Source organism: Panthera onca, chromosome A1, assembly GCF_046562875.1.
Source record: "Panthera onca isolate mPanOnc1 chromosome A1, mPanOnc1 haplotype 2, whole genome shotgun sequence".
Taxonomy (NCBI): domain Eukaryota; kingdom Metazoa; phylum Chordata; class Mammalia; order Carnivora; family Felidae; genus Panthera; species Panthera onca.
Genome location: NC_138339.1, coordinates 101,566,270 through 101,792,607, shown reverse-complemented (window position 1 = coordinate 101,792,607; position 226,338 = coordinate 101,566,270). Strand labels below are relative to the sequence as shown.

General features: G+C 39.4%; 4 protein-coding genes across 5 annotated transcripts; 3 read left to right on the top strand and 1 right to left on the bottom strand.

Annotated features, from left to right (window-relative positions):
* Nucleotides 1–29,647: 29,647 nt before the first annotated feature.
* FCHO2 (FCH and mu domain containing endocytic adaptor 2) lies at nt 29,648–153,933 on the top strand. Its single transcript, XM_060635563.3, is given in 27 exon segments — nt 29,648–30,300; nt 30,302–30,394; nt 47,898–47,989; nt 65,439–65,513; nt 68,850–68,991; nt 69,083–69,235; nt 79,155–79,259; nt 82,988–83,086; nt 84,137–84,233; nt 97,245–97,289; nt 98,962–99,034; nt 102,366–102,390; nt 113,093–113,153; nt 113,433–113,605; nt 115,109–115,120; nt 115,591–115,615; nt 117,298–117,340; nt 120,464–120,558; nt 125,290–125,393; nt 129,740–129,869; nt 134,018–134,129; nt 137,842–137,997; nt 138,330–138,462; nt 146,252–146,451; nt 147,151–147,215; nt 151,021–151,185; nt 151,507–153,933. Coding segments are annotated over 27 exon segments (2,673 nt in total). The 5' UTR covers nt 29,648–30,123; the 3' UTR covers nt 151,530–153,933.
* On the bottom strand, nt 47,048–47,650 carry LOC132675543 (large ribosomal subunit protein eL21). Its single transcript, XM_060627867.3, has one exon. It carries the CDS (start codon nt 47,587–47,589, stop codon nt 47,107–47,109), a length of 483 nt encoding a protein of 160 aa, XP_060483850.2. The 5' UTR covers nt 47,590–47,650; the 3' UTR covers nt 47,048–47,106.
* Nucleotides 153,934–180,336: 26,403 nt separating the features above from the next.
* On the top strand, nt 180,337–190,124 carry TMEM171 (transmembrane protein 171). 2 transcript variants are annotated; one of them, XM_060635561.3, is made up of 4 exons: nt 180,337–180,514; nt 183,446–184,161; nt 187,965–188,106; nt 189,839–190,124. In XM_060635561.3, the coding sequence occupies exons 2-4, from the start codon at nt 183,519–183,521 to the stop codon at nt 190,032–190,034; spliced, it is 981 nt and encodes a 326-aa protein (XP_060491544.3). In that variant the 5' UTR covers nt 180,337–180,514; nt 183,446–183,518; the 3' UTR covers nt 190,035–190,124. The 2 variants fall into 2 exon arrangements, with proteins under 2 accessions (XP_060491544.3, XP_060491543.3); XM_060635560.3 differs by having other exon boundaries at nt 189,836–190,123.
* A 31,460-nt stretch (nt 190,125–221,584) lies between these two features.
* Nucleotides 221,585–222,606, top strand: TMEM174 (transmembrane protein 174). The gene is made up of 2 exons (XM_060635558.3): nt 221,585–222,310; nt 222,501–222,606. Exons 1-2 carry the CDS (start codon nt 221,676–221,678, stop codon nt 222,604–222,606), a joined length of 741 nt encoding a protein of 246 aa, XP_060491541.3. The 5' UTR covers nt 221,585–221,675.
* Nucleotides 222,607–226,338: the final 3,732 nt, after the last annotated feature.

Below are 226,338 nucleotides of genomic sequence, written 5' to 3'. Positions count from 1 at the left end.
TGAGGATGGATTGCATGAATGTGTATGGATGTGTGTCCTATTAAGGCGAGATTCCAGGGTTTAGGACTTAGATTGTGGGAGAAAATACTCAAAGGCAGCCTAATTATTGGTCATTCAAGATCCTGATTTGCTGCTATAATCTCAAAGAAACTGTGCCTGAAAGTAAAAACTTTTGGGTTTTTTGGTAAGTCTTTTAATATTTTTGTGAAACTAAAATACAAATGTTAGGATGTTTTCACTTGATCCTTCTTTTTTTAACTGATGGGCATTTTTATCTTGTGATTACTTCATAATACATGTTGTTTTAAGTAGGTTACCTATGATTCTTTAGGAGTGATTGGAAAAGAAGCTTTTGAACTAGACAGCTCTTGAGTTTGGACTTGTTCTTTACCATACAGTTGAATCTAGAAACTGAAGCTGTGACTGTCATTTTGTAATCCTTAATCTCAGAGTCATGTTAACTGGATGTAAGACAACCTCTTGAAACATCCACATTGATTTCCAGTTCAACACAATTGCAAATTACAGTTCAGAAATTCAACACCATTTCTAAACCATTGGCAGTAGCGCTCCTGGGGAAATTGGTATACTAAGAACCTTAAGGTTTTTCTGCTAGCCGTTAATGTGATTCATTCTATGCCTCTTATAATGATCTTTCTCTGACACTGTTTTCAGTTCCAAGTATTCTTTTTCAAGCCTTTTGAAGAACTTCATTAAACAATAATTGACCATTTCTGTGCACCTAGGAAGATAGTGAATTGGTGCATTGCTTTTAGTATCCAAATTTACCTGTTAATACACATTGACATGATAGCTACACTCTTTCCATGAACAGTTTTACAACCATCTTACTACTTTTGGACATTCAGAAGTTCTCATTTTTCACTCTTAGAAATAAAGTTGTGGGGCACCTGGGTAGATGGCTGTTGGTTAAAGTGTCTGACTCTTGATCTCAGCTCAGGTCTTGATCTCAGGATGGTGAATTCAAGCCCTGCATTGGGCTCCATGTTGGGTGTGGAGCCTACTTTAAAAAAAAAAAAAAAAAGTTGCGATGAATGTCCCTGTGCTGAAATGTTCGTATGCCTGCAGTGATTTTTTTGTTTTTAGTGGAATTGCCGTATCTAAAGGAGACAACTGCAGCCCAGTTTCCTTTCAGATAAAGTTCTAATTTTCATACCCAGCGGCAATTTCAGTGAATGATGTTGTATGCTGTGAATTACAATTTAATAGCAAGGTTTTCTAACTTTAGGAAATTTTATATACAAAATTCATCTTCATGTTACATATTTAACATTTGTCTAAGTCTTCTGTCACAGGCACATTCCCTGGTTTCATGGAACTTAGATTCTCTTGTAGGAAGGCAAATAAGTGAGTTACATGGTGGCAAGTGCCAGGGAGAAAAAGCAGATGAAAGGTATTGATGGTCGGAATGAGGCTTGCTATTTTTAATGAGATGAGGGGAGATAGAGGAAAGTCTAAAGGGTGTCACTTGAGCAAAAACTTGAAGGAGCCAGCCCATAGATGTCTGGGAATGAGTATTTAAAAGTAAAGGGGGCAAGAAAGACCAATACCTTGAGACAGTAATAGGTTTGGTATGTTTTGCATGCAAATGAGAAGGGTGTAGCTCCAGCACTGGGTGCAAGGGAGAAGAGTAGTTAGATATGATCCAAGAGGTAACTGAAGGCCCAATGGTATAGGTCAGTTTTGCACTTGTGAAGTAAGGAACCATGGTTGGATTACCTGGCTGTATTTTTTTTTTTTTCAACGTTTTTTTTATTTATTTTTGGGACAGAGAGACAGAGCATGAACGGGGGAGGGGCAGAGAGAGAGGGAGACACAGAATCGGAAACAGGCTCCAGGCTCCGAGCCATCAGCCCAGAGCCTGACGCGGGGCTCGAACTCACAGACCGCGAGATCGTGACCTGGCTGAAGTCGGACGCTTAACCGACTGCGCCACCCAGGCGCCCCTACCTGGCTGTATTTTAAAGGAGGAATCCAGATTTGCCAACATGAGGATGGGTTGTGTGAGGGAAGAAATCAAGAGAACTCTTAGGGCTTGGTCTGACTTGGTCTGACTCTTAGGGCTTGATCTAGGGCCAGGTCTGACCTGGCTAATGAATGCAAAAAAACTGAGAGTGTATAAATGGTGCTTCAAACCATGAAACTGAATGAACATCATTAGAGGACTAGGAGAAAAAAAGGAAAGAGACACTCCAACACAAGTCTTAAGAATTGATAAAACTATAGGGGAGCATGGTATTCTGATGAACAGAACAAGAATTTACTTTGCATTTAGCACAACGGAGGTCATTTTGACAAACTTAGGGCTCTGGAAGACTCAGAATAGGAGCTCTCTTCCTCCAAGGGTTGAAAGCATGTAGGTTTTCCTTTCCCTCAAGGCAAGGTAGTTTTATGTTCTAGAAACTAAATTGTTCAAGAAATGTGGAAGCTTGTGAAGAGTGAGCAGCCCAAAGTGGCCAGAGATAGAGAACTTCCCTAAATGATTAGCAGCTTGTAGTGTCTAAAGTTAAAAACTTCCCCACAAGATTAGCAGCCAGTTTTTTATTTAAGATATGATTAGCCCAGAGTTCATGTGCAAAAGCAAGAGATGGATGCCAGAGAAATTATGAGAGAAAGGTAGTTAAGTATGGGGCAATCTCATTCAGATATTTTCTTTTCAAATTATGGCTTCAGAAATTAAGAACTGCTTCATGAACAGGTAGCTCAAAAGAACTAAATCCAGAAACATCTAAATATACATGAAACTAGTATATGATACTTAAGTGAAAAAAGATGAATTTGACAAGTGTTGGCAAATCTGGGTAGACATCGGTGCAAAAAAAAAAAAAATATTCCTATCTCATACTAAGAAAATGCTAGGTCTAAGTTGAAACCTTAAATTTTATTATATATATATATATTTTTTTTTCCTTAGCACAGGGAAGGCATTTCTAGGTATGATACCTCAAAAGTCTTGAAAGAGGAGATTCTTTAACAAGCCTAAAAATTCTGCATGGCAGAGTAAAAACCTGGAGGAAACTTTGCAGCTCCTTTCACAGAAAATGGTGAATTTCCTTAACTTACAAAGACAAGTCAGTAAGGCAGCTCAGTAGGATATTAATAGTTCACAGAAGACTAAATGCAGTTTAATACATATATTCAACTCCGTCAACTGAAACTCATACTTGAATTGCTTTCACATTGACGAAAGTTAGAAAGCCGTGGTGACGGTGTACTCTTCCCTGTGGAGTACGGAAACAGGAATTTGTGCACTGCTAGCAGGAGTGAAATTCATATGATATGAAGGGAAATTTAGAAATATCAAAATTTAAAATATGTATATCCTTTGGCTTATAAATCCTCCCCTAAGTATTTAACTTATATGATAGCCCATAATGGCAAGATGCCACACGTCTTTTCACATTCCTGAATGAGCAAAAATTGAAAATACCACAACAGACGAACAGGAACTCTCACAATACTGATTTAATACAACTAATTAGCAAAACAATTTGCCATTACCTAGTAAAGTTGAACATTTGTAGATGCTAAGACTCAACAATTCTACAACTATCCCTTAGAATAACTCCATGTATGTGCTAGGAAACCTACAAAGATGTTCATATCAGCTTTGTAATTGTAAAAATTGAAAAAGGAACAGTCGAAATGTTCCACACAATGGACGAATTTTAAAAGTAGTACTGAGCAGGGGTGCCTGGGTGGTTCAGTCTGTAGAGCATGTGGCTCTTGATCTCGGGATTTTAAGTTCGAACCCCACATAGGATGTAGAGATTACTTAAAATCTTTTTTTTTTTTTTTTAAGTGGTACTGGGGCAACTGGGTGGCTCAGTCTGCCCAAGTCATGATCCCATGATTCGTAGGTTCAAGCCTCACATCCAGCTCTGCGCTGACAGCTCAGAGCCTACTTAGGATTCTCTCTCTCTCCTCTCTCTGCCCCTCTTCACTCGCTATCTCTCAAGTAAACATTTAAAAAAGAGTGCTGAGGGGTGCCCGGGTGGCTCAGTTGGTTAAGCGTCTGACTTCAGCTCAGGTCATGATCTTGTACTTTGAGTTTGAGCCCCACGTCGGGCTCTGTGCTGACAGCTCAGAGCCTGGAGCCTGCTTTGGATTCTGGGTCTCCCTCTCTGACCCATCCCTGTTCATGCTCTGTCTCTCTCTGTCTCAAAAATAAACAAACATTAAAAAAAAAATTAAAGAGTCCTGAGCAAAATAAGCTAGGGTTTTGGTAGAATACCTATAGAAAAACCATTTATATAAAATTCAAAAACATGAAACTGAAAAATACATGAGTAGGAATGCATACGTGTATAGTGCAAAATACATGTATAATACAAAATTAAGATGTTTACATCTTGGAGAGCTGAAGGTGCAATGAGTGAGTTGTGGCTACATTTTATGCTAAAGCTTTAAATGGTACATAAATATGTACTCATGTATGTTTCACACAAAACTTAATAACAAGGTCATCTTTTATAATCAGACCTGAAGGCAAGTTTCTTCTGGTAACACTTCGTGGGTTAGCTCAAAGTCATTTCAATCTAGTATACTTAGGAGCTAAAGATGAGAATTTTGTTAAACTTCTGAGGTCCTCAGTAGTTTCTAACAAGGCCAGGTAATATACTTCTCTAGTCACTTTTCTGGCATCTTTACTGATAATTTTTTTCTAAGTATTTTATTTTTACATTTTCACTTTGAAGACACATTTTCCCAAATAAGAAAGTTCATTTAAAATGTTGTCTTCTTGAGGCAATTGGGTGGTTCCATCAGTTAAAAGTCCAACTCTTGATACCAGGTTGTGAGTTCAGGCCCCGCATTAGCCTCTGAGCTGGGCATGAAGCCTACTTAAAAAAAGCAGAAAAAAAAAAAAAAAAGATGTCTTCTTAACACTAATTTCCTTATCACAACTTAGACTTTCAAAAATTTAACTCCTGTTCAAAAGCCTACTCTTTATATGAGGGAAGGAAGAAATTAACGGTTACTAAGCCTTTCTTCCACGAACTTTGGAATTTTACAAGAATTTGTGGTAAGCCTCATCCTTTTTGTCATTTGTGGGCATGCACATTTTCTTTAAGGTTCTTAACACGAACTTTAATTTTCTTGAGATCTAAGACTAGCTTAAACTATACCCAAGTACTATATGTCTAAGTCAAAACATTTCCACTAGATGGAGCCATTTACCTAGATTAACTCTGGACTGTAAGTACAATATTTTGTAGGAGCATAAGGCACATACATAGAGATTTCCACCCCTTAGGCTCACCCCCAAAATGTCATTTTTACATTAATTTTTCCTGATTGCGATTTTTAAATTTCAATGTTACTCTCTCGTAGAACACAGGGAAACTTCAAGATGTTTCCTTAAGTTCAACTACAGAGTTTATGGTCTAGGCAGGACATCTCAAAGTTTAGCATGCATGCATGTTACTTGACAGTCTTGTTGAGGTGCAAAACCTGATTTGGTAAGTCTGGGTGGGGGCCAAGATTCTACATTTCTTTTTCTTTTCTTTTTTTTATTTATTTATTTTTTTTTTTTGAGAGCGTGAGTGGAGGGGGACAGAGAGAGACACAGAATCCAAAACAAGCTCCAGGCTCTGAGCTGTCAGCACAGCCCGATGAACCATGAGCTTGAACCCATGAACCATGAGATCATGACCTGAGCCAAAGTCAGTCAGACACTTAACCGACTGAGCCACCGAGGTGCCCCCAAGATTGTATGTACATTTCTAATAGATCCCCAAATGTTGCCATGGTGCTTGTTTATGGACCTTACTTTGGAGTACCAAGAACCTAGAGAGTTCTTGGGAACCTGAAGTTCCCTTATGACATAAGAGAATAAACAGTTAACATGTATGTAAACTTTACAAAAGGGTAGGGACTTTAAGTATTTTGTTCACAATTACTTGAGTAATTCCTGAAACAAAATTAGCTGTCCAATAAATGTTTCTTGAATGAATGAAGGCAAGGTCTTAAGTGTTTTTTTGTGCGATGACTCATTTAATCTTGACAGTCTATGAAGTCAGTTTTTATTATTACCATTATTATTCCAGTTCACAGACAAGGAAATTAAAGCCATATGTAGTGGAACCAGGATTTGAACTCCAATACATGGTTGAACTCGTCAGTCTGGCTCTGGAGCCCGTGTTTTTGACAAAAATACCATGTTGCCACTCATTTTTAGGTAACCCATCACCAAAAAAGAGACAAAGTCCCAAAGTGATATAGGCACTTACCGTCCAAAGGCTTTGTAATGTATCACTTTATGGTCACTTGTTCCTGCCAGATTGGGGGGCCGTGCTACTACATAGAATCCCAACAATGGGAGTCAAGACTGTATGTTATCAGTGTGCACACCATTTCCCCACTTTCTGAGTTGGCTTACAGATTGGGGTGGGAAAGAAATAGACATTCAACTAAGACCCGCTCTGGGTTCGCAAAGGAACAGAATGCCACCAGTCCTTACCCATTAGCTAATTTGGTTAAGTCTTGTAGTTTTAGTTTCATTGACCAAAAGAATGAATAATGATCGCAAATTGCAGATGACCAGTAGGGACTCCCTAAGTGCCGATTGGTATCCAGGCACATGGGAGTCATTTAACATCTATCTTGCAGGTGTCTTGCTGAGCCAGGATTCTGTGTTGGGTCATCTCTGGCTTCTTTTGGGAATTGTTAATCCAATTATATCATCATGTCATCAGAAGAAACTTTTACTTTATATTGTTATTTTTTCTTATTTTCTAGTCTTCTAATCTTTGATCTCGTTTGCAAACCTGGCAAAAAGGAGACAGATCGACCAGAAGTCACTCATTATTTAAGTAGTTGTGGGCTGGGTTGTACTAATTAAGTTCATTCACTATTACTTGAACAAATTTCCTACAACAAATTCTATTTTCTGTGCTTTCCGGTTGAAACTTAAAATTTCTGCAGCTTTGCATTTTACCTTGAATTAATATCCCAGTAAAACCATATTTATTAAGCAGTTTATAAAGACCCACATATCAGAAACATATCAGAAAGCGCTTATCTTAGGACACATAAATGGCAGAGCCTGTATAAATTCAAATTTCTATAAAACCTTTTCCCTATTTTGGATGTTTTTGTTCCCTGTGGTCCAAAGGTCCCATCACTGCTCCAGTCTTCTCTCCGACAATGAATAACTATCCTAACTCAGTACTTTGAAGAAGTACTTACTCTATTAAAATTGTTTTCTTCCTGTGGTTCTTAGGGGCCAAATCAAATTTTCACAATTTTCTGTGTCCTCTGGCTCTTGCTACATTTCCCAGCTCACATTCATGTCTGTCTTGAAGCTCCTGCCACACCTACCTCATTGTTCTCAGACATGTGAAGTGAGGGAAACCTTACAGCCTTCACACCCTCTATTTCCTACATCTCCTCCCTTTTGATTCACATGGCTGGCTCCTTTTGGTCATTCATATTTTAGATTGAATATCACCTCCCCACAGGGGAACTTTCCTCATCACTCAGTCTAACCTGCAAGTCCCAAGTCATTATCTGTCACATCTCGGTTTTATTTTTCTTCATCACTGGTTTAGTTCATGTCTCTTTGAATCTCCTCCAAGCTTGGAGTTTCTCAGTCTTTCCTTCTTCTTCCTGACCTCGACAATTTTGAGGAGTATTTGGTGTCTTATAGAATCTTATTTTATATTTCTCAAATTCTGGATTGTCTGCTATTTTCATTTTAAACTGGGGTTATGGGTTTTTTTTGTTTTTTTGGTGGCGGTTGGTTTTTTTTTTTTTGAAGAGTACGGCAGAAGTGAAGCACCCTTCTCACTGCATCGTAACATCAATACGAGCTTTCACTGGTGACATTCACATGGATCACTTTGTTAAGGTATGATCGGTCAGGTCCCTTCCGGAGTCATGTTACTGGTTTTCCATTTCCATACGCCCTTCTTTTTGGAAGCAAATCTTTAAAACCAGCCCATACTCAGAAGGGAATTAAACCTCACCCCCTAGAAGGGGGAGTACGTACATAGATTATCTGGAATTCCTCTCTAAAGATGTGTCCCTTCTCCCTTATTTATTTGTTTGTTTATATGAGTATGAACTCAACGATATTTGTTTTATTCTTTGAGTTATAGCCTAATAACGTCACTATTTCTTGCTCAGATTGTTCCAGCTTTGATTACTGGCGACACTTTCAGGTTGGTTTCTGTGTACTCTTGACATGTCCCCATCCTTCTTTATTTTTATTTTTAGCACTTGCTTACTTTCTGGCACTAAGTAATGCTCCAGGCTCATCTTGTGTATTCCCTGCTCCAGGCCTAGACTCAGCTATTTTCTGAGCCCTGCTTCCTTTTATTGGAGAACAGAACTGAAAAACCAAGATCTGGGTGCTAGAGGTACTAACTGCTGCTGGAGTATAACTGTCCCTACATCCTCTTACTAGACAGAGCAAGGAAATAAATGTATATATAGACTAACCCATGTACACCCACACATCTGCACTTATTTCTGTGCCAGTATGTAAAAATGAACACCAATTTATACTGGTATTTCCAACTCTAATCCATTCTAGTCTTCCCTTCTGCCCCTTCCTTGTTGATTTAGAACTTCTTCCTCAGAAAATAATAAGCTGACACCACTTATCTTCGATGGTTATTTATTTACTTGTTTGTTCGACTCCAATAAAAGTAAAGCAGTTTCAGAATTATTGACCAGAACCACGGTAAGAAACAAATTTGCCACGTAGGGCACGCTGCTCAGGTACAGTTCTCCCTTTCACCTTGCTTAGCTCAGCTTTTTTAACCCTACACTTAGATATACAGTTAGAGTCACTTGTATCAGTCTGCATTTCATACTTTGAATCTCTACCTCCCCCATCTTTTTGGTTGATTTCTTAAAATCAGCTTCCAGTAAAAGTTCTCTGGGTTTTGACAAATGTAACCAATCATTTCTCCACCACTTGAGAACCAACACAGAACAGCTCAATACCTAAAATAATTTCCTCATGCAATTCCCTTCTAGTCAACTACTCTCCCTTTGTCCAACCCGTAGCAGCCACTGATCTGTTTTCCATTCTTTTGTTTTTGCCTTTGCAGTAATATCATATAAACGGAATCATACAGTATATAGCCTCTTGAGTCTGGCTTCTTTTACTTAGCAAAATGCTTTTAAGATTCATCCATACTGCATGAATCAGTGACTCGTTTCTTTTCATTGCTAAGTAGTATTCCGTTGTATGAATACCCTAGTTTATTTCTTTTTTCATTTGTTGAAGAACATCTTGGTTGTTTCCTTCTTTGGAAATTAGGAATGATGCTGCTATAAACCTGCACATTCAAGCTTTGGGGTGTTCCTTGGGTAAATATTAATGGGTAAGCATTGTTGTCTTAAATCTTTAAGTTTGGGGGTAACTTGTCCCAGAGAAATAGATAACTAAAACTCTTGTTTCTCTGAACCATTTGAGAGTAAGTTAGTTGCAGATGTGGCTTTGTCCATAAATACTTTAGTAGGTATTTCATAAAATACTCTCTTGTGTGACCACACAGAGAGATCACAATTAGAATCTAATTTGTATGCTTATTCAAATTTTACTCATTGCCCCAATAATGTCATTTATAACAAAATGAAATGTCCATATCCTCATTTTATTCAGGCAGGTGTGTGTCTCTTTTTATCCTTTATTCTGGGAAGATTCCTCAGTCACTGTCTTTCATGATACTGACATTTTTGAAGAGGATAAGCCAATTATTTTGTAAAATGTCCTTCAATTTGGGTTTATGTACTGTTTTCTAACTACTGGATTCAGAAATATGCATTTTTTGACAGAAACACTGTTAGAGCAAGAGGCATATGTCAATTTATGCTGTTATTAGTGATGGCAACTTTGATCTCTTAATTAAGGCCCTGTCTACCACATTTCTCAAATGTAAAATCACTAATTTCTTCTTTGTAATTGGTAAGTATTTTGCAGGCTAATACCGTAAAATTAGACAAATATTGTTTCTCTTTAAACTTTCACTCATTCATCTCAGCATTTATTGATTATTCTTGTTTGAGTCAATTGTTACTATTGTGTTTTTCCACATTTTTTAGGTGGCATTCAATTATAAGAGACAGCTTTCCTTTGTCACTATTCATTTATATATCAGTATGACTAGATGGATTTTAAAGAACTTTGACTTTAAGGGCACCTGGGTGGCTCGGTTGAGCCGCTGACTTTAGCTCAGGTCATGATCTCATAGTTTGTGAGTTCTAACCCTGCATCAGTCTCTGTGCTGACAGTGCAGAGCCTGCTTGGGACTCTCTCTCTCCTCTCCCTCTGCCCCTCCCCCACTCGTGCTTTCTGTCTCTCTCTCAAATAAATAAATAAATAAGCAAAAAAAATAAAGAGCTTTGACTTTATATTTGTGTCAGTATAAAATTTGGTAATACTAAGCATAGGCTTTTCCTTTCTCCTCTCTTCTCTCTCTCCTTTCCCCTCTCCCCACACATAAAGTTCAGAGCCTCAGTGGGCATTCGTGTGTGTGTGGAATTTTTTCACTTCAGAGATGGGCTGAAAGAACTAGAGTGAACAAAAAAATCCAATTGGATTTCTGAACAGATTTTTTTTTTTAACCCACGCTATCAACCGTAATTTCATATGTTGTTATCCCAAGGACAAAATGTTGAAAGTATCTACTACTGATTTATCTTGTATTGAATAGCAGTGAAAAGGGGAGGGTGGAGAAAATCGGTCACTGTTTATGATATATTAATAACAAGGCAAGGAAGATGCCATGATAGCTGCTACAATCTTTTTTTTCTTCTTCAACTAGTCAGAGCACTAGTTGAGACGTATAACATCCTTCCCCCCTCTACTCATTCCATGTTTTCTTACTCTCAGCCAGTACCTGAGTGTGTTTGTGCTCTTTAGCTGATGAGGTGAACAGAACCTTTTCTGATGCTATACTCAGTGCTCAGTATAGTAGACACTGTTCGTGCCCATCCAGATTCTCTTTCCAAAGTCCATGAGCCAACCATCCCCTAGCTGGCGAAAGGTAGGCTGACAGCAGCCCACAGCTGCATGCTCCTCCTGAACATTGCCCTTGGCTGCTGGGCACTGCCTAGAATCCATTGGAGCAGCCACACACACATCACTCCCAGTGACCCACCTGGGGAGTTTGTGCTTCCTGTTTCCACAATTTTAGGCTCTGTGGGTCTAGAGACACTGTTTCCTGGAGGAAAGATGCTTCTGCAGGGATCACAGTAAGAGTCTTGCCACACTTAGAAGCTGCTTGTCACTTAGAGCTTTTCATACCAGCAGACCGGCAGGCAAAAAGCAGGACTTATCTCACTGGTAGGCGTGACTGGCCCTGATAATCATCAGGAGGTAGGACTGCTGCTAAACAGCTGGAGCCGGAAGGGGTAATTTGGCGATTCAGAGGATCCATTCAGAGGATCGTTCAGATGATCCATTCAGAAGATCATTCAGAGGATCATTCGGACAGTTCACTTGCTTCTTTCGCTGCGCTCAAGTATGTTGATTTGAACTCAAAATCTGGAAAGGTAACTCTGGTAGGTATATGGATCTGTTGGGCCTACTGTTTGACCCATCAAGTACCGAGGGAGAACTACTAAAATCCCTCACTGTGATTGCAGACTTGCCTATTGCCCTTTGTAGTTCTGTCGATATTTGCTTGACACACATCGAAGAAAGGTTGTTACCTGCATATAAATTATAAGTCATTATAACTTCCCAGAGAATTAAATTTTTATCATTTTAATAAATTTAGACAAATTACATTGTTAAATGAATAAATAAATAAATGTGTTAATGACACCAGCTTTCTTTTGGCTGGTATTGCTTAATGTATATTTTCCATCTTTTTTTTCCCTACATTTCTTTATGAGCATTACTTAAAAATGGTAATTAGAAAGCATAATTGGATTTGCTTTTTAAATTGTCTGACAGTTTTTGTCTTATAAGTAAAAAAGTTTAGTTCTTTTACATATATGATGATTACTACTGTGTATGGATTTATCTCTATATCCCAACTTTTATCTTTTTTGGAGGGATTGATTAAACTTGTTTCTTCTGTCTTTAATCTCATTTTTTCCCTATTAGTTTGAAAGTTATATTCTTTTATGGTGATCTCAGCTATTTTAACATGCATTCCTGATATGTCACTCAGTGCTGTCTACAGTTACCCAGTATCTTTTTTTTTTTTTTTTTTTTTTTTGGTGGAGGGGGTACAGCACCAGGACATTAGGATATTGTAACTTTGGTCATCACTCTCTCCCATTTAGGTGCCATTATTGAATATTACTTTAGTTCTTGCTCTTTGTTTTTTTCTTCTTGGTTTTTATTTATTTATTTAATTTTATTTTTTATTTTTAAAAATTTACATCCAAATCAGTTAGCATATAGTGCAACAGTGATTTCAGGAGTAGGTTCCTTAGTACCCCTTACCCATTCAGCCCATCCCCCTCCCACAACCCCTCCAGCAACCCTCTCTTTGTTCTCCATATTTATGAGTCTCTTCTGTTTTGTCCCCCTCCCTGTTTTTGTATTATTTTTGTTTCCCTTCCCTTATGTTCATTTTTTTTTTTAATGTTTCTATTTATTTTTGAGACAGAGCATGAGCAGAGGCGGGGCAAAGAGAGAAAGAGACACAGAATCCAAAGCAGGCTCCAGGTTCTGAGCTGTCAGCACAGAGCCTGACGCGGGGCTCGAACTCACGGACTGTGAGATCATGACCTGAGCTGAAGTTGGACGCTTAACTGACTGAGCCACCCAGGCTCCCCTCTTTTTTTTTTTTTTTTATTTCTTTTTGTATCTCAAATCTTTTGTCTAAAATCATAAATCACAAGGAGATAGACTGGTTGTAAACCTGCCTCTTTTTTTAAGATTTTTTTAAAAATTTTATTTATTTATTTTGAGAGAGAGAGTGCGTGAGAGAGGGAGGGCCAGAGAGAAAAGGAGGGGGAGAAAATCCCAAGCCAGCTCCACTGTCGGCACAGAACTGGACAGAACTGGATCTCACGAGACATGAGATCACAACCTGAGTTCAAGTCAAGAGTTGGACACTCAACTGACTAAGCCGCCTAGGTGCCCCAGCCTGCCTCTTTAATGTGACCTGGGATTTAGCCTGCTGAGCTCCTGGGTGAGTCTACGCACCTGAGAAGGAGCTGGGACCTGCTGCCACCTCTTTGGTTCAGTGCTTTGGGAGTTGTCCATCAGAGGGGAAACCACAACATACCTACCCATACCCACACCTACCTGGAATCTACCACCACTGACTCACCACAGCTGTCATAAGACTTCCCGGGTTGAATCATGCCTCAACCACTTACTGACTGTGTGACCTTTCTGTGTCTCAGTTGCTCCATCTGTAAACTCAGAATAATAATAATACCTACTTTAGAAGTTTGTCATGACAATTAAATGACTTAACTCATATAAAGGCTTAGAACAGTGACTGCCATATAGTTAACCTGAAGGAGATTGTACCCCAGGGACAGACTCACTCTGTTCTATGCCCACCTGCCCATGTTTCCAGGTGAAGTAAAAGTTGTTCCTGGCCAGAGCGGGCCTTCCAAGTGTTGGGGTCCCAGGTGCATCGACCAAAGAGTCACATGGAGGAGATCTGGGACTGACTACCTTCTGAGTAAATCTGGGCAGCCATCTCATTTGGCCTGTAAGCATGGAAAATGTTCACCTGGATCCTTCTGCTCTGGCCACCTTTGGAAGCCACCTGCCACTCCAAGCCATTAGCTGTCCTCCACCCTGGAGGTAAGACCTGCTAAACTTCTCCTCTCTGGCCATTGAGAACGGCCTCTATGAGCACAGCATTGTGCTCCTCATTGGGAGCCCACGCGGAGAGGCAGATAGCCTCAATCAATTACCCCTGTTCCTTAAAACTTTCCAGCAGCCAGTGGCCCTGGTTAGTCAAACCATCATTCAGGGCAATGAGCTTACAGGAAAACCAGTGATCATAGCAGATCAGAATCAACCTGAAATAAGAGGACGTGACTTCTAATGAAAACAAGACAAGACATGATGAAATAGGAGAGGGACTTCTGCTTTGTCACCTCTTTTTCAAATCCTAATTAAGTAGCAAAGAAATAGAAAAATAAATTCAAGAAAAAAGAAAAAAAGAAAGAAATTCAAAGCAACACAGAAAAATCAGGGTGCTTCTAGCAGACCAATATAGTAAGGAACTTTTGAAAAGAATAAAGGAGGGGCACCAGGGTGGCTCAGTTGGCTGAGCGCCCAACTTCAGCTCAGGTCATGATCTTGTGGCTTGTGAGTTTGAGCCTCACCTTGGGCTCACTGCTGTCAGTGTGGAGCCCACTTCCAATCCTCTCTTTCCCTCTCTGTGCCTCTCCCCCCCGCCTCAAAAATAAACAAACATTTCGTGCATGGAACTAGAGGGTATTATGCTAAGTGAAATTAGCCAGTCAGAGAAGCACAAATATCATATGACTTCACTCATGTGAGGACTTTAAGACACAGAACAGATGAACATAAGGGAAGGGAAGCAAAAATATAAAAACAGGGAGGGGGACAGAACACAAGAGACTCATAAATATGGAGAACAAACAGAGGGTTACAGGAGGGGTTGTGGGAGGGGGGATGGGCTAAATGGGTAAGGGGCACTAAGGAACCTACTCCTGAAATCATTGTTTCACTATATGCTAACTAATTTGGATGTAAATTTTAAATAAAAAATAAAATTAAAAAAAATAATAAACATTTAAAAAAAAAAGAATAAAGGAAATGGGAATTGATTGACAGACAAATCTAGCAGAGCAGAAGAACCTAAAACAGAGAACAGGGCACTGGAGCAGTTAATGAAATAAAGAGTTGAGCCATGCTTCTAAAACCCTGTCAAGTCACCAACTCCTGGAGCTGCTCCTGCAGCAGCTAAGTCCTTTGCATGGGTCACCTGAAGGCCATAGGTATAGTTTTCTGAAGTAATTATTTATCACAGCAGACCAAGGCTCTTGGAAGTCTACGTGCACATCTTTTTCCAACTCCCAGATATTATATCACTAGCTTGAAATTGGCTGGGGAAGGAAGATTTATAACCTGGAAATCAGCAAATGCTACAAATCAAGGCGTGCTCCCTTCACTCTAGAGATGGTTGTTAAACATTTACCAGCATACCACTGCTCCAGTGTAAGCTAAGATTAGAGAAAAAGGACAATGCCCGGAGGGTCAGAGAAACTATGCTAAGAAGAGAAGTTACCCACATAGCCTGCCTATCCCTCCACAATCCTATGAGGCAGATTCCTGTAATCAAAACATGCATTCACTGCCAGGTAAACAGGAGTTCTTATTTGAAGTGAGCAAATGCATTCCAATTATGAAAGAAGTTCAGTTTAGACCTGCACCAACAAATAGGAATTTTGGATTCAACAAACATTTTGGGAAAACCAAGATCATGAAAGAGAGTAGCAAATTCAACAAACAGAACTAGCCTAGGAATAAAAATACAGAGTTAATGGAAACAGATTAAACATTGTTAATATCCTCAGAGTAAGCTGAAAGAGCTGCTATGAAACACAACCCGAATTGATGAAAAATTAAAAATATGATTGTTAAACATAATAGTTGGGGTGAATATGCAACAAATGAGTTAGAAAACTGAGTTGCAAAAATTATTCCAAAATGGTATGCCAAAAAATGAAAAGAAAAAAGAAAGAAAGGGAGAGAGAAAATGAAGGAAAGATGGGATAGAGAAAGAGAAAAAAGAAAGAAAGAAAGAAACAGAACAGAAGAAAAAAAGAAAAAAAGTAATGTTAAGAGACTTGGAAGAGAGGTACAACAAAAATTGTAGGTATAGTACTGTGAGAATGCAAAGGAAGAAATTATTAAAGAAATAAGAAAAAAGCATTTCCCAAAACTAAAGAGGGACTTGGACAGAAGAGGCTTATTATATGCCAAGCAGAATTAATGCAAAATTATCTTCTAAAGATACCCAAGTATTAACTAACATGACAATGAAAAGTCTTTCCTTCCTCTGTTTCTATTATTTAAAAAAAAATTTTTTTTAACGTTTATTTATTTTTGAGACAGAGAGAGACAGAGCATGAACAGGGGAGGGGCAGAGAGAGAGGGAGACACAGAATCTGAAACAGGCTCCAGGCTTTGAGTGATCAGCACAGAGCCCCACGCGGGGCTCGATCTCACGGACTGCGAGATCATGACCTGAGCTGAAGTCGGACGCTTAATGGACCAAGCCACCCAGGTGCCCCTCTATTATTTTTTTAAAAAATTTTAATGTTTATTTTTGAGAGAGAGAGAGAGAGAGAGAGAGAGAGCACAAGCAGGGGAGGGGCAAAGAGAGAGAGGGAGATACAGAATCTGAAGCCAGCTCCAGGTTCTGAGCTGTCAGCTCAGAGCCCAATCAATGAGTGGCTCAAACACAAAAACTGTGAGATCATGACCCGAGCCCAAGTCAGACAACCAACCAACTGAGCCACCCAGGCGCTCTTCCTTCCTCTGTTTTTAGAAACCACCCATAAGTAATCAGAAGAATTTTGCCAACTCCATATCTGATGAAACTAGAAGGCATCTAAAGCTAAAATAGGAAGAAATACTGCCAACCTGGCAAAGGTCAAACAGAGGTCAGGGAAGCATGGAACCCAGAGCTGCATATCTGAGAAAAAGCCAGTTGAACCATGACTCTAAAGTAAAGTGCATTGCTTAGGGTGAAAATTAATAGTCCCTCTTTTGTAACAATGGAGGTGGTGAGAACTTCTCTGGAATCAGTTTGTTACTGAGAAAAAGCTAAGGAAGTTGATTTAAGCAAGAAATATCACAGACTAATCATATTTTTCAGGAAGTTGTTGAGGGAGGAGGGAAAGGGGGAGACTGCATTGTGTCATCCCTTTGGTGCAGACCTTAAATAGGCTACAGAGAAGCAAAATCCAAAGGAACTGATACACACACAAAACCAACCATGTGTTATGGGGAGAGTTTCTTCTGACTATGAATGTGTGCTGGCATCTCTCACACAAAATTCCAGTAAATTGCTGTCTTAATAGTTCATTTAAAGCTGCATAAGTTAAGAAAAAAAAAAAAGAGCTAGCATAGAGCTATAGAAAGAGACAAGAAAGAAGGGGAGGGGGGTGGACAGGCAAAACAAATGACAGATGAAGAATTTTCACCACGGAGCAGATAAAAACTGAGGCCAAACAAATTAAGTTTTAAAATTTTATCTCATTTTTTTTTAATGCTTATTTATTGTTGAGAGAGAGACAGAGTGTGAGCTGCGGAGGGGCAGAGAGAGAGGGAAACACGGAATCTGATGCAGGTTCCAGGCTCTGAGCTGTCCACACAGAACCTGACATGGGCCTCGAACTCGTGAACCACGAGATCATGACCTGAGCTGAAGTCGGATGCTTAACCAACTGAGCCACCTAGGAGCCCCTAAAATTTTATCTTTATTAATTTGTATAAAACGAGCATAAAGCAGATATATAAGATTTAAGGGAACATAACATGAAAACACGGAGATAAGCTTTCTTTATGTTGATGACACGAGACAGTTGGGCTCATGGAGAAATGAAAAGAAAAGAAAAATTGCAAAGAGGGGCCTGGCTGGCTCAGTCAGTAGAGCATGTGATTCCTGATCTCAGAGTCCTGAGTTGGAGCCCCAGGCTGGGTGTAGTGATTACTTTTTTAAAAAATTGGGGGAAAAAAAGCAGCTGATAGTGTGGAGCATGCTTGGGATTCTCTGTCTCTCCCTCTCTCTCTCTCTCTGCCCCTCGACCACTTGTGCTCTCTGTCTTTCAAAATAATAAATAAATAAACTTTTAAAAAATTAAAAGAAAAGGAAGCAGCACAAAGGAAAATAGGTATTGCTGAAAACACAGTGAGGTAGGTACACAGAGGACAGGTTTTAAAAAAAAGAACAAAACAAAATGAAAATTTTTTAAAATTTAAAAGGACCAGAGAGGAAAATAAGAATTTTGGAAAACAAGGGATAACAAATCTATGTATGCATGATTGGTGTCTGTCAGGCTTAAACACTGCAATAAGATAGTTAAGATAACATTTAAATGAACATTTAAGAAGCATTTAAGATATAATTAAAAAGGACATTCCAGAGGCATCTGGGTGGCTCAGTCCATTGAGCAGTTGAGCGTCCAACTTTGGCTCAGGTCATGATCTCAGAGTCGTGAGTTCAAACCTCGCGATGGGCTCTGACAGCTCACAGCCTGGAGCCTGCTTCAGATTCTGTGTCTCCCTCTCTCTTTGCCCCTCCCCGCTCATGCTCTGTCTCTCTTTCTTTCTTTCTTTCTTTCTCTCTCAAAAATAAATAAACATTAAAAACAAGTTTAAAAAAAAAGGATATTCCAGTAACAAAAGGCTTATACCAACTGATCAAAGAGACACCACATATCATTGGCCAAATCTGCTTGCCAGATACCAAAATTTGTTTTTCCCTTCTTCCAAAGAGCGGGGCATGGCTGGAGTCCCTGCATCACTGTGTGGAGAAGAGTTGTTCTATGATCTGGAACACCTAGTGTAGACAGTTACCCTAGGGAGAAATAAACTTTATTTCATTATGGCCATTTCATTTTATTTGGGATCTATTATAGTAATTTAGCCTATCCTAACAGAGTCACAGACAAAATGAATGTGGAACATCTCCAATAAGATATATTGTAATAAATTTCTTTAACTTCAAACAAAAACAGATAACCTTTTGAACAGACAGATTGAAAAAATGATGTAAAAAAGGAAAACTAATTCAGGCTTACTTCAGACTTCTCTATGGGATATTTACTTGTAGGAGACAGTAGAACAGTCCCATAAAATTGAGAAAATCAAGTCGGACACAATAATTTTACGCAACTGAAACAGTCAGTCACTGAAGTGAAAAATTAATAGAACATTTTACTTTTGTTCTGTTTTACATACTCGTACCTTCGGTGGTAAAATGTCTGTGTTTTTTGCTCCCAAACATCGAATTGGTTTCTGTAACTTTGACTTGTGCCCTAACCCCCAAACCTAGTTTCACTACCATTTTTTAACATCTGGGGAAAATTATTTCGATTTCTTTCTTTCTTTTTAATGTTTAAGTTTTTAATCTATTTTTATTTTATTTATTTCTTCTATGTCCCACATGGGGCTCCAAATCAGAACCCCGAGATTAAGAGTCACATGCACTACCAACTAAGCTAGCCAGGCATCCTGTGAGTTCTCATCTTTTTTAAAATAAGTAATACATTCACATGCAACAAAACTCAAAAGTTGTAAAAGCCAGGTCTCTCTCTCTCTCTCTCTCTCTCTCTCTCTCTCTTTATGTTTATTATGTTTGAGAGAGAGAAAGAGGGAGGAACAGTGTGAGACAGAGAGAGAGAATCCCAAGCAGGCTCCACACTGCCAGCACAGCCTGACTCAGGGCTTGAACTCATGAACCATGAGATCATGACCTGAGCTGAAATCAAGAGTTGGATGCTTAACCAACTGAGCCACCCTGGCACCCCCAAGATATAAACTACTTAATCTAAAGAATAGATCTGTGAATACATGGAGGAAAGATGCAATATAAGTGAGATTACCCAGAAGGTAATGGTTTAGCAGTTTTCTTTTTTTGGAGGAGTTGTGCTTGAAGACAGCTTGAAGAAAGGGGTGATTTTAGCCAGCATATGGGAAGTGGGAAGAAAAAAAAAACATACATTTTCTGGATTTAAATGGAAAAAAAAAAAACCTACTTGGTGACAGTTTGTTCTTGAAACAGTATTTTTAAAAAAGCTTATTAAGGCAGATGTCATCCGGTGGGTTGTAAGGCTAGAAATGAAATTTTGTTTTGTCACCTTTGGATCTGGCCAGTTTGGCCAGTCCAGTTGCCTCCCTGCAAATAGTTCATCAGGATTTAATGGTTTTTCTTAAGGATTTGCTAGAGAACATTGCAGTCATATCTACAGACTCCTTTGGTTGCTGTTCCCTCTGCCCATCAAAAGTGACTTTTTAAAAATATATTTATTTATTTTTGATAAAGAGAGCACGAGCGGGGGAGAGGCCAAGAGAGAGGGAGACACAGAATCTGAAGCAGGCTCCAGGCTCCAAGCTGTCAGCACAGAGCCCGATGCTGTCCTCGAACTCATGAACGGAGAGATCATGACCTGAGCCAAAGTTGGACACTTAAACCACTGAGCCACCAAGGTGCGCAAAAGTCGCTATTTTTTTTAACTTGTTTTATTTTATTTTTATTTTTTTAAATCTACATCCAAATTAGTTAGCATATGGGGAAACAATGATTTCAGGAGTAGATTCCTTAGTGTCTCTTACCCATTTAACCTATTCCCCCTCCCACAGCCCCTCCAGTAACCCTCAGTTTGTTCTCCATATTTATGAGTCTCTTCTGTTTTGTCCCCCTCCCTGTTTTTATATTCTTTTTGTTTCCCTTCCCTTATGTTCATCTGTTTTGTCTCAAAGTCCTCATATGAGTGAAGTCATATGATTTTTGTCTTTCTCTGACTAATTCCACTTAGCATAATACCCTCCAGTTCCATCCACGTAGTTGCAAATGGCAAGATTTCATTCTTTTTGATGGCTGAGTAATACTCCATTGTATATATATACCACCTCTTCTTTATCCATTCATCCACCGATGGACATTTGGGCTCTTTCCATACTTTGGCTATTGTTGATAGTGCTGCTATAAACATGGGGGTGCATGTGTCCCTTCGAAACAGCACACCTGTATCCCGTGGGTAAACACCTAGTAGTGCAATTGCTGGGTCGTAGGGTAGTTCTATTTTTAGTTTTTTGAGGAGCCTCCATACTGTTTCCCAGAGTGGCTGCACCAGCTTGCATTCCCACCAGCACTGCAAGAGATCCTCTTTCTCCGCATCCTCGCCAACATCTGTTGTCACCTGAGTTGTTAATGTTGGCCATTCTGACAGGTGTGAGGTGGTATCTCATTGTGGTTTTGATTTTTATTTCCCTGATGATGAGTGATGTTGAGCATTTTTTCATGTGTCGGTTGGCCATCTGGATGTCTTCTTTAGAGAAGTGTCTATTCATGTCTTTTGAAAAGTGGCTGGTTTTTGATACATTTGTCAGACATCCTGTTTGGGGTGGGACAGCTTTAGGTTTTGATTAGAATCTGAGTTTTTGGACAATTACATTTTTTGCATGTTTCAGAACTGACAGTGAGGACAGAAAAGGTTTTTTAAAAAGAATAAGATGGAAATATATTTGTTTGAAATTTTTATGGGATCCTTATTAGTTAGCATTCATATTCATTCAGAGCACCTGCGTTAGAAAGACAGTAACCAAGGAACTGTCTGATGAACACCAGATCATGAGATAAAAAAACAAACAAACAACCATAGGGCTACCTGGGTGGTTCATTTGGTTGAGTGGTTGACTTTAGCTCAGGTCATGATCTTGAGATTCATGAGTTCTAGCCCTACCCACGTCGGCCCCGCTGCTGTCGGCCTGTCGGCACAGACCCTACTTTGGATCCTCTGTGCCCCCCCTCTCTGCGCCTCCCCCTCTCACACTCTCCCCAAAGTAAATAAATATTAAAAACAAATAAATAAAAATAAAAGCCCGGATTCGATGAATTTAACTTCCACCCTTGACCAATCACCTTTTTTGACCTCTTCTGTTTCTTGTGGCCTCACCTACCTTCCTTCCTAACACTTTCTTCATGCTTCTATGAACAGTAGTTTACCACTGTGAATAAGTTTTCCACAAGTTAACAGTAGTTTACCACTTGCTAGATTTTTTGACCTTGGCAATTGATTTAATTTTCTGGAGCATATTTTCTCATCTGTAAAATTGGGACAATAATAGTAATGGCATCATAGGCTTAATGTGAGGATTCAGTGAGGGAGATTCATGAAAGGGGCCTTTCTGGTGCAAAGCTATGACTGCACATGCAGTTAGGGTTGTTTTTTCCAACTAAGTGATTAAGATCCTATTAGACCTAGACAGGTCTAATCCAGAAGCACTCTTCTGTAGCTCCAGTTGTACTCTCCATCCCATGTCCTTTCCTCTAGTTAAGGACCACATTTCTACCATTATCTTCCCTTTCTATCACTTTGGCTCAACCTTGTGGCATCCCAGCATGACTTCGCACTGCTCATCTTAACACGCCCCGCTTTCGTCACCGTTCCCTTTCACAGCAAAACTTCTTGAACGAGCTGTCTCTACTTGTGCTCTTTACTTCCCCTTCTCCCTTCAACCCATTCTCACCATATGTATATCTCCACCACTTGCCAAGGCTCTCTCCATTGGTCATTTCTCAGTGTTTGTCCTCCTCTGACCAGCTCTTAAAACATTCTCCTGGCTTCAACGTCATCCCTTTTTTCTCTTTTCTTTTTTCTTTTTCGTATATTGTTATAAATTTTTTATGTTTATTTATTTTTTAGAGATAGAAAGAATGCTATCAGGGGAGGGGCACAGAGAGAGGGAGAGAGAGGACCCAAAGGGGGCTCTGTGCTGACGGCAGAGAAATGGACACGGGGTGCGAACTCACGAACCGTGAGATCATGACTTGAGCTAAAGTTGGACGCTTAACCGACTGACCCACCCAGGCGCCCCGTCATCCCTTTTTTTCCTGACCTTTCTTCTACTTTGCTTCTCTTCCTTAATCTCTATTGCAGGCTCAGCTACTTCCCCTGACCTGAAAGTGTAGAAGGGCCCCAGAGCTTTTTGTTCGGTCCCCCCTCCTCTCTTCTCTCTCTGTGATCTCCTCTATATTTGTTGATGATCCTCAATGTTGTCTTCAATGCAGCCTCTGTCCTGAGCTCCCAAATCATACATCCAGGTGCCTGATGGACATTTCCACTTGGATTTCCAATAGGCACCTCAGCCTAACCTGGCCAATCAGAACACTTGGGTCCCCTCCTTCCTTTCTCCAGAACAGCAGCTCTTCCTATCTTTTCCACCTCTGTGGCACCATTTTACACCTACTTCTCAGGCATAACTGCTAGATCATCCTTGATTTCTTTCTTCCCTTCATACCCCATGCCCAATCCATTAGCAAATTCTGTTAGCTTCACAATCAAAATAGATCTTAAGCTTGACTGCTTCTTCTTTTCACTTCCACTGCTGTCAGCTAGTTCCTGCGTGTCCTCTCTTGTCAGGACTATTGCATCTATGTTTTGAGTGGCCTCCCAGTTACCACCCCCTCATCCTTTCACCCAGAGCAGTCAATGTGATCTTTTAAAACATAAACCATGTATCTCTGCAGCTTTAAAACCCTCCATTGGCTTCCTATGCCACTTAGACTATGAACCAGTCTCTCCGTCCTTGACTCTGCTTTCATCTCTTATCATTTCCCATTTGACCACCACTCCAACTATGCTGGCCTCCTTTCCACTTACTTGAACACATCAAGCTCATTGCTAACTCTGGGCCTTTGCATTATTTGATCCTTCCACGTGGACCTCTCTGCCGACATTTGCATGGCTGTTTCCTTTGGTTCATTCAGTTTGCTGCTTAAATGTCGCTTCCTTAGGGATGCCACTCCAGGTGGAGAAGAAGTCCCCGCTCCCTGCCTCAATCTATCCCAATTATATGTCATAGTATGTATCACTATCCTTAGGGCCTGTCTCCCCACACTTAGTGCCATGAGAATAACGAAGTTGTTTGTCTCTTTTACTATGGGACTGCCCAGTATTTAGAAGAGGGCCTATATGTGTAAGGTAAATGTTTGTTACTCTTCCTTCCCCTCATTTGTCCAAGAAACTCAGGGACTATCCTTCTTACCAGTACACTGTGTTACTGCTGATATCTAGTGCTACACAGTTGCACAAGGTGCACTGAGGTCTCTGCTCAGGCCTCAGCAAATCTTCAAGGGAGACCAAGCCCACCCCCCTATATTCTTAGCTCACCCAAAGGTGCCTCTTCTCTTGGGCTCCTATGGTTATAATCCCTAGTGCTCTGTTCTCCCAGTTCCCATACATAGCCAGCTCCTAGGGGGCTAGCTGCTCCCAGAAGCCCTGAGTTTTATAAGTGGCTCTGGAATCTACTCCCCCAGGGACCCAAAGACCTTTGTGCTAATGGAAGAAACATCCTGTGAATTGAGGTCAGTTTCCTGCCTGTTCTTTGACGTGGCATCATCTCTTCCTCCAGAATGAGATGTACTTTCCAGTGGACTCTCTTATCATGCTGTCTGTGAAAGAAACATAAAACACCTGACAGGTTTTTGAAGGGTTTACAGTGTTAGTGATTACAGGGAACCCAACACAGTTTTCAAAAGTAAGAAAAGACAGGGGTGTCTTTTTTTTTAAAATATATTTTGAGAGAGAGAGAGAACAAGCGGGCAGGGGCCATGAGAGAGGGAGACAGAAACCCAAGCAGGCTCCCTGCCGTCAGCACAGATCCTGATGTGGGACTTCGAACTCACGAACCACGAGATCATGACCTGAGCAGAAATCAAGAGTTGAACGCTTAAGCCATGGACCTGAGCCACCCAGGCACCCGTCTTGTCACTTTTCTTGAAAAGACCGAAAGAGACAGAGACAAAGAGGGGGTAGGGGGAGAGAGAAAAAGAAAAAGAAAAAGGAAAAAATTGAATTTCTTTGAGAGGTTCAGAACAAACAGTTCACGTATTCATTTAATAAATGTTTATTGGTTTTCAGCTATATGCCAGGCACTCTTCTAGGTGCATTATTTTGCAATTGTCATTATCTCTATTGTTTTCTTTCTTATGAGTCTATATTAGATTGTGAATTTCTTAAAAGCAGAGGTAGTCTTTTCATTGTATTAAGTGCCCGATAATTGTCTATTGCCTGAATAAATGAGAGGAGAGAGTTAGTGAAAGACTTAGGGCAGATTTGGCCCAATTACATCTATATTCAAATGAAAACAAAGAACAGTGATTGCTCTTTAAATTGTACTATGTTATTACGTTAAAATAAATTTAGATGTTTAGTAATTGTCATAATCTCACCACCCTAACACACACATTTTTCATGCTTGCTTTTGATTTTTGTCCATTTGCACTCATAGTTTTTTATACACATAACTTTAATGTATTTCCCATGTCATCTTCTGCCTTTCCACTTATTAAGGACAAACATATTTATATGTTTTTACATTATCATACTTTGTACATTTATGACTTTCTGTAATTTACCAATTTCTCTTTTCTTACTTTATAAAAATTTAAAGGGGCGACTGACTTCGGCTCAGGTCATGATCTCACGGTTTGTGAGTTCGAGCCCCGCGTCCGGCTCTGTGCTGACAGCTCAGAGCCTGGAGCCTGCTTCTGATTCTGTGTCTCCTTCTCTCTCTCTGCCCCTCCCCCACTCATGCTCTGTCTCTCTCTCTGTCTCAGAAATAAATAAACATTAAAAAAATTTTTTTAAGTAATCTCTACACCCAATGAGGGGCTCAAACTCATGACCTCGAGATCAAGAAATGCGTCCCCTGTCTCTTCTTTTGAAAACTGTTTGGGTTCCCTGTGATCACTAGCACTGTAAACCTCTGAACAACCTGTCAGGTGTTTTATGTTTCTTTCACAGACAGCATGATAAGAAGAGTCCACTGGAAAGTACATCTCATTCTGGAGGAAGAGATGATGCCACATCAAAGAGCTGGCAGTCAATTCCAGGTACACTCAGGAGAGGAGAAGGGTGTGCCTAGCAAGCCGCTCTGAAATGAGAAGAGTGTGCAGGGTGATATTTAGCTCCATTCTGGACTTTGATTAGCATGTTTCTGTCTCCTGGCCCTTGTATAGCAGCCTGCCTGGATACCATCTGCCAAGCTTTTGCGTTTCTTTCTGTTTTGCGTAAAGTTTTTGCTTTCAGTATGCTGCTATTGAGTAAGGAAAACCAAGAGAACACCAGACTTCAGGGATCTACTTCTTTCTCTTCTGCCTTTTAATGACCCTCAGTCCTTTTGCGGCTTGTTATCATCAAGTACAAGATAAGTACAGAGGACTACCGCATCTGACACAGGATGCTCCCCTTTCAAGAAGTTAGGAAATAGGAGAGGTTTATAAAAGCTTCTCATTTGCAAAATGGGAAAAATGTGTTTTACTTTATAGGCAACTCTTCTGAAACAGAACTAGTTTTACTTATTTATTAAAAAAAAATTTTTAATGTTTATTTTTGAGAGAGAGCGAGCTAGAGCACCAGCGGGAGAGAGAGATACACAGAATATGAAGCAGGCTCCAGGCTCTGAGCTGTCAGCACAGAGGCTGATGTGGGTCTTAACTCGTGAACCATGAGGTCATGACCTGAGCCAAAGGCAGACACTTAACTGACAGAGGCACCCAGGCACCCCTAGAACAGAACTAGTTTAAATGAAGTAATGAGAAAGCGGCCTTTATAACTAACTGTTGATTAAGGGGGTATGAACTGTGAAACCAAGATGGGAAATAAGAGATCAAACTAAGGAATGAAAAGGGGATGTTCTCTGAGTATCTTGTCCTCAAATGTTGGAGACAAAGTCATATTTTTGTAAACCAGAGAATGTAGATTTATTTTGTGTTAATTTCTCCTGTCTTATTTGCTACCACTTGTCAAATTACATTATAGCTGTTATGTTATAGCTTTGGATTATAGCATACATGTTTGGGGCAGAGTTTAATGCCGACCAACAGCGTCCCCTGGAAGCATGTTGATAGGAGGTATAATGAGAGAGAGATCCTACGAGGAAGATGAATCTGGTGGTGGGGACACCCAAAAGTTGAAGGCCAACTTGTTTAGAGGCCCTTCGCAAGAGGAGATCTCCTCTGGGAGCCAATCTTGACTTTATTATCTCAATTTAATTTTATTTTTGTTACAAAAGGCAGCTTATCCTTTAAGAAGTATACTCAAGTATACTCAAGCCCCAAAGAATTCTTTCGAAAATATTTAAAATAATGTGAGAAAATTAACTCAAGTAGAACGTCAATAATGCTATTTTTATAAGCTCTAAGATCTAGCACCATATGCAATTAAGAGTATGAGTAACAGATGAATGGGGTTACTGCATATTCAAAGTCTTATCCACCTTGACATTTCTGTGATAGGTTCAATCATTCATCCATTGTTTTGCCATTTATTGAGTGACTCTTAAGTGCCAGGCAAGGAGTGGAACACTGTTATTTGTGTCAGTTTTTTTTTTTTAAAGTTTATTTATTTTGAGAGAGACAGAGAGGTGCAAGTGGGGGAGGAGGAGGAGGAGGAAGAGGAGAGAGAGAGAGAGAGAGAGAGAGAGAGAGGATCTCAAGCAGACTCCATGTTGTCAGTGCAGAGCTTGATGTGGGCTCAAACTCATGAAACTGTGAGATCATGACCTGAGCTGAAATCAAGAGTCAGATGCTCAACTGACTAAGCCACCCAGGCGCTCCTGTGTCAGTTTTTAATAGTTTTGGAATGTGTTTGGATGAGTAAGGACTAAGCGTTTGGGTCACAAATACTTAATGGCACATATAAGTGAGCTACCCTCTCAGGGCTTTATCTATGCTCTGCCAGATTGTATGTGCATCCCAGGAAGCTTCACTCAAGAGAACAGAATGTAGCTAATACCACCCACATTTTTCTTCTACTTCACTGTCTTGTCTGAAATTTAGTCACCTTAATCACTGTTTACAATAAATTTCCACAATTTAAATATCAGGCAATTACGGCATTTTGGTGTTTTAGGTATGGTGTTTTGGCCCCAATGAACCTTGTAAATACCTAAAATACACAGAATATTTATCTTTGTGGTAAGCCTGCCTCTAATATTTATGGGACCAGAGGTAGGAGTACAAACAGAGACTAGCGTACCATGCGCAGTTATTTGAGTACTGTGCTAAATTGTCAGTGTTGCAACACTAAAAAAAGGAAAATCTGTGCTTGATACCACTTTGTTATGTAAAACGGTACTTTGTTATGCAAGAATCTATTGCATTCTTGTTGGGAGGAATAATTCAACAAGTTAACTAATTTGTCTTTTAAGCACTTCTGTTGCTCAGATTCTGTCTGAACTCCAAAGCAGTCTCTCTGTGATATGCGCAGCTATCCCACCCACAGATTTTCACAGTATCTTGGAGTTCTACCTTTTGTTTTGAAGACACAGCACAAGGGCTACGGAGAAGTGTTTCTCACGGGCCTGAATAGTGTTGGTCATGGCAGAGGGTATATGTAGTTATGGGCCAGAGTTCAGCCTCAGCTCGAGAGTGTCAGAGGCACCTATTAGTTTTTTAGTAAATAATATGTTAGTAATATGTAAGGTCTTTTAAAGTATGGGTCCAAGATAAGACTTCTCCTCCCCAGGTCTAAGCTGGGTAGTGCCTAGGATTTTAATGCCATGCTTACTTGTAAAGTGATCTAGATGGTTGTATATATTTTTAGAATTTCTTCAGGATGAAGAAAGACAGTGCTAGACTAATGGTTTAGAGAATTGTAGCAAATTTCTAAGTTAGACTTATGTTAGACTTAAGTTAGATGCAAATGATAGTTTCATGAAGACTTTTTAAAGAAAAGGAAATAGCAAACATATACAAAAAGAGTATAGTACTGTATAGTGAACCACCGTATTTCCATTACCTAGCTCTCAACAATTATCAACTCGTGGTCAATCCTGTTTCATCGATACTTCTATTCGTTGTTTCTTCTTCATGGTTATTTAAAAAAATTTTTTTAACGTTTATTTATTTTTGAGAGAGAGAGAGAGAGAAAGCATGAAGGGGGGAGGGACAGAGAGAGAGGGAGACCCAGAATTTGAAGCAGACTCCAGGCTCCGAGCTGTCAGCACAGAGCCCCTCACAGGGCTCAAACTCACAACCGTGAGATCATGACCTGAGCCAAAATCAGACGGTCAACCGACTGAGCCACAGGGATCCCCCTCATGGTTATTTTAAAGCAAATCCTAGATGTGTTATCATTACATCCTATATATTTCTAAAAGATATTCTTAAAAAAGATACCATCAAAATACCATTATCCAATTATTTCCAATTCAACAAATACTTTACAGGTTCACCCAGGTGCAAGGCGCTATGTGATTTTTGCTTTTTTATTTTTTTTTTTATTTTTTTTTTTTTATTTGAGAGAGAGAGTGCAAGTCGGGGAATAGGGCAGAGGGAGAGAGAGAGAGAGAGAGAGAGAGAGAGCGCGCGAGCACGAGGCGGGGCGGGAGAGGAGGGGAGGGAGAGGGAAAATTCCAAGCTGGGTCCACGCTCAGCACTAAGCCTGAAGTGGGTCTCTGTCCCACCAGCCTGGGATCATGACCTGAGCCGAACTCAACAGTCTGACACTCAAGCAACTGAGCCATCCTGGCACCGTGGTTTTTGCTTTTGAGGTTGAAAAAACACTGTTGTAGTGTTCATTATGTTTCAATCGCAAGATCTGAGGAGGTGTAATATATGTATATAGTTAAAACTACACTAAATCTATTAGTGGGGTTTGGCTTCAAGAACTGTAGACTTTGCATCTAGCTGACCTGGTGACATTGAACTTGAGGCCTCTCCAGAGGATTTCATTTTTTCCCCTAACCTCTGGAAGGCAAGGTGTGGGAAAGGGATTTAGTTTATGTTATGCCAGGACGTGTTTAAACTTGTTTCTTTTTCCAAAATGTACAAGTTGCTAAGAGAACTAGGGGCTTAAATGAACAAGTCCTGGAAGAGACTTTTTTCTTTAACTGCCTGGATCAGGGAAATTCCTTCCTTCGGGGCCACGTTCCTGCTGTCACCCGGACTGGCTGGTTTGCTCCTGGCGTGCTAGAGGTCAGCGGTTTGGGCAGGGGACTTGGTGCTTGGGTCTCCCGCAGCTCCAGCGACTCTCAGGCGACACTGGGCGTCTCCTCCTTTTCCGGCCTCGGAAGGTTTTGTTTTGGTTCTTAGTTCCTTGTTAAGGAAAGGCACCCTGTTGACCAAAGGTTTCCCTGTCTCCTCCCGGTGGCTAGACGCCAAGTTTCTCCTATCCCAGCTCGACCAGACTTGGGTCCCTTCAAAATCCTCGAAGGCCGGGGAAGCAAGTCTTGAGAAGAGGAAAAGAGCAGGCAGCCAGGCTGTCGTACCCAATGCCATTGGCCAGCTCATTTCTTCGCTCCGTTCCTGGGCCAGTACCTATTGTACCGCAAAGGGTGCGGGCAGTCTCCCAGGTGACTCCTCAAGAACCCGGTTCTCCACCATTCCCAAGAGAATACTCAATTTGGCCCAGCCCGCGCTCGCGCGGGATAAAAAGGAAGGTGACCAAATCCCAGGAATGGGACGCGGGGCGCATGCGCAACCAAGGCGGTGGCATTCAAGAGCTCGCCCGCGACGGCAGCCGCTAGGTGGCGCATGCGCCCTGGAGGGTGCGGGCCGGTCTCCGGGAAGAAGGCGGCGGCTGCGGCGGCGGCGGCGGCGGCGGCGGGGAAAGGCGGGGGCGCCGTGGGGGCCGGGCCCGTGTTTACACAGCGGCGGGCGGACGCGGACGCGGAACCCGGCGCGGTGGCGGCAGGATGGTCATGGCGCATTTCGTCGAGAATTTTTGGGTAAGAGAGGGAGGTTGGAAATAGTGTGCGTTTTGGGGTGTGAGGCTTTCTGCGCCTGACGTCGGCCTGTGTGCGCTCCGGGCGGCGGCTGCGGCGGCGGTGGTGGCGGCGGCGGTGGCGGCTAAGGCTTCGCGGGAAGGGCTAGCGTCCTCGTACCGCCGCCGGCTGGGTCCCGCCTGGATGAAGCCAGGCGGGCGACGGGCCGCCGGACGCCGGGTCTCACAGGCTCCCAGCGCTTGCGGGGGCGAGGACTGTCAGCGCGGCCCCTCAACCCACGGTGGGGGCGCCAAGGGGCCGCTCGCCGCCCGCTCTGGGACAAAGCGCCGGATGGGGCGGGAGACGGGACCCAGCCCCGCCGGAGGCTCTGGGCGCCGGGCGCGCCCCGCCGCTCGGACGCGGACGCCGGGCCCGTGGCGCGGCCGCCTCCCGCTGCGCGCTGCCGGCGAGCGCCAGCCCGAGCCGGGCGGTGGGGGGTGCTCGCTTCCTTCCCGCACCGCAGCCCCCATCTTAGCCCTTTTGCCCCCCACCATTTCCATGCGAAATCCTTTGCGGGCTTGGCCTGGATCAGCACTTCCTCTCGGCCTCGCAGCTCGGCTCTTTGGTCTGCGCCCAGGACTTTGCCTCTGGGCCTGTTCACAAAGCGTATAAAAGTTGAATTTAATGTAACTGAATTCCTTGGGCTTAAGTGCACGAAAGACTTCCCCTTGTGCCCTGTGCTCTTTCCCCTTCCTCATTCTTTCCACACCCCTCCTCTTAACTCAGTATTATTAGGTGGTTCTTTGAGAATGACTTCCCAGGCTCCGTGTGGAGTGTTTTTCTGCAGTTATTGTTTGTTGTAATGGGAAGTGCAGTTCGGCCGTGTACAGGAAAGTAACATGTTTACTCAGGTATCTTGGGTGAATTTCATTTTATGTCCTAACATTTGCAAATACTACAGTTCCATTTTAGTTAAAATTTGTGAGTATCTAAAGGAATAATCTTTCAGTGACTAGGAGGTGTGTCTTAAATTCTTATTTTTAAGTGTCTCACATAGACTTAGTAATCAAATCAGTTCAGAGTTGTTTTGAATATTTCTTGTTTTCTGCAAGTGATATAAACACTAGACAGGGTTTTCTTTAAAAAAAAAAGCATTAAGTTACAATGCACATACTGTATATACAGTGCACTCATTTAAGTGTACAATTCAGGGGTTTTCATATGTCCAGTTACATCACCATCAGTTTAGAACAATTTCATCACCTGAGAAAGAATCCCTGTATCCATTAGCAGTCATTACCTCTTTCCCCCCTAACTTAGCCCTAGGCAACTTATTAATCTATAAATTTCTACCTCTGTAGATGTGTCTCTTTTGGACATGTTATATAAATGGGATCATATGTGTTGTTCTGTGTGACTGGCTTCTTTCCTAAGCATGTTTCCAAAGTTCATCCATGGTATAGCATGTATCAGCACTTAATTCGACTTTATGGCCACACGTTCCATTGTATGTATATACCACATTTTATCTGTTCATCAGTGATGGACGTTTGGTTGTTTCCACTTTTTTTTTTGCTATTTTGAATAATACTGCTATTTTTTGGTACAAGTTTTTGTGTGGAAATAGGTCTTTATTTCTTTTGGGAATAGAATTGCTGGGTCATATTGTTACTCTTTAACATTTTGAGGAATTGCCAACCTGTTCTCCAAAGTGGGTGCACGTTTTACAGTCCCAGTGTCTGATGTTCCAGTTTTTCTACATGCTGGGGAATGCTGTCTTTTTTTTATTATAGTGGATGGGTGTGAAGTAGTATCTCATTGTGGTTTTGATTTCCAATTCTCTGGTGGCTAATAATGTTGAACATCTATTCATGTGCTTATTTATATATTTTATTTGGAGGAGTATTCGTTGACTCACCGCCCGTTTTTAGATTCGGTTATTTGTGTTTTTATCATTGAGTTGTAAGAGTTCTTTTTATATTGTGGTTAGTCTTTTATCAGAGAGATGATTTTGTTAATCTTTTCTATTTTGTGGGCTGTCTTCATTTTCTTGAAGGTGTCTGTTTTAAACATGTATTTATTTGTTTTTAAAAATTATTTTTAATTGAAGTACAGTTGACATATTAGTTTCAGGTGTACAGTATTTGATAATTACATGTATTATGAAATGCTCACCAGTGTAAGTGTTCTTACTGTCTTACAGTGTTGCAGTATTATTGATAGATTTCCTAAGGTGTATTTTTCATCCTGGTGACTTACTCTTTAACTGTAAGTTTGTACCTCTTAATCATCTCTTTCACCTATCTCCCACCCCCCTCTTTTCTGGCTACCACCAGTTTTTTCTCTGGATTTACCAGTGTTTTCTGTTTCTTTTTGTTCAGTTGTTTTTAGATTCCACATATAAGTGAAATCATATGGTATTTGTGTTTGTCTGACTTGTTTCACTTAGCATAATGTACCTTAGATCCATCCATATCACAAATGGCAAGATTTCATTCTTTTTTAATGGCTGAGTAATAGTCCATTGTGTATACATACCACATTTTCTTTATTCATCTATGGATGGACACTTGGGTTCCTTCCATATCTTGGCTATTATAAATCATGCTGGAGTAAACATAGGAGTTCATATATCTTTTTGAATTCATGTTTTCATTTTCTCAGGTATGCACCCAGAGGTGGAATTACTGGATTGTATGGTATTTGTTTTTTTTCATTTTTTGACGAATAGTGTTTCCACAGTGGCTGCACACAAATACACATTCCCACCAACAGTATGCGACTGTTCCTTTTTCTCCATGTCTTTGCCAACACTTTTTGTGTCTTGTGTTTTTGATAATCGCCGTTCCATCTGGTGTGAGGTAGCTTGATACTACCCTTTGAAGCATTGAAGTTTTTAATTTTGATGAAGTCCAGCTTAATTTATTCGTAATCATTTATGCTTTTATTGTTTTATTTAAGAAGTTTTTCCTAACCCACAGTCACAAAGAGTATATACACGAATGTTTTCTTCTATGAGTTTTATAGTTTTAGCTCTTACATTTAGGCCTGTGATCCATTTGAGGTCAGTTTTTGTGTGTGGTGTCAGAAGGAGGTTCAGCTTCATTCTTTTGCCTGTGGATATCTAGTCCCAGTGCCATTTGTTGAAAGGCTCTTCTCTTTTAGTTAAATAGTCGTGGCTCCCTTGTCAAAAATCGGTTGACCATAGGAGTATGGGTTTATTTCTTGACTTTCACTTGTATTCCATTGTCCATCCTTATACTAGTTCTACACTGTTTTGATTATTATAGCTTTGCAGCAAGTTTAGAATCAAGAAGTGAGAGTCTTCCAGCTTTGGTCTTTATCAAGATTTTTCTGCCTATTCTGGGTCCTTTGCGTTTTTTCATGAATTTTAGGTTTAGCCTATCAATTTAATTAATTAGTTATTTAATTTTAGTTGATATGTATAACCTGTCAATTTTAGACTTTAGGTTTTACAGTGGCAATTTATAAAACTATTGTGAGGATCATTTAAAATTGGACATTCTTGAATGTTTTGCATGGTTTTTGATAGGTGAATGTGTTCTTGAAGCTTGCTGACTTAATTCCAAATTGTTCATTAAGATTTAAAAAAAAAATTATAGTTTGCTGCAAATTGTACATTAACATTTTAAAGTTATTTTTTGTTTCTGTTAATTGAGCTTTGAACATAGCCTTGTCTGATGTTTTTGGCTATTAAGAATAATGCTTTCTGTGAACATTCTTTGTATTGGTTTTTGGGTGCCCCTGTTTGTCCCTCGTAAGGAAGGGACAGGAATAAATTTGGATATATGAAATTTAGACAGAATTCCTAGTTTAATGTATGGTTTTGTCTTTGCCTTCACTTCCACTGTTGAATACAAATAGTAAAAAAAGATTGCATTTTATTTTACTTTCAAGCCTGGAATTGGGGCTGAAAGCTCTAAACTGGAACTTTAAAAAGCTCCAAAGGAGGACTAAATGAACTGGGCAAGACTAGGAACAGGAACTAAATCACTTCTGAGAATTTGATAGTTGTCTAAGACAACTCAAAAATGTACATATTTTAGGACCATTTATAATTTCTTAAAATAGAGAAATTGTAATATTAATTTCACTTTTCTCCCCTAGTATTTAAAGTGGCACTGTCAGAATAAATGAAACTTGTCAAAGTGAGGTAATGGGAAACTCTGAATTTTTAAGTTTCTAATCAAACAACCTATAAATTATTGTTTTCCCTGCAAAGAAAAAGACAAACCTTTTTGTTGTGGCATTTGTTAGAGGAAAGGTTGAATCATTCAAACTATTTTCAAGCCCTTTCGAAAGCAGCACATCCTGCCTTTTTCTTTAAAGTGTAGTTTTTCTTAACTAAAACTGTATCCTACATTACGGATTACTTAATTTTTTACTTTGAAGAGAAAATGTATTTAAAAGTTCCTACAGAACAGGTGTTTTGTTGCTGATTAGTCATTTTTTGCCACGAAGTATAGTGCCTTTGATAATCAAGTTGAAAATGTTTTTCTTTTCCATTAAAATTGGATAACAAAATTAGTTTTGATAGCAGAAATCCACACCATTGCCTTAATATATAAAAACAGTTGTTAACCCTTCAAAAGATAATGTCAGTTTAAAGAGTTATTGCAAATATTATAGTGAGGAAGTGTTTATGTACACTGCTTTTTCAGAGTAAGAGTAAAATTTATAATACTTTTGAGATAGTCTATGTCACCATTGATTGCTCTATAGTAATTAAAATGGCTTTATATATATTTTTTTTTTTTAAATTTTTTTTTTTTCAACGTTTTTTATTTATTTTTGGGACACAGAGAGACAGAGCATGAACGCGGGAGGGGCAGAGAGAGAGGGAGACACAGAATCGGAAACAGGCTCCAGGCTCCGAGCCATCAGCCCAGAGCCTGACGCGGGGCTCGAACTCACGGACCGCGAGATCATGACCTGGCTGAAGTCGGACGCTTAACCGACTGCGCCACCCAGGCGCCCCGGCTTTATATTTTTATATAAACCCAGATTATTTAATTCAGGATTTAAATTTTTAATTTTTTTTTAAAATTCCAGTATAATTAGCATACAGTGTTTTTTAGTTTCAGGTGTACAGTGTAGTGATTCAACAGTTCTCTACAGGGGTTCCTGGTGGCTCAGTCCATTAAACATCCAACTTCAGCTCAGGTCATGATCTCACAGGTTGTGAGTTTGAGCCCTGAATTGGGTTCTGGGTTGACAGCTTAGAGCCTAGAACCTGCTTTAGATTCTCTGTCTCCGTCTCTCTGTCCATACCCCTCTCATGCTCTGTCTTTGTCTCTCTCTCTCTCAAAAATAAATAAACATTAAAAAATAATTTTAAAAAACGAGTCCTATACATTACTCAGTACTCATCATGGTAACCGTACTCTTTAATCCCCTTCACCTGTTTCACCCATCCTTCCACCTGCCTCTCCTGTGGTAACCATCAGTTCATTTTCTATAATTACGGGTCTGTTTTTGGCTTGTCTCTTTTTTTGTTTTGTTTCTTGAATTCCACGTATGAGTGAAATCATATGGTACTTGTCTTTCTCTGAGTTATTTCATTTAGCATTATACTCCCTAGCTCTATCCATGTTGTTGCAAGTGGCAAGATTTCATTCTTTTTTTATGGCTGAGTAATATTCCTGTGTGTGTGTGTGTGTGTGTGTGTGTGTGTGTGTGTGTGTATGTGTGTATGCTACTCTTCTTTGTCTACTCATCTATATAGATGGACCTTTGGGTTCTTTCCATATTTTGGCTATTGTAAATATTGCTGCGGGGCTCAGGTGGTTAAGTGTCCAACTCTTGATTTAGGCTCAGGTCATGGTTTCATGGTTCATGAGCTTGAGCCTCACCTCAGGCTCTGTGTTGACAGCTTGGAGCCTGCTTGGGATTGTCTCTGTCCCTCTTTCTCTGCCTCTGTCCTGCTCCTGCATGCGTGCACATGTGCTCTCTCTCTCAAAATAAGTAAACTTAAAAATATAATGCTGTAATAAGCATAGGGGTGCATGCGTCTTTTTGAGTTAGGTTTTTTATATTCTTTGAGTTAATACCCAGTAGTGGAATTACTGGATTATATGGTAATCCTAATTTTAACTTTTTGAGGAATCTCCATAGTGTTTTCCATAGTGGCTCCACCAGGTTGCATTCCCATCAATAGTGCCCGAGTGTTCCTCATTCTCCACATCTTTGTCAACACTTCTTGTTTCTTATGTTTTTGATTTTAGCATTCTGACTGGTATAAGATATCTCATTGTGGTTCTGATTTGCATTTCTCTAATGATGAGTGATGTTGAGCATTTTTTTTTTACGTGTCTGTGGCCATCTGTATGTCTACTGGAGAAATGTCTGTTCATGTCTTCTCATTTTTTAATTGATTGTTTTTTGGTAGTGAGTTGTAAAAGTTTTTTGTATATTTTGGGTACTAACCCCCTGAAATTTTTTTTTAAGGATGGATTTCATTAGTGATAATTATTTAAGGGGAAAAATTAAACAAAACCTGATTTAAATCTTTATAAACCTCATTTTGCGTAACATTCCTAATTTCTGTAAAATATGAAGCATTCTCCCAAAGATGTCAAGTATCCTGTAGCATATATCACATTGTAATGAACTAACGTTTTTAGTTAGGTGACCCTTTGCAAAGATTATTTCCAGTCAGCACATCAAGAATGAAATAATTATCTTGGGTGTTTTTATTTTGAAGTATTTCTTGTCCTTATTTCTTTCATTATTTAACCAGTACAGAAGTCTCATTCCATTTATCTCTTGATTTCCCTGGTATTGTCATGCTTTACTTTTAAATAAAATTGGAGTGCTTAATTATACATCCAAAATTTGATCTGTCATTACATGGATAAACTAGAAGGATTAAAATGTTTTTTAAAAACCTGGAATTGCTATTCATAGGACTTTGGAATGCAAAACGTTATATTTTTGCTTGATTATTTAAATTTAGTATCCTAGATGAGAGACTACCAACTATACATGTGCCCACACACGTATTTTGGTGGGTTATATCCATATGCAAATTTAAGCATATATGTTTTTGAAAATTAGTTGAGGTGATTGTAGAAACCCAGAATAAAGACTTTGTTTTTATTACTTGAAATTTCCAAATACTGTAATTTGTGATATCTCCTTGGGATATGATTCCATTTGGTGATATACTGAAATTTAAGAAGTGTATGTGTATGCATATTTATGTATAGATTAGTTAACAGATTTGCAAAATTTACATGGTTCAGTAAATTTTCAAAAGATACCAAAAGGAATACAGTATAAAATTTCTTTTTTCCCAGCCAGCAAGATCTCCACAAAGGCAGTCACTGTTAACCAATTTCTTCTGTTGCTTTCCAGAGATGATCTCTGTATATACACAAGCAAATTACATACACTAAGTTAAAATGTGTTATTGTATAATTGTTAGCCAGTTAGCCATGCCCAAATTGTTTTCAGCTGCAACAAGCTATGAAAATGTAAAATACAGATTCATCTAACTTGGTTTAAGTAGACCTGACAGGTAGACATTATAAAATCATAGTATTATAGATGACATTAAATTTTATTGTGAGGCACTTAGAATTTTAGGGGGTGCAGTGGTGGTCTGTATTTTTGCCTTAATTGTTGGAGAAATTTGAAAGTGAGAAATTTACTGATTTAGTCTGTATAAGTTCCGTTCAGGGGAAAGATTTTAGAACATTGACATGGAAAGGATAAAATTTTGCTGTCCGGATTCTTTTCTAACACTGCACACTAAATCCTAAATGCTCTAATCCTTTCAGAACTACTTGTTTAGGCGAAAGCATGGGAGAACAGGTATGTTTTTTTTATCATCATGCATATTTGGTTAGCATAAACCCCGTGGAAGTAGTTTTTGAGTTCTTTTTCTTGAGATTATCCATCCTGGTTTCACAATTCTAAAACATTTAACAGAAGCACCCTAAAAAATCCGTATAGGAATATGGTGCCATGGAGACTTAAAGGGAATAAAAGTTTGGTTTTCACTTTAGTGTGGAAAAATGAAAGAATACTAGAGTTGGAAGAATGTTAGTAGCAGTTTGGTCACCAGATAAGCATAAATTGGTCAGATGGCGGGGGGGGGGCATACAAAAACAGTACAACAGCAACTGAGGCCTAAAATGGTATCTATTGGTAAAGTCGCTAAAGAATATTGCTGGGATAGCCAGATTGAGAGGATTAAATTGAGAAATGATTAGTGAACTGTGTGTTGAAGTTGAGGCATACAAGTCCATCAGTTCTGTCAGGCACATGCTCCTTGATGGAACTGCAGAAGTAAAAGTTATGAAAGATATGACAAGCATATTTGCTTGACTTCAGGGAAAAGATAGGAAGGTACAGTATATGTAAAGCAAATTGGTGATGCTGGATCTTAAAACTACTAAGTGTTAATTTTTATTTGGTTGAAACAAGAACCAGTGAAGATAGTTTTCCTTTTTAATTATATGACCATTATTATGGGATAGGTAGGACACAGAATACAGAAGAAAATTAAAATTATGTATCGCTGTTCCCTGTATCCTCTAAGATTTTCTTTCCAAATACAACATTCATTGGGTGCCTGGGTGGCTCAGTCGGTTGAGTTTCAGACTTCATTTGGCTCAGGTCATGATCTCCCAGCTCATGAGTTTGAGCCTCACATCGGGCTCACTGCTGTTAGCACAGAGCCCACTTCAGATCTTCTGTTCCCCACCCCCCGCCGCCCACCCCTACCTTGCTTGCACTGTCTCAAAAATAAATCTAAAAAAAATATATATATACACATATATATGTACATATATATATGTACATATACATATATACATATATATATATACATATACATATATACATATATATGTATATGTATATATATATACACATATATATGTACATATATATATGTACATATACATATATACATTCACAATAGGTTCTGCTGTATTGTTCTGTAGCTTGGTGTTTTCAAATGAAAACAAGTATCAAGTATTTTTCTCATACGATTAAGTATTCTTTGAAAATACTTTGCGGTGACTTTCATAGGTTTTCATGGAATGCATAGGTAATTTTTAAAACTACTCCCACTTTGAATATTTATTTTTCAGTTTTTTTTTCATTTATGAATTATGAGGACTGAAGATTTAACAACATGAACGAGAGATGTCATTTTAAGAATGCCTTTGAATGCACAGATTGAAGAGTTTTTGAGAAACCTGAAATTGTTTTATTTTTTCATGTTGAGGGTAATTAAAATTACATTCTTTAAAGAATATTACAGAGAATTTGAAAATTCTAAAAAAATTATCTCACAACTGTTTGCTTTTGTTATTTTTGTTGAATCCCTATAATATCTATTAGATGGCTTTAAGGATTTAACTAACTGGAAAAGGTGAATTATAATTGAAAAGTTTAGGGAGTATCTGAGGAGTTAGAAAATAATTTTTTTAATATAATAAGATTTATTTCCTTCAGCCAACCAACAGATGTGTTTGAGTGACTTTTGTACCTGCCTGCTCTGACTGCTGAGCAGTGCTCATTTTACATCTTTAATCACTGTTTTCTGCTTTAAAAACATCTTGCCAGTAGTTCTGTAGAATAGTTCTGATGATCATGTGTGAAAATTTCAATGTATAAATAGAAGGTTGACTAAAAGAGTTTGTAACTTGTGGTTAAATGTGCTATTTACTTATAGAAAAACTGCTTACATAAGAGCTAGTGCAAAAGGAAAATGTAGAGCGGTAGGAAGTGATGATATTTATTTATTACTTTTGAAGCGGTTTGAGGTTGAGAGGAAGGTTAGGCCTGTTATTTGCTATTCACATGATAGCACCTCCTGACCCTTTCATCCCCTTCCAATTTTTTTTTTTTTTAATAAAAAGGAACTAGGTAAAATCGGCTTTTTAATCAATAGCCTGATTATACACTATACACTATCTTCTACCTGTTTTTTTTTCAAAAAAATTTTTTTTAACATTTATTTATTTTTGAGAGATAGAGAGAGGCAGAGCATGAGCAGGGGAGAGGGAGAGAGAGAGAGATACAGAATCCGAAGCAGGCTCCAGGCTCTGAGCTGTTTGTTAGCACAGAGCCCGATGCGAGGCTCAAACTCAAGAACTGCGAGACCATGACCTGAGCTGAAGTCGGATGCTCAACTGACTGAGCCACTCAGGCACCCCATCTTCTGCCTGTTTTCCAGATCTTGGAGTCATCAAAAGTGAGAGATAATCCAGTTTTTTTGTTTTTAGTTTTTAATTTACTGTTGCTCTTAAAAGGTCTTTGAAGGAGAAGTTTCAAACCATTAGCTAAAATCTATAGGACTTATATAGCTTTGTACTTTTCCACTATTGCTGTTCATGGATCTTAAAAACCCAGGTACATTAACAGTTCTATTTTTTCTTCAAGTGGAAAGATGTTAGATTGTATTTCATATCTCCTTAAAAAAATTTTAAAGTATAAAGTGATGTTATAAAGTCAACCAGAAAAAGATGTCTTTGAGTTTCCAAAGTAGGTTTGATGACGTATTCAGACTTTCTAAGTTGAAATTTCAAGTATGTCTCACTTGTAGATTCTAAATTAGACTAGAAAAAAACCTAAATATTCCCAGTGACTTGGTGACCGTAAGTGCAAAACTATGCATAATGTGATCTCATTTTCATGTTAAAAAGTAACATGGGGCCCCTGGGTGGCTCAGTCAGTTAAGCATCTGATTCTTGATTTCTGCTCAGGTTGTGATTTCATGGTTCATGAGATCAAGCCCCGTGTCAGGGTCTGCTAGGGATTCTGTCTGTCTTTCTCTCTCTTCCCCCCCCCCCCCCAATACTCTTTCTCTCTTTCTCTCAAAATAAACTTAAAAAAAAAGTAACATGTTACTATATGTATGGGAAAAGGAATCTGGACTGATAAACTGTTAACTGTAGTCAGAGTGGTAAGAAGAGACAATAGGTTCTGAGAAATTTGTGGTTTTTGTTTTCTTTTTTGTTTTTTTAAGTTAACTTATTTTGAGAGAGAAAGAAAGAAAGAGAGCATGAGTTGGGGAGGGGCAGAGAGAGAGAGGAAGAGAGAGAATCCAAACAGGCTCCACACTGTAAGTGCAGATCCCAGTATGGGGCTCAAACCCACTGTGAGATCATGACCTGAGCCAAAATCAAGAGTTGGTCACTCAACCCACTGAGCCACCCAGGCACCCCAGAAGTTTGTGTTTTCTTTCTCTTTTCTTTCTTTCTTTTTTTTTTTTTTAATGTTTATTTATTTATTTTTGAGAGAGAGAGAGAGAGAGAGAGAGAGAGAGAGAGAGAGGAAGACAGAGCATGAGCAGGGGAGGGGCAGACAAAGAGGGAGACACAATCTCAGGCAGGCTCCAGGCCCCAGCTGTCAGTACAGAGCCTGACGTGGGGCTCAAACCCAGGAACTGTGAGATCATGCCGTGAGCCGAAGTCAAGAGTCTGAAGCTAAACCGATTGAGCCACCTAGGTTCCCCAGAAGTTTGTGGTTTCTTAAAGGACTTGTATGACTCTGGACTAAACATCTTCAAAGGGTAATAAAACTTTTTTCCTTCTTCTTCATGTTAAGAATTAATTCAAAGGTTTTTAACACTTGTTTATACCAGATTATAACAAGATTTTGTTTGCCCCAGGGCACAGTCATTAGACTTTTATGAATGTGCCACCTCTTTGTAAAGTGCATTGAGACCAGCAGATTAAAAAAGATCCTATCTTAGCGTAAATATTCAAAAGAATTGTCTTCCTTGTACCAGTAATAGTGTTAATAGTTGCTTTTGTCACTTAATACTGAAAATTTCTCTGCAAGAATTTGATTGAAATGGATAAAAATATTTGCCTAAGCTTTTTGATAGCTTTATTGTGATATATTTTATTTACTGTATAGTTCACTTATTTAAAGTGTACAGTTCAGTGCTTTTTGACATGTAGTCCTCATCACAGTCAATTTTAAACCGTTTTCATTACATCACAAAGAAAACCTGTACCTCTTTTCACCTCCTACTTCACAACCTCCCCTTCCCAACAACTCACTAAATCTACTTTCTATCTCAGCAGATTTGCTTATTCTAGACATTTCATATAAATGGAGTCATACAATTTATGGTCTCGTGTCTGATTTCTTTAAGATGATTATAGTATTCATAAAGTCACATGCATCATTGTTTGTTTCTTTTATTGCTGAATTATATTCCGTTGTATGGATATACCTTATTTTGTCTTTTTATTCACTGGTTGCTGGGCATTTAAGTTGTTCCTTACATTAGGTTATTTTGGGCTGTCATGGTAATTGTGTCTTGCTTTTTTCCGTTGACAGTGTATCTGTCCGTTTTAAGAATTTTAAAAATCTGCAATTTTTTTTTTACTGTAGTCTTTTAAAAAATACTGTATTTTATTGTAGGATATACTGTCATCTACTTAACCAGTTTTATATCTTTTAAGTTTTATTCATTTTGCCAGAGAGAGCGAGAGAGTGAGCATGCACGAGTGAGGAGAGGCAGAGAGAGAGGGAGAGAGACAATCCCAAGCAGGCTCTATGCTGTCAGCACAGAGCCTGATGCGGGGCTTGATCTTGTGAACTGTGAGATCATGACCTGAGCCAAAGTCGAGAGTCGGACTCTTAGCTGACTGGGCCACCCAGGTGCCCCTACGTAACCAGTAATATTAATGGATGTCTTTGAGTTTTTTCCATTTTTCACTATTATAAATAGTACTTCAGTAAATATTCTTCCACATGTATGTTTGTGTGTGTGTGTTTCTGTAGTATAGATTTCTAAAAGTGGGATTGCTGAATCAAAGGGCATGAATATTTACGGTTTTAGTAAAATATTGAAGATAAGACATCTTTAGACATAATTCTATTTGATAATAAAAGTCTTTTGTCAAATTATTTGTACATTCATGTATTTGTAGTCAAGGAAAAGCCAGTTCTGCTTGCTTGAGTTAACAGATTTTGTTAAGAAAAAAAATTTTGTGTTGAAAATGAGAAGAACATATCCACTTCAAGGTCTAAGGTGATAAAATGGATATGCAGTTCAGAAATACTTCTTATTTTACTTTTCTTTGAATTAGAGCCATCTACTAAAAACGTTGGTGACTAATATAAAATTACAGAACCTGTGTGGAGGTACTTCTGGTTAAAAAAAATTGGGGTGGGGGCGCCTGGGTGGCGCAGTCGGTTAAGCGTCCGACTTCAGCCAGGTCACGATCTCGGGGTCCGTGAGTTCGAGCCCCGCGTCAGGCTCTGGGCTGATGGCTCGGAGCCTGGAGCCTGTTTCCGATTCTGTGTCTCCCTTTCTCTCTGCCCCTCCCCCGTTCATGCTCTGTCTCTCTCTGTCCCAAAAATAAATAAAAAACATTGAAAAAAAAAAAATTGGGGTGATCTTAAATGGTGGCAGAATTACAATGAGTTACAATTATCTTTTTCAAGAGTGGTCTCTCCCCGTTTCACCAGAATTTTCAGTGTTTTGTGCAGGTGAAGACACTGAAGCCAAATGGGCCTAGACCTCAGCTCCAGGGTTCTTGTCTTCTGCTGTATTTTTTGACATATAAATGTCTATGTATTTAGTATTTATTTAGTCATCTGTTATCAAAGCTGTAAAGTAAGTTTTTGGCAAGGGACAATACAATTTGAGTTCTTTGTCAGACACTTTGAAATTTTTTTTTTTTTTTTTTTTTTTTTTTTTAGAAAAAAGGTGTATTTGTATTTAAGTGTGTGTGTGGAGTGAGAGAGATCACCCTACACACTAGCGCCATTTGAAGTAGTAAAATTTTTGCTTAGTTTGTGCTAAAGTTCATGAGTAATAAATATTTGTGTTAATAGGTTTGTGAAATTGTTAATGAATAGTGCCTGGAGTTAGACTCATGTTTTCTGACCTCAATAAATGAAAAATCTAAAAATAAGAAGAAATGACAAATGGATTTGTAATCATGTGTTTATGCATATTCATTATATGTGAATATATGTTTATATTTAGTTGTTAGTGCATTTTGAGGCAGGGTTCTTCTGTATCACATCCTTATTAGAATGAATTTTCCTTGTCTTTCCAAGTGAAGACCTGAGGGATGGAGTAGTTAGTACTGTTTCTTAAGGTATATTATTGATACTGTATTAATATTGTATTGTATATTAAATAGATTAATATTCATAATTTCCTCTATTAGGATTTTTAACTAGTAGGCTATTTGGATATCTGAAGTTCCCAAAAAAGAGCTTACTCTTTAAAGGACTTTTTGATTAAAACCCAAATTTCCAAATGTAATTTAACCTTTACTTGATTCCTAAATGTTTATAATACTATAACAGTGAGGGGTGCCTGGGTGGCGTAGTCAGTTAAACATCCTTGGTGAAGTGACTTCTAGTTAAGTGACTCTTGGTTTTGGCTCAGATCGTGGTCTCACAGTTCGTGGGTTTGAGCCTTGTGTCAGGCTGTGCGCTGGGATTCTGTCTCGCTTTCTCTCTGCCACTCTCTTACCTTTCTCTCTCTCAAAAATAAATAAGTAAACATAAAAAAATACTGTCACAGTGAGGCAAAACGCTCAGGACCTTGTTGCCCCAGTTACTAGATGGTGTTCAGTTTCTTATCTCTTTTAAAAAAAAGTTTTTGTTTGTTTTTTTTTTTAACTTGTAATCCTGGTAGAGTATTTCTTTGTTTGTTTATTTATTTATTTATTTTTAATATATGAAGTTTATTGTCAAATTGGTTTCCATACAACACGCAGTGCTCATCCCAAAAGATGCCCTCTTCAATACCCATCAGCTACCCTCTCCTCCCTCCCACCTCCCAACCCTCAGTTTGTTCTCAGTTTTTAAGAGTCTCTTATGCTTTGGCTCTCTCCCAACTGGTAGAGTATTTCTAATAGTCTGTGTGTCTGTTTGAATAGCCTTTTACTCCTAATTCACTTCCAATTTGAATATGATAATGAATATGCATAACACATATTGGGAACCCAGGTAACCTGACTTGTTAGATTTATATGCAAATGAGAAGTAGTAGATGTCTATTGAGAACTTTGGGGCATGAGAGCTTCAGACTTTTGATTTTATGGTTTTAGAATTTAAGTTTCATTTTGTTTTTAGAGTTCATGACTATATTTTGTAAGTTGGTGGATAGGTAATTATGTGTAATTTATGCATTCAAGTAATCAAATGAATCCCTTTGAGGATTCAGGTCCTTCATTATTTTGTCTGTAATTGTACTTACTAATCTGCATGATGATGTTATTTTTGCTTGCCATAAACTAGGGATAATGGTTATGTCAGAGAATATTCTTCTTTTGGTTAGAATAAATTTGCATGAAAAACCCATGGAAAGTAAAAAGCCAAAGTTAGATAATAACTTTTTTCTTTATGTTAAACATAAAAAATTATAGAAACCAAATGGGTATCTTTGGATTCATTAAAGACGATGGTTTTATGTTATATTCTTACTTGTGTAAAGAAATTGATGTTCAAAATGTTGAGTATATTGTTTTTTATTTTTTTATAATTAATTTTTTTAATGTTTGTTTTTGAGAGAGAGAGACAGAGTGCAAGTGGGAGAAGGGCAGAAAGAGAGGGAGACAGTGTCTGAAGCGGGTTCCAGGCTTCAAGCTGTCAGCACAGAGCCCGACCTGGGGCTCGAACTCACAAACCATATCATGACTTGAGCCAAAGTTGGACGCCTAACCAACTGAGCCACCCAGGCGTCCCGAGTGTATTGTTTATATTATCTCATTATAAATAGGACATTTTATTGTATATGTGGCAAAATAATTACTTTCTGTATTAGTTTACAACTTTGGTAGGGATCATTTCAGTATAACAGGAATTCCAGTTTCCTGTTTTCAGTGAGCTGTAAAAAAATTAGGTTTCATATTGTGTAATTCTTGCTTACTGTATTGCTTTCTATTTCCAACAAATATAGTCAGTTCTTTATTATTTTATTTTCACTGGAGCAAAATAAAAACTAATTGTAAAGAGAGTTGTTGAGCTAAGTTTATTGAGTCTTTTGTTTCATCTATAAAATTGGTATTTCTAATGTTTTCTTTGCTGTGACTTGCTAATTTAGCATTTATTGGATTAAATGGCAGTAAAGGTTTTCTAGGATTGTGTAGTGGTCTGGTTCTGCTAATTTTCCATTCGTAGAGGACTAGCCAATGAGTGTTACTACTCTTTTATTAAAATTTTAAAATTTCTCACCTCTCAAGTTGTTTAAGTTTACTGAAAGATTTATGTTAGTGATTATAAAGTATTTTGTGGTATTGAATGGTTATGTGGTTAGTAATAGGCTATCTTGACCCAGAAGTCAAGTTTAGTTATTTATTTTTTAATTTTTAATTTTTAAAATTTATTCATTTTAGGGAGAGAGAGAGATTGTGAGCAGGGGACAGGGGCAGAGGGATAGAGAGAGGGAGAGAGAATCTCTGCACTCAGCACGGAGCCTAACCCGGGGCTCCATCCCACCTGAGCTGACATCGAGTCAGGCACTCAACCAACTGGGCCACCAAGGTGTCCCAGGATTTAGTTGTTTTAAAACAGGGACTCTTTGTTACATAATCAGGAATCCCTTAGTGCGTATTAAGGGAATTGAAATGGGATTTGGTGATGTATTTAAAAAGATACATGGTTATCTTTTCTAAATTAGGCTGCATGTTATTTCTTAAAATTTCAGACTTAATTTCATTTAATATACTTTTTTTTTTTTTTTTCAGTCTTGATGTCTTTTATTTTTTTTACATTTATCACGCCATGAATTCATAGGGAATGGGTTCCAACAGCTCAGGCTCCTTTCCATTGGTTCTCACAAAGTGTGCTTCTCTGGGTGGGGCAGGCTGGCGCTTCAGTTGAACCCAAGTACCTTTCTCCTTGGCTTCCTTCTTTTTCTGATCATTTTCCTTCACGCGCTTCAGGAAGCTGTCTCGGCTCTTTGAGTGCTTAATGTGCTCGATACGTACATTAATTCTCTTAGCAAGAATCTTGCCCTTAACTTGTTTGTTGACAACAATGCCAACAGCATGCTGGGTAACATTGTAGACTCTTCCAGTTTTGCCGTGGTAACATTTGTGGGGCATTCCTTTTTGAACAGTGCCCATTCCCTTGATGTCCACAATATCACCTTTCTTGTAGATTCGCATGTATGTTGCCAAAGGAACAACTCCATGTTTTCTAAAAGGCCTAGAGAACATATAGCGAGTACCTCTCCTCTTTCCCTTTGTGTTGGTCATTTTGGCGAATTACTGGAAGATGGCGGTTCCGGCCGAAAGGCTTAATATACTTTTTTGAGTGATTATACAATGTGTGCATGTGTGTTTAATGTGTGTATATGTATAATAAATTGTAAACTTTATTAAAGTGTAGAGTTTTCCTTTGATATAATTTGAAGTCATACAAGGAGCGGCAATGGTTCATTTAAGGAGAAATAGTTCACCTGAGCATTAGCATTGCATATTAGTTAATGGAGGGTTATTTGTAAGTCGTTTTGGTCATTTTGATCTTTTTTGTTTGTTAAACTAAAAATCTTTTTTGATTTCAGGGGGAAAAAAATAGTGGCTTTGATGTCCTTTACCATAATATGAAACATGGACAGATATCAACGAAAGAACTAGCAGATTTTGTGAGAGAAAGGTATGTATTTTTTTAGTAAGTCATTTAACAATTCATCATCAAATTAAATTTTAGAATAGAGATGGGAAAATTTTAGTTAGATTTGCATTAAAATAATCAAGTACACTTTTATAGTTATATTTTAAAGTAGTAGTTACCTGGCATCTACATGCTGAGGGCTAAATAGGTCTCCAAATAATATTGCTACACTCCTGGTTTGCAAATCACTGCTTGAATATATATACCTGTTTTTTGTTGAAAGAGCTAGCAAGGTGGTACAATAAAAAAATTGAGAAATTTTGTGGGATAAAATATTATCATTTCTTTAAACAAGCATGTCATTAAACATACTAAAATAAATTGAAAAATTTTCTGAATTTGTAGTTTAATTATGTATTATTATAACTTTTAAAACATTCGTTTGTTTATTTAGATTTTAAGTAGGCTCCATGACCGACATGGGGCTTGAACTCATAACACTGAGAGATCAACAGTCCCATGCTCTACTTACTGACCCAGCCAGGTGCTCCTGTAATTTTATTTAAAAAAAATATAAGTATATATTTTTCTATTCTGTAAATTTGTAAAATGTGATTTTCTTTAAGACTCTTAGAATATAATAGTTTAAAAACTGTTACAATCAATGTATTTTGGTTTGAATAAAGCTATTTTGTGGCTAGGCCCAGTTTGTGATTTTTATACGAGCACGTGTTTTTGTTTTTTATTTTTTTATTTGAGAGAGAGAGAGTGCAAGCAGGGAGAGGGTCAGAGGGAGAGAGAGAATCTTAAGCAGGCTCCGTGCTTAGTATAGAGTCTGACATGGGTCTCAATCCCCTGGGCCTGGGATCGTGACCTGCGCCGAAATCAATAGTCCGACGCTCAAGTGACAGAGCGACTCCAGCGCCCCTATATGAGCACATTTAAAATCTTTATCTTAGTACTATGGGGCTATTTTGCCATTATTTATTCATTTGTTTGTTTGTTTTTAAAGCTTTTATTTTTTAAGTAATCTCTACACCCAACATGGAGCTTGACCACACAACCCTGAGATCAGGAGTCACATGCTCCACCCACTGAGCCAGCCAGGTGCCCCAATATTTTGCCTTTTGATATAATACTCCGTTCATTGGGGTTTCTGGCTGGCTCAGTGGATGGAGCATGTGACTCTCAGTCTCGGGGTTGTGCATTCAACCCCCACACTGGGTATAGAGGTTACTTAAAAAAATAAACAAACAATACTCCATTCATTTCTTCTTTCAGTAATATATATTCCATGTTTGCTGTGTGCCAGGCACTTGTCTGGATTCTGAGAATATAGGGGTAAAGACATAGCTTTTGCTGTCATAGAGTTTACCAACTGATAGGAATTGGGGAACAAACTATTTTATGTAAGACCAGTCCTCTTCTGGCTTTCACTTCTCTTTTGGAGGTAAGAGAGAATCTAGAAGCTCTAAGTGCTATGGATAAGACTGTCCTTCACTAGCTTCTGCAACATCACTGGCAGGAGTAAAGAAGAGGCCTCAGAATACTGCATCTCCTGGCATGTCCTCTGGCCTTCCTTTTCCCCCAACATTTGCATCACTACTATAACTACTTTGAGACATTCAGGGCAGTTGTCATCAGGCCTTTTAGCCTATTTATGTCAGTTACCATAAGATGTCCAGAATCTACCATTTCTTGTCCAGAATCTAATCCCTTTATGATTCTTTGGGCAGTGAGACAACCAACCCTTCTTTCCACTAGTTCCCTACTTTAATGTTTTCTTCATAGCACTTAAAACCATGAGGTGTGTGATATTTTACTTATTTATTTGTCTCTCCCCTCTGGAATATAAATCCCACAAGGCACAAGGGCAGGGGTTTGGTTTTGTTTTGTTTTTTGTTTTTGCTTATTACTCCATCTCTTGAGCTTGGGAGAGTGCTTGGGTCTTAGTAGGCCCTAAGTAAGGATTTTTTGACAGAATAAATCTCTGACTTTACTGCCCTGATCCAAGCTGTCATTGTTGCCTGAACTGCAACAGTAGCTCCTCTTTTTTTTTTTTTTTCCTCTTCTTTAAGTTTATTTATTTATTTTGAGAGGGAGCATGAGCAGGGGAAGAGCAGAGACAGAGAATCCCAAGCAGGCTTATGCTGTCAGTACAGAGCCCAACGCAGGGCTCAATCTCACAAACTGTTGAGACCATGACCTGAGCCGAAATCAAGACTTGGGCGCTTAACTGACTGAGCCACCCAGGCGCCCCAACAACAGCTCTTCTTTGATCTGTCTACATTCGTTCTTATTCCCCTGCAACTTATTCTTTGTACTGTAATTGGAGTGCTTTTTCTAAACTGCAGTGAGGTTTGTTACCTTTCTGGTTTGAGTCATTTAGAAATCTTCCCATTACTCTTAAGGTAAGTCTGCCAACATCTTGGTCTGATCCCAAGCTACCTTTCAAGCTTTAGTTCATGCCAGAATCCTTATTCTTTCCTTTCCAGAGACATTGGCCATTTATTGAAAGACGTCTTCCAGTCCAGGCTTTGTACATGCTTATTCCTGTTTTTGCCTAATTAACACCTGTTCTTTAGAGCTGAGCAGTGTGGTCACTTCTCCAGAGATGCTTTTCCTCATTTCCCTGACTAGGTCAGAAATACCTATTATAGTATTTCTCAACATCATATATCTCTTTGCAGTATCTATAACATTTTATAATGATTCATTTTTTAATTTGTCTCTGTTTCCCTATAAAGGGAAAAGTACGTAGTATTCTTCTTTACCCTGGTGCCTTGTACAGAGCCTGGCATAATTAGATACTCATATTTCTTGAAGGAGTGAACGAGAAAGGAAGGAAGAAAAGATAGACACATAAACATAAACTGTGCACTATGGATTTTGCATACATTAGTTACCTCCTTTCACTATCAAAAGTTTCACTTCCATTTTAGAGATAAGAAAATCGGGGCCCAGAAAGTTTGATTTCCTAAGTCAATCATTCAGTTTCTCTCCTCCCCTCAGTCCCTCCTCCCTACTGGTTTGCTCCCTTCTTCCCTCTTGTATTCCTCTTTGCTCCTTTCTTCCTTTCCTGTCTTCCTCCCTTACTACCCTCGTCCTTCCTCTCTTCTTTCCAACAGCTTTATTGGAGTATAATTGACATACAGTATGCTGCATATTTGAAGTGTATAGTTTGATAAATTTTGACATATACACATACTCATGAAACCCATCACCACAACCAAGGTAGTGAACATATTCATCATCTCCTTTGTAATTCCTTGCCCCTGTCTCTCCCCCTCATTGCTAAACACCCACTCATTTGCTTCGACATTTAGGTTAGTTTGCCATTTCTAGAATTTTATATGAATGTAATCATACAGGGTATAGTCTGTTATCCAGTACTTTCACTCAGTATAATTATGTTGAGATTGATCCATGTAGTTGCATTCATACCTTGCTACTGTTGAGTAGTACTCCATTTATAGATATCACAATTTATCCATTCATCTGTCAAAGGAAGTTGTACCTGTCTTTTGAACTTTGTATTAATTATATCAGTTTAATCATATAGTAGTTATTTTGTCTTCTGTCAGTCAGCATGTTTATGAGATTAATTTGTATTTAGTTTAATTCATTTGCAATGCCATGTAGTATTAAATATGCCAAAATGTATCTACTACCATTGACAGAAATTTGGGATGTTTCCAGTTCTTTTTGCTATTACAAGTGATATTGCTTTGAATATTCTGGCACATGTGTCTTGGTATACATATACATGTATTTATATTAAGTATATACTCTGGAATAGAATTGCCAGGTGATAGAGTAATGTGTATGTTTAACTGTAATAGGTAATGCCAAAGAATTTTCCCAGGTGGTTGTACTAGTTTACAACAGCAGCAGCCTTGTTTCAGAGTTCTAGTCCTTCCATGTCCTCATCACCACTTGGTATTGCCAGTCTTTTAATTTGAATCATTGGATAAGTAGTGGTACAGGTATCTCCCACTTTTCAGAAGCTTGTGTTATGCCAATTGGCTTTTATGGAAGACGTACGTTAGTACCTGTTTTTGCTAACCCAAGAGAAATTCGAAGAGGATTTTTGCTGTTACAAAAAATGGCAAAATGCGAACATAGCGTCCGGTGTTTGTTTTGCAGTGAGTCCTTCCTTCCATAAGGAAGCAGTGTGCACAGTGAGGGTGGCACTGCCAAGCTCCTTTCCCAGGACCTTTACTCAGCATCTCAGCATCAAGCTGCCATAGTGTTGAACTGTGTCTTTGAGCATCTGTACTTTATTTCAATTTATTTTGTGCATCTGTTAGCAAGATGTGTCCTACAGTATCAGAAAAGCCTAAGAGAGGTTATTTTGGGGGTCTGGGAAAGCTCAAAATAATTTCCATATAAATTAATGGTAATTGTTTCTTTGCTTTATGCCATTTGGCTTATGAAACGTTTCCTCAGAAGGCTTTACTTTTGGATAGTGAGGGATACCTGTATCTTACTGTGGTTTTAAAATGCATTTCCCTGATGAATAATAAGCTTGACATCCTCTCATATGTTCATTGGTCATTTGCATTTTCTTTTATGAAGTCCCTGTTCATGACTTGTATATTTTTTTAGTTTTTTCCCCCTTTTAAAAAATAAATTGAAGGAATTTTTATATATTTTGGGGGGATGCAGTTTGTTGGTAAGGTGTTACAAATTTATTTATAAATGCCCTTGATTTTTTATATATTGATTTTGTGTCTAGTAACCTGGTTGTTCTTGCTTATTCTGATAATTTATCTGTAGATTGTTTTGGATTTTCTATGTGTACAGTCATCTTGTACAAATGACAGTTTTACATCTCTCTTTCCAATCCTTATACTTTTTTTTATTTTTCTTGACTTCTCATACTGGCTAATACTTTAGGTATAATGCTGAATAGAAATGGAAATGTCAGGTGTCCTTGTCTTATTATTCCCAGTCTCACATTTCACTCTTAAATATGATATATTTATTCTGTTTTTTTCTCTACTGTTAATCAGATTATAGGAATTTCCTTGTTTATATTGTTTTGTAAGGTTTTTCTTTCTTTTTTTTTTTTTTTTAATTCTGCATGGATGTTGAATTTGGTCAGATACTTTTCCTGTATCCATTGATGCGGTATGTTTTTCTTCTTTCTTTCTTTCTTTCTTTCTTTCTTTCTTTCTTTCTTTCCTTCCCTCTCTTGTTAAAATCTGAATTACATTGAATTTTTTTTTAAGATTTTATTTTATTTGTAAATTTTTATTTATTTATTTTCTAGAGAGACAGAGATAGGGCGAGTAGGGGAGGTGCAGAGAGAGAGGGAGACAGAGAATCCTAAGCAGGCTCTGTGCTGCCAGTGTAGAGCTTTGCACAGGTCTTGAATTCACAAAATTGTGAGATTGTGACCTGAGCCAAAACCAAGAGTCAGACGTTCAACCAATTGAACTACCCAGACATCCCTATTTTATTTTTTTAAAGTAATCTCTACACCCAGCATGGCACTCGAACTCACAACCCCAACATCAAGAGTTGCATGCTCTCCTGACCGAGCCACCCAGGCGCCGCACATTGAATTTTGAATGTTAGACTAACTTTTCATTCCTCATATAAACTCAACTAGGTGGAGTTGTATTATCATTTTTATATATTGGTGGTTCAGTTTGCTATTTTATTTAGGATTTTATCATCTGTATTTGTGATTGAATTTGGCCTGAAAAATTCCCTTTATCTAACTATCTTTCTTAGGTTTTGGTATCAAGATTTGTTGGCCTTATAAAATGAGTTGGGGAGTATACATCTTTTTTTTTTTTTTCTGAAAAAAATATGTGGCAGATTATGGTTTCTTCTTTATGTGTTTCATTAACTTTGCTGGTAGACCCACTGGGACTTGAAATCACCTTTATAGGAAGGTTTCAATTACATATGTAATTTCTTGAATAGTTACAGGACTCTTTGGATATTCTAGTTCTTCTGTGAGTTTGATAAGTTATATTTTTAAGGAATTTTTTTCATTTATGCTTTCAAATTTATAGGCAAAAACTTATTCTTTTTTTAATGTTTATTTACTTTTGAGAGACAGAGAGAGAGACAGAGGTATGAGCAGGGGAGGGGCAGAGAGAGAGGGAGACACAGAATCCAAAGCAGGCTCTAGGCTCTGAGCTGTCAGCACAGAGCCTGATGTGGGGCTGGAACTCATAAACTGCAAGATCATGACCTGAGTTGATGTTGGACACTTAACTGACTGAGCCACCCAGGTGCCCCAAAACCTTATTCTTAATATCCTTTTATGAACAGTTTTATTTTTGTTTTTTTAAAAAATGCTTATTTATTTTGAGAAAGAGCATGAGCAAGGGACGGACAGAGAGAGAGGGAGAGGGAGAATCCCAAACAGGTTCCATGCTTTCATCACAGAGCCTGCTGTGGGGCTTGATCTCATGAACTGCGAGATCATGACTTGAGCAGAAATCAAGAGTTGGCCACTTAACTAACTGAGCCAGCCAGTCCCCCTGTTTTGTAAACCTTTTAAATATCTGATGGATCTGTACTAGATGTTCCCTTTTCATTCCTGACATCAGTTATTTGTACCTTCTCTGGATTTTATCAGTCTCCTTTGTCACTTGTTGGTTTTAAAAGTTTTTATAAAGAAGCAACTATTAGTTTTGTTGATCCTTTTTGAATATTTGTTTTTTATTTCATTAACTTTGTGTTCCTTATCTCTTTTGACTTTGTATTCAGTTTGCTGTTCTTTTTCTGACTTTGACATAGATGTGTGACTTAATGATTTTCAACCATTTTTACTTTTTTTAAGATTATTTTTTAAATGTCTATTCCTGAGAGAGAGAGAGAGAGAGACAGACAGACAGACAGACAGAGACAGAGCATGAGCCAGGGAGGGGCAGAGAGAGAGAGGGAGATACAGAATCTGAAGCAGGCTCCAGGCTCTCAGCTGTCAGCACAGAGCCCGTCGTGGGGCTCAAACTCACGAACCGTGAGTTCATGACCTGAGCCGAATTTGGACGCTTAACTGAGTGAGCCACCCAGGTGCCCCAAGATTTAATTTTTTTAGATAATCTCTTCACTTAATGTGGGGCTTAGACTCCAAACCCCGAGATCAAGACTCCCATGCTCCACTAACTGAGCCAGCCAGGTGCCCCAACCTTTTTTCATTTCTGATATAGTCATTTAAATCTGTAAATTTCCCTGAAGCATTGCTTTGTTATGCTTCACGAGTTTTGAGTAATAGGATTTTCATTATATTTAATTTAAAGATATTTTAAGGATTAAAGAATTTAAAGATAATGTGCTTTCTTCGTTGCCTCCCTGGGTTATTTAGAAGTAAATACATAAATAAATATGTATGTGATACATATATTTATATTGTTTGTTTTTGTTACTATTTTTGTTTTTGAGAGACAGCTTGAGCACTGGAGAGGGAAAGGGAAAGAAATTCTTAAGCAGGCTCCACACCCAGCATGGAGCCCAACATGGGTCTCAATCTCATGATCATGAAATCATGACCTCTGCTGAAATCAAGAGTCAGATTCTTAACTAACTGAGCCACCCAGGCACCACTAGAAGTATGTTTTTAAATTTCCAAATATGTGATGATTTTAAAGGTATAGTCTAGCTCATGCTTAATTGCATGTGGTTAGAGAACATACTTTGTATGATTTCAGCGTTTGGAAATTTGTTCACACTTGGGTTATGGACCAGGATAGAGTCGGTATTGGTAAATATCTGCATATACCTGAAAAGACTGTATTTTGCATTTGTTGTCTATATGTATTTTTAGGGTAAGTTTGTGCATTCTGTTGTTCAACTGTAATACATCCCTACTGGTTTTTATTTTTTTATCCTGCTTGTTTTATCAATTTCTGAGAGAGTTATATTGAAAATCTCATTCTGATTGTGATATTTCTGTGAATCCATATAGTTGTGTCAATTTTTGCTTAATGTATTTGAGGCATGTTAGTAGGGGGCTACAAAATCTTTTTTTTTATCTTTTATTTTTTTAAATGTTTATTTTTGAGAGAGCGAGACAGAGTGTGAGAGGTGGAGAGGCAGAGAGAGAGAAGGAGTCACAGAATCTGAAGCAGGCTCCAGGCTCTGAGCTGTCAGCACAGAGCCTGATGTGGGGCTTGAACTCAATGGACTGAGATCATGACCTGAGCTGAAGTTGGACGCTTAACCTACTGAGCCACCCAGGCTCCCCATTCTTTTTTTTTTTTTTTAATTTTTTTTTTTTAATGTTTATTTTTGGGAGATAGCATGTTCATGTGAGCTGGGGAGGAGCAGAGAGAGGAAGATAGGATCCAAAGTGGGCTCTGCACTGACAGCAGAGAGCCGATGTGGAGCTTGAACTCATGGAACCTTGAAATCATGACCAGAACCAAAGTCAGATGCTTAACTGACAGAGCCACCCAGGCGCCTCCAAATTCTTTTTTTTTTATTGAAGTATAGTTGACACACAATGTTAACATTAGCCTCAGGTGTATAGCATAGGTATTTCACAACTGTATACTTTATGCTATGCCTACAAGTTTAGCTACCATCTATCATTATACAGTGCTATTACTGTACTATTGATTATATTTCCTATACTGTACCTTTCATCCCCATGACTTATTCATTCCATAACTGGAAGCCTGTACCTCCCGCTCCCCTTCACCCATATTCCTCCCCATCCCTTCCCTCCAGCAGCTGTCAGTTTGTTCTTTGTATTTATAGGTCCGTTTTTGTTTTTGTTTGCTTGTTCCTTTGTTTTGTTCTTTAGATTCTACATATAAGTGAAACCATATGGTATTTGTCTGACCTACTTCACTTAATGTAATACCCTCTAGGTCCATGCATGTTGTTGCAGATGGCAAGATTACTCATTCTGAGTAATTATCTTTTCCTTCCTTCCTTCCTTCCTTCCTTCCTTCCTTCCTTCCCACATTTTCTTTATCCATTTTATCTATCAGTGGACATTTAGGTTGCTTCCATATATTGGCTATTGTAAATAATGCTGCAGTAAACATAAGGGTACATATATCTTTTCAAGTTAGTGTTTCAAGTTAGTGTTTTCATTTTCTTTGGGTAGATACCCAGTAGTAGAATTACTGGGTTGTATGGTATTTTATTTTTTGAGGAACCTCTATAATATTTTCCACAGGGACTGCATGAATTTACATTCCTACCAACAGTGCATTAGGGTTTCTTTTTCTCCACATCTTCGCTAACACGTGTTTCTTGTTTTTTTATTTTTTGTTTTTGATATTACCTATTCTGACTGATTTGAGGTAGTGTCTTACTGTGATTTTGATTTGCATTTCTCTCATGATTTGTAGTATTGAGCATCTTTTCATGTGTCTGTGGGTCATCTGTATGTCTTCTTTGAAAAAATGTCTTTAGATCTTCTGGGTTGGTACAAATTTAAAACTATTACATCTTCAGGATGAACTGCACTTTTTATCATTATGAAGTGTCCTTTATATCTGTGACATTGTTTATTGCCTTGAAGTTTACTTTGTTTTTGTAGGGTCATCGGTTTGCTTTTGGTGAGTGTTTGCATGATATATGTCTTTTCTTTGCTGTTTTCTTGTGGTGTAGTTGTGTTTCTTATTTTTAAAGGCACTTTGACAGTCTTTATTTTAATTGGAGCATTTAGTCTCTAACGTACAGTAGAATTGCAGATATAGTTGGGTTCAAATCTGTTGTCCCAGAAGTTGTCATACTTTTTATGTAGAGGTCCAGAAAGTCACTATTTCAGGCTTTGTGTGTCATCTGATCTCTGTTGCAGGTATTCGGCTCTGCCATTTTAGTACAAAAGTAGTCATAGCCAACATGTAAATAAATGTTCTTGGCTGTGCTAATAAACTTTATGGGGACAAAAATGGGCCATATTTGGTTGATGGTCTTGTAGATTGCCAAACTCTGTGTTATTTTAGTATTTGCTATTTGTCTTACTTGTTTGGTATTTTTTCCTCCTCTTTCTTGCCTTTTGGCCTGTTTTTTTTTTTTTTTTTAATTCTTGTTTTTTTTTATTAGCTTAGAAGTAAAAACCCTCTTCTACTGTTCTTTTATTAGTTATCCTAGAGATTATAATATACTTAATTGAGCTGTTAACTTACAATAATTGATCCTTTTACCCTCTTTCTGAAAATGTCGGAACCTTAGAATACTATCACGTCCTGACTTAATGCCTCATAGGACATTTGTGTGTATGTGTTTAACTTTGTCCTATGAACATTGAAAATTTTCCATTAAAAACTTTTTTTTTATTGTGGAAATACATTTCTTTAACTTTTTATTATGGAAAAATTCAAACTTAGTACAAAATGCATTAAATATATAAACCACTAAATAATGAACTCTAATATAGTGTCAGCAATTTTTGCTATTTTGCTAGTCTTGCTTAAAGCATTTCCCTAGCATCAAATTGTTATGTTCATGGATACTTTTTTTTTTTTTTTTTTTTTTTTTTTTCCAACGTTTTTTATTTATTTTTGGGACAGAGAGAGACAGAGCATGAACGGGGGAGGGGCAGAGAGAGAGGGAGACACAGAATCGGAAACAGGCTCCAGGCTCCGAGCCATCAGCCCAGAGCCTGACGCGGGGCTCGAACTCACAGACCGCGAGATCGTGACCTGGCTGAAGTCGGACGCTTAACCGACTGCGCCACCCAGGCGCCCCTCATGGATACTTTTTTTATATGTATCTCTAATACCTAAGGACTTAAAGAAGAATGATATTATTAGTCATCTAATAAAATTAGCTGTAACTTAGAAAATATTTTCTAATATCTAATCCAGCTGATTTATTCAAATCAGATTGTTACATATTTTATTCTTCTATATTCTTAGTATTTTGGATGGTCATTATTTAGATTTATTACAATTATTTACTTTTTCTCTGATAATTTGTCTTTTTCTCTTTTTTCACTTCTGTTTAAATTTTTTTTTTTAACGTTTTATTTATTTTTGAGACAGGGAGAGACAGAGCATGAATGGGGGAGGGTCAGAGAGAGGGAGACACAGAATCTGAAACAGGCTCCAGGCTCTGAGCTGTCAGCACAGAGCCCGACACGGGGCTCGAACTCACGGACCGCGAGATCATGACCTGAGCCGAAGTCGGCCGCCCATCCGACGGAGCCACCCAGTCGCCCCTTCACTTCTGTTTTAAAAACATCTTAGGGGCGCCTGGGTGGCTCCGTCGGTTGGGCGTCCGACTTCAGCTCAGGTCATGATCTCACAGTTCATGGGTTCGAGCCCCGTGTCGGGCTCTGTTCTGACAGCTCGGAACCTGAAGCCTGTTTCAGATTCTGTGTCTCTTCTCTCTCTCTGCCCCTCCCCTGTTCATGCTCTGTCTCTGTCTCACAAATAAAAAATAGTAAAAAAAAAAAAATTTTTTTTTTAAACATTTTAAATATTTCTTTAAAAAAATTTTTTTTACATTTATTTATTTTTGAGAAACAAAGTGAGACAAAGCGTGAGTGGGGCAGGGGCAAAGAGAGAAGGAGACACAGAATCTGAAGCAGACTGCAGGCTCTGAGCAAGCGGTCAGCACAGAGACTGATGCAGGGTTTGAACCCACAAACTGTGAGGTCATGACCTGAGCCGAAGTCGGATGCTCAACCGACTGAGCCACCCAGGCGCCCCTTAAATATTTCTTTTAATGAGTATTTTCTGTTAATGAATTCTCAGTTTTTATTAGTCTGATCATATCTTTATCTTCATTTTAAAAACTTTTTATTATCGACAACTTCAAACACATATAAAACTTTACTCAGAAGTCATGAACTTAATGTAATGAACTTCCATGTTGTAATCACTGAGCATAAATACTTAGCAAAACACAACCAGTCTTGTTTCATCTGTTTTATACCACTGAGTTGTTGTGAAGCAAATCTCAGATTCAGAAACCTTACATTACATCCATTAGTATTTCATATGTATCTTTAGAAAAAATCTGTAGAAATATGAAGTAAATCTCAGATTCAGAAACATTACATTTCATCCATTAGTATTTAGAAAAAATAAAAAGAGCTTTTTAAAAAATATAACCACAATATGTTATCTAAAATTATATATTAACTTCTTAATATCAGCAAATATCCAGTCAGTGCTTTGTTTTCCTCAGTTGTCTTATATACACAGTACATGTGGTTGATTTCCTCCAGTTAGGATCCCATGAAGATTTACACATTTTGTTTGGTTGATAGGATTTTTGAGATTTTTCAAATGCTAATCTGTAGGTCTATCTCTCCACCACCTTCATAATTTTTAATTTCATTTTAGAAACCAGATTTATTTTTTTGTTCTCTAGAGTGTCCACTATCCTGGAATATGCTAATTGCATATCCATAGTTTTATTCAGTATTTTTCTTTGCTCATTTCCTATAAATTGTCATTTAAACCTAGCAGCTTGATCAGACTGAGTTCAGTATTTTGACAAGAATACTTCATAGGTGGAGTTGTGTACTTCACTGGAGTCATATAATTATCTGGTTATATCTGTTTTATTATGTTAGTAAGTATTGATTGTCACCTAGATCCATGATTTCATTAATGTTTTTTATTTCCAGTCATGTTTTTGCTAGATATTGGATTCTAGTTGGCAGGGTTTTTTTTGGTAAGGTTTTTTTTTTTCTTAGAGCAGCTTTAGGATTACAACAAAATTGAGAGGAAAATACAGAGATTTCCCATTTGTTCCCTGCCCTAACTTATGCATAAATAGCCTCCCCTGTCATCAACATCATTTACCAGAATGGTCTATTTAAAAGATTTAAAAAAAAAAATTATTTATTTTTGAGAGAGAGAGTGAGCAGGGGAGGAACAGAGAGAGAGAATCCCAAACAGGCTCTGCATTGTCATCACAGAGCTCATTGCAGGGCTTGAACCCATGAACCGTGAGATCATGACCTGAGCTGAAATGATGAGTTGAGCGCTTAACTGACTGAGCCACACAGATGCCCCTTAAAAGACTTCTAAAATTTTTAATTGAAATATAGTTGACATACGATTTATATTACTTTCAGGCATACAATATAGTGAATTGACAATTACATACACTACAAAAAGCTCACCACTGTAAGCGTGGTTACAGTCTATCACCATACAGAGTTTTTCCAGTATTGTTGACTCTTGTTCCCTATGCTGTACTTCTCATACCCATAACCTTTTTATTTTATAACTGGAAGTTTGTACCTCTTACTCCCCTTCACCTGTTTTCTCCATTTCCCCACCATCCCCTAGAATGGTACATTTTTTACCAAGGATGAACCTGCATTGACACATCATAATCACCCAAAGTCCATTGTTTTACCTTGGGGTTCACTCTTGGTATTGTACATTATATGGGTTGGACACATGATAATGGCATAGATCCATCATTACAGTATTATGTAGAATTTGTGAATTTATGACTGTCCTAAGAATTCTTTGCATTCTTTTGTATTGTTTTCATAGTTTGGCCTTTTCCAGATGTTATATAGTTGAAATCAGACAGTGTGTAATAGACTTTTCAGATTGGCTTCTTTCACTTAGGAATATGCATTTAAAGTGCCTCTGTCTTTTCATGGCTTAGTAGCTCATTTCTCTTTAGTACTGCATAATATTCCATTGTTTGGATGTATCATAGTTTATCCATTTACCCACTAAAGGATATCTTGTTTGCTTCCAAGTTTTGGCAGTAATGAATAAAGCTGCTGTAAGCATCTGTGTGTGGGTTTTTTGTGTAAACTTAAGTTTCCAACTCCTTTCGGTGGATACTAAGGAACTCCATTGCTGGATTATATAGTAAGAGTATGTTAAGTTTCATAAGTAACCCTCAAACTGTCTTCCAAAGTGGCTGTATCATTTTGCATTTCTGTCAGCAATGAATGAGAATTTCTTTGCTCCACATCCTTGCCAGTATTTGGTTTTCTCAGTGGTTCAGACTTCAGTCCTTCTAATAGGTATGTAGTCATATCTTGTTTTAATTTATATTTTCCTGATGACATGATCTCTAGCATATTTTCATATGCTTATTTGCCAACTGTATATCTTTTTTTAGGGAGATGTCTGTTAAGGTCTGTGGCCCATTTTTTAATCATGTTATTCTAAGAGTTCTTTGTGTATTTGAGATAACAGTCCTTTTTCACATGGTGTCTTTTGCCAATAGTTTCTCCCAGCCTATGACTTCTTTCTCTTGACATTGTCTTTCACAGAGCAAAAGTTTTTAATTTTAATGAAGTCCACCTTATCATTGATTTCTGTCATAGATTTTATCTTTGTTTATCTAAAAAGACAGCACCTAAGACATCATACCCAAGGTCTTCTTAGGTTTTCTTATGCTTTTCCTAGGAGTTTCAGTTTTGTGTTTCACTGGATTTTAAAAAAAATTGAAGATCATTCTAGTATCTACTGTTGAGATGTCAGCTATCAGTAATTATTGCTTCTTTAGAGGTAACATTCAGTGGTTGGAAGTGTTTAGCTGCTTTTAAAATCTTTTAGTCTTTAATTTTCAGCAGTTTTACTATGACTAGGTGTAGATGTAGTTTTACTATGTGATGAGATGTACATATCTTTTTATTTATCCTCTTAGGGTTTGTTGGGCTACTTGGATCTGTGGTTTGAAACCTTTTGTCAGTTTTGGAAAATTGTCCATTATTATCTCTGAAAATAATTTCTTCTGACCCATTTTTCCCCCTTTACACATATGTTAGAGTTTTTTACTTTGTCCTTTGTCCTTCTGTTTTCCATTTTTCCATTTCTCTTGTTTTCCATTCTTTTGTCTCTCTGAGCTTTATACCAAGATAGAGTCTTCTCATCCCTCTTCTGGTTTATTTATACTCATTATAGTGTATTGAATCTGCTATTTAACCCCATCCATTGAGATACTAATTTTTGATACTACATTTTTCAGATACAGAATTTGTATCTTTTTTCAAATTTGCTATGATTTCCTTTACTTTTTAAAAATGATTTCCATTTCCCTATTGAAATTTTTGATTTAATGTACTGTCTCCTTGAACATAATACATAAACTCATAAAGTCCAAGCTTTGTAATCTCAGCATTTGAAACATTGCTCATTTGTTCCTCCTGGTTTTCGTTCATTTGTCATATTTGCCTGATGGTTTTATGAATGTATGTTAAGACATCCATACAGGATCCAATATCAAGGTTTGAAAAGGTATGGTTTGCAGTCCCTTTGAGAACTTGCCTACTAAACATTCATCCTTACTCTTTGAGTCTCAAAGGGTATGGGATTTCCCATGCTTAACATCTTTGGCGAGTCTCAATCTAGTTTTGTCTCCCTTGCTCTGTGAGAGTTTTTCAACTCTGCTCCACTTCTCAGTCTCAGCTGCTGCTTCTAGATGCCCCCCAGGGAAAAGCTGACCGACATATCTGACTTACTTTTCTGGATAGCCTTCTCTTAAATCTTGGCTTACTCATTGCTCTTTTTTTTTTTTTTTTTTTAATTATTTATTTTAGGGAGAGAGAGAGAAAGTGTGTGCAGGGAGGGGCAGAGAGAGAGGGGGACACAGAATCTGAAGCAGGCTTCAGGCTCTGAGCTGTCAGCACAGAGCCCGATGCAGGGGGCTCGAACTCGACAAACCATGAGATCATGACCCGAGCCAAAGTTGGACACTTAACTGACTGAGCCACCCAGGGGCCCTATTGGCTTACTCAGTCTTAACTGCCTCCTTAGCTTCTGTTGCCTTTTAGCCCCCTTTCTCCATATTTTTCTGGCTTTCCTCATCAGGATGTTTTTTTGTACCAGTTTACTATTGCTGGAGATTGAATCATTTTTTTTGTGCTGTTGAACTTATCCATTGAGATAGTAATATTTTTTTTCTGTATTAACTCTTTTTAGATGATCAGAGTACCGCCCCTGTGATATAGTATATTAAAAAGACACACAGAAGTTTAAAGGAGAAAAAAAAAAAGTCACAGTCCCATCAGTGAGAGGCAATTACTAATAATAGTTCCTTTTTGTTAGCTGGTTTTTGTGAGCAGGGCGCTGGGGAAGAGTTTGAAGATAAGCTTAGTTTGAATATTCTGAGTTTGAGGGGATTAAGGTACCTAAGTAGGGTTATGCTTGAGACATTTAGATATTAAATTGATGGTTTGATGTAAGAACAGTGTGGAGATCTGGATTTGGACATTAAAAGCAGAAAGTTTCAGGGCACCTGGGCAGCTCATTTGGTTAAGTGACTGACTTTTAGTTTCAGCTCAGGTCAAGATCTCACAGTTTGTGAGTTCAAGCTGCATGTCAAGCTCTGCACTGATGGGGCAGAACTTGCTTGAGATTCTCTCTCCTCTCTCTGTCCCTTCCCTGCTTTCACTCTCTCTCTCAAAGTAAATAAACATTTAAAAAAAAAAAGTTAGTTGAACCTGTCAAAGTAGATGGAAGGTCTTTGGTGTTTTGTAGATTATATTTCACTGTTACAGGTTGCACAGATAGAGAAGGGACAGGGTAATTGTGGGAGAGATAAGACAAAACTTAACTTTTCTAGTGTTAAGAAGGCCAGTACAGTCTCATATTTTGTATTTGAGATTATGTGTTTAAGGGAAAAATTGTTTTCTTCCATATTTAATGGTTTGGTTGATTTTTTTTAAAGCCTAAAATCCTATATGCTAAATTAGTGGTTATATAAAACACAGTTTTCAAAACAATTTTTTTTAATGTTTATTTATTATTAAGAGGCAGAGACAGAGCGTGAGAGGGGCAGAGAGAGGGGGAGACACAAAATCTGAAGCAGGCCCCAGGATCCAGCTGTCAGCACAGAGCCTGACGTGGGGCTTGAACTCATGAACTGGAGATCATGACCTGAGCCGAAGTCAGACGCTTAACTGTCTGAGCCACCCAGGTGCCCCATAAAACACAGTTTTTTAGCGTGAAATACTTATTTATTAGTGTTTTAGATCTAATCACAAAATAGATTAAGCCTTGATAACTTATGTTTGGCTTGTCCAAATGACAATCATCAATCTTTTGTTCTATTAAATGTGCATAATAGTGAAATCACAGTATTAAAGAATAATAAATCTATATTAACTATACTAGAGAAGTATTAAGTACAAATGACTTTCACACTGAATTAGTTTACAGAGAAATAAAGAGAGACAGTCAAGAAGCAGTGCTGTTGTACTTGTCGTTCAAATAACCACTGATACGTTAAAATAAAAAGAGTAATGATTTCATTTAATTTTTGGGATACAAATTTTTTTAGTTCTATACCAGACCAGTTCTTTAAATATATGTGCTCAAAGGGCATTTAAGGATAGGCCTGAAATTTATGACCACGTATTTGTTTATTTTTAAGTAAGCTCTGTGCCCAACATGGGGCTTGAACTCACAACCCCAAGATCAGGAATAGAATATTCTACCGACTGAGCCACCCAGGTGCTCCAGTACCTACTTATTTTTAATATATATTTGAGTTTTTTGTTTATACAGTTTTAATTGTATTTTGATAATTTTTCTGTGTTTGAGAGCTCTTATCATACGGAAATTTGATTTAACAGAGCTACAATAGAAGAAGCATACTCCAGGTCAATGACAAAACTAGCAAAATCCGCAAGCAACTATTCACAGCTTGGGTGAGTTAATGTCTTTGAAAAACTTTTTCAATGTTGATTTAGGCACAGTTCTTGAGAATGTTAGGTTCTTATTGAAGATTAATTGTTGGTAAATATAATAATATATAATGTACTGAAAAATGTTTTTATATATGAATATATTCTTGACTTAATAGAAAATAGAATTGAACTAATCAGTTAATGCAGTCTAAGTAAATGAAACCCATTTTCCCCTTTATTTAACTACCTAGTCATTTGGTAGTATAATTTTGAGATCATAAATGTTATCTATTGTACATGGTTATTCTAGTTTTCTGTAAGTTCACTTAAATTATGTTGAATAGCGATCTTTACAAAGTCACTTAAACTTGACTGAAATGATTAAAATTTATTAAAAAGGTCTCATGATTTTATAGACTATTAAATATTTCTCTTAAAAATTTGTGGTGAGAAAATATGTTCTTTGAAAAATGAATATTAAGAATACATTTTAGGGGTTCATAGGTGGCTCAATCAGTTAAGTCCCGACTATGGCTCAGGTCATGATCTCACATTTCGTGAGTTCAAGCCCTGTGTCAGGCTCTTTGCTGACAGCTCGCAGCCTGGGTCCTGCTTCAAATTCTGTGTCTCTCTCTCTTTCTGCCCTTCCCCTGCTTGTGCTCTTTCTCTCTCTCAAAAATAAATAAAAAAATAAATAAATAAAAGAATTCATTTTAAATAAGATACGCTACATGGCTTCAGTAGTTCTGGGAGGAGATATTGTATAATTTATACCACAAAAACCCTGGGAGGAATATTTAATCTTTTTTAATTATCTAAGAATTGGGGAAAGGTATACTTTAAGATAATTTAACAAGTAATTCACCTGTGAATCCCCTGAAATTTTAATAGGTATTAGTTCATATTTTTGATGAAGAGGGGTTTTTTTTTCAATATATGAAATTTATTGTCAAATTGGTTTCCATACAACACCCAGTGCTTGATGAAGAGGGTTTATACCATCTATTAGATTCACAAACGGTTCCCTGAACCAAAAAACTGGTTAAGAATGAAAATATTCTTTTGTGTGGTTGAATGAGTTTAAATGAAAATCTTGCTAAATTGTGGCCTAGGTAGAGAGTTGTACTCTCAGTTCATCCTCATCATGGTGACACTGTCCATTATATTAAGTGTTGATAGTTGCAGCTAAGAGGACCTTCTGTAGCCCTGCACTATGGCTAGGAAGGCTGGGGAGCTGCTACCTTTTTCACCCAGAGGAGAGTGGGGACTGTTAGTTGATGACCATCTAGTGTTGTTTTTCCTCCAGTTGTCTTCCAGTTCTTTCTCCCACCCCCCCACTCCCTTGGTACATCACTTTTCTGGCAGCCTCCTTTTTCTAAAGCCTTTATGTTGACATGCTTCTTCTAAAACATTATTTATTTATTTACCATCGTAGAAGGGCTAGAAAGTAACTGGAATAGCAGAAGCTGGCTTTAAACAGTTGGTTGTGGTTTTATTATAGGAAATTCTACCCTATTTTTAGTTGTCAGGTGAGAGATACAAAAAACATGAATTAACTTCAACTGTGTTTCTGGATAAGATATTGACAACATTTCTGTCTTTGGAATGTGTACTTCTCATAAATAATAGATGATATTTTATGTGTTAGTGTCATTACTTAAGATCATAAATATTTTAAATATTAATATTTTACTGATGGATATTTAAGCAATTGAATTTTCTCTTTATTTTTTTTGCATTTAAAAATACTTTGGACTTGTCAGTTTTCTTTCTTACTGCTTACTATATATTAATATATATTACTTGACCAGAAAAAAAGGTTTGTATATCAAACTTTTAAAATGTAAAGAAATTTGACATTCCTTAAGGAAACCTGTATTTAAAGAAATCTTATGTTGAACCCCTTTACAGTGTAAAGAATCCTTTGGTAAAGGTACACTCCCATCTTTCTGCTTTGTCCAGTCCGGACTACCATGTATCAGGTTTACATGAAGTGATATATATGTATTTTGGTGCTGTAGTGAGTGGATAATTTTCAGTTGTCTATTTTTATTCTCAAACTCCTCCTTTTAACTCCTTGCCAGCTGATTAGATTTTAAAGTTTAAGTTGAAATCTAATCGGAGCAGCCTTATTCTAAGCATGTTAATTTTCCTGTTTGAACTTCTTTATTATTGCTTAAAATGATCATTATGTGTTAGCATTCCTACTGGGTAGGAAATGTAATAATTTGAAATGTAATAATTGGTAGGAAATATACATAATAGGATAAGTAATTTATTTCTTTACCCTCTTGCTGTGTGCTGCTATTTGTTTTCTAGAAGTTTTGTCATAGAGTAAAACAGGTGCTGTTGAAAATATCTTAGGAAGTACTTGAAGAAAACATAGGGTAAAATTATCTGTAGATCATTCCTTATTGACTAAATTGGTTTAAGCTAACCATTGACATCCTAAATACTGTACTATCCAAGATGCAATAATGTAGTAACTTTTGGACATACTTGAATGTACTGAAAATACTAAATTCTCAGTATTGAGAAAAAGTGGTAGGAAAGTATGTCTTGCATCACGTATCCTGTACTAGAAAGGGACTGTGTTAGTGTTTTTTAAAGTATGCAGATAAAATTATCTGAAATAAGATTTCAGATTAACAGTTCTAAAATATTTTCAAATGATTATTAAGGGTGACTAATCTTAAAAAATCCTGTGAATTTGACTTTTGCGTGTTTGAAATCAAAGGAACTTTTGTTTATTAAAATTTTTTTATTAATGTTTATTTGTGTGTGTGAGAGAGAAACAGCACGAATGGGGAAGGGGCAGAGAGAGAGGGAGACACAGAATCCGAAGCAGGCTTCAGGCTCTGAGCTGTCAGCACAGAGCCTGACATGGGGCCCGAATCCATAATAGGTGAGATCATGATCTGAGCTGAAGTCGGACGCTTAACCAACTGAGCCACCTAGGTGTCCCAGAGGAACTTTTATTTTTGATGAGACATTTTAGATGAACACTAAGTAGTCAAAAATTAAAATTTGGAAACAAGTTAATTTTATAATAGACAAGTCTAACCAAATCAACTCAGAAATAGTGTGATATGGTTAATAGAGAGCCATGGCCAGACTTCTGATAAATATTTAACTGATTTCTGTGTACCCGACTGAGGTCCAAAAATATTTTAATTAACCACGGATTAAAAAATCAGCATCAGTCTGCCAATCATTTCATTTATGATTTATTTTAATTTCCTATTTTGCGTAATTAAAATTGCTGAACATAATATTATTGTTTCTGTTGGTTCTGTTTTGGAGCCTTAAACTTTTTTTTTCTTTTATTAAATAATTCCTGTACTTTCTTTCCCTTAGAACATTTGCACCAGTGTGGGATGTGTTCAAAACATCTACAGAGAAATTAGCAAACTGTCACTTGGATCTTGTTAGAAAATTACAAGAATTAATAAAGGAAGTTCAGAAGTATGGAGAAGAACAAGTAAAATCTCATAAAAAGGTATCACTTTTTTCCTGCTAAAGGATTGATGGATCAGATATTGAGTGCTTTACAGTTTGATCATTTTGATGAATCATTTCATACCATACAGACTAAAGAAGAGGTTGCAGGAACTCTGGAAGCTGTTCAAGCCATTCAGAGCATAACTCAGGCCCTTCAGAAATCCAAGGAAAATTACAATGCCAAGTGTGTAGAACAAGAACGTTTGAAAAAGGAAGGAGCTACACAAAGAGAAATAGAAAAGGTAATTGTAATAAAAAAATAATATCTCTGTGGTTTCAAAGCACTTTCAAACATAAGACTGCATTTGATCTTCAGACACTTAAGAATGACCTCATATTAAAGATGAAGACACTGTGACACTGAGTGTTAGTGATTTACCTAAGTGAAATAGAACTGGGTTTGCAGAATATGTTGTGTATAGTAAATAGATTAGCAAATACTTAAAAAGGAATGATATCTATGTCATTGACATTTGTAAGATATTTTTATAAGATAATTGATAAGATACTGCTTGGTGTCAGGTTTAACAGTGAGGTAAAATTTTTTTTGAGGCAAGAGTGGTATATTTAGAAAGGCATAGATACTTGAAGATAAGCTTTAAAATATGTGTTGTGGGTGATTTATTGCTGACTTTGAAGACATTTATGAGGTAGTGCGGTAAACCACAACCCTTTCCCCCACTCGCATTTTAATTGAAAGTAGATTTTTCCCCCTTTCAAAACAGTTTAACCATTCACTTGTTTGATGTGTTGTATCTCATTTAGGAATGAGCCATAGGGAGTGATAATTTTGAAAGCTTTTTAAAGTATTTGAAATATCCAGTAAAAAAAGAAAACCAAATTGTAACTATATTATAGCAATTATAATAATTATAAAAGTGTACATACATGGGCAGAAACTAGAAGAGAATATGGAAAAATCAAAACAGTTGATGGAATTTGGCATAACTGATTTCCTTTAATGTATGTATAATAAATAAACATTGGGAGGGCGATAAGAATAAGAGTAAGTTACTAGTTTAAAAGACCATTCCAGACAACAGCAATTACGAATAAAATACAAGAAGGGAAAACAAAATAACAGGGTCCAGAAAAGAAGAATAATATTTCTATGAACCAGAAGTGGGTCAGATACCCAAAATGGCCTGTAGAGATTGATTTTGCAGGTTTGTTGCACTTCAAGCTCTTGTGTGCTAAAGGGGACTGTGTGTTCCCCATTTGCAGTAAAGCACAAGGAGCCCACTCACTGGGTGAAGCTATATAGGTAGGAAAAAAGAAGACTCTTGGGCTGCTGGCTAGGGCTAAAGCTTTATTGGAAGATGGGAACTTATGGACACAATTTTGAGTGCGAATCAAGCTAAGGAACCATTTAATGACTATTTAGCCATATCCCCAATGTTCTTCCAAGGAAGTAAGACTTGATAAGACTAAATTGGGCCCTTGGAGGGCTGGCATGAGGTAATCTGAAAACTGCTGGTGGGGATGGGTGGGCACAAAGGATAGAACATAACACAATTCTAGGTGGTAACATATGCATTGTATTCTCTGGAACTGTCACACAGCACTTGTGGAGGGAGGGAGAAAAAGAGAAGAGGAAATGAACGAATAACCAAAATTCTAAAGCCCGTCTAAGAAATGTGACCCTAAGACAGCAATAAATTTAACAATTAGAAAAAAGAATTCTCTGCAGATATAATTTAAATTTATAAAACAAAAGAACAAAAATGTTATGTGGTTGAGGCTGTTCAGTGAGAAAAGTGAATATAAAATATTAAATAAGATTAAGAAATATAGAGTCATAATGGAATAAGATTTACTAGATAGGAAAACAGCTAATTACAAAACTTGAAAATGAATATGGTTATTGAAAAAAAGTACTAGAGAAGACAGATTTTAAACTTGATATAGTCAGAGACTGAATTTGGAAGATGGTACTGAGGGAACGGACCATAATACAGAGAAGTAAAGGTTACCAACATTCATCTAATGTGAATTCCAGAAGAAAAATGGAAAGAATGGTGGTCTAGTAATATTTGAAGAGTTAATAGCTCAGAGTTTTTCAGACCTGAAGAAATTCAGCAGTCCCAGATTAATATAATACTGCATGTTAATTGGAATTAAAAACTTACAAAAAATAAATGTGCCTGTATAAATATAAAGAAAAAAAAAAGAGTCCCCAGATTGAAAGTACATTCTTGGTATTAAGCAAGTTACATAAAGGTCTGTGCAGACCTAGGCACTAGAAAAAAAGCTACCAGGTATTTCTTGTTTTCTCACATCTTTGAAGTCAGAATACATCTTCAATTGATGATATCATATAATTGCTGTTGGTGAGGTGGCTTTTGTGTGTAGTTTTATTGCCTATGTCAACTTGGTTATAGTACCTGGTGGCATGATTGGACAACTGCAATATTTTGATGTACAACTTAAGTACAATTTAAGATGATGAATATCTTAAGACCATTTGAGGAAGGAATTGTTCTGGTATTGACTGAAAATCATTTGTTGAGACCTGGTAAGATTAAGAAAATGTGAGCACCAGTGTTTAGAAGAAACTGGGAGATAACAATGGAGCATTTTTAAGAAGTGCTATATCAATAATGTCTTGATGATATTGAGGATAATGTTGTATGGGGAAAAAACAGACCTCAGCAATCTCCCAAGTGGAAAGCAAGTGAGAAGGGTCAAAATCTGAATATGAGGAAGATTTAGGAGTATGTCAAGAGAATTAATTCATTTTGCCTTCCTTTTTATTCTGTATCACATAGGAGTGGTAATAGAATAAAAATGTACCCCTAAGTAAGTCTAAAAGAGCTCTTTTAAAAGCATAAAATTAGGGGTGCCTGGTTGGCTCAGTCAGTTGAGCATCCAGCTCTTGATTTTGGCTCAGGTCATGGTATCACATTTGTGGGATTGAGCACCCCATCAGGCTCTGTGCTGCATGTGGAGCCTGCTTGGGATTCTTTCTCTCTCTCCCTCTGTTTCTCCCCTACTTGCTCGGGTGCACTCTGTCTGGAAACATAAAATTAGAATTTTAAGTGATAAGAAAGCATTATTTTATGCTTTAGTTGATAGCATTTTTCTATTTTAATGGTACACAAGAGGATGATGTATTTTATAAGTTAATGGCTATTAGAGTTAGTAGTAATTGACTGTGTACATTAAACATAACTTCTAAAAGGACTGAAGTATATTTTAAATCTTTTAAAAATGACAAAAAGAAAAGATATTAAAATTTATTGATAAGGAAAGGAAGGAGGATATGGGGAAAAAAGAATGGTAGGCAGAAAGATCAACGTAAGTTGGAAGAAGGTCAAATATATCTAAACCATAATATGTATAAATGAATTAGACTTCTAATAATAGTTTGATTTTCAAATTGAAAAAAATTATTATTATGTAAAACACTGTTAGTGTTTAGCAACAGAAGACTTTTTTATATAATGGGACTATTCAGTTCAAGTAAATTATATAGGGTAAAATAGTAGATCTGGGATTTAAAATATTCTAGCAAAAAAAAAATGTTGGAGGGGGAAGAATGGATGGAATCTTGAAGTTATGTGATAGGTTAATGGAGTACATCACACTTCTTTTGTGTGCTCTAAAATGTTTATCATAAAAGCCAAAAAGAAAAAAAAAGTGAGCTAGAATGACATGAATTAACATTGACTTGGGTGAATCTAAAAAGTATAATATTGAGCAAGAAAAGCAAAGTTCCAGAAGAATATGTATATTTTGATGCCTTTTACATAGTCTTTAATTTTCTGCAAAAAAAAAAACAACCCCAAAAACCAAAACAAAAAACAAAAAAACACAAACCTGAAACAAAAAAGAAGCAAGCCTTGAAGTATAATTAACTATATTAGGGACATACATAGGGACGGTAAACACTGTGCCACATATTGAGAGTTACCTTTGCAGAGCAAGTGGGGAATGGGCTTGGTAAGGGCAGGGGGCTCCCTTTGTCTATGTAATAATTAATTTTTTTTCCAAAAAATAAAAAAGATAGGAACAAAGACAGTATAAAGCCAATTATATTTCATTTCATTTTGTTTTTTTTAAGTTTGTTTATTTTGAGTGAGGGAGTGAGGAGGGGTGGAGCAGAGAGAGAGAGAGGGAGGGAGGGAGGGAGAATCCTAAGCAGGTTCTGCACTGTTAGCATAGAGCTGGACATGGGGCTTGATCTCAGGACTATAAGATCATGACCTGAGCCAAAATCCAGAGGCAGATGCTTAACCACTAAGCTACCCAGGTACCCCAAGCCAACTGTAGTTCAAACTAAAAGAATTATTTTTTATTTATTTTTATTTTTTTTATGTTTATTTAGATTTTGAGAGAGACAGAGCATGAGTGGTGGAGGGGTAGAGAGTGGGGAGACAGAATCAGAAGCAGGCTTCAGGCTCTGAGCTGTCAGCACAGAGCCAACGCAGGGCTCGAACTCACAGCCCATGAGATCATGACCTGAGCCAAAGTTGGACGCTCAACCAACTGAGCCACCCAGGTGCCCCTAAGATAATTATTTTTTTAAAATGTGAGCTATAGGAATAGTTCCTTACAGTACGTACTATAACATACAGGTCAATAAATTGGTATGGATTCCATATCATTAATGCAAAAGTGTACTATCTCAGTTAGTTGAAATTTTCCAGAGGGTTAAGGTACTCCTAGGCTAAATACTGCTCTTTCCTTTTTTTTTTTTTTTTTTTTTTTTTTTTTTTTTTTTTTATGAAACCCAGTGGGTTTAACATAGTACCTAGTGTATACTGACCACTTGAAAAATATATGGTAACTAGAGATTATGCTTAAAGAAATGATTGTCTGAATCTTTTGATATAAACCAAAAAAGGCTTCATATAAGGTAATGATTTAGATTAAATTAAAAGATTTCTTTTTGATTAACATATGGTAGCATACAGTTGTGTCCAAGGGTTGTGAGTTGGTGGTCTGTGCTTCACTTGTCTTGTGGCATGGACCCACAGAGAAGGGGTGCCTTTTTCTCATTGTTTTGCTCAGAGGTGGTATCTTTGCTTGTGGTACTAAATGTGTTAGTGGGTGTCTGATTTATATATGTTCAAATCCAAGTTTAAGTAAATCATTAATTTTGACCTGTAATAAGAAGCTTTTTATTAACATGAATATAGATTTTTAAAAACCTAAATCTTTGAACCATTTTCCTTTAATAAATTTGAAAACAAATACTTATGGCTATTATGACATAGTATGCTTCTGATTTTCACTTAAAAGCTCTTAATTTTTTATAAAACACTATTTAGAAGGCACTCATTTGTGGACTATGACTAAATATGACTTAATTCATATGTGTATATTTGCATCTTAGGATATTACTATAAAAATTATAGGCACTTAAATATTTCTTGTAGTATATCAGTAAATTTATTTCTAATGCTAAGGAAATCAATACAATGTAGGATTTGTTTTGTTATCAATAGGTAATGTGTTAAAGCCAATCTTTTATTTGTGAGAAGAAATGTAGCTGTTTTTTTTAAAGCATAATTTCCTCATTTAAGAATAAATGTTCCAACTTCCCTTTTTAATAATGACTTTATGAAACTTGTCAAGTTCATTACTACTAGGATACTCAGTTTTTATAATTCTACCCTAGAATTTACAGCATTTCTAAGTATATATATATATACTATTTAGAAAGTTGTTTTGACTTAACTACATACTGCTACATAGTTGTTTCCTATGAGTACTCTTTCTTGCTTTAAAAAAAAAAAAAGTAAAGGGGATCCTGGGTGGCTCAGTTGTTAGGTGTTGACTTCCGGTTCAGGTCATGATCTCACAGCTTCTGGGTTCAAGCCCCGCTTTGGGCTCTTTGCTGACAGCTCACAGCCTGGAGCCTGCTTCAGATTCTGTGTGTGTGTGTCTCTGTCTCTGCCCTTGCTCCATTCATGCTCTGTCTCTCTGTCTGTCTCTCAAAAATGAATAAACATTTAAAAAAAATTAAAAACAATAAGGTGTTCCTAGTACAATTACATTCTAAAATTGCTTCTACATATTTTTATATAATACCCTTATTTTTCTTTAAATTTGTTTTTGTCATTACTTAAAATACTTTATGAGTCAACAGTTTCTTTTTTCATTTTATTCCTTTATGATTAAGTACTGCTTTTGTTAGTTTTCCGGGATACTTCTTTAAGTTGGTATATAATTTCCTTAAGATTGTGGTATATTATTTTTACCTTTGAAGAGTGAGGGCTGATGTAAAAAAAAGTTAGAACTTCAAAGGCTATCTTCTCTCTTCCTTCATGCCTCCAAATAAGAGAAGTGAAATTTTACACAGCTTCCTGGTATCAGAAAGTAGGCTCCAAAAGACTTATCTGTTTACATCCTGAATTAGATCCTGCTCTGAACTTTTGAGATGAAGATAATAATATTATGGTTGGAAATAATGGACAAAGAAGTTAGTATGCTGAGTTGAATAGCTAGACCAAGATTTACAGTGAGAATATTCTGGGAGGAAAAAAGAAAGTTAAGTATGATGGTTTAAACTTTTAAAATTAATTATTTCTAACTCTGTCGACTCAGTAAAAATTTGAGTACCAAAACTAGTTTGAATTCTAGAGACTGAGTTTAGGAAGAGGAAATGATGCTTCAGGAACTTCTTTCCATCTCTTAAAGTCCTATAAGTGTAATGAATAATGTAAAATAATTGCTTTGTTTACATTGTAGAAATATGATAGATCTTCTATAAGCAGGAATTGACCCCCATGCAGTGATCTTTTATTTCTGTTAGATTATAAATTTCTTGTGTGTGAGACACTATCATTATATTTTTGCAACACAGCATATATGTTTACTTGGAAAAATAATCATTATAGCAAAATATTATTTGAATTTTTCCTGTTCTTAATACAATAAAGTTTATTTTATTTTAAATACAGGCTAAAGATTAGGTTCTTGGCTTTTTAAGTGGCTTATTCAAATACATGTATATATTTTTAATGTTATTTATTTTTGGGAGAGAGACAGCGTGCATGCTGGGGAGGGGCAGAGAGAGAGGGAGACGGAGGATCCAAAGTGAGCTCTGCACTGGCAGCAGGGAGCCCGATGCTGGCCTTGAACTCAGGAACTTTGAGTTTATGACCTGAGCCAAAGTCAGACACTTAACCCATTGAGCCACACAGGCGCCCCTCAAATTTTTCTGATTGTTGCATTATAAAGTGATAATTTGCGTGCAGTAGGTAGGTGATGTTTTAGGTAAATGTTTTAGTTCCTACCATGTGCCTGTCATTATGCTAGATGTTATGAAGTTTATTAAAGGCTAAAATACATATTCCCTCCAAGAAACTTCCTTCTTTTGGGGGAGCCAAAACATATTGAATAGTGCAGAGCAAGAGGTTAGAGGTTTTAATGGTAAGTTTAGAAAGGGCAGAGTGACCTATTTTGTACAGAACCTGTAAAAAAGAAAACAGGAAGATCTCATGAAATAAATTACTTTTTAAAAGTATAGACACAATCATTGTAGTCATATTTGGGGAAATTTTCCATTTTTATGATTTTTTTTTTTCAAATTGCAAATATCTCTAGGAGTGATCACAACTCAGGTCTTTCTGTGTAGCTAGCACATAAATTGTTAGGCAGTAACTGAATAGGCAACAGAAAATAGGAATAGGTGTTAGGATAAGGAACAAGCAAAGAAGAAGGGGCTGCCAATGAGACTACATTATTTTGCTAAACTCTGTCATTGAAAATCACTCCACGGACTGTAAGTTGCTCATCATTCTTGCACAGACTGAAACTTTACGTAGCTGGAAGAAGAGACAGAAGTCTGTTGGTATTAAAAAGATCCAAAGGAAACTCGGATAATCACACCATTAAAATGTTTTCTTAAATCTGGGCTTCCTGTAAACATACATAGTAAATTTTAAATATCTATGTCATTTAATTGTTACGTGTTTGAGCAAGGCCAGGATGTTACAGCAACTATACTGACCATAGTATAATTAATGTCAAATGGCCTGAGACAATGGGAAAAGGGCAAAACAAAACAAAACAAACAAACAAAAAAAAACAAAAAAAAACACACAACAACACTCATAAAGCAAACTAGAAAATCATTATAGGCTTTAACTACTTACTCTAGGGGTGGAGAACTAAGTACAACTATTAGATACAATAACCATAAAGTTTACAATGATATATCTTCCTACTGGTATTACTTTTAGAAATCATAATAATAGCAAATACTATTTATTTTGTAGATTTAACTATATGCCAGACCCTGTCCCACTCATTTTACATAAGTTACATTTCATCACTGCCAAAGCTTTAAAAACTAGGTGGTATTCTTCCCATTTTAGGAATGAGAGAACTATATAAAGCTCCAAGACAGAGTCTTCTGGCTCCAAAACCAGTTTTCTGTATGCTACAAGATAAAGTGGCATCCTATATTATTTATTTAAGAATGCAGGAAAGCATGGAGCATCTGTCTTTAATATAATGTATGATGTCATAATTTAAGGAGCATACATTGGGCCCTTTTTAGAGAGTAGGACTGTCTACATCTCTTGGCAGTCCCATACCTCCAAGTAAACCCACCTTTCTGTTTCTAATCCTTATTCTTGAACATAGTAGGAGATAATTTCATGTTGATTTAGATTAGCTTCACACAAATTCCATGTTTTCCAGCTTTGCTTAGCCCTCAGTGGCTCTTAGTAATACTTGTACTCATCTAGTTATTACCTATTGTATCTTCCACAACCCTGGTTTGAATTTTTTTGTTTGTTTGTTTTCTTGAAGCTCTCAGCCGTATCCTACTCTACTTTTCCCCACTCTTTTTTTTTTTTTTTGAAAAAATTTTTAAAAATTTTATTTAGAGAGAGCGTGCCAATGGGGGAGAGGAACAGTGGGAGAGAGAGAGTCTTAAGCAGGCTCCATACTCAGTGCAGAGCCCAATGCAGGGCTTGATCCCATAACCCTGGGATCATGACCTGAGCTGAAATCAAGAGTCAGACGCTCAACAGAATGAGCCAACCAGGTGCTTCGGTTCCTCCTCTTAGCAGACAATCTCTTAATTCATCAAGAAAATTCATCAAGATATTTGTATCTTGAAATCCTTATCTTCTCCTTTTTTGATCTTCTCCCAAACTTCCCATGTCCAAATTGATCAGTCCTTTGAGAATGGTTGTTTCTTGATAGCCATATGTCTTCTCCACCCTACAAGTTATACATAATCTTTCTTTTTCCTGAATGTCTGTCTTCTATAGCATTTATCTTTACTTCTGTGGCTTTGTTGCTTTCTACTGATTTCTAGGTAAAAATAGGTTCTACTACTTTTATGAAGTCCTTGAGGAAAAGATCCCTGTGTAATTTATTTTCGTATTCTTTACTGCCTAATATTTAATATATCAAGTTTTTATTGAGTAAGTAACTTTGATAAAACTAGAGCTATAATAATGTAATAACAACTTTTTAGAAATAGAAATCTTAAGGGGTGTCTGGGTGGCTCAGTCCGTTAAGCATCCATCTCTTGATTTTGGCTCAGGTCATGATCTCACAGTTTGTGACATTGAGCCTCACGTCAGGCTCCATGCTGGGCCTGGAGCCTGCTTAAGATTCTCTCTCTCCCTCTGCCCCCCCACCCCCCCTCAAAAAAATAGAAATCTTGAAAAAATGGGCAATGATTAAAAACAAATTTGTAGATTTGTTAGAGCATAATGGAAACTGAGAAACAAAATTGATTTTCTCAACTTTTGAGCTATGTTTTTAGTTGTTAATTAGACATTAAATGGGATATGTGTGTATTGTGGGAGGAAGGAAGACTCACAGGTGTGGAAGAGTCAAGCATATTCTGATGGTATTGTCACATTTTGTTCATTGAATTCTTATTAACACATTAGAATGTGGTTATATGATCTTACCCTAAGTTATGTAATAAGAGTATTTTAACTTTTCAAAGCCCATTCTGTCAGACAGAAAGGAGAATCAGTGTTTAATTTCTGTGTTATTCTGTGACTAAACAAAAAATATTGCCAATGAGGACTTGAAAAAAGGTATTAAAGTTAGTTTATGTCCTATTGAACTCACCATAGGCCTCACCCCTTAAAATGCATTTAAATAGTTATTTCATATGAACTTACATCAGGAAAGAAAACAGGTCGTTGTATAGTTAAAAATGTTTTTGTTTTATTACAGGCAGCTGTTAAATCTAAGAAAGCTACAGATACCTATAAACTTTATGTGGAAAAATATGCATTAGCAAAAGCTGATTTTGAACAGAAAATGACAGAAACAGCTCAGGTTGGTATTTTTAAGCTTTAAATCTAAAACAGGATATTTCATTTACTGATATAAATAAATGATTTTTGTGCCATATAATTTTTTAGTATTAGAAATGTTAAAATACACAATCTGTATGTTTTTTAATGCTGTTTTAAAGATACACATCTTATTTTGGAGATCGAGGACCAATGATTATGGCAATTATGCAATAATTATGACATGATAAGGGGTTATTCAGATACAGCAGAAAAGGCTGTTTACAGAGAACTGGGGAAAGTGAGGAAATTGGTAGATGATGAAGACAGTGCTGATTGTTAGCCTCATGTATGAATTTTAAAGTTGACTTCTGCTTAAGAGAACTGGAAATGATTCACCGCTGAGAATATAGCCGTTAACAAAAGAATCAAGAATCCCTGCTCTCAAAGAACTTCCATTTTAGTTGAGGAAAACAGACCATTAAAAAAAAGTCTCCCATAAACTTGTGATAATTTATACCCTATTCGATGTTCTTAGAACCTTAATTAAAAGCCTAGGTTTAAGATGGGCGCCTTTTATGAATCATACCTAAAACTTCTATTCCCACTCTCTCGTACTCTTTTCTTGTTTTGTTTTGCTCCTAAGCACTTTGTCAGGATAGGCTGGGTATGCTGAGATGACAAAAACCCACATCTCAGTGCTTACAGTGGCAAGGGTTTATTTGTTATGTTCTTACTCATCATGGGCTGGTGGTAGCTATTCTGTGTCTTCTTCACTCTGGTATTGAAGCTGGTGAGCTTTTTTTTTTAAATGTAGTTTTTATTTTTTATTTTTGTTTATTATTTTGAGAGTGAGCAAACAAGTGGGGGAGGGGCAGAGAGAGAGGGAGATGGAATCTGAAGCAGACTTCATGCTGTCAGCATAGAGCCAGATGTGGGGCTTGAACCCATGAACCATGAAATCATGACCTGAGCCGAAATCCAAAGTCAGATGCTTAATTGACTGAACCACCCGGGCGCCCCAAGGAACCTCTTCTTAGAACATTATTCTTAGTCATCATATTTGAATGTAGTGAAGCACACTAGTTCTTCTACCTATATTTTTTTTTTATTGTTCATCTTCCTCCACTAAAGGATAAGTTCTATGGTAAAAGGGATTGATTTATTATTTCCTTAGCATTTAGAATACTTCCCAGCGCTTGGTAGGCCTTCAGTAAGTGTGAAGAAGGACTTTATATTAATTTGCCTTTTTGGATTCTAGGGAGTCTTCCTGCTTGGAGAGATGATTGATAGACATCTCAGAAATCAAAAGACTTTCATGCTTGTGTGCAGGCATATGTGCATCTGTCTTGCGATATTGTAGGCACTGTGCTAATTGCTGGTGTATACGGTATATATATAAACGAAACGAGTAACTCCCTGCTCTAGGTGGAGTGTACAATATAGAGGAGGGAGGCAAACATTAAATACATGGTTAAATATAAAGTTACGAGCTATTATACCTATTACAAGGAAAAGAAGGATTCTATGAGATAGAATAATAGGAGCAACCTAATTTGGATTTGGGAGTTAGGAAAGGCCTTTTTGGAGAAGTGGGATTTAAAACTGAGACTTGAATGAGTAAAGGGATGCATTCCAGGGCATGAGTGTTCCAGGCATTGGGGACCCATGGGTATAAGACCCAGAAGTATGAAAGAGCTGTCACATTGTAGGGCTTAATAAAACTAAGTGAAGAGAGATAGTGGTAAGAAGTGAGGTTAAAGAGATAGGCAAGGAGCAGGCTCTAGTAGGGTTTACGTTTCCTTCTAAAAAGGAGTCCCATTGCTGCATTACTCTGAGTTAAGTAGTCACTAATTCTGAGCAGTTGCGATATTTAGCACATTCCCCACCCCCTAAAAAAAAAAAAAAAAAAAACAACCCAGCACAATATCTAAATGTGAATCATACTTTTGAGTTTTGTGTGACTTCAAGATATTTTTAAGTCATTAAGGATATGTCTTATTCAGCGTAGCTGTTTTAAAAGAGAATGAGAAGGTGGCATACTTTTCTTGCAATTAGAGATTATCCATATGAAACTTGTGGATGTTTGACGTAGGTTTTCTGGATTTGGGTCTGTCTTAAGGAGAAAATTTCTGATTAATTGCAGAATATTAAGCTGAGGACAAATTCTTAGAATATGAACATAAACAAGAATCATGCTTCTGCTGAATATTCCTTACTTCCTAAGAGAGTAATTCACAGTTTTGAAATATATTCTCATTGATTTGGTCAGAATTAGTCAAGATAAGACATTTTAACTCTGCCATTTTTATGAATAAACTTGATTTAAGTATGTGAATTTGGGTTGCCTTATTGCCAAAACTGTAATTTCGCCATTATTGATTCTTTTTAGAGAAGTTCAGACCCTTTATATGTATGATCATTTGGCTTAGTGATTTTCTGGTCCTATGACTCACTGCTGAAGAAAATTTTATATTATATATAGGGTAAGGGAATTTAATTTGCTAAACTAACCAGAGAAAAGTGACATGGCATTTAGGCCTATTTCTTAGAACTGATTTCATTTGGCAAAAAAAACAACAAAAAAACAACACACACACACACACACACACACACACACACACACACACACAAACCCACAAAAAAACAAGGGTAATCAGGTTTGTGCAGTAGAAATGACAAATATATTTTGTTTGAAGAAAGCTAGTTCAGCATTTCCCAAATCCTGTTTTGAGGATTATTATTGTTCTTTGAGATATTAATAGATATTAAGAGAAGAAGAAAAACAAAAAGGGTTGTGTGGTCAAAGAAATTTAGAAAACACTGGGTTAAGCAAAATGAAAACATGTTTTATTTCAGTATTTCTCGGGGTTTTTAATCTATGTGTTGGAAGCCAAGTCTAGCCAAGTTTTCTTCCTGGGGAATAAATAATCAGAATGACCCGGGGAATTTTTCCAAACAACATTTTCATCTTTTTCCACTTCCATTCTCTGGGTAGTTGTAGAAAATCTATGTGTTCTGTAGTTTAAAAACATTTTCCAGGTGATTGGATATATCCCCACCTTCAGTTTAGAACTGCTGAGATCGAGTATACAGGCTTTTCCACATTTCTTTGACCATAAATTACTTCTTTTGAAGGCTATGTGTTAACATTTCAAGGATTAAAAACATACTGTTAGAGTCTTTGGGTTAGATTGTAAAGTCTTCAGAAGTAAACGGTAGTTTTTGCTCTGTCACCTAATTGCTCTTTGGTTTGAAACACTTCTACCTTGGCTTGGCTGTTGTGACACTTCTCATTTAGGTCTCCTTCTAATTTTCTGACCATGATTTTAGATTTTAATTTGTGGTATCTTCAAAATCAAGTTCATATGTGCCTCAGAAATGGCATAACAAAAAATTAACAAAATAAAAAGTTAAACATTTCATTGTGTTTACTAGACCCATTTGTCTAGAAGTATTGTTAAACATTACGTAATAATGGTAACTCACTAAATTTGGTTAGCTCTATTAAGATGACTTAAAAGGTGTTTTGATTTCAGGGTCAGTTGGTAGAGCATGTGACTCTTGATCTTGGGGTTGTGGGGTCATGAGTTCAATCAAGCCCCACATTGGGTATAGAGAGTACTTAAAAAAATAAATTATATAAAAAAAGTTCTTTGATTTCAGAGAGAGAGAGTGTATATTTCTTTTATGTGTGTGTATATATGTGTGTGTGTGTGTGTGTGTGTGTGTGTGTGTGTGTGTATATAACTTTTCATATTTGTTACCCAGAAATTTCAAGATATTGAAGAAGCTCATGTCATTCACATAAAGGAAATTATAGAATCCTTGTCAAATGCTATAAAGGAAATTCATTTGCAAATAGGCCAGGTAAGTTTTTCCTTTTGTTGAACAGATTCATGAAAATTTTATGTTCATATATGACTCTTTAAAAAATGCAAAACTCAATATGATACTGACTTATTGCATATGAAGAATATGTACTTACATGTGTTAAATATAAAATAAAATGGATTTTTGATTGGCTATCAAGGATGATAATTCAAATTAATTGTTAAAATTAATTATAGCTCTGGGGCACCTGGGCAGCTCAGTTGGTTGAGTGTCCTACTTTGGCTTAGGTCATGATCTCATGATTCATGAATTTGAGCCCTGCATCGGGCTCTCATAAAGCCTGCTTAAGATCCTGTCCCTCTCTGTTTGCCCCTTCCCTGCTCGCGCTCTCTCTTTCAAAAATATATAAACATTAAAAAAGATTAACTGTGGCTCAGTCTTTTACATTAAAACTCTGAAGTTACCAGTTTAAAAAAATTTTTTTTTAAGTTTTGCTGTTTTATAATTTAGAGCAGCAATAAATTATAGAACTTGTGCTTAGAAATTTTCTAAAAATAGGGATGCCTGTCTGGCTCAGTTGGGGGAGCATTCGGTTCTTAATCTCAGAGTTGTGATTTTAAGGCCCAAATTGGGTGTAGAGATTACTTAAAATCTTTAAGAAAAATTTTTTTTTTCCAAAAATATGAAAGCAGTTTAATGATGACAGTTTGGAGTGCATTGAAATAGAGAAGGATTAAGTCTGTTATTTTTTATTAAAGATCTGAAAATTATTAGAGATCTGTATAAGTTTTAGTCTTAGGAATTATGTGTCTAAAACATTCAAAGATGAGAACAGGAAACTCCCTGGACTTCTAAGGTTGGGAGGCTATATCTTGAGGGATTCATGTAAACAGTGGTTGGTACCCACGGGTTTACTAACACTGTGAGGTAAAAGAGCATGCTAGGTAAATGAAAGTTCTCAATGGCTTTGGATCGAAAAAACCACGTATTTTGGTGTAATGAATATTAATTTCTTTGTGGAAGTTTTGTCTGAAGTATAGTAAGAATTTTTAGTGGAAAAAAAATTTCTTTATTTCATTTTAATAGGTCCATGAAGAATTTATAAATAACATGGCTAACACTACAGTTGAAAGCTTGATACAAAAATTTGCTGAGTCAAAAGGCACTGGGAAGGAAAGACCTGGTAAGATGATAAAACTCTGTAAGGAAATGTATTCAAATTTCCCATCTAGGAACAAATATATTTGCTTTTGAATTCCCAGCCTGCAAAATGTAGCTTGCAAGGTATCTAAAAATATGTGTAGAATATTAGATATCATTTATTTTGTGTCTGATAATATATTAAGTTAATATTTTTATTCTGGCCTTTAGTGGTTAATAATTTAATGTTAAAATGGTTATTATAACCTTTAGTAAATTAATATGCTGCAGTTTATTTACATTTTTCAAAGAGTAACAGCTTATTTTTATTTTTTATTTTTAATTAAAAAAGTCTTTTGAGTATCATGGTCATTGACACATAATGTTAGTTTCAGGCATGCAGCATGGTGATTCACCTTCTTTATGGTTTTTGCTGTGCTCACCACAAGCATAACTACCATCTATTGCCATACAATGCTATTACAATATCATTGTCTATTTTCTCTATGAACAGAAGGCCATCTTAGTAAGAGGACGAATAGGAGAGAATATTGAGCCCTTAGAGCTTTGAGACCAACAGAAAACCTTTTGTAAAATGTAATAGCTTTAAAAATTTTCTTACTGACATACATGTTCAACAAATATATTTGTTGCTGCTAAAAGTATTTCAGACAGTGTTTTAGACATTGAGGTTATATCCCTGAACAAATGAATACAGGAATTCTGGTTTCTGTCTTATGAATGAATAATTATAGTATCCTGAATCTTACTTTTAATAAGCATGTTATGATATGTCAAATGTAGTCAGTAGCCCATTCTCTTGCCCTGCTCAGCATAGAGTCTTCCAGATTTCTTGATTTTGTTTATTAGTTACTATACCATGTTCTTGTAAGATATTTGTTTTACTCTATAGGTAAAAATAATTCAATCTACTAAAGAAAATGTGGCTTGGAATTCAGGAGAATGGATAAGTGATTTGTAGGGAAGTCTGGGAGCTGGTATTCTTTAGTGCATTTACCAGAACTAAGGCTTGTAACCTAAATCTTCTTCACTTTTTCTTTTACATTTTACTAACTTTGAAATCATTGGTCCACATATGTTAGTATTTTTCCCTTCATACCTTTTCATGCTTCTCTACCTACCTGATCAATTGCAGCAGATTTCTAAATACTGGCACAGTAGACATTTCTGCTCAAATCCTTTTTACATGCATTACTCATAAATCTTTGACTTTTCATTATAGACAGAATGAAATTTAGACTCCGGATTTAGATTCAGAGCTTTTCAGGATCTGGCCCTGACTAGTCTTTAGTCTTTTTTACCTTTATTACCCTCCACTGCTGTCAGCTGGAACTGCTTTCTGTTTCCTATACATGTCCCTTTTCCCCTTGGTGCTTTAGTTGTCCTTATGTTCTTATTCTAGGAAATGCTATATCCTGCTTCTTTCCTATCTTTCCCCATATCTTTCCATTTATTTGTCGAGTGAATGAACTCTTAAAGACCCAGGATATTTGCTACTTCCTCCATCGAAAGTGCCATAGAACTTTAACTGTACTTTTTTCCTCCTTTTTTTGGCATTGTTGCCGTCTACCTTAAATTTTAGTAATTGTGCAAATGTGAAGAAAAGCTCTATATTTGATTCATCTGTTTATCTTGTTTATGTGTAATAGTACATTTTTGTTGAGTGAATGAACAAATGGACATATACTACTAAAGGATGTTAAGGAGGTTGCAGTGGATGAATTTGCTGTTAGAAAAGTCTTGGTGAGGAATAGTAAATAATTATGGTTAAAATGTAGTGCCTTACTCTCTGCCATGTACCGAGCCAAACACTTTGCAGGAAAACTTTGATCTTTAGCAACTGTTAAAGTGGGTACTATTATTCTCATTTTAAAGATGAGGGAAATGTTGAGAGGTTAAATGATTTGTCTAAGCTAGTACATGGTAGAGCTGATACTAAAATACCAGGATTCTTGACCCCAGGGCCCATGCTTTGGAGAAATTAGACTAGAACTGAGCAGGTTTACAAATATAAAGAGAATGAGGATGTTGAGACATATAACTACAGAAAAGTATGAAACTATAAAATTCTTTATAAAGAGATTAAATTAGAGGGAAGATCAGTTAAGAGAGGTTAAAAACAATTGGAGAACAAATACAGTTTTTATATAGAGCATTTAGAAGTATTGATAGATAAAAGCAAAGATGTATTGGCTGGTTAAAAGTGCCTTAGAACACTAAACAAGATTGGTAAATTGTACTATTATCAGTATCCTGTTTGTGATGTTACATTGTAGTTTTGCAAAATGTTATCATGGCAGGAAATTGGGCAAAGTATACCAGGAGTCTCCCTTTAACTGTTTTTGTTTTGTTTTGTTTTGTTTTTTAACAACTGTATGTGAATCTGCAATTATCTCAGTAAAAATTTCAGTTATTTTCTTATCTGTGATATAGCACAGTACTTAGCCCTGTAGTTTGTGTTGGTTCTTTTACTAGCAGCGAGATTTTTAAGCCTTATTGCCGTCATCTGTAAAGCAGGGATTATAATAGTATTTGGTTCATGAGGTTGTTGTGAGTGAGGGTTACATAAGATAATGTAACATTTGTTGAGTACTTAATAAATGTTACCGTTAAAAAATTAATACATTTCTGATTACTGTGTGGCTACTAATGGATATTGTTTCCTTTTAAATTTAAATTTTCTGGTCTTAAGATAGACTATGACATGTAGAAAATTCCTATGTAGTTAAAGTGTAGGAGGTAAAACAGCAGCCACATCATGGTGATGACATGGGCTTTCCTAAGAATAATCACTAAGTCCAGAGTTAGGTGACAGTTCTAGGGTTGACAGTGACTATAAATGACTAACTTTCAAAAAAGTGGTCCTAGAGCTAACTATAAAAAAAAAAAAAAAAAAAGAATGGTGTCGGAGTGGAGTGGACGAGATAAATATTACTTCTCTAGTTGGCTTGCTATGGGTGACTGGTCACAGCTCTTTCTGTGTATTTGTTCAGCTTACGGGCACCTGAACAAATGAGCCTGGGGGCCCATTGCAGTGATAAAAATTTTGTTTCTCAGAAAAATAGTGTACTCAAAAAATTTGCATGTGATTGTATGGAATTCATAGACTTCTGTGAGATGTATTCTAACCTTGAATTGTATATACTGCTGATTGTTGTTAACATTTTATTTTTCCTGTTTTGTAAGGGCCCCCTCTGGTGGATGAATTCCTTCTTAAACTAGTTTTTGTCCTATGGGATATATTATTTTAAAAAGAAAACAAGAGGCCCAGTTTTGTAAAAATTTTGTATATCTAAAAATTAACTTGTTATTCTTGTGCTGAAAAATGACCTTTTTTTCCTTTAGCAGTTACCTGTTCAAAGATACAACCTCTAACTTTGTGTCCAGTTATCCTGTGTAAATCAGCACTGAGAGCATTACAACTTTTTCACTATTCATTGAGACTATTTTATACTACTTATTATATGAAGTGGCTTTTTTTGTCATTACCTTTTTAAAAATTAAGATATGATCGACATATAGTATTAATTTTAGATGTGCAACATAATGATTTGATATATGTATATAAGAAACGATTACCAAATAAGTTTAGTTAGCATCCACCCCTTGCGATGAGAACTTTTAAGAACTCTTTCTTAGCGGCTTTCAAATATACGGTATAGTGTTGTTAACTATAGTCATCATGCTGTGTATTACATCTCCAGGACTTACTTATCTTATAAGTAGAAGTTTGTACCTTTTGCCATCTTTAACCATTTTACCTACCCTTCACTCCCAACCCCTGCCTTTGGCAACCACCAATCTTTTATTTGTATTTATGAGTTTGGTTTTCTTTAGATTCCACATATAAGTGAGGTCATGTAGTATTTGTCTTTTTCTGACTTATTTCATTCAGCATAATATCCTCAAGGTCCATTCATGTTGTTGCAGATGGCAGGGTTTCTTTCTTTCTTTTAATGGCTGAATAATATTCCATTGTATATATACAACACATTTTCTTTATCCATTCATTCATCACTGGACACTTAGGTTGTTACCCCATCTTGGTTATTGTAAATAAGGCTGCAGTGAACTTGGGCATGTAGATATCTTTTTGAGATAGTAATTTTGTTTTCTTCAGATAAATATCCAGAAGTGGAATTGCTGGGTCATATGGTAGTTGTATTTTAAAATTTTTGAGGAACCTCTATACTCTTACTATCATTACTTTTTGAGTGTAATACTGCTTGACTTTTCTGGAATTGGAGTCACCACTGTAAGCAGATGCTTTGAATATCAAAGCACCTATGATCTGAAAGGGTTATGAATAAACAGGTGTTTTCTAATTGTGAATATCTTTCTGTGTTCAAATAACATCCTAGTATTCCTGTCAATTCTCATGTATTTTAATTGCCAAAGGAGATTATAACCATATTTGGAGTTCCCTGTTTTACAGTCATTCTGCTGATTTTGCTATATACTTTTTATAATTCATAAAAGTTAAACAAGTTTCTTTTTATAAGAAACAAAAGGATAAATAACCTAAAAAGTTGATAGACCAGTATATGTTTAAATAAAACTTATCTGTATTTTCATTATATGATAAGATAGGTTTATAGCTTTCATTTGAGGACTTCCAGGGATTATACTGTGTTTAAAGATAAAAATATGAAAATCTTGAGAAAGGTACACATGAAAAACAATCAGCCACAAAGGAAAAAGGAAAACTAAGATTCCTATGGTCATACTGCCTAAATGAAATTGATTGGATATTTGGAAATTTTTAGCTTCTACATTATGTGTATTATTTTATTTTTATTTTTATTTTTATTTTTTAAATTTTTTAATGTTTTTATTTATTTTTGAAGGAGAGACAGAGCATGAGCAGGGGAGGAGCAGAGAGAGAGAGGGAGACATAGAATTTGAAGCAGGCTCCAGGCTCTAAGCTGTCAGCACAGACCCCGATGCGGGGCTCAAACTCACGAGCTGTGAGATCATGACCTGAGCTGAAGTCAGACGCTTAACTGACTGAGCCACCCAGGCGCCCCTATGTGTATTATTTTGAAGTGTAGGGTAAAACAAATAATTTTTAAAAAATCTAAAATCATGTTTCTAGAGCTTTCAAGGATTTGGAATAATGTCAAATGCACAAATAGAGCTTCCTACCACTCCTCCCTACCAAAGTTTGCTTTTTTTTTTTTTTTTGAATCAGAGAAGAAACCCTAGTGTCAAAAGCAAAATTTAAAAAGCCGAGAAGAGACATAGACTCATAAACTGCACCAGCTGTGATTTCTTGGTTTTTCTATTTGATAGCAAAAGCAGCTGACCTTTCAGGATGATGATTAGGGAAGAGGATAATGTAGATTAGCACAAATAGAAAGTAAAAGAGGAGAGCTCTCCAAAAAAGTAACATAGAAAAGGTTATATGTGAAGAAGTACAGCTTTACCTGTTGTATCCTAGTCACTCAGTGCAGTGACATAAAACTCAGCCCTATGGGATGTACATGGAACCTGATACTGATCCTCTTCTATATTTTTTAGAGCAAGAATCAGCAAACTATGGCTATTGAGTCAAGTTTAGCTCTGCTTATTTTTAAGTTGGGTTATAGCAGCTTGTAGAGGCCTACAAGCAAAGACTGGGTTTACAATTTTAATTAATTAATGTTTATTTATTTTTGAGAGAGAGACAGAGCATGAGTGGGGGAGGGGCAGAGAGAGGGGAGAATCTGAAGCAGGCTGAACTGTCACCGCAGAACCCGACGTGGGCTCGAATCCATGAACTGTGAAATTATGACCTGAACTGAAGTTGATGCTTAACTGACTAAGCCACCCAGGCGCCCCTGGGTTTACATTTTTTAACTATTGGGGAAAAAAAATCAAAAGAAAAGTAGTATTTTATGATACACAAAAATTAGAAAATTCAGATGTCATTGTTGATGCAAGTTGTTTTGAACAGTCATGTTTACTTAAGTATTGTGTATAGTACTTTTTGTACCACAGGAGCAGAGGTCAGTAGTTGTGACAGGACTTAGGGCCCACAAAATCTAATATATTTACTGTTTTACTCTTTACAGAATTGTTAGAAAATATACTTCCTGTGTAGTATAGTAGCGGGTATGTCATATAGTTCATGAGAATTGTGTGTCCCACGATAGTATATAATCTTTCTTCAAAAGCTGATTCTGCTCTTCTTCGGTTCAGAAAAAATTTATTCTGACACCCTGCCCTAACTACATCTGCAGTCATATCACAGCATAGTAACCGATTCTCATAATAATAATCCTAAATTACAAAGTAAAAATTAAGCTGTTTTGAGCAGGCTTTGTCTAAGGACAACTTATTTCATTAATTTGAAGTAGCCGTTAAAAATGTTTAGTGTATAATAACACAGGCAACAAAATAGAGGTAAAAAAGTAAAGTAAGCTGATTATAATTTTTACATGTGCATAATAACAAGAACAGAGTTTTAGCTTTTTCTGCAGTATGTTAAAGAAGCTAACTTAAACCGGTTTGAACTAAAAGGAGATTTATTAGAAAGAAACAGATATCCCAAGGATCCAAAATCAGGAGTGTAGCCAGGCTGCAGAAGGAAACTCAAACCTGTAGTAATACTAGGAATAATTTTTCCTTCATTTGATCTATTTTTACTGCTTTATTATTATTATTATTATTATTATTATTGCACAATGGTTTCTTTGCTTTTCCAGGCATAGGACATAAGGTGACATCTCTGCAATTTCTAGGTATTTTTACTGGTTCTTTAATTGAAGCCACAGCTCAGAATTAACCCAGGTTTTGTTCTCTTTACAAATTCCTCAGAGAAAGAATCTGGTCCAGGTAATCTTTCTAATCTAGTCATTTCTGACTAGATCACGTAGTATAAACAGGCTTCTTCACCACTGGTGGTGAAGAGGGAAGTTCCCAGGGAAAAGAGATTTAGTGAATTGGGTATAATCACGTAAGGTTTTATCAGTATCACAGAGGGTGAAAAAATGACTCAATCTGGAAGTATAGAGGTAGTGTCAGATTTTGGATGTAGGTGATTATACTTCAATGTTTAAGATTCTTTGTTTGGAGAACTAGATGAAATTTTGGACTTTGAAGTTTTACAGTGACTGAAATTTCATAGTGAAAAACCTGCTTTTTTCATTTAAGAGCATCGTTCCTAAGTTTGCCTCATCACTAATTCTCAAGCCTTGGATATATATAAGAATCAGCAGTAGCAATTTTATTCTCTTTCCCTTTCATTTCTCTTCATTTCTCTTCCCTTCTCTTCTTCCTCCATTCCTTCCTTCCTCTCTCTCTCCCTCCCTTTCTCTTTCTTTCTCCCTCTCTTTTACTCTCTCTTCCCTTCTTCCCCCTCCCTGCCTCTCTATCTCTTTTTTTAAAAATGTACAGACAGTTCCCTGTCCCAGAAATTCTCACTGCAGTGGTCTAGGGTGGTTCCTCAGTACCACTATATTTTAAAACTCCTCATCTGAGTCTTAGGTACAGCCATTGTTCAGTAACTAGAGCATTTTATCACTGGATGCTTGTTATAAATGCAGGATCTCAAACTCTACCCTAGGGCTACCGAAATAGAATCTGCATTTTTTGTATTTATTTAGCTTTAAGAATCTGTATTTAAAAAATTATTTAAGTAATCTCTACCACCCAATGTGAGGCTTGAACTGAGATCAAGAGTAGCATGCTCTTCTTACAGAGCCAGCCAGGCACCCCTTTAAGAATCTGCATTTTAATAAGATTCTAGTGTGAGAAATAAACCCACTGACCGGGTCAAAGGAGTGATGGAGACTTGGAGCACAGTGAAACTAGGCTTTACTCAACGTTCTTGCAAGAGCGGGTGTCTGATGGGCAGTTACAGCAGGCAGTTTATCTCATAGTATGCAAGTCCTTCCCCTGATTGCTCATTGACTGAGTACTAAGAGGTTACAGCCTTACCAGGAGGTTGCCTTTGCTCATGTAAGGGAAAAAGTAGTCTGACTGGAACAAATGTACATTCTTTGAGGTGACACAGAGACTTCAGTTCTTTGGCGCATGCTTATTGCAAAGCCTGCAAAAAATAAGCCTGCGAAATGGAGAGGGGAGGAAGAACCAGGAAGTGATGTGTCTTAGGGTTTGGTATTCCATCATGGTAAGGGGGCTTCGTACATATTTCCAATAGGTTGTAAACCCATTGTTAATTAGCACAGCTTTTGTTTGGTTCTCCTGAAAATGAATCATCTCACTTCTCACACCTAGGCAGTTTGTATGTAGAGTAAAATTGGAGAAGTACCATCTAGAATTAGTGAGTATCTGGCAGTGGACCCAGGAGTTCCCTGAGTGTAGTTCTCCAAGTGTGATCCCAGGACCATCTGCAGTCACCTGAGAGTTTGTGAAAAATGCACATTCCTGAGCACCAACCTAGACCTTCTGTATAGGACACTCTGGGGCTGGGGCCCAGTGATTTGTGGTTTAATGAGCTCTCCAGATGATTCTTCAAAAAAAATTTTTTTTAACATTTATTCATTCTTGAGAGACAGACAGAGTATGAGTGGGGGAGGGCAGAGAGAGAGAGAGAGAGAGAGAGAGAGAGAGAGAGACAGAATCCAAAACAGGCTCTAGGCTCTGAGCTGTCAGCACAGAGCCCAATGCAGGGCTTGAACTCATGAACTGTGAGATCATGACCTGAGCTCAAGTCTGATGCTTAACGCACTGAGCCACACAGGTGCCCCTCTCCAGATGATTCTTAAGCAGGAAGCATTGCACTAGGAGATTCAGCTAGGCACTGGGATTTGGAACCATTGGATTGAGAGAATTCTATCTTAAAGCCCTTTATTAAAATAAGTACCCCTGAAGTGAAGTAGCATTGACGTTGCAACTTACTTTCAAATGACTTAGTAAACTAAAAAAGAAAGAATTGTATGTGTGTATGGGGTATTTGTAGAGAAAGAGAAAGCAGGTATGGCAAAAGGTTTTCTTCTGCCATAGCATATTTATAAAAATGGTATGACTTAGGTTCAAGTAGAGAAGGTAACTAGATTAAAGTAATTAGCCAGGAAGCAAGTGGCAAAACCAGAACTTGAGCCTGCATGCCCTTTGCTCATTACTACAGGCTGGAGGTTGATGTTCTTTTTCATGTTAGCTTGCCTGGTTCACCATCCCAGACACCCAGGAATGTGGCTGTGTTGCCCAGGAGCAAGCTTGAAAATGTAGTCATTGACTTCCATTGTTATGAGTCATTACCCCCTTCTCCTCCGCTCCTTCCCTCCCTCTTTCCTGTGTCATTACCCCCACCCCTCCACTCTCCCCAGTTATCACCATTCTTTTTGTTAGACTTTGGGATCTGGGCATGTTCATATGTTTTATTTTGGCTTTTAATTAGAACCAAGTGTTCTGTTCTTTGAGTTGGGTAAATACAGAGATAGGCTTGATTTGCGTGGCCCAGACTTACTATATCAGTTTTGAGGCCACTTCTTAACTAGACTAAGTTGCAGATTTGCCCTGTTGGTGGCCTGAGATTTAGAATTGATTCACAATGATGGCAACTATTAAATGTTTTATATTTTTTAATACTGTACTTCAACCACAGAATGTGTTGATTAAATATTGCTATTAAATTGTCTTTCTTCCTGTAGCATTTCCTAAAAGTTTTGATTCAAATTAGAATTCTTTACGTTGTTGACTCTTTCTCTTTCTCTTTTTCTTTCTTTTTCTTTCTCTTTCTTTTCTTTTCTTTCAGCAATAATTTATTCCTACCTGATGATTAAAGAAAGCATCCTCTGTAAGAATTGTTTTACTTTATTGTTGACCTCTTGGAGGTCTGCCTTTAATTTCTTCTGCTTTTTGAACTCATGATGGCATTTTTATATAATGTGTAAAAGAGCATCAGGAGACAGAGCCAAAATGGTCTTTCTTGCTTTTATACAAATTAAATTGCCCTTGTGGCCCAGTATAAAATCTAAGCGCTAAGAGCAGTTATTTATTTTGACAACAGAATTAATTGAGCCTAAAACAGTTGAAATTCCAGTTGTAGCAAACTATTCTTTCTGACTCTTACCCTGGCTTTGGGTCTGTCAAAAAAAGTAACTTGTCTTAGGATTAAATAGCAGAATGATGGGCAGTGGACTGCATTTGAGGAAGATGCTGAATAAACTTTCTACTTGTGAAACATTTCAGAAGTGACGTGATGCAAGGGGGTCACAGTGTGCACTGATATCCAGCTGAGCTGTCAACTGGCACAGAGCCAGGCACGCAAAGCTTTGCCATGGGAAGTGGCGTGTGGAGCATATGCCATTTGGAAATCTTTTTCATGCATGAGTTAATGTTTCTTTTTAAAGGGCATATTTAGTTTTATTATACCAGAAACTGTTAATATTTCTGTCTTTAATAGAAAAGCTTATGTGCTGAAGGTATTCAGTTTAAAATTTTTATATATATTTTACAGTTTGAAAGGATCTGGCATCTTCGGTTTCAAAAGTATGATTTTGAATAGTTTGTTTTTATTGGACATTTTCCTGTTTTAAATAGATTGTAAGAGGATGTTTAGAAAAGGGAAAGGGAAAAGCAATCGAGGTATGTCTGGTATAGGAAAAAGATTTTGAGAGAAAAAAATGTAGAACTTTGAGGGAATTTTTGTAGAGTTAAGGGATGCCTTTGGTATTTTCACATATATGAAGGCATCCAAAGATCTTAAAAGAATAATATATTTGCTAAGGTGATGTTACAGAAGTCTTCTTAGGTACTCTATTTTTATGTATTTTAAAATCTTTCAGTTTGTTTGGCATTGATGTTTTGTTTTTCCTCTCTAAGCCCGTAGCTTGATTATTTGAGATTATGTGAAAAGTTACTGAGCACAGATTATGCGATGTATAGCTGTAGGAACTCTCAGATTTATTTGACAGGTGGTCATAGTCTAAGGTTTATTAGTAAGTTATAAAGCTAATGATACATAATAAACTATTGGTAATTTCCGTGGAAATTTTTCATTCTTTTACACCAAGTAGTTGTTAATTATTAGATGCACATACTAAAATTCTTTACCTTTCTTGATCTTTCATTTCTAATCTCTTTGTAAACTGTTAATGCATGCCTCTAAAGAATTCTAACAATGAGTTCATTACCCTTTCATTTAATGAATTTTTAGCTTCCAGATTTGCAAACTGAACTTGAAGTCTTTTAAATTTTTAATTGGGTCATTTTCTGATTTCAAGGCTTTTTGGGGTGGAAGTAGTAAATGTATTTTATTTTTTTTAGTCACATGTGTATTATAAGAATACTTAGAAAGGTATCAGTAATTAATTAGGACCTTGTTTATCAACTCACTTTTATGAGTTTTTTTTTTTAGTTGTTGTTATTTTGCTTATCACTAAATGTTAATGTACTCTAATGAATAGAAACCAGAACTGAAGAAGTAGATCTTAGATTTGGGGTTAAGAAGGACATTTTAGCCAATTGTTTGTTTTTTTTGTTTTTGTTTTTTTTTTTTTTAGAGAGAGAGCACATGAGTGTTGGAGAGGGGCAGAGAGAGAGAGAGAGAGAGAGAGAGCAAGCAAGCCCTAAGTAGGCTCTCTGCTCAGCATGGAGCCTGACGTGGGGCTTGATCCCACAACCCTAGAATCATGACCTGAACTGAAATTAAGGGTCAGACGTTCAACTGACTGATCCACCAATATTTTTAGATGTTCTTTCTTGTAGAGAAATATTTCTTACTAATTAGTGGCTTTCTTTTATAATTAGATGATCAGTGAGAACTCTGATGATGAACTTATTCATAGTTTTAGTTTAGCTTAATGTCTCAGAAGAACCAGTAATGAAATCTTCTGTTTTCCACTCTTCAAGCTTTGTTTTTATTTTTTTTTATTTTTTTATGTTTATTTGTTTTAAAAGAGAGAGAGTGAGAACAAGTAGGGGAGAGGCAGAGAGAGAAGGAGAGAGAACCCCAAGCAGGCCCCAAGCTGTCAGCACAGAGCCCGACGTGGGGGTCCATCTCACAAACCGTGAGATCATGACCTGAGCTGAAATCAAGAGTTGGACACTTAGCTGAGTCACCCAGGTGCCCCCAAGGCTGATTTTTAAATTTTTTGAAATAGCATGTTGAAACTCTTACTATTAATAAAAATTTATTTCACAAAAATGCTGAACTTGCATAAATTTAAGTATTATAAAACAGGGGTAAAATGACTGTTTAAATAGAAGATATTTTTTAGTCTGATATTTACTTTTGGGGACATTTTAGCAGAACAGTGATTCATGCTTTTGTTACTTTCTTTACTACCTAAATAGTTTAGTATCCCATGTACATGAAATCTATTATATGACATTTAAGGCTAGTCTTAGCAGATCTGTCATTTTAGAGCTACTTAAAATGTTTTTCAACTGATTTCTATTTTATCTTCTTCTTCTCTTTCTGTAGTCTATCCCTCATACCAGTGCTAGTTTTCTTTTAAGACCACTTTATAGGGGCATGTATGTATTACCTCTCATGAAAACTCTTCCCATTACCTGCAAACTAAAAGTTCAGATTCCTTGACCTGCTTTATAGTTAGAGGATCACCACTTAGCTATGATGTAATTAATGCATTTATTTGTTCAGCAAATATTTGTTAAAGACCTATTATTTGCCAGTTCACAGTGGTCTACGAGAGGGACAAGTTCCCAAGCTGATATTCTATTAGTATTTACTATGTTGGTCCCCCATCCTCCCCATGAACACAACCAGGGATTCAGCACCTGCCTTTTATTGTGCTTACTTTTTTCTTTAGTATCCTGCAAGCTCCTTGAAAACAGAAAGTACACAGTAGGTGTCTCCAGTTCTACAGTATCATATATAAAGGGTTTTCAGTTAACTATGATCATAATAATAGACTAGTGTCAGTTTTTGTCAGTGTTAGGGTTATTTGGTTTTTAAAATTATTGATATTTTAAATAACACTATCAGATAACACTAGAACACATGTCAGGTCGATTAAAAAGATGTAATGTGATTTGATCTGATTGTTTTCCATCAGCTTTAAATTTTTTTCTTTTTTTTTTTTTTTACTAAGAGCTGTTCATCTGTTTTGTTTTGTTTTAGGCCTTATTGAATTTGAAGAATGTGACCCTGCTAGTGCAGTTGAAGGTAAGTTGACTAGTTGTAATGTGTGGTAACTAGCTAATATCTTCTGTTTATTGAACAAATAAAGAGTGGCTATTATCCATTGATGTCAGCATGTTTGTGGAGTGATATAAAAAATCTGAATGTAGTTTGAAGGCCTATAGATTTTTAATCTTCACTTAATAAGTAAACAGTAGGTTTGCCCAAAGGAATATTAGTGTGTTAGAATATATATCTTAAAAGATTAAATATAACATGTATTTATTTTCAAATACACATCGAGATTGTTTTCTTTATTGACATCCATCTTTAAACATTCTCATAAATATGAAAATCATTGCTACACATTAATGTATAAGATTTATTTTAAAGTGAGAAACATTTCAGTAATTAATGAAGGTTATATATTGATGTTAATATTCCCCTTATTCAGGAGGAGTGATGATGTGACTTGGAGAAAAGGTCTACAACCCTTCGTGTTTGTTTATTTAAATATTCTATTTTTAAGTAATCTCTGCACCCAATGTGGGACTCAAATTCACAACCCCAAGATTAGAGTCACATGTTCCACAGACTGAACCAGCCAGGCACCTACCTTCCTGTTTAAGTACTTTGTGAGCTACTAGAAATAATTTGGGAAGCAATCTTTTCTATTTATTTTTCTCTCAACATTTATGTGAGAATTCAGAGAAAAGGTTTACTGTTGTATGTAAAGCTATCATTGGAGGAGTCAGGTTCTCGTGCCTAGATTTCTTACAGTTACTAGCTGTTTGAGAGCAGTAACTATGCAAGTTCTCTGTTCTTTAGCTTTCTTTATTGTAAAATGTGGATAGTAAGTAATAATACTCTGTGAGAAAAAAATGTATTTGATATAACATGCTGTACAAATGTATGGTTTAGTTTTGCATGGAAGCAAGTACCTTGTTTTAAAACAGCTGGTTTCTAATCCTGGCTATAGTATTTAGTAGCTGGATAATACTGAGATAAAAAAAAAAAAAACAAAAAATACCCTTGAGTTTCCTCATCTATATGGTGAAAGGTTATCTTAGGTATGCTCTGTAGTTGTCCGAGTAAGCAGCTAAGCTTTGTGCTGAATTCCAGCAACAGTTAATAGTATGGCTGATTTCTAAGAAATAATTTGTCATGAAGGAAGAGGAGGAAGAACTGCCATATTAGGCAGAATATAGATGATACTCATTTATGGTAGAATCAACTTACAACATTCATTATATTAAAGATAATATGTGTGCAAAAGAATGCCATAAGTTTTCTGTGTTTACTGTTAATGGATCTTTTGTGTCATCTTTTTATTTAAAACACCACATTCGTATTTTTTGATCTTCCAGACAGGAAACATGATTTGACTTGGATTTATAACAAAATCTAATATAGTGAATAATGTCCCTTCTTTGAAGTTTTAAGATTCTCCAAATGTTTATGTTGTCTGAGGTAATTTAGGGGAGACTTAGAGGAAAAGAGAATTTTGTTAATCAAGTGATAAATCTTTATTAAATTAACATAAGAAAAATCTAAACAGACTATGACTATGATTTAAACATTAGAGTTTACCAATTGATACTTTTATTTCTTTCATCCAGATTTAGTATTGACATAAGCAAATTATGTATCAGGATACAAGTGTAATATATTTATCAGCAGCAGTTATGTTTCTGTGACAATATACATTTATTTTAAGGTATAAAACCACGGAAAAGAAAGACTTTTGGTTTGCCAGGAATAATTAAAAAGGAAAAGGATGCAGAGTCTGTGTAAGTATATTAAATATTGTCACAATTCTTTGTTATTAAGTAACTAAGAATAAGACTGTTGTTTTGAATGTGAGAAGAAAAATTTCTTCAGAAATAACTCAATGTATGTATGTCTGAGGTGTAAAAAATACACTTTTCTGAATACATTTGCCAGCTCCTCTGGGTTAAGTTAAAAGTATTAGATTTCCTACTATTTTAAAATATTAAGATAAAGGCTTCTATGTTTTGAAATTTAAACTTTAAAGACATTCTTTTTACAAAATGATACATGCATATTTAAAAAAAAAAGTGCAAAGGAAACTAAAAATTCTTCTAAATCTTAATGCCTAAGAAAAAACCCATGGTCAACAATGTGATGAAAATCTTTCTAGACAGCTCTAAACATATAGGCTCATAGCGATATATGCACACGTAAACAGAAAATGGGGAAGAACAAAAGCCCTAACATGTTTTAAACATTTATGCTAGGTCATCAGCTTTTGATATAGAGGATGGAATATAAATCTGATTTACCTTTAAAAAAAATTAAGTTAGGATACAAAGAATATATAATTAGCATATAGTAAATTCAACAGATATTGGGTAAGTGAAATTTTCTGTCTTGGCTATACACATTAGAACTACGTGGAAAATTAACATAAATATATCTATGCCAGGCCCCACCTCAGACCAATTATTACAGATTTGCAGGGTGTGAGACACAGCATAATTTTTGTTTTGTTTAGTTTGGTTTGCTTTTAAGCAGCCTCTGTCATTCCTAATATACACCTGGGGTTGAGAAGCTCTTAAGAGCTATGATTTACCAGACACAAACTGGAATTAAAGGAATCTTTGTTTCTGTAATTATTCAACCTATATAGATTGACAAGACGCTAATCAAGTCTTAAATGATTTGTGAAGCCAGTAACACTGGCTTGAAATTTGTTTAAAATCCCTGCTTCTCCAGCGTAATTAGCAGAGTTTTCATGGCCACTCATGTTTTCAATGTAAGAGAACAATTTGTGCTTTGGGTGTTCTTACCGCCTATCTAGTTAAATTCATTTTATCTGAGTTTCTACCATTCTAAATGTCTGTTTCTTACCCCCTCCCAAGTTTAGTTTCACTTGGTTAACAAATTAAGACTGATTGGGAAGTGATTTATATCTGTGATTACCATCTCATCTGCAGATGTCTTTTCAGCTTTATGAAGGGAGTATATTGCTAAGGAGATGGAATCAAAACTATTTTTGTAACATTGGAAATACTTAAGGGAGTCTAAACAGTTGATTCGTACATGAAATTAGAAATGTAGCCACTTTGTTAGTATATTATAGACAGTAAAAGCCTTAAATTCAATTATTTTTATAATATGTGGTTTTCACAGCTGTTAATTCAGGGAGCTTATAATATTTTTGTGTATTCTGTGTTTTTAGAATTGTTTTGCATGATCAGTAATTTCCCAGTACCATCGTTAGGCTACTTGGATATTGGAATATTTTTCACCACTGAGAATACTAGGGCAGAAAATCAGTGCTTTAAAGAACTGCATCATGATTGTCTTCTTTCAACACTTCCAGGCAGGAAAAATATTAGAAACCTCTTTGTTTGAAATGCCCAAGGCTCTTGGCATGCTGCTTCTTAAACAGCCCGAAGGCTTTTGAAATGCCAGTGATTGTGGAAGAGGGGTCCTGCTCAGAGCTTGCTCTTCCTGGGGCTTCATCTGCAGGTCTCATTACAGCCCACTGTGAAAGCAAACAGATGAGTGCTTTCCCACAAAGACTGAACAGTTCTGGCTTAAAGCCAGAGAATAAACTGTTTGGAACTTTGACACTTTGATATTTAAACTTTATCTTTTAAAAAAGAAGAAAGTAGAAGTGCTCTAACATTTTAAATGATTCTGTAGAGGAATTGAATTTATTATTATATTGTCTTTTCTGGAACATTTCCTCAGAGTATGCAGTAGGATTTTTGATAAATACCCCTCATATATCAGTAATAAGGGAGCTCTTTTTTCAAAATTGGCAATCTTAAGTGACATTTAAATGGCTATAAAGACACAAGAGGTTTGCATTTACCTGCTTTGGTGCTGGAGTTTGGATTAAGAGCAGTGTAGTCATCTCCCTCTTTTTCCGTTATTTCAGTCTGTTCCATTTTGTCTTCCCCTAACAGAATTCTTCACTCTGTAGATTTTTCCGATTTGTGCTTAGTCTTTGGGTAGATAGAGATGACCTGCTTATCCTGTATATTAATTTAGTACTTTTTATTGTCCATTGGGCTCTCAAGGTATACCTAATGTTTATGTTTTTAGTCTGTTATTAAAGTGGCAGATTCTGATACTGCGTGCATTAACTGTCTAAAGTCAAAAAATTATGCAACTAATCTAGATATGTTTTCAGTATGCACTCTGATTTTTGTGAATTTGATCTAGAATATGTACACAGAAATTCTTCTAACCATATTCTTCATGGCCTCAATGTCTTTAATTTTATATGTTTAAGTCTTTATTTGATTATTTGAGAAGGTTGATCTTCTTTATGTTTTGGTTTTGCATATAAAATACTTTTTTGGTGGGGGGCATTCACTTTCGAATGCCCCTCTCTGTAAAGAGAGCTTTCTTACTATTCTTACTTTCTAATTTTATACTCTGATAAAGTTCTTGCTTCCTGCTCACTTAAAAAAATAAATAAAATATATTTTTGCTAGTTTACGTCCAAATTAATATTTATCAGTTAAATAAATGATAAAATTAACAATTTTCAACAACTTAGTAGACTAGAAAGCTTTTTCAAGTGGAAGTCTGGCTACTCATTTAACATATATGGAGAAAAATAGCTTTTTTGGCTTTTGTTTATATGCTAGCTATGGAAGGTACTTCAAATGAAACTGAAGTTTTATCAAAAGTATATTGTAAAATGTTATTTACTAGTATTTACCAATTAATACAAGTACAGACTTAAAAAAAAAAAAAGTCGAGCTTTCCTCTTAGAAATTTTTTTAGCTTTCTCTGCCTAAAGAATTAAAAGCCACTAAGAAATCCTTGTAGGACTGATAGCTTCCTTTATAAGATTTGTGTGTGTGTTAATGGAAAAGAAATACTTGTGAAGTACAAGTTTTTAAAATAATTGTAAGCTGTGTGAGTTTCATTTTGTCATGTATTATGGATATAGGAATGCTTTCTTTTGAATTTTAAAATCATTTAGTATATTTTAATCTTCATGATTTGATTTTTTCTAAATATTTTTGTTAAGTTTAAATAAAAGTTACATTTAAATACCAAGATGATCACTTTCAGTATACAGTTATTATTGGATAGTTGTAATAATTATTTATAATATTTTGTTTATTTTAATAGGGAATGCCCTGATGCAGATTCACTTGTAAGTAGATTTTACTTTGATATAAACCATGTAAATTAGCTATTTTGATTAGGAAATACCCAGCATATTTGGGTTGAGTTGTTCACAAATTTTTCTAAGAAAAATACTAACCAGTTTATTGTAAATTCACTATTAAAATTACAGATAAAATTTTGGCCTTACATTACTAGATGCTTTTATATTAAATAAAAGGTAGTTCTACCTACCTTTGAAAAGTGGACATTTTAGTTTAAAAATTTGAATGGTACCATACCATATTGCTTTTTCTTGAGAAATATGCCAGATCTCAAATCTGCATACTTTAAAACATGATGCTCTTAATTGTGTATTCCTGGGGCACCTGGCTAGCTCAGTTGGTTAAGTGTCTGACTTTGGCTCAGGTCATGATCTCATGGTTCTTGAGTTCGAGCCCCACATGGGGCTCTCTGCTGTCAGTGCAGAGCCTGCTTTAGTTGCTCTCTCTCCCTCACCCTCTCTCTGTCCATTCTTCTCTTGCTTATGCTCTCTCAAAAATAAATAAGCATTAAAAATAGAAGTGTGTTCCTGATTATTAAAATTTTATTCAAGTATTAGAGTTTTGTTTAGAGGTTATCATTTTAGAAAACATAGCAGTAATAATCATGGTTAGTACTTCTCTGTGCTTTTTGTTCTGAAGAAAGTTTGTTTATATTTCGTATTTAAATATATTTCTTTATATGTAATTAAAGAAGACATTAAATGGAGCTCCTTGTGTTTACAGTAGGAGAGTAGATTTACCAAATGGTATAAGTATTGTATAGACAGACACACTTTTCAGGTTGTTCATTAGACAGTGGTCACGTTACTAAGTGCAGTAGGATCAAGCTTCCTGTCTCCTTTGCTTATTGTTTTTGCTTGCATAATTACTCTTTTTTTTGGCCCAAAAACCTTTTGATCTTTTACAGCATAATGGTGTATATACCAAGATAAAGATATTTTGTGAAACGTGTTTTATGTAACTTAAATAAAATTAGTATTTTTGCTGTCTATTTCAACTTTAAAATAAGAAGATTATGATTTGTTGATAAATGTAGAGTGAAAAGAAAGAAATAGATTTCTAGTGTCATCCAGGGTTAAAATCTCAGCTAATTGATACTGTTCTGTAATGATCAGTGTTAACCAATTTTGAACTGTTGTCAGTACTTGTCTGGAATTAGAAAAGCACTTATAAAAAGGATGCATAAGTCTAATGTCATATAAGAAATGATTCATAAATTTGTGTTGAAAGAAAACAAAACAGTATGTTTTGTAATTTTAATTACCAAAAAAATTTTAGAAGAATATGAACCAGTAAAGATAAATTGGCAGAGTATGTTTGTAAGACATATAACAAGGGGCTAATTAATTTCCTTTGTAAAATTTCTATACAGATCATTTTTTTTTAATGTTAACGGATTTTATTTCAGATTCCACACTGCAATGAATTTCAATAAACCGTCACTTCTTATGCTGTGATTTAGTACCAAAAATATATATCCAAATTACAGTAAAGCCTTGGACTGTGAGTAACTTGTTCTGCAAGTGTTCTGCAAGACAAGCAAAGATTTCTAATAAATTTTAACTTGATAAACAAGCAATGTCTTGTAATAGGAGTAGTACATGATGCTGAATGTCACATGATCACAACTGAGCCAATCGTTTTTCTCTTTTTCTCTCTCTCTCTGTCTCTGTCTCTGTCTCTCTCACTACGGGATTGTGGGTGATCATCTCCCATTCTCAGATGCTTGGTCTCAGGCTGTGGTGTTTGGCACAAATCAGTGATTTTTCAGAACATTGGAAGGTGCTCACAACTGGCCCTAGTGTATTTTTTGTCACTTCAAGGCACCAACGGACGGTCCTTTGCTTTTCCATACAAGAGTAAGCTTAGGGATGCTTTGCTTCACTCTAGATTAGGCTGCCTGCAGATACAGATCCTCCCCTCCGCTGTCTTATTGTCAGTTACATTAAGTACAGTATATGACAAGAGTTTATTAATATGCACTGTAGTCAACATCCCTGTGAGCATATATAATGGCCCCCATGCAGAAAAAGATTCCATTGAACCAATAGATAACAGTGATTCCGTTAGTGATATTGAAAGTCGTCCTACACAATCACCCTCCTCTCTCTTGTCTCCCTCAAACCAGCCATGAAGGTTTTTAAAGGTAAATACAGATTAGTTTCTTTTTCTTTATATTTTGCATTTTATTTATTATATTATATTACAATCATTTTTATATGAATATTTTTGGGTTGTGGAATGAATCATCTGAGTTTCCATTATTTCTTATGGGGAAATTTGCTTCGATATACAAGTGCTTTGGATTACAAATGTGTTTCTGGAATGAATTACGCTCACAAACCAAGGTTTTACTGTATCTGCAGAAATTTTAAACTACTTTTTTTTTCAGTTTTATAATAAGTGAGATGAGTTATGAAGTCATGTTTTCTTTATATGTTTCCACCAAAACAAAATATCTCACAGATTGATAGCAGAAATAATGTGAGAATCATGTCCTCTTCTAAACTCGACACTAAAAAGATTTTCAAAAATGTTAAACAATGCTACTCTTCCCATTTTTTTATTTTAAAAATAAATTTATTTTTCACAAATATTTATGTTTAACACAATACTTTTATCACTATTTTTAAATTAATAAATATTTTAACTTTACTTTCAATTTCATAATATATACTCAGGGAATTTTCAATAAATGTTCATGGATTCTGAGACTAAGGTGATTATATACTACTGAGCTCGGTCATCATCTCTAAGAATAAAGAGTCTACACCTTGCTGAATTCTTACATACCGTTCTCAAAAGGATGAACAAGTATAAGAAGCACACCAATCCATGTATCTTGAATATTTTTAATTTCATCAATAAGGAACCAGTTTAACATTTACTGTGGTAATTAGAAAATATCTAACTCACAAATTAAAACCATTCATGACATTCACTATGTGATTAGAAAAGCCTCATGTGCTGAGGAAGAGGGAGACATAAGCATGTATATAGTAACATTAGAATTCCAGCTGAGGACACCTGGAGTTTGAATTCCCTATTAGAATTCAGAATTCAGCAACAGAGCTTTAACTTCATCATAGTAAGAATCATGTAATCCTGTACCATCAATTCTTATACAGATCATTTTTAAAGGTGAGCAAGCATCTCAGTAGGAAAGGGGCATTATGATAAAAACAGGCTGTTTCCATAAAAAGAAGTAAAAGTGGTAAATAACCATAAGAAATGTTGCTCAGAATGGTAGTCTCATTCTGATGCAAATTAAAATAAAATTATTTATCTATCATATTGGCAAAAGTTTTGGTTTACTTGTATTAACAGGAATGTAAATTGGTACAGTCTTTCTTGCGGATAGTTTGGCACTATCTTCTCAAATAAGAAATGCATGTTCTTTTTGACTCCCCATTCCTACTGCTTGCCATTTACTGTTAGGGTTTTATATGTACTTGGTCAAGATATATGCATATAGTAGCCCTCCCCACCATCTGCTGTTTCGCTTTCCATGATTTAAGTTACTTACGGTTGATTGTGGTTCAGAAGCAGATGATCCTCTTTCTGATATATCATTAGAAGGTCATTAGTAGCCTGACACTACGTCACAGTGCTTACATCATTCACCTCATGTCATCTTATCATATAGGTATTTTATTATGTCACATCATCACAAGAAGACGGTTGAGTACAGTAAAGTAAGATGTTTAGAGAGAGAGAGAGAGAGAGCACATCCACGTAACTTTTATTATAGTATGTTGTAATTCTTGTTATTGTTGTTAATGTTATGGTGTCTAAAAAAATCTCTTATTGTATCTAATTTATAAATTAAACTTTATCATAGGTATGTATGTATAGGGAAAAACCTAGTATACATAGGGTTCATTACTGTCCTTGGTTTCAGGCATCCACTGGGGTGTAGGAATGTATCCTCCATGGATAAGGGGGACTGCTGTATGTAGAGGGGGAGGGAGAGAGAAGTAGAGACATGTTTATTCCAATATTGTTTATATTAACAAAAAACTGGAAACATCCATCAAAATGGAGATTGGTTAAATAAATTATTAAACATTCACTCTAATAGTCACACGTTACAGAATTAGGTTGTTGTGCCTGCTGATATGGAAAGAGAAGCAGCAAGTATGATTTTTAAGTAACTGCTGTTTTAAAAATATAAATGAGCAGATTTTTTGGGTGTTTTTTGTTTTGTTTTTTAAAGAATGTATTACTGGACACTTAATTGTGGTTACTTTTGGAGAGGAGCGTTACAGTGGTGGTCAGCAGGGAGAAGAGGCTTTCTTTTGTTGTTTTATTTATAGCCTATTATTATTTATTTATGGCCTATTTATGACTTTTTTATGGCTAGTCTTTTTTTGTTGTTGTGTTTTGTTTTTTAAGTAGGCTCTATGCCCATCATGGGCCTTGAACTCATGACCCTGAGATCGAAAGTTGCATGCCCTACTGACTGAGCCAGCCAGGTGCCCTATGGTACTCTTAATGATTTCTTTAAAAAACATCCATGGTCTAGACGTCTTGGTAGGGAAATTACCATTTAATTTCTGTTCCGTTTCTAAATGGTCTGTGTAATTAAATTATTTTGAGGGACTACATCTTTAGTTTTTCTTTTTTTTTAACCTTTTTTAACGTTTCTTTATTTTGAGAGAGAGAGAGTGAGCGTGTGGGGGCAGGGGCAGAGAGATAGGAGAGAAAGAATCCCAAGCAGGCTCCACACTGCCAGCTGGGAGCTGGAATGTGTGGCTCCAACCTATGAGATCATGACCTGAGCAGAAATCAAGAGTTGGATGCTTATCTGACTGAGCCACCCAGGTGCCCCTCCAATTAATTAATTAATTATTCCAATATATTTTTTTAAAATCACTACCACCACTATCCAAACCTGTCTTTTAAGATTAGTGGGTAAAGTTATCTGCTCTTTTTTTCATATTGCTTTGGCCTAATGCTTTGCTCCAACAGTGTGGGGCCATTATATAGAAATCATGGATTGAATGAACAAAGATTGTAAACAGGTAATGTCTAAATTTTTCTCAATCCCAAGTTTCTATGAATAGTTTCAACATTGAATATCTAATATACTGAGAATCCTAATTTATTTTGAAAGAATTAATTTACAGCAAGTTGCAAAGATAGTACAGAGCAGTCCCGTGTGCCTTTCACCTGTTTTCTCCTCGTAACTTCTTGCAGAAATACAGTATCATGACTGGGATGATGACATTAATGCAGTCTGAGCATTTCCATGACCACAAGGATCTTTTGGTCTTTTGTGCAGATTGCCCTTTTACAGCCACTTTTCTTCTATCACCACCCTCCTTAGCCTCTGGCAACCAATAATCTTTTCTCCATTTCTATAATTCTGTCAATTCAAGAATGTTATTTAAGTTGGAATCCTACCATAACCTTTTCAGATTTTTTTTTTTTAATTCAGCACAATTCTCTTGAGTTCCACCCAGGTTCTTGCATGTATGAATAGTTTATTCCTTTTTGTTGTTAAATAGTAGTATTCCATGGTATAGATGCACTAAAATTTGTTTTAACCATTCACCTATCATAGGACCTTTAGTTGTTTCCAGTTTTTGGCTATTAGAGAAAAGTGCTTTGAACAATCATGTACAGGTTTTTCTATGGACACAATGTCCCCTCTGACCTTGGTAATTTTCTTTCTGAAGTCTGGTTTTATCTAACAAGAAGACAGTCATTCTGCCCTAATTTTTTTATTTTAAAGTTTATTTATTTTAAGAGAGAGTGTGCATGAGCTGGGGAATGGGCAGAGAGGTGAGAGAGAATTCCAAGCTGACTCCACACTTTCAGTTTAGAGCCCAACGTGGGCTTGAACTCATGAACTGTGAGATCATGACCTGAGCTGAAACCAAGAGTTGAATGCTTAATCCACTGAGCCACTCAGTTGCCCATCTTTTTTTTTTTTAATTAACTTTTATATGGTATATTTTTTCTATTTTTTTTACTTTCCCCCATCTATGGTGTTATATATATGAAGTGAATTTCTTATAGACAGCATATAGTTAGTTAGGTCATGTTTTTTAATCCATTCTACCAATCTGTCTTTTGTTATCTTTGGACAGTTTATATTTATTTATTTATTTATTTACTTATTTTTTAAATTCACATCCAAGTTAGTTAGCATATACTGCAACAATGATTTCAGGAGTAGATTCCTTAATGCCTCTTACCTATTTAGCCCATCCCCCCTCCTACAACCCCTCCAGCAGCCCTCTCTTCTCTATATTTAAGACTCTCTTATGTTTTGTTCCCCTCCCTGTTTTTATATTATTTCTGCTTACCTTCTCTTATGTTTATCTGTTTGTATCTTAAATTCCTCATATGAGTGCAGTCATATGATATTTGTCTTTCTCTAATTTTGCTTAGCATAATACCTTTAGTTCCATCCACATAGTTGCCAGTAGCAAGATTTCATTCTTTTTGATTGCTGAGTAATACTCCATTGTGTGTGTGTGTGTGTGTGTGTGTGTGTGTGTGTGTACACAGATACATACATACATACACACCACATCTTCTTTATCCATTCATCCGTCAATGGACATTTGGGCTCTTTCCATACTTTGGCTATTGTTGATAGTGCTGCTGTAAACATTGGGGTGCATGTGCCCCTTCAAAACAGCACACTTGTATCCCTTGGGTAAATACCTAGTAGTGCATTTGCTGGGTCCTAGGGTTATTTTCAGTTTTTTGAGGAACCTCCATACCGTTTTCCAGAGTGGCTGCACCAGTTTGCATTCCTACCAGCAGTGCAAAAGAGATCCTCTTTCTCTACATCCTCACCAACATCTGTCATTGCCTGAGTCGGTAATTTTAGCTGTTCTGACTGGAGTAAGGTTGTATTTCATTGTGGTTTTCATTTGTATTTCTCTGATGATGAGTGATTTGAGCATTTTTTCATGTGTCTGTTCGCCATCTGGATGTCTTCTTTGGAGAAGTGCCTGTTAATGTCTTTTGCCGATTTCTTCACTGGACTGTTTGTTTTTTTGGGTGTTGAGTTTGATAAGTTCTTTGGATACTAACCCTTTATCTGATATGTCGTTTGCAAATATCTTCTCCCATTCCGCAGGTTGCCTTTTAGTTTTGCTGATTGTTTCCTTCGCTGTGCAGAAGCTTTTTATTTTGATGAGGTCCCAGTAGTTTATTTTTGCTTTTGTTTCCCTTGCCTCCGGAGAGGTGTTGAGTAACAAGTTGCTGTGGCCAAGGTCAAATAGGTTTTTGCCTGCTTTCTCCTCTAGGATTTTGATGGCTTCCCATCTAACATTTAGGTCTTTAATCCATTTTGAGTTTATTTTTGTGTTTGGTGTAAGAAAGTGGTCCAGGTTCATTCTTCTGCATGTTGCTGTCCAGTTTTTCCAGCACCATTTGCTGAAGAGACTGTCTTTATTCCACTGGCTATTCTTTTCTGCTTTGTCAGAGATTAGTTGGCCATACGTTTGTGGGTCCATTTCTGTGTTGTCTATTCTGTTACACTGATCTGAGTGTTTTTGTGCCAGTACCATACCGTCTTCATGATTACAGCTTTGTAATACATCTTGATGTCTGGGATTGTGATGCCTCCAGCTTCGGTATTCTTTTTCAGAATTGCTTTGGCTATATGGGGTCTTTTCTGGTTCCATACAAATATTGGTATTGTTCTAGATCTGTGAAGAATGCTGGTATTATTTTGATAGAGACTGCTTACCATAATTATTGACATAACAGTTCTTATGTGTGTCATTTTATCTTTGGTTTTCATTTTGTTTTCTTTTTCCTGCCTTCCCTGAGGGTTATTTGAACCTTTTTTAGAACTGCATTATGATTTATTTATAAAGTTTTTGAACATATGGCTCTGTTTTCACTCTTCACTACCTTCAGATAGTTTTTTTTTTAATTTTTAAATTAATTGTAAATTAAATTTTAATTAATTTTTTAGAGAGCACAAACTGGGGAGAGGGGCAGAAGGAGAGAGAGAGAATCTTAAGCAGGCTTCATGCTTAGCACAAAACCCGATGCGGGGCTCTATCCCACAACCCTGGGATCACGATCTGAGCCAAAACTAAGAGTTGGATGTTCAACTGAGCCACCCAGGTGCCCCCCCGGTAGTTTCTCTAGCCAGAATTTATAGTTGTAATCTTTAAGAGGTCAGTCCAGAAGCAGCTTACTCAGTCCTGTAGAAAACAGCTCAGTATTATTTTAAATTATTACATCATACTGTATAGTGTATTGTAAACAAATTTAAAAGTGGTATCAACAAATTCTTACAACTTCTGGGAGATTACATATCTGTATGTTTTTAGGGTACTGGGAATAAGAATAAAGTATTTTATAAAAACTTTCTGATTTCTAATGGATCCAATTTGGTAAAGCTTAAAGTATTTTAAAGTATTATTTACATATTAGCAAACAATATGCAGAACTGAAAGTGCTCTATTTCTAGGGGTTATAAGTGTATCACTTGTCATCATTTTCTTTTAATGTTTATTGGAGAGAGAGAGGGCCCTAGCACACAAGCAGGGTTGGGGTAGAGAGGGAGTGAGATAATCTCCATGTTGATAGCTTGGAGCCTCCCCCTCTCAAACCGTGAGATCTTGACCCGAGTCAAAATTGAGAGTCCTGGGGGCGCCTGGGTGGCGCAGTCGGTTAAGCGTCCGACTTCAGCCAGGTCACGATCTCGCGGTCCGTGAGTTCGAGCCCCGCGTCAGGCTCTGGGCTGATGGCTCGGAGCCTGGAGCCTGTTTCCGATTCTGTGTCTCCCTCTCTCTCTGCCCCTCCCCCGTTCATGCTCTGTCTCTCTCTGTCCCAAAAATAAATAAAAAACGTTGAAAAAAAAAAATTAAAAAAAAAAAATTGAGAGTCCAATGCTTAACATACTGAGCCACCCACATACCCCTTTTCATCTTTTAATATATAGAATCTGCTCTTCACTCTGTATTAGATTTTTCATTTCTAGATTTTATCCAGTCTGTTAACTCACTGCTGGCTACAGTAGGCTTTTTATTCAGTTTGGAAGCTATAGCCATGTTAATTCTGCTCTTTGTTCTCCTTGACCTTATGCTGTGACTGAGATCATCTTTCATACTGTTCTTGCTGAGCCTTAAACAAGTGAATGGACGAAGAATAGTAAACTTTACCAGTACAAGAATATTGGCTGTCCAGTTCCAACTGGCATTTCTTGGCGATCTTTTTTTTTTTCATATAAAAATTATTTTGGAACTATTTTATTCTTGTATATTTTTTGTAAGTTAGAAGTTATTTGCATTCTCCCTACACACATGTGTTTATGTATGTGTATATAATTCTTTTTCCGATCATTTTAGTATAAATTCTATACATTATGGTCCTTCATCCCTAACTTCCTAAATGTGTATTTCTTAAAAATGGGATTCTCTTAACATAGCATACTTAGAGAAGTGTTCCTCCATCCTTTATCTCTTCTACTTCATCACCCTCCCTTGTAGGTAACCAACTTTATTATATTCTGATTGATCCTTCCAGTGGCTTTTATTCCCCCATAAAGAAGAGATCTGTGTTCTTAAAATTTCCCTTCTTTCTTACTTAAAAGATATATATGTTCCTTTATATGCTTTTTTCAGTTAGCAGTTTTTCCTGGAAGTCATTCGCTATGAGTTCATAGAAACTTCTGATTTTTATTTAAAAAAAAAAAATTTTTTTTAATGTTAATTTATTTTTGAGACAGAGAGAGACACAGCATGAGCAGGGAAGGGGCAGAGAGAGAGGGAGACACAGAATGTGAAGCAGGCTCCAGGCTCCGAGCTGTGAGCACAGAGCCCGACGCGGGGCTTGAACTCACGAACTGTGAGATCATGACCTGAGCCGAAGTCGGATGCTTAACCGACTGAGCCACCCAGGCACCCCGAAACTTCTGATTTTTTTAATAGATATATAGTACTCTGTTTTCTGTGTGTACTGTAGTTTATTCAACTATGCTTGGACATTAGATGCTCTCCAGCAGTTCTGAGTTACAGATCATCTTTGATCTGTTATATACATATTTTTAAATTGTTGGAGGTGTATCTTCAGGGTAAATTCTTAGAAATTGAATTCCTGGGTGGGAGAGTAAATATGTGTCTACTTTTGTTAGATAATGCTAAATTTCTTTCTCTAGAGATTGTACTATTTTTTATTTATACCAGCAAAGCCTAAGAGTACATTTTCCCACAGTTATGGCAACAGAATGTATTTTCAAGCTTTTGAAATTTTGCCTGGCTCATGGGTAAGATGATTATTTTAGTATAGTTTTAATTTTCTTGGTCATCTTTAATTTCTGTTTTTCTGTATTTTTGATAAATATTTCCATTTATTGAGACTGTCAGCCCTCTGATTTCATCATCTCTCATTTCCACTTTGAAGACTGGGATGAAAATTTGGTTATCTACAGAACTGTTGGTGTTGCTGCTCAAACACCTATTCTCTTCCTTTTAGTGCTTCTCCTACTTAATTTTATAGTGCTTTTCTCTTTCAGATATCTGAAGCATAAAGTGTGATCTGAAGCTAACTTAACCAAAAAGATGTAACTTTTCCATTTAATTATTGTATGAGCCTGTTGGTATTTGATAAATGACATAGCCCCTATAATAGTTGAAGCTATTTTGCTAATCTTTTGTATTTCTGTAGTAGGATCCATGATTACAGTTTTTATTTTTCTTCCCATAGAACATTCCTGATGTAGATGAAGAAGGCTATAGTATAAAACCAGAAGCAAATCAGAATGATATCCTTTCATCATTTGGATATTCCTATGGATTGTGTTGGCATATAAGTAGACAGTTATAACAAAATGATCTGTTGTTTAATAAAAACTTCAAATTTTTAATTATAATAAAATGTGACTCCATAATAGTTTGACATGTTTTTACTAATGAGTTAGTAGTTCTGTTTCTGTGAAAGTCTACCTTATCTCTTAAAGGTTTTATATTCCTTTTTGTAAATGTATGAAAACTGGTTATGCATTAAGATCACTTAAGAACCGAATTCTTTAACTGATACTCACATACCAAAGAGAACCATTTCTACTCATCTAGTGATTCTGATTCTGAAGATGAAGAACCAAAGAAGTATCGGATAGAAATCAAACCTGTGCATCCAAATAACTCACATCACACAATGGCTTCCTTGGATGAATTAAAAGTATCTATAGGAAATATCACACTGTCCCCAGCAATATCTGTAAGTAAGAATAAGAGCAAGTTCATACTCTTCATGTAGAAGCCTTATTTTTTTTTAACCTTATCTACTTGCATCTGCTTAATTTTAGGAATAATAAAATATCATTAGGAATAGTTAATTAAGCATATTGGATAAGGAGATATTTTATAATTTGTCATCAGTTTTATTGAGGTCTCCAGTGTCTGATTTTTATATAGGCAAATGAATTTGAGTTTGGCTTAGTTTTGTTTCCTTTTGAAAGTTTTACTGGGAAACAAAAATGTAGAAAATCTATTTCTGCCATTTATTTTATTTTCCAGTCTGTATGTTTCAGAAATTTGAACTGGCAGTATTAATCTTTTCCTCATCTAATTTTAAAGTTTTTCATCCATATTTTATGAACTTTATATGAACAGGAATTCAGTAAAAATGGATTTAAACATTAAGTTATGTGTCTGCATGCTTTTGCAACTGCAATATTTGTTTTTTCATACTTTTTATAAAAAAAGGCAAATATAAGAATTCTTAGTGATAATGGTTAGTTCCTCAATTCTAAGATCCATATTTAACAGCTTTTGGAGGAGAAAAAAATCACCATAACTAATCTTTCCATTGATGTCATAGTCTAAATTCAGGAATGTTAAACAATGAGAAAAAAGCGTGTCTTAGGATGACAGTTTAGTCTATCTGTACATGCTCATCATAACTGATATTAAACCTGTTGTCCTTGATAATACAGAATAAGTATTACCCATTTCATATTTTTTTATTATATATTGTTATATATTTTAAGAAGTCTGTATTTGGGAAAAAGTTTTTTTCTCTCAGTCATGCACTTTTAGAATTTATTTTTTTGTATAAAAAAGGCTGATTTCTGAAGTGAGGTTTTATTCTCCCATTGCTATTTAACCTTAAGATTAACACCCAAATTAAATTATGATATATATATGTACACATATATACATATATATGTGTACATATATCTACACATATATACATATATATGTGTACACATACATATATATCTACACACATATATATATGAAGTAGGAAGCTATGAAATGACTAAAAATTTTTATTATATAAGAATACAACTAATTTTAAAAATATGTATAAATAAAACAAAAGCCTAGAGGAATATATATACCAGAATGTTAAGCACCTTGCTCTTGTTAGTGAAAGCATTAGTGGTTTTAAATTTTCTCCTTTGTACTTTTCTCTCTCTTCTATTTTTTAAAAAACTGAACATTCTAGTTTCATACTGAGAAAATAAATAATAATGAGAACAGTTTAATAGTTAATGTTGGGTTTGAAAAGAGGATATTTTGAGTATATTTTATTGAGCAGTGTGCTCATCTAGCTCATGTCCCCTACCCCAAACAATGCTCTGCATGTGTTTTAAGGTGTATAGATTTTTAGGTATGGTTTAGAAGGTAATAGACAAATTATGAAACCAAGAAAATAAGCTGTTTTAAATTCTAAAATGTACACTATGTCTTTCTTTTTCTTTCCATGTACTACTAGAGACACAGCCCAGTAAGTGCAAGATTTTATATTATTACCTATGGTCTTAAAAAATCATTTTAATGTTCGAACATTGATTTTCAGAATACTTGTGTTAAGTTTTTTAAATTTGCAGATCAAAGTATCTTGCTGTAGGCACTAACATTTTCATATTTTAAAACTTTTGAGTATTAAAGATACATGTATTATCTTTTACTATAAAAAATACTGCATTTTTAACAATTTTTATGTAGTTTACAGTTGAGCAGATATACCGAAAACAACTTAAAGTTAGGTTCCCAGTAATATTTTATGAAGTAGGCTCCTGGCTGGCTCAGCCAGAGCATGCAACTCTTGCTCTGCATTGTGAGTTCAAGCCCTGTGTTGGGTGTGGAGCCTACTTAAAAAATAAAAAATATATTAAGAAAAATTTTTATGAAGTATTTCATTACCAAATTAAATTATTTGTTTAACAACTTTTAGTTTTTGCTTTTCTCTTTTAGGTGCAGATGAATAGGAATTCATCTAGTAAGTTTGACATTTAAATTGATTATTTTATATCTATTAAAACTTATCAGGCAATTTGCTGAGCTTATTGTAGCCATATATATATATATATATATATATATATATATATATAGTTATAGCTATAGTTATAGTTATAGTTATAGTTATAGTTATAGTTATAGAAATAAATGCTTTGTTCTCATCATGACTGTTAGCAACAGACTAGATGGATACTTACTTTAAACAGGAGACAACTTAAGTATACTATTTATTTTAGCATTTAGACATGCCTTTAAATTTAATACTTGGCTACAACATTTTTCAGAAATCAACAAAGCCAAATAGTAGCTTCTGTTTGAGAATGTAACCTACATAACTCAGCCTCATGAGCCAGAAGGGACTATGAGAATGAGTAAGCTTTAGCTTTACTTATTTGTCCTATCACAATTGCAGTTTCTCTTCCATGGTTTTTACAAGACCATTGCTCTAACCTCTGAGCTATGGAGCCACCCTACTTCCATGGTTTTTAGTATAGTAACTTAATTATACTAAAAAAATTTAGGGGGTTGTTAACATCTTCTGCAGAGTCATGCATTAAAATAACAAAGGTGAGAAAAATGGAGTTAAGGCATCCTACTCAAAAGTTATGCAATTTGTAAACACAATGGTTAATAAAAACCATAACATCAATCCTATTAAAAATTCTAGCACAATGAAAAAGATCTATTAAATGCATTATATCAAACTAAAAGTAGGATTTTACTTTAAAAAAAAAATGGTGAGTAGCTTGATGATAGGGGATGTGGGGAAAATGAGGATAAAAGTGGGCTCCTTTTATGGAGTTATGGAGATAAGGGCAAATTGTAGAAACATGGAGGAGAACAGCACAGTAAGTACTTTAAGGCCAAAAAAGGGCCACATTGAGCCAGATGGGACAATGTGACATGATATGTGATATGATGGCATCATATACAGTGTGGTATTCCTTGTAGTTTGCTGCAGTTACCTATGTTGATATATTTTGCATTCATCAACTACATGTTGGTGATTCAAGACATCAAAGTACAGGGAAATTGGCTTATGAACTAACATGACTTTTGCATATTACGGATGCTTTTCCCTTTGTATAATAGTTGCTAATGAAATGGTTCACATTACTAATGCAAAAGGGAGCAAAACAGACTATTTTATAAAGACTGTTGCTTTAGAGTGCTATAAAAATTTTAATTTTTCGAGATACGACATCCTTCAAGAATTAACTACTTTTGGTCAATATAATCATTAATAATATTCTTACAGCTTGAAAAAATGCTTTCATGATTCATCACTTATCCTTTTTGAGTAATACTTAAGTATTTGAACATATGTTCTAATTTTTAAAGTTCTAGCCCATATTTTTTTCATCTGAACACCAATTTTATTTTCATGAATATGACAGTTTAGTTGACTTAAGTAATTTCTTACCAGAGGTGTTAAAAGAAATGAAGATATAGCAGAAGTTCAGTTATTATTTTGATATTCTTAAGTCTGTTAGAAAACTTGCTAAAGGCTTATTTTCCTTTTCTTCATAATTAAAAAAATTCGATTTATGTTATCAATTCCATAATTTTTAAATTGTTCATAGTAATGAGATATATTAGTGTCTCCATTTAAGTATTTTATTACTCAGATTATGAATTGTTTCATATTTTGATTTTAATTAGGTGAAGAGCTAACAAAATCGAAGCCATGTGCTGGATCTAATGAGTAAGTTTCACATTTTTTTATTTTTAAATAGACTATATTTAGAGCAATTCTAGGTTCATAGCAAAATTCAGGCGAGGATACAGTTTTTGCATGTATATTCTCTGCTCCCACATATACCCAGCCTCCTTCACTATCATAATCCCCCATTAGAATGAAACATTTGTTAAAATTTTTGAGCCTACCCTGACACATCATTGTCACCCAAAGTCTGTGGTTTACATTAGGATTCACTCTTGGTCTTGTATGTCCTATGAGTTTTGACAAATGGGCAAGGACGTGTGTCTCCATACATTATAGTGTCATACAGAATAGTTTAACTGTGCCCTCCACCTATTCATCCTTCCCTCTTTAATGTGTTTAGATACCATTCTTTTATACTTTTTCCCTAGAAAATTTTACTATCTTTGCAGTTTCAATTAGAGTACGGTGTTGTTTATCATCCTCTAAGCTGTGAATTGTTCTTTGGGGTTACTGGTTGTTTTAAATTATTTCTCACTTGACACTATTTTTATAATTTTTTAAAAAATCCATTTAACTGTATTTGGCCTTGGTGGCTTTACTACTTCTAAATAAATGGTAGTGGGGCGCCTGGGTGGCTCAGTTGGTTAAGCGGCTGACTTTGGCTTGGGTCATGATCTCACGGTCCGTGAGTTCGAGCCCCGCATCGGGCTCTGTGCTGACAGCTCGGAGCCTGGAGCCTGCTACAGATTCTGTGTCTCCCTCTCTCTCTGACCCTCCCCCGTTTATGCTCTGTCTCTGTCTCAAAAATAAATAAACATTAAAAAAAATAAATAAATAAATGGTAGTGTCCCAAGTTCATATATGTCTGTATTTTAACTAGTTATTCTCATGGAAATTTTCTCGTTTTTTTCCTTCAATTATTGGCTGTAACCCTGTAAAATATACTGCACTTTTAATGAACTTCAACAAGAAGATGTCTCAAGTTAAAAAAGGAGAGGGCTAGAAACCATGTTGCTAGCTCTTTTTAAATTTTTTTTTTTTTTAACGTTTATTTATTTTTGAGACAGAGACAGAGCATGAACGGGGAGGGTCAGAGAGAGGGAGACACAGAATCTGAAACAGGCTCCAGGCTCTGAGCTGTCAGCACAGAGCCCGACGCCGGGCTCGAACTCACGGACCGTGAGATCATGACCTGAGCCGAAGTCGGCCGCTTAACCGACTGAGCCACCCAGGCGCCCCACTAGCTCTTTTTAAAAAGGAAAAAATACTTTAAGCCGGTGTTTCTTTCATGTGTTTTTTTTTTTTTTTTTCATTATCTGTCAGTAAGAATATATTCTTTTAATGTTTTTTTTCTTTTGTGTAAGTGAAAGTAGTCTTCATTAAATGGAGAATTTAAAATTATTTAATACTTTTAAAGTTAGGCATTAATTGAGCACAGTGCTGGTATTCATTTATCATTTTAAAAGGTAAAGTTAAGTGTTTTAAAATGTTGTTTTCAGTAATTTATGCAGTTGTGATCCTAGGTTTTAAATACAATGTGTAGTATGCTTCCATGTAAGTGCGTGTTGAGGTACTAGATATGTGCTTATAGATAACTGTACCATTTTTATTGTAATGAGCCTGTTTTCTAAGATGTGAGAACATAATGTTAAAAATTAATGGCTGTTTGATACGTTAAAATACTGTTTTAATGGGATTAATTTTTTTTTTTTACATCTTATATATAATTTTTACTTGTCAGTCATATCTCTGTAAAGCTGGAAAGAAAAATTTTAAAAAAGAGGTAGTGGCAAAGTTCAGGTACTATAGGATCTTAGAGATGAGACATCTTAAAAGGTGTATGACTAAAATGAAAAAAAAGAAACGTTGATTTATAAGTTTTTATTAAAGAGCTGCGGGGTGCCTGGGTGGCTCAGTCCGTTAAGCGTCCGACTTCAGCTCAGGTCACGATCTCGCGGTCCGTGGGTTCGAGCCCCGCGTCGGGCTCTGGGCTGATGGCTCAGAGCCTGGAGCCTGCTTCCGATTCTGTGTCTCCCTCTCTCTGCCCCTCCCCCGTTCATGCTCTGTCTCTCTCTGTCTCAAAAATAAATAAACGTTAAAAAAAAAAAATTAAAAAATTTAAAAAAATTAAAAAAATTAAAAAAAAAATAAAGAGCTGCAAGTTCAATCTTGAGAGTAACTAGTCCAGTGGATTCCAAGGGGTCAGTAGAGGGAAATCTTTGGTTATGCAGCATATTGACTTTTTTGAAACTTGAATTTTGGTGTTCTTGATGCTTTTGTCCATAGTCTTGGTTACCTTTCATAAAAAGACCTGAGTGACCCAAACATTTCACTAGACTGCCTCAGTGACTCAGGTTGTGGATTGCCCAGGGAGAAGTCCTGCCCTTGCATGATCTACTATAATAATCAGGCCTTTGAAGGTTATATCAGGGTTATATCAAGTAAGCTGTTGGGCTTATTTCTGTACTTGACAATTTCAAAGATGAAAGAAAAGGATAAACAGATATTGTTTTAAATTATTTTTGGGGACGGAAGGGAGAGAAAGAAATCTGCGCTGTCATCTCAGAGCTCAATGCAGGACTTGAACTCAGGAACCAAACCATGAGGTCATGACCTGAACCAAAATCAAGAGTTGGATGCTTAAGCGACTGAGCCACCCAGGCGCCCCTAAAGATTTTTTAAAAAGTACTTAAATATGACCTTATAAAATTTGTACCTGATTTCCTATCACTTAAAGAAATTTTCTATCCATGACTTGGGGCTAGGACACTATTGTAGGATTAATTAAGTACCTTTCTGTCCTTAGGCAGCTGTTTTAGACCCTTTTATTGCTTTTCTTGTAAAGCTGAAATGATTTCTGTTCTTAGAACCCCAAAGATTGCTAGAGTATAACAAGGTGTGATTGATGGGAATTAATCTTCTCTATTCCACCCTAGTGATTTCACATAATGTTATTGGAGGGTCTGCTTATAGCAGTTAACGAATTATTTATTAATATAAAATTTTAATTTAAACTTTCCTCACATATTCCATTGGTAGAATGCCCAACTTTTAAATCATATATATTTAGCTATTCCAATTCTGTGATATAAAAATAAGTGACTAGATTTTATACTAATAAAATACTCCTTAATTAAATCTGTTTTTTAAATGTTATGGTAGGAAGGGGACCAGCGATTTACTTGCTTGGGATCCCCTGTTTGGACCATCTCTTGATTCATCTTCTTCTACTTCACTAACTTCGTTGTCATCATCAGGTAAATGTATATAAATATATATGTGTATATATATATATATATTTAAAGTGAGGAATGCATTAGTTTCTTTTTTCCTAATTGATTTGTTCATTACTTGTGTGTTGTTCTTAACAATCAAAAATATTTTTAACTTGTCCTCACATATTGTCAGGTAAAAGTGATTTTGTACTGGTTCTCTTAACTTAGCTGAAAGACCCTATGGCTTAAACAAAAATACATCAAACCAGTTTTTTTTTTTTTTTTCATTCATGTATTTATTTCTATGCATCATTCCCTTATCTGTGCCCAAGTAATTTTTTTTCCCAATATTTTATTTTCTTAAGTAATCTCTGCTTCCAGCATGGGGCTCAAACCCACAACCCCAAGATTAAGACTTGCATGTTCCAACCACGGAGCCATTCAGGCACCCCACAACATGTTTATAGATAATTCCACTGCATGAATGTGCATTAATGTAACCAGTCCTTTTTTATTGGACATTTGAATTGCATCCAATTTTCTAGTGTTGTGAAAATCCATGAATAGAGTACATTTTGTGTACATGTTTCATAATATCCTTATAATTTATCAGTACAACGTTTGAATCCCAAGATATACCCATTGATATTTATTGCCAAACTGCTTTCCAGAAAGGTGTTAGTGCTTCCCAAGCAATATATAGAAGAACTTGATGAATGCTTTTTAGTTGGTGTTTTGACAAGAATGTGTTGTTTCTCTTTTCAAAATATAAAATCCGATTAGCCAACAATCAAAGCAAGCATCCAAATGCTTGTTGAATAAAACCACTGCTTGTTCAAAGCAAAAAAATAAAACAAAATCCACTTTAAGTTGATCTTCTGCCTTCTCTGGGATTTCAGAAATGCCATTCAGTATTTGAGGTTAGGAGAGTGGTAGAATGGTTGGAGAGAACTTGAATTGACTGAGTTCCTATCATGTTGCTCTGCTAGGAGCTGCATATCGTCTATTTAAGTTCATTAACTGCTCCATGAAGTCCATTTTATTGTCCCTATTTTGTAGATGAAAAAACGTAAAGCTCGAAGACGATCAAGAACTTCTGTAAGAGCATATAAATTGGCATCTGATCAAATCTGGATCTTATAATTAGAAACTCTTTGTTCATTGCACTCTGACATATTAACTAAACAATAATCCATGCTGAACCATTTTACTACTAATGAAATAAACACTAGTATTTAAAATTAGATTATTTATAAACCAATTTTTAAAATAAATTGTAGATTTTAGGCAACCTTAACTCCAATTTGGAATTTTGAAGGGAAAGTGCTCTGTATCTAATACTTTGTAAAATAGCAAGAAACAACAAAAGACAGTCGAACATATTCTGAAGTGGCATTACAGCCTTCCTCAGTGGGCTTGTTAGTAGTTTTATAAAACTAAACTTAATAGATTATATAAGGAAGGTTAATTGTACAGGCAAAACTGAAGTTGTCATGAAGGTCTCTTTTTTGTTTGTTTATTTATTTATTAATGTTTATTTATTTTTGAGACAGAGACAGAGCATGAACGGGGGAGGGTCAGAGAGAGAGGGAGACACAGAATCTGAAACAGGCTCCAGGCTCTGAGCTGTTAGCACAGAGCCTGACACAGGGCTTGAACTCACGAACCGTGAGATCATGACTGGAGCCAGTCGGACGCTTAACCGACTGAGCCACCCAGTCACCCCTAGGTCTTGTTTTTGTTTAGTAAAAATGTCAGAATGGTGTTTTGTATTTAGAATGAAGAAGGTCATAAGTAGTGTATTTTAATTTTGTTAATATACTTTTATGAATTATTTTTCAGAATCCTTAATGAAAATTTTCACATTGAAAATCAGAGGCTTTAGTGATACAGAAATTTCTTCCTAACTGTGCCCTCAGTTTCTCTTTTTAAAAAAAAAATTTTTTTTAATGTTTATTTCTGAGACAGAGTGACAGAGCATGAGTGGGGGAGGGGCAGAGAGAGAGGAGACACAGAATCCGAAGCAGGCTCCAGGCTCTGAACTGTCGGCACAGAGCCCGATGCGAGGCTCGAACTCACAGACGGCGAGATCATGACCTGAGCCAAAGTCGGACGCTCAAGCGACTGAGCCACCCAGGCACCCCTCTCTTTTTCTTTAACACAGTTTCTTACTTTTCAAAAAAGTTCTCTCTTCCTCTTGCTAACTGTCTGAAGAATGTTTCACCCCTATCACTTTTAATTTCAGACAAAAAGGATTCATTTTCATTTAGTGGCCATTTGATGTGCAGTAGCTAGGAAATAAAACATTTATTAACCGTTTGCTACTTTTTAAGTTCACTTTCCTATGCATTTTTAAACCTTTCTATATAGTCTGAAAAATGATGTCAAATTACTTTGCCTTTCAGGGAATGTTAGTCGTGTTGAAAAGAGATGATGATACAAGTCTAAAAAAGTGTAAAGGTGATAGTGCTGTGTTACTCAACAAGTGCCTAACTGGCTAGTAGTAAAACTCCCAACATGTTAGGAGGTAAGATAGACTAAATCAGTTTTGGAGTTAATACAAAAAACCAGCCTTAAAAAAAAAAAAAAAGCATAATATTTTTCAAAACGTTATTTTCAGGGATTTTTGCTGAGCACCAGAGCTCAATTAATCTACAGGCAGAGAAGACATAGTCTATAGTAAGGTTTATCAGAGGAGGGGTTTGTTTATGTATAAATATTTATACTTTTACCAGCTGTTAAGAGTTACCTTTTACTTCTCTGGGCAAACAGGAATAATTGTGGCTTTATATATTTTTGACCTTGAGTTTTACTCTTACATTCTTTAAGTTTCTTATGCTCATACTTAATTTCCTCAGTTAATAGAAAGTTTGAGCTCCTGCTTTTGTTCCTGTATTACTATATTTTTCTAGTTTTGAGGGACTAAAATAACATTAACCTGAAATGAGAAAACTATTTGGCTATGTAGATTCATATTTTTGTTCTAGAATTTTCCTGTTGCTTCTGGTTTTCATCTGCTTTCTCCTTCTTCCACTGAACTTAGAATGCAACACAAACTCTTTGTCTCCCACTGATTTGAGTGTATGGTAATTGAATCTTTCCTTGAAACCAGCATGTTTTTGGACTTTGAAAAAGCAAATTGTGGTTATTTAAAAGAGCTGAATGTTAACAGTTCTACCAGGCTTGGTTTGAGTCAGTCTTAATACATTGACAATCCATTTGTCAGTGATGAAGCTCAGGTATACATACCTATCTCTACTATGTTAAATTCTCATAAGCTTGAAATGCCTTGAATAGTGATGAGTGCTGGTTTCATTGATAACGAACCTGTCTTTAAAGTAAGTATGTCATGGGGCACCTGGGTGGCTCAGTCGGTTGAGCCTCCGACTTCAGCTAAGGTCATGATCTCACAGTTCGTGAGTTCAAGCCCCACGTCAGGCTCTGCGCTGACAGCTCAGAGCCTGCAGCCCGTTTCAGATTGTCTCCCTCTCTCTCTGCTCCTCCCCTGCTCATGCTCTGTCTCTCTCTGTCTCAAAAATAAATTAAAAAATAAATTTTAAAAAAACATTAAAAAAAAGTAGTGTTCAATGGAAGAAGGCAACAGCCTTAGAATCTACTTAGGGGTTCTTAGCAGCTTTTTATTGTTTTCTTCAAGCAGCTTGAACTGTGCTTGTATCTATTATCCCTTCATTGTATGTGCTTTCTGAATGATTCCATACCCCTCATGCCTTTACTTTCACTCCTGTGTGACTACCTTTTTCTTTAGGTCTTTTCCTGTCACCTCTATTCTCCTTCCTTTCACACCTGCATTCCTCTGACAGTGACCATGGATCCTCAGCCTTTTGTTTCTCCATGGATATACTTAGGCCCATTCATATATTTTTAACTTTGCACATCTGCAAACTTAACTTAATGAATTATATTCTTCCCATCCATATTCTCTTCTTCAGTTTGAATTACAGTCCCATGTTTTAGATTGAAGCAAAGGGATTTGAAAATCATTTAAAATACTATGATTTAAACATATCAGCTTCCATTCTTCACTTTCGTTTTGATTATGCTAATACATTTGTGAATTGTGATGGTGTACACTTGAATTTCATTAATTTCTACTATGATGGAGTTATTTTTAATTAGAAATACTCTGGTTAGTATCTGATTTATAAAATGGCAAAGTTTGTAAATGGCATTGAAAAACAGTGAACATTAAATTTATGTAGGATTTAGGAACAGGAATTTTTTCATAAATAAGGTATTTTTAATACTTTTAATTATCACCAGAAACTTTACAGTGTAGTTCAACTTGTAATTTGACCTTTAAGTTTAATTAAGGTAAGTGTTTTATTTAGAGTTCATGTGAAGGTGTTGCTTCAAAGGCTTGGTCTTACATTTCTGTAAGTAGATGTATTGGCAATAAACTAAAGACCTTAGGCCTGAAATTGGTGTATTTTTACTAGCTAATTTATCATTTTATCTTTTTATAGGTGTAAAGAATTGAAACAGGAATACACTTTATATCGTGTGTCAATTCTACTGAAAAGTCAATGTTTTTGTTTTTTAGGAATATTGTTAGCTTCAAGAAAAGCATATTTGATAGACTTCCAGTATTTCAACAAGTATCTATAATTATATTATAGATATATAATATGTATATTACAAAACTCCTGAAAAATTAGCTTTGAGTCCTAAGAATTCCTCTATAATAGAATGTATTTATGTAAGGTTTGTTACATACTAATGGTTTTCTTCAAATTCTCTTTTTCCCCCTACCAGCCAGGCCCACAACTCCTCTTTCTGTAGGCACCATTGTCCCACCTCCAAGGCCCGCTTCCAGACCAAAGCTTACTTCAGGCAAACTCAGTGGGATTAATGAAATAGTATGTACTCAGGTTTTTTTTTTTTTTTTTAATTATAACTGTTTGATTTAAGATGCAAATATTTTTCTATATACCCCTTTACCATTAAATGCTTGGAATTATCTATTTGAGTCTTCAAATTATAGGAAAATTTTTCTAGCCAACACTTCCTTTACTTCCTCATGTTACATGGAGCAAGACATTGTTCGGGAAGAAAGGAGATTTCCTGAGAAAGTTAGCACATTATAAGAATAACCATTTAGTACCCATTCTTTCACAATTAAGAAGCAATTTTCATATAATTCTGCTGTAAGTCAAATATTATGGAAGAGATGGTGACCTTTTCCTAGGGTTTAGAAGTGTACTGCCAGGAGAATCCTGGAGGGAATCTAGTCCAGCTTTTATTTTATGTATAAAGAGACTGGAGGTGATGTTACTTAACTGGCTTGTGAAAGTACATGTTGCCTAAAGAAAAAAACACTGGTCTACAAAAGTTGTCAGATAATTAAAGAAAATGTATGAGTTATATTCAGAGAGAGACTTTCCCAAACCAGTCTTCTTGCTTCTTACCTACTGTGTGTCATGTTTTACACTAATTGCCAGTATTAAATTTCTGAAAGTCAAGCTTAATCTTCTTTTTCTCTAGATAGACCTCTCCATTGGTTGCCTGTAGTCCATGTGGTTGAATGTTTTAGCCGAATGTACAAGGCTCTTTAAAAAGGTGCCTCAACAACCTGCATTATTACCAGACTAACTGTCCAACTTTCTCCTCTTTGCAACTTAACGTCCTAGCCATTTGAAACTTTCCACTGTTCCCCAAACACATCATGCTCTTTTATGTATCCACGTCTTACTTTGCAGCCTTTACGGAAATGCCCCTCAGATGTTTATATAGGAAACTGCCCTCTTTTTTTTTTTTTTTTTTTTAAGATCCAGCTAAATACCATCTAGCTAAATCCCTCTTTGATCATTACTTCTCCCCAAGTGGATTTAATCACTCTCTTCCTTATACCCACCCATGTACTTTGCTCATATTTCTCTTAGTGCACAAATTACATTGTATATACTTTCTTTGTGTGTGTTCCCCTCACTGGACTATGCCTTTGCCATGTTAGTACTTTGCATAATGCCTGTCACATAGAGATGTTTCATGAAAAATCTAAAAGGCTTGAGCACCAAGTGCTGAAATAGTGACCTCTTTCTTTTGTTACCCTAACGAACAGACTTAAGGAAATGAGATCAAAGACTAGATACAAGCTGGTAAGGAGATAATTATTTTTCATAGAATATAAAAATGACTACCTCTTAATAACATGGGATTTTTTCCTGATTACAAAAGCAGTACATGATCATGTGAAATTTGGGAAATAGAGAAAACAAAATTAAAATCCCTTCCATATTTCATGACTCAAAGATATGCAGTTAACACTTTTATATATATCCTTTCATTAAGTTTTGAGTGCTTAAATATTCAGACTCAGTAAAATATAGTTGTTAAAAGCACAAGCTTATTAGTCAATAGTTATCTGAGTGACGTTAGTCAAGTTGTGTACTTGGAGTATCTTATTTCCTTATAGGTGAAGTATAAAGATAACAGGTGGTATGAGACTTCAGTGAGTTACTGTGTGTTAGATACTTAGAACATTGTGGAGTGGAAGTAATTGCTCAGAAAAGTTACTATGAATGATATGTGTACATTTTTAATGTCATACATACTTTTTATTCTTCACTTGAAAATATTTTGGGAACACCTTTCAATTTCATGAATTACTCTTTAGATTTCAAACTTATTTCAAGTGGTAGAATCTTTTGTCAAATAATCTTAAGTTGCAAGTGTATTAAATAAGTAAAATTGGGACTTTTATACTTGAATCTTTCATCCTTTACTCCCACCGCAGCCTTGAGAGCCTTCTAGAAACCACCCTTTGAGGGCTTCAGGGAGCACCATTTGAAACAGCTGCAGAGCATAAATGCTCTATCTTGTAACACCACTGTCAGCATTTCCAAAGGTTTTTAGAGACGTGATTTGACATTTAGTTTATTTCCAAGTTTTCATTAGTCAGCACTCTTAATGATTTCATTATAAACAATGTCTTAATATCCTTTTGTTCTTCACAGACTTTGTTTAGTAAATTTTAAAGTGAAATTCATGAACTAAAGGGTATGCACCTTTTTTAAGACTCTTGATGATTATTACTGTATTGCCCACCAGAAAGTTTATGCTGATTTTAATTCTCTCCAGCTGTACATCGAAGTGCCCTTTTCCTTGCCTGCTTGGATGTGCACTTTTTTGGGGAGAGGGCACCTACCTTTCACTAGATGCTCAAAGGGTCTATAATCACACACCCTTTTCACATTCCTGTTGGGATTGCCTCACTGTTTAGAGCAGTGTTTTTCAAAGTTTGGTCCCCAGACTAGCAGCATTACCATCACCTAGGATTGGAAGAAATGTAGCTTCTCTGTCTCCATCCCAGACAAATCAGAAATTCTGGGAAGTGGCCCTCCAAGTGATTCTGATGCATGTTTAAGAACTGCTGTTTTTAAGTAGTGCTGTTCAACAGAAATATAACGCAGCAAATACTGAAGTTTTTCTAGTAGCCACATTAAAAACAGTAAAATTAACTTATTTTACTCAGTATATTAAAAAAAAATTTTACAGTGTAATCACTATAAATATGGAGAGTTTCTTTTCTGTTTGTGCTAAGTCTTCAAAATCTGTCTGTTTTATACTTAGAACTCATCTCAAATTTGAACTAGCCACATTTCAAGTGCTAGTGGCTACTGTACTGGACAGTGCCATTCCAAAATCAGAAAACCACTTAAGAGCTGTTTTTGTCTTTTCCTAGAAAGTTATAAAATGTGCATTCTAAACTGTAAATTGTAAAAATGTAGCCACATGGTATGGTCATGAGGCCATGTTGCTACAGGAGAAATTTCTCCCACAGTATATGGTCAAGATTTTTTCTAAGCTTATAGATTTCACATAGCTGTTGAGTTTAATATGTGTTTGACTTCATGCCTTGCACCACTTCCATCTGTATACAGAGCTGCATTTTTATGCCTTGCTATATTTTTGAAATCTAGTAGTTATTATAATCGGTCATCAAAAAGCTATTCTCTGGAACTAATAGTTCAAAAATAGTTAATTGAGGGAGTGGGAGGTTACTTAGTATAAAACACTTTGGATGGTACCTAATTTTTATGTGTCTATCTGTAAATTTATATTCATACAATAGAGAGTTGACTAATTTTAGTGTAGGAGTGCTTATAGGGTGTTTTGTTTTTGTTTTTTTGTCTTTAGTTTTTCATGTTCCTCAAATAATTGAAGACAGGAACAGGATCTTTCTTGTTCACTGCTTTGTATCTAGTGTATCTAACCCATGGCTTGACCCATAGTGACACACAGTAGGCATTGAATAAGTATTATATTCATTTACAGAATACTTTCACAAGCAGGAAAATGTTATTTTTAACTAAGTTAAATATGCCTTATTTTAAAAAATGAAACCCTTTAGGAAGTGTTGCTCATGTATTATTGGAACACGTAGGAATGTGGAAGGAAAAAATCCATTCATCCAAGTAAAAGAAATGAACGGAAGTTCAAATTTTCATATGTATTTTTATGTTTAGAAAAGTGGGAAGGCAGTAGAATTAAGATTTCCTCAAATGTCTTTTTTGAGTGAACTGTCTCAATGAGAAAGCGTTACAAGGAATTATAAAGGGAAATGTGGACAGATTTGTAAACACCAAAAATAAAGGGCAAGCAAGATTTAGGGACAAAGTGTTTGCAGCAGATAAAGCAAAGGGTTAGTGAAAGCTCAGGTAATATTAAGCTCCCCCGAAACTAAATTAGACAAAGCCAACAAAGACAACTCATAAAAGGTAAAATGCCCATTTTATTTTTATCTATTTTAAAATTATTTTTCCATCTAAGGCTCATCCATTCATTGCTGAAAAAGGTGCAGAGAAATATTCTATTTATAGGGAGTAAAGTGAATAATCCTTTTGGGAAGCAGTTTGGCAGTATGTATGAAAGAAAAGCCTTCATGGTGTTTAAGCTTATAATTTAATCTCTGAAACTCTGTCTTAAGTATACTTATTGAAATAGAGAAAATGCTTAATGTATAAAGGTTCTCTTGACAGCATTATTTTAAAATAGCCTTCTCCACCTTTAACATATTCTTGAAAATGATTTGACTTCTGCCATCTCTATTTTTAGTTAAAAGAAACACTTTTAACTCTTTTAACTTTTTAGTTAAAAGAAAATAAATTTGGTTGATTATATTAAAATTAATCTTAACATACCTAAATATCTTTTCTTAGAGGAATTGTTTTACCATTCTGGTAAATAACTTTTTGTTTTTAAGCCCAGGCCATTCAGCCCACCTGTAACTTCCAATACCAGCCCACCTCCTGCAGCTCCTTTAGCCCGGGCGGAAAGTTCTTCCTCTATCTCCTCTTCGGCTTCATTAAGTGCTGCCAATACTCCAACAGTAGGTAAGTGATTATCATAGATTATATGTGAAAGTTAGCATCCAAAGTATGATCAGGCTGAATTTTGTTTTTTAATGAGCTCGTGAAAAATTTAACATTAAGAAACTTCAGTTTTCTGTAGACACACCTGGCATTGTCAAACTAGCCACATTTTCCCTATCTGAATAGGAGAATTTTCTAACACTGTTAAGAATGCATCAAATTTATAAACTACTGACCAGTATAAATAATTGAAGGCAGTATATAATGCAGGCCTTTCTAATGTGAAGTGATGCTTACACTCCTAAGAGCTTTTAATAACGATTCAATTTAAGGAAGGAGTTTTGTGCTTGCAATTATATATTTCTATAAGAATTTAAATCCTCAAGATTTAAAAGTAGTAGATATCAGGACATAGGTATATAAACCTAAACCTAAAGATTTAAAAGTAGTAGATATTAGGACATAGGTATATAAACCTAAACCCTAGCAAATAAGTCCAATATTTTATTACATCTAGATTTTGCTCAAGACATTTTTTATCTTCACTTTTATCTAATTTCTACAAATTCTTATTACTTTTCTCACCCACTGTTAGTATAACAAAAAAGCTGTAATGAGCACTTTATTATTGTGTTTTGTTTGTATATGTGATTTTGTTAATTTTGGTTTTTGCAAACTCTATTTTAGTCATAAAAAACATAGATGAATCTTTTTAGAAGTCAGACATGTGGTCTGAGTAAACAGAATTAGCTTTAGGTCTCCATTTTCTCTAGATTATTTAAAGGGATTTGAATTTAATAGAATATATTTTTGATTGAGTAGGTACATACTTGTTTTTAGTCTGGGCCAGGGCAGGCAGTAGTAGAACCACAGGTGAGGGAGGAAACAGGCAGGCTGGATATAATGTGGATCTTGTGCAACAAAGATACTTTAAATCTACCATAAGAGTTCCCTTTTTTAAAATTATGATGCTTATTCAGCTCTCTTTAAGTTTTTGATCCTTCTTATTTCTTGCAAATATTTTCTTTTCCTACAATATTTTGTTTTATTTAAATATGATAGAAGATGATAATTTGATTGGGACACTCTCTGAAATTGAAAAGCACTGTGAGACTTCACAAGGTATTGTATCAAAAGCAATATATGTGTGTTGACTAATGATCCTAAAGTGTATCTAAAATACTTTGTTACCTCATTTTTTTCCTTTTTCAGCAATGTATGGTGTCTCAGAAGTCAAGAATAACTCTAAGGTTTAACTTTCTCAGTTTGTACTAATTATATCCAGTTGCTGTATAGGATTTATTGATATCAAATCCCCAATTATAAAAACAGAGTATTTTTGCATTTTCTTCATCTCCTTGCTTTTTTTTTCCTTCTCAACATTAAGAAATGTCCATAAATCTTACCCCTAAAGTTGTCAGAATCAGAGAAAAAGTGGTTAGAAAAGCAGCAGAAAGACTATGTTAGTTTAAATACCTAACTTACCAGAGCAAAGGCTCTCCTAGGAAAGCCATCCATATAGTGAGGTGAAGTTAGAGGCAAAAAGGTATCAAATAGTTGGGAGTGTTTTTTACTCCTGGCTGTAAATAATTCTACAAAAATATCCATTGATTATTACAGGAAGGTACCTCTTTCTTCAACTTTATAAGCTCTGCATTTTCAGAACATACAGTTGTTTAAATGTAGAACAATTAAACCAAAATTAGAACACATAATATCCTTACAAATACAGGTGATTTTTTATTTCTAAGAAATTATGTATTTGGAATAATACATTATAAATTTAGACTTTTATACTTAAAGGACTCGATTGAGACAGGAAATATGCAAACTTTTTTTGAACTATGTATGTGCAATATAATCTTGAAAACAAGAATAGAAAATACGCAAGGACGTATGCCAAAATATTAAGTGGATTTTGAGTTTTATCCCCCCCTCCTATTCAGTACTTTTTTCCTTCTTGCCAGTATTTCAGTAATGGGCTTAACAATTCATACGGATTATTTCAAGAATTCTCATTTTATATGCCCAGTTGGATAAGTGAAAACAGTAACATGTAGGCTTCTTTTGATTTTTAATGTCACAGTAGAAGCAGATATTAGTGTTACCCACGACTGTGTGTAAATATCCATTTATCGTAGGTGGTTTAAGGGGAAAGATTAATTTCATAATTGAGAATATAGTTTTCTTTAATAAAGAGTATTATAGCTTTCATCTTCCCCTAGAAAACATATGCTTTTATGATTTTCTAGTGAGTCGCTATATAGAACAATACATTTTTTCAAAAAATTCACTGAACTAATTCACACATACAGTGAAATTTTCCCATTGTGCAAACATGTGTCAGCATAGATATATTCAGTTAATCTCTACTTAGTCTGCTTTTTTCACTTAACATTTTCTTATGCATATACATGAGTCTTCTGCCTCTTGGTCAGCCCCTTATCTTTCACTTCATCATCTGTCCCCTGATCCAAATTTGAATCCCTGACAACAGACATTTTTCTCTTCATTCTAGGATCCACTGTGTTCAGAGTGATCTCACGAAATGAAAAATGTAACCATGTTTCTCTTGAACATTTTTAGTAGTTTTTAGTGCCACAGAGATAAAATTAAATGTCCCCTGTGCTATGATCTGGGCCTTAAACATTTCTCTAGACAGATTTTCATGTCCTCTCATCTTTCCAGCCATCCCTTACCCACTAAGTATGTTCCCGCTTTGCAAAACTACTTGTGGCTCCAAAAGGCAGCATTTTTTTCATGCCTCCTTAGCTCAGTACTAGACATTTGTTGGAATTAGTAAATAGTAGCTGTTGTGATTTTCTGAGTAAATTTTTATATTTATTGAGTTTTAAATTTTCGTATGAAATTTTAAGTTTCTTTGCAGTCAGAGGGAGCACTTACTTTTCCCTTTGGCCTCGCAGCAGTTCTTGTTTCCATGTACTTTTAATCCCTGAGCTATTTTTCTAACTGTGAAGAACCTTCCAAGTCAGAATTCTTCAAAATATTAAATACCACAAAATCTTCCTGGCCTTTACAGCTAACAAAAGCTTTTTCTCACTGTGTGTAGAATCTCGGGCTTACTTGTGAGGCAGAGAGAACTAGTACTGATTTTTGTCAGGCTTAGTATCTTAGGTATTTCAAAAGTAACTCACCCTTTCACTATAGGTAATCTTAGCTGAAATAGAACTATCTGGTGGCTATGAGCATTATGTAATATTTATAGAACAAAAGCATACATTCAAATTTCAGAGCTATGTTGACCTAGATTATTTATTCTTATGAGAAAATCTGAATAATCTATGCTATTGGCCTTTTTTAAAATATAAAATTGCATCATTTGTTGTATATTAAATAAAATGCTCCACTTTCCAGTCAGTAGCCATTGTGGTAACCTTACCACATAAGAAGAGTGGGAAGAGTGCATTTGTCAAGAAAGACAATGAACTGCTTTGAGGGATTTTTCTATAATGAAATAAACTAGAAAGTTTGCTTAGGTTAAAAAAACCTGAACACATGCATAGATTAAATTTGTTTACATTTTATTATGCTTTAAAATAACTGATCTTTATATTATTTAACTCTAAAGGTGTGTTATCTAAGTGAACTTCGTGTCAGGAATGTTTAAAATTAACATTATTTGTCCTGTTTATCAAGATAATGGGAATATATGGGAATATAATGTATGCATTAGACAAAGAGGTAAAAGAATTCTAGTGAGTAGTGTCCGAAACATTATGTTATTCAGTTAGAAATAGCTGATGGATGGAGATAGCTGAAACACAAAAATCCAGCTTAATGCCCTGAAGTATTTGAGTGGTAGAACTTGAAACAACTTAGCATCTGAATGGTTGTGAAAAATATTTTAGTAGTTTTGTTCTTCAGGTGAAGGGCTTTTTCCTTCTGACACTCCTTAACCCAAGCGTTTAGTGTCATTTCATTTAAAAGAAAAGTCAGTATAACATGTTTTCGTGATTTTTTTTGTCCTCTGTATTATGTTCCAGTTTGTTTTCTGCCCTATTTTTTAACCTCCAGATTTATACCTGGGCCATCAATGGAACCAATAATAGAGTCATTTGTGACAAGCTAACCTTGTGACTTTACCTGTCTTGACATTTTATAAAGCTCTTTCTATAGGATTTAACAAATAAATTGCATATGTATTCTAGGTGTGTCACGAGGTCCCAGCCCGGTCAGCCTTGGGAATCAGGACACCTTACCTGTGGCAGTTGCCCTTACAGAATCTGTTAATGCCTACTTTAAAGGAGCAGACCCTACCAAGTTAGTTTTAAAAAAGTGTGTGTGTGTGTGTGTGTGTGTGTGTGTGTGTGTGTGTGTGTGTGTTTGGTGGGGAGGGGGCTTGGTAATATATTTGCAGAGTTACATTTTGATTCTCTATAGGTTAGAGTTTTCTATTATTTATTTACCTGGTTTTTTGGTTTTTTTGCTATCAGATATAGTCATTTAGCAATTGTCTTTCCAAACAAAACAAAACAAATCACTATAATCAGCAGTGGTGATGGCTTTTCTCCCCAATTTATTTACATTCTTGCCCAAGCTTTGTGTGCCATCTGCTGTGTGATATATCTGTAAGATCAGGATGAGGGCAGCTGACCTAGAAGTGGGATAGAACTTTGAATATTGGCTTAATGTGTATCTTTGGGGAAAGTGTAATGTTTGCAGGAGAGACCTAAAATGTATGTTTCATTTATGAGACTCTTGTAGAATTGGTTTAACCTCCTTCTTTTAACAAAGTGTTTTGGTGGGGTTCCCCCCCCCCCCCAGTTTATTTAGATAGAGTGTGCATGAGCAGGGGAGGAGCAGAGAGAGAGAGGGAGAGAGAATCCCAAGCAGTCTCCACATTGTCAGTGCAGAACCCGACACAGGACTTGAACCTACAAACTGTGAGATCATGTCCTGAGCCAAAATCAAGAGTCAAGCTTAATGGACTGAGCCACCCAGGCACCAAACCAATTTTTTTTTCTTTTTATGATCAGAGAAAGCCTTTCTTTTTGAAAAAATATATTTTTAAATTTTTGTTAATGTTTTTTTATTTTTGAGAGAGAGACAGAGTATGGGGGGGGAGGGGCAGAGAGAGAGGGAGTCACAGAATCTGAAGCAGGAACCAGGTCCTGAGCTGTCAGCACAGAGCCTGACACGGGGCTCAAACTCAGGAAATGTGAGATCATGACCTGAGTGGAAGTCGGATGCTCAACTTATTGAGCCACCCAGGTGCCCCTAGAAAAAAAATATTTTTGAGAGAGCACGAGCAGGGGATGGACAGAGAGAGACAGGGTACAGAGGATCCGAAGCAGGCTCTGCACTGACAGTAGTGAGCCTGATGTGGGGCTCGAATTCATGAACTGAGAAATTGTGACCTGAGCTAAAGTCAGGCTCTTAACCCACTGAGCCACACAGGTGCCCTGAGAAAGCGTTTCTGATGTTAAGTTTAAGCAGATATTTCAAAGACATTGAGGAGCCAACCATGCAGATGTCTGAGGGAAGAGCATTCCAGTGAGTATAAAAGACTGAGGTAGAAGCGTGCTTGACATATTCAAAGGAAAGAGAACTATGTCACTAAGTTGGAGTTAGCAAGGAGGGGAGTGGTCAAAGAGGAATCCTTTGAGGGGCCAGATCAGGTTGGGAATTAGAGACCATGGTAAAGAGTGTGGAGTTTATTCTGAGCAGGGTGGGAACCAGTGAAGGTCTTTGAGCAGAGAAAGTTACTTATAAGTGTTTTGAAGGAGTACTCTGGCTGCCATATGGAGAATAAACTAGAATGAGCCAGAGTACAAGCAGAGAGAGAGAAGGTTAACTGCAGCAGTCCAGGTGAGAGATGATGGTGGCCTATATAAGGTTATTAACTGAGGAAGTCATGAGTAATAATGAGATATTGAATTCATTTTGAAAACAAAGTTGTCAAGATTTGCTAAGGGAGTCGGTTGGTAACAAATGAATACAGGGTGCCTGGGTGGCCCACTCATTAAGCATTTGACTTCGGCTCACGTCCGGATCTCCTGGTTCATGAGTTTAACTCCCATACTGGGGGGACTTGAGCCCTGCTTCAGGTGAGCTCAAGCCCCACTTCTCTCTCCCTCTACCTCTCGCTCACTTGTGCCTTCTCGCTCTAAAGAAAAGAAAAGACAACTGAATACATGATACTGGATTTCAGGGCCTAGGTCATAGGCTAGAGATGAAATACTTAGTAGTCATTAACTTGTATACAATACTTAAAACCACAAGGCCTCGGAAGAGATCTGATGAGAATTGTGGCTCCCTTCAGTAGTTAGAAAACAGAAAGACAAAATGATTGGGTAAAGGAGTTTGAAACTGCAGGCAACAAGAGAGGTGAGGAGAGAATCAGAAGAGGAGTGTACCAAAACTAGGTGAATAAAACCCTTTTGTGAAGGATGATGTGAAGCTGTATCGGATGCTTCTGATTCATCAAGAAAAATTGAATTTTGACATTATGGAGGTCATTGGTGACCTTCACAAGAGCAGTTTGTCAAGTGGTAGAGATGAACTCCCTCTAAGCATGCTTTCAAGAGTGGGAGAAGAGGGTGCGTGTGGGTGGCTCAGTCAGTTAAGCATCTGACTTCTGCTCAGGTCATGATCTCCCTGCTCTTGAGTTTGAGCCCCTCATCAGACTCTGTGCTGACAGCTCAGAGCCTGGAGCCTGCTTCAGATTCTGTGTGTCCCTCTCTCTCTGCCCCTCCCCTGCTTGTGCTCTGTCTCTCTCCCTCAAATATAAAACATAAAAACTAAAACAAGAGTAGGAGATGATGCAGATACAACTGTATTTGGAAGGAGCAAGTATAGAAAAATTTTAGGATGTTTTGCTCTAAGTGAAAGCAGAGAGGTGTAGTGATAGAGAAATGATAGAGTCAGAGGAAGTTTTTATTAATTTTAGTGTGAGTTTTTTAAAGATACACATTTCAGCATGTCTATACGCTAATGGAGAAGATCCAATATTTTTGGAAAAAATTGGGTAGGAAATTTCAGGAAAGAGGGTAGTTGCATTAGAGAAGTCTCGTATGTAACAGATGAGCTTCAGTGCATAAGCAGTGAGATCGGCCTTACGTGCATAGACTGATCTCTTGAAACAGGAGGAAAGGTATGGATACAGAGTCAAGTAGGAGTTCACCTGTGAGACTGTAAGGAAGTTCTTTACTGATTTTATTTCCTCAGTAAAATTTAAAGTCGATGGCTGCGAGTAGAGGGAAGGAATATTTCAGATTGGAGAAGAAGGAAGGTATGAGAAGAGGTAGAATTGCATGATAGACCAGGAAATCCTAGGAGGAAAGGAGGGTTTGAAGGAATGAGTGAAGTGAAAAGGTAGTAGGAACAATGGATTGTGGAGGCTTTGATGAGAATTGTTGGAGATGTGGTACTAGACAGAATAAGTTGGGAAAAGAGGAAGTGGCCAATAGAGGAATGGGGAGGCTGAAATCAAGATTATGGAGGGGCTGCTGTGTGACCGAGGTAGGCTGGAAGACAGGATTGTTTGGAGACAAGGGGCTGAGAACTAGGTGCCCAAAATATCAAGAGCATTATCTGTGTGGATATTGAAATCACTACAGATTGTGATAGGAGTAATGATACAGAGACAGACTGACAGCAGGCAAAGAGCTAACATTTTCAGAAAAATCAAACAGTGTTGAAAGGGATGGAGTAGCAAGTAGTATATTGAGTTAGATAGGAGGCTGGAGGTTTTTAGGAAGGATGTAGGAATATAGAGTTGAAAGAGGCAATGAGGAGCTAGGAGGACATCTCCCACTGCCGCTCAGGCCTTGTATTTAGTGGGGTTTCAGTGAAAAATAGCTCCAACTGAGGATGGTGTTACCAGGAAGCAGTCTCCTTAAGGGACAGCCAGGGGATGGTTTTTCTAAGCAAGTGAAGAGATGTGATCTTTACTCTTACATTTGTGTTTGGAGTTTAATTATTAAAGCGCCTTATTTAAACCACTTAAAATTTTCCAAATCCCTAATTTCAGGTGTATTGTGAAGATCACTGGTGACATGACAGTATCGTTTCCGAGTGGAATTATTAAAGTCTTCACTAGCAATCCATCTCCAGCTGTGCTGTGTTTCAGGGTGAAACACATCAGCAGACTAGAGCAAATTCTTCCGAATGCTCAACTTGTGTTCAGGTTCGTGTACTCTTGTTTTGAAGGTGAAGTTAAATTTTTCCTGCTTCATTGAAGCAATAATTCAGTTGGATGACAATACAAAAGTTATGATTAAACAGCCTTCTGCGCTCTGTGCTTTTGCTGGTGATGGTATTTGTTAAGTCCTTCTCTTCTGTTACCTCATTTTTCAAACAAGTTTCTGCTATGTTTTATTCTTTATCCCCCTTAGTTTTCCCTCATCCCACCTTTTGGTTTATTTCTACTAGTCTTTCCCAGGTCACCAAATGACAATACAGAGGCAAAGGATGAAGCTAAGTTAAATAAAATAACAAAAATATTTCTTATGCATACAGTGATCCATCACAGTGTGATTCTAACACAAAAGATTTTTGGATGAACATGCAAGCTGTTACTGTCTACCTCAAGAAGCTATCAGAGCAAAATCCAGCTGCTTCTTACTATAATGTAGATGTATTAAAGTATCAGGTAAGTGTTCTATCCTTGTAAAAATCATAAATTAAAATATTAATAAATAGACTCTCATAGATTAAATGAGTAATGTGTTATGGCCTCATGAGTTTTATTCCAGGAATTCAAGGAAACTGATTGAAGCCAAAGGAAATTGATGATCAAATTCACTATCTATTCCTGATTCAAATACTGAGTAAATATACATGAATATGTCCTTAACCTGAAAAGACCAGCAACATCAGTCTTAATAATGAAACACACAAAGCAGTTAAAGTCTGGAGTAGCAAAGACATCTATTATTCTCATTAACTGTAAGAGATTTTTCTGGATGTGTTAGTACAGTTACACAAGAGAATAAAGCAGTAATAGTGGAAGGAGGAACCCAAATTACTGTTACTTACAGGTGATGTTCTATTCCTGGAAACCTCAGAATGAACTGAAAAACTATTTGCTGTAGGGGTTTTTAATAAAGAGGTGAGTTTAAAAGTTAATGCAAAGATTAGTAGCTTTCTAAATATCCAGTTAGGAATATTAATGCAGAAAAATTTTGACAATTAAACTTATCAGACTTGGAGAGGTGCTAGAAGATGGCAATATAGGAAGATCTGGAACTCCCCTCCTCCTATGGACACACCAAAGCTACAGCTACTCTGGAACAGTTTCCTCTGAAAAAGACCTGAAAAGACAGCTCCATCACATTAGCAAACAAGCAGAGGGTCACATGGAAGCATGCAGGAGGGGTGAGACCCATTCTCCCCACAAACTCCACCGCCAGCACTGTGACCCACAATCAGAAGGGAACTCACAAACCTGGAGCTAATTCCCAAGTGAGAAGTTCATACCCCCTATCAGGCATCCCAGCTTTTAAGATCTGTACCTGAGAGAAGAGCCCCCAAAACTTCTGGCTTTGAAAAGCACCAGAGCCCATGCCCATGATACCCAAGGGCTATGGTGATCTGAAAAACACCTTCTAGAGGATTCTCACACAGACTCACTCAGCCTAGGGACCAATGCAGAAGCAGCCAATCAAAAGGTGACCACATTATATGAGAAAAGAGAGTCATTTGGCTTATCATAAAGTGTGAGCCAGTGAGGCAGAGGCCTACTGAGATACTCTCCAGGGATAGAGGAGCTAGTAGGCAGCACTTTAGTGCCCAAAGCTGGCAGGTGCCATACACACACACGCACACATACCCCAGATATTTAATATGTATATTAAAATAATTTATATTATATAATTATATAATTATAATTATATAATATAATAATATATATTATATATTATGTATTATATATAACACATATATTAATATATATTATATATTAACTCCAGATTTTTTTTTTCTTTAAAAGGGTACCATTTTTATGATCCAGGGAACATAGGCTGAGCGATGTCATTTTTTGTGCTCTCCTGCCTTGCTGCAGCTTGTGGTATCTCCCAGAAGGGAGCTTATACGCTTGTCTGAAGCCCTGATTTTTTCAACTGTTGCCCAGCGGGACACCTCTAGATTGCCTGGTCTGGTGGCCAGCAGGGCTCATGCTTGTGGTCTTGCAAGACCAGTTATATTTGCATTCTTTAAAAGCTGCTGCCTGATGGTTTGGCTTCCAGTCAGTCTCAGTCTAGGTGCTGACAGGTCTTGGCACACCCTCAACAGTTGGGAGCTATTAAAGAATAGGCTTCTTTGGTAATCACAAAGTTTCAAAAGACAAGCAACAGCTAAGGCAAGGTTGAATGATAAAGGGTCATGTGCATGAGGCCACTCTTTCAAGAGTGGGAGAGGTGGCTGTTTCATCTAATACATAGAAGCAAACAGGGTCAAACAAAATAAAGGAACAAAAAAATATGTTCCTAATCAAAGAACAAGATAAAACCTCACAAAAAAGCCTTAATGAAGTGGAGGTAAGTAATTTACCTGATAGAACATTCAAAGTAATGGTCATAAAGATGCTCATTGAACTCAGGATAACAATGGATGAACCCAGTGAGAACTTTAACAAAGAAACAGAAAATATAAGAAAGTATCAAATAGAAGTTACAGTGCCAAAGAATATAATATCTGACTGAAAAACTAGTGATGTTCAACAGCAGATTAGATGAAGCAGAAGAGATTGGTGAACTTGATGGCAGAACAGTGTAACTCACCCAATCAGAGCTGCAAAAAGAATGAAATAAGTGAGGAAAGCTCAAGGGACTTAAAGGGGCAACCTCAAGCAGACTAACTTTTGCATCAGGTGTTCCAGAAGGAGAGGATAGAGAAAAGCACAGATAACTTGAAGACCTAATAGCTGAAAACTTCCCTAACCTGGGGAAGGAAACAGACATCCAGATCCAGGAAGCCCAGACAGTTCCAAATCAGATGATCTTAATGAGACTTCTGCAAGACATAATTAAAATATCAAAAGTCAAAGGTAAAGAGGTCTTAAAAGTAGCAAGAGAAAAACCACTTGTTACATATCTGCTGAGGCTATCAGATTTTTTTGGCACAAACTTGTAGGCCAGAAAGGGGAGATCAGGATACATTCAAAGTGCTCATAGAAAACAATCTCCAACCAAGAATACTCTACCCTGGAAAGTTTTCATTTAGAATTGAAGGAGAGAGAAAGAGTTTTCTGGAGAAGCAAAAGCTAAACAAGTTTATTACAACTAAACCAGCCTCACAAGAAATGTTAAAGGGACTTTTTTAAGCTATAAAGGGCACTAATTAAAAAAGTATAAATCTCACTGGTAAAGGTAAACATATGGTAAAGGTGGAATGGATTAATTACTTATAAAAGGTAGGATGAAGGTTAAAAGACAAGAATAGTAAAATTAACTACAATAATCAGTTAAGAGATACGCTAGATAAAAAGATATAAAATGTGATCTCAGGGGCACCTGGGTGGCTCGGTTGAGCATCTGACTTTGGCTTCAGGTCATGATCTCTGGTTTGTGGGTTCGAGCCCTGTGTCAGGCTCTGTGCTGACAGCTTGGAGACTGGAACCTGCTTTGGATTCTCTCTCTCTCTCTCTCTCTCTCTCTCTCTCTCTCTCTCCCTCCCCCCCCCTCTCTCCCCCTCCCTCCCTCTTCCCCCTGGCTCATGCTCTCAAAAATAAACATTAAAATAATTGTTTTAATGTAACATTAAAAACATAAAATGTGCAGTGGAGGGAGACTAAAACTGTAGAGCTTTAGAATATGTTCAATTTTCAGTTCTCAACTTAAAATACTTATAAATATAGGTTGTTATATGTAAGCTTCATGGTAACTATAAAAATGTATAGTAGATACATAAAAAATGAAAAGGAATTTAAGCAAATCAGTAATAATGTCAACAAACCACAAAGGAAGAGCACAGGTGGGGGGAAAAAAAAAAAAAAAAAAAAAACGAACTACAAAAACAGCCAGAAAACAGTTAAGAAGATGCCAGTAAGTACATACCTATCAGTAATTAACTATGAATGGACTAAATTATCCAGTCAAAAGAGAATGGATGAGTGGGTTAAGAGTATCACCCATATATAATGCTATGCATAAGAGACTCACTTCATATAGAAGGACAGAGTTAATGGGGTGCCTGGGTGGCTCAGTCGGTTAAGCATCCGACTTCGGCTCAGGTCATGATCTCACATTTCGTGAGTTCGAGCCCCGTATCGGGCTCTGTGCTGACAGCTCAGAGCCTGGAGCCTGCTTCGGTTTCTGTGTCTCCCTGTCTTTCTGCCCCTCCCCTGTTCATGCTCTGTCTCTCTCTCAAAAATAAATAAAACATTAAAAAAAAAAATTTAAAAAGGACAGAGTTAAAGTGAAGGATGGAAAAGGTACTCCTTACAAATGGAAATCAAAAGCTGGGGTAGGTTAGGTGTCTGGGCTGACAGCTCAGTGCCTGGAGCCCACTTCAGATTCTGTGTCTGCCTCTGTCTGCCCCTCCATTGATTGCACTCTGTCTCTCACATTGTCTCAAAAATAAATAAACGTTAAAAAAAAAAATCTGGGGTAGGTTAATAGACAAAATAGACTTTAAAATTAGAGGAATTAAGAGAAAAGGGCATTATATAGTGATAAAGGTGTCACTCCACCAAGATGATGTTATATTTGTAAATATTTATGCACCCAACAGTGGAGCACCTAAATCTATCTTTTAACAGACCTTAAAGGGAGAAATTGAGAGCAATACAAAAGGGCAATACCCTACTTACGTCATCTAGACAGACATCAATAAGAAAACGTTTTTCTTAAATGACATGATAGACCAGATGGACTTAAAAGATATATACAGAACATTCCATCCCAAAGCAGTATATACCTTCTTTTCAAGTGCACATGGGACATTCTCTAGAGAAGATCATAGGTTAGGCCACAAAACAAGTATTAATAAATTTGAAAAGACAGAAATCCTGTTAAGCATCTTTTCTGACCAAAATGATACGAAACTAGAAATCAATTATGGGAAGAAGACTGGAAAATTAAAAAATTTGTGTAAATTAAACAATATGCTACTCAACCATTCGGTCAATGAATAAATCAAAAGAGAAATGAAAAATTATCTCGAGACCAATGAAAATGGACATGCCAAAATTACTGGATGTAGCAAAAACAGTGCTAAGAAGGATGTTTCTGTCAATAAATGCCTACCCAGCAAACAAAAATCTCAAACTTCCTTTACACCTCGGAGAACTAAGAAAATGAAGAATAAAGCCACAGTTAGTGGAATGGACGAAGTAACCAAGAGCAGAAATCAAATACAAATTAAAAATACAATAGAAAAAACTAAGCTGGTTCTTTGAAAAGATAAATAAAATTGATAAACTTTTAATCAGATTCACCAAGAAAACAGCAGATAGGGTGCAAATAAATACAGAAATAAGAGAGGAGACCTTACAACTGATACTATGCAAATACAAAGGGTCATGAGAAACCACCACAAACAATTTTATGCCAACAGATTGAACAGCCTAGAAGAAATAAATTTTTAGAAACAGACAGCCTTCTAAGACTGAATCCTGATAAAGTAGAAAATCTCAATAGACCAGTTACTAGTAAAGAGACTGTATCAGTAATCAAAAACCTTCCAGGAACAGAAGTCCAGGACTACACTGTCCCACTGGTGAATTCTACCCAATTTTCAGCGAAGAATTATTACCAATCCTTCTCAAACTTTTCAAAAAAAAAATAGAAGAGGAGGCAGCAATTCCATTATGCTAAGTGAACTAAGACAATGAAAGAGAAATACCATATAATTCCACTTCTATGTGGAATCTAAAAAACAAAATGCCAAGCTCAGAGGCAACAGAGAACATACTGTTTCCAGATATAGGGTTTGGAGGGAGGTAGACAAAGTGGGTGAAAGGATTCAAAAGTATAAACTTCCAGTAATAAGTCATGAGGATGGAAGATACAGCATCATGACTAAGGTTAGTAAAACCATATTGCATATTTCAGAGGTGCTAAAAGAGTAAATCTCAATCCTCATCACGAGAAAAAGTAGTTGTGATTATTTTGCAGTACATAAAATATTGAACCTTTATGTAGTCCACCTGAAACTCATGTCAATTATACCGCAATAAAATTAAAAAAACATGTTAAACTATCCTTTCCTGTAATCACAATGAACACATAATAAAAACTAATTAGGAAGAAACCTAACACTATTTCTAATGAGTTGAATATAGTTCTAAAGGTATACTTTATTCAGATGAAGAGTCATGTAAAAAGCTTAGGTGTTTCTAAATTAACTTAGAAATTTAATGCGATCCTGATCAGAAATCCAGTGGAAGTGTGTATATATTGGTGTTTGGGAACTTGACAGTCATTTTCAAGTTTTCTGGAAGAATAAAGCTTGGAATAAAAATGTTTTAAATGGTAATGTGGAGTAATGTTTTAGTTTTAATGGGGTAAAGTCATGGATGAATATAAAGTGTGCAAGTGTGTGTGTATATATGTATATTTTTAATATGTATATGTTTTTACATATTTTGATCTTGAAGTGTCAAGACCTTTTTAAGTGTAATACAGAACCCAGAAGCCATGATATGAGAGGGATATTTGACAATAAATAAATGTGTATAAACTCTTTGTTAAAACAAAGTCTTAAACAGAATTAGTATCTAATCTGAGGGAAAAGTTTTCATAATATAATAAGATAGACCAAAAGGCTTACTCTGAAGAGCTCTTTTAAATAAAAGATGGTTAACTCAAGAGATAGGTAACTTATGAAAGATGTTTCATGTCTATAGTAATCAGAGCAGTGGATACTAAGGTGACAATGAGATAGCAGTTTTAGCCCATCAGATTAACAAAAATGGGAAAGACTGTACTAAGAGAGCTGTGACCACTTGTTAGTAGGCATACAAATTAATCGAACTTCTTAGAAAGCAGTTCTGTTAGATTGTTGAATAGCTGTTGGATTAAACTGCTGAATAGTCAAACCTTTAATTCCACTTCAAGAAATCAGTTTGTCAAAAATAGCACACATGGGAGGAAAAAAAGAAGATAAGGTGCAAAGGATTTTCACTGCAGCACTGTATGGAAACCATGTGAGCACACATCTATAGAAGCCAATGATTAAATGAATTACTACAGCCATTAGAAATAATGAGATCTGTGCATGCGTGCCTACAGTGTTAACAGTGGGGAGTAAGAATGCTAAGGGATAGGGGCGCCTGGGTGGCGCAGTCGGTTAAGCGTCCGACTTCAGCCAGGTCACGATCTCGCGGTCCGTGAGTTCGAGCCCCGCGTCAGGCTCTGGGCTGATGGCTCGGAGCCTGGAGCCTATTTCCGATTCTGTGTCTCCCTCTCTCTCTGCCCCTCCCCCGTTCATGCTCTGTCTCTCTCTGTCCCAAAAATAAATAAAAAACGTTGGGAAAAAATTAAAAAAAAAAAAAAAAAAAAAAAAAAGAATGCTAAGGGATAAATTTCCTACTTCATATACTTAATGTATTATCTGAAATTTTAATAGAGTAATTGTGTTAATATGGCTTACGTTTTTGGGAAATAAATAAGGAATAGAAAGTGGTGTGACTTAAGTAGGCTTAGAGTTTATTCCGGGTATTCACTATTCTTAATTCAGTAAACATTTATTATTCAGTGCTTGCTAATTGCCAGGAATAGCATGAGAGGTAGTATGTATGTATGTTTTTGTTATCTCGAAAAAAAGCATAGTGTTCACAATAAGGAAAACTGAGGGTTCCTGGGTGGCTCAGTTGGTTAAACAATAAGGAAAACTGGAAATGCAATGTTAGTGTACAAACAGGGTGATCAGGGTAGGTCTCATTAAAAAGGAGTTAACTTGAGCAAGGATCTAAAGAATGCAAAGGAATTACACCATTTACTAGGGGTCATGTGATTAAAATTAAACACTTGAAGTACGGAAGTATTCTAATTCCAGACTTGCAGTATTGCCTGGTGACTTATCCTTTTTTTTTTTTTTTTTTAAATTTAAATTCTTTTAATTTGTAAGGAATCTTAGAATTGAATTCTGTGTTGGATGTTGAAAGGGATTCTTAAGTTAACATGCATAAAGAAGAATCACCTGATGACATACTTCTTTCTGGACCTAGCACCTAAGCAGTTGAGTCAGATTTTCTGCATTTGGACCTATAGGAATGTGTATTTTACACAACTGTCATGGACATTTTGATGTAGGTAGTCCTTGATCCACACTGTGAGACTGGCTCTTACTCCTCGGAGATTAGCCTGCTTTCTTCTGCCTAACGATATTTCCGTCATTATTTTTGATTCTGAGAACTCTTGTGTTCAAGCATACATGTCTTCAGCATGACTTGTTTACTTTTTGGGCAAAAACTAACTTTTTTCTTTTTCTCTTTAAAGGTATCATCAAATGGTATTCAGTCCACTCCTCTAAATCTTGCAACATATTGGAAGTGTAGTGCTGGCACCACAGATCTTAGAGTGGATTATAAGTACAACCCAGAAGCTATGGTGGCACCGAGCGTGCTTTCAAACATACAGGTGGTGGTACCAGTGGATGGAGGAGTCACAAATATGCAGTCCCTTCCCCCTGCAATATGGTAAATTTGACTTTTCTGAATTCCTGCTAAATTTTGCTGCAAGCTTCAACTCGTAGAACCCATTTTCAAAGTTGTAAGCTTGAAAAGTATTCGTGCATTTTACCATAAAAACTATGGTGTAAAAAATGCTGTTCATCTTACTAGTCAAATCACAATAGCCTCAATCCAAAAGTAAGTTTGCGTTCACCACCCAGGCTTGAATGACTCAGTACAACTTTACCTTTAGGTAAATCACTTAACCTCCATCAACTTTATTTTTCTAAAAAATAATACTTATTATTTTAGAGGGGTAAATATAGCATCTATTATCTCTGTAAGAACACCTGTCTTAATAGTTTAGGAATTCTCATCTCTTAACTACCTCTCTTGTTCCCTGAATTAGTATAGACTAACACTCTCGATTCTTCACTGTTTAATAAAAGTTTGTTGTCCTTCAGTAATGAAGGTACTGAACCACATATATTTTCAGTGTTCCTTTTTCTGACTAGAAGAATTATGTAATTTAGTAAACTTCCATTAAGATATAGCATTATATTTACTTACATCGTAAACACATTATCACCTGGTGATACTACTGAAAGTAAATTTAGCCCTATAGTTGTTTTGGTGAAATACTTAAAATGTATTCATTTATTGACAGCCCATCCATTTTTAAGCCCCTATACTAGACACTTAATCAGAAGATATTTGTTCTTATAGGAATGCAGAACAAATGAAAGCCTTTTGGAAACTGTCTGGTATTTCAGAAAAATCAGAAAATGGAGGTAAGTGTGTGTGTATGCCTTTTTGTTTGTAATTCAGTGTCCATGAAAATTGATTTTTGAGGCATTTTTATGGACAGTTTTCTCCTAGATTTTCATGCCTTCAGTTCTAGAATTGACCACTAGATGGAAGTTAATACCTTAAATAAGAGTGGACCAGTTGACATTCAGAACCCATTTTTCCCCTCTAGATTGAATATGCTTTCTCTGTAAGAAAAATGATTTGTTTTGCTCTAACTTTATAAATACTATGTAAATGCATACATTCACATGAGACTATTATTAGGTATTTTCAAGTAGAACTGTCTGTCCATCTGGGTAACCTGATAACTGAAACTGATTTTATGTACCATTTAGCTCATTCTGTTCCTGGGGTCCTCCTGTCCTCCCAGAAATCATGTAGAAGCTTGCAGGCTTTCACAAGCCCCTTTGTTTGCCTACTTCACTTTCCAAGAGAACTTTTCCTGGTCATTTCTCCTTAGTAAAACTAACCATCAACAGCCTTTACTTCTCTGCTAATTATTTTAAGGAGAAACAAGTTAATTGCTTACTCCCACCAAGTCTGTATCTGTTTGTGCTCACAAGGCAAAGGAAAAATCTCTGCTGGCTGGTCTCTGTCTTGTCTTCCCTAACTCAGTTTAGAATGTAATTTCCAGGACAATCAAGTCTTTAACATTAATTATTCCTATTTTCTCTTAAGAGAATTCTCCTGGGGCACCTGGGGTGCTCAGTCGGTTGAGCGTCTGACTTCAGCTCAGGTTATGATCTCACAGTCTGAGTTCGAGCCCCACATCGGACTCTGTGCTGACAGCTCAGAGCCTGGAGCCTGCTTCGGATTCTCTGTCTCCCTCACTCTCTGCCCCTCCCCCGCTCATGCTTTTTCTCTCTCTCTCTGTCAAAAATAAATAAACATTAAAAAAATTTAAAAAAAAATAAGAATTCTCTTGCTCTTTTTTGGATGCCTACTTAACCTCCAATAACTTTTCCTATTACTAAGTAGGACTTTTTTTTTTTTTTTTAGCTTTTCAAATTTTGCTTAGCTTTTTCTCTTTGAACACTTTAAGCATAATGTGATCAAAGCATAAATCATATCCCTGGTTTTTCTCCTATGTATTTCTGTATCAAAAAGCAGGAATATATCTATAGTGGCTATTTATACATGTCATGCTGAATCATACTTTTACTAGAGAACCACCTTATTTGGTGAAATAACCAAGCTGATATTCAGTTCCTTTGTTGCCTATTTTCATGTGCCAAAGGTGCTGACTTCTGCTGGAGCTGTATCGCTTCTGGGGGCACAAAACTGAAATTCCTAGTTAAATCTGGAAGTAAACCAGAAATCCTGTTTGAATTGAGGGCTTACGTAACCAGCTAGCAGGAAAATGAGAATACATATTTCCCCCTACTTAATGAAACTATACTTTTGTAAGTACTAACAAGGGAAATTGTTTCCTCAAAAACAGGGTACAAATTTTCTAATCAGATAGATGAATACTTTTCCTCTGCTGTTCAGGAATCAGGATATCTATGTGAGGAAATGGCAAAATACTATAAATGTTCTGATTTGGTTAACCTTTAAAAAAATATGCAAATTAGGATACTGTACAATAGAAATTGTTTCTGCCCTGGCTTTATGCCCAGAAGAGGGACAGGAAATAATTTTCAAGTTTAAGATTTGCCAAGGTGGCTGCTCTTGGACTGTAAACTTTCACAGAATTGAATTGCCTATCAAGAGAATTGTGCAAGTCTAAGGAGGACTTGGGCTTGGACGGTGGTTAAAAATTAGGCAGCATTTCATCCTCCCAGCCGATCTGTGCCATGAGGCACAGTAGTGCAGGATGGATCAGGGTTATGCTGTGCTGTTCTACTTCTGTGTATCCTAGAATATTGCTCCTGCTACCTAGCGGTTCTGTCTGTTTTCCTTGACTGGAAACCTGGGCACACTCTTAGACTCCTCCTCCTTTCCCCCTCTCGATTCCAACTCTGAAATATTTTTCAAATGCATTTTCTTCTTTCCTTTCCCTTAGCCTGATTGAGATCCACTTGAACTGTCACCTAGAATCCTACACTATTTTATTGACTTTCAGTTGGTTTCCCTACCTGGCACCTTGTACCTCTGTCCCCTTTTAAGACCCTAATCTGAATTGTTTTTGTCTTCTTTATCTTTAGTGACTTCCTATGATTATTTTTTATCGTGGCATGTAAAGATATTTGGAGCTTGTTCCTTCCTACCATTCTAGTCTTCTGCCCCTCTTGTATCCTATCCTCTAGGTCTTCTGATATGCATGCAGTTCCCTTAAAGGCATTGTATTCTCTCCCCTCTCTACCTGTAGTTACCCCTGCCTGCAATTCACACTGTCCTCTCCACCATCATTTTATGTGCTTTTGTGCCCATAGCAATTCAGAGCACTTTTATAGCATTTATCATATTCATCACAACTTTTTGCTTTACAGTTTCTGGCATACTGTTAGACTGAGGTATGTAGAATAAATGGTTAGACTGAAAAGACATCTCAAATATCTAGTTGACCCTTGAACAATGCAGGGGTTAGAAGTGCCAAGCCCCCGCACGCCACTCACCCTGGTGGACCTGCATAGTCAAAAATCCATGTATAACTTTCCTCCCCCCCCCCAAACTTAATTACTAACAGCCTACTGTTACCCAGAAGCTCTACCAGTAACATAAACAGTCAGTGAACAGGTATTTTGTAGGTTTTATGTGTTATATACTGTACTGTTAAAATAAGCTAGATAAAAGGAAATAAAATCAGAAAAGACAAAAAATACACTTAAGAGCACTGCACCAAATGAAAAAAAATCTCTGTTTAAGTGAACCCACAGAGTTCAAACCCATGTTGCTCAAAAGTCAGCTGTATTTGGCATGATAGGCAAGTTAAATTTTAAGAAGGGGAATAGAAAATAATAATATTGATACAGCTTTCCTAATCTTAGCTGTCTTTCCTTCTTTACTTCTCCCATCCCTGTAATATGGTAGTTGACTGTCATCATTGTTTTTGGACTTTATTCCTACTCGCACTACTCCTCTAAGTGCTTTCCTCTGAACTGCCCACATTGACTTTTTTTTTTTTTTTTTACTTCAACATGTGTCTGTATCATGTTGAATCTCAATACAGATCTACAGGGGTGTTTACTCTTAAGTCAAAGAAAAGCAAGGATTAAGAGTATTTTTAATTCACTGGTGCCTAGGTAGCTCAGTTAAGCATCCCACTTTGGCTCAGGTCATGATCTTACAGTTTTTGAGATTGAGTCCTACATTGGGCTCTGTGCTGACAACTCAGAACCTGGAGCCTGCTTTGGATTCCGTCTCCCTGCCCCTCCCCACTCATCCTCTGTCTCTCTCAAAAATAAATAAACATTGGGGCGCCTGGGTGGCTCAGTCGGTTAAGTGTCCGACTTCAGCTCAGGTCACGATCTCACAGTCCGTGAGTTCGAGCCCCGCGTCGGGCTCTGGGCTGATGGCTCAGAGCCTGGAGCCTGCTTCAGATTCTGTGTCTCCCTCTCTCTCTGCCCCTCCGCTGTTCATGCTCTGTCTCTGTCTCAAAAATAAATAAACGTTAAAAAAAAAAATTAAAAAATAAATAAATAAATAAATAAACATTAAAAAAATCAATTAAAAAAAGACGACTTAATTCAGATTCTTTGAATCAAGTCTGATTTGGACACAGGACATTGATGTGTTTACTATATATATATTTTATGCATTTGGCATAGAACATAGTTTATCTTATTTGTTTTTTCTGTTAATTTTATGTTGCCCTGAGTAAGTTCTTTATTCTTTTCCTTGTAGGTTCTGGGTCCCTCAGAGCAAAATTTGATCTTTCAGAAGGACCTAGTAAACCCACAACACTTGCAGTGCAGTTCCTCAGCGAGGGAAGTACCCTCTCGGGAGTAGATATCGAACTTGTAGGCACTGGCTATAGGCTTTCCTTAGTAAAGAAGCGGTTTGCCACTGGTAAGTTAAGAGACTTTGTTTTTAGTGTACATGGGAACATTCTAACAGTGTGCTACTAAGCAACTATTTTATAAACTGTCAAGCAGTTTATCATCTAGTCATGGAAAATTTCTTCTTCGACCTTTGGTACAAAGTGCCAGGTAGAGACACACCTGGGAGGGAATAACTGTGGTCAGTATACATGGACACCTGTGATCGGATTCTCATGTATCATAAACAGCAGATGGGAACTAGGGTTCTGTGTCTGTAACCACAGTGAAAATGTCGTCCTTTGAGTTCATTTGTAATTGTAATTGCATGGTTCTGCTTGGTGTTTTTCAGGACGATACCTGGCAGATTGCTGATGGACCTGGGAAACGGGTTGGCTCGAGACAGAAGCACAAGTCTGACATCCTGCATTGTCTGTTCTTTCCAACACGATTCTAGCTTCTATTACGTCCTTTGAACGTACACACATTTGAGAACTGATTACAAACATTAAATTGCACTTTTGAAGTGAGTCATCAAAAGCAATAGCACTGAAATGATTTTCAACGCTGTTAATGATCAACTGCAATATTCCAGAAGCACATTTGTAGAGATTCTCAGTAAAATGAAGTTTTCCTAGGCTGAAATTTCATATTGTCTTCAGTGTCTATGTTGAGTTATATAGTGTACTATCAGACCTAAAATTTCAGGAGAGCAAGCACCAAATAATTCAGCTTTCCATAAATTTTTAGAGTCAGAGATAGGTTTGAAATTTCCTAAGCTTGATATTGAATGGAGACAGAACGTGAATTCTAAGTTTTGGATAACGTGAATTCTGAACACTCAATCAAATTGAGTTATGTGCCATAAAGTAATCAGACCAGAGTCCAAGGTGTACGCAAAAAATGTATAATTTGAATCTCATAGAAACATTAATAAAGTGTAAATGGTGTTTTATATGATTTTTTTAATTCTCAAGTGCAATGTGTTTTAAAATAAGCTTGCAAAAGACAGCAGAGAAATTTACTTCTGCAGTTAGTTAACTTTATAGAATTTGTGATTGTTTTTAAGAATTAATGCTGTAGATTTAATTTATTTTTATATGGATTGCATAATGTGTGCCTTTTAAAACAATAACAAAAGCCAGAAATGTGCCTATCCAGGTTTGTGTTCGTTAATGTGCCTCACTTTTTTTCCCTTCACAGTCTGGCTCTTCTATTCAGTGTTAGAGTAGTCAAGCATTTTTACAAGATAATTGCCATTTTGTAAATATCTTGACCTCAATTGGGAAGGGAATTCAGAGTAACTAAAGGTTAATTTGTACCTAAAAATCCTGGCTCACTTCTTTAGTGATACACTGTAGCCGATAGAAAGAGAAATACACCTAATCGCCTATGTTTACAGGGGAAGAAAAGTTACCTTCAGATATTCCACCTAAGTAGGTAAATCATAAAACCAATATGAAAAACTAAAGGTAACTTGGTAACTGCTATTTTAATCCTCAATTTGACACTTCCTTTCATTCTGTTTATCATTGGAAATTTATACATTTAATGAATGTGTTGGGGGCATGAGTTTTGTATTTTGTGAGGAACTCATTTTAGAGAAGATTAGTTTTGGCATTGGAGAAGTACTGCCGTTTGTTTTCTTTTCAACAATTGGGACAGTTACCAATTTGTATGTTATTGGTTAATTGCCAACTGCTAGAAATTGGGAGAGGATTTGAAGTGATGGATTGGGTTAAGCATTTCTTGAACTACTAATATTAAATAGTAAAAAAAACCTAACTTTATAGCGAATCCTAATTGAAGGACTTAAAATGTTTTGGACAGTTTCATAATTTACAAGTGGGAATTTTATTTATAAATACCAATGTCCTGCCTTTTACGTAGAAGTGATAAATTGTTATATATGATAATTTATATAAAACCACTAATTATTCTGTTAAGCTTTACAGAACATTAAAACCCCTACTACTAGACATTTATGTAACACCTTGTTCTACTAAATACAGCAGAAAATCTACTTATTAGCAATACATAGAACACAGTATGTGCTTTTTAAGTATATTCAGTATTAGCCCAATTTCACATTTAGATTTGACTAAAGCAGCATATTAAGACAATTTGCTGAAATGTTCATCTTCACTAAATAGCAAAATGGGAATTTCTAACTCTTATGTTGTGCTCTTTTAAATGCCAATTACAATCCCTTACTGGAATCTTAAATGTAACTGCTTTGCAATCACACTGCTTTCTGTGGGCAGTTAATACTTTATTACTGGACTTCAGACACAGTTACACTCACCAGGTTTGTTTCGAATCAAGTATTACCTAAAACGTGTACAGATTAGTAAAATGGTTAAACTTCTGCACTTTCTGATTACCACAGTCTTCATGCCAAGTGTCGATACCTACATTTGTATTAGGCGCAGGCTACAATTTTGAAGCCATATGAGTTTATATTGATTTTTTTTTTTCATTTAAAAATCCACTAATGGTGTAAAAAAGACCAGTAGATTTTCAATGGGAAATGTATTTAGCAAGCTGGTTCTTGCTGGTGTATAGTGATAAACTTTGTAGCTGCCTCTTTAACCAAGAATTTGTAAACAAAGAACTCTAACAAATGTGAGTTTTTAAGAAATGTTATTTACTACTTTGAGTTGTAATTAGAACAATGCAAATCTATCTTACACAATTTTGTAAATATTTTTGATTTTTTCATAAAATGTAAATTTTACATAAAAGTTGTGCCCTTAATAAACATGTAATATATAATTTATCAGTTGGTTTATGTGTCTTTGTACCCCTATTGATAGTAATAGCTATGGTTAGGACAATGCGGGGCAGGTGAGGAGTAATTGGTTTTGAACATGGTATCACCATTTTGACAGGCATACAGATTGCTCTATTAATTTAGTTCAACTGGTTATATAGGAAAACTTCATTTGCATTATAACCTCAAGATGCAGAAATTTTTTGAAAGTGATTTTTAAACATATTTAAATACATTTTCTCATGTATAGTTTCCAAATATATTTAAATTGATGTCAAGCTCTACCAAAGACTTTCCTCCAGGTAGCTGCTTAGCAACCCTACTCTTCATCTGTTGCTGGTATTGGTCAGAACAAGTGGGTTTTTTGGCCTTTTCCTTACGCTACAGTATGGCTGCTACAGGTCCAGAACGTATGTTTACATCCAAAGCTGGGGAAGGGGCAGTTCCTGGTTTATCTGTCCTTTTTGTCAGGAGAGTAAAAGCTTTTCCAGAAGCTTTCACCACATTTGTGCTTCTATCCTGTCTTCAGAATTGTGTGTGAGAAGCAAAGAAAGCAAGTAGCCTTTATAATAGAAGTGGTCAAAGGAGAAGAGGCTGGCAATGGCTGAAGGTGAGCGGCCAGTAAGTCAGCCACAGATTTTTCTGACTGATACAGACCCCAACCCCACCCCCCCCCCGCCCACCCCTTTTTAAAGATAAATTCAGCAGTGAGCAGGGAAAACTTGAAAATCTTTTGTTTTTATCTTTAGTAAGAGTGTATCAGTATAACCTTTGTATTGAGTACTTTGAAACCAAAGCCTTTAACACTGTATGTTCACTAAACTGGAATTAAAAGAAACCAAAGCCTTAAAAAAAAAAAAAAAAATCTGGAGAGGACCCAAGATGGCGGAACAGCATGGAAGTTTTTTGTGCATCTTGCACCCATGAAATACAGCCAGCCCAACACTAAACCATCCTGCACACCTAGAAAACTGATCTGAGGATTAACACAACAATCTGCACAATGTGAACCACAGAATTCAGCAGGTACACGGCGGAGAGGTGAACTTGGGGAGAGAGAAGCAGCGGAGGACAGGCTGCCGCTTTTGTGTCAGGAGAGAGGATGGAGATGGGGGGGGAGATTATAGGAAAAGCACCCCTCCCCAAAAGCAGCTGGAAAGACAGTGGAAAATTGGAAACAGCCGCAGGGACTAAACTAAAAAGGGAGAAAGGAGAGGGTTTAAATTCCATTACGACCATAAATGGGGAGCGCAGAGTCGGAAACTCTGCAGCTTGATACCTGGCGGTGCCCTGGTGAGATGGGCAAATCTCCAGGAGCAGAGTGGGGTCCGGAAGGTTCTTGGGCCACACGGGGAGAAGCAGTTCCATTGCTGGGAGGACATTTGGTAGAGGCTGTGAGGCCACCTGTGCCCAGCACACCCCAGAGAACGGCCACATTCGCTGGTGCTGGATCGAGATGGTTGGGGGTGAAGCTTAGTGCCAGATGTGTTGTGATTTTCCATAATCCCTGAAACGCTGCTTGTGAACTTTTTCTGGGGCAGGCTGGTACCTGGCTGCAGTCTCCAGGCATTGGCAGCAGCACGGTCCCACAAACGTTCCTGGGTGCAGCCGGCTTTCAGCCGTTGCTCCATGAGACCCTCAGCAGAGGGGCAGAACGGGTCAAAGCCACAGTCCTTCAGAAGTGGGGGGAGGAGGGGGGGCGGGGAAAACAGTCACATCTGAGACAAAACTCAGGAGAGAGGTACTGCCTGGGGCTTGGTCACGGACAGTGTGGAAGCGGGCAGTGGACAGAAGCTGAAGACGAAGAATGGGTGCGTGATTGCTGATCAGGGAGAACAGAGTTCCGATACTAGAGACTGGGTAGCTGGGTGACTCCATTTTCACCACTCCCGCGCATGTGCTCATGCACCTATGAACGCACCAACAATCCCCCCCAGTAGGCTTAGCAGTGCCATCTAGTGGAGAACGGAACGATTACACTAAACCCCATCCAACGGGGCCAACCTCACTCTTCAAGAACAGAAGTCTCACCGCCTTAATTTATGGACTATAAAGCACTTCATAGTTTGACTTCAAGGGGAAAACGAAGTAATTTCAGTCGTATTTCAGTCTGTTAACTGGCCCAACTATTCAATTTCTTTTTTTTCTCCTCTCTTTTTCTTACAGAAAGAGAAAAAATTCATTTTTATTTTCAATTTTTATTAAAAATATTTTTTTCTACTATACTTTTTACTTTTGTGTAAATCTTTTAAAATTCTATTTTACTTCCATCATTTCATTTTAGTCTACTTCAGTGTATTCATTTTTTCAAATTTTCAAACGATTTCCTTTTTTTCTTTTTCTCCCCTTTTTTCTCTAATCTATCAAGCCACTTTCAGCATCCAGACCAAAACACACCTAGGATCTAGCATCATTCATTTTGTGTGTGTGTGTGTGTGTAATTTTTTAATTTTAATATTTTTAATTTTTATGTATTTTAATTTTTCTACCTCATTAATTCCTCTCTCCCTTCAAAATGATAAAATGAAGGAATTCACCCCAAAAGAAAGAGCAGGAAGAAACGACAGCCAGGGACTTAACCAACACAGATACAAGCAAGATACCTGAACCAGAATTTAGAATCACGATAATAAGAATACTAGCTGGAGTTGAAAATAGATTAGAATCCCTTTCTATGGAAGCAAAAGCTAGCCTGGGTGAAATAAAAAATGCTATAACTGAGCTGCAATCATGGATGGATGCTGCGGTGGCAAGGATGGATGAGGCAGAACAGATAATCAGCGATATAGAGGACCAACAGAGAATAATGAAGCAGAAAAAAAGAGGGAGATTAAGGCAAAAGAGTACGATTTAAGAATTAGAGAAATCAGTGACTCATTAAAAAGGAATGTCAGAATCATAAGGGTCCCAGAAGAGGAAGAGAGAGAAATAGGGGTAGAAGGGTTATGTGAGCAAATCATAGCGGAAAACTTTCTTAACCTGGGGAAAGACACAGACATCAAAATCCAGGAAGCAGAGAGGACTCCCATTAGATTCAACAAAAACCTACCATCAACAAGGCATATCATAATCAAATTCACAAAACACTCAGGCAAGGAGAGAATCATGAAAGCAGCAAGGGAAAAAAAGTCCTTAACCTACAAGGGAAGACAGATCAGGTTTGCAGCAGACCTATCCACAGAAACGTGGCAGGCCAGAAAGGAGTGGCAGGGTATATTCAATGTGCTGAATCAGAAAAATATACAGCCAAGAATTCTTTATCCAGCAAGGCTGTCATTCAAAATAGAAGGAGAGATAAAAAGTTTTCCCCAAATTAAAGGAGTTCGTGACCACTAAACCAGCCCTGCAAGAAATTTTAAGGGGAACTGAGGGGAGAAAAGATGAAAATATAAATAAATAAACAAATACCAAAAGCAACAAAAATTATAAAGGACAGAGAACACTACCAGAAACTCCAACTCTACAAGCAGCAGAATGGCAATAAATTCATATCTGTCAGTACTCACTCTAAACGTCAATGGACTCAATGCTCCAATCAAAAGACATAAGGTAACAGAATAGATAAGAAAACAAGATCCATCTATATGCTGTTTACAAGATACCCACTTTAGACCTAAAGACACCTTCAGATTGAAAATAAGGGGATGGAGAACCATCTATCTTGCTAATGGTCAACAAAAGAAAGCTGGAGTAGCCATACTGATATCAGACAATCTAGACTTTAAAATAAAGACTGTATCAAGAGATACAGAAGGGTATTATATCATAATTAAGGGGTCTATCCACCAAGAAGACCTAATAATTGTAAACATTTATGTGCCAAATGTGGAAGCACCCAAATACATAAATCAGTTAATCACAAACATAAAGAAACTCATTGATAGTAATACCATAATAGTAGGAGACTTCTACACCCCACTCACACTGGACAGATCATCTAATAAAAAAAATCAACAAGGAAACAATGGCTTTGAATAACACACTGACCACATGGACTTAACAGATATATTCAGAACATTTCATCCTAAAGCAGCGGAATATATATTCTTCTCCAGTGCACGTGGAATGTTCTCCAGAATAGACCACATACTGGGACACAAATCAGCCCTCAGCAAGTACAAAAAGATCGAGATCATACTGTGCATATTTTCAGACCACAATACTATGAAACTTGAAATCAACCACAAGAAAAAATTTGGAAAGATAACAAATACTTGGAGACTGAAGAACATCCTACTAAAGAATGAATGGGCTAACCAAGAAGGTAAAGAGGAAATTAAAAAGCACATGGAAGCCAATGAAAATGATAACACCACAACCCAAAACCTCTGGGACGCAGAAAGGCAGTCATAAGAGGAAAGTACATAGCAATCCAGGTCTTCCTAAAGAAGGAAGAAAGATCTCAGATACACAATCTAACCTTACACCTTAAGGAGCTGGAAAAAGAACAGCAAATAAAACCCAAAGCCAGTAGAAGACAGGAAATAAGAAAGATTAGAGCAGAAATCAATGCTATTGAAGCCGAAAAAACAGTAGAACAGATCAATGAAACCAGAAGCTGGTTCTTTGAAAGAATTAACAAAATTGATAAACCATTAGCCAGTTTAATCAAAAAGAAAAAGGAAAGGACCCAAATAAATGAAATCAAGAATGAAAGAGGAGATATCACAACCAACACAGCAGAAATAAAAATAATAAGAGAATATTATGAACAATTATATGCCAATAAAATGGGCAATTTGAAAGAAATGGATAAATTCCTAGAAACATATACACCACCAAAACTGAAACAGGAAGGAAGAAAATTTGAACAGACCCATAACCAGTAAGGAAATCGAATCAGTAATCAAAAATCTGCCAAAAAACAAGAGTCCAGGGCCAGATGGCTTTCCAGGGGGATTCTACCAAACATTTAAGGAAGAGTTAACACCTATTTGCTCGAAGCTGTTTCAAAAAATAGAAATGGGAGGAAAACTTCCAAACTCTTTCTATGAAACCAGCATTACCTTGATTCCAAAACCAGACAGAGACCCCACTAAAAAGGAGAACTATAGACCAATTTCCCTGATGAACATGGATGCAAAAATCCTCAAAAAGATATTAGCCAATCGGATCCAACAATACGTTAAAAAAATTACCACAACCAAGTGGGATTTATAACTGGGATGCAGGGCTGGTTCAATATCCGCAAAACAATTAACGTGATTTATCACATCAATAAAAGAAAGGACAAGAACCATATGACCCTCTCAATAGATGCAGAGAAAGCATTTGACAAAATACAGCATCCTTTCTTGATAAAAACCCTCAAGAAAGTAGGGATGGAGCATACCTGGAAATCATAAAAGCCATATATGAAAGACCCAACGCAAATATCATCCTCAATGGGGAAAACTGAGACCTTTTCCCCTAAGGTCAGGAACAAGACAGGGATGTCCACTCTCGCCACTGTTATTCAACATAGTATTGGAAGTCTTAGCCTCTGCAATCAGACAACACAAAGAAATAAAAGGCATCCAAATAGGCCAGGAGGAGGTCAAACTTTCACTCTTCGCAGATGACATGATAATCTATATGGAAAACCCTAAAGAGTCCACCAAAAAACTGCTAGAACAGATTCATGAATTCAGCAAAGTTGCAGCATATAAAATCAATGCACACAAATCGGTTGCATTCCTATTCACCAACAATGAAGCAACAGAAAGAGAAATCAAGCAATTGATCCCATTTATAATTGCATCAAAACCCATAAAATACCTAGGAATAAATCTAACCAAAGAGGTGAAAAATCTATACACTGAAAACTATAGAAAGCTTATGAAAGAAATTGAAGAAGACACAGAAAAATGGACAAAGATTACATGCTCCTGGATAGGAAGAACAAATATTGTTAAAATGTTGATACTACCCAAATCAGTCTACATATTCAATGCAATCCCTATAAAAGTAACACCAGCATTCCACAGAGCTAGAACAAATAATCCTAAAATTTGTATGGAACCAGAAAAGACCCCAAATAGCCAAAGCGATCTTGAAAAAGAAAACCAAAGTAGGAAGCATCATAATCCCAGACTTTAAGCTATACTACAAAGCTGTAATCATCAAGTCAGTATGGTACTGGCACAAGAACAGACACTCAGATCAATGGAACAGAATAGAGAACCCAGAAATGGACCCACAAACGTAGGGCCAATTAATCTTTGACAAAGCAGGAAAGAATGTCCAATGGAATAAAGACAGTCTCTTCAGCAAGTGGTGCTGGGAAAACTGGACAGCGACATACAGAAGAATTTACCTGGACCACTTTCTTACACCATACACAAAAATAAACTCAAAATGGATGAAAGACCTAAATGTAAGACAGGAAGCCATCAAAAGCCTCGAGGAGAAAGCAGGCAAAAACCTCTTTGATCTTGGCTGCAGCAACTTCTTACTCAACACGTCTCCGGACACAAGGGAAACAAAAGCAAAAACGAACTATTGGGACCTCATCGAAATAAAAAGCTTCTGCACAGCGAAGGAAACAATCAGCAAAACTAAAAGGCAACTGACAGAATTGGAGAAGATATTTGCAAATGACATATCAGATAAAGGGTTAGTATCCAAAATCTTTAAAGAACTTATCAAACTCAACACCCAAAAAACAAATAATCCAGGGAAGAAACAGGCAAAAGACATGAATAGACACTTCTCCAAAGAAGACATCCAGATGGTCAACACATGAGAAAATGCTCCACATCACTCATCATCAGGGAAATACAAATCAAAACCACAATAAGATACCACCTCACACCTGTCAGAATAGCTAATATTAACAACTCAGGCAACAACAGATGTTGGCGAGGATGCAGAGAAAGAGCATCTCTTTGCATTCCTGGTGGGAATGCAAGCTGGTGCAGCCACTCTGGAAAACAGTATGGAGGTTCCTCAAAAAACTAAAAATAGAACTACCCTATGACCCAGCAATTGCACTACTAGGCATTTATCCAAGGGATACAGGTGTGCTGTTTTGAAGGGGCACATGCACCCCCAATGTTCATAGCAGCACTATCAACAATAGCCAAAGTATGGAAAGAGCCCAAATGTCCATCGGTGGATGAATGGTTAAAGAAGAGGTGGTGTGTATATATATATATATATATATATATATATATATATATATATATATACACATACATACATACAATGGAGTACTACTCGGCAATCAAAAAGAATGAAATCTTGCCATTTGCAACTACGCGGATGGAACTAGAGGCTGTTATACTAAGTGAAAGTAGTCGGTCAGAGAAAGACAAATATCATATGACTTCACTCATATAAGGACTTTAAGAGTTAAAACAGATGAACATGAGGAAAAGGAAACAAAAATAATATAAAAACTGGGAGGGGGACAAAAACATAAAAGACTCTTAAATATGGAGAACAAACAGAGGGTTACTGAAGGGGTTGTGAGAGGGGGGATGGGCTAAATGGGGAAGGGGCATTAAGGAATCTACTCCTGAAATCAATGCTGCACTATATGCTAACTAATTTGGATGTAAATTAAAAAAAATAAAAATAAAGTAAAAAAAAAATTTTTTAATCTGTTGTTTAAATTAGTAATTCATCACTTTGGATAATTTGTCCTAAGAAAATAATCAGAGAAGTAACCAACGGTGTATACACAAAGATGTTTGTTGCAACATTATTTATAATATGAAAAATTGGGAGGACTGGTTAAATGGATTACTTGCACTTGGTGAGATACTATGTAGGTATTAAAAATAATCTTGAAGATTTGTAGTTATGGAGATAGAAATAATGCTATGATATTAGAAAGTAAAATGTAAGACACACTCTTTTTTAAAAAGTGCATACATCTCGGGTCGCCTGGGTGGCTCGGTTAAGCGACCGACTTCGGCTCAGGTCATGATCTCGTGGTGAGTTTGAGCCCCGTGTCAGGCTCTGTGCTGACAGCTCAGAGCCTGGAGCCTGCTTCCGATTCTGTGTCTCCCTCTCTGCCCCTCTCCTGCTCATCCTCTTTCTCTATCTCAAAAATAAATAAAACATTTAAAAAAAAGTGCATACATCTCAAGCAATCTTCCCATGGTCAGTGCAGAGCCCTACATAGGGCTCAAGCCCATGAACCGGGAGATCATGACCTGAGCCAAAATCAAGAGTTGATGCTTAACCGACTGAGCCACCCAAGCACACCTAAGTTTCTTTTTTTTTTTTTTTTTTTTTTTTTTTTTACTTCTCAGTAGATACATCTATACTCAAAACTTTCTATTTCTTTTTTAAATATAATTCATTGTCAAGTTAGCTAACATACCGTGTATACAGTGTGCTCTTGGCTTCAGGAGTAGATTCCCATGATTCATCACTTACATACAATACCCAGTGCTCATCCCAAGTGCCCTTCTAGATGCCCATCACCCATTTTCCGCTGTCGCCCACCCTGCATTAACCCTCAGTTTGTTTTCTATATTTAAGAGTCTCTTATGGTTTGCCTCCCTCTCTCTTTGAAACCGTTTTTTCCCCTTCCCTTCCACTATGGTCATCTGTTAAGTTTCTCAAGTTCCACAGATGAATGAGAACATATGATATCTGTCTTTCTCTGCTTGACTTATTTCACTTAATACCCTCCAGTTCCATCTACCTTGCTGAAAATGGCAGGATTTCATTCTTTCTCATTGCCAAGGAATATTCCATTGTATATATAAACCACATCTTCTTTACCCATTCATCAGTTGCTGGACATTTGGGTTCTTTTCCGTAATTTGGCTATTGTTGATAGCGCTATGAACATTGGGGTACATGTGCCCCTATGGATCAGCACTCCTGTATCCTTTGGATAAATTCCTAGCAGTGCTATTGCTGGGTTGTAGGGTCAATCTATTTTTAATTTTTTGAGGAACCTCCACAGTTTTCCAGAGTTCGACTCCTTTCCTTAACTATGTTTATCATTAACCTTGTATTAATTATGCCACTTCTACTCACCATAGCATTCATTACACTAACTGAATGAGAAGTACAAGGGTATATACAACTCCCTACGGGACTAAAGTGAAACCTCAGGGTTTGCTCTATCCCCTTGTTGAAGCCATCATGCTGTTTGTTAAAGAACCATTACACCCATTATCATTAGTATCTGTTACAGCACCAATCCCAGCCCTCACTTTGGCCCCAACAATACGAATTCCATTACCCATACCATATCCAAAAATCCACACAAACCTGGATGGGCTATATACATTAGCCGTATCAAGCCCAGCCATATATTCAATTCTCTGGTTAGACTGAACCTCAAATTCACAATATGCTTTGAAGTGGGGAGGAGCCCCAGCAGAATTGAAGCTGCTTCTTTGGATTTGCCATTTGTAATGTTATTCATTATAGGGCTTGGTAAAAAGAAGACTCAACCTCTGTCTTTAGATTTACCATCTAGGGCTTGCTCAGCCATCTCACCTATGTTCATAAACCACCAATTATTCTCAGCAAACCATAAACATCTTGCCACCCTACACCTGTTTGGGGCGCCTGAGCTGGAATAGGTACTGTCTTAAGCCTTTCCATCCAAACCCAGCGAGGTCAGCCTGGAGCTTCACCAGGAGATGATCAAATGCACAGGGTACGGAACTGTAACCACCTGCACATTCGTAGTCCTTTTTTTCACAGTTAGACCTATTATCATTGGAAAGCTTGAAAACTGGCTAGTTCCACCAGTAACTGGAGTGCCTGATGTAGCAGCGCTCCCCTGAAAAAATAATGTAAGTGTGTGATGTCTCCCACCATCATTTCTACCGCTACTTGTGTCATGAGGATGTGAAGCAAGGGCAGGGACAGGCTCAGCAGGAGATCCACTTTTAGTTGGCAATCAAGCACGTGTGGCCGCTTCTGTTGACCTATTTTTTCTCCTACATTTATCAAGCGGATATGCAGTGTTAGGTGCTATTAACTTTTTTTTTTAACCCCAATTATTGCTATAAAACCTCCAGTTAGATCTCAGTACCAAACACCACTATTTGTCAGAGACGTCCTAATTTCTGCCTTCCTAGCACTATTGTCTGTCCCGGCTCTAGCCGGAGGGGAAACTGAGACACGAAGCCAGGACAGGACGCAGTCTCGTGGTTCCTGTCCGTGTTCCTTTTATTGGCTGCAAAGGGAACTCCCCCAGGTATCACTGGTGTTCTCCAGCTGGCATCCCACATAAGGGTTCTTTGCCACATGGGCAAAGAAAAGGTCTCCCAAATTGAAGATGTCAGAAAGATCTAAGCAGGTTAAGACACAGCTGAGGAGAGACGACCCCCATTGGGATAAACACTCACCAGGTGGGGTAGAGAGATACTGTCTGAAATGAAACTCATCTGCTTATATGAGAGAGAGAGAGAGGGAGGGAGGGAGGGAGGGAGGGAGGGAGAGAGAGAGGGAGGGAGGGAGGGAGGGAGGGAGGGGGGGAGAGAGAGAGAGAGAGAGAGAGAGAGAGAGAGAGAGAGAGAGAGAGAGAGAGAGAGAGAGAAGGGAGGGAGGATGCCTTCTGCTGGCCAGGGCCCAGTGCAGAGATGGATCCCTACCCCGTGATCATCAGGTGTGCTGCCCTTTGCTGAGCGTGCATTTCAGTGTCCAAAGCCTCTCCTCCCCTCAACTCCTAGAGCAGCTTTCATGAGTCTGGGCAGTGTCCTTATGACATCAGGCCTGGAGATGTCATGGGGACTCCACTGCCCCATCCTAAAGTCCCTTCTTGGAAAGTCCACTGCCTTCCTCAGCGATTCCTTCTGTGGGCCTTCTTTGGCCTACCCTTTGCACAGATGTTCCCGGAGATGAAGCCCAATCTCTCCGATGTGGCTTTAGCCACTTCCTCCCCAAGGTCTGCAGGTGGAGCCAGCATCCCACCTGGTGCTGTGGGCCCGCCTGTCAGGAGAGGCTCAGGAAGCCACCCCACAGCCTCAGAGGACGGACTCTCCCATCCGGCAGACCTGGTTCTCAGGTATCTGGTCAGCTTCCCAGCACATCCCGAAGATGATCATGGGACTAGCACAGGAAAGATGGACAGGAAGAGTCAGCTCGCTCTGCCTGAGGGAACAAGGGGAGCACTTACTGTAGAGAGACATGCTGGGAAAAGAGCCACCCGGTCAGATCTTGCCATCTTGGAAAGGGCTCACTTGGATGTGATTAATGATACAGCTGCTTTTCCCCACATCCTCCCAGAGGACCATGCTCCCCAGAGCCACTGTCAGACCTTCTCTCCTCCTGCCCTTGCAAACCCACCTCCTGGAATGTACACACACAGTCTCCCCTGTTGCCACTGTTCACTACCCTCCCAATGACTCTGCTCATTGGCGGTTTTGGCCCCTTCATCGTTGCCTCTCTCTCTCCCGCCTGCGTTTCCTCATCAGCCATGCTGATTTCAACAGCCATGTCAGCCGTCTGGCCGGCATACCGGCCTCTCCATTCCTTGACCTCGCATCAGTCAGCTACTCACCGCCATGATCATACTCCAGACTTTGTCATGACAACTCCAACCCCTCCATAATCTTAATCTTAGACATCCCACTCTCTAACCACCACTTTCTGTCTTTCCAGATCATTCCATCTGGTACCTCACAACATTCTTCAACCCCATTGATCTTATCGCCATTTACTGATCCCCACTCCTGTGGTCCCCACTCCCTTGTTACCCACCTCGGATGCTGTTGCCCATCACGACCATTCCTTACAATATTCTCAACCCCGTTACCCCTCTTATTGGGATGAAAAAACACTAGTCTTGGTTGGAGCTTACTTTCCCACTGCTCTGATCTGCTCTGATCGCCACAGGAGAGACACACATTGCCCAGCCCTGCTTTTCATTCATGACCACCAGCCATCAGTAGCCCCATCCACGTGGGCACCATCCTATAGAGTGGAGCCTCTCTTTTGCTCTCTTGGGATGACTGTTTCGTGCCTACTTTCTTGTCACTCCTCCCTTGCTCTGCCCCTGCTGCACTTGCCTTCTCGGTGTTCCCCGGGCATATGCTACCCTCCACGCGCATTCCCACTGTGCATGTCCCTTTGCAGGCACAGTGTCTTCTGCCTGGACGTCTCCTCCAGGTCTCTGCACACCTCACTCTCTCACTTAACTTGGATGTCTGTCCAAATGTCGCCTCCTTGGCGAATCTGTTCCGGACCACTCTTTCTGAAATAGTGCCCCTGCCACCATTACACGGCTCAATTGTTTTCTTCGTAGTGTTCATCTCCGCTGGAAATTACAGACTTGTGGATTTGCCTGTTTGTGCTCTGCCTCCTCATCTAGAAGGTGAGCTACCCAAGGGCAGGACCTATCTGTCTCTGCCACCTTTGCACCCTAAGCACCTAGAACATGCCCTGGCATGTAGGGATTAAACATATTTGTCAACAAGTGATTGAATTGATAAATACTGCTTGGTTGAGGAAAAGAAAACTTTTTTTTAAGCTTATTTATTTTGAGTGTGAGAGAGAGAGAGCAAACAGGAGAAGGGCAGAGAAGGAGAGAGAAAAAAATCTCAAGCAGCCTCCATGCTGCAGCACAGAGCCCAACGCAAGGCTTGAACTCATGAACCGTGAGTTCATGCATGACCTGAGCTGAAACCAAGAATCGAACACTTAACCGACTGAGCCATCCAGGTGCGTGCATGTGTGTATGTGTGTGTGTGTGTGTGTGTGTGTGTGTGTGTGTGTGTGTGTGTTTAATGTAACCTTTAATTCAGCCTTCCCAGGAATAAATTTTCTTTTCTCCAATTAGTGAGCTTTTATTTATAACGCTGAGATTACAAATAGGTATGGCCTATTCTGAGGACTGTGATTTAATATTCATTAGAATCCCTAGGAATATTGGAGAGTTGAAAACATGACCTAATGGCCAGCTACTGTATCTCTAAGAATGTACCTGATGGGGAATGCCCCTTCATATACATACATATTCTCTTTTACGATGGCTATATGGATATTTAATTCACTTATGCTTTATGTTTTAAATGGGTACTTTTCTCTGACATCTTCCAGTTCTCGGCGTTAAGAGAAATGGGTTTGATTACAAAGAGCATAAAGATCTGAGGGTAAATTTTTTCATTTTGAATAATAGCCAAAGGTTGGATGAAAATAAAACTCACACTACAACTCTCGAGTTGGTAATGGGAAGTCAGGTTTGCTAATGATCTGTGAAGCTGTACAATTATTTCCAAGATGCTTTTTTTCCCTCTTGCAGTCCTCCTGGTTGGAGTCATAAACTGCACAGCTGACTAGGCAGGACTATCAGAAGTATGAACTGACTGTATTATTCTGTCTCCAGACCAGTGAGATGCGGCATCTGATAGACACACACCCGGCCTATCAGCAGAGCATGTTCCTAGCTGAGGCCATTCTGTTTTCTACCTGGTCTAGTCTCTTCGCTGAGCCAGCAGAAGTGGATCAGGAGCACTAGACCTCCGAGGGCCACGGAGAGCTCATCGCCACAGTCGACCAGCGTTGGGAGACTCTGTACAGAGACGATGGTCGAGATGACTGCCTAGGAGGCTGTACAAGCTGTGGCTGGTACTTTCCCTAAATTTCCTGGACTGTAGAAACATGCAGGCTTCCAGACAGCTCCACCCCGGCCAAGCTCTCAGCTGCTAAGCAACCGATTACTTGATGGCTTGTAGCAGAACTCGTACCTTACTGTCCCCGGACTGTGCAGGAAAGACATGGCTGGCAGCACCCCTTAGACCTGTCCTTCCTTTCTTCTATTCACTTTTATGCATCCTCCTTCTATAGGGAGGAGAAAGACAACAAAATACACTGCTCTGGACTTCGAGGAACTCGAATCAGGTAGAGGAGGTCGGCAGGGTTCTACTCTAGCACGATATTTGTTATTTCACTTTATATGGTTAGATTCTATGTACTTTGTACACCAGTTTAATTTAACTATACAGTGTGTGAATAAATAAAGGAAACTATAAGTTCCTAAGTTTGATTCCTCAACACCTCCCTTCTGAATGTCAGCACTGCTCTCTTTGCTGCCCGAGGGTCCCTCCACTTGCCACCTATCCCGTAAGCTGTGACTTTGCTAATTCTCTACTGGAGAACTTTCATTGGTTCTCCTTTGTCTGTAGAACTGAGTAAAACCCTCCCAATCTGGTACTGAAGGATTTCAAAATTATCATCCTTCTGGGTTTTCCAGGTAAATTTCCCTCCTACTTCCCTTGACCTTGTTCAATATTTTAGCCTGTATCAGTCTGTTAATTATTTCCAAAGCACTCTTCAAATCTCTGATCTTTGCCCACGAAGATCTACCATGACAACGAGAAAGAGAAATGCAAATTCCCTATTTGACACAACTAGAGGATTTTTATGTCGCAAAATCACAAAACATGATGTAGAGCTGTCCGCACAATGGCAAACAGAATATGAGGAGATCCTGAGAGTACTGAAGGTTGTAGTGAGAGTAGGCTAGCTACTCCCTCCCCCCTCCCCCACCTCATTAACAGGTGAAAGCAAATATCTCAAATAAGAAGGGTGCCTTTTGGAATGCTGGCGAGAGTCCTAAATGAAACCGAAACCAATAATACATGGTTCTCCAAAAGTTGGTGACCATTCTGAGGGGTAAAAATAAAAACCTATTTAACAATGAGAACAAGCAAGTGCCTGGCAGCAGGAGTTACTCTGGACCCCATTTGTCTCCAAGATAATGCAAGGGAAGAAGGACCAAATGTGGAATCACATGTTTAAGCCATATTTACATGGTCCATCTGAAGAACCCTACAGTTGCAATCTTGGTTGGCTTGGGAGAAGTAAAGTCTAAAAGAACTTACTCATGCACCTAACCTCGTGTCATAGGAGAATTCCTGTTATGGTCTGGAACACAGGCCTGACCTCTCCCCACACACAACTCCTAAAAGTGTCTTGCCAATGAAGTACTCATCTTATCCAAAGAAGGGTCATTTTAAAATGTCAGTATAAAAGGGTCATTTTAAAGTACCTGGGTGGCTCAGTCGGTTAAGTGTCCGACTTCAGCTCAGGTCATGATCTCACAGCTCGTGAGTTCAAGCCCTGCGTCGGGCTCTGTGCTGACAGCTCAGAGCCTGGAGCCTGCTTCATGTTCTTTGTCTCCCGTTTCTTGGCCCCTCCCATGCTCATGCTCTGTCTCTGTTTCTCAATAATAAATAAACGTTAAAAAAAATCAAAATGTCTGTATAGTAACAGTTAGGCAAAAAGGAGAAAGAACAAAAGATTGAGAAACATGACAGGAAAAAACAAATGGCAGATGAAATATACTCACGAGAAATATCTTTCCATGAAAGAGATGAAAAATGAGACCAAATATAAAATCATGAATTTAAAAATGTCATGAAGTAATTACTTCCATGAAACAAGAGCATAATGAAGACAAACAAGAGCTCATGATAAGACTAGTAAGAAAGTAGGAAATGAAAGATGAACTGACAGAGCTAAACAAAGAATTGGAACGAGGCATTGAAGGGAATGTTAAGGTCCCACATGAGCAACTAGGGACAAATAAAATGAAATTATTATTTATGTTATAGGTCAGTCATGTAAATTCATACCTAGGGTCAGCCTTATGAAGCCCAGGACTCTTGGCTTGCTTTACTTGGATCCGGACCTTGCTGGTCTATGTCTTCTGTCTTTTATCCTTAGAAGCTTTTTTCTAGTTTCACTAGGACTGCTGTATCCTCTTGGTTGACTGATGGCCTAGCTCCTGTTCCATCTTCGATTTTGACACAGGGCATCTTCTGGTTCTGTTTTGTTTCCATCTCTCAGCATCTTGTCTTGTCTTGTCTCGTCTCATCTCGTCTCATCTCATCTCACCTCATCATTCAGCAAATATTTACTCAGCACCTACCATGGGCCAGCCAGGGACTCTGCCAGGCATAGGAGTCATGGCAGTAAGCAATTCAGGCATATCCCTGCTTTCATGGTGCTTATAGTCTAATAAGGCACACAAATCCTTAAAACAAATAAATACGGAATTGTGCTGTGAAGAGGGTGCTGATAAAGTAATATTTTATTTTAAAGAAAGAAGATGTTAAGTTACTAGTGTTTCTCAGTTTAAGTGGAATAAGCAAACCACCTAGGGGCAGATCTTCTTCATTCTGGAAGAATCTCCCAAGACCTCACTCAGCTATAAACCAAAAGGCCAGAAGGCACCCTCTGCCTGGGCGAAGGTGTCACAGAAACTTGGCTGTGTTGTAAAGGCTTCCACCTAATCCTTTGGAATGCAGAACCCTGAGGGCTCTGGGAAGAGGGTGAGCAAATGTGCACGAAGAACCAAGGAGACATTCTCTCCCACCACCAAGGACAGCTCTGCTGAGAGTAACCTCTGAAATGACTTGTAAAAATGATTTACCCTCTTGTTCATTTGCAAGTTGACATGTAAGACAAATAAAAAATAAACTAAAAAAATTAAGTTGACATTCAAAATTTCCATCGTAAATTTAAATAGAAAGAACCGGTATTTGTGGCATGTTATAAGTACTGACATTTAAAAACAAAACATATGTCATTTTTAAAGATGCCTAATGGAATAAAATACATCAGTGGTTTGACACTCACTGCTAAATGGCCATACTTTAAACTTCTGTAGCCAAGGGGCGGTTAGGTCTGACTTTGGCTCAGGTCATGATCTCATGGTTCATAGGTTCGAACCCCACGTTAGACTCTGTGCTGACAGTTCAGAGCCTGGAGCCTGTTTCGGATTCTGTGTCTCCCTCTCTCTCTGCCCCTCCCCTGCTCATGCTCTGTCTCTCTCAAAAATAAATAAACGTTAAAAAAATTTTTTTTTAAAATTCTGCAGCCAAAGTGTGATATTGTGCTATTGAGGTTAAACTAAAACCAGGTCAGCTAGGATTCCAAGACCACAGAGCCTGGGAAGTGAGCTAAGGTCAGAAAGGCCACGGGCCAGGGGCTTCCACGGGTGCTACAATCCATACCTGGACCTCTGCTAATTAGCATAAAGGTCTGCAGTCAAAGTGGCACAACGAATGCAGCGGCAGGCTTTTTCTGGCAGGTATTGGAGGTATCTAAGACATGTGGGTTGGCTAAAGATTTTAAAGGTACTATCCCTTACCCTCATATGAACTCAGGGCAAGGTTAATTCATCCATTGGGAGGGCATCTGAGGCTCATCTCATCCCCTCACAGGCCAGTCAGTGGCCACTGATGTGACAAAGATGTCCAGTGGCCTGGTGCATCCTGAGTACCACAGAGACCTGGCTCTGGAATGTCACGGGGCTGACTCCAGTCAAGTCAAGGTCATCAAGCTCAAGGAACAGAACAGCCATATTAACTGCTTTGTGCCAGTTTGTTAATAAATGTTTAATAAAGGTCTGTATGTCCAGTATGTGAGGGGTTTGAGACATTGGTGAGGTTGTGTGGGAGTAGCGAGCCTTCAGGTAATTCAGACATCTTTAGGAGGCTACTGAAAACAGTATGGGCAGTGTTATATGATTAAGCTGGTTTAGCTTAGTTCATGACATAACCATAATCTATTTTTTAAGTTTATTTACTATGAGAGAGAGAGAGTGAGAGGGGCAGGGAGAGACAGAGAGAGAGAGAGAGAGAGTGTCCCAAGCAGGATCTCCAGTGTCAGCACAGAACCCAACGCAGGGATTGAACTCATGAACCTCTAGATCATGACCCGAGCCAAAACCAAGAATCAGATGCTCAACTGACTGAGCTGCCCCGGGCACCCCAACCAAAATCTATTTTTTAAAATTCCAGCTTTAAAAAAAAATTCTTTTTAATGTTTCTTTATTTTTGAGAGAGAGAGAGACAGAGCATAAGTGGGGGAGGGGCGGAGAGAGAGGGAGACACAGAATCCGAAGCAGCCTCCAGGTTCTGAGCTGTCAGCACGGAGCCCAATGCAGGGCTGGAACTCACAGCCGTGGGATCATGGCCTGAGCCAAATTCAGACACTTAACCGAATGAGCCACCCAGGCACCCCAAAATTAGCCAGCTTTTTAAAAATGTTAATACATTTTACATAATTTTATGTTAAAATTTTAAATCTGTATACCTCCCCCCAGAGAATTTTATCCCTAGTGTAATATTTTTATGCAAGAGCATTTATTAACCATATTATTCCTCTGAGATACATATATTTTGCTTTGCAAGAAAATGCACACATATGTAACTGTTTTTCGTTTCCTATAACTGTAAGAATTAAAATGATTTTGGATTGGACTATCAGCACAATTATTATTAGCACTAATTGATCAGATATGAATATATTAGAAATACGGGTAATCATTAAGTACACAAGCAAACTATTACTAGAAATAATAGCTCTAACATGAATCTGACAGAGTTTGGGGGAGGGAGTTGTGCTGCAAAAAAGTGTTGAGAGGGTGGTTCAGAGGAAAAGAATTTCAACTACATATAAAAAGGCCCCTTGTGACCCCAATGGACCATCGACTGAGAAAGGTGACAACATCCAGTCACGGCACCTGGGGTAAGATGGCCTGAACTCAGAGCCATCAGGAAGCCTCCTGCTTAGATCCGTCTCAGCATTATCCTTGTCCAGGTTAACTGGGCACGCTCAGAGAAAGTAGGACAGGGTCACACCTTGGCACAGAATAAGCAAACTACAGCCGGCAGGACAAATATGGCTGCCTCTTATTTTTGTGTGGCTCATGAACTAAGCATGGTTTTTTAACCTTTTTTTTTTTTTTTAGACCGAGAGAGAGCGTGAGCAGAGAGGGATGGGGGGTTGGGAGGGACAGAGAGAGAGAGAGAGAGAGAGAGAGAGAGAGAATCTTAAGCAGACTCCATGTTCAGTGTGGAGCCTGACTCAGGGCTCAATTCCACGACTTTGGGATCATGACCTGAGCCAAAATCAAAAGTCAGATATTCAACTGACTGAGCCACCCAGGCACCCCTGATTTTTATGCTTTAAACTGTTGAAAAAAATTTTAAAGAATACTTTGTGACACATGAAAACTGTATGACATTCAAGTTTCAGTGTCCATAAGTAAAGTTTTATGGGAACATAGTGACACTCATTTGTTTACATATTATCTGTGTCCAAGGCTGCCTTCCCGCTATGACAGTGGAGATGAGCAGGTGCAGTCGAGACCAAATGTCCTACAAGCCTAAACTACGTACTCTCTGGCTCTTTTACCGACTGTATTTTAAGCCTTTGAAGTGTAGCAGAATATGACACCCCAAAATGTGGCACGTTGGCAAACCGTTTGAGCTGTAGGCACTTGAAAAAGAGCAAATGCAGAGAGCCTTCCTCTGACCCCCCCGCCCCTTGTCTGCCTGAAGACAAGTTCTCCAAAAGGAACCCCATTGTCACAAATCTCCTCCCTGGGGGTCTCATCAACCAGGGAAGGTTAACTCTTGCCACAGGAAAGCAGGCTGGAAGGTGACACAGAAGCTGATACCACACCCAGGCTTTGTCACAAAATGTTACACCTTCCACGATGGCCAGGCAGGGATCGTGACCATCAGCGGCACCGCCACAGCAGAGGACAGGGCTCCCTGGACTGTGGGCCACCTGCTGACACAGTCTTGCGGAAAGTGAAGTGAGTCTAGGAGCAAAATGGGGTTGGGTTGCCGAGGACCCTTCCGTTTGGGGACACTGATTTATGCAGACGGTGTTTGCTTCTGGGGCTGTGTCTCTCACCGGCAGCATGCAGCCACAGAGGTCCTGGCTTAGAAAGGTGCTGGCGGGAGGTGTGGGCTGAGGTGGATGGGCGTGGAGGCCTGGACATCCCCGGGGTCATTCACGTGAGGTTTAAGGTGCCCAGGATTGAGGCAGGATTTGAAATGGGAGGGGCCTGAGCAGCAGGGGCCAAAACCTGAGCTGGACGGTGGGAGGTCTGGGAGGTCCCAGATGACAGCGACAAGAAGGGAGAGGGGGACACAGCGGTTTAAACAGTCAAGGGTAGGGGATGGGTCGTGTCAAAGGGATAATAAACTATGCTTGTGACAAGTGCCCTGAATGAAAAAATACCAGATGCTCTGAAAATAACAAGGGGGGTGTGGGGAGTCGGGGCTGATCTAGATTGGAGGGTCTATCTGGGGAAACGGCATTTTATTGGCGAATTAAAAGATGAAAGGGAGTTTGTGAGCTTGCCCTTGAGTGACTCAAAACTGACACGGAAAAAGAGCCACGGCTACCTCTGGTGGGCGATGAAAAAGGATGCCGTGGGCCAAGCTTCAGGCTCACTTAGGAGAGGGAAGAAGCACGGGGCCTCGAATCCAGCCTTGCCGCTTCCCTGCAAGATCAGGTCGGAGCTGCTCACCCCCTCTGTGCACACGTAAAATGGGGAACAACAATACTTATGTCATTGGCTTGTCAGGAAGTGCGAATGAGTCAGGTGTGTGCGTCACCACAAACAAGAGTCTGTTTTATGTGGGAGTTAGCGATTATTATTATTTAGGAGAAATTATTTCTTCGGGGATGGCAACCAAGCCTAAATTACAGCAGGTCTTTCTCTCTGTATTCATTTCATCCTTTCAATAAGCCTGTGAGATAGGTTAACAAGAAAAAAACCCCAAAGAGCAGTTTTCTGTTCCTTCTTTCTGGATCAACACCGCCTCAAGCCCTGGCCTTACCTGCATTCTGCTGCTGTGACAAGGGGCCTTTTGTTAAAATCTGGGGCACTTAGGAGGTGGCTTCCTGCCAAACTGCCTTTTAATCTCTCAGATGCCTGGCTCTCAGGTGTTCAGCTTCTTACCGCTTCAGTTTTTAGGCCACGGTCGCTATGGGAGAAGCCAAGTGTTCGAGTGTGTGACTGTGAGGGACCACCGGGGACGCTGCACCCTGCCTCGGGGCTCCAGCTGGGGGCTGGGGTCCCCACAGATGCCACTTCCGCCATCGGGTGGCCCGCTCCCAGTCTGGGCAGAGCCATTCGGAGAGCCATCTCTACGTGTCTCAGACAAGCGTCCACACCTGATCCTGGCATCCACACCAGACCATACCATCCATCACCACGAGCTGTGTGAATCAGGTTGGAAATATACCCAACGTTTCGTTTTCCTTTCCTTTTCTCATTTATTATCATATCTACTTCACCTGGCCGTACTTTTGGAGCACTATAAGCTGAACTGACTCCTCTTTGGAATCATCGGGGGCAACCAGGAAGTGGAGGGCCAGAACCGAGGGTGTAGTGATGGGCCCGAGATGCACAGGTGGATCCAGGAGAGGACGGCAGGTAGAACCCCGGACCCTGGCCACCGACTGGCTGGGGGAGCAGCCTGCATGGGTCCCCACATATCCCTCCGGGGACACCAACAGCGGCAAGGCCCCTTCCAGAAGCTTTGGTGGCTGGGGATGGTGGTGGAGCAGAGGCAGAACAACAGGGCAGACAACACAGAGTGGCCAACTGGACAGGTCGTTTTTGAAATCATGTCATAAATACCTTTGAGGACCCCTAGAAATAACTGGGAAATGTGCTATGGTTGAGTTAGCAGCGGCTCAGACCATTGCAATTGCGCGAGAGAAGTCGACACGATTCATTTTGCTCTGAGAGAGAGCTCCTGATCTCTGTCCTCATCTATCCCTTAACCTTCTCCATGGATTGGTCAGATCAGCCTTGTGAAAATTATAGGCCAGGAAAGAGGCACAGATAGAAGATGAGGTGACTAGCCAGAAATACATTGTTGGTGGCCGGTCACGTGCCAGAAATTTATTCTTCAAGACATCCTCTGAGGTAGGTCTGCTTATTCCCGTGTTACAAATGAGGACACTGAGGCACGGAAAAGTTGTTTGCCTGCCCAAGGTCACACAGCTACTAGGTGGCAAAGCCGGGATCTAAACTGTGGTCCACTCACACCCTTTTACATGCTGGGGAGAAACACTTTGTTCTTTGCCACCCAGTCAGCACGAGGTGTTAGATGGAGGCAAGGCAAGGTGCCAGGAAACGGTCACATTTCCAGAAACTTCTTGCTGTCAGTGTGTTGGTCTGTCCTCCAGCCCGCTGCCCGCAGGCTGCCACCACTGTCGAAGTGCCCTCTCTGTCTGGCCAGTCGGAGGCCGAGACCATTGCAAATCCTCACTCACTCTCTCCGAAACAACCCCTCGAGTTCCGGAGCCCTGGCTTCAGCTCGTCGCACTCCTGCCAAGCTGTTATCGCCAGTGAAAGTCAACAGAACCATTCCAGGCAATAAAATGACTCTGCAAAAGATCAGTCTGCACTGGGGGTCAGCTAAGGGGCCAAATAAAAGCCCTCGGCTCAAGCCCGCCAAGTCAGTCCATCCTACCCAGGTATACCTGTCAGGCCTATTCTAAGTCCCACACAGGGGCGCAGAGGAAGGAGATGCCCCGGAGCCTCGGCCTCCCCTGACCGCGGCAGCTTGGCAGGGGCCAGCAGCTGTAGGACACCCGCCTAGGTTCAGAGGTGTCGCCAGGTGTCCTGGGAGCACTCCCTGAAATACGGACCCGAGACCAAGCGCTCGAGAGCAAATTCCATCAGAGTCCCGAGAAACGTCAGATACGGGAAAGAGAAAAGCATGCTTCGGGCTGCTGAGGTTAATTTGGGGCAGAAGAGAGAAACAAGAATGTGGCACACTTGGCTGCTTCCCTGTCCTTCTGCAGTCTTGTAAATCCGGAAACCGAGATACTGAGCGCCAGAAGCCAATCTGCACCGCCGGCCCGCCCCAAGCTGCTTCTCAGCGGGGCAGTGCTCCCGGGAGTGTCACGTGGCCTGTCCCGGGGTTGGGGGTGGGGGGGGGGGGGAGTGGAGGACACGGTTCCGCAGGGCACTGCTCTGGGAACAGAGCAGCGGACGTGTCCGCACTGGCGGAAAGCGCTCCCTCCTGGCCACGCTGGCTGCCGGCGGCCCCTGGAGACACTGGAACCCGCACCGGTCAGCCCCGGACTGCCCACGGCTCCGTGCCTGCTCGGAGCCCTCAGTCACACTGATTGCTACCCGGCGGGTGTAGCCACGTATGCACGTGTGAGAGGGACCCCAGCCCTCTTGATTTAACCAACAGACCCGACAGAGCACAGGAAAGTTGCCTACTCAACGTCTCCACTCAGATGTCTCCTGGGCACCTTAAAGTTAACAGGCCCCAAAGCTTCCCTCTCAAACTGGTCCTGCCTTCATTCTTCCCATCTTTTCTTTTCTTTTCTTTTTTTGTTATGTCTATTTAGTGTTGAGAGAGACAGAGCACGGGCAGGGTGGGGGCAGAGAGAGAGGGAGACACGGAAACTGAAAAGGCTCCAGGCTCTGAGCTGTCAGCACAGAGCCCGACGTGGGGCTTGAGCCCAGGAACCATGAGATCATGACCTGAACGGAAGTCGGGCACTCAACCGACTGAACGACCCAGGTGCCCCCATTCTTCCCCATCTTGGGGCAATGCCAGAACCATCCTTCTGGTTCCCCAGGCCCAAAAGCTTAAAGTCAAAACCCACATCCAGTCCAAGGAAAACCCTGTTGACTCTCTCTTCCTGGCATGTAGAGAGTCCAATTGCCTTATCACCTCCAAACACAAGCTACAGTCATTTATCTCCTGGGTTATTTTATTAGCCTCCTAAATGTCTCCCTTCTACCCTTCCTGAGTCTGAGGAGGACCTCATGTGACTCTCACCTGGAAGCCACTGTTTCCTTTAAAAAAAAAAAAAAAGTCAGACTACGACACACTCCGCTAAAGAAGCTTCCCAAGACTTATCATGTCACTCAGAGCACCACAAAGCTTTTCGCAATCTGGTGCATGTGCCCCTCCCCCCCCCTTCACCTCACACCTTTCCTCTCTGACTTCCTCTCCTATTCCTCATCCCCTTGCTTACCTCATCACCTTCGCCTCCCTCTTGTTCTTCCTCGAATATGCCATCCCTGCTTCTGCCTCAGGGCCTTTGCATCCGCTCTTTCCTTTGTCTGAAGTGCTCTTCCCACCTTTGCCAAAATATCACTATTGTTCCCTGTGATAGTTTTATAATATCACTATTATAAATAGTGATAGTGATAAATATCACTATTGTTCCCTGTGATAGTTTTATAATATGTTATAAATATGTTATAATTATAAATACTATGTTTATAATGTTTATAATATGTTTTATAATATGTTCAAGAGGTAGAGACTAATTTCCCTCCCTTTGACCCAACTCGAAGGAACAACGCAAAGCCAGGTGATGGTGTAGGACGTTAGAGACCACATCACGAAATGCACTGCGTCTTCCCCCTCCTTCGCTCTCTCTTGGATCACACAGTCTAGGGGAAGTCAGCTTCTGTGTCATGAAGACAATCAGGCGGCTCTCTGCAGAGGTCTACATGGTTGGAAACTGAAGCCTCCTGCCCAGAGCCATGGGTGAGCCACCCTGGAGGCAGACCCACCAGCCCCAGTCACCTTCAGATGGCTTGACAGCAACCTGATGGGAGATCCCCAGCCAGAACCACCCTCCCCCATCTGTTCTGAGATTCCAGCCCCTCAGAAACAGTGAGAGATAATAAATCTTTGTTGTTTTAAGCTTCTAAGTTTTGGGGTAATTTGTTAGGCAATAATAGATCATCACTATGCTCGCTTCCCCATTCCCTTCAAATTTCTGCCAGTGTCACCTTCTCAGAGACGCCTTCCTCAGCCACCCTGCTGAAAGCGAAATGTCCCCTGCCTCCTCCTGGGATTTCTTACTCCCCACAACACTTACTGCCACCTAATACTCCGGATAGTGTACGTGTCTTTTTTTTTTTTTTTAATTGTCTTTCTCCTCCTTATTAAAATAGAAATTCCAGGAGGGCAAAGGATTTTGTGTCTTGTTTATTGGCATGTGTTCAGTACTCACTAAATATTTGCCGCATGAATGAATGAACGCATGCCACGTCTTTGCTGTCCAGATTCACTTCCTGAATGCAAGATTCATCCGTTTTTAATAGTTCATTCTGCAGCTCTTTTTCTAAGGAGTCTGTCTGGTCTTGTCTTTTTTCACTACCACACAAGCTGGAAAAGGCCACTTGGTTTTACACAGGCAGGAGGTGACCCAGCCTCTTTCCTGAAAGTAGGTCTGCTATGAAAACGAGCACCTTGGAGGCTGGTGGTCATGTCTTTCATACTTGAGTGCTGATCGGTTTCTAAGGATTTTAATTTAGTCAAACAGGCTCCAAAAGACAAACAGTCCAAGCGGCAGATATATCCCAAATGGAGGCTAATCTGATCGTCCTTGGTGCCAGTACATTCAAGTCCGTCATGTGTGGCCAGCCCGCAGTCATGTGGCACCGGGGGGGGGGGGGGGGCAGCTGTGTCAACAGGGCCCTCGCAGGTCCGCACACGACGTGACCAGAGACTGAGTTTCAAATACAGGAGAAGGAAAGCATGAGCGGGGAAAGCAGATGGAAACCCCCTTGTACAAAAAAGAGCTGTTAGCAGGCCTGCGTAGGGAGAGCACTTTCTGTATTCAGGGCCTGTGTTCTTAGAAAGCTCCGTGTCCACTGCTGTTGTGAAATCACCCCTGCTGGCTCTCTGCTTGTTAGCTAGGTGTACTTTGAGGCCTCTCTACCTTGGAAATATCCTGACACTTTGACCAGGATCCCCACCCGGGACACGGATTGCTGCAATGTCCTTGGGATACGGTGTCTATATTATTACACTGATTAAAAAGCCACGTAATAAAAAGCCACATTCTGAGTTCATGGCACTGTGCGTCCTCTGGGTGATGGGTGTACCTAGGAGGAACAGCCAGAACATCTGGTTCAGGCCCCTGCTCCGTACGAGTCAGCTGGGGAGGTCAATTTTTGCCCTTGGGCCTTGGTTTCCACAACTGAAAACGGACCGGTTTTTAGCCCCCCATCCTCTTTGGCTCCAGCCTTCTCTGCGGCGCTGGAGACATACTAAACAAGTGGAGGCTGTAGGTAGAGTGGGTAACGCAGGGCCTGGCACAGAACAAGGGGTGGTGGTGTCATCAGTATTATGCATTACCGTGACAATCAGTGATGTTCAGTCAGGGCAGAGATTCTCAGAGGCCAAGGCACTCCGGCTGGGAGAAAGGCGACATCTGGCCACCGGGACAACTGTCCCCAGCAACTCCCAAAGCAGGAACGTGTCCAGTATGCCTCCCTCCCCAAGCCTCATGTCTCCGACCCGGGGGTCCCGCACTCAAAGTCCAGGGAAGCGCCCTTCCCTCTGCCTCCCTCTGTCCCCTCCTTCTCATGCCTTGAAATCAGCTAAGCAGAATGAGACCTAGAGAACAACTTGCTGTATTAGATATGCAGAGTGCTCACACTTTAAAAAGCTTAAAGCAATTGGCATTAACTCCAGACTGGGTTTCAGGCAAAGGGGACAGGAAGTGGGGAGAAGCGATGGAGCTGGGGAAAGTCCCCAGGGCTCCCCCGCTGTACTTGGGCTGAGCCTTTGATTCACCTTCCACAGCGCCCTGACCTCTGGTGTGGAAACTGGCACGGTTGGGTCCCTGTCACGTGTCGTGAGGCAGGTTACAAATAGCATGGGGATTAGCAAACCCATCCCGAAAGGAAAGGACTGGTTCAAGGGCAGGGAAAGTTACCAGTTTAATTCCGGTAGACTATTAACAATCGAGAACCCGAAAGGGGGTTCTGTGGTAAGGCGGACCGAGCCTAAGTGTGAGCGCGGAAGGGACAGAGCTGACCTGCCCAAGGCCTGCTTCAGTACTGGAGCTAGGAGCTCCTGCCTGGATGGCTCAGGTATGGAGGACCCTTGTCTCACATTCTAATAGAGCGCAAGTTTCAGGGACCTGGTGTCTCCATAACCCTTTCCTGGTCGGGGAGCTCGCAGCGAGGGACTTGCTCCAGGGACCCCCCCCCCCCCTTCAAGGTCTCCGGAGGGGCAGGAGTGGCACACGCTGCTGGGTAGACTAGCCCTAGACGGCGTCGTGGCCGAAAGCGCGGCCTCAGGAACGCAGGGCCCAGTCCTGCCTGGGCCACCAGCACATCGGAGAGGGCAGCGGGCGAGTCCCCTTCCCGCGTCTCCCTCTGCCCCAACTCTGGGCCCGGGATCCCGAAGGGAACCGGCTCCCTTCCTGCTGCCTGGATCTCGCAGCGCGCAGTTCGGACAGCCAGGAGGAGAACCTCAACTCGCCGCCCCCTACCTCCCACGGCTGTGGGCCAGAGAAGTGGCGGGGGTGCCCATTTTTCCTGGATTCCTTGCGCGCACGGTCACGGGCGTAGAAGCGGCCAGATCTGCCCGCCCCGGGCTCCAAGGCCGTCCCCCGTCCTCCACTGCCGCGCCGGGCGCGTCTGCGGCCCCGAAGGGCAGCACCCGGTGGCGGCCAGCTCCCGCCAGTCGGCCCTGCCCCGCCGCGCCCCCTCTGGCACCGCCTCCTCCTGTAAATACAGTGGCGGCCCGCCCTCCGCGCCCGGACGCGCAGGTGGGAGCGTGCGGTGCCGGCTGCCACAGGGAGGCCGCGCCCAGCCGGGTGCCCACGGCCAGCGCCGCCTCCCAGAGCGCGTTCCCCCAGGCCCGGGCCAGGCTCCCGGGACGCGCCCCGGCGCAGGCAGCGCGCACGCCTGACGAAGCTTCAGGTAAGCGGCTTGGGTCCCCGCGCGGGGTCTGGCGCTGCGCTTTTGGGACCAAGTCTTGGGGAGCGATGCGGCGCCAGCGCCGGAGATCCTGAGCTAAACCTGCAAGGGTGGGAGCCACAAGCGGAACCGCTCGGGGCTGTTGTTGCGCTCCGGCTCCTTAAAACCCACGAAACTACTCCCTGTAAAGACTTTTGGCTGCCCTTGCCTGGATCCCCAGATGCACCCGAGTTTTAGGCTGGGGGAGATGCCGATGATTTGGAAATGTCCTTTGAAAAATTGTGTTGGGGAGGTGGATTCGGCTTTGGGGACATTAAACGTAGGTTGGTATTTAAAAAAGGTTTACTCTTCTGTTAGTGTAGATGTCTTTGTGTCCGTTTGTGAGTGCATGTATACGAGACAGACAGACTACCCACACGCTATTTTGGATGAGGGATTAATACATATGGCAGGTGTTTAGTCCACTAGTCCATGGAAAAGAGCTACAAGTCCAGTTTTAGGCTTCTATTTACTAGTATTTGGGAATTTGCCTGAAGTCATTTGAAGCCTTGTGACTCGCTTCAGAGTTGAAGGCACCAGAAATTCCTGATAGGACTTTGTAACAGAGAATCACCCTTATCACTGGAACCAGCAAAAGAGATTACATGATCTAGATTTCTTTTTCTTCAGTTAGTGCAACCTTGTCTTTAAGTGTTTGTCTCAGCTTATTGCATCTTCATAAATATAGTTTGTCTAGGTCTAAAATGGAAACTTATTTCCCTCCAATATTTCCTTCTCGCCCCAACTTCCTTCTGATTTCAGTGCACATTTTCCTGGAAAAGTACTTCCTAGTGTAAGACTAGCTATTTGCTTTCGTTACCTAAATTAGCTGACCCTCCTTGGGCCTCATTTGGATCTATCAAGATGGCCTTGGCTTTAGAGCCTCAATCTCAATCTCCTTCATATGATCATGGATACAAATGGCACAAAGCATTTTAAGTTTTCTTTCCTTGAGCAGGTAAAAATGGTGTTCACGTTTAGGTTGCCTTTTCCAGTGCCTCAACTTGAAGGGTCCTGGTAAAATATTCCACTCATTAGAGTAAGAAGAGATAACTAGTCAACGTAGTAAACTAGGCAACTTTTTCACAACGGCATAGGGCACCCTTCATATAGGATAATGTAAGCGCGAGGCTTGGTAATCTTGTGGAAGGTACTCTCCCACTTGGTTTCACTGACCCGCTTCTTCCAAAGTCAAGTTCTCTTGCTGTTTAGTGCTCTGTAACTGGTGGTTTTATTGGCTGCTTATTTTTAACTGAGCCTACACCTTTTTTGTGGAAGTGAGAGGCACTTTGGAGGAGGGTGAGTGAGAGGCCATCTGCACGCCTGGGAGGCAAGGCCTCGCCTGACCCACTGTGCCACACACCCCTGGGTCATCCCAGCCCGGTCAGCCAGGCCGGCGCAGCCCCAGTGCCTGTTTGAGAACTCAAGGGGCGAAGTTTGACACAGTTCGCTTAAAATCCACCAAATCCACTCTGTTCCTGAACTGCCTTCCCATTCAATTGAAACTGCTGACCTTGGGCCTCCTGGAGATGTGACAGCCTTAGAAAAGGGCTGGGAATGGAAAGTTGCCACAGTCTAAAACAGGAAATGGAAAGTTAGTTACTGAACGAAAATTTACCGATTTAGAAATGTTCGGAGCAGCTGTGATGAAACGTGGGATGTCTGTAAATCAGAAATAATCCCAGTAGTTCTTCCCTCACTCGCCATTGTTTTTTTGTTTTTTTGTTTTTGTTTTTGCCTGGGGAAGTGAGTTTGTAAGACTCATAACAGGAAAAGCCACGCCCAGTTACGTTTATTGTATGGGTTTTGTTTTTTTAAAGATACTCTTAGGTGCATGGTCATTGCATTTCCTCTTCTTGAGTATCTACATAAAATTACATATTCAAAAGTTTCTGAATGCCGGTGCTTCTGACTCATAAACCAGCTCATTGTTCCCCAGTGTATCCTTTGCATAAAGTTCTGTTCCTATGATTTCATCCTAGTGTGATTTCTGAAATGGCCAGGGCGGGTCAGGAACACCTGTGCCCACTTTAATTTGGTGTTTGGTTACATTTTCAGAGCTGTTGAGACCAACCACCGGAGGAAAGGAAATCCATTCTGCCTGGCTCTGGGGAAGGGGCCTCTTCTGGCCATGTCTCCTGTAGCTGCTGCTGCTGAGCCAGATGGGATCCAGCCAGACAGGAGTGTCAGCAAGGTCATTTTCTTCCTTTTTGTCTTTGGTGCCATCCTGTTGTGCGTGGGAGTCCTGCTCTCCATCTTTGGGTTCCAGACATGCCAATACAAAACCTTCCCAGACTGCAGCATGGTGCTGAAGGTCGCTGGGCCTGCCTGTGCCGCCGTTGGGCTTGGGGCTGTGATCCTGGCCCGCTCCCGGGCACGGCTTCAGCTCCGGGAGGGGCACCTGCGAGGCAGTCAGGCGGACCCCGACCGAGCCTTCCTCTGTGGAGAGAGCCGCCAGTTTGCCCAGTGCCTCATCTTTGGGTTTCTGTTCTTGACAAGCGGCATGCTCATCAGCATACTTGGCATCTGGGTCCCTGGATGTGGCTCCGACTGGGCACAGGAACCCCTGAATGAGACAGACACTGCCGACGTGGAGCCCCAGATCTGTGGATTCCTATCCCTGCAGATCATGGGACCCTTGATTGTACTCATGGGATTGTGTTTCTTTGTGGTTGCCCATGTTAAGAAGAGAAACAACTTGAATGTGGGCCAGGAGGCCTCTGAAGCTGAAGACAGACAGATCCAGAACACGGAGCCCGTCCAGGTCACTGTAGGTAGGTGGCTGTCATTCCTACGCATGCTCATAGCACAGTGGCTGTAGCATCGACTGGGCTGCCCTCGGGTCTGGCCCAGAGTCTCTCTTTTTTGTGTCTCTCTCTTACACACATGTGCACGCATACGCACATGTGCACAGTCCTGCTGCTGTGTTAAGCCCTGGAAGAATCCTTGTACACCTCATCTCCTCCCAGCAATTCCTTATTATTTAGCAAAAGCACTGGGACATTAAGTTGTGACCTTGACTGAGGTCACAGAGCAAATTAAGAGGAAGGTGACAGAAACTGCTAAGGAGAGCCTGGGAACCTTTTGTCACGTTAGAGACCTGCCAAGTGACATGGCACTTTGTGCCGGCCATGCAGACTCTCATCCCTGGCTATCACTGGCTGGTTGTCCTTGGGAAGTCCTTAACCTCTTCCGGCCTTAGTTTACATATCTATAAAATGAGCCTTGCATTGCTGAGATTCCTTGCAGCACTAACATTCTAGGATCCTGTCTGTCCCAAGGCCAGCCATCTTCTATGTTTTGAGGCGGCTTTCTGCAAGGTTTCCCACGTCGTTCTTCGTTTGCTGTCACTTTATCCATGGCTTCAGGATGGAGGCGAAGTTTGGAAATAGTGGCACAGGTGAAACTGAACTGTGATCGCACCTGTCACTTCTTTCCCCCATGGAATGCCCAGCCAGGACTTATGAGTTCTCTGGGTTCTGCAGAACAGATGGAGGAATAGCTCCCAGAGTCGGCCCCCTACAGAACATCAGTAGCTTTTCCTCAGTTTCACACAACCAATGAAAAACCCCACTGCTGTTCAGTTTCACCAATCGCTCTTTTCTTTTTTCAGTTTCCTGCTTTGGAAAGGGAAAAGCTCTGAAGCCGTAGCCTTGACATCTGCAAGGCTCGGCAAAGAGCATGATGGGACAGGAGCAGAGAAGGAGTGTGGTGCACGTTTCTCATGTTCGGGAGGGGGGGGGTCTGGTGGAAGCAGCAGTATTCACGGCAGGGGGTTCCCTGGACTGCCAGCCTCGCATGGCACCGGCCTTGGAGAGCAGGGCACATGGGTTTACAGACACATCCTTGAGCCATGGTTGAAGTTCCCGGCTTATTTGTGTATTTATGTATTTATGGGGGCCACACCAATATCAGTTATACATTAATAATAGCTAACACAGATGCAGGGTTCATCCTGGGACCAAATACCCATCCAAGTGTTCTTCAAGGACCTACTCTGTCAAATTCTTTCACACCTACAACCACCCAATGAGGCAGCCTACTCTTAGTATCTCCACGTTAGAGATGAAGAAACTGAGGCACAGGGATCTCAAATAACTTGCCGAGGGCACAGACCAGCAAGTGGCAGAGCCAGGATCCCAACCCAGGTAGGCGGCCACGCACACACCGTGGCCCCGCGTAGCACTGGTTTTGCCTAGGGTCCTGGGCAGCCGTTACTTGGCTAAAGGGCTTACCCTATGTTGTAGATGTTCTCAGTCCTTTTGGGGAACACGGTGGGTCTAAGTAAACACACGCGTTTGATGCTTACAGTCTTCCACTTACTCGGGAGCATTTCGAGGTATGCCCTTGGGGTTTACTATCGGGGGATCTTTGGGGCTCAGCCTCTCTCCTTGTGGCTGGAGTTGAGGGGCAGCAGAAAGCAGGGCTGCTGGTGCTGGGGCACAGTGACTCCTGGGTGGTCTCATCCTGAGGCTGGCTTTTCCGCTTAACCCTTTCAGTACCATCACCCCTGTGAAAGTCTGGCAGCCTAACTCCTTGTTTTTCTCTCCTTTGATATTATGGGATAGGGTTTAGGTTTTCCGCAGCCATGCCTTTTGGTGTAATTGCTAAGACTCCAGATAGACGTTGTCTGTTGATGCTCAGTTCTGCCTTATGAAGGATTGGGGTGATAAGAGGCAGTCCTTGGCCAAGTCCCAGAATTCAGCTGTTCCTGGAATGGAAGCCCCTCCTCCCCAGACACACGAGATATCCCCGTTGTGGGCACACTCAGTGCCGCATCCAGGATATACAAGCAGGGCTATGAGCTAGGCCTCCCTTGAGGGATGTCTGCTGTCACCTCCCAGAAGACATCAGGTCCTGGGGGACACAGTGAAAGGGAAATCCAGGGGGGACGGGGCTGCTTTCAGGGAGAGCAGGTTGCAAGGGTGGGGAGGGCGGGGAGCCTCCCTTGCAGAGGGAGGACAAGCAGAGGCTTGGACAAGCCCCAGAGACAGCTGGTGGCTTTGAGCACTTCCTTGTTTGCATTGGACAGGTGACCGGCCTGCTCTAGAGGCTTATTCCTGGGGCTTTTGTTCCACACTGTGTAATTAAAGTGCACAGTCAGCCTTACTTCCTCTGACCTACCAAGACCTGTGAAAAAAACTACATGAGGATCCCAAGATAACCATTATATGTTATCAAGTTTAGGTTAGCGACGTACATTTTAAGCTCTAGGCACCATGTGCTCACGGAGGGAGAGAAAGACTTAACACATTTTTGGCAGGGCTAAGTCCGCTTTGGGGAAGCAGTCGAGGTAATACGGCGGAGAGTGGCCAGCCGGGAGTGTTTCGTCCGACACGTGGATCGGTGCCACTTGCCGGTGGCCTGGGCTTTAAGCACCTTCGCGGGTGTGTTAGAGCTGAGTCAGTCTGCTGTGTGACCAGCACACAAGAACCCAGCCCTCCTGCCCGTTCTCTGAGGCAGGTGCAGTTAGGGATGGCCTGCCGGTCACAGATGTGACAGCCCAGGCCCCGAGAGTCTGGTAACTGGCAAATGGCACCCTGGTAGTGGTAACGAACCTTGTCCTGACCTAGACGGGCCTCGGGTCTGCTGCCCGTACAAACCGGTTGCCTCCCTGTGGTGAATCAAAGTCCTCTCTCCTTCACGTTGCCTAAGCTGTCATTTGGTGCTGCCGGCTTTCCAGAGGCTGCCCTCGGACCTCGATTTCAGCAGACCTCTGGTGCTGCCGCAGGGCCAGAATGATCTGGGCAACCCATGTGGGACGTTCTGTATTGGAATTGGAGTACAAGGTAGAGTTTGCATCTGGTTTCCACTGTCTCCTCCCCACAACACGGGATGTGTTCTGGAATGAACAGCAGCAACAGAAAGGCAGACACAAAAACCAAAACCGAAAACAGAAAAACAAGCTTAACTGGAGTGTGACTTTCTCTTGGAAAGCTTGGGTGAAAGGGTGAATAAAAGCTTGTAGAAGGGCGCGCAGCACAGCTTTGGCAGTTGAAAGAGCGGCTGTGGCCTAGCCTGTTGTCATTTGCTCAGAGGCTAACACCGCATGTAAGGAACAAGGCGCCTCATCCAACAGCTCAGTGTCGATGACTCACAATTTCAAATTGAGAAGGAGTAAGCTTTGCAGCAGGAGACAACCCCAGGAAGCGAATGCTTCACAGAAACGCTTTAGCTCAGACTTGCTAGCAAATAGTGGCCCACTGTTTGAAAAAAACTGTGGTAAAATATAGATCACATGAAATGTACCATTTTAAGCGTTTCTAAGTGCACAGAGGCATTACGTACATCCGCGGTGTTTGGAACCATAACCACTACCAAGTTCTAGAAGTTTTTCATCATCAAGAAGAAACCGTCCCCCGTTAAACATTCATTCCAATTCCCCCTTGTCCCAGCCCCTGGCTACATCCACCCTATGTCTCTGTGAATTTGATAGTCCCACTTTTCAATTCTGGAGTTGGCATAGGTGTTTTGACCTTTTACATACATGGGCCAAACGTAACAATTTATTTTGCTCTTGTTGATGTGCTTGCATTTCTTTCTCACCTGTTTTCAACGAAATACTGTCTTTCCTCAGGTGATGCCGTGATAATATTCCCACCTCCTCCACCACCTTACTTTCCTGAATCTTCAGCTTCTGCAGTAACCCGAAGTCCTGGGGCTAACGGTTTGCTTCCGAATGAAAATCCACCTTCGTATTACAGTATTTTTAACTATGGGTAAGACTTTGCGTTTGCACTTCAAGAGTAAGCATGTTTAACCTTCTCGGGTCTGTGGCTAAGCTCAGGCCAAATTAGTTTTAAGGCTGCGGTACAGGAATCAACGTTAGAGGGGGAGGATCTTTTTTGCTGACATGATATCAGAATTATTGCCTTAATAGTAACGGTACCTTTCAGGAAACTGTAGGCAGCACATACGTGAAAAATTGTAAAGGTGGTTATGCCGGGTTAATATGAAGCCTTCTCCAGCTATCTTTATGAGTTCCTAGCATGGGTGAGCCTCCAAATGTTTAACACTTCATCAGCCAGACTGAGCACTGGGACAGGGCTTGCGAGGCCCCCTATGTTAGGCTTTGCCGCTTTAGATCATCGGGAGATATGGGGGTCCCCTAGCGACCTCCAACAGGTACACAGGTTTTCAGTACCTCATGGAGGTACTTGGGTGACTGGCTAAAATCAGCTTGCACCCTGACCTGACCAAGTTTGGCTTCTCTTCTCAATATTCAGTTGTTCCCTGGGCCTCGGAACCTTCTCAGACTGAATGAAGAGATAGATAAGATTCACACTCCCCTCTGCCACGCTCCCCATATGCCACAAATTAGGACGCATACCTGGGGTTAGATTAAACAACATAAATCTAGGTGTTTTTCCTTCCTGCAGAGGGACGCAGCTGAAGGTTTTAGAGACATGGCCATTGGATGCAAGCGGTGGTTGGTGCAGTTCATAATGGGGAAAGGCTGGAGGCGGCCAGACTGGCTGGGAGGCTGACTTTCATGGCCACCGGGATGTCTGGAAACCCCCACTGCTGGGGATGGGCGCTGCCTTACCTCGTCCTTCGTGTTTTAAGGCCCATGTTCTTGTTGTGCTTCAAACTGGGTGGTGAGCTGGAGATCCAACCAGAGATGGATATAGGAACCGTCCTGCAGGGATGAAGGGGAGGTTACGTTCTGGGCATTTGTAGAATTTTGTTAGTGAATTTTTATATTCTTTACTCCAATGATGAACCTCCCCAAGCCCTAAATAAATGTCTATTAACTTAAAAAACGACAACAACAACTCCTACTTGCTACTACCATGATTTCTGTATGCCACAGTCTGGCTTTACTTGCATTATCTCATGTAATTCTCATGGGTAGGAGAGTAGGCACTCTGATCATCCCCATTTTACAGATGAGGATGCCGAGGCTTAGTGAGGTTAAATAACTTGCTCACGATCACACGGCTAGAAAGCGGTGGAGTAGAAATTCAGAGGCAGGTCTGCCTGGTAGAACTCGCTCCAGTAACCACTGTGCTTTACTGCCTCCCTTCAAGTTTTTGGTTTGATTTAATTTTCTATTTGCCTCAGTCTGTCTGCCTTATGCTAGCTGTCCCGGAATACAGAAACAGAGAAGAGTCAGGCAGAGAAGACTAATAACTCTGTGTGTGTGTGTGTGTGTGTGTGTGTGTGTATACTCATTTTGGATGGCACCTATACGTTCCTACCTCGCGTCTTCTCAATGTCAAGGAAAACAAAACAGGGTGAAATTCTCTTAATGTTACAATCAGCTGTAAGGAAAGTAGGGAGTAAGGAATCGAGATGTATCTATAAGAAATACAACATGGAAGAAATTACTCCTGAGATCCTTGCAAATGCTCCTAAAAGCATATAATTAAATGTTTGAAAAGAACCTCATATTTAACGTGTGTCACTATTCTCTCCTTCCTTTCTGTTCTCCTTCCTTCTTTTTAGTAGGACCCCAACTCCTGGGGGCCAAGGTGTGGGCTCTGAGAGAGATTGTGAGTCTATATACACCATTTCTGGGTCTCCTTCATCCGCTGGGATCTCATACACTCCGCATCTCTCCTCTGAACTGCCTCCCAGATACGAAGAAAAAGAAATCGCGGCAACCACATCCTTATCCCCATCTTCTGAGCCTTCCCGACCGTGACTCCAGTTCAATTGTACATAAAATCAATCACTATTTTATATAATTTGTTTTGTAATAAAAAAAAATACAGTGGCATCGGCTCTGTTCTGATTTCCCTGGCTTTTCAGTATCAACATCCGTAGCGAACGTTCTGCACTAAGCGCTCTGGACCACGGGCGAGGCAAAGTGCCCATAAGCTGATTCTCTCATTTAGACCTACTACATTCAACCTGGTAGACGAAGAAACAAAGGTTCCGAGAGGCTAATTAAGTTACCCCGGGTCACACTGCTTCTCAGTGGTGAGGTTGGGTTTTGAACCCATCTAGCTGGGTTCTGAAAGCCAGCCTGTGGCTACCCTGTTTCTGTCAAAGGCTGACCGGAGGCAGCTGTTAATGTTTAGCCTGGCCCATTCTATTTCCAATGTTAACTGCTTCTGAAGCAGAGAAACTAGACGACTTTCCTAAGTTCTTTATTATTTCTTCCTCTTCTTGCCTTCCCTCTCCCCGTCGTCCTTCTTCCTCCTCCTCCTATTCCTCTTTTCTTTCTTCCATTTTGCAAGAAGGTAATTAGGTCGTTTACACCAGGACAGTGACCAGCACGTTGATATCCTGAAGCCTCCTCGTTGTGGAATGACACCGTCAGAAAAGAGATTTCTTGGGCTACTGTGGTAGCTAGATTCCCGTGGAAGGGTGTGCCTTTCTGTTACAACGTATTGGTGCTAGGCTGCCTGGACCACCGACTTTTATTCTTATAAGGCTACTGATGAACAACAGCTTTTGTACTGTTGGGTGCGAAGGTAAGTATTTCATTCTAGGTATAAACCAGAAATCACCACTAAGTATTAGCAGTTCTACCCGGGAGAAAGTGACTTTTGGAACATAAAAATCTGTGGTAACAGCACTGTTGTGATAATGAAATCACGCAAAAACGTGAACTTTTTATGCCTTTACACAAGCCTAACCCCCATAAAAAATCCACATTACCCATGGGGCGCCTGGGTGGCTCAGTCGGTTAAGCATCCGACTTCGGCTCAGGTCATGATCTCATGGTCCGTGAGTTCGAGCCCCGCGTCAGGCTCTGTGCTGACAGCTCAGAGCCTGGAACCTGTTTCAGATTCTGTGTCTCCCTCTCTCTCTGCCCCTCCCCTGTTCATGCTCTGTCTCCCTCTGTCTCAAAAATAAATAAAAGTTAAAAAAAAAAAACATAAAAAAGAAATCCATATTACCCAGCAGTTAGGTGCCTGAAAGCAGAATTTAAGGGCGTTAATGCTCCAGTAGTTCAACCGAAGTCATGACTGATTCCATGGGAATTACCACCACCATAAATCATGGGTACCAGCAATGATCTATTTTTGAATTGGACGTTTATTGAACTACTCTTAAAATTCCGTGTGGTTTTTTTTCCTGGAAGGTTAATTATTCACATTTTAAAATTAGAGCCAAGGGTAGATTATGACCACTTCCTTCTGCTGTTATTTGTTTAAAACGATTAAGCTGAAATTTCTAGGTAGACTTCATACTGAACACGTATGAGTTCTCCTTATATCCAAGACCTTTTAGTGGCTCAAAGCTGGGGTTTGTAACTGGGTATTTTCCCTTTCTATGCTAATATAATTGAAATGCAGTTAGAAATTCTTGGGTGTAAGTCTGACCTTCTAGTTAGGAAGTCTCTTCTACCTCTGTTGTTCTCGGCAGCATTGAGGAAGGTGGAGAATGAAGAAGACAGAGCATTGAGACAGGTCCCCGGGGTGAAGATGTTTATTGAAGGACTGACGTCACAGTGGAGCTGGGGCTAATCATTGAGTCACGGAAGATACATCCTTTGCCTATCCAGGTTCTGGCAAAGGGTGACAGCTTCTGAAAAGCCACGTAGTGGACTGTTACTTGTTTTTTTTCCTGCGTACGTATCAACATTGTTTTAAATCGAGGTAAAATTCACATAACACGAAACGAACCATTTTTCAGGTGAACAGTTCGGTGGCATTTAGTACATTTACCTGTTGCATAGTCACCTCCTCTATCTCACTCCAAAATATTTTTATTACCCCAAAAGGAACCCCACGCAACAGTCACTCCTCGTTGCCTCCCTCCTCCCCAGCCCCCGGCAACCACCAATCTGCTTCTGTCTTGGTAGAGTTACCTTTTCTAGGTATTTCATGATATTTTTCAGATTCATCCACATCATCATCCGTATCAGTACGAGCATCTTTTGGAGTGCCTGTGTGAATTCTTTTGGTCATATACCTAGGAACGGAATTGCTGGACCATGCTGACTTAAATGAAAACCTTTTCGCACAGAGGCTGGACCTTTTCTGTTCCCGCCAGCAAGGTGTGCGAGTTCCAATTCTTCCACGTCCTCACCCATGCTTGTTATTTCTTGTTATTATTATTATCACCATCATCATCATCGCCACCCCGGTTAGTATGAAATGGTACCTCATTCCGGTTTTCGTTTGAATTTCTCCAGTGACCGATAACATGGAACATCCTTCCAAGGGTGTCACTTGTTTTGGAATACCAAAACGTCATCATCAGTGGCATAGAAAATCTCACTCCTGATCTCCCTCCTGTGGTGTCGGGAGGTGTGAAAGCCACCTTCTGGCAAACAGTGACGGGCTCTGCAAGTTCAGGTGGGACGATCCACACAAGGTACACTGTTTCCACGCTGCCTCCATGCCATGAAAACCTCTTCTTGTGGATTCTTCATCTTCTCCCGGGGTCAGTTAAGTGGACTAACCCCTACTAAAACTAAAGCAAATTTTGGACCAGGTAAGGTCCCTTTGCTATTTCTTCACTTTACAAACTAAGGAGGAACGCAGCAGGCAGGCCATGGGAAGCAGCTTTTCAGAGGATGAGAGCTGAGGGGGGAGCAAGGATGTGCTCATCCAATTTATACCCGAGAGGCGGCAGTGGGGTGGGGCGAGGCCCCTGGGACAGGTGTCCTGTGACTGTGTCATGTGACTGTTGGCCTTCTGATTTGGGTACTGGGCAGAGGACTATCGCCATGTGGGTGGTAGATATCCCCTGAAGGGGGATATCATTCCAGGGCAGGTCATAGTAAAGGGATGGATCTAGAGATAGGAAGGGAACCTTGGAAGGTGGCCTTAGGCAGGGAGAAGAGACACGGTAGTCTGGCGGGATCTATGAGGGTCCACATGGATAAGAACCCCTATAAATATTGAAAAGGTTAATGGCCGGGTTCCATTCCAGACTAGGCCAATAAATCCAAATCTCCAGGGGAGTAACATCTATCATCTCGGGATCTGCAAAACACTGCCCATGGGGACCACAGAAACTGCAGACGCAATACCTAGTGGGCCGGATTATCTGGGATTATGAGCCCCTGTGACTTCTATGCCTTCCAGAGAGGCCTGTTTACAGAGCCCGTCCCCGTGCTGAGGGTCCTAAAAGGGAAGGATGTGGGTTTACCATCAGCCCCCAGTGTCGACGGGGACTGCACACGGTCTCTCTAGCCCAGCCTTCTAGGCAGCCCTGCCAGTGATCCGGGAGACAACCCCGAGGGTGTGGGGAGACGACGTCAGAGGCCCTCGCTCCTTTCATGTAGGGAGACTTCCGGTAGTTCCAGACTGGGGGACCTTGGACTCATTTATTAGGGAAGGCATGGGTTTATCTTTGCTTCTTCGTGTTGGATGAAGTCAGGACTGCTGGGTGCCTACAACTGGAAGCATCAACGATGTCTGTCAAGATGAGGCAGAGTGGAGGTAAAAGGTAGCCAGGTTGAAATGGAAAATGCTTGACAATGTCCAAGTGGGAAATAGTAGGAGAACAGTAGGAGTCTTGCTTCCTCCAGGGGCCCCCCAGCCTCTGACGGGTCAGTTACGAGAGCTCCCTGGGCAGTGTGGTAGGCTGGGCTCTGCCCTGCTGCCACGCTGGACATGGGACACCCTGATCCTCCAGCCTCTGCTGTAGGAACTTCTCCAAAGAAGAGACGAGCTGGGAAGCATGCTGTGGGGGTGGTGGGCGGGCCAGAGGGGTGAAATGTCCTCTGACTGTTGGTGGGGAACCATGCATGGTCAGTCTGCTTCATGCCACGCGCACTCCTGGGATCTTGCATAGCTTGGATTCCTGGAGCATCATGCATGCTGCCACCAGCCTGAGGGCCACAACAAGAACAGAGCGGAAGGCTTGCCTGCAGCTTTCCCTAGTAGGAAATGCTTTGCAGGGATGGGGGAGATTCCAGCTGGGTGAAGCATGTGACTGCTTGGAAAGGATATCTGTCCCCCACCTCACTCAGGAGAGTGCCCCTGCCCTGCCAGGGCTGAGATGGGGTCAGTGATTTAACCACTCTGGCTGCTTTCTGGAGGCTGCTTGGGCCTGAAGGGGCCAGAAGTTCGGCAGGGTGAGCGGGGTGGGTAGATGAGCCACCACTGCTGTTGTGTGCCAAACCACTCAGACGACACTTATTTAAAAGCCATGAGGCACTAACGTGCCTCCAAGATTCTCTTCTCAGGCTCTGGAACTTTCCTCCTCCCTCCTGGTGCTCAGGCAGTAAAGTTGCTAGGAAGGAGCCTCCCCACCGGCGGCTCTCTCCTGGGGACCTGCAGGGTTGGGGCAGAAGCCCGGGTCTGACAGGTGCTAGGCCAGGCCAAGCTTCTTCCCTCCTGTGTCTGCTCCCTGCTGCCCTGGGAGCAGTAACAGGTTATCTCAGGTCCCGCTGGTGCAGGCTGGCAGAGCCTGATGTCCTTCACGACGCCTGTGCCCTTTATGGCTGTGCACCTTTGCTAAAGGGACCTTGATGCCCAGTTATATGTGGCCATCGGCTGGTCACTGCTCCGTTCCCGCCCTGGCCCATTTCAGGGGTGCCCTTCAGCCCCAGAAGGGAACTAGAATCACAGTCCAGCTCCTAGAAGTGTCTCCTCTTTACATAGTAGATTCCTGGCTTTGGGATTCTTTCTCCATTTGAATTGTCATTCGGTATTACTACTAATGAAACTAACGAATAAACTGAAAGATTTTTGAAGTTTTTTAAATCCTTAAAATTGATTTCGCTAAGCACAAATGTAAATTTAGAGCAGTACATTGGAAGTCACTTAAATAATTATTTTTCTTTGTATCACTAATTTGATATACAATTTGGGTCACTAATCTCCATTGACATTTAGGGTTAGTTTTTTTTTTTTTTTTAACTTTATTATATTTGAGAGACAGAGACGGTGCATGAGCAGGGGAGGGGCAGAGAGAGAGGGACACACAAAATCTGAAGCAGGCTCCAAGCTGTGAGCTGTCAGCACAGAGCCCTATGCAGGGCTCAAACTCACAAACCGTGAGATCATGACCTGAGCCAGAGTTGGACACCTTAACCAACTGAGCCACCCAGGTGCGCCCAGTTTTGTTTTTTAATTCAGTTTTTGAACACGTAAAGCATATACTATATTAAGAGGTGTGCATCGAAAAGTCTTGGTTGTATCCTTTTTCTCACCTACCCTTTTCCATCAACCCCATCTAGGTCATTATTCCTTCCGTTAGTTTCAGCTGTCTCCTTCCAGTGTTTTTTTTATTTTTATTTTTATTTTTTAACGTTTATTTGTTTTTGAGACAGGGAGAGACAGCATGAACGGGGGAGGGTCAGAGAGAGAGGGAGACACAGAATCTCAAACAGGCTCCAGGCTCTGAGCTGTCAGCACAGAGCCCGACGCGGGGCTCGAACTCACGGACCGCGAGATCATGACCTGAGCCGAAGTCGGATGCTTAACTGACTGAGCCACCCAGGCACCCCTCCAGTGTTTTTTTTTGTTGATATATATTTTGCAATACATATTTATATATATGTTTTATATATGAATACGAATACATATTGCAAAATATGTACCAATATATACGGTATAAAATACTATAGCATGTAGTTTACGATATGCTAATTTTATAGATGTGTATATATATATGTACACACAACACACACACACAAACATACACTGCTCTGCATCTTGCTTTTTTCATCTAACAAGGTCTCGTGACAATGACTCCATACGTAGGGATCTTTCTCCTTTTTTGGTACAGCTACATGGCCCCCTCGTGTGTGAATACACTGTAGTTTATTCAACCATTCCTCTAATTATGGACATTTAGATCGTTTCTAATCTTCTAATGTTAGAGATAATATCACAGTGAATGACCTTGTGCTTACAGTGCTTGTGACCAGAGAAGGTATGTCTTCAGTGCCAGCCTCGAGGAATGGTGCCATTCTCAACAGTCAATGCATAGGTCATTGTGTTAGATGCTGCCACATTTTCCTCCACGAGGTGTGTGCCCTTCTATACTCTGATCGGCAACATACACAGGCGCCTATTTCGTTACCACTTCAACACCAGAATGTGTTACCCAAATCCAACTTTTGGATTTTGGCCCATCTGAAAGGTGAGAGATCCTATTTCAGGGCAGTTCTAATTTACATTTCCTTGTGAGTGGAATTGGGAATTTTTTCAAATATCAAGAGCTTTTTGAATCTTCTTTTCTGTGAACTATTTCCGTACGTTGCCCATTGTTTCCTGGGTTCTAGCCTAACTGAAAAAAAATTTTTTAACTCAAATCTTTGTTGATTCGAGCAAAGTCACTTTTCATTCTTACCTTCCACAGAGATGTCAGATACGAACTCCATCAACAAGGAGTCATCATTAGGACTGTACTCTGCTCCCTCATTCCCAAACTCACTCTAATCCAAAAAGTACTCGTGATCACTTACATTTTAACCTGCTCTCGTAGTTCCTGTTGAGTTGACTGGGGTAATTTGGCACCAAAGCATCGTTTCATTATTTTTCAAAATCATGGCCAGTCAGTTGATTCTGTTGGAACATGGTGTTAATGAAATAAAGGTGCTGGTTCTGATACCCATATGTGCCGTTGGCTCTACATTTAGAAAAGCTGTTCCCCTGCCAGGAGTGGGGCTGCCCAGCTGCCTTCCATTCAGACAGAAGTCTCAAAAGAACACTCTGTGGGTAAGGAAGGGGCAATGGCGTCATCTCCAAGCATAGTACCCCCGGGGGAGTGGATGCCCCAATTCCTGATTCTTTGGAAGCTCGGTGTAGGTTTCTGCCTGGGAATTTCACTGTGAGGTCAGCAGCCAGTTGAGAAGACACATGCGTCAAACGGGACAGCACGCACAACCCTGCATGGTGTTGTTTTCAAGCTGGCTGCCTCAACTGGAGTGGCACAGGGGGCTCACTCAGTAGCAGTCCAGAACTGTGTGCAAAGCCCCTGTAATAGTTACCTGTTGCCACATAACAAATTACCCCAGGACAACAAGCTTACCATGACAATAAAAATATATTGTCTCTCGTGTTTTGGTGGGTCAGAAATTCAGGAGCAGTTCAGCTGAGTTGCTTGGGCCTATGGCCTCTCTTGAGGTTGCAGTCAAGATGTCAGCCGGGGTTACAGGCCTCTGGCATGACTTGACAGGGGCTGACGAGCCCAATTCTGAGATGGTCTCTCATAGGGCTGATGCTGGCTGTTGTCGAGAGGCCTCAGTTCCTCTCCACGGGGACAGCCACAGGGCTGCTGGAGTGTCTTTGCAATGTGATGCCTGCCTTCCCTCAGAGCAAGAGATTTCAGAGAAAGCCAGGAGGAAGCTTCAGTGCTTTTCAGGATCTCGTCTTGACTCCAAACGTCATCATGTCTGGCCCATTCTGTCTGTGAGAAGCAAGTCACTGGGGCCGGCCCACACTCAAGGAGAGAGGAATTAACTCCACCTTTTCAAGGGAGGTGTCTCAGAGAATTTGTGGACATATTTTTAAATCGCCACTGTCCCTGAGGCCAAGAGGCTTCTTCTCCCATACCTAAAGGGCTGCCTGACCCCTGGGCTGTAAGGCGTGTCTGCCTTTCTGGTAAGTCCTGGGAAATGCAGCCACCTCCCAGGTGGATGGCTCCCCACCCCTTAGGAAGGGACTTTCATCACATCTACTTTCCTTTGACCTATTTTTAACAATGGAACTGGTTAAAAATGCAGGTTGGACCTCACCAAGAGATTCTTTCTATTTCACTGAGTCTGAGGGGCTGGTGAATTTTTACAGCTACTTCCGATCAAGCAAGCCCTTTGGCCCTGGCCCAGAAAGACAGAGTGAGGCATTGGCTTTTCAGCACTGTGGTTTCTGTCACCCAACAGTCCTGTCCTGTCCTGCCCCACCCCACTGAGGGCAGGCTGGACCACCTCACTGGGCCTTTCAGGGCACTCAGAGATGCACATGGCAAAGGGTGAGCCCACGACGGATCCCCAATGGATGGAGGAGGAATGGGTGAGCAGAGGAATTCATCAGTCATCGAAGCACCGTTGTACTGATTTTGACGATGCTTTTTTAGAAGTGAATCTTCCCAATATTACCTAAGACAAATTCTTGCCAAAACACATTTACCCTTTCATGAAGCTTCTTGACCTAATTATTAACAATTTATTTAAAACACACACACACACACACACACACACACACACACACACACACACACACCACACACAGGGGATGAAGGAACGTGTCACACAATACCTTGAGAAAATAACTACATGCACCCAGAATTGGGGGAATTCAATAAGATGACTGGCTTGGACACTTGAAAGAGTCTATGTCATGCAGGGAAAAACAGGCCAAGGTCCTGTTCTAGATCAAAGGCTGCCAAACTATGACCCACGGGTCAGCGGTCTATTTTTGTAAATAAAATTTTATTGGAACGCTGTCATGCTTATTCGCTTACGTAGTGTGTGTGGCTGCTTTTGTGCTAGTGACACAGTTGAGTGATTGCAACAGAAACAGTGTGGCCTACAAACCTGCAGTGTTTACTCTCCTGCCCTTTCAGAAAAAGTTAGCTGACCCCTGTTCTAAATTAAGAGACCAGTGACTCTTGTACTCCAACCAATGACAGAGTAAGTAGTCCTGGCTGGCCACTCTGTCACACACAATTAGAGCAGCAGATGAGACATATTAAATAATTGTTCTCAGACGTGAAATGATTGGCAGCACAGGGCTGGGCTTTCTGAGAGAAAGGAAACAAACAAAGTGAGTCTACAGTCATCCAGGCTTCCTACCAGAGGCATTTGCATTTCCCAACCCAGGGAGGGGGACACAAACAGAATACAGAGTTCTCACAGAGCTGACGAGACAGATCATTGGAGAGTGGGGAGGCTGAGGCAGCCGGAATTTCCACCAGTGAATATTTTTTGAGGAAGAAACTAACCAAAGAAGGGGTTTCGGGCCACGGGATCCTCTCTGAGTCTTTGGCTAAATACCAGGTTGTGCATGTGTCTGGGGGAGACAGCACCAGCCTGTCCAAAAAACCACCATCCAGGAAAGAAAGGGTACCGTGGAGCCCATAACAACTCCTGGAGCTCACACAGAGTTGGGAGATGATTGAGTTTTGACCAGCCAGAGGGGAAAGGCCTCACAGAACACCAAGGACTTTGAGTAGACTATCAAAAAGGCCACACCTCAGGATTAGGACTAACTAGCTACTCTAGATCTATCTCAACGAAGCTTAAAAGTAAGTCTTCTGGGCGCCTGGGTGGCTCAGTCGGTTGAGCGTCTGACTTGAGCCCAGGTCGTGATCTCACAGTGTTTGAGCCCCGCGTTGGGCTCTGTGCTGACAGCTCAGAGCCTGGAACCTGCTTTGGATTCTGTATCTCCCTCTATCTCTACCCCTCCCCTGCTTGCGGTCTGTCTCTGTCTCTCAAAAACTAAAGTAAAACATTAAAAAAAAAAAAAAGTAGGTCTTCAAAGAATCAAGTTAATCCATGTATAAATTAACTATCCGTGAAAACAAAACTTAACCATATTTAAAGAGGACAACAAGGATAGATACCTTTGACTCTTTATTCCAAGTTTACCAAGAACTTTAATCATGAATGGATTTTTTGAGTTTTGTAAAATGATTTTTTCTGAATCCTTTTCTTTTTCTGTAATAAACTTTTTGGTAAATGACCAAATATTTCCCACCTAAGATCAGAAACAAGGAAGGAAGTTTTCTTTCACCATTTCTAGTGAACGTTCTGCTGTGGTCCTAGCCAGTGCAAACAGGCAAGGGAAGAAAGAGCCCACACATTGAAAAGGAAGAAGTAAAACATGGTTGTGAACATAGAAAACCCTCAGAATTTCACAGAAAAGCTACGGAAACCAAAAAGTGAATCTAGTAAGGACGGAAAACACAAGGTCAATATACAGTAAGCAACTGTATGTCTGTATTTCAGCACAAACAAGTGGGAAATGAAGTATTATTTACAATGTCAAAAAATGTTTCAGATAAATTTATATATAAATGTATATATGTGTACACACACATAGTGTACTGAAAACAACAAAACACTGTTGAAATTGAACAAGCTCTAAATGAATGGACAGATTTTCCATGTTCAGAGATTCAAAGAATCAATGTTGGCAAAATGTCAGTTTTCTCCAGTGATTTATAGATTCAAAGTAAACCCACTTACAATCTCAACAGGCATTTAAAAAAATAAAAACCAGGAAGCTTATTATAAAATTTATATGAAAATGTAAAGGACCAGAAGATTTAAAATAATTCTGGAAAAGAACAAATGTGGAAGGCTTACACGTTGATTTCAAGAGCTACTATAACACCTTGGTAATTGTTGTGATATTGGCATGGGATAGACAATGGGTTAGAGTCCAGAAGTAGATCCATATATCTATGATCAACTTATTTTGCATGTTATTTTTCTTCTTTTTGAGAGAGAGAGAGAGAGAGAGATAACATGAGTGGGGGAGAGGAGCAGAGGGAGGGATGGGGGGAGAGAGAGAGACAGAGAGAGAGAGACAGAGAGAGAGAGACAGAGAGAGAGAGAGAGAGACAGAGAGACAGAGAGAATCCCAAGCAGGCTCCATGCTTAGCATGGATCCTGATGTGGGACTCAATCCCATGACCCTTGGAGTATGACCAGAGCTGAAGCCAAGAGTAGGATGCTCAACAGACTACGCCACCCAGGTGTCACCAATTTATTTTTTTAAGGTAATCCAATGGGAAAAATATATTCTTTTCAACAAATGGTGCTAGAAGATATGGATATATGTATGAAAAAATTCCTAACTCCTGTCTTACACTATATATAAAAATTAAATGGATTATAGGGCTACATGTAAAAGCTAAAACTACAATATTTCTAGAAAAAACAAAGAAGAAAATCATTCTAATCTTGGGGTAGGCAAGGGTTTCATAGACAGGATATAAACAAAGTACCAATCTTAAAAGAAAATATTGATAAATTGGACTTTATCAAAAATAAAAACTTCTCCTCAAAACACACCATTAAGAAAATGAAAAGCCCAAGTCATTGGAGGAAAATATTAATCACACATAAAACTGGGGCGTTTATGGGGCAATAATGCATAAAACTGAGCCTGGGTGGCTCAGTCTGTTGAGTGTCTGATTCTTGATTATGCCTCAGGTTATGATCCCACAGTTGTGAGATCAAGCCCTGCAGTGGGCTCCATGCTGAGTATGGAGCCAGCTTGAGATTCTGTCTTAGTCTCTGCCCCTCTCCCTAGCTTGCACTCCCACTCTCTCTCTCAAACAAACAAACAAACAATAATGAATAAACCTGGCAAAAATGCATAGGTACACATCAGTAACGAATAACCCAAGTTTTAAAGGGCAAATATTTTAACAGACGGTTGACCTTTGAACAACATGGGGGCTGAGACGCCATCCCCTGTGTGGTCAAAAATCTGTGTATAGCATTTGACTCCCCCAAAACTTAACTACGATAGCTTATTGTTGTTGACCCGAAGCTTTAACCCATAACATCAACAGCCAATTAACACATATTTTGTATGTTATATGTATTATGTACTGTATTCTAATAATACAGTAAGCTAGAGAAAAGAAAATGTTAGGAAAATCATACGGAAGAGAAAATGCATTTACTATATTGTAAGAAATCTGCATAAACGTGGACCTGCCCACTTCAAGCCCATGTTGTTCAAGGGTCAGCTGTACTATATATATGAGCGATAGACACATGAGAAGATGTCCAGCTTCCCTAGCGATCTGAGATGTACAAATTAAACCGTGCTAATGTTTAAAAAAAAAGATTAAAGAAAAAAAAAGGGGGCGCCTGGGTGGCTCAGTCGGTTGAGTGTCCGACTTCGGCTCAGGTCATGATCTCGCAGTCCGTGAGTTCGAGCCCTGTGTCAGGCTCTGGGCTGACAGCTCAGAGCCTGGCGCCTGCTTCGGATTCTGTGTCTCCCTCTCTCTCTGCCCCTCCCCTGCTCATGCTCTGTCTCTCTCACTCTCACAAATAAATAAATGTTAAAAAATTTTAAACTACCCTGAGATCACTACACACCCCATAAAATGCCAAAAAGCAAAAGATAGTATTAAGCACTGGTGAGGATGTAGAGAAACTAGAAGTCTCATATGTTCCCAGTAAGAGCGTAAAATGTTGAAACACTTTGGGAAACACTTCAGCAGTTTCTTATAAAGTTAAACGTTCATTAACTACATGATCCAGCAATCCTACCTCTAGATTTTTACCCAAGAGAAATGAAGACATAGGTCGACAAAAAGACTCATACATGGATGTTCATAGTAGCTAATCATAATAGCTTAAACCTCAAAATAATCCAGATGTTCAGCAATGGGTGGATGGATAAACAAACGGGTAATATTCATATAATGGAATATTACTCTGCAACAAAAAGGTACAAACTACTCCTATACCCAACAATATGGTGGATTTCAAAAATATTATGCTGAGCAAAAGAAGTCAGATACATAAGAATATAAGCTGTATTAGTGGACTTCTGAAGTTCTTGATCAGGCAGAGCTATCTACAGTAATAAAATTCAAATCAGTGGTTGCCTGGGCCAGGGTGGGAACGGGTGATTGGTTGCAAAGGTGGCATGAGGGAACATTTTCTTTTTTTTTATTAAAAAAATTTTTTTAATATTTATTTATTTTTGAGAGACAGAGAGAGACAGAGCATGAGCAGGGGAGGGGCAGAGAGAGAGGGAGACACAGAGTCTGAAGCAGGCTCCAGGCTCTGAGCTGTCAGCACAGAGCCCAACATAGGCTTGAACTCAGGAAACATGAGATCATGACCCGAGCTGAAGTCGGACGCTCAACTGACTGAGCCACCCAGGTGCCCCAGGGAACATTTTCTATATTTTGTTTGGAGTGGATGTTGTAAAGGTGTGTGTGTGTGTGTGTGTGTGTGTGTGTGTGTATTTCTTTTAAAAAAATGTTTATTTATTTTGAGAGAGGGAGAGAGAGAGAACGCATGTGCATGCTCATGAACAGGGGAGGAGCAGAGAGGGAGGGAGACAAAGAATTTCAAGCGGGCTCTGTGCTAACAGCACAGAGCCCAATGTATGGCTGGATCTCATGAACTGTGAGATCATGACCTGAGCCGAAACCAAGAGTTGGATGCTTAACTGACTGAGCCACCCAGGCGCCCCATATATATTTCAAAAATATATATATATATATTTATTCCAAAACTCATCAAACTGCACACTTAAAATGGATGTGTTAAAATTACGTTAATTTTACATCAGTAAAAACTTTTAAAAAGTAGACTAAAAAGAAATAATGACAAACTGTAATGTGTCAATCTCAGCTGAATTCTAATTTAGTGAAAACAAAGCTATAAAAGATTCTTAGGATGATTGGGAAAATTTTAATAGGGCATGGCTCTTAGATAATATTACAGAATGATTGTTAATCTTCTTAGGTATGATCATGTTTTTGTGGTTGGAGAGAAGCATGTCCTTATTCTTAGGTATATTCTTAGCTGAAGTATTTAGGATCAAAATATCATGACGTCTACCACTTACTTTCCAATGGTTCAGTAAGAACAAAAACACGTACCCCTTTCTTACATAATACACAAAAATAAACTCAAAATGGATTAAAGACCCAAATGTAAGACCTGAAACCATAAAACCTCTAAAAGGAAACAGGCAGTAATTTCTCAGGTATCTGCTGAGCAACACCATCTCCTCAGGCAAGGGAAACAAAAGCAAGGTATTGGGACTACATCAAAATAAAAAACTTCTGTACGATGAAGGGAGCCATCACCAAAAAGAAAAGGCAATCTACTAAAGGGGAGAAGATATTTGCAGATGACATATCTGACAAGGTGTTAACATCTAAAATATATACAGAACTTACACAACTCAATACCAAAAACCCCCAAACAATCCAATGAAGAAATGAGCAGAGGATCTCAACAGGCATCTTTTCAAAGAAGATATCCAAATAGCCAACATGCATATGAAAAGATGCTCAACATCACTCATCATCAAGGAAATACAAACCAAACCCACAATGAGATACTGGCTTCCATCTGTCAGAATAGCCAGTATAACAAAGTCAAGAAATAACAAGCACTGGTGAAGATGTAGAGAAAAAGGAAACCCGAGCACTGCTGGTGGGAATGTAAATTGATACAGCCACTCTGAAAAACTGTATGGAGGTTCCTCAAAAGATTCAACATAGAAATGCCATAGGATCCAGTAATTCCACCAGTGGCTATGTGCCCAAAGAAAACAGAAACGCTAATTTGAAAAGATATATACACCCAGATGCTTACTGTAGCATTAATTACAATAGCCAAGATATGGAAGCAGCCCAGTGTCCATTGACAGAGGAGTGGATAAACATGTGGTATACACACACAATGGAATATTATTCAGCCATTAGAAAGAATGAAATCTTGCCATTTGCAACAGGGATGGAACTTGAGGCTATAATGCTAAGTGAAAGCAGTCAGACAAAGACAAATATCATATGACTTCTATGTGGACTCTAAAAAACAAAACAAAACCAGACAAAACATAGGAACAGACTAATAAATACAGAGACCAGAGGGGAGGTGGGGTGAGAGGGTGGGTGAAACAGGTGAAGGAGATTATAACTTCCACTCTAAAATAAATGAGGCACAGAGATGAAAAGTGCCACATAGGGAATATGGGAGTCAACAATAGTGTAATAAGGCTGTATGGTGACAGCTGGTGACTACACTTACCGTGGTGAGTGCTGAGTAATGCACAGAATTGTTTTTAAAAATGCACACAAAAACAGCGAGATGAAACAGACCTGGCAGATATTAATAATTGCTGAAGAAGGTGGGGGGGTGGTATATAGATTTTCACTGCAGTTGCCACGTTTCTGACTTTTCAGCATTACATAACAATAATCATAACAACAATAACAACAACCACTGGGGGTTGGGGGGGGGGGTGGGGAAGCTAATGTTGAGGTGTTATGGTTTCCTCTTAAGTCTACAAGTTTTTCTTAGACCCAGATAGATACTTATGAGGACAGGGCGAGACTCGTGATTTTCTCTGAATTCTTCTGCTTGTTTTTGAACAGAATCCCAGCAACAAAGAGCATTATGAATACCTGTTTGCCTTCTGGCTTCTTTGGCTGCTCGCTGGTGCAGGGAGAGTCTCAAAACGTGTGTCAGGAGCACCAGGGCTGGGGCCACCTCTCTGCTGGCCTTGGCAGGAGGGAGGTGAATGGTTAACCCACCCTGCATTGTTGAACCTTCTCTGAGCCTGCACGGGGCTCTCCCTGCAAGTCTTACAGCAAATGCAAATGCATGGCGAGGGGAACAAGGCCCAGGTGACCCTGTTTGTTAAACAGCGAAAACCTGCTTTACACCGGCACCTTATATAAGGCTACACACGTCTTACAAAAGGCTACATTTCGGCATAAAAATGCCTCCCTAGGACCTACCCTGACACACTGCCCAGGGCTTTGGCAAGTGAGGTCCTGGAGATGGTGAGGGAAGGGTAAGAAATCTGGAAGCTCTTTCTCAGCAAAGCGTGCCTTTCACAAGTAGGGGGAGGAGCCAGCGAAGAGAGGAGAGCAGAGTCTCAAGGGGAGGAGTCTGTGCCTTCTCAGGTGCTGAGGTGCCATAGATGGTGTGAGATGTTACAGAACCGCCCCCGCCCCTCCCCCGCCCCGCGCCGGAAGTTAAGGGCTGTAGAAAGTTTCCTGGATCAGACTGTCGGGGCCAGAGAAATTTCCCCTGGAATGGTGGGGGTGGGGGTGGGGGTGGGGGAGGGAAGTGTAGGGATTATTCAGGAGGGAGGATATGGAGGCACACTGTGCCAACGATTTTTCGCGAAGTTTGGGGCAATAGTTGGATGGCTGTGGAAGACAGCATGAGGTAGGGAAGAAAGGAGAGGGTTTTAGTGTCTGGAGATCGGTGGGGAGAGGCTAGGTAGGGGGAGACAGGCTAGTTAAGGGAAGAGATAAGATTATAACCCAGGTGGAAAGGGGCTTAGCAAGAAGAGACTTCTCTGAGATAGAGGGAAGGCAACGGTGGGGGGTGGGGGAGCTGCCACAAAGATATGGGGTGTTTTGAAATAGTGAGTAAGATACCAGCATCACTCAGCCAGTTGCCCACCACACATTGTACTTGCCCAGCTTTGGAGTTGAGTGACTTCTTTGGTAACATCGTACTGCATATTTGAAAGTTGCTAGGAGTAAATCCATCACAAGAAAAAAAATTGTAACGATGGATGGTGATGGATATTAAGGACACTTATTGTGGTGACCGTTTTGCAATGTACACAAATGTCATATCATTATGTGGCATGCCTGAAACGAATATAATGTAGTGGATCAGTTATACGTCAATAAAACAAGCAAAAAACCTAAACCTCATTTTCGCGTAGATGTGGATCTTGGCCTCCTTCTAGTCAGTTAATTCAGGAAGAAAGTCTGAAGGAAGAGGAGGGAATAAAGAAAAACATATGAGGAGTCTGAGATGGCGAATAAAGTTAAGCCGCGAAATGACTGAAAGGCATAGAAAAAGTAGCAAAGCAGAGAAAGATACCAAGGAAGATCACATGCAATCTCCCGGAGAGATGGACAGTTAGGTCGTCCACGCACACCGACCCTTCTGTGGCAAAGCAGACTGGGAGTGTGCCTCTGGGTGAATCGCCGACTTTCCTAGATAATACCCTCCTTTAGGGTCTTTTCAGTTTCTTGCTGTGGTCTCCTTGCAGGGCTGTGAAAAAGTCACAGGCCTGTAGCCATTGGAGCCAACTCATGTATTTTGGTCCTGAACACCTGCTTGAAAAGTTTCTAACTTGACTGGGATCCATTCTCGTTGGGAAGAGACTGGCAGAGCAGGAAGATAAAATTTTATTTTACAGCTTGACTTCCTTTGCGCAAAGCCCCAACTTGTGCATATGTGAAAATGAATAAGAAAGGCTCTGGGACAAAATGGTACTTGGATGCAGGCTGTAGCAGGGTCTTGCTCCCGTGGGGTATGGCCGACAGGCTCAAAGGCAGATGTCCAAATAGATTCTGTTTGGGGCTCAGAGGTAGTGATTGCCTGGAGGGAGGCGCTTTAGAGTAGACATCAGACTGGGCTTCTCCTGCCTATGGCTGATGCTAACTGAAGGGTAATGAGGCCAGCAGAAGGCTCTTGTCATTCCTGTAGAGCCATTTTTACCATTAGGAGGTCCCTCTGGTGGCTGCCGAAAGTAACACCTCATGGTTCGGTTATCAATATTTGGGGCTGTAATAGGGCTTCCTTCCAGAAACACACAAATAAGAGAAATAATATTGCCCTCTGAGAGTTAAACCTTAAAAAAAAAAAAAAATCGGCTCAACACTTATTGGACAGAACAGAGATAAGCAAATTTACTGTAGCAGACAGACTGCTTCTCCGGTGTGTAGAGAATACAGCATGCATCCCGGGAATATGTGCCTTTTACACACTGTTCCCACCTTTGGAATGTCCTTCCTTGTGTCTTCTGGCTACCAAAATGCTACCGCCTTTGGAGTCTCCGTTGAAATGCCACCTCCCCGTGTATATTTCTTTCCTGATTCTCCAAGTCAAAATCAAGCACCCCTTTCTCTACATTCCAGAATTAGGTTTTTAACTTTGTTGTCGTTCTTATTGAATTCTATCTTCGAGTAGAGTTTGTGGTTACTTGTAAGTCCTCCCTACTACAATATAAATTCCTTGACTGTAAAAGCCAGGCCTTATTCCACACTTTCTGTGTATCATGGGTCGCCAATAAATGCCGTTAAATGAAGCTAATAGCCAATCACAAAAAAATCACACATAGATTTCAGTTGAAAGTGCACAATTGTTACTTTCCCCGGAAGTGTGTCCTGGGTTGGGATCTCCAGAAATACCGTTGAGTGGGGGATTCTTAGTTAAGGAAGTACTTACACGGGGAAAGGAGCGAGGAAAGAAAAAAGGGGTGCAAGGTGGGGGGGACGCTCAGCAAGGATGTGGCCTCAGCTGGAGACAAGAGACAGCCTGATCCCACCAAGTAATGAAGCAAGAATCGTGCCACTGGATTGGTCCTCTGTGACGCAGTGAGGCTGGCCTTTTGTACCCCTGTGTCAGCTTGGCTTGGGCTGGGTGTTCCCTTGGGGGGGGGGGGGGGGTCGGCATATTCCTCTGAGAGACAAGGCTCCCATGGGCCAAGGGCAAGTCTCTGGACTGGGATCAGCTGTGAGCCATCAGCAGCCAACATTCACAGTAGCCACAGGGTGTCAAATAAGACGGTGTTAAGAAGAGGATGAGAGATGGGAAATGTTGTCACGGCTCTCTTTGGGAAAAACAGTCTGCTACCTCAGCTTTGGCTGATTAAGGAGCTTCCTGAGCTCCAAAAATGTGAGGTGGGAGTCAGGAAGAGTCACTCTGGGGTTTCCCAACTTGAAATTGCTAAGTGTGCTGGATTTTGCTCATTTCGTTTCAATTCGGAAGATAAGCAGCATGATTTGGAGAGAACTTGCTTTAATACGGAAGAGTCTGCTGTAGCCCTTTCCTTGGCAATGAAAGCAGAAGCAGCAGCAGCAGCAAACAGAAGCATCTGGAAAGAGTCTCCACAAGGATCTGCAATTGGCCACGGTGGTTTTTAAGGAAGAAGCTACTGAAAGTCAGTTTTCCTAAAATACAGTGTCCTCTACTTGTTCACAGTTTCTGCTCGTAAGTTTTGTTTCCATGTGATCAACACGGCAGCTCTTCAACTCTCCTTGCCCTTTTTCCATATCATGGCCCTTCTATTTCAGGTGACAGGCCCAGTCTTTTAGTTTGCCCATTTCTGAGAACCTGATTGCCTATTCTGTGGTTTGGAACCCGAGCTCACAGGTCATAAGTCCCTTCCTGCCTGAGGGAACAACCTGTCCTAGTTGGCTCAGGACTTTTCTGGAATTAGCACTGAAAGTCCTGCCTTCTGGGAACCCCCCAGTCCAACACAAACCAGGATGGTTGGCCAGCCTTCCCCCTATCTGTGGAAAGGCTGCCCTTGCTTCAGATGCCCACCTCAAGAGGAGGAGGGCTAGGTCGTCTGGTGGCCAGCAGGGCTACTGTCTTGGCGCAGCGTGGGGTAGCTTCCAGGAGGAGAAGGTATGAGTTGGACCGGCGATGATCAACCTCTCTTGTTAAAACTATAACCGAATTAATTACTCATTAGAAGGGCAAGAATCAAGGTATTGTAAATACTTGTGCAGCAGTGTGACATAGTAGAAAGAGCAGTGAAGGGGGAGTCAAAATACCTGGTTTCTGCCCCTGATGGCCGTGAAACCTCAGAGCCAAAGAATTCATGCTTCTGAGCCTTGGTTGTCTCCATCTGTAAAGTGAAATGACAAGTCGAGGGCTTGCTTCTTCTCTTTCCTTTTGTTTTGTAACTTCATTCTAGAGGATAGAGTTACTCATACTCCTTGAGACATAGTTGGCTATCATCATTACAAGTTTTTCCCCTCCCCTCCCCCGCCCCTTCCTCCTCTCTCCCCCCTTTCCCCCTCCCTTTTCCTCTTCCCTCCCTTGCACCCTCCTCCCCCACTCCCCTCCTCCCCGCTCCACCCCCTCTCCTCCCCTCTCCCTGCTTTCTCCATTCCTAGCGCTAATCTCTTTACTCCAAACAGGCAACCACATCAATGTGAAAAATATCATTGTAGTTTTAGGAGTATTGTTTTGTGTATGGATCTTTTATTTTCATATGTTATATTGTGCTACGGACTTCATTTTTTTTTTTCTAACACTTTTTTACTCAGCACCAGTTAAAAAATATATCCTCAGGATGCTGGGTGTTGGTTTCCAAATTTTTTTTATAAACATTTTATAAACATTGTTTAGCGTTGCAGAATGTTCTGTTACCCAGGGTTCCAGCTAACTGGAATCAAATTATTGACGGGCTTTCTGGAGCAACAGAGGGGAGAAGGCAGTATCTGTAATCACTCCCCACACTGGTCAACGTTGGTCTGCATGAAGGGGACCAAGTGGATTAATATGCAGACACATTAACGAGGAATACGAGAAGTGTTGGATGGCAAGAACGGTTATGAGTGCACCTTTGGGCCTCTAACTGTGAATGGTGAGGCCTTCCAGGAACCTGGCCGGTCTGCAGTCCTAAGAGCTCTCACTGGGGGAGCTCACCTCCTGCATAAGACTGGTGGACATATGGCAGCCGCTTAAGACCTCAGCCAGAGACCCACCTCGAGTAGCACACATATCGGCAAGCTCTAACTCCTCTTCCTGGGGCTGAAGAGGACCAGGCCAGCATCCGCATCCCACCAGGAGAGTTCCTGTGGCTATTAGCGGTTGTTAGCAGAGCAGTGTCTCCCAGGCTGGGCCACTCTCTTGGTGGCATAGAAGCTTAAAGGAGCCATGTGGTGCCTGGGAACAGGCTGCGGGTGGGGAGCAGCTGTGGGGCTCAGCCCCTCATGTCACTGCCTGCCTACGCGTGGGAGAATGGCTTCCATTTCAGACAGCAGCAATTCACACTGGGTGGCCTCTGCGTTCCCTCCCACATCAGCGCACGGAGGATGACCCAGAAGGTTGAGGAGTGTGGAGCTCCCCTTGGAGGAAGCAGACCCTGCTGAGGGGGCTCTTCTCTCTCCCTGTGTCTGGCTCAACGAGGTCTTCATCTTTATTCAGGCCTCTTAGCGAGCTCTGGGGAGATCCCTCGAAGCCTGACTGGTGAGGCCCGTGAAGTCGGGGTGGGATGAGGGTCCCGTGAAGTCGGGTGGGGGGGGGGGATGAGGGGTGTCCCACCTGACACGCTTCCTCACAGAGGCACATCCTGACCCTCTTCCAGGCCTTAATTATTTCTGCTCCTTTCAAGATGCAAAACAAAGAAAAGCAACAAGAAAGTTAAAAAACAAAAATAAACAAACATATAAACAGACACACACAGATAACAAAGGCCCACTGTTTGCAGCTTCTTTTCTCCACATTTCAGCTGATTCTATGTTGTGATCTCCTCAAGCTTCCCAGGGGAGGACACTGAGGCAGCCACAGGATTACGTACACACTCTACCTAAATGACTCCCTTTGTAGTGGGATGACTTAAACTGACCCTGAGAATCAGAGAAGTTTCATCTTGACCTTCAGCTAATCCTTAGTATCCGGGCAGTGGTTTCAGGGCCTCCTGACTTGGGCCTGGTACTCCAGCCCTACTAGGGACGCAGCTCCTCAAGAACCCAAGGGGGACACTTAAATGTAGCAAGATAAAATAACTACAGCTGACAGTCACTGAGCTACTAGGCTACGGACTCATTCCATGTCCTCTCACTCGATCCTTGTGCCCTTCCGAAGTAGGTACTATTAACAGCCTCTTTTATAAATGAGGAAACTGAGCCTCAGAGAATCTAAGCAGCCGCCCCAGCTACACAGCTAGTAATTAGTGAAGCCAGGATTTGACTGCTCTCAGCCACTGTGCGTATGTAAGCTCACACACACACACACACACACACACACACACACATGATGCACACATGTGCCTTTTGGTTTATACACTGTAATCATTTTCATAATATTCACAGAATCATAGATTGTTGAAAACAGAAGTCACTTTAGAGATGGCCTGATTTATGCACATGCACACATACACATGCAGAGAAATGAGAGGGAAGGAATGAAGGAACAAAGAAAGGATGAAGGAAGGAAGGAGGAAAGAAGGAAGGAAGGAAGGAGGAAAGAAGGAAGGAAGGAAGAAGGAAGAAGGAAGGAAGGAAGAAAGGAAGGAGGAAAGAAGAAGGAAGGAAGAAGGAAGGAAGGAAGGCAGGCAGGAAGGGAGGAAGGAAGGAAGGAAAGAAAGAAACTGGGGACTTACTTTAGAAAAATGGTTCTCAATTGAGTAGCATCAGAATCACCTGTTAATGACACACATCTCAGGACCACAAACCCAGAGCGTCTAATTGAGTAGGTTTGGGACGCAACCCCCAATTTGCATTTCTTTTTTTTTTTAACGTTTATTTTTGACACAGAGAGAGACAGAGCATGAACCGGGGAGGGTCAGAGAGAGGGAGACACAGAATTGAAACAGACTCCAGGCTCTGAGCTGTCAGCACAGAGCCCGACGCGGGGCTCGAACTCACAGACCGCGAGATCATGACCTGAGCCGAAGTCGGCCGCTTAACCAACTGAGCCACCCAGGCGCCCCCCCAATTTGCATTTCTGACAAGGTCCCAGATGATGCTGATGAGGCTGGTCCTGCGCCCACACTGTGAGAACCATGGCATGAGGGTAAATTGTACATGTTAAGGACCATAAGACCCACTGCAAATGTTACCTAAACCTACTTAGCAATTAATGCCAACGAAGCCTGGGAAAACATATCCCCAGGAGAGTCATTCTCATCTGATCACTTGTTCTTAAATGCTGTCTTGACTCCCAGCAGCAGAACCAGAATGTGGTAGGCAGGATTCTAAAAATGCCCTACCTGCTCCCACAAGAGATTCCATACCCTTTATCCCCCTGAACCTGTGAATGGGATATCATTCCTGTGACTACATTATGTTATATGACACAGTTGATGCAAAAAGGGATTATCCAGGTGAGTGTAATCTAATTACACGGCTCCCTTAAGAGCCCAGAACTTCTTATGGCTGTTAACACAAGTACCTAAATTTCCAAATTTGGAAGGGAGCTACTGCCTGATGCAGACCTACCCCATTCAGAAGATCCTCAGGCCTCGAGCTCCGCCCCTTATTATTGCCTGCTGGAAATGTCAGTGGCTGTGACTTACATTCTAGCACCACCAAGGTAACATTTAGTTCAGTCGAAAAAAGAAATGTAAAGGTTGTCGGAGAGAACATCCTAAGAACCGCCTGTCCCAGTGACCCTCAGCAGACGCAGCCTGGCTCAGGAACACAGAGGGATCGCTCGTCAGCAGGCGCGTGCCCTTCATGGAAGAGCGGTTTAAAAACAGTTTAGGAAAACAGATTGCCCTCCTGCCCTGCTGGTTGGTCAGATAACACCCTTTCCTGTGGCTGAGATTAATCACCTGTAAAACTGAGGCAGTGCCCCTCACATGGGTATTAGGAAACTCAAGCAAGAGGCTGGGATGAATGCTCAGAGTCCATACGACAGCGATCCTCACCCACCCCCCCCCCAAAAAAATATTTGGTGATTCTTAAAGTAAAATACACAGGGACAATTTTGATTTTCTGCATGACTACTATATAGCTATGATTCAACCACCATGGTTTTTTTTTTTTTTTATTGTAAAAGAGGAATATAAACTGCGGTCACAGACATAATTCAAGTAAATGAAACAAGCTCGCTAGTAGATAATTCTTAATATTGAGATTTCCTTCAAATAACCACCTCCAACTGATTTATAGATACCTGACATTTATTTAAGTGCAGAGTCCTCTCTCTCGAGTGTGAGGTTCCAGGCATTTGATATCTCACGCGCGCGTACACACACACACACACACACACAGGCTTCCACAAAGCAGTTTCCTTCCCACCACAATGTGCTGAAATCAAATGTTTTGGTAACAAATGCATGACCATGCTTAGTTTCACTTCCCACAAGAGTTCTCTGATAACTCTGTTTTTGTGGTTTCAGTGTCACTTTTCATTGATCTCTTTGAACTGTAATCATTTCAAAATTACAATTTTTAACTAAGACTGTGGGTTGGTGGTTAAAAACAGGAAGTTTGATGGGTAAGCCTGACAAGCAGTGAAAATGTGCAAGAAACTCAGGACAATTCAGAACTTGATGTTACTGAGGGCTGTGACAGTGTAACCCCCATGAGTCCCCCAGAGAACGTGTCTGTAAAGAAGGATGAGGTTACTAACCGACCATAAACAACTACAAATGTGGTTGATCTAAAATCTTGAAACACACTTGGATGTCCATGTGGACAGAAGTTCAAGAAGTATCACAGACTAAACGGTAAAAAAGTCAGTATCTCTCTATGGAAGATTGTATTTCCAGAGGATGGCAATATTATCTCCTAGTCCACATGCACTGTGTCCTTGACACTCTTCCCACAGAGAGGAAGAATCTAATTTCATTCCTTTTGTATCTGGCTTGGCTTAGTGGTCTGCTTGAGCAACAGAATGAAACGGAAGTGATATTCTGAGACTTCCAAGCTAGGTCATGAGATCCTTGCAGCTTCCACCTGGGACCCATGGAATGCTCACTCTTAGGACACTCCCTCTTGAGAGCCAGGCACCGTGCTGGGAAAAAATCACATGGAAAGACCACAGGTAGGAGCTCTGGTGAACAACCTTGCTGAGCTTCTAACAACAGCCAGCAGAACTCCCAGCCGTGTGAGTGAACCATCTTGGATGTTGAGCTCAGTCTGTAAGTCTTGGGCTGACAGATGGCTGCATTCCTAGCAGACTGCCCAGCAAAACTCAGTCAGCCTATGGAATTGTGTTTCAAGCCACAAAGTTTGGGGGTGGCTTGTTATATAGAGCACTGTTTGTTATACATAGATAACTGGAACACCCAGCCACTTCTCTTTCCCAATTTATTGTGTATCCTTTCAGTGATATTTTAAGCACATACATTCAGTGACAAGCATATACCACTTTCCCCTTGCAAATGGTAGCATAGTAAATATAGTATACAACAGTATACAACACATCTTAAAGATCATCTCATACCTGTTCTTATAGACCTGCTTGCTCTTTTGTGGGGAGGGGGACAGGCGGGGAGGGGCAGAGAGAGAGGGGAGAGAGAATACCAAGCAGGCTGTGCACTGACAGTGCAGACATTCATTGTCTATTCTGCTAAGACACTCTTTCGTGTAAAATATATATGTAGGTTACATTCCTAGAAGCAAATACTTGCATCTTCTTGAATTCAACTGTATGTGCATTTTCAATTGTAATAGATATTGCCAAATCACTCTGTTCCAAAAAAAAGACGTTGTGCCGAGTTAAGTTCTCACAATTTAAAGTTGTCTGTTTTCCCACACTCTTGCCACAACAGTGCCTATACCAAAGTTTAAATGTTTTTTTACCCTGGATTCTTATTCAGGTTATGGATTTTATTACTGTGGCAAAAAATGAGCTTAATCCTTGATCTCAATTTCATATCTTGATATATCTTGTTGGAGAAATGCTCAGCTGTAACTGTATCAAGCAGTCCTTTTCATCAGAATATTAAAAATAAATTGTATGGATTTGGGAAAGACGGTATGAGCTGCTAGGTAAAAAAAAGAGCCAAAGATTAACGTGATTCCATTTCTATAAAATCATAAACCACAACCAAACGAGCAAATAAAACACTACCTGAAATTTCCTGCAAGGTCAGTGTCATGATTGCCTCAGAAGAAGGTGGGTCTGCTCTATAGATGTGGCTGAAAAAAGTTTAGGTCGAAAGAGCCAAACCAAAAAGAGTGCTTTTATCAAAAGATACTTCTTTTTTTTGAAGTAGGCTTCATACCCAGCATGAAGCCCAGTTTGGGGCTGGCACTCACAACCCTGAGATCAAGACCTGAGCTGAGATCAAGAGTTGGAAGCTTAACCAACTGAGCCACTCAGGGGCCGCAAAAGATACATTTTAACGTGCTAAAAAGCCATATTTGAACATTAGTGAAAGACTGAGATCAACTTTTAGTGTTTTGACACAAGTATAGATGTCGATGATGTACCGAGTCTTTATTCTACATAGAGTCATGGATCTGGGTTGATCTCCCAAACAACTAATTTGCTAAATGGCAGATTCACTAACCTGAGTTGTTTCTTGGAAGTATGTAGTTTTAGTTGATTAGCTTTCCTTTGTCATTGTAACTGCATCTTCAAAAAAAATTTTTTTTAATGTTTATTTATTTTTGAGACAGAGAGAGACAAAGCATGTGCGGGGTGGGGGTAGAGAGAGAGAGAGGGAGACATAGAATCCGAAGCAGGTTTCAGGCTCCGAGCTGTCAGCACGGAGCCTGATGTGGGACTCGAACTCACGAACTGCGAGATCATGACCTGAGCGGAAGTTGGACACTCAACCGACTGAGCCACCCAGGTACCCCTTTTTACTTTTTTTTTGTTTTTTTAATTGTAACTGAGTCTTAAGGAAAGTCATTTTGCCTCTGGTTCGTTTAATCCCACAGCTGCTGCAAGTGGAGAGCAAGGGGAAGAGTGAGGGTAACCCATAGGGGGACAGCTTGGGTTTATAATGTTGTCTGTGAGGACATGTACCAGGTACTCGGATAATAACTGACACAGAAATTTTCCATAAGATGGGATCCTGGGTGGGGGGGCACCTGGGTGACTCAATCGGTTAAGCATCTGACTCCTGATTTCGGCTCAGGTCATGATCTCATGCTTGTGGGACAGAGCCCCAAGTCAGGCTCTGCACTAAGCATGGAGCCCGCTCAAGATTCTCTCCCTCTCCCTCTGCTCCTCTCCACTGCCTGTGCATTCTCTCCATCTCTCTTTCTCTCTCTCTGTCAAAAAAAAAAAAAAAATAACTAAAATAAAAATTTAAAAAAAAGACCTGAGCTGAGATCAAGAGTCAGTTGCCTAACCAACTGAGCCACCCAGGCACCCTCAAGAATTCACATTTCTAACAAGCTGCTAGATGCTGGTGATCTGGAGATCATGCTTTGAGAACCACTGCTTTATGAATTATTCTTATTTTTAGTCATTGAATAAGAAATATCCTACAAAGGGTCGAATTTTGTACAAAATGAATGAATGAATTGCTCACCTTAATGACAAAAGGCTCACAAAGTTGGCTTAGTCACCAAGCGTTTGTCAAGTTTCAATGCTAAATATTCTTGAACAGCTGCAAGGTGGAAGTTGGATGTTTTCATTGCACATAATGTCACTGCAATGAAAATCAAATTTTAAAATTGAAGGGAGAGACTTCCTCGATCACAGAGACTGTAAGATCTTTTCTCCTGTGTCAGAACCTTGTACCACTTCCCTAGAGTGTGCTGAAAACTGATCCATTATGTTCAGAGGCAACAAGGGGTGGTTAGCAGGAATTTTGAGGAAACGAGGCATCGTTTGCTACTTCAGTTGAGGTTACCATAGTGTCTCCAAAAAGAGTAAGAGGACACAGTTGCTTCTGCTAACAAGGATGGCTCAGAATGACTTGGGGGCTCAAGATTATCAACTTCATCTGAGTTTCCATGGGTGTCCTCCTTCTAAATCTCAGGAGCCCAATCCTTCACAAGCCCCCGAACTTGCATATGACATACTTGATGAGGCTTCAAATTAAACTTTTGTCGTAATTATGTAACCTGCATATTTGAGTTGTGTGTTTGATTTTTAGGGAGGTCAGCCCTGCAGGTACTAGAAAAAAAAAAAGACATTCTTTTAGGGCCACCGTAGAAGCTCTTTGGTTTCCTGACCATTACTTGAGCTGAGAGTTTAAAGCCTTGAGCTCGTTAATGTTCTTTTTAACTATTCTAGGGCACTCCAATGCAGCCACCCTACTCCCACAGACCTCATAGTCCATTGTTGCTACCACTGTGGTTAAATGTAGCAGCCACTTGGTCCTTACATCACTTCCTTCACCAGGAACTTCCTCACAGCCTCCTACAAGTGATGCTTTGATTAGTTTTGATATTACTGCATGCCATAGGTTACTAACATCCCATTCTTCATTGACAAGGAGCTCAGCACTATCTTTGAGGCCAAGAAATGACCAAACCAACCCCATAATCCCATTTTTGTAGGTCTGTTTCCTAACCCCACTGTTAATATTATGTATCAGTCAGGATCCAGTTAGGGGAACAGAAACTTTACGAGCTATTTTAAGAGAAAGATTTAATATAGGAAATTAAACAGATATTGGGGGACTGAAAAAGCAAAAAGTGAGCACTGAGGTAACTCAGGTAGTAGCAGGTTGGGGGGCAAAGGGAAGAGGCTGGAATTATATTACAACGTAGAAGCTTGGAGAAGAGACCCCATGGAATCGGGACCCAGCTTTCTGAGTAGAAAATGGCGCTTAGCTAGTGCTGGCATCTGAGGATCTTGGGCCAAGAACCTCTGGAGAGGTTCACATATCCAGGATTGTGAGCACATGGAGATTTGGAGGGAGAGAGCATGGAAGCTCCGCCCTTTCCCCATACCATCTGCCTGTTCCTGTGTTATATCCTTTCATAATAAACCAGTGATCTAGTAAACGAAACCAACAACCAAAAACCTCTGGGGAGGAAGCACCGTCTGGCTGGTGCTGGTCATTCTTTTTTAAATCAACATGCATTGTATTAGTTTCACGTATACCACATAGTTACTATCCATCACCATGGATAGTTACATAATTTTTCCTGTGATGAGAACTTTTTTTTTTTTTTTTTTTTTTTTTAATTTTTTTTTTTCAACGTTTTTTATTTTATTTTTGGGACAGAGAGAGACAGAGCATGAACGGGGGAGGGGCAGAGAGAGAGGGAGACACAGAATCGGAAACAGGCTCCAGGCTCCGAGCCATCAGCCCAGAGCCTGACGCGGGGCTCGAACTCACGGACCGCGAGATCGTGACCTGGCTGAAGTCGGACGCTCAACCGACTGCGCCACCCAGGCGCCCCGATGAGAACTTTTAAGATGTACTCTCTTGGCACCTTGCAAATACACAATACATTGCTGGTATCTTTGAAGGGGCACCGTGAGGCTGGTCTGGGTGTGTTGCAGGGGGACGCCTAGAAATTGGAACTGTCACAGCCAGAATGATGAAATCTACTGACAGTAACAGCAAGCAAAACGGGAAATAGTAATTTCTTTCTCTTGCAGTCTCCCTCCACTGCGCCCTATGGGCAGATCCTAACATGGAGCCACCTGGCAAAGGAAAAATCTCCTTGGTAGAGTCTTCGCTAAAGCAGAGTACCTAAGGATGGTTTGGAGCTTAATTACCAGCATAGGGTTCTTTTCTTTTCTTTTCTCCTCCTAAAATAATCTTATTGTTTTAAATGTCTCTTTCCATGCTGAAATACATTAATGGCTGAAATAACAGGCAATCTACTCAAATGTAAACTTAACACCGTACGTAATTCTAGACGTTATCTACATATGCAAATCATGTATACATAAGAATTAAATTAAGCACATCATTAATTAAGTAGGATCTAAACTAAGAAATGACTAAAGTCAAAATGACTTTAGAGGGAAAAGCAGAGTCAGATGTTATTTTGTGGTCGTGGGTGTCCAGGGCCCCACTGCCATGAAGCTGCAGTGGTCAAATATACAAGTGACCCCAGGCCCTGGAGCTCAGCATCATTTTCTTGATTGACTATAACCTGGTTGTTAAAAGGATGAAATGATACCTTGCATATTAAATATCCAGAATCATGCCTGGTCCGTAATATGTTCAATGAACCCTAACACTTTTTTTCGGATATAAGTACTGGGTTCCCTGCCTCCCCCTTCATTCTGTTCATGTATTACACTGATTTGCTTTTGAATGTTGAACTATCCTTGCATTCCAAGAATAAATCCCACTTGGTTGTCATAGCACATAATCATTTTAATATGCTGTTGAATTCAGTTTGTTAGGGGTTTGTTTTGTTTTGTTTTTTAATTGTTATTTACCATATACACAGAGTTTGAGCTTTTGGAGGGAGAAGCTAAATCAAGGTGACCTTGAAAGTGTAACAAGAGAATTTCCTGGACTGTCTGCTGTGAAAGTCATTCCAGTTTTGCTGTCATGGGATATTTTCATAAAGGCGATCCCTCCACCCTGCTCCTTCAGTGTTCCCAGTTACTCTCTTAGCTGCAAGTGGACATAGCTACAGACAAATGAAAAATATAAACTGAGTGGTTTAGAAGAAGAATTTTGAAAGCCTAGCTTTTTCTAAATGCCAAGGACTGTTTCAACTGTTAACTCAGGGATTAAGAGCATGAAAAGAATGTCAGGCTAGCTGATCAGAATTTTTATGATTAGAGAGAAAAGCTGGCTTCTCTGGGTCTTTGATCTAGCTCAGTGGGAAAAGCGGCAGACCGCTTCAAATGCACCACCAGCCCATCTGGCTGCTTAAGGACACATCTGGGACGATATCCGAGGGGGGTCACCTGCTTGCTTTCCCAGCTGGAAATGAAGTTAGAGATTACAGGCCTTGTCCTGTAGCAGAGGGGAGGCATTTTTGGTGGGAAACAAAGTCCACTGGTCTTCCAGCAGCACTTGGGATTAACTTGGAGTAGGTTAACAAAGATTCTGATGATAAAAGCCACTCGGGGCATTCACACTTCCTTGGAAGTTTTGATTCTGTTGGTCTGAGTTAGGAACTTAGATTTTGCCTTTAAAGAAAGTGGCCCTGGTGATTTGTATCATTAGGAAAGTTTGGAAGCCTTGTCTAGGGCAAGAGGGCAACTCTTTTCCCAGACCTCTGCTTATTAATGGGAAAGGGAGCTAATATAATATTTAACCACTGAAGAGACACATCTGTTTGGGTAAGGCCTGTCCAGGAAAGGAAGGGGATTACAGTTACTATTCTGTGGAGGAACAAATTTATGGGGCCGCTTTCGAGTTCTGCAATCATGAATGACCGATAATGTCATTAAAGGTCAAGCTTTCTTCTCTGAATTAGCTTGAGTTTGGTTGCAAACACAGCAGGCTTAAAAAGCCACCAAACATGGAGCCTGCTTGAGATTCTCTCTCTCCTTCTACCCCTCCCCTCAAAAAAAATTAATAAAAAAAAAAAAATGTTCCCTTTAAAAAAAGAGCCGGTGTTGACGTCACCTTGGAGACCAGGGACCGTGCTGCCACCACAGAGGGAGGGTCTGCAGTAGGTGTCCCCTAGATGCCAGGTCATACCTGACGCTCATTCAACTTTTGCCACTGATGTGGTGCATAGGAAGGTTTCCTAGGGGGGGGTCCTTCCTCACCCCTGGTTGGAACTGTTCCCCAAGGCTGAAAGCAAAAGGCATATGGGCTGACCAGAAGACAGCTGCGCCTAAGAGCTCGGTGAGGGCTGTGGGTGGTTAAGGGTCATCACAGGTCGAGCCCCCTGATGTGGGAAGGATGACACAGTCAAGAAATGTGTGTCTGTTCCCTTCCAGTGAGTTGACCCAGCAGGAAAAGCGGGTTAGGTGTCTGAGCATGCGATGGGTACATCAAGGGCCCCTGCTCTGCCAGAGGCCCCGGAGGTCCCTCTGCCATTTCTAGAATCCTGGTTTTGGCAGGATGCAAACAGGGCCTGGGAGCGGTTCCTTTAGCATCTAGAAAAGCACCTCATGGCACAAAAGGACAGGCTCAAACACTTTTTGAATTCATGAATGAATGAATGAATGAATGAATGAATATGAATGAGAAAGGGCTTGTCATTGAACTGTAAAACAGAGGCCGCCAATCATGGACAATGTATAAGAAAACTTCAAGCTTCATTTCTCAGACCTTTACTCTTCCAAACAAAGTTCAGGCCTCTGCCTGTTATACTCTGTTAACCACAGAGGCCCAAAGTTCTTCCATAACTAATCGGAGCCTGTGATTGCTTTGCTGTGCTCTGAGGAGCTCTCATAATCCCTTTCCGCTCTGGGAAGCGGGGTGATTGCATGCGGACGATGGAGCAGGGCGGCAGCTGCTTGGACGACTTCCCTCTCAACGTGTTTTCGGTCACTCCTTACACACCCAGTACCGCTGACATCCAGGTGTCCGATGATGACAAGGCAGGGGCCACCTTGCTCTTCTCAGGCATCTTCCTGGGACTAGTGGGGATCACGTTCACCATCATGGGCTGGATCAAATACCAAGGTGTCTCTCACTTTGAATGGACCCAGCTCCTTGGGCCCATCCTGCTATCGGTTGGAGTGACATTCATCCTGATTGCTGTGTGCAAGTTCAAAATGCTCTCCTGCCAGGTGTGCAAAGAAAGTGAGGAAAGGGCTCTGGATTTGGAGCAGACGGCGGGAGGACAATCATTTGTTTTCACTGGTATCAACCAGCCCATCACCTTCCATGGGGCCACTGTGGTGCAATATATCCCTCCTCCCTATGGCTCTCAAGAGCCCCTTGGGATCAACGCCGCCTACCTGCAGCCAGTGGTGAACCCCTGTGGTCTCATACCACCTGGAGGGGTGGTGACGGCCACGCCAAGTCCTCCTCAGTACTACACCATCTACCCTCCAGACAACGCCACATTTATTGGAGAGCAAGACTACTCTTCGATCGTGGCTGGTGGAAACGACAGGTATGTGGTGTGGAGGGGGGACGCTCCCCTTGCGGGTGTCACAGTCACAGCCTGTGGCTTTGTCCGGTCTAGAAGGAAGGTGTTGGGAGAATGTGAAGGTCTGTGTGGCCTCTTCCCAGGGTGGTGGCGTCAGCTCTGAGACACACATCGTGGGCTGTAACGGGTCTGTGTTTTCTGCTCCCACTGCCAGGTCCGGCCCTGATGCTGACCAGCTGGAAGAGACAGAGCTGGGAGAAGAGGACTCCACCTGCTTCTCTCCTCCTCCCTATGAGGAAATATACTCCCTTCCTCGCTAGACCATGAGGCTGAGGGAACAGCATTTAAGTCATTGTTGCTGACGAATGAGGTGTCGGATGCCGTGACTTTCAGAGTCTAGACAGTAGGACAGCCTAGGCAGCCTGATGGAGACTGTTCAAGGGGGTGTGGTGGGAGGGGAAATGGGAACCAACATGTCTCAGATTGGTAAAAATTAGGCCCGGGGTGGGGGGATATTTCCTTCTGGTACAGCTGGACATCCCCACATATGGTTGATGGGCAGAAATTTTTTTTCTTTGTCCACAACCCACCCCTTGCCAGGAAGGCACTGGTGTCTCAATTTTAGCTCCAGCAGCCAAGGGAAACATCATGGCTGCTGGGACTCTGGAAGTTTCCATGGAAGTGAGAGTGGGGGGTGGGCAGCAGGTGGGCAAGAGAAAATAGGCTCACCTGGAGATTTCCCAGTGCCGGTTCTGAGCCCCTCAAAGGGGGTTTGCAGATCCCCAAACAACTCCGTTGCCATCCGGTGTCCCCTGAGGGCTCTGGGTATCTTAACGGCTGCAAAACATTTTAACAGCTGAATAAAGTAAAATAACGTCTCCTGTTCAAAAAGTATTAGGTAGCTGGCTACAAAATAAAATAATAACCATACAAAATAAATAATAATAGGATAATGATGTCAATAAATCCTTAAGTTATCACTGGGTCACAAGGACTACTGGCAAGGCTAAAGCTTGATGTGTCCACCCAGGCTAGGATCTCTGCTGGACACAAGCCACCTGGGCCCAGGGACCAACAGAACATGGGTGCTTCTATAAGCACCTGTTGATGAGTTCTGCTCAGTTAGACAAAATAGAGCCTCGTGTCCATACCCGGAAAATCATGGATCATGGAAACAATCTTTATGGTCAACAGAAGCTCATCTTCTATATAAAAGAAGTTGGTGGCCTTAATCTCCTTGAATCTGAACTGTGTAATAAACCACCACCACGGATCGAAGACTTTAGAAGAGACAGTTACGACCATTGAGTGTTAAAAGAAAATATTTTCCTGTCACTCGAGACAAGGGAGGCTCATCCCAGAGGAAGACAGGATTCAACAATTCCTTAAAGTTTTGGTACCATGTTCATATTCACATTTTGGTACCATGTTCATGATTTTTACTAATTTTTATCAAAAACATCTCATTTTCCAAGGATATGATTAAAATATGCTTAGTTTATTATTATTGTGATTTGTATTATATCTTAGGAACAAAACCTTTTTATATGAGAATTCGTTTTGATGTGTGATGATAGAAAGTAATGGAAAAATGTGATTCTGTTTACAGAAATAGTCATGAAATATTGGATTCCTAACTGAGAGCCACTGGTTCTGGGGAGGAAGTCTGGGGACAGGGACACAGCTGAGCATCACCTGTGGCATGACTATTGGCAATGACACTTGGAGCCCTGCGTGCCTGCTTCCCTCACCCCTTGCTCTGCTCATCCTCCCCCATCCCACAACTCTATATTCCTGGATTTCAGTTACAATGAGCATCAAGGGAAGGTCAAATCACAAAAAGATGTTTGGAAAGGGTGTCCATGTGTAGAAGCAGGCCAGGCAGGAAAGCCGATTTATCTCAGTGATGCCATGAGTCCCACACGCAGGGAAGTGGCCTTGGGGAGTTTTTAGCTCCAGGCAACAAAATTACTCAGCACCATCCCTGTTCCAAGAAAAAGAAAAAGTGCCAACACAGAGGTCATCGATGCCTCCGAAGACTGTGCATCAGAGTGTCAGGAGCTCGAGGTGGGTGGCAGGCCTGGAATAGTCAGGGGGTGGGAAAATGAGAACTTGTTCATTCAACTTGTACTCCCTGGTAGGACATGGGCCAAGTGGGGATAGAACAGTGAGAAAGCCCACCAACAGAAGAGCAGAGCTTCTAGTCTAGGAGGGGAGACAGATCTGATCAACTACTCTCTGACATCCAGGAGGGGTCTCATAGCTCTGGACCGGTCAGGAGGATCATGAGGGCTTGCTTGAGGAAGTGAAGTCAAGACCCCTGCCTTGCAGAACCCCAGGGAGCACTGTTCACACAGGAAAGCTTTGTGACTGATGTCTCTTGACCTCTGAGGACTGTCCTGGTAGCTGAGGGAACAGTAGCTGATACCCAGTCAAAGAGAAGGAGGGAGATGCCTGGCAATCTCCCTTAAGCGGGAGGCAGTATTAAGGGGGCACCTTACAGGCTGTGTAAACAGTATTCCTCTACTACTGCACGGCACCAAATAGAGGCACCTTCTGCTACCCGAGAATTACATCCACCTGCTCTCTTGCTTCATGACACCATGGTCTCTGTCTTCACTCGGGGGTTGCAGGTGCCAGCATGATAGAAAGCCCACTGAATGGCTTTTGGATTCCAACACTGAGTCTTTGCTCGGTCTCTTTGACTGGAAGAGTTTTTAGTTTGTCATCCAGATATTTGCCTTTTATCATTCTTTCTGTCAGTATCTTATGAGGAATGAATGGAGGACTGTGATGTGGGGCTAGTGAATCAGAGTCTGTCCGGCCCCTGCTATGCTATCCACCCTGAGATTATCAGTGTGCAAAGTGGTCCTGGCTTTGGGAACGTGCTCAAAGTTTCAGTGCCCAGGCCAGAACCTTTAGGGCCTTGTCAGCCTTGTCAGCCATTTTAGTCTGTGTCGGCAGAGCAATTGGAAAGCCATTGAATGCTCTTAATGAGGAGGGAGCTGTGATATGATTCTGAACACTTACTGGTTAAGGTAAACCCAGTGTCACATAGGGTGTAACATTGACTTTGCTGGCAAAGCTCAGATCTAGGTTACCACAACACCAGGAGACACTTCTCCACCCTCAGCCTTTAGCGGGACACCGTGTTATGGGTGCATTCTGGCCATCTATATAGAATTCAAAAGAAAGCTAAAAGGTCTTGTTAATCAAAGGAGACAGGTTTCTGAAGAATGTAATGTTGTGTGGAAACTTCTCCTGGGAGCCGACTTGGGCTGGGCCTTTTGGCTGGAGAGACTGATAACACCTCAGGATCTTGACAGGGCAGGAGAGGGATTATCTAGGCCTGTGAAGTGAGGCCCAGCCATCAAGGGGAAGAAGCTTTCACAGAGCTCCTGGGACTTCTTCTTGATCCATTTGGGCCAACCAAGGACTGGATCTCTTGTGCAATCTGGGTGTATGTTTCCTCCCTTCTATAGAACTCCAGAGGGAGGGGTCCTGCAGAGGTGGAGGGCTTCCCAGAGCCTGCGATCAATCAATCCTTTCCCTTTGGCTCCACTGTGCCGGGCACCGATCTGAGTTTCAAGCTCTTTGCTACAAAACCAGCCATTTAAATAATGCTCTCCCCACTTTTTCTTTTTTTTTTTTTTTGACAGAGGGCGGGGTACATCATAAAAATAAAGACTCTTGTTTGTGAAGAGTTGGCTGTGGGTGTCTGTTTTCAGCTTCTGACCTCTGGAGCGCCTCATGGGCCTTGTTTACTGTTGGATCCCTGGAGCAGGGCTGGTTGAAACCCTGCACTCCAGGCGGCTGGTGTTTCTCCCCCAAACAGAAGCTCCTGGTAGTAACCGTTGTCAGGTAGACTCCTTTTATCAACAAAGAAAGCTTCCCACCTAGTTCTCAGTAGTGTCCCTGCCCGTCGAGATAACCAGGGTGCTGTCTGCAGAATGCAACTCACACCACTTGGCATTCACCAAAGGCCTCATGCAGAGCCCTCTGCACAACCAACACCCGGCTCCTGTTGAGTAACAAATATGAAATAAATAAAT

Coding starts and splice junctions, on each gene's coding strand:
- TMEM174 (XM_060635558.3), top strand. CDS start 221,676: ATGCGGACGATGGAGCAGGGCGGCAGCTGCTTGGACGACTTCCCTCTC. Junction 222,311..222,500: donor GTGGCTGGTGGAAACGACAG/GTATGTGGTGTG, acceptor TCCCACTGCCAG/GTCCGGCCCTGATGCTGACC.
- TMEM171 (XM_060635560.3), top strand. CDS start 183,519: ATGTCTCCTGTAGCTGCTGCTGCTGAGCCAGATGGGATCCAGCCAGAC. Junction 184,162..187,964: donor GCCCGTCCAGGTCACTGTAG/GTAGGTGGCTGT, acceptor GTCTTTCCTCAG/GTGATGCCGTGATAATATTC. Junction 188,107..189,835: donor TACAGTATTTTTAACTATGG/GTAAGACTTTGC, acceptor CCTTCTTTTTAG/TAGGACCCCAACTCCTGGGG.
- LOC132675543 (XM_060627867.3), bottom strand. CDS start 47,589: ATGACCAACACAAAGGGAAAGAGGAGAGGTACTCGCTATATGTTCTCT.